The sequence below is a fragment of the Perca flavescens genome, chromosome 12 (genome assembly GCF_004354835.1).
Source record: "Perca flavescens isolate YP-PL-M2 chromosome 12, PFLA_1.0, whole genome shotgun sequence".
NCBI lineage: Eukaryota > Metazoa > Chordata > Actinopteri > Perciformes > Percidae > Perca > Perca flavescens.
Genome location: NC_041342.1, coordinates 9,667,043 through 9,890,468, shown reverse-complemented (window position 1 = coordinate 9,890,468; position 223,426 = coordinate 9,667,043). Strand labels below are relative to the sequence as shown.

The window sequence follows — 223,426 nt, the reverse complement described above, 5'->3', positions numbered from 1 at the left end:
CCTAAACGCATCCCAGCTCTGGGAAGTGCAGTCATTAATTATCTATCACACATTAATCAATGCAGTAAATCACGGAGTGTATATGATCAGTAGTAACTACACATAATTGTAATATCTAGCCATCTTCTTATCTGTAACCTTGTAAAAAATGCTCGCTGCAAATCCTGGAGTACTTGGAGGGTTGCCAGTCCTTTCGGCTGATAGCAGCAACTCATCGCGGCCTTCTCTCCCCATCAAACGGCATCCGATAAAAAGATATATTGGCTTTACCCTGTCTATTGGCACAGCCCACCGCACAACAAGAAATAACCACCCTCTCGTCTAAAAATCGTCACATCCGTTTTTAATGCAAACAAGATGGCAGCGCCCGTAACGGCAAACTTGATGACTCTGCACAAACCAGTGGGTGACGTCACACATGCTCTGTCCATTAATATTAATGCTGCGTTCCAGACACAATTTCAAGTCACAACTCATGACTTGGTAGCATTCCAGGCAAAGTCACGACAAACCCTTCTAGCTAGCGTTAGCTAGCGGCTACATAACGTTGAGGTTAGCTAGCGCTAGCTGATACTAGCAATTTCTAGTTGGCAACCTATTTTAGGCTTCATTTAATAAACATAACCTGTAGTAGTACACAATCATATGTCTATTGTTTTGGTTACAATCTGCGCAATTACTTTACGTTCCCTATTTATGTGTATTTATTTCTATTTGTCACCGTTAATCACCGCCCTCTGTACAGCATCAACAGGGGTCGCCATTGTTGTTTATGTGTGTGTGACGTCAAAAACTTTAACTCGGGGTACAACGATCTGGTACGAGTTCACGGGTAGTAAGTTACAGGTTTGACCTGTCTGTCATTCTCGTCGCAAGATAACATTATGGATATTAAATGTACGTTATGTGATAATGTGGAGAAATCGTGGGTATTTTGACCTGAACTGCTGAAGTAGCTGAAAATATTCCAAATATAGCCAGGTAAATTGATTATTTTGTGGGGGGTTCTTTTAGCTGGCTTAAATACAGTATGTTTTTTGTTGCCGTGTTGTGGTTTCTGTCCATAGCAGTGTTCTGCTCTGTTTCTGTTCCTGCACTATGCTCTGCATCTACAAACTGTGAGAGTGCTGAGCACTGTCTACTGCAGGTAAACACTGACTAGAGATAAATACTTCATATAATCCCACCTCAAAATCAGATGAAATAAAATGCCCCACATTAAAGGCTCACAGAACTACAGAGCTAAAATAACAACACCATCCAGTCCAGCAAGGAGCTGTCACATCCTTTGTGTTATTGTTTGTATTATTACCTACACCACATCCATTACCCACATTAAGCTTGTGAGTATATTAGTAATTCACCCGATGTACCTTTTCAGATACTGTGAAACTGTTGATTGGGATGTCCTCTGGAAAGCTTAGAAGCTGCTTCACTGTTTTTGCAGTTGTTGTTTTTTTTGTGCAATGTAATGATACAGACCCTCTTGTGGCAGTAAACTAGCTATAGAGCCCACAACAGGACGCCAACACTTAATAGCATACATTGGGGCCTGGATGATTACTTTGTGTCCTATCTGTGCTAAAACAGGGAGCAGTGTGTCCTTGTTAGGGACTTACTTGCATTCATATGCATTGAGTACATCGAGAAGTTTATCTGTGTCCAATGAATGAAAGTCCTCCAAAGCCTTCAACAGGACAGCTCTTTCCTCTTATGATACATACAGCAAAAGGAAATCCTTTAAAACTACTGGTTGTTGAGCTACAATACCTCTTCCAGAAATGGTACTGCATACACTGGGAAGTAACCAGCTTGTTTCCACCCTAGTACAAACACTCTAGTTACAGCCTGCCATTATTCACACTGAAAGTCATGTCTGATGAAGGGGACTTTAACCTCAACCCCCAGTGTGCAGCTGTCATAGAAATCCATCCAAAATTCTGTCAGGCAGTCTTGCAAAATACCAATTCCTTCACACTGTTCAAGCTCTCCATTTGGTAAATGCATTTTGATGTTGACCTCAGTTGTAAGAATGTTTGGGTCCTTGAAGGCACTGATCACGTCACTGAGACAGTGACCTCTTCTTACAATCAGCGTTACAGGAGAAGGTTCAGGAAGTGCTTGGGCTGGAACATCGGCCTCCCCTGCAAGCACCGGATCAGACAGTAACTCATCCACTGTTTGATAAGGTACATCATCCTCTTTGTCTGGTGTTTCAAGGTTTGGTTCATCCACAGTTACATCCAACCTGTCATCCCCACTTATGATAATAACTGCCTCAGAACCCAGAGTTAGCAGACCATCCCACGGTAATGTGTCATTCAGTTCCAAGTCTTCACTTGAGGAAGCTCCATAATTAGTTTCATCCACTAACAGATCCTCAACAGCCTGTTTCTGTTCATGTTCAGGGAGATCTATCACTGGGGGCTGGGTTATTGTGAGATCATCCTCCTCTCCTACTGCTGTCCTGTTTTCTTTTTGATGCACAAATAAAGAATTTTGAACTTGTTTTGGTTATACAACTCTTCTACTCTATTGGATATATTAACATGTATCTTGGAGCTCTCAATATGAGTTGAATAGTGGGAAAGAGTTTTTTTGGAAAGGCCATGGAGGAATATTTTCAGCCATAACTTTGATATCTGCCACTTTTTTATCTTTGTCAACAGAGAGATGCCTGGTTCCTCCACCCCTTACAGACTTCACCTGTTTGTACCTTTGCTCTTTCACATCAAAATCCATCCAGCCAACCTCAACCCGCCTCACTTTACATTTGGAATTTGTATTTCCTGCCCACTTAGATTATCTCTTTTGTGGAGCTCTAGGTGTCCCCTCAGTTCCAGAGAGTCTTTGACGTAGCCTTGAAAGGATGGTTTCTTTCCTGGATGGTCCTTGTTGTGTTAGTGCTGCTTGTATGCAAAGGGCCACAGTGGAGACTCTATCCCCAGCTGTAGGGATGTACTTGGCCAGGTCACTGTCTGTCATTAGTGGAATGACAGTTTCATCAATCTGAAAAAATATAAGATACTCTAAATCAATAAAGGAATGAATGCCATACAAATTAGAATATAATGCCAATGTATATTTAAGGAATTTAGGATATAGCTTCAGTAAAGGGTGTGGTTATTAATATGTTTTTTCTTGTATAATGTAATTTTGCTAGATATTTTTTGCAATTTGAGATTACAGATCATTGTTTTAAATTATTGCGTAAACACACTTGCTTTTATAACACGTGCATTTGATTTCATTAAATACTAAAACATTTCTAAGAGTGTGCACACTTTTACTGCCAAATGAATGTTTTAAAAAACTGAATGTGGGCCCAATTTGCATTGCACATTCAGTGTGTGTTCTAGTGTGACCATGTTCTTAACATACATACTTGACAAAAGCATACACAGCAAATGCAGTGGCTTAAATTTTCATCTTCAAGTTTCTGGATCACATCCTCTTCAATTTGGCGCTCCTTCAAACATTCTCGCAGCCGAGCATCCATGCATTCTCCTGTAAACCACAGGAAATCAAAAATAATAATACCATATACTGTACTTATTAGAGTAAATTGGACTCCAGCTGAAGTTTATTTAATTTATACATCCTTGACATATGTATGTACACGCCGACTTAATGGGACTTTAGCTTATTCACCGTAACCCCCAGAGTTAGACAAGTCCATACATACCCTTCTCATCTCTGTGCGTGCTGTAACTCTGTCTGACGGATCCACTGGTTGCTTAGCCTAGCGCAGAACATGCAGGTGAATGGTTCCAGTAATCCTACTGACACAGCCATCTTCTAACCCTAAACAAACCGGGAACTATACTCTCAGACAGGCTTGCTGCAAAGCAAATCATTCCGCCCAAGTACTATATTCTTCCGCCTGAAAATATAGTTCCCGGTTTGTTTACGGTTAGAAGATGGCTGTGTCTCATGTTACGTTGTTTTTTGTATATGCTGTGACTCTACAAATCAGAAATTGTAAATAGGAACATGTTGGCGTTATTTTGTCCCTTATTCGGAGCAGTAGGATTACTGGAACCAGTCACCTGCATGTTCTGTGCTGGCCTGATGCCGCTGCAGCCGTCAGACAGCGCTACAACACGCACTGAGATGAGAAGGGTATGTATGGACTTGTCTAACTCTGGGGGTTACGGTGAATAAGCTAAATTCCCAATAAGTCGGTATGTTCCTTTAAATAAACACACAGTAGCGGAGTTCATGCAGTGTCTTTTATTTTACTCGTGTTTTTTTCATGAGTACCGAGCCAGGCAACCGTGAGCTGTGAGGGAGAGCGCGAGTCCTCCGCCCCCCGTGCTGCCCACCACCCCGACTCTGTCTCCTGACAGCAGAGGGGCTGGAAAAACAAGCCGAAATAGGTTGGTCAATGGCAGAAATAAATCGTGGCCCTTGCACTTTAAAAGAGAAATGAAAACCTGAAGAATAAATAAAAATGTTGTGCATCATCATGTTTCCTGTATTGAGGATCATTGCCAAATATAACACTATACCTTTTAAAAGCGAGGAATACTATCCTGTCTCCTTCCCATATCCCCCAGTTGGGGCTGTGCTGGACACTGTTCTCTGGGCATCGGGTCATCTGGCTCGATTACTACATTTATGGCACCTTGTTCTCCTGTGCGATGTTGTGTAGAACCCCATAGGCTAAAACAATTTTGCAGACTTTTTCTGCCGTGTATAGTATTGCCGTTTTAGTTGACCCATATGTAAATCTCTCTATCTACATCTACTCTATATTGACGTGTGAGAAGTGATGCCAGCCTCCCTAGTCACTTTGGTACTTTTGGTATGTGCTGCACAGCTCATAATAAAGTTTCTGCCCATAGATGGCAATTGTAAAGTACCCAGGTAAGATGGCGGACAGTTATGCCATTAGTTATGACGTCATGTCATATCTATTGTTCTATATCTATGGTGGAAAGCAACTGCGGCCGCCGTGAGGTTATCGTTGCCCACGTTTGCATGATGTCAGAGCAAGTCGAGAACAAGTTGAGAACGTCACACACAAATGTAACCCGGCATGCATTGGACGGCGATCGCCGGTGATCGATTCTGCGCAAACCTGGCTCATCTCCAACAAGCCCACTGGCATACCATGACCCCCACAGCCAATCACTCAGGTGCTGCAGCTGAGCAGTTCAATGGTCATCAGTTAAATACTGTAGTTGTACAGCGATTGTAACTGTCTGAATATGAAGCAGTGCATTTCTGAAAAGGTTATGTATGCTCACTGAACCCAGTCTGCCTTTTAAGACAGAAAAAATTAAGGCTTTCTGAAAATTACACCTCGTTTTGTCACCCTGTAAAATGTGAAAAGGTTATTATGGTCACTGAGTATTTATTTTCAGTTAATCATCATTATTTGTTGGTAGTTGGGTAACAAAGGGCATGGCAAGGACACAATTTTACTCACCAGCTGCCATTAAGCAAATGTTTTAAAGTTTACTTCTAAAATGGTGGTCATTGTTTAGCTTTCAAAACCTCAAGAATAGCTCCTCTATAATGATTTTTATTGTGTATGCAAATGGATTTAGATAGCCAATAGTGCTTTTCCATAATTAGTTTCACTTTAATGCCAGCCATCAGAGTATTCAAATATTTCAAATAGTGGAGATCTTATTTTGGGAGGACATTCTTTTTTTCATGAAATTATGACTTGGCAGAGACATTCATGAGAGATTTACACAATGTGACTTGGAAATAAAAGAAAGAAGACTGTAGACATTTTTCAGCTGGGTTTACTTTGTCTTCTGTTGACAGCAGCCGCGCTTGGGGCTTTAATTTTTATTTACGTACTCTTTACAACATATTATACAGAGTCATCAAAAGTTGTTAGTGCTCTGGAATTATCACAAGCATTAAAATAAATGTAAAAAAAAAATGTAAGAAGCTCCAGTCATTTCCAATAAAGGAATGTTATTGTGCAACTATGACTAATACAGTTCATAATACATATAAAACATTTTTAAAAGGCAATTTTAATGCTGTTTGTCTTATGTCAGGTGTCTGTGTGGCTTTGCTGAAAAAGAAGAAAACATTCTAACTAATCCATGTGACTGGACAGTTAAACAGCGACGAGTGAAATAGATCTCCAGTTATAAATAAGTGGATTTTAGCACCTCCATTGCCATTATGAATTTTAAAGGAACATTCAAGTCTACACTATCCACCCTGCATGTCAAGCACACAGATCGCAATCCATCTTTGGCACAGGGTTGGGGAAGAAGCACCTTTAAAAGAAGGCTCTGGGGGAAGAGCAGACCATCTGTGGTTATACATATGGATTTTTGGCAGATAAGTCTCTTCCTCCGAAGCTTTCTTCCACAGCAAGCACCTTCCTCTCTTTTTTTTTCTCCCCAGCCACAGCTCACTGAATCTAAGGATAACTGAACCCTTATCCACCCCTAATATTCTCTCTGACGCCGCACGAAAACCTCGATTTATCCTACGTCTCGGAATAAAACGTACACTAGAGACAGCCACACAGTACCTTCCATAACACACAAGGTCAGAAATATAATGACATATTCCATCAGATAGAATTACATTTCTTCCCTGCCTCGATAAACGTGTTCTCCATATGTTTCTTTGTACACATGTAAAAAATTTCTTATTTTCTTTACTTAGGGTGACATGCTGTTGTTTTTTTGTTGCTTTAGAGCAAATCTCATTTTTTAACTAGACACACATTTACATAAAACACACGTCGTATTTGCGACCAGAATAGAGCTAGCTAGATTATAAGTTTCTGTTTGGCGTCTTCAGTGAGAACCAAAGGGCGGATTTCTGCCCATGTGTTTCCGCTCTTTGCCATTAAGGGGCAGAGGAGAGCATTTTTAGCATCGGAACCGGCAGAAACACAGTAAAGGGTCGGAAGAGGAAGAGAGGGAAGGCGGGCTGGCGGGGGACATGCCTATGGGGGGAGGTGGCATTTTGAAGGGCAAGCGAGAGGGCGTTCGTTGATCATTGGGCAAGCCAGAGGGAGGGGAGACAGAGATGTCCGTCATCAAATTTGAAAAGGAGAAGAAGAAGGACGAGGAGGAGGAGGAGGAGGAAGGAAGGAAGGACAGAAGAGAGAGGAGCAGAGCATTGAGCAGTGGGCCTGGCAGTCAGATAAGGAGAGGCTTAAAGAGTGGAGTGGATTGTGTATAGGCCTTTTCTGTGGGGGAATAATGCAGCGCAGAGTCGCAAGACGACAGGAAGAGGAAGAGATAAAGGAAGCCAAAGACACAAGGACAGAGAGAATCAAACAGGGGTTTGGGAGGAAAGGAGGTGAATCCCAAGATGCGAGCAGAGATGACTAACAAAGCAGTGAAGACAGCACAGGAGGCGAGGAGGGAGATGAAGATGGAGAGAGAGATCTCGTTACCAGTACACGCTAAAATAATTAGCCCTGGGTTGGCGAGGGGAAAAAAACGTGCGAGAGGATTAACTGGACCTAAAATAACTCGGAGAGCACAGAAGTTGCACCTCTTCCTGTAAAGCCCTTTTGCCAGACTCCTGAGAGCGCCCGCTAGCCCTACGCGCCGTGACGTCATTCCAGGTTGTCAGTCACCGGCCGTCGGGTCAACAGCGGACAGCCTCATGCACTCAGGCACAAAAAGCACAGCAGCCCCCCCCCCCTCCCACCACCTACCCAGCCTGCTCACCTCTTTCTTTTTCTCACACCACCCCCACCCCCACCCCCACCCCCCGTTAGCTAAAAAATGTGCAGCTGTTACAGTAAGCCCGCACGATCTTATAGGGCCAGAAATAGCCCCCTTTAGCCAGGGCAGGGACACGGCGACAACCTCCATTAGCTCAAATGTTGAAAGGATTGAATCACCCCGAGCTCGAGGGCTTGAACCTCTATCTACGCTCGGCTGAGAGCAGGAATCATATTTCTCTCCCACTATCACTCTCCTCTCAGTCTCTCTTTTTCTCTATCTGAAGTCCAGAGTGCACTCGCAGCTCCGCTCAGTGTGTGTGTGTGTGTGTGTGTGTGTGTGTGTGTGTGTGTGTGTGTGTGTGTGTGTGTGTGTGTGTGTGTGTGTGTGTGTGTGTGTGTGTGTGTGTGTGTGTGTGTGATTGAGTCGTAAACATTAAGGGGGAAGATTCATGAGACTCTAAACACAGAGGGATGTCTTTTCGGGTTTCTCCTAAGAAAGTTATGTGGGTTGTTAGGCCTTAAACTGTTTTACAGTTTGCCCAATGAGTGCATACAGGTTCTCCAATCAGCCATTGTAAAAAAATATTTGACACAGTTGCCACTGATATAGTAGGACTATTCTTACAGCCAGTGCTGTCTTGAAAGAGTAGAGATAATGGGAAATAATGGGGGTTGCATCAGGCTGGGCAGAAAAGGAGGGAGCAGACTAGAGGAGTGGAGGCAGTCATGGAGAAGTCAGACCTTTATCTACAGGAGAAAGAAAAGGAGGAAAAGAGGGAAGGGAAGTGAGAGAGAGGAAGAGAAACACGATAGAGCAGTTAGCATATAAATCACTTTGTAATTTGAATTAACACGAAAAGTCAGAAAATTCACAGTAAAAGAGGAAGAAATGGGATTGGAGATGAAAAAAGAATGAAGATCAGAGTGAGGGGAGGAAGTTGGAGTTTGACATGTCGCCTCCGGGGGGGAAAAAAAGCAAATTGGCTTGTCCCTGCAGCTTGGGATTCGTGATGCGTATCCGACGCACTTGGAGGAAGCTTTTTTCGGTGGATAGGATCACAATGGAAGAAACCAGAAAAAAAAAAAAAAAAAACGGGGAGCAGCTTTTTAGATTTTGTTATCAAACCCAGCCGTCTTAGGGTCTCGCTTCAAATGGCATATCTTATGACCTGACAAAAAGTACTCGGGGTGCCGGCTGCTGTATTATCATGACATCTTAAGATCTGGGCCCCGTATAGCTGTGTCTACAGTCATCAGCCTGTGACTAGAGCAGATATGATTTGACTCATTTATTCAGGGACTCAGGTTGGCGTTGTGGTGGGTGTGAAGCAGGTTTGTGGTTGAGCTCTCCTGCTGTCTCCTCAGTAGACTGCCCACTCTCTTATCCCCCCCCCCCGGCCTCCCCCGCCTCCCTATCGGTTTATTTTGTGAAGGTGAGCTGGTCGGCGATTTGGGAGAGGAAGCCAAGCGCTTTGGAGCTCCCCATCCCTCCCTCGCCGCCAGGCCTCTCCTCCCCGTTTTTGCGGGTCAGCTCCAGATCGATGGTCATCAGCACCCGGCCCGGGCCCTCCTCCCCTCCTCCCACCACCACCCTCTCCGTCTTTCTGGCTACGGTTCGCTGCTGATGCTTGGGCTGGGCCTTGGCCACCGCCAGGCGTACGGGCTGGAGCAGCCGGCTGGCGAGCCCGCCCCAGCCCATCCCCGTATCCTATTTCTTATCCTTGCGTGACTCCTGCTTCTTCTTTTCGGAGGCGGCCGCCTTCACCTTCGAGGGGTCGGCGGCAGGCACGGGGCCCTGTGGGGGAGGAGGGAGAGGGGGTCGGGGGGAGAACAGGGGAGGAGAGTCACTTCAGGAGGAAAGGAGTGTGAGGGAAATAGAGGGGTGAGATTGGTGCGTTAGAGATGAGAGGATGAGAGATGGAGTTAGCAGGACAGGTGGAGCTGTGTGAAGAGGACAGAAGAACACATTTAGGAGGAGGAGAGTCAGACATACAGAGAGAGAGGGGTGAGGAGGTAGAGAGACAGTCCTTTTAGGGGAGGGGGTAGCAAGTGAGGGGGGTGGTGTCCAGAGCTGTAAGGGGGTGACAAAACAGGTAACCATGCGTTAGGATGGGACACAGTGGCAGGCAGGCTCCATACACCTGTGACAACTGAGTGACAAGTGATCAATAACACACACACACACACACACACACACACACGCACACGCAGACAGACCCACGCACGCACGCACGCACATACGCACGCACGCACGCACGCACACAGTATACCAGATTTGGTTCTTATTGGGATATGACTGTTTTAAATACTTTGTTCCGATATATAACATCTTTCAATTTGGCTGTTTTTGTAGACAAAATAGCTCTTGTTTTTCCTCAGCGTTTCCATGAGTCAATCACAGTGGAAAAGTCCCCAGTAAGTAAGTTATTAATTAATTTAGCTATTTGTACACAAAAAAACGGTAATAAATTTGGCTAAAAAGTGAGTTTTTAAACTGTTGTTTGAACATCATGTGTAGTTAGGGTATGCAACACAATGAATTAGTCATTCAAAGGCTGTTCACCAATTTAACACTATACATATAATTATTCAAATCTAGCCTTTTCCATGTTCAAAGAAAGTTGCTATGGTTTTTAAGTTTATTATCTAACCATCAGATTTAGTGATAAACTAATGATTATGTTAGTTATTCAAATTCTGGTTTGATTTTCGCGGTTTCTTTCCTTCTTGATGTTTTGTGCATAAGTTGTCTAAATGCATACATTGTGAAGTTGCAATGTCTCGTCAGAACTCTCTTGAAAAAAGGATGCTGCATCTCTAGAGGCATATTCTGTTGACAATAAAATGTGTTCAAAACTTTCACATTATTTCAACCTAGACACCTATTGTCCTGCAAAATCAATACACCCATGCATACTGGGTCTCTGAAACATTTAGACTTTTAGACACCAAAAACTAAACGAAAAAGAGAACAATCTAATTGTTTGAGGGCTAGCTGCACATCGAGGCATGATGCTCACAATTAGAAAGTAGGCTAAACTTGGAAATGAAATATTTGTTTACAAGTCATACAATTGGGCTATTAAATGAATAATTAAAGTTTACAGTGGAACAAATAATTGCCTATAGACAACTTTGCTGAAGCCATGGTGACTTTACTGGCTATGTGATATTCTTTTTAAAGTTATACATCCATCCTCCATTCATCTTGTACTTATATAATTCATCCATCCACTCCCACTCATTCTGTATGTTGTCTGTGCAATGTCTAAAACCATCTCTAAGAAGAAATCTATAAAAGGAGGAGGAGGAAGGAAGGAAAGTGAGGCTTCATTTAAGCACAACAAATCCATCAGGAGGAACTGTACAGAGTGGAGATGGGGTCAAGGTAACACTTCACTTTACAATAGCTGTATTCCAGTGCATTAACCTGTGAGTTAACCTATTGAAAAGTATCACAAGTGCACGATAATGCTCTGATGGAGCCTAATAAAACTTCACTCACGTGTAATGGTTTGCACAACACTGTGTATTTTTAATAATCTGCCACAGGACACTGGTGTAAAGTGTTGCAAACAGAGGACAGTCAGAGTGAATAGTAAGCATGCTGGAACTGACGTTTGGAGACTAAAATATATCCTTTAATACATCAGGTTAGTCAACGGTGGAAAGCACACTAGAGGCTGCTTCTAGCCACTGACGTTTCGGCTAATAATACCCCACTGATTGCATTAGAAAAGGTATCATCTTTAATTAGAGCACTGTGCAAAAGCAGCATGCATTCTGATAAGACAGCAATGGAGGCGTACGCTGTAGCTAACATCCGGCTCGGTGGGGCAGCTGCACAGCCCAGCCGGTGTCATTACCTTCAATAAAACCTAGATTCTCTCGTACATCATTGTATTGTTTACCGTTATGCATCCCACGATAGGCTCAGTTTTTTTTGTATTGCAGAGCTCCCACGCTAATGACGGGGCTGCCTCCTCAACACAGTCGAGCCTGCTACGGCAGAATGCAGAGCCACCCTTGTTACAGGGGCTGCACACACTTCAAAGGAAATGTGGGTACAGTGGCAAAAACAGGAGGGACCGGTGGGGGAGGTAGATAGGAACGAAAGTGGCTGCGTCCCCTGCTGCATGCTAAAGAGAGACAGAGACAGGCGAGGAGGGAGATTGAGAGGTAGATGGAGAGTGAGAGGTAGCGATTTTCTGTCCAGAACCTGAAGCTGATCAGAACTCAGAACACCTGAGGAGGGAGAGGAGAGAAACTGGAAAGGGAGTTTTGTGGTGGTGGTGGTGGGAAGAAGTGTGATGGAGGATCGATAGACCGAGAGAGGAAGTACAAAGGGAAGAGGAGAGGGGGAATTACAGACAGATAGATGCTTCTAATGGTCAGCAAGGAAGTCAAAGGCAGGGAGGAGAGGTGGGAGGTGGGGAAGGAGAGGAGAGGAGGATGGGACTGAAGAGAGAGAGAGAGAGAGAGAGAGAGAGAGAGAGAGAGAGAGAGAGAGAGAGAGAGAGAGAGAGAGAGAAGGAGACTGGGGACCGGAATGTGAATGAGAGAGCAAGGGAGGGAGTGAAGTAAAGTGAGGAGGTGAGGCAATTCGGGGATGAAAAGAAGAACGGGTGGGATGTGTGTATATGTGTGTGTGTGTGTGTGTGTGTGTGTGTGCGTGTGCGTGCGTGTGTGTGTGTGTGTGTGTGTGCTCAGATCGATACAGAGTGTACTCAATTATCATTCCAGTACAGAGTGTGTGTGTGTGTGTGTGTATGTGTGCGTTCATTCCTGTGAGCTTTGGTGCGTGTGTGGCTGCGGGGTAAACTCCTCTCCCACAACTCCAACTAATGGGGAGCAGCACACACCACAGGGTTCCTTTGTCTCTCTGTCTCTCTGTCTCACTCACTCGCTCCCTCCTTCACTCCCTCACCCACACAGCCTTTTGGAGATTTGTAGTGCAAGCCCAGCAAGCAGAAAGTAACGAAGATGGTGGAGGCTGATACAAAATTGTGTTGTGTCAGCGGAGCCTCCTAATAAGGGCTATTTCATCAAACAACCACTTATGAGCACACTATAAAATCCCACGAGCCCTCTGTGTGCGGCGAAGCTACAAGAGAGGCAAAAGCTCTGAGGGGGAGAAAAAAAAATTAAATAAAAAAAAAAAGGGAGTGTGAGCTCAGATGGAAAATTTTTCTTCCAAGCCAAGACTTGCAGGAGAAGTAACTGTAAACGACAACATTGTCAAATATTCCGGTGTCCTCTTGGCGGCGAGTTATTTATTCATATATGCACTGTCACCCACCGCAGGCGCTTGAGAGCAACTGACTGCAGCTCAAGAGTAACCTGACAATCACACGACAGTAAAAAGGAAAGAAGAAGACAGAGGGAGGAAGAGGGGCTCCGGGGAGATGAGGATGAGCGCACTTGTTTGAGGTAGGAGGAAGGGTTGGTCCTCGCTGGTGTCGCCCCCTAGGTTTGAGCCACGGGGGGCAAGATGGCGCACTCCTAACCGCCTGCGGAAGCCCACCGCCGCCACCACTTTACATTAGCTTATACCTGCGGCTAATTGGCTTGCTGTCACAATAACACCTCTGATCTTCCGCCTCGGATATCTTTGCACATCTCTCATTTCAAAGCTGATTTTTGATTAAGGAAAACGCCTTGAACCCAAATCCCTTGACTTCCCCTTTTTCATTATCAGCAGGCAGGGCGTGCAGTCGATTAGAATACACCCCCGCAACCAACCAGCCGCCACATCACCACAGAGTAATCAAACAGAATTTGCCCGGGTGCCTTGTATTTACAAAAGAATACAAGACACCAAAATGTCTGATTAATCCGCCACTTGAGGCTATCACACTCCCATGAGGAATAGAGGGAGAAAAAAATTCCCCAAATCCTTGGCGTGCAGAAGCACAAAGCCACTGATAACAGCCCAGACCATAATAGGCCCAGTGATTTTCATTTGACTCCCAGTGAGCCAAATCAACAGCTCCCGTCCCTTTCCCCACTGTGAGCAAATCACAGTCCCATTCAATGCAGCAAAAGCATTGCTCGGCCATTTCACAGTAGCTGGTTTGATTTCTGCCCCATGGCTGTTTACTTGCAGTGCGCTGTTTGGCCCCCCTGAGGGAGCTTAAGGAGGGGTGAGGGCCACGAGAGAGAGAGAGAGAGAAAGAGAGAGAGAGAGAGGAGGGACAGTACAGGCTTTAAAGCCCCTTCAACGCACAAGACGGCACTAGAATTTTAACAGCTTGAATACTGTTATTACTGTTTGCCAGGCAGAGTTTGAATGACATGTTATTTTGTTGTGGATATGTTGCTTTGAGGAGGAGTCGGCTAAGTGTGCGGACATATCCGAGCTGCTTGCACTGGCATTGGGGGAATGCGATTATGAAACTGTGCCGTTATGCGCTGTCATGTTGGATGTGTGCTATTGTGTGGCTGTGCCCCATCAGAATAGATAAATATTCCTTCTGACAACACGTTTCCTCAGCCTTTATTGTAATCTCTAAAAGGATGTGATTTCACTATTTAGCGCCTGAACATGACAGCAAACCAAGCTGTTGCATTTGGTGTTGTCGACTGGATGTGTACATGTGTCGGAGCGTGTGAGGAAAGGAGACAGAGGAGGAAGAGGAGGAGGAGAAAAAAGAGGGAATGGTTCATGGAGGGAAGGAGAAAACTTGCCTGTCTCTGCTGTGATCCCTCTTTCTTTTTCTTGCCATGTTTGCTGGAGGGGACAAAAGAAAGACAATGTCAGGATGTCGAATCTATCTCTCCCTCCAGTGGTCACAGGGAAGCATTGCCTGGCAGCCCATCATAAAGAGAACATCAACTTAATCTACTGGACCTGTCTCAAACACAGCCCCCAGGTGCTAGATGTGTTAGGATCTCATAAGATTGGAAAGGTATAAACAAGATGATGGATCCATCATCTTCATGATCTAGTGGATTATCCACTCGGAAATCTCTCGCTTCACCACTTTTAATCATCTTTGCTTCGGACCTATGCAGTGCTGTTTATAGATTTAATCTAAATGAGACATCATTATCTCTCGCTTTCAAGCTGACTAGCTCCAAAATCACAACCCTGCACGCCTAACCAAATCAAATCGTGGCACGGCAGCTACGCCAGCTTGGCCACGCAGGTGTCGGTGCCAGGGATGGGCTCGGGCCTCAGCTCCAGTCCCTGGCACAGACCCGCCTGGCAGAGCGCCGCTAGCCACGGGCTGGGCACTGACCTGACACTGAGGCTGAAGACGCGGCGCGCCACCAGGAACCTCATTAGGTAGTAGATGACCACGATGAGCACCAGCAGGCCCAGCACCACCCCGATGATGGCGCCTGTGATCACACCAGCCTGGATCGGCACTGTAGGGGGCGGAGGAGAGGAAAAGGAAGTGTTGGAAGGTGCGGGAGAGAGAATTTGAGAGTGGAAAGTGACAGAGAGAGGTTGGTGAGTGCGATGTGAAGAAAGAGAAACCGTTAATGAGAGCGTGAGAAGAAAAGATGTCACGGGAAGGGAGGAATTGACGGGAGAGGAAGACGAGGAACAAAGCCAGACGGAAAAGGGAATAAGAGATGAAAGACGAATAGACAAGGAAAAATAAAGGTTGAATGAAAGATGAAGAAAACAAGAGCAGTAGAGGCAGAGGAGATGAAGAGTAGGAGAGATACGTAGTATGAAGGTGAGAGCAGGGAAAGGGACCAGACAGTTGAAGTCGATGGTAAAAGGGGAAAGAAGAGAGAGATGGGAGGAGAAGGCGAGAAAAGAAGTGAAAGGGAGGCAGCGATGGCAATCTCAAATAGAGAAAGAGATAAAATTGTAATTGATTTCATTTAGCGGGAAGTGCAAGGAATTCTAAGCAAGGCTGCGCAGCGACCGGTCTGAACGCAGCACTCACTTTAGTCCGATGCACAGCGCAAATTGAGATTAATTTCAGTCTTTGGAATGATTTGAAACAACAATTGAGAACAGTTGGCTTCTGACGAAGAAAATTCCCCCAAAATGTGCCATATGTGCTCAGTGGAAAGCTAATGAGCAGACACAGATGTAAGACAACACAGGCATTAGACTTTACATGCTGGGGGAATTTGATTTAGCTGAGGAACCCCCCACTGGACCCTGTCCTCCCCTCCCGTCTCACCCTTCTCAAAGACCAGCAGGCGCACGCTGGAGGGCCGGCCCACAATGTCAGGGGGGTTCTTGGCGTCGCAGGTGAAGGTGCCATTGTCGTTGTAGTCCAGGTTCTTGATCAGGATGGAGCCGTCGCGGCGGCCCGGGTTCCCCACAAACTCCAACCGGTCCCTGAACGGGCCCTTGTTGTCCACATAGGCCTCACCACCGGTGTAGTGGAAGATCTGGAACGGACAAAGAGGACATGGGACTGTTTATGCACGTGGTGTCACCATAATGACACGCAGTTAATCTCAAGAGCAACTGCATCTGACAGTTTTTGTGGTTGTCATCAGCGGTGGAGGAAGTATTCAGATCCTTTATTTAGAGTGACTCTGTAACTTTTTAATGTTTCTGAAGCTCTGTCATTTTTCATACAATGGTCTTAAATGACCTGTAACAGCAAAGGAGACTAATAGTGAAAAGAACGCTAGTTTTACATAGTTTTTAGTAAAGCATCTGCCCAGGTCCGATTTTTCCCACGCAGTCACAGAATGATTTGCGGCAGGTAGACGGCGCTACGGTCACATATTTTGATGGGTCACAGATTGCTTTGGTCGGGCTATCAACAGATGGAGACAATTACAGGACTGTAAATGGTTCGAAACCCACCCCGAATTGGCCCTCATGTATGCAATATGTCTATTTAATTCATAAAATAACTTTAGATTGCGCAATGTGGTTGTACGTCGGTAGCAGACATTACATTATGTCCCCTTTCCATTTAGTGCGGCCGTTTTGTTCCTTTTACTACTATTTTCTTTTCCCTTATCCAACCTGTATTTGTGTAAAGCGTCCACGGGTTTCATGAAATGCGTTATTATTACGTTGGTTGCTACAACAAACTCTTAATGCTTTGGCTCGTAACACAGTGAAAGTGATACCCGGTTTAGCTCACAAGACATCCAATGTAGGCTAAGTTATGCATGTATAACTTATTCTTTTATTGTAAATGAATAATTTTCTGAAACACTATATGACCTCCCGGTAACGCTAACTAATATACAGTGGGCAATACAGCACCGTAAAGAAAAGACCTTTAGGACAGGAGGTGTGGTAAAAATCACTGCCGCTTTTGTCCAAAGGGGCCGCTGGAATTAACACAAACTGCAAGTTACAAATTAGCCTGGCTCCGCCCTCCGACGTACTTCCACTCAATTTTCATTTTCCTTCAGTACATCGTCTGGGTTTCAGATGTATATTCTTGGGTTTTCTCTGGTGGTTGAGAACAATGGGCCTCATTCACCAACCGTTTTTACGAAGAAATGTGTTCTTAAACCCTTTTTACGCACTTTTTTACGAAGATTCTGGCATTCACTAATGTTTTCTTAACTTGGATTTGTTCTTTTTTTTTACTTTTTTGTTTCCTTTTATAAAGTGCAGTCATACAGTATGTCACAAAAAACCTTTTCAATATACAGTAAGGTGCCACGGGTAAGTATACAGAAAGGATAACAGTCCATAGATATCTTTCATCCTAACCATAATACATGTGAGGTAAGATCTTTATCTCAGCAATATTACCTATAAACCTACTACATTTGGTAAATAATATATAATAAATAAATAAAATAAAATAATAATAGTAGAAAGAATATATAATATTAAGAAATTAAAACACACACAACATAAAAGTGTGCACAAATCGATAGTAGGAAAAAATAAATAAATAAGATAAGAATAAAGAATACATTCGGAATATCATTCATATCAGATGAAAATGTAAAGCAATGGATGACCATTTATTTAGGAATACATCTGCTTTCAGTTGTAATAATGCTGTTGTATGCCCCACGTTGTAAACGTCTTGGATTCTTTCCCTCCATTGTGTAACTGTTGGAGGGCGTGGCTTCAGCCAGGAGGCTGTGATTACCTTATACGCTATTAAAAGAAGGACTCTCAGCAAATATGTTTGGCTGTTCTCTTCAAGATCAGCTGGCAGTACCCCTAGCACAAAGTGTGATGGTTTAAGAGGTAGATCTATACAGAGACATTATTTCTCTGTACATTTTGCCAGTATTCTGATACCTTTGGGCAGTCCAAAAATATAGGCGTGTGGTCTCCCACCAAGCCACAACCCCCTCTAGCAATAATCTGGGGTGTTGCTCCATTTTGATGTTATAAATGGAGTTCTAAAGTATCTCATTCTAATTTTCCATCCAAATTCCTTCCAGTTTGGACTACTGGTTGCCCTATGTCTTTGACTGCATGCAATCTCCCACTGCACATCTGGGATTATTGTGTTCATTTTTAGTTCCCATTTTTCTTTAATATCAAAGTTATTTTCTTTAAACTCTTTCTGCAATATCTTGTAAATATGTGATATTAACTTTGTCTTCACTATTCCTTCAGTTATTGAGATAAAGAAGTGCTCTATTTTTGTTGGTAAGGAACAGAGCTTTTCCCATTCTTGATGGTTTTGTCTAATTTGTAAGTACTTAAAGAAGTCTTGGTTTGGTAAATCATATTTCTCTTTGAGCTGTTCAAATGATTTGGTCCAAAATTACTAACCCCATTTCCTTCCATTTCAGAAATCCATTGTCCAGCCTAGCTGGGGAGAACTCACAGTTGTTTGCTATCATTATAGCTCTGGAAATGACATGGGGATCCAATAGTTTTAAACTTCAACAGAGTACCCGCCTTCAAGGAAGTTAACACTTGTCAATGGAGAGGGGCCAGACTCTCTGTTTAAATGAAATGTACGAGAGTCTGGTAGGACCAGGCTAGTTACAAATAGCCACACAGTAAAAGTACTAGTACCACACTGTAAAAAACACTCTGTTACAAGTAAAAGTCCTGCATTGAAAATGTTGCTTAAGTAAAAGTATGTAAGTATCATCAGGAAAATGTACTTAAAGTATTCAAAGTAAAAATCCTCACATTTTAGAAACTGGAAACGATCCAAACAGTTGTGCGTTTAATAGTCTAATCACTGGACTTGTAGGCCATTCTATTGTTGGGTAGTTTTATTTATAATAAAACATCAGATTTTATAAACTACTTGTGTTTTGTCTGTAAAGATCTTAATTTGTAAAGTAACTAGTAACTAAAGCTGTCACATGAATGTAGCGGAGTAGAAGTAGGAAGTGGCATGAAAAGAAAAGACTTGAGTAAATTACAAATTTGTACTTAAGTACAGTATTTGAGTAAATGCACTTGGTTACATTCCACCACTGGTTGTTATCCAGAAGTAGTTTCCCTTTATATTTAAGTCCGATTTAGCTTTTTCTGTGGAGTCTCATAGGTTGCTGCAGCCTGTAGTGGTTGGAGTTACGCTCAATGTTTTAGTCATGTACAGCATCAGGACAAAAATGTAAGAGTCTAGTCTGCATCAAGAAGTAGGGCTGGGTATCAAACCATAATACCTTTTTGGCACCAAATGAAATGTGTCTGAAGCACTGAGTATTGAAACCTGTCAAATGCTGAAATCATATTCGTGACAGTTGCTGATTTAGACAAAGATGAGGAGCAACATTGGCATTCATTTAGAGTCGTGTTTGAGGGGTACAACTGGGGTGAGCAGGGCTAAGAGCCGATGCCCCAGACTTTACACTGTAAGAAAAAAAATCCGTAAAAAAATGTCCTGGCAGAAAATTACCAGTACCTTTTCCGTTAAGTTTACGGACATTCCTGTTGATCGAAAAACGGACAATTCTGTAAATGTATGGTGTATCCTCTGTACGTTTAACAGACATTTCTGTTAATATATATATTGACAAAAGAATACGGAAAAACACCTGTGAAAGATCATTACAGAAAACATGTACGAGGTCAAGGTGAAATGTGGTTGACATTTTGGTAAACGATTAATTAAACTGTTCAGCACAGTTCCGATTGAAGGTTTGAGGCCTGTGAAAGCCTTGCATGAATTACACCTTTTACATGATATGAACATGTCAGAAATCAAAAACGTCATTTTAAAAAAGGACAAATGCACCATGAAAACAGATAGACATATGAAACTGTAAATGTGTCCCGGCAGGTGAAGAAATGAGCGACAGAAGATAAGTGGGGGAAAAAAGAAAAAGGAGAAGATAAATCTAGTTTCAAAGTGAGGACACTGCGGGAGACGGATGAAAGTGAAGGAGGTGAAGGGAGGAGATAATGAGAGAGGAGGGGAGGGACAAAGAAGGCAGGGCGAGGGGGGAGGAGATTAAGGGAGGTGGACAGAGGGAGGCGCAGTCAGGACGGGGAGATAGAGAGATTAGAGAGATGGCAGGACGATAAGGGCAGGCTGAGTGAAATTAAAGAGCAGGAGGACTGGGAGGATTAGGAGTTTCTGTGTGCTTGTTGTTTCCTTCTTCCTGTTAATACTAGGACTTCACCATATGAGGAAAATATGCGATAACGTTGAATATCAGGATAATGATATTTTTTGCGATAAACAATGTACTCTGTTCTGCCTTTCTGCTGCTTTTAGAAATCTGATAAAATACAGCACATTGCTTGTTTAATTAAAAAAAAAATTAAATTTTATTTTAATGTACAAATTGAACATTGAATTGAACATAAAAAGCACCACTGAAAAATGACATTTACATTTTAAAGTGCAGTTTTTTACTGATACTCCATTTTAACAAAAACAAGAAACTTGGCTATAAGATTCCGTTCTCATGCACTGTGTTGTACTCGGGTCATATTTCACTTCTAACATTGAAAAGGGACCCATACCTGGTAAAGGAAAGCCATAACCAGAAGCTGGTATAAGCCTAGTCTATATCCAGGACGTTCCACTTCCAGGATTGCTTCTCATTCTGCCTGAAATTTCACCGGATGTCACTCTTTTCGGATGTCCGTTTTCGGACATACATTCCTCTTTCTTTGTGTTGGCATTCTAAACTCCGGTGGATTTATGAGAACTATGGTTAACTGCTCCTCAGATCTCTGCAGGGTAAATCCAGACAGCTAGCTAGACTATCTGTCCAATCAGAGTTTTCTGTTGCATGACTAAAACAACTTTTGAACGTACACGTTCCACCAAAACAAGTTCCTTCCCGAGGCTATTTAGCGCCTAGCTCCGCCCAAGATGATTGTGATTGGTTTAAAGAAATGCCAATAAACCAGAGCATGTTTTTCTCCCAGAATGCTGTGTGGACTAGCCAGACCTTCCTCCACAGTGCTGTGGAGGAAGGTCTAGCAATGCGAGACTAGTATACAAGAAATAAGGACAATGGAAAGGTTGACTTCTGTGCTAGGTTTAAGGGAAGATATGTGTGCCAAAAGATGGCAGAAGTGTACATTGTAATTAAACAAAACATAAGGAAACTGTCTCACAGCTTGGGCTCATTAGTGGATAAAGCATCTACTTGAAATGTACACATTTTAATTTGTACTTTTGAGGCTATCATCACCTTTCCTCACAGGCCCCGTTTCCTTTTTGGTTTACATTTTTTTCTACTTATTATTCACAAATTAATGTGACTGTGCACAGTTGTAATGTACTTTAAATAAAAAAAAAGGAGTAAAAAGTGTCTTACGCAATGTGTTTATTGTGGCAGTTAAACTATATTATACACTCACCTAAATGATTACTAGGAACAGCTGTTAAATTTCACGTTAATGAAATTATCTAATCAACCATGGCAGCTGCTTCAATGCATTTAAGGGTGTCTTCCAGGTCTAGACAATCTCCTGAACTCCAAACTGAATGTCAGAATGGGAAAGAAAGGTGATCTAAGCAAATTTGAGCGTGGCATGGTTGTTGGTGCCAGACGGCCTGGTCTGAGTATTTCACAATCTGCTCAGTTACTGGGATTTTCACGCACAACCATTTCTAGTGTTCACAAAGAATGGTTGGAAAAAGGAAAAACATCCAGGATGCTGCAGTCCTGGGGGGTGAAAATGCCTTGTTGATGCTAGAGATCAGAGGAGAATGGGCTGACTGATTCAAGCTGATAGAAGATCAACTTTGACTCAAATAACCACTGGTTACAACCAAGGTATGCAGCAAAGCATTTGTGAAGCCACAACATCCACAACCTTGAGGCAGATGGGCTACTCCAGCACAAGACCCCACCGGGTACCACTCATCTCTAGGGTTGGGCATCGTTTGGATTTTAACGATTCTGATTCCAATTCCGATTCTTCCTTTCGATTCCGGTTCTTATCGATTATCGATTCCGATGGAGTTGGGTCACATGCTTATTTCACAAATAAGAGGAAAGTTTTATTTCAATTCAAAGGTGGTTTGCAGTTATACAGGGCTTTTTCAATGTAAAATAAAACCACGCTAGAGCGCTGCTTACTGTGCTCCATGGCTGCAACACCATAAGTGCCTGGTCGCTACGGAAACCAAAACTTGTGCATGTTAAATTTGGAACCCATGATCAGATTTGAAACCAAATCCTCCAAACGATTCCAATAAAGAAACGATTCCGATGGAATCGTAATTTTTGAAACGATTCCGATTAGGAATCGGTTCTCGATGCCCAACCCTACTCATCTCCACTAAAAATAGGAAAATGAGGGTACAATTTGCACGAGCGCACCAAAATTAGATAGTTGAAGACTGGAAAAATGTTGCCTGGTCTGATGAGTCTCGATTTCAGTTGAGACATTCAGATGGTAGAGTCAGAATTTGGTGTAAACGGAATGAGAACATGGATCCATCGTGCTTTGTTACCACTGTGCAGGCTGTTGGTGGGGATGGTGGTGTAATGGTGTGGGGGATCCCTTTCACCTTCAGAACTGCCTTAATTCTTTGTGTCATTGATTCAACAAGGTGCTGGATTCATTCTTTAGAAATGTTGGCCCATATTGATAAGATAGGGTCAAACATGGTATTTATCCTTTAGGGGAGTGTATATAAAAACAATATATTGTACAGCCCTAGTTAATACACAAATCCTGCACTTGTGTGTCAGGATGAATTGAGTATTGCTTGAGTGTGATGACACTTTTAGATGTTCACACAGTCCTATATTTGTCAGATTAAACCAAGATTCCTTTTTTTTATGATTTGCAAGTATCCTGTTCTGGGAGGGTGCTCTGAAAATGACTCAAAATGACTGAATCCCGTAGCGAAAAAATGACCAGCAATGTTGAAATCCCAGAGATCCTGTGAGATAACTTTTTTATAGTTTCAAGAACTTCTCCAGCCAGAAATCATGTGATTAGTACACCACCAACACCCCCTCTCTGACTACATTTCTGTTCCACTTGGTGCCTGGTAGGGGAGGAGACGGTGAAAACAAAAAAGTCTTTTTGGCAGAAGACAGCCATTGTTGGCAAGCCAACAGCAAACAATGTTTTTGTATTTCCTTCTTGAATATTTATGTGTAGCTTGATGTTAAAAAAGTTTAACATCAAGAGGGAGTACATAACATGAGAATTTCATTAAGAAAGATATGGAGAAAACTCCTACTCCCTCTGGAGTACCTCCCCTTACTGATTACTGCTAAATATCTGGCTCTTTAGCTGCTAAATGCTCCACAATGCTTACCAATAGTGGCTGTCTTTGTTGCCGTTTGGTGCTGAGCAGGTAGTATACTGTGGCTTTATCACAGCTTTTTTATAGCTTTTTTTTATAACCACTCATACACATACAAGTCCACACATCCCTATTATATCTATATTCTTTCAATTTATTTTATGCCTTTGTTGTTTCATGTAGCCAACCACATGCTTGTTTTTTTGAATTCCATGCTTACTTGTGTTTAATTTGTAGATTTCAGGACTTTTGTTATTTCTTTAGGTGAGATTCCTTCTATAAGCCCCTAGGGGCTTTCCTAATCACACCTGCACAATTTTTCCTTTTTTTTTTACCTATTGTGTTCCTGTTGCCTTGGTTTTATTGTGCAAAATAAATACTACAACAAGGGCGTAGGTTTTGTTTCAACATTGAAACAAAAAATTGGACACTAATAACCGAAGGGTTTGGGGGAAATGTTTTGAGCGTCAAACACCTATTTTCCTGCATTCTGGAGAATTTTTTTTGAGATAATTTATAGTCTTTATTTATGTAAAAGAAATTATTATTCTGCTGTATTGGTCAAAAAAATACTTTCTAAGGAATCATGTACTGTGCATTTCAACAGTCTGCAACAAATCTATTAGAGAATGAGACCTTGTTAAAGCCATGAGCTCCCAAGTTTAAATCTACATAAAAGACATTTAAAATCACAAGATATCACATCTTTATTTTTCACGCTCTTGATGTGTTCTTTAATCCCCTAAGGTAGCGCACACACATACACACAAACACACACAATTCTTGTTTTCCGTGCATGTTCTGAGTCCCCTGATTGATTATTTTTTACCTCTTTTGGTGAGTGGGTTGTCTTTCATATTTTTCAGGGGGACAAATCTTCCTCTTCTAAATATTGGGGGCATATCCCCTGCATCCCCCCGACATCTACGCCTATGCTAAAAATACTACTTTACTGACAACAGCTGCCTGCTGCGGCTGATAGCAGCACAGATGAGGGCATGAGAGTGGATCAAAAGAGCAAAGCTGCGGGCTGTAAAACCAAAACTAAGCGCTTCAAGATGAAAGTAACATGAAGGAACTTTTTGTAGAGCAATGATTTACATTATGCCTGTTCCGTGACAATGTCACCAAGTTCAGCTTTAATGTGGATGTGACTAATTCGGTAGAGATTTACCAATTGCTTTACAGGTTGCTTGAATGTGACAGAAAACTGTTTGGTAATTTGACACAACAGCATATTTTCTTTACAGGATGATGCCATGATCATGCACGCCTGTTAAGTGCCACACTTATCAATAAGTAGATGTATAAAAAAAAGAAGTCTGGAGTGCTGGGAAGTTCAAATAAATCATGAAGGTGCTCTTTGGAAGGGAAGCACAAAAGAGAAAAAAGGTCTAAGGCACTCTTCTTGCAATTCTTTTTATTTATTTTTGCAAAGAGTGCCTTGGTACTTTCTTCTAGGTAGACTAGAGTTTGTGTGTGTGTGTGTGTGTGTGTGTGTGTGTGTGTGTGTGTGTGTGTGTGTGTGTGTGTGTATTTGTGTCTTACAGAGATGCTGTCCCGGGCGCCATCAGGCCTGTATGTCCAGGAGAAGGTGACTTCCTCCGAGGTCCAGCGCCAAGAGAAGAAGGAGCAGGACAGACGGATGTCGCCACCCACCAGGGCGTGGCGCTCCCAGCCGGTGTAAATCATAATGGCCTGGGACTGCTCAGGCACTGGGAGACACAAAGCACGGACATTACTTCACAAATAAACACATCACCACAAGATTAAAATGTCCAGTGAGTTCAACATGTTTTTGGTTTAATATTACCTTAAATATTGCCTATACTACATTGTCTGACTACCATTTGCAGCAGAAAGTGATCATAATTGCAACCTGCAAAAGCTTTTTGTTAGAAGAAAGCAAGGTAATAAACAAAATCACGATGCACAGTTGTCTACATGAGTGACATAGAAACACACTTTGTTTTTGAAATTCTGATCGACATATCTTTATGCTCTTATAGTTTTGATCAAAATACAGTGTATTGACTGGCATTCTTTCTTAAGTCACTACGTTCCTGAACATTGTTCAACCCCTACTGTAATCTTGAGACATATAAAGCATGATTCACATTACAATGTATTACTTTTCTCCCTGAAATCTATCAAATAAAACCCAAAGAGTTAGATATGCAGCCAAACACACACAAATGCACGCACGCACACACAGTTAAACTGCACATTTAGTGGTGTCAGATCCACCATTGATTCAGACACGCACTCAGTAAATATTTGGATTATTACTGGAATAGTGGTGCTAGTCTCTCAAAGTCAAAGGGGAACATCATTTTCTCCATTAATATAGATTATGTTGGCTTAATCATTTGCACTGTTTATGCTTGAGTAATATCTAATGATCGATGTTAATTTTGTTTTGGCTGCAAAATCAATATTTTACTTCCCTGGAAAATGCACTCAGCATCTCAAACAACCACCAAAGCCCCTGGGAGCTGCACACCCCTGCTACTCTGACATTAGCCGGAACAACATAATTTTTCTATTGTTCAGTTTCACTTAAAATGTGTGAATGGGCCATGCGTCACAGTCGTGGAGCTTTATTTTAAGCCTGGAGAGTAAAGTTCATGGCTTTTACTGTGACAAGTGTCCTTGAGCGAACGCCGTTAGTGCACACAGCCCTCGCAAAACTTGTCAATAAAATCACGTTGGACATTTTTTATTAAAATTCTGACAAAAACTGCAAACATCTGACAGGAGGGGAGCACAGAAAGCAGTCTACTTGAGAGCAAAAAACTCTGCTAACCCTCGCTTCTAAAGTGATAATATTACTCTGTACTTTGCTTGCTTAGAAACACCTGCTTTATAAGAGGAGTACACTGCTGGGTCATTTACATAATGCACCTGAGAATCAACAGTGTCCTCTACAGGTGGCTATTTTTTTAATTAAATCAATAAGTAAATGTTAAGACATGAATTGAAATTCTTTAATTTAATATTAGGGCAGCGTAGAGGGAGATATTACATTTTAGTTTAAGATCAATTAATTCCCTACTAAGCCTATTGACCCTTTTGATTCTCATTAAGTCCTTCAGTTCTCAGGTAAGCATTTAGGAAGAAAACCCAGAAAAAGGCCCTCTTCATCATATCCTCATTTAACCTTTAACCCCACATCAGTGGAAAGATAATTTCTACATCTTCACTTTCAATAGATGAAATTCACTGTGGGTGTCGTTGAGACCTCTTCAGAATAAAAATAAATTAAAAAAAGTTCAAAGAATATTAGTTATTTCTTTTTACCTATTCCCAGGAGGACAACCGACGCCAGCGCCAAAAACGTCAGCATGGTTTCTGGCTTCTAGGGAGCTCCCAAAAGACGGATGCTGCAGACCTGACAGGAGTCTGTCGAGGAAGAGTCCCACTCTGGAGGGAGAGTGAGTGAGTGGAAGGAGGAGAAAGAAAGAAAGTGTGAGTGGAGGGGTTGCAGGCCGCCAGGACAGAGGGCTTCACAACAACAGAAAACCCACTGTCCCCTGGTTTATACCCAACCCCACCCCTCTCACAGGCCCGGTCCGGCCCATTCCTCCTCTCCCCCCCTCCACCCACCCATCCTGCCATTTCTCTCCTTTTCGTCCCTCACTGAAACAAATGACACAAATTAATTTTTGAAATGAAAGAAAAACGCAGGCGAGAGGCACCTGCGCCGTACAGTAGCTGGTGGGTAAACAATTAAATAGCCTGTGCTTGTCAACTCTAGATGTCGCTCCTTTTAAAAAACAAATCTATTAGTAATGTTAACTCATCCCCTTGGGTGAATGATGGCATACATTGTCTTAAAAGAGTTCAAAAAGGTTGAGCTTTGGTTAAAAAAATAAATAAAAATAAATTGGAGGTATATTTTATTCTCATATTGCATATTTTTCCAATATGATTGATTGCAATAAGAAGAATCCCAGAGCATTTCTAGATTGGTGAACCCTGCCCCTCCCCTGTACTGGTCTTTTTAAATGATAAAAAACATTTCACAGTTCTGTGAAATGTTTTTATCATTCTTTGTGAATAAGGTCACTGACATAAGGTCTAAAATATGACCTTCCTGTACCCCTGGGGCTGACTGTCTGGATCATGGGTAGATCTCACATACACTGTCTCCCAAATGTGCACCCCTTGACACTTGACATTGTTCCAACCTCTCTTTATAAATATGTTTTTAGTTCCTTAGAACCATTCTTACTCCCCATTGTAAAAAGCTCTTAGCATTGGCCTTGTGCCTGATTATTCAGCCAAGCCTGGACACATTGCTTCCCAGTAGGTATAGATTCATATCCAAACTCCCTTTTATTCCCAAGGTCTTGGAATAAGCAATGACATCTTTATTAAATTCTAGTCTGGTTTTCGTTCAAGACACAGTACTGAAACTACTCTGCTTAGGGTTTAAAATATTTTAATGTGTGCCGACGCTGGGGAATGTTCAGTTCTGTTGCTGCTTGACATGAGTGCAGCTTTCGACACTGTTGACCACTCCATTCTTATTAGTAGGCTTCAGCAATGGGCGAGTTTAACAAGGACTGCACTCAAATGATTTGCCTCCTATTTGTCACAGGAGTTTTTCTCTGACCATCGTCTCCTCTTCTGTTCAACTGATGTGTGGTGTACCCCAGGGTTCAATCCTTGGTCCTATTCTTTTCTCCCTGTATATGTTCCCCCTTGGTTTCTTAATTAGCCAATTTAGGAGTATTTCTTAACACTGTTTTAAGGACGATAGGAAGTTATACCTTTCTTTCAAATGGAATTACCTCAGTAAGTTATCCACAATGCAAGCCTATCAAACAGCTATTAAGGACAGTATGTCAGATTACTTCTTCCAACTTAACACCCGACAAAACAGCTGTGTGAGCATTTTCGATAAAATAAAGCAACATATTGGTCCCTTAGCGGCAAATGTTAAGCGAGCCTAATGGCACCTTTGAATGGTCCAATCTGGTTTCTTCCAAATAAAAAACATTACAAAAATAAAAGCTCTATTATCTTTTCAAGATCTGGAAAAAATCATTCATGTCTTAGTTTTGTCCTGTCTTGATTATTGTAATTCACTGTTCACCACTCTTTTTTATCTTGGCTTTAGTTGGTCCAAAACGGCTGCTAGACTTAACTAATACTCGACGTAGGGCACACATTAGGAAATCATGACCATCTGCAGTTGCTCTGTATGTGATCACTGCTCATATGTTGATATTACATGGGGAGTGGTGGGAGGCTGTCTCGGCCCATTTACAGTGAAGAAGGAGGGGATGATGGGGGGGGGGGAATCCTGCAGCGAGGTCAGTCCAGTGCCCTCTCCTCTGTCCCCATTCATAACCCCTCTTTCTCCTCTCCCTGCACTTTCACCGGCTCTGAGGCCAGCGGCCCAAACAATGCCCCGAGTCTTTGCTCTCTGTCCTCCTTCTCTTCAGATTCCTGTCGTTTGCTGACGTCTAGCACTTGGAGACAATAGAGAGAGAGAGGGGGACAGGGGCTGACTCGTGTTTGCCTGTCTGTCAATGCCGCTTTCTTCATCTCTCTTTCTTTCTCCCTGCCTCATTTTCTCCTCCTGCCCAGACAAAGCTGCGTATTCAAAATGCAGCACCCACTCCTCCCTTTTCCAGTAACACAGACGACGAGAGAGCGGGGGGAGACCTGCTATATATAGATGGGTTGATATGAGGACAGGACAAGATGCACCAACTTGAGACCAAGACGGTGGCAGATACAGAGGCAGGAGATGGAGAGAAAAAAAGCAGACACAGAGTGGAATTTCTGCAAAAGCCTAATTTCTAAAAGGCCTCATTCCATCATTTTGTCACATGTCATAAATATGCATTAATTTAGCCACTGGCATCGTAATCGTGAATACATGCACAAATGAATGGTCTGCAGTTCTCCTCCAGTTTCAGCAAACACACAAGCTGGATGAACACTTCTTCTCAACATTAAATGTAAACCACATCAGTCATGATTCAACACCTCCTACCCCCCTTGGGAATGCATATCTGTTGAGTGTAAGATGAGGAGGCACTTGACAAGGATGTCCACTTCACTTTGTCATTTTATTGAGCCTACTTATCCAGGTTTCATCTGCTGGATCTCGTTTGCAAGAGGACTCTTGGCTGAGACGGCAGCAAAGCATTTAGCAACAGATCGACTTTTGCTTACATTTTAAAGACCACTGCGTAAATTCTTCCCACTTGTGAAAAATCGCAACCACTCCTTCATCTTAACACCTCAAATACCTCTGCTGACGGATCAGCTGAACAAAATGGACCATCTGCCAACTTGTTAGCGCCATCAACTGTCTAAGCTTTGGCTTGAACGTCTAAATCGCGACATCTTTAACAATTATGGCAGATCCAGCCTTCGGGCTCCAGAGAAACAGGGGGATTCTTTATGAGCCTGGCAGGTGCAAAATGTGGCAGGCACCCAAACTCGTCAGCACAGAGTGACGGTGGCAGTGGCTCAGCTTGGCAGGCAGAAACTGTATCACATATAGAGTGAAGGCCCCCATTCCTTCAGCTGGCAGTGGTATAGCACACTAATGTAGGAGAGGGAGAGCTTATCTGCAGCTCAATTGTACAGAGAGGAGAGGTAGAAGATAGGGGAGAAAGGTACCAGTGAGAAACAGACCGAAACAACTCGATCTGTAGAGCCATTTAGAGATTTTGTCTAAATTATACATGACTCCTCAGCTGCACTTTAGGGATATTGAGGTGGACAAGGCTTTATATCAATTGGTGTTATTAGTGGTGAATGAATACGCAAAGTACCTGTGGCTTCAGCCATTGTGTGAATAAAACCATCTCAACCGTCTGCCTGTGTAACTCATCAAGCTTGTTTTCACAGATTGAGACAGTGGCCTCAGTTTCATTTGGTGAGGGCATGTCATTAGACACCCGTAGAAATTTACAGAGCATATCTTCTTGTAATATTGTAATTTTCTTTGACGTAGAATTATTTCCAATGGCAGGATGAGAACATACCAAGCGCACATTCAAAAGACTGGGATAATCACAGTCTGGGAAAGCATCCCGAGCTGTAGATGTTAGGGGCTCTTGTCAACACTATCCATGTCTAATTTTTCTGCAATGTTGAGTATGTTTGTCACAGCTCTGAGTGCAGCCCTGATCACAAGGCAGGCTGGCAGATGCCAGATGAAGGGGAATGTCTTTCTTCCAAATGTGGAGGGGCCTCTGTGAATGGAGAGGGTCTTTGAGGGTTTCTTGCCAGTTAAGACGGGGGAAAAGACGAAGAGAGACAGAAGAGATACACACAGGCTGGTTCATGCGAAGGTCATAAGACTAATGGCCGTCAACAATGATCCAATGGAGTGCACTGCAGTCTTACCCCCTTAAGCACAAGGCTCTCAGTGTGAGCCAAAGTGAAGCAATGACAAGTGGGGAACAACAACAACCGCCACCATCATAAAACAATCATAAAGTAAAGTCTCGTAAACGACTAGATGGGCTCACAGTTTTTGCTGCAGGGGTTGGATAATCAAGCGAAACATTTCCATAACCAAATAAGGCAAATGAGCCATGGCGAGCAATTGGCCAGAAAACTGTCAAAAGTTAAGGCTAGAAGGCAGGATTAAATATAAATACAGCAGTGTTATGCCATCAAGGTTTTCTAATAGGACACAGGTTCAAAGCCTGCTTTAAAAAGATTTAGAATAGAAAACTGAGGCAAAAATATAACTAGAAAGTGTCTGTAAACATTTTTAACCTATAAGCTTTCTTTTCTGTTCCACATGTGCACAGTCGAGACCTGGTAAGACTTCCGACAGAATCAGTTGTTTCAGGAAATGCACAGTTTTAGGTTCAAGTGACAAAGACCTCTAGCAGGCAAAGGAATGCAGGTCTGTTGCTCGCTCCATCACTTTGGTCCAGACTGAAATATCTCAACAGCAACTGGATAGATTGGCACGATATTTGGTACATTCATGGTCCCAAAGGGTTGAATCCTACGACTTCAGACTTTTCATCTTGGGCCACCAGTAGGTCAAAATGTCAACATGTCTTACTTGTGTAATACGTGTGAAACTTTGGTTTGTGACAAAATATATAATATATAATACCGGCAAAACAAATGACATTCCCATCAGCTGCACTTTGTGTTTTGTTAGCAAATGTTAGCATGTTAACACACAAAACTAAGATCTTGAACATGGTATTATACCTGTCATATTTGCTGAAACTGACCCTTATGTTCCAGTAGAACTACATAAAGCAGGTAATTTAAAAAAAATCCGGCTCCTCTGGCACCACCTACAGCCTGTACTGCGATTTGCAAAAATCCCCCGCTCCCTGTTCAGATGCACCTAATCAGGGCCGCGGGGGGGGGTGTCTAACTGCGTGTCAATCACTGCTCATGCACACGCCTTAAGAGACCGTTTTGGGCTTTAGCGGAAAGGGACTGAGAAGTTATTGATGTTAAAATGTTTTGGCTAAGTCCTGGATCTTCACAATCCTACCTACGGCACCTTTAACAAAAACAAAAGTTGGAGAATACACTTCTAGAGACAATATATGATAAGACATTTCTAAAAATTGTTTTCTAAGAAGACTACACATCACATGTCAGTCAGTCAGTCTGACATTTATTTCATTTGTAAAGACATAACATGGATTTTCTGCAATTTCTGCTTTCACTCTGTTTTGCTGGCAGATATGATGTGGTCGGAGGTAAGGTATAAACAGAAAACATTTAGGTGAATCTTTGGTAAACATAAATAATACAAAATATTGAGTCTAGGGAAAAGAATCGATTTTAAAAATCATCACAAAAAAAAAATCACGATACATACTGTAGGTGAATCGATTTTCAATTTACCTCAAAGCATCGCTGTGCCTAAATTCAGATTGATTCAGCGACAAAACAGTTTTTTTTGTTTTGTTTTTTTACAATGGTGAGTTGTAACAGCTTTTGAAGGCACTGACAAGTGATGTCCTCCTGATAGAAGGGCGCTCTGGGGGCCATTTGCTTTACAAACAATGTATTCCGTTTAACCTGCAGGACTTATCGGCACACACAACTGGTTCTAGTTGAACTGAGCTGATGAAGTGCCCCGATGAGTCACACAGTGCATACAATTCTGCACTGTCTCTTATGTGGAGGACCTAATACCCGGTTAGAGCGGAGACTGGAGGACGTGGAAAATCATATAAAGGGCCCAAAAAAGAGGGGGCCTGACATCATCAAATCCGAAAGGTTACTGGCCAACGCTCGGCCCTCCTGCTCAAGAAAAACACTATTGATATTCTGTGGGTTCGGCTGGGGACAATGGGCGCGTCTGTCCCTCCCTCCCTCTCTCCCTCATAGCCTGGCATGGCCGAGATGTCGCAGAGAGCACCAAACAAATGGATGGAGGGATAGAAAGAGATGGAGGGATGGGGAGGAGGAGAACAAACACATTGTTCTCGGGGTGGAGAAAAGGGGTATTGTGAATAAGACAGATAGCTTATGTGGGAGAACAGGGCGGGGGAGGAGAGGTGGACACAAAAGGACAGAGAAAGGTGAAACCTGTTTTTTTTTTTTTTAATAGATGCCCCATTTATTTATTTTCTTTGCAGTTGGAGGTAATCCATAAGGCTGCTCTAGGGGACACTTCCTAAAACTTTAAAGAGAAACACAGTAGGGACAGTTTCAACACTGACGAGCCATCTTCAGCTTGTTTTTAATCTGTCACAATATCTGTCGGTTATGGAAACAATCATAATCTGGATTATTTTGGTCAATATTGAAATCACAACTGTTATTATTGAAGTTGACAAACAGTTAAACAAATCAACAGTGAAAACAGTGATGTGCAAAAAAAAAAGCTTAAATCGTATTCAGGATTTCAATTTCAAGGAATTCAGATTAATTGCACAGCCTTATGTCAGAATACCAGAAATTTTTAGGGCTGGGCGATATGGAGAAAATCAAATATCAGGATATTCTTGACCAAATACATCTATATCAATTTATCGACGATATTGTAGGGCTGACCATTGTTGCTTTCACAAAATATTTTTTACAGTGACATTTAAGATAAATAATCATCAATAATGTGGTAAACAGTTTCTACTTTGAAGAATCTAAAATATAAGACATGTTTTCAGTTATTTCATACTTTTTTGTTAAGTACATAATTCCATATGTGTTCATTTATAGTGTTGATGCCTTCAGTGAGAATCTACAATGTAAATAGTTCTGAAAATAAAAAGGAAACGCATTGAATGAGAAAGTGTGTCCAAACTTTTGGCCTGTACTGTATATCACGATATCTCAATGCATGATTTCATCACAATATGATTCCATTGAAAGACGATAAATCATCATATTTAATTATTGCCCAGCCCTAGGCATTTGTTTTTAATTATAAACCATGCTCCACACCCCAAAGCTCCTAACATGCCAAACATAGCTCAAGCAGGTAGGGGTGGGAATCACTAAAGGCGTTACGATACAATATCATCACAATACAATATCATCCCGATACGATATTATCGCGATACAATATCACAATACAATATCATCGCAATACGATATCATCATCACGATATTATCACTATACAGTATCATCATGATACGATATAATCATGATACAATATCGTCATGATACAATATCATCACAATATGATATTGACACGATACGTATGTCACAATACAATATTGCGATTTTAAACAATTGCAATATTCTGCGATATATTGCAATTTATTACCTTTTTTCCAACTTCTAATTTTGCCCAATTTCAAATGATGTCCCCAAAAGGAAACTTTGTCAACATCTGTTTTATCTAAAAAGATACATTTCTCTGTTCCTCTCACTTCAATTTTATTGTTGCAAAATGGGACTGTCAAGCAGACAAACTGACCAAACATATATAAAAATACTTCGATACTTGGTGTCTGTGTATCGATATAGTATTGCCATGGAAAAATAATACTATAGGCAGCTCAAGGCAGGTAGGTTTGCAAATGCAATGTCCCCTGCGGGACCAGGTCTGAATGGGTGACTTGATGTGAACTAACACCACAGCTGTTGTAACACGGGCTAGGACCTTGGTGGAGATGGAGACCGCTGTGCTGCAATGCCCCGCAGGCGTGTGATGTGTGCCAGCTGCCCCCCTCGGAAAACATCACTGACACATATAAACACACAGCCACAAACACGGGCAGTTAACCAGGCACTCACACTTTCACAGAGATGATAAAAACAAACCCATTCACACATGCACAAAAGAGGAAATGGATAGAGTGACGTCTCAGCGTGCAGGCACTTACTTTCAACAAAGAGGTACACAAAGACTCGCAGAGACGTCCTATCCACTTACACAATCTCACGTATACAATAAGTAGACAACTCGGCGCAGTCAACCTTCAGAGTAATTCACAACAAAAGGCCGGGATCATACAGCACACACAATATGGAATTGAATTACATATTTGCATTTTCAATATTTCATGCTCTGTTGCCTGTTTGATTTCCATTAGGGTCTTTTTTTCATCCCTCACACTTTGCAGTTTGCCTGCTGTAGCCAGCTTCTAAAAGCAACAGTACAGATGACGAGAGCTATTTGAAATTCTGATTTTAGAAACACCAAGCAGGACCCTTGTTTCTATTCAAAAAGAAATATACGAGATGTGATGATGAGTGTCAGATGTAGCCAAAGTAGTACACAGGGGAAAAGACATATTTCAAGAGCAAACATCACAAGGGGTAGTGAATGAAAAAATTGATGAAAAATTAAGAGTACAGTACAGATAAACAACAGCGGCAGACAGAAAGGGCAGGCAAATCCGGATTCAGAATTTCCATGATTATTCTACCACAATGGTGTCCTTCTCAACCTCCCCTTCAGCAGACACAAGACAGCCCACACACACAAATAATAGGCAAACCCCCCACCATGCAGTGTGCATACTTGCATACCGAGATGCTGTAGCATAACAAATAGCGACCTCACAAGAACTCCAGCATAGGAAATACAAACTACTATGCACATGTGAAAACAGTGACATGCCACAGAAGCAGAACTATTTAACATGCACATTATCGCGTAGACACCCCGCTGCTGGGAAATTGCAGAGTTGAGACACTTGCATTTGGGCATTGTGCAATACATACGTTATTGTTCACAGCATCATTTTAATGTGAAATCTGAGTAGAATTAAGTGTGAGTGTGAGGTTTTAAGAATGTTTATTGAACCCATTGGATGAGATAATGTATGCTTTTGTTTTATGCATGTTTATTGTGTTTATGTGCGATGCGTTGCCATTTTTGTTCTCTCGACTGCCCAGGATGAATTCCTCCTATAGGAGACAATAAAGGCTCATTTTATCTCTTGATGTACTGTATGCCTCCTTGCAGCCACAAGAATGTCAGCCTACCAACGCTTGTAATTTATTTCCTGCATCTCATTGTGTTGAGCACAACGGCCTGCGGCTGAACTGGAGCAATGCATTACTGATCACCTAGTAGCTGTCCATCCCACACAGACTAACTGAAGAGTCTACAGCCAAGCTAGTGGCTCCTCCAGGCTGTACTCCAGCACAATGGGGATTTGCGCTGAAAGTTAGATGCATGTATGCTGACATGCGTACAGGTTTTACAGATGTGTTCATCATCTTAGTTGAGCATGTGTCTCCAAGAGGCTCCGACAGCTTCGGTGTCGCACAGACTGCTATAGGAAATCATTCCTACCACAGGCAGTAAAACTTGTATTAGTATTAGATAAGATTCATATACATCACAATACTGCACCATAGTGCAACTTGCACAAACGTTGGTTTTACTTACGTCTTTATAAATACTATTTAAGTAGGTTGTACACTTTTATTCACCACCTTGGATATACGCATTTTGTGTCTTTATTTTTAAATAGTTGTTCTTGTATTCTATCCTATTCATTATTTCTTGTATATTCTGCATGTGTGCTGTGTCTGATATTTTGCTGCTGTAGCACTGAAATGTCCCAATTTGGGATCATTAAAGTCAATCTAATCTAATCTGTTAAAAAAGCCTGTGGAATTAATCTGATTTTGATCTCAATTTCAGCTCCAAACGATCACAAAAATAATGTAATCCATAAGGATTATTTTGCACATAACATTGCAAGTAAACTCTTATTTTGTGTTGATCATTTAATACTATTGAAACATTTGAACACATCTTTTGTATTATTTATTTTAAGGGAGTTCAACGGGAAAAGTATGAAGGGAAATTTCACAGTTCAAGGTGTTTTCACTGTAGATTTGTTTTCTTTCGGAGTTATCTTGTTAAATAATCGCGATTTCAATATTGACCAAAATAATTGTGATTTTTTTCCCCCCACAATCTAGCATGCTAACATTTTCTAATAAGCACTAAAGTGCAGCTGAGGCTGTTGGGAATGTCATTAGTTTTGCAAGCATTTGGTTGTAAACATACAGAGCCCCTAAAGGGACATGGGAATTTTTTTTCTTCTGGTGCACATGAGAAACTAATCTGAGTAGCAATCAGAATGGCTGCTGAGCAGGGGTGCAAATCTTCACTGGTCTCACGATTCGATTTTTGATTATCCTGTCAACGATTCAATATCACGATGCGTCACCTCCAGTGGCGCAAAAAGTGGGTATGCGCTATATGCGGGGCATACGGGCTTAGAATATGCAAACCCGGGGTTGCTGAGCTAAAACTGGTAAATATAAGGTAGCATATTCAATAAATGACAATAATCTGGAAAACATAACTAATGCAATAACTCATGCATAGATTTGCTACCAAACTTGGAGGCTTGCAAATATTCATGTTAACAGACTGGCAAGTGTTCGCTAACTTAATGCAAACCAATGTTGCTGATAGCTACATTGATTTTGGTTAAACCCTATGGTACCAATCCCATGCATGACATATCTCAATTTTATTAAGGTAAAATAACAACTGGTAAATATAAGGTAGCATGCACAATAAATGAATTATATATATATACACACACAAAATGTGAATGTAATTTCAACAGTAGCACAACCTTACTGCATAATAGTAGTCTTATCTGATGCCATCACTAGGCTGATTTAAGAATTGAATTTAGGCTGCTATATTTAACAGTGAGTTAATTTCCTTCAGGTGTGAGGATGGTGGATCAGGAAAGACAGGGGAAGGCAACCGGTAGGTCTAACATTAGGTGGAAGTGTAGGGGGAGCCACTTGATACCAACAGATTCATTTCTTAATATTATTAATATAGAAAAACTAATGAAAAAATCTATTACATAATGTTTGTTTGACAATATGTCTCAGTGGAGAAGAACACAGGCAAGGAGTGAATGAGACAGACATGAGGTCGGCGATGGCATCACGTAGAGATGAGACCAGTGATGACATCAGGTAGGAGTTCTATTAGTTAGACCACACAAAACTAAATGTCCAGTATGGTTTGAAGTTCTGTTGACCAACGTATTCACGGTGTCCTTTTTGGGGAAAAAATAGTGCAGACAGAGATGGAAAGCCACACACCACTCAAATCACATCAACCAGGGGTGATGATTAGGTTGCCAATTGTCACAATTTGGTTGCCAAGGGCAACCAGGCAACCGTTAATGTTGCTGATATACTTGAAAATAAACCTTTATTATTTAAAGGCATTACATGATGATGTCCGGTGTTGGAGGAAAGTTCTACTCCGTAAACGTAATACAACTTATTTTCTGCCACATGGCATCGTTTTGTCTTTGTCATTGCCACTTTGCAACACAGTAATACAACAGAGACCTTATTTATTGATTGATTTCAATATCAATCAATCCAACACCAAAGATTCTTTTGTACCTTAAAATAATGTTTCCAAAATCGTTTCAGTGGTTCATCAACTCGTAACAGGGTTAACGCCACTTCTGCATTTGCTTTGCGGCCCTCTATCGGCTATAACCGCACTATGCAAGTTTGCCAGATCGGGTAGCGGACATGTAGTTCGAATGAGACATAAGAATAATAGTAATGGTAACTGTAATTGACAATTCCGCTTCCAACCTGTAGGGGGACCGAAGCGGAAAAGTGCTTTAAGATTAGCCTACTATAAAAGGTGCTGGTTGACAAGTAGCTAATGCTAATGCTCGGTCTATAACATTACCCAATTCTTGGTGGGTAACATAAGATTACGACATCGTTCAACATGCTCAGTTATTTTTCGTATAATTGTTTTGACCATGGTTAACAACTCTGGGCTAACCCATGAATTAATCAGTAACGTTAACTGTATAGATAGACGACTAATCTAATGGTAATTTAGCCAGCTAGCACACCCCTGTCTGTCTGCCTCACTCTCCCGGCGCTGCAAGGCTTCAGATGAACCGTCGGGAAACAGACCCAGGCACCAGAGTCAGAACAGCGGCCATTCGTATCGTTACAACTCCGTTAGCGTTACCGGTGTTCGTGCCGAAAATCTCCTTCCCTGGCGAATGACCACCACCCTTCCCCCCCTCCGATGTTACATTGTGCATGCATTGTTTTAGTCCGGTGCAACACCAGCAGCGCCGCCGCTAGTTAGCTTAGCATAGTGAATGGAATCCTATGTTGCCGGTTAGCATGTTGTGAGTAAAAGTGAGTCAACAAAAGACAAAGAAACAAACCAATTACTTGCACTGAGACAAAAAATGCATTGGCCCACCCATCTACAGCCAGGGTAGACCGTGATAAGCCATATTTCAACAAACGGTGGCGTATTCCTTTAACTTTAGTCCCATAACCTTAGCAGTACTTTGTAAATATAATTTTGCTAGCCTTAGATTGGTTTCTTTTGAGCATGAGATTTTCTGCGTGCGCACCATAAAGTTTCTCATGTGACCAGAAAAAGTCACGTCCCCTTAGGGGCTCCGTATAAACCAAAGTATTGGAGTGAAATAGTGACCTGATGATAGTGCTAGAAGAAAAAAAGGATCAGAAAAACTGATTACAATTAAGTCTAATAAAAGGACATCAACGTGTGCTCCAAATTTCAAAATAATCATATAGTTGTTGAGAGATTTCACTCAAAACCATAAATGTCAACCTCATGGTGGAGACCATGAATGTCTGTAAACAATTAAGTAGATGTTCAGATTTCAGCCTAAACCAAAATGGTGAATGACAGACTGATTAAAACCATCCCTACAGCAGATACTAAGATGCTCAGTTATAGGAGTTTGTTAGCAGCAATATGAGCAGTTGGCAGTCCAATACTTCCTTGTGTTTTTAATGCAGCTCGGTTGTTCTTGTATCTGTTCCAATAAGCAAAGCAAAATTCTCAAGCAGTCCCCACTTCTGCATTTTAGGCCTTTATTTGTATAGGACAGCTGAAGACATGAAGGGGGAGAGAGAAAGGGATTGACATGCAGCAAAGGGCCGCAGGGCAGAGTCGAACCTGCGCGGCCACTGCGCAGAAGAGCAAACCTCTACACATGGGCACCTGCTCTACCAGGTGAGCTACCCAGGCGCCGTGTCCTATTTTCAACAAAATATTTTCTGCACTTTCCTTGGCATTAAATGCAATACATTGCTTACGGCTCACACAGACAAAAGCACAAGGAAACGCAAACATTAAGTGGTTTAGCCTCCTTTTCTATTGCATTTCTGTATTTATTGTTTATTTCTTATGAATGTTAAAAGTTTGTGTATGATGCACCATTCACCAACGCAAATTCCACCCAGGTGTAACTTGCTGTGGCAATAAACCCTTTTCTGGTTCCGATTTCAGTCACAAGCACCCTCATGTCCTCTCACATGGCATCACTATGCCAAAACTCTTACAATCCTCTCTGCTTCTCACTGTGAATACACCGCAAAATACACACACCCATCAGTCTCTGATTGATTCAGGCTGGACAGTTAGTGGATTTCCATCATCTAATGCAAGCTGGGAGTGCCTTTTGTCCTGCTGTTTGAGCAACTGTCAGCTGCCGGCTCTTTTTCTACTTCTAACAACGTTTCAGGCAGCCGGCAATCTCCTTGGCTTGTTCTTTTATTACAGCGCACGCTGAACGCACTTTGCGGCCGCTTTTCCAGCAGAAATCAGGCCAGCATAAAGTATTGGTATGCCCACCACACATTTCATGTTGTGCTTAGCAGTTTTTGCGCAGTGAATTGTTGATAGGGATCTATTACCAGCAGGTATGCTGTAACTGCTGAATTGATTTGGGCTTGTTGGAATGTATGTGCGTGGTATGCAACGAGATGTTTTACGCAATTTTTGGCATCGGAAATGGAGCTGCTTCGATAAATCAATAACACAAATGACAGGATGCTTAAAACTGGCAAAGAGCCTTTATTTTCATTTGACATTACATAAAGAAAAGAAGCTATTTACAATTATTTTTGAAAATGCCATTATTTATTATTCTCTGCTGATGACTACAACTGATCAGTAGTAGTCCTCGGGGTCAGCTTTCTCACCCTGGTTCTGAATCTGCTGCTGCTTCTTGTACAAATCAGCAATCTGCAGAGAGATGGACAGAGATTGAGAGAGACAGAGAGAAGGAAAAGAGTTGGCATGAGAGAGCATGCATGAAAGAGAGATGGCAGGAGGGAGAGAGGGGGGGTGGGAGAGAAGATCATGAAGTCAGGTCAGTAACATGAAGAGGAAAAAGCTAAAAATAACAGTTTGATTATTCATATCACGGGGCTTTGAAGTCAGTGACTCCCAGCTGCCGACTGGGAGACGGAGGTAGTGTTCACTTGAGCTCCTCGGGGTTTGGGGGGCGGGAGGCGGGGGGGTGTGAGAGAATGAATAATGTGTGAACAGCAGGGCCCACCCAGAATCAGCAGTATCAGTTGCAGTGCAGCACGGTGGCCCAGTCAGGAGGAAAACTAGAAGACGGGACCAAGGTACAGCTTTCATTCTCAGTCTGAAACTGACTGGGTCCAACGTGTTCAGGCTGCATGTTTCCTTAAAGCCTCTGAACTTCCACACACAGGTGATTTCAGTTATTGTCGATGATTAGACCTCTGCTCAGGTTGAAGGTGAGCTGGAGCTTAGATGGGAATTTATTAGGTCACAAATCATTTCTATCAATCTGTCTTGCCCTAACAGGTGCAACAAAGCGAACAGGAGACTGCGGAAGATGTCAACCTATCAGTCTATACACACCAACACAGTCCTGGGACGAGGGCTAATCAGCCAGATCCACTGGAAACACCTGTGTGGGTGTTCAGGGCCTTAACTCCCTCTGGGGCTGCACGACATGACAAAATACGCGACAACGTAGAATAATGCGATAACAATATTACTTGCGATAAATATACAGATATTCAAGTGTGCTCAGTTCTGAATTTCTGCTGCTTTCAGTATTCTGCTAAAATACAACAAATTGCTTGTTGAATTTAAAACAAATGAAAGGAAATCATTTCCAACTTTCTTTTAGTGAACAAAACATAAAAGGCAGCACTAAAAAAAAAGAATGACACACAAAACAATGTTACATTTTAAAGTGAAGTTGTACTTATATTTTCTTTCAATTAACACAAAAATCTGAATGTTATTAGCGATATGTCGCAGCCTTTCGCGATGGGTTTATTGCAGCAGTTGATATTGCGATAGTCTACATCAACAACGTTTCATTTCCGGGATTTGTTAAGGTGTCCGCGGAAATTCCGCCCGATGTCCGTCACCTTCCTTTTCTTTGTGTTTGCATTCCAAACTCCAGAGGATTTACAGTATGAGGACTATGGTTAACTGCTCCTCAGATCTCTGCAGGGTATGTACATGTTCCACCAAAACAATTTCTATGCCAAGGCTTTTTTGCAGAAGCACCATCATTGGGTCAGGGGCTTAGCAGGGGTTTAAAGAAATGCCAATAAACCAGAGCATGTTTTTCTCCCATCCCAGAATGCTGTGTGGACTAGCCGGACCTTCCTCCGCAGTGCTGTGGTCTGGCAATGGGAGACTAATATCGCAATAATAAAAAAAAAAAATTAAAACAATTAAAAAAAACGATAGATTGTGCAGCCCTGACTCCTTTGGACTTGAATGGAGGTCAAGCTTCTTATAAATTGCCTGCTAAATCACAGAGTGAAACTAGGAGTGTGTGTTCATCCTCCCAGATAACCCATGGAAGATTCATTTAGATGCGGCCGATGTTCCAACCTGACTCCCAACAGTAATGAGCACAAACCTGTCTCCACAGTTAACAGATGGCTGTTAATTCCAGTCAGTAAAAGTTGTATAATATGATTCAGACCTTATGAAAGTTACACCTGTTTAGGCTCAGGTAAAAAAAAAAAAAAAAGAATCCAGCTGGCATGTTTGGGCCAAAACTCTAAATCTTTGTGAGAATGTCAGTGTGCTGTTACACACCGCTGTGCACAATGCTTGTGGGATAGCTGGGTTGGCTTTAAGAGGAAGCTGTTGGCTGTCAGTCAGAGTTTGGACATCCAGGGCAACGCTTGATGCTGGCGAGCGTGTCTTAAAACTTTTAGTAGTCTTAACTGGTGGACAAAGTGCTAGGAAGTGAACACGTCTACAAATCAAAGCTAAGCGTTACCGGCTTGTTGTCAGGCTGTTTTTTTAATTTGTTTATTCTGGGTCACAAAACGGACATAAAAGCATCCTCAGATATCGAGCCAGTCCAGATGTTAGCACAGGAGAGCATGATTCAGAACGGATTGCTAATGACTTTGGACAATGGCATAATTTATGGTACATACAGCAATTACTGTGTACCAACAGTAATCAGTGGTGGAATGTAACTAAGTACATTTACTCAAGTACTGTATTTAAGTACAAATGTTGAGGTACTTGTACTTTACCTTGAGTCTTTTCTTTTCATGCAACTTTCTACTTCTACTCCGCTACTTTTCAGAGAAAAATATTGTACTTTTTAGTCCACTACATTCATCTGACAGCTTTAGTTACTAGTTTCTTTTCAAGAAACACAAAACATGTAGTTTATAAAATACAATGTTTTATTATAAATGAAACTACCCAACAATATAACGGCCTACAAGTCCAGCTGAAATGATTAGACCATTAAACACACAACTGTTTGGATCATTTCCAGTTTCTAAAATGGGAAGATTTTTCCTGCATTGAGTACTTTTATTTATTAAAAATACATTTTCCGGATGGTACTTACCTATACATAAGTAACATCTTCAATGCAGGACTTTTACTTGTACAGTATGGTTTAGTAAGTAAAGGATATGAATACTTCACCACTGACAGTAATTACAGTCAACAGTCAAATGCCTATCAAAACAAGGTGATCTGCTTTTATGAAAAGATGAAATGGCAATTTTTTACTTAATCAATTAGTCAATGAGTCGATCAATAAAAATAGACTTAACTGTTATAATAAACTTTTAATACAAGTACTTCTTTAAGCAAAAAGGCCAAAGATTTGCTGGTTTTGGCTTCTCCAATGTGAGAACCCATTGCTCTTTCCTCTCTAACATGATACAAAGTTACATATCTGTGGCTTTTGGTCGAACGAAACAAACCTTTGAAAAGAGGTCACCCTGAGCTTCTTCTTCTTTTTTTTTTTTTTTTTTTAACCATTTATTGAGGTTTTATAGGCCCAACGAAATCGCGACTAATGGTGAAGACAACCAGCAGACTAATACTTAATGACAGTGTTTGTTGTAGACCGTTCTATTTGTTGTCGTTTCAGTATTTTTAGTTTGAGAAAACGTGAATCTCAACTGCGTCTCAAAAAAAAAAAAAAAAACAGTTAAAGAGTTACTTTGTATAAGATATTTCATATCAGATACACTAACATACTGTAGCAATGTGTGCATTGACTTGTAATGGAGGTCGGTTGGGTTGAATCATTCATAAATTATGTGCTGGTGGGTCAGCGGGAAGGTCGGGGAAATACAAACAAAAATAAAGAAAAACATCTTAAAATCATTGAAACTTAGTGTATTTATCTGGTAAAAACGCATCGTCGCTGTACCAGGTGTGGTATTTATTCCTTTGCTGAGCTAAAATAAGAGAAAGCCAGGAAAATGAGGGCTTCATGTTGAATATAATCACAGGTTGCCACGTTTGTTGTAGGATGCTTGAGTAGGTGCGTATGCAGGTGAAGGTACCAGGTGACCTGCACATCTCTACTGTAGAATATTATTCACTCACTTTTTGCTGCCGCACAATATATTAGCCAGACTCCAACACTCAACTTCAGAGGTGCTGCGTTACCTGGCGGTTATATACTGTAGCTTTGTTCTCCGTGCAGTGGGAGGCCACTACATGAATCAATGACAGTAGGGAAAAAAGGCTTGTCCTCGCAGTGCTATTCACCCTTAGAGATTACTTACAGGACAGCTCTTGTAAAGGCGGCCATGATATCGATACACTATCTCCACATGGCACTTCAAGTTACACGGCCGGGCAAACATATGGTTGAGTTTCTACAGGTTTACAGTCATTATTGTATTGCACAAGGCTGACCTGTTAGACCTTCTGGGCCTCCACAAACGCTCTGCAGATGGTATGTAATGCTTGAAATGTGTATCTGACATTATTCTATACTTAACTGCTGATTTCATATCCCTGTTTTTAATTTTATTTTTTTTTAGCCTTCAACAAGTTCCATGCCAGTGCGGGTGATCTGATGTACCTGAGCTCCGGTCGTGGCGTCCTCTGGCTTCTTGTCGTCTCTGATCCGAAGGAAGCGAGGGAACCTCAGGGAAATGCCCTTTTCTGGATCCACCTGAAGGCAGGCAGGCAAACAGGATCACAGTCAGTATACAGTACAGTAAGATCTATTTATTTGATTAGGACAATGCGCGTGTTACCCAGACGGCTAATTTAAAATGAAGTCCTAGTTACCTAGCATGCATGTCTTTATGTTGGGAGGAAACCGAACCCGGGGAGAACATGAAAACTCCACACAGAAAGGCCCTGCACAGACCGGGGATCAAACTCTGCAGTGCCACCTTGCTGTGAGGCAGAAGTGCTAACCACTGAGCCACCGTGCTGCCCACACAGTACTGGAATAAAAACGGTAACCCCTACGTGTGCTATGTGCTGAATAATTTTTTTTTTTTACAATCAGACTTAATAAATCCCCATTAGTTAACAGTAAGGGTTAGAAAGATTGGAAAAAAAATATTTTCAATTGAAGGATTTTGAAACCCTTTTTCAGTTCTAGGACAGAAACTCTTCTTTTGTCATACTTCCATTCATCTGCCTCTCAGTTTATCTTTTTACTCTTAAATATGGATGCCTTGCTAATTTTCTTTCCTCTTTAGAAGAAATAGGATTTCATTGCCACATTGTGATTGTGAATTTCTTTGGTATAGTTGTGGTGACACGGTGAAAATGGTTGAGATGACTGGTAGCTGATGTCTCACACGAGTGCTGCTGTTAGTGCTGTAATTTCCTATCAAACGTATGCCCTCTGAATTCATTCATTTTCTGGCCCTTCAACATTGTTGCCTACGACTGAAGGGAAAATAGACGTAGCTACATGATGTTTAAAGACACAAATTAATAACCTGGTGGTTGACAAAATGTAAAGCACAGATACTACTCTTAGCAATGGTCTTAGGAATTGTTTACAACAACTCATCCAGCTATCTCACATTCAAGTCCTTTAAAAAAAAAAGTAAGTTTAAGGCTTATTGACAATGAAAAGCAACACCTCGCACCTTTAAACTCTGATGTTTATTACTAAATACGGTTGAAAAAAAAAAAAATGTCTTCCTATAAATGTTTTCAGAGAGTTGAATAATGTTAATGTCATGGCAAACACTTTATGTGCACTTTGGGACTGGGAGTCCAGCGTGCAGTCAAAGTATCTGTTCCATTAAATCCAGCATCTTTTACAACGTTTTTTAATAACTCAATTACGAGGCACTAATTGTGACTTTTTATTGTAGGCAACAGAGCATAGCAGGCAGAATGTATCAGTGGAAACACATTGGGGGGGGGGGGGGGGGAAGGGGTTAACAGGCTGAACTTACCATTCCCATAGCGGCCTTGTAGACGGGCGACAGCGACAGGTCAGCGCACTTCACCTCCCAAACCTGCACGGCGTCCAGCCACACATCGGGCTCTGCTGATTGGTCGATGCGGTAGTAGGCACGGGGCTTGGGCAGAATGTGCTCCTACAGAACAGAGAATGACCATTTTCATTACAAACTAAGTTTAAAGGGGTGATAGAATGATTATATAGGGTATTTCACACTGTTCCTTAAGGTCTCTGAATAGGGTATGTAACATTGGTTGGGCTGAAAATGGACTGGGTGCTATGCGCCCTAATGCAACCCTGTAAAATAGCCCTAGAATGAAATGAAGTTTTCTCCATTTTATGGTATGCTCATGAATATTTAGATAAGCTGCGCGCTGATTGGTTGGTTTACAACGAGCGAAGCTGGAGACATTAGGTGTTGAACCGTTTATGTTTGAGCCTGAATCAGAGGAAGAATCTGATGTAGAGGAGCAACCAGTCACCCGTAGATTGGAAATGATTACTTCAGAGTGCTAAGTTTTGTCATTTAGCATTTACTTGCACCACAACCACGACTGGCAGCTCGTGGTGCTCTGTACCCAGCACACAGGCACCTTTTCTGGGGTAACTAGACCATCAACTACCACTGACCTAATGGAGCTCCACGACTGGCAGCTCGCGGTGCTCTGTACCCAGCGCATAGCCTGTAACTGAACCACCAACTACCGCTGACCTGACGGAGCTCCACGACCGGCAGCTCGTGGTGCTCTGTAACCAGCGCAGTCACCTATGCTGAGGTAACTGAACCACCAACTACCGCTTACGTGGAGCACCACGACCAGCAGCTTTCGATGAAATGTGAAAAGTGTTCCCTGCACAGCCTGGAACACTGCATTTACAACCACGGTTAATTTTCAATATCCAAACTTTCTTCTTTGTAATTCCCGTAAGTACACAGAGCAGCGCGCAGCTAAACTAGGGTCTGCGATCTACGCTGGTCTGTATGTAAATTTTGGGGCGTGACAAAAAGGTACAGCGCAGAGCCAATTAAGGTACAGCCACCAAGTTGACGTCAACTGTTAGCTTCGCTGGGATTCGCCCGTTTTCAGCGGCAGCTTCAAATTGTGAGAATTGCATAGGAAAGAGGTGTCAATGGGACTTTGAGGTTCTCTGTATGCCCATTTTACCCACCGAACTGTCGTCATTCAACTATGACAAGATAAACTCGGTTTTGCATTCTATCACCCCTTTAAGGTTTATTGTGCTTTAAAATAACGGCTCAAAAAAAGCGAGGCTCAGTTCCCAGAAGTGATGTCACAAAACTCAAGTGATGTTCTATATGTGTAAGTGTTGTCCAATTCTTTGTGTACTTTTCTTTTTTTGAGTAGAGCTGCTCGGAACGTAAAATTAATTTCAGTGTTAAAAATACAATACAATAAAGTTGCATCGCATCATATCGGACAGATATTCTCTTTATGATGACATGAAATAGAAAAGCAGTTAATCCTCACATTTTGAAAAAGTTAAATAAACATTGTATATACACTGTATATACAAACAGACTTTCATAATGTAGAACAAATAGGGCAATGTGTTCACAGAGAAGCGGATAAAGAGACCGTGACAGAAAGGCCTTGGTTGCTCTGCTGAACCTGCCGCTGCCTCCCAACCGCTTCCCGAGAGACGGCACCGAGTCTCACTCGTATTCACATCATACCTGCTTGCCTCAGGGCTAACACGAGAGGCTGCTTTTCAAACCACAGTATCATACGCCTACATGAAAGACTTCATTCAGAAACCCCTTTTGCTATTCACGTTTTTTGTTACCTGATATTCTCTAAACAAAATCATAAATAACCTTGCAGCTGAGCCCAGGCCTCCACACACCGTTCCTGTTCCGTTTGGAAAACAGTATTCTACAATTAAGTATTCTACAATACTTAATAGTGCCTTTTTTAACTCTGACACAAGCAATCATTCGCTCGATGGTGCTTTAAGCCCCCAACGTCTCCTTCCAGGCAGCGCTGCGACCGGTGACTTATATAAGCCCAACCTTAACCCTAAGCATTGCCTAACTGAGTTCAAGGCAGCGCTGCAACCATTGACTTCAAGGCAACTAACCATAACCTTAACCCTAACCAATGCCCAATCCTAGTGCGAGACGTTGGGGCTTAAAACACAGATAAACCAATCATTCTGTTAGTGCAGGTGTCACACTTCTTCAAAATGATACCCACCGTGTTTTGGCGTTAAACAACTGTTTCGGGGGAATGGGACTGTGGAACAGCGCTGTGTTAACTCAACTGCTGCAGTGTCCACAAAACTGGGTCACAGTTAAGTGATGCTGGGGAAAAAGAAGGCTCCAGCAGCACTGGGGCTGCTTTTCTCTCACACATTATTTATACTGTAGGCATTCAAGTGACTCTCTTATCCAAGTGAGCTGGTAGGCGTGCAGAGTCTAATAAAACACGGCTGAAGATCGACACCAGTTAGCCTAACGCTGATATGCTTTATCCGACAGGTCAGGCATCAGCTAGACTTGATCCACATTCAACCTAGGCTCTTGTCCTTATGGTTAGAAAATTAAAACGATGCAATTTTGCAAACCTTCTTCACTATAAAATGTGCAGAAGCCAGTTCACTTATATGCAAATATGTGTCATTTACACCTCCGAGCGCACGGCGAAGCAGCCTTCTCCGCATATGTAGAGAGACTTATTCAAGGAGGGCAATTATAATCAGGTACAGGTGTTGTTGCTGGGGGAAAGCACGGTTTTTACAGACTACGCAGCAATAACGGCAAGCTGAAAAAGAAAAGAAAAAGCTTGATTTCTTGTTTATTGGAAAAACAATATATCATGACATCATCAGATGTCAGAGTCCGGAAACATTGTCGGAAACAATTCCCCAATTTCCTCATTGGTATTATAGGACTGGTATCTAGATTGGCTGCAAAATAAGTTGCATGTTTTCATTTGTAGCCATAATACAGCAAATTATATTTGGACTAGCGACAGAAAGAACTACAACACCACAGAATAAAAAATTTAAAAAACATTCTAAAAAGGGCTGCGGGAACATTTCAATGAGCATTGGAGGTAGCGTTAAGTGGACGTAGAAATATTAAGACTTGTTGAAAAAATCTTAAGACCTAGAACACAATACTTTAGCAAATTTAAGACTTTTTAAGGCCTAAAATTTAGATTTTTAAATTTTAGACTTTAAGACCCCCACTGGAACCCTGAAAAACTAGAGATTTTACAACGTCCCTCAATAGCAGGCTCTCAGTGGCCACTTAAGTAGGTTTGGGCATCAAGAACCGATTCCTACTTGGAATTGTTTCAAAAGTTACGATTCCATCGGAATCGTTTCTTTATTGGAATCGTTTGGAGGATTTGGTTTCAAATCTGATCATGGGTTCCAAATTTAACATGCACAAGTTTTGGTTTCCGTAGCGGCCAGGCGCTTGTTTTTTGCAGCCATGGAGCACAGTAAGCGGTGCTCTAGTGTGGCTTTAGTTTACATTGAAAAAGCCCTGCTAAAAAAAACTTTCCTCTTAATTGTGAAATAAGCATGTGACCCGTTTCAACTCCACCACTCAAAGAATCGGAATCAAGAATCGATAAGAACCGGAATTGAAAGGAAGAATCGGAATTGGAATCAGAATCGTTAATATCCAAACGAACAAAAGGATCTCTTACAACATGGGTCATCATAACATATATTCTTACATAAAAGTCTGACGCCAAAAACTCAAAGGCTATATTCCCGTTTCTGGGAGACTTTCTATGTGAAACATTAGAGCAGGAAGCGCTGGGTTTCACCGACAGTAGCTTAACAGCACTCCGAAACATTAGCATTAGTCAACGAAAAGTATTTCTTAGGGAAGAAAAGCTGCAGCGGTGGCGAGTATGTCTGGGGATTTCTACCGAATGCAGAACATCTGCAGACATCTGCGTGTCTGCTCCGCGCTACGCCGTCCGTCAATACCCACCAGGTCCGGATTTGTTGCTTAATGGCTGACAGCTGAAGTCACAAGGACCCACGAGATCTCGCAAATTCAGGTAGAATATAACCATAAAACCAACAACAGTTTGATTCCACCCAGAGGAGTAGAAGGGAAACAACTCTGTGCTGTGTTTTCAAGATGTAGTGCAGGGAAATATGATCCGCCGTGAGCACGGTGTAGGTTTTATTTTGCTTCTGTGCTCGACTTCCTGTCCCGCACTATCTGCCCTGTGCTGAATTGCTGCAGAGCTCTCCGACAGAAATAGAAGCTCTGCGTATCTTCTCCGGAGGGCTACGGATCGACCAAGCTGGGATGGAGTCGGAACGCAGCCGTTGGAAATACACACATTGACTTTAATGGAAACCTAATAACTCCGCCGCCGTTCCAGAGCGAATCCGCAGACATTCCGCAACCGGTGGAAATTGGGGGTGACAAGCCTGTTGTACTGATGGAACTGGTGCTGCGCAATGTACATTATACTGAATTTATCAAGGCCACTATTTGAGCATTGACAGTATTAATCTAGCGATTATTTTTTCGATTAGTCGACTAACCTAACGATTAATTTTTCCATTAATCTAACGATTAATTTTTCCATTAATCTAACGATTAATTTTTCAATTAGCGATTATTTTCCCATTGCTTAATTGTTAACAATTTACACAAAACTAATTTAAATAAGGTTCAAATCTCTATTTATTAAAATTGTTTAACACTGCACTGTTCAAGTAAAACAAATTTGTAGTGCAACCTGAAGCCAGATGTAGGCTATCAATCCAACCACAAAATAAAGTCACTTTTAGGAGGAATACAAAAATTAAAACTTAAAGTAAACAGAGCAAGTGCAAAAAGAGTAGCCTGTATTTGCTTTAACAGTAGGTAAATAATGAATAATCTCTTGTTTAACATCCAAGCTCTTTTCCCTTTAATTTAACTTTAATTATTTGTATCTAAAGGCTGGTTAAGCACTGTAGGGAGAAGTTGGACAGTTTTTTTTTTTTTGTCTCGTTCCAGTGATTGGCACATCTGGGTGATGGCGTCGGATATGCGTTAGCATGTTAGAGGTATTTCCACTCACATACCCAACTGCTGAACAACGCCGACACACAGTCCTCGTCTTATCCACCACTCTCTCGCCTGTAGCCTACTACTGGAAATGACCTGAAGACCGAAGTTTTCGGCGCGGGGACGGCATGAGACGAGAGGACATGACACGGGAGGCTCCAGGCTCCATACTCGTCCTTTCGTGCTGCTGCTATCTCTGACTCACTCACTGGACCGTCGACCTGACAAAAAACTGCATGTAGGCGGAGGAGCTTGGCTAGCTTCAGAGCGGGGTTACAGATCAGGTGTCCCTAGAACCCACGTATCTAACAGTAGTTCCGCATTACAGTAGTTCCGCATTACGTTAATTAATTTGCACGCAAGTTTTATTTATTTATTTTATTTAGTGATGCGTCGACGCAAATTATTTTTGTTGACGCATTTACGTAATCAATGACGTCGACAAATCTTTCCAGCCCTACATTCCAGGTAGCATTACATGGACATAGGAAAATTAAGACCCGTTTAAAAATACTTAAAAGCTATAGTACGTAGTTTCTGTCTCCCCCATGAGGAATTCTAAGTGATGACAACAAAACTGTCTCGCACGCGCCCAGCCCCCCTCCTCCGCACATTTGGTAGTAGCAAAGGAAGACAAGGAGGATTAAAAAAAACATGATGGCCTCTTCAGAGGAGGTAATTATCTTCACTCAAGTTTCTGCGCGGGAAAGTCACCGGACGACACAATCTTCTGAACATAGTCATATTGAGAAATACAGAGAGTTGTGTGGAGCTGATAGCTTAATTAGCTTTGTAGCAACTCACTTGGTAATGGCTTAGATGTTCATTAATATCAAAAAGTTACGCACTAAAGCTTATATAAATATTTTTTTGGCTTTTTAAGGCCTAAAATTGTTTTGTTTTTTAATTTTAGACTTTTTAAAGACACTGCGGAAACCCTGGTAGGGTTCTTGCAGTGTGACTTTTGTTGTAGCAATGCTGCCATATTAACAGAGCCCAGCTATTTACTTGGTGAGAACAATGTTGTACATAATCAATAGAAATGGGGGCAAAATTAACACACTTCTAGTACGTTCTAATAAACTAGGAATCTGTCTTCAAGAAGTAGGTGTAGTTTAGGGCTGGAACTAACAATTATTGTCATTATGAATACATCTGCTGATTTTCTGGATTCATCGTTTAGCCCATAAAATTTCAGAAAATAGTGGAAAATGACACACAAGGTGATGTCTTAAGTTGCTTGTTTTGTCCCATCAACACTAAAAGGATATTCAGGCTTCTATCATAGACAAACACATCCGCACCAATCTGTCAATCATGTTCAAATCACAAGTCAAAATTCACCTTTTTAGAGCTGCTTTTAATGTTTGATTGTGTCTATGTGAATTTTTGTAGTATGTGTATTTCCTTTTAAAAAAAAATTCAGAGTGTGAGAATTTTTAGAAAAAAAGCAACACTACTGGTTTAAGACTTGAGCTAGCCAAGATCAACGAGTTAAAGTATCAAAATAAACAAAGGATGGAAAAGAAATTTAAAAAAAAGGATCAGTGCATCCGTGGACACAGCCCAGCGGCTGGCCACCCAGTGGAGAGTGAACAGAGCCAATCGTCTCCGTGTCTGGACTGCCAGCGGCCTGCAGCTCTGCAACCAAAGCAGCACGGCCACACCGGCAACTCGCATTAACTCACCATCCATCACTTTCAGATGGAGGGCCTCATTACAAAGCACTACAGTACAGACTGGATTGGTCTTGGGGGGGGGGGGGGTTTACACCACCTTCTCAATCACTGTTTCACTGGGATTCTGTACTGTGCAGCAGTTTGTACCACTGAGTCTAAAGCCGTAACCTTTCAAATATTACTTTAAGGTTATTTTACTCCATGGTGTGTAGCATGTTTGTACAGTGAAGGTTATCTCACAATCAGCCGCTCTCCTAAAACAAATGACTGCATTTTTAAAAGCCTCTCTGCTCTAAAAAAGCGGGTTCTAAATTTAGCTGATAAAGTCAACAGGAGTACTCAAACGAATTTCGACTCTCACAACAGTTATCGTTTTCAGAGAGCAGTTCAATATCTTCAAATGCTGCTGCTCTCCTGCTCTGGAACGAACCTCTTCAAATGTAAATTGAAAAAGCAATTGATTACCCAACCACAGAGCACTCCTGCACAGTTACTCCAAATGCAGACGTACTTGCAGACAGCCAATATTTTCCACACGCAAGCAAATGCATGTAATATAAAGCCAAATTATTTATAGTATATAGTATAGTAATTTCTTTTAGGCAATATGTCCAGAATAGTAGAGGTGTGTCCACAAAAGTGTCCATTTAAGTCTGGAAAATTGGAATGAATGAAGAATTTATTGAGGGAATGATTATTTGCAGAATGAAAAGGCCTCAGCCACACTCATTCGGGCTCTTTTAACCTTACAGTAATATTGACTCTGAATCTGTTAAAAGAAATTAAGCAAGTAAGTACCTGTGGCTGCAGAATGTTAAGAAACCCCAGTTATGAATTTAAAATATATAAAAACACCGACCAAGTTTGTGCCAGTCACGCTGTGCCACGTTACCTTTAAGAACTTGTAATGCTGCTCCAGATCTTCATCCTTGAAGCCTGTCCCGATCTGGAAGAAACGAGAGGAGATAAGAGAAACACACAGACATACAGAAACTTAGATATACACATACATATTCCCTTATGGTGAGACAGCAGACATTTGGCAGCGAGCAGCATAACACAGAACCGCGAGCACATCCCCCTACACAACCTCTCCGTGCTTTGCCTGAAGCGTTGTGTCACTTCTCAAAAGACCTGAACCCGCTGAGACACGAGAATTACCTAACAGGCAGACATGTGCTGAAAGGGAAAGAAAAAAAGAAAAAAAGCCTGGTATATCGTACACATATAGCATTTTCCAGTACACGTATTCTAAAGGCGTGTTCTGCAGGTGTCTACAGGAAGCTTTATGTTCCCAAGGCTGCAGTCACCACGAGAAGGTTTAGAGGGGTTTCATTCAACTGTGGCACCTTTAAGCCGTCTACACATGATAGGCGGCAAAACCGCTCTGCACTGGCCGTTCCATTGACTTCCTATGGGGAGAGCCGTGCCGCCCAACTAGGCGCTGCACTACCCTTAGTCGGATTTGTGCCGAGCGCTGCGCTCAAAGTTGCCGCTGACCCTTCAAGGCGCAACCACGGACGCAACCAATTGCATAATGCTGCGCTTTGCCTCTTTGCTCTGCGGCCTACATTCATTCATTATGCATTCAGTTTAATCTATCAGGCCAAGTCCTCTACCAAGCCAACTTGTGGGGCAATTCTACAAACACATTTTGGATGGTACGTAAAGTATTGAGAAACATTTCTACCGCTGTTTGCAATTTAAGGTCTTGTTTTTTCCGGGCTTATGCTGCGGTTGTATTTAAACTGATGCCATTACACGCTATGTGAACACTGACTCACAGAGATTTGCTTCTCGACTTTTCTTCTTTGAAACAAAACTAGCTTGCTAGTTGCTCAGAGTCACTTTTTCACACTTTCTGAGGGAAGCAAGAGGGTAAGGTCTGTTCTAAGGCATCATACTGGGCAAGACAAGTCATTTAACGAGACAATAGCCAATAGTAATGATGGGAAAAGGTAGCACATATACGACAAAGTGAAGCAGAAGTAGTCTGGAGTGATCTCTGTGAGATAACAACCAAATATCCAATCAATTTATGATTCCAATCAATTTATGATTCCAATCAATTCATGATTCAATGAGTATGTGATTTTTAGGACTCCTGGGAAACCCAAACACACTGATACAATAGGCACCTGTAAAGACTAAAGCAAAACGTTAAGAGTCCAAACAAACTGTTGCTTTGACTGTAACCTAATTATCTTTGTTTTATTAGTGTGCCCTTTGTTTTTCCCTGTGAGGACTGTCTATGTGAACTGTGATGGAAAGAAGCTCACAGCAGCCGCTCTGCAGCATCGCTGCTCCTGGATCTGCTAGGAGGACAAGGACATTTCAGCAGAACGTAAAGTTGATATTACATTTGGGAGTGTCAATGAAAAGGCCCATTTTTTTGACGTCCGGTTGTGTTCTTAAACCCCCCAACAAAGCACAAGTAGACTTTATATTTCACCATTACTGTTTTCCGTCAGATCGTTTATAGATTACGACGTTTCCGATTGCACTTGAAGGCGGCTTATTTTACAGGGATAGAGAGACAAAGAAAAGAGACGAGCGGGTGCTTTATTGTTGCAGGAAACATTCAGCTATTACACAAACTCCCGGGGCAGTTCCGTGCTGTGTCTTTTTTTACCCTCCATAGTGTTTTAAAACTTTCTTGTGGCAGCGATAGAGGCAGTGAGGTTTCCTGTTTACTGTACGAGACTCTCACACCGCCTGCCTCCAACCATAGCTCAAAAACAATGACAAGTCTGATCGAAGGCTATATGACTGGCCACCGCAGCGTGACGTTGGCTTGCGTTTCTCCAAAAGTTGAATCGGTCTCAACTTTTCGCCGCAGGCCCGCTGCATGTTTTTTCCGCCTAATCGCACCCCCCATTCAAAATGAATGGAAAGACCTGTGTTTCCCCCACACCGTTGATTTTTATTTATAAGTTACTGTCTCCAGACAAGTACAAATCAGAAAACAGAGTGACTGAAAGAGGATGGGATAATGGACAACAACTTAGAGTTTAAGGCAAGAGTGCAGAAAAAAAAAAAAAAAACTGGCCAAAAGGAAAAAAACATTTTGTATATACAGTACAGGCCAAAAGTTTGGACACACCTTCTCATTCAATGCGTTTCCTTTTATTTTCATGACTATTTACATTGTAGATTCTCACTGAAGTCATCAAAACTATGAATGAACACATATTGAATTATGTACTTAACAAAAAAGTGTGAAATAACTGATAACATGTCTTATATTTTAGATTCTTCAAAGTAGCCACCCTTTGCTTTTTATTAATAAGGGAAAGAAAATCCACTAATTAACCCTGACAAAAAAACATTCACCATGAAAACCATTTCAGGTGACTACCTCATGAAGCTGATTGAGATAACACCAAGGGTTTGCAGAGTTATCAAAAAAAGCAAAGGGTGGCTACTTTGAGGAATGTAAAATATAAGACATGTTTTCAGTTATTTCACACTTTTTTGTTAAGTACATAATTCCATATGTGTTCATTCATAGTTGTGATGCCTTCAGTGAGAATCTACAATGTAAATAGTCATGAAAAGAAAGAAACACATTGAATGAGAAGGTGTGTCCAAACTTTTGGCCTGTGCTGTATACACATGATCTAATAAGACATACATAAAATAATTTGGCAAAACACATATAGGCTGTTTATCTACTTTATCACATTACATCTGACCACCTCATGTTTCATGTTCTAAGAAGCCAATTATCCACCTTTAAACATGACGGAGCCTCTGACATGGAAGATTAGTGTGAGAGAAGGTGACTTTCAGAAGCATGTTTAAGGCTTAAGCATTAATGACTACAAAACAAAAACCTCAGTAGACAAAACATTTCATTAAAACTTGTGTGACAAATATATATCAAAATCTAAGCTTTGTCTAGCTGCTTTCTAGGAAGTGATTAGCAAACTCTGAGTAGCAAACTCAGATTTATATGTATATTTTTAAAAATCACGCATGGAAGTGTACATTAAAAAAATGTGTTGCATCGAGATGCATCGATAATCTGTTTAGAATCGCATCGTTGGCCTCGGAATCGAATCGTGAAGTGCCAAGAGATTCCCACCCCTATCATTTATACATGTTTATTTGGTTTATAGTTTGTCTATTATGGTATTATTTCGTTGAATTGTTTTGATTATTGTAAAAAAAAAATTGCTGTGCATGTGGGAGGTGATGCACCAACACAACTTTAAGAAAGCACAAGGTGTAACTGCCAATTTATCTAAACATGACTGAGATCAAATAGGAATGCCAGCCAGGACATCTCAGACAGGCAGTTTTGAGACTCCATCTTAATATGGCCAAGATCTGAGCTCAAAGTGTGAATACCCGAGTTAATAAAAGCTGCTGGGACTGGATGCACCAGGTGACAGTGACTGACACATGGGACAGAATCTTCCATTGTGCAGCTCAGTCAGCATTTGTTTAGAGCTGAAAGCTAAACAATTATGACAATGTAAAAAGAAAAAAAACTATTCTTACTTTAAAGAATATCGGAAAAGTGAATGTCTCTCAAACACTCGAGCTAGCAGCTATCCAAGCAAAGGAAGATTGATATGAAAATCAATAACAGACGACACAAGCTTTTCAGCTCACATTTTACAGGGAAAGTGGTGTCTTCTCTGGTGTACTTACAACGCAACATCCATCCTTGCCTCACTGACTAGGATAGTCATCTCAAGTGTGAAAACATTCTCCAGGGAGATTTTATTTACAGACAAAATAGTGTCAACAGAGAAAAACCACTAGCACTGCCTGAAAAGGTAACACGGTGATGGAATGGTTTTAACCGTCAGCTCCAGCATGCGCGCGCAGACGTACGTAAATGCACGCACACGCACACTATAAACTGACGTAAACAGAATACCCCCCTAATACAAATATCTTTAAAGCCTATTACAAAAAAGAGAACAACAAGTTGACAACGCGCTCGGGGTGTAACAATACATTAAATATGTTAACAATAGGCCATATGGAGCTGAAGATTGGGCACAGTATTAACACATTTTTATCAGTCTTGCTTCCCGAAGGTTAAATGTATAAATACATGAACTGCCAGAGGGCTATTTTAAATTACGTACATTAACACTTTTTAACTTCAGGATGGAAATGCCCAGGCCATCCATCCCATCCAACCATCCATCTTCGTCCGCTTATCCGGTATCGGGTCGCGGGGGGAGCAGCTCCAGCAGGAGAGAAATGCCCAGGCCAGAAATTTTAAATGAGTTTCCCAGGAGATGTTTATTTTGGGTCCTTTGAGCGGGACCAAAATGCATTTGGATGTTCACTATTCCACTAATAAAATAAAGTAAATAACAGCTGGCCGGCAAATGTGATCCTTGAAAATCTTTTTTTTGTTGACATGGTAAAATCTTTTGCAACTTTTACACTATATAAGCTTTTCATTCAAATGGAAAAAATGTGAGTCAGAGATGCAAACCGTGATTCCCCCGTATCGTATATCCCTGTGAGTGGGATGCATAGTTGCAGCTGTGTAAACATGCACTGGATAGACACACACCTTGCAGACTGACTGGAATTCCTCGTTGTCCTCGTCGTAGCAGGCCAGCAGGAAGCCCCCGTAGGTGCCCGTCCTCTTGCCTTTTCCCAGGTAGGCGCCGATCACACACAGGTCGACTGTGTCGCCCACCCCGTCCAGGTAGTCTTTCTTCAGCTGAAGGGAGAGGACAACAGCGCGTCAGACATGGGACTGATGAACATGATGAAGCACAAAAAAAACATTCATGGAGCTGAAAAATGCATCTCAATATTAACACAATTGGATCGGTTACAAAGTCTAAGAAAATAAAAAAAGTACAAAAAAATATGCTTATGATTTTTTGCACCAGAGAGCACAATTACATGTAATTTATTGTCAGGGGTCTAAACGGCTGCCTGAAAATGTTGACAAGCTAATGGTCTTAAAAATGTTCCTGTCCTCCAGAAATATGAAATCAGTTTGTGTTAAAACCAATGAAACTTGCTCTTTATCCTTCTCAAGAGTCAGGACTTTTTTCACTTTGGTTTAGATGAATGTAGCTCAAACTTCTCCACTCCTAACTCCTCCAGCTGCTTTATTTTTTCCTTTAAAAATATTCAATGATTTGCATTTTGCACCAAGTGACCAAGAATAGTGAAAGGGTAAACTATTATACCCACTAATGCTGGGACGATATGCTTTTGTCCCGATTTGATTTTTTTTTTAACGATACATGGGTGGTGATTTGATTTGTATTGCAATTTTCATTTATTCTAGAAGTATTGCGATTCAATAGTATTGAGATTTTCTTTTCCTTCTTTAACAAAAACTAAATTTGAATAATACACTTCTAGAGACAATATATCATTTCTAAAAATGTATTGTTTTCTAAGAAGAATGCACATCACTCTTATTTCATTTGTAAAGAAGAACATAGCATGGATTTTCTGCATTCGCTCGGTTTTGCTGGAAACAGATGATGGATTCGCCGTTGTCAGTACCGTATGAACAGAAAATAATCAGGTGAACAATTGGTAAAAAAAATAAAATATTGATTCTGGGAAATAGAAACCTTTTATAAATCGGCGCAAATAAAAAAAAAAAACGCTATATGCGTGAATCGATTTTTTCCTCCAACCCTAATAAAAAGTCAGAGATGCATAAATGTGTGATCACTTGTATGCGTGTGTCAAATAATGAAACAAATGCTCTTCAAGTCTGTAACACACGTGTTGGGGTCAGTGCATGCCCGTGTTTACAATCAGGGAGTGTATGCGAGTTACCATTGTGTCACACGCACCTTGAGCCAGTTGTGAGAGCGCTTGGCAATTTCATAGGTGGCATCCTTCTCCAGAGTTTTCACCATTAGACCCTCGCAGGAGTCTACACACACACACACACACACACACACACACACACACACACACACACACACACACACACACACACACACACACACACACACACACACACACACACACACACACACACACACACACACACACGATTCCCAGCGTGCAGAAAGGAAATGAACAGATTATCTTCTAGATACATAGAAGGTCTCTGTATCCTTCTAAGACGCACACACAAACACAAAAAGGTTCAGGACACAAAGAAAGTCAGTAGACAAAGTCACTGGAATAGAACTCGCATACACACAATACACATGGGGAAACGGTTTCTGTGTTCTTTCTCGTATACTGAGTCACACACACCCCACAAGAAAACCCAATTACACAACTCACAGGTTTGGTCTCTGTTGCGCACACACACACACACACACACACACACACACACACACACACACACACACACACACACACACACACACACACACACACACACACACACACACACACACACACACACACACACACACACACACACACACACACACACACACACACACACACAACAAAGAGACAGCAGGCAGGAAAACAAGCAGGCAACTACTACACACACAATTTACACATGAAGGCAGCAAGCATGGGCACTCCATACACCCACACACAAAAAGGTTCAAGGCGAACGGAGACAGCAGGAAGGAAAAGAAGTAAGAAAGCGTGTCTCCGTCTAACACATACACACACCTCGGACAGACTGCTCCAGGAACTCTGCGATGGTGTCTGTGTTGTCGGAGTCGATGGATCGGGCGAACACAAACTCTCCCTCCACCTCTGAGAAGCTTTCTTTCAGTAGAGCCCGACGCCGACTCAACGGCTGTCGCACTAGAGACTACACGCATGCACGCAGACACACACACACACACACACACACATTACAAATGTGCATCATTACAACAATTTCCTCTTTATAGCTTGGAGCCTTGCAATGACAAGGATGAAATGCCGTCTCAGCTAGCTACCCACACACATACAAACAGAGTATGCTCACAGATACACAGTCACGACAGCATTGGACACATACAAACACCCACACACAAGTACAGTCCCAAACCAGCAGAACACACACAGTTTTGCGCACAATCACTATTGTTTCCAACCACCACCTACGGTATGTTTGTGGGTATTTTGAATTTGTGCATTAAAGAAATGAATGAAATGGCCACAATAGTATCTAAATATCTAGAATAACAAAAAAAGGGAATAAGAAAAAAAAAAAAGTGTTGCACACTCGGGCTCCATATGCATATCTCTGAAGAGGTTTCGGACTCAGGCCTTCTTCAAATCAACAAGGTATGTTAACGAAACGTCATCAGAATAAAAAGAGCATATGCAAATGCATATGGAGCCAGAGTGTGCGACACGTTTTTTTCTAATTTTTAAGTCTACCTCCAGTGATCAGCACCTCACTACAACCCTTGCTTTACCCACACTACCACAAAACCCCTTTTATTTTCCTTTTATTTGTATTTTGCCTTAAAACTGTAAACCTTTAAGATATATATGTGGGTGGGGAAACAATCATAAAAAAAAATAGAGAAAGTATGTGCACACAGAGAGAAATTAATTCATAGATTTACATAAATGCCACATTAGGTTGGAAGCAGCAATGAAATAGCACAACTTAAGAGTCACTGGTGCTCTTTTCATTTTGTAGTTTTGTTTTCCGTCCACTTGGCAACATTCGCATAGCACTGGCTGATGGAAACCTTCGCCGATATGAATTTTCTTCAGCTGACTTTTAGGAAATTAGTGTATAAAATTGTGTATTATTTGGTTGGAATCGTACACACCCTCAATCTCACACCCATTCACAAATAACACCCACACAGAAAGGGCACAGACTCTTTCTCTCATACACACAAACAAACTCAGAGACAGTATCAGACAGACAGACAGACACACACTCGGCTGGAATTACAATGAGCGTTACAATCATTATCTAGTTACGGCCTCCAGTAGCACCATCATTGGCATTCAGGGACGCTGTCGGCATCTCGGCGGAGCGGCGTGAATGCAGGCACGCTCACAAACGATAAACACGCACACACTCAAGACACGCCAGTTCCAAATGACAACAGGAGCGTTGAGAGAGATCTCGGCGTAATATTTGCCTCATCAGCACCAGGTCTTACCTCGCCGTTGAGATAGAGCAGGTCAAAGGCGTACACGCACACCTGGACTTTGATCTCAGAAGCATCCACGTCCTGCAGGGACACACACACACACACACACACACACACACACACACACACACACACACACACACACACACACACACACACACACACACACACACACACACACACACACACACACACACACACACACACACACACACACACACACACACACACACACACACACATCCTTGATAAAAATATGCAAATAGAAGCATCTTATTCACAAATGGCTACATCCAACCTTGAGACTTGTTACAAAGAGCTCTTTGATTTCCCTCCTGTTCATGTTGAAAGTTAACCGCCGCGCCTATCCCTTCTACTTTTTAACAGCATCGCACCTCCTTGCTGTGTTCATCCTTCTCTTCTAGCATATAACTTCCTGCTCCTTGACTCCCTTCACTCACCTCTTCTGCTTCTCCATCTCCTACTTCTCCTGCACTTCATCCTGTTTATTCCAAACTTGTTTACTCCCTGTCAGTCTCTAGACTCTCCACACTGCCTTATTACAGCATTTCCCCTTCGGCCCCGGTGTACAATTCCATGACTTGTACATAACTACGCCGAAGCAATATTGAATTCCAAGATTGGGTTACACACCAGCTATTTGTACATCCATTACCATGTTCCTGCCTTCATGGCTACAGGATGGTTTCAAACTAGTGATTTACTGAATCAGGTTGTGCCAATAAAACGACAAAGGCCAGGAAGAAGTGTACTGCTAGCAAGTCAATATGGATGCAAACAATGCAGGTTTGAAAATAATCCTATTTTTGTTCATGTTTTATAAGAAAGGAAATGCACTCAACATGTTTCAAGGATACACAATGTGCTTGGAGTAACACTGAATGTTAAACTCCACAGGGCCTCTTAAAAATAAATGTCTGAACTGGTAAAAACTTTATATGTAAATCAGTTGCTAGGTAGTCTCGCTTTGCCAGACCTTCCTCCACAGCGCTGCGGAGGAGGGTGAGGCTAGTCCACACAGCATTCCGGGATGGGACAAAAACTTGCTCTGGTTTTTTTGGGGCATTTCTTTAAACCAATCACAATCGTCATGGGCGGCGCTAAGCCGTGAAAACCTAGGTGCCTCTGCAAAATAGCCTACGGACATCCGGCTGAAAAGAGTGAAATCAGGCGGAATTTCCAACGGCAACGGAGCCATCCCGGAAGTGGAACATCGTGGATATAGACTAGTTGCTAGGAAACAGGAGGTCGCTGTAGCATAACTAGTAATGTTGCTCAACAGATGTGCAATGCTGGGAAAAGCGTGCCCCAACCCTACTGCTATCTCCGCTATCGGTACCGCCCAGGGCGCAAAATTACGAAGCCCACTATGGCCACGCCAAGACCCGCTCTACGAAGCAGCTCGATTGGTTGGGGTTAGGCATTTGACCTTGAGTGGTTAAGGTTAGGGTTAGGGGATTGGTCAGGGGATAGGACCTGTACATCCAAAATGGAATCCAATTATCGAACCTGAATCCTGTCGAACCCAACAGTTAACCCTTTGAATTTGGGTCAAATTGACCAATTTTCAATTTTTGTTTTATATCAGAAAATATGGGACGTAGAAATAAGCGCTGAAAATGTGCAGAAGAAAAATGTAACAATTTAAAACGTTGGAAAAAGCAAAAACAAACGTTGAAAAATAAGTGTTTTTTTCCAAGGTTGATGGGAAGACAACATAAGGGTTAAGAAATAGTTTTTGTAGAGCAATATATTTAAACTTATGATGCCCATATCTCCACTTACTGTACAGTAGTTAACACTTCTCTTATAATTAGGCTCAACAACTGACTTTTAACGTTCTTTAAAAAAAATTTTGTTGATGTTGCGAAGCCTCTTTGACCAGTGATGAGTGGTAAAGGGCTGTGATTAGGAATACAAAATTAAATGCCAGTGTCAGTAAAACCTCCACAGTCTTCAAACCTGAAAGACTTCTCTCTTAATTTATCCCTCTTCTGCTTTTCCCCTCCTTCATTACTTTCCCCGCCTAATGAGGTTTAATTAATCCATATCGGGTTTCATCTCCTCATCTGAAATACTTCATTTCAGCAAGAACGCTCTAGGTCGTAAAAAACGCGGAGATGTTGTTACAAAATGCCAGAAGGGCAGTACAATCAGTTTGTGCATCAAACCGTCATCACAAATAATCAGGATTCTGTAGTGGCGGAAACAGCATCTAGCGGAAAAAATCATCAGGATAATCATTTTCATCATCATGTTCTCCATATTGGCACTTTACGTCTCCCCTTTCCTAATTTTCAAAGAGGTCATCACACAGGCAAAAAGACATGGCAAAAAAAGGAGCGCTTTCACTCTAATGTGATTGGTGTGGCAGGAAGGGGCCACTATTCTGATCTAAACTGAAGAAAAAAAGAAAAGAAAAAACGCCTCGCTAACATGTGCAATCTCACAGCCTCTCTCTCTCTCTCTCCTACTTATCAATCTCCCCCTCTTTCGGTCTGCTCCTTCCGTCCCTCTCCCTCCGTCTGCCGGATCATTTCACTCCATTATCTACCTCTCCCCCTACCTTCTGGCCTTTATCTCTGTCTCGTTTTCTCTCATCAACCTTTTCACTTGCCATTTTCTCCTCTCTTTTCTTCCCCCTATTTAAAACCACCCCGAGTATTTCCTTCATCCTCCTCCCGTCTTATTCTGCTCCTCTCCGTCCGTACCTTTCTCTTGCGGGTGGTGAGGACCTGGAAGGGCTGGATCTGTTTCTTCTCCCGATCCCAGGCCACCGCCTCCGAGTCCAGGACGCACGACACCACAGAGTCCTTCTTCACCTGTTGAAGAAAATCATGAAGATACAGCAAAAGGGAATTACAAATGAATAAAGAGACAAGGGAATATATTCAGTAGGGAGGTAGGGAGGGCTTTTCGGGATAAAAAAGAAAAGACCGATGACATTATTTGCCAATCTGCATATAAGCAACATCTGCTCCAGCAATCAGAGGAGTGTCAGGAAGTTGCATTGAAGTAAACACAACCAACTTGGAGATGTATATTCAGTACAAGTCCAAACTAAAAAAGGCATGCATACAAGCAATTCCATTTTAGGCATGTTGAGGCTGTTTCAGGACTGCCAGCTGCCCTCCCATTTGTTGCCAATTGCTTTGGAAGTCAACACATTCATCAGACAGAGAGTGCTAACCCAGTGATATCTGGGTTATTAAGAGGTAACAGGTTGTTTGGAAACAGTCAAATATATCAAACAGAACCAGTTATACTGGTATGGCCATTAGGTGAAGTAATACATTAATGTATGCATTTGTATTAATCTGGGTAATGAATTAATATTAATTCATAATTAGATGCATTAGGGCACTGTGGTATCTCCCTGGGAAAATTAGTTTCCCCTCATTAATATGCAAAATAATGCAGCAAGGTGTTATAAAATCTCATCAGAGCATCTCCTCTATGCAGGGAATGTGTGTTAGTGTCACTCAGGCATAGTTCATGTACTGTGTTTAAGGGAACGCATCGACGCACACAGACACACATAGACACAAAGACACACACAGATGCACCCATGACAACATAATGCCAGGACTGAGGATGCAAATTTTAAATTCAAGCTATTTCTTTAATCCATTGTCGGTCACGTTTATGATTAGCAATGGATTTCCTTGCTGAAAGCTTCATTTAAAAACAGACATGAGCTATTCCAAAATAAATGCCATAAGGCTCACACATTAAACAAACACAAGGAAAAAGTTTCAAGCACAGAATTAAAGAAATGATGCCATCACTTCAAAATGCTGTGTCGCTCTCATAGAACGCAAATGATGCACAAGCATCCAAACTTTTCACTCTGTTTAACGGTTGATTTTTTTCTTTTTTATCCAAAACCTCACAGTTAGGCAGAAGTTATGGTGAGAAAGACAGGTGAGAGACAGCAAATTACAAGAAATACAGATAAGGGAGTGTAGAGAGAATAAGGAGAACGGTGAGGAGCAGGAACAAATTGACAGCAAAAAAAAAAAAAAAAAAAAAAATCGTGAAAGAAAATGTTTTAAAAAGGGAGGTGAATGGGTTGAAAAAGAGTGTTAAAGAAAAAAGGTTTAAAAATTTGGAGATGGGGGGAAAATGAGGCAGTGAGAGCAAAAACAAAAAAGGTGAGAGAAGATGCGACTCAGAAGCTTCGACAGGTAGGTGAAAAAGAGCAAGAGCGGATATGTAAGGAGTGTGGAGGGAGAGAGAGGAGTGGTGAAAGGGTAAGGGTATAAGAGACGGACCAAGAAGGTAAAAAATTGCAGACAGGCTGTATCAAAGTGCCAAAAAAGGATGAGAGGAAGAGAGAGAGAGAGAGACACAAGGATGAATAAGACAAAAGTGAGAAGAGAGGTGAAAAGAGAGCAGCGAGTACTGTGAGAACAAACAGGTATCATCAAAAAGTAATGATGAAGAAAGGAGAGTGAGGTGATTAGACAGAGAGACAGGTAGACATTGAGAGCAATAAGGTGAGAGGGAGAGACAAAGAGCCGTGTAGCTTTTAAAGTTCTGAAAAGAAAGGAAGGAAAAAAAAAAAAGAGGAGGAATGAAAGTCAGTGTGAGAGAAACTTAAGAGGGCAGATGTTATGTGATATGATGAGAAACAGTGTGTAAGAGAGAAAGAACGATGGATAAAAATTAAAAGATGGGGCGGGTTAGCCTAGAAATCTAGACGCAGCCAGGGGGTCTAGCAGCTATTCGTTGGCTTGCGAGCTGGAAAAACCAAACTCTGGCCAGGCCAATCACATTGTGTATAGAGTCGGTGGGCGGGCTTATGGCTGCTGGGAACAGCGGTCTTTCGAATCGGCTTTGGCCACAACTCTGGAAGACTTGGAGTTAAGCTTTTCTTTGAGAAAAGAACAAAGAACGGCACTGAAGTCATTCTTACACAAGGAAGATGTGTTCGGAGTTTTGCCGACCGGATACGGCAAAAGTTTAATCTATCAACTAGCTCTGCTACCTTCTTCGTTGCTCTGCCTGGTTGTAGCACTATCCTATAGCGTGAAGTGAGAATTTGAAAGACAACCGTTTATCCCGCCCCTCGGATTGAGCCCGGTCAATGGTGAGTTCCCAGACCCAACACCTTGATGTGGGTCTGGCTTGTCAGGCTAGGGGAGGGTAGCACTGAAAAGTAAACTTTTAGTTTGTTGGCATGGCCTAATGCCATTTCTCGATAGTAGGGGGAGGTTGGGCACCGAGCTGAGCCATGAGCAACCACATGCCTTCCAGTCCTGCTGGCACAGAGCTATTGGTTTTCCTCAGGACAGCACGGCAAAGTACAAGAAAGTTTATTGAGACCGAGTCAAGACTTAACTTTACCTTAAAACAGCGTGTAGTTTCTTTTTAGCATTTCACATCACACGTTCAGTCACTATGACCACTCCTACGGTCAGAAACATTGTGCGGAAATATGAACAATGACGTCGCTGTCAACGGGCTTATCTGCTAATGTTAGCTACAGACCGTTACCCTGAAAATAGACGGTACCATAGGGTGCCGTTACGCTATTTTCCAATAAACTGTAGCTGGGGGGGAGGGGGAGGCATGGTCACGGGAGAGTCTGGTACAGCCTGACTCTGCAAGCGGAGATACCATTAGCGCTATACAGGAGCGTTCACATCCAGTCAAATCAGCGCCAGCCGCATGTGTACAGTATATACAGTAGTGGCTGTGGATAAGAGGGAGGCTGGCTGCTGAAAATCAGACGTTTTGGCGCTCGTGACATTTGTTATGACAGTTGCACGTCGGTTGCAGCCTCCCATCTTGCAACATTATGTTTCTTTTTCTCGTCTTAACCAGTTTTGAAAATGTGGAAATAAAGTCACCAGGCACCTCATTCCCACACTATTTTAAAGTCTCATCTGTGACAACTCATGTCAGCCTTGACACAAACAGTAACAGTGAATAAGATAGGAGAGAGCAGGCAGCCAAGGTAGTGAGCGCGCTCAAATAACTGCGGGCAAAATGCCACAGCTTCACGTGCCGGTGATCTCTTCCTCTCTCCCACGCACAAGCACGCTAATTTCGCAAGCCTACCCACAGCTGCAATTAAACGACAAGTGTTCCAGCCATCTACTACAGAGATGAAGTTTCCTGTCAAGCTGGTTTAAAATTTCCATCCAAAGTAGACACCTCTCTCCAAATTAAAAAAAAAAAGAAAAGAAAAAAGAAATGTAAGGGCCAGTAGCAGCTCTTCATGACTGAAAGGGGAGAGGACAGGAAGGCTGCATGATATTTTGTTTCATCGTCTACATCGTGATGTGCGCATGTGCAATAGTCAAATCGCAGGACGTGAACTTTTTTTTCTGCTTGATAGAAAATGTAACTTTCACCGTTCCCCTTTTACATGATTGTTACCGGCCGACCCTTCCCCTTTAAGACAGGCGGCCACGTGGGCAACGTGTGTATGTGACGTAACATTAGTCTGACGGTAGTCTATATCAATGATGTTCCACTTCCAGGATTGCTCCAGTGTCGCTGGAAATTCTGCCGGATGTCTCTCTTTTTGGCCGGATGTCCGTTACCTTCCTCTTTCTTTGTGTTGAAACTTTAAACTCCGGTGGATTTCTGAGGACTATGGTTAACTGCTCCTCAGATCTCTGCAGGGTAAATCCAGACAGCTAGCTAGACTATCTGTCTTCTGTTGCACGACTAAAAACAACCTTTGAACGTACACATGTTCCACCAAAACAAGTTCCTTCCCGAGGCTATTTTGCAGACACCTTTGATCAGTCCGGCGCTTAGCGCCGCCCAAGAAGATTGGGATTGGTTTAAAGAAATGCCAATAAACCAGAGCACGTTTTTCTCCCATCCCCGGAATGCAGTGTGGACTAACCAGACCTCCCTCCTCCGCAGCGCTGTGGAGGAAGGTCTGGCAATGCGAGACTAGTGCGACGGGGTTTTTTTATGGGAAGTGAGGCTCTCCTGTGTGTGTGTGTGTGTGTGTGTGTGTGTGGAAAGGTAACATTACCGTAAGCATTATTAATATCACTGACGTTAGCCTGGATTGATTGTATTATATGAATACAATGGTGTCATGTGAGTCAACCAGTGTATTTAACTACCTAATTTCCCTCTCCAAAATCACTTCAGAAGAGTAGTCACAGAGCTTACTTGCTTTGGTGTTTGTAAAGCATTACCGTTCAACAAAGAATGGTTCAAATAAGAAAAGTTATTTTTTCATTTTTATTTACTCCCCTGCCAAAACCATCCCAGTAGTCGAGAATGATTTATTATTTCCAAATAGAGCTATTTATGTAAACTTTTTTCACATCGCTATATATATATATATATATCTCGCAGGAAAAACTATTTCAGTCAGTTTTTCCCAATATCGTGCAGCCCTACTAGTAAGGGTAAGGACAAGCAAAGGAACAAATACAATTTGAGTGGTTTCAAACTGAGACAGAAAAGTGGGCACACAGAAACCAGACAGATGACAAGACAGGTTGAGAAAAATAGGCAAAATTAAGGACAAGAGTGAGAAAGGTAAATGTGTGCAGTTGTTAGCCTGCAGCGCTATAAAAGCCCTCATCTGACAATTAAAGCTCAGATCGAGTGTCCTCTCTCCTGCGGGGTTGAGCAGCAGCGCTCAGCGTGTTCAAAGGTTTTACCTTGGGAACGCGAGAGATGATATCGGGGTATTTGCTGGTGTTGTCTTCCTGGTTGCGGCTGAATACGCGAACCTCGCCACTCTCCAGAATGTGAATCTGTCGGGGGAGCACAATACAATAAATAAAATTAACATCTAATCCTAATATTGTGTTAATGCTCATATTTATTGTTTATTGTGTTCTGAATATGTGGACAAATTGTATTATGATGCTTTGGCAACATTGGCAAAATCTAAATGAAATTTAATTCACTACCAGTGCCCAACATGCCAAGACCAGACAACACGGTTTTGTCCTTTGAGAGGGTCACTGTGTCAGATTGGGTGATCACATGGTGATAAAGTTGTGGCAGACTACAAGTTGGAGCCGGGCCAATCAAAGCTTCTGTCACGACCTGTATCAGGTACATTGGTCCACTTCACTGCCCCAGGCGACAGCAACAACAAAGGTAGTTTCAGTATGTAAATAAGTGTTTTGCATAGTAGGGCTGCAACCAACAATACATCTGTTAACAAGCTTTGATATGAATCAATTCATTGTTTGATTAATAAAGTGTCAAAATAGTGAAATCACAAATCTTTCAAATCACAATTTTATCAATTCAATCAACACTTGAATATCGTGATATTTTATTTCGCAATACTGTATCGATTTTCAAAAAGGCAATAGATTTTTTTTTTTTTATTAAAAAAAAGAAAAGAAAAAAAGAAATTACCTATTTATTTTTTACATTAAAAAATATTCATGTAAGACAGTGGTTCACGTTTATGTTGCGTTTAACCCCCTACCGCTAGATGGCTATGCTGAGACGCACCACTAATGTCCTTGCCTAACAGTGCCTGACTTTTTGCTAGAAGCTAACAATGTAGCTATGGCTGAACTTTGACCTACTTTAGCATGTAAACATTAGCTCACTAAGAACCTGTGAACCACAATCCCAAACTGGCAGTTTGATTTTCTGTGTAATCAATTGTTTACCTAAAGTAAACTTCTTTGACATTTATGAAATTATACTTCCCAAGCTAATAATTACCAATTACAATCCCAATATATCGCCTTACGCAGAGTATCGAAATATATTGCAATATATTGAATTGTGACCCATGTACCGTGATACGTATCGTATCGCCAGATTCTTGCCAACACACAGCCCTACTAGTTGTGGCCATCTTGTGGTCAGTCTTGTCCCGTTGTCCTCTGCTATTCCTTTCCTAGCAGGTTATTTTCTTTCTTTAATCATTTGTCCTTTCTTAATGTAAACTGTAGCCAACTACCATGTGATTTACAGTGGTCTAATTGTACTGTACTGTCGTGTGCATGTTTGTTATCACATTCCTACTTAAGATACATTAACTTCACACAATACATTGTTTCATTCTATTTTAGTGTGCATTATTCAACACTTGGCCAGGCACAACAAATAACTTCTAATTTTTCCATTGCTCAATGAGCACTGTCAGTGATAAATAGAGTCATACAATAGAAAGAAATACACGCACAATCACTAACTTGACTCATTATCAGGGGCACATACTACCATGAATACATAGTTATTTTTGATTCATCAAATGCCACACACACACACACACACACACACACACACACACACACACACACACACACACACACACACACACACACACACACACACACACGTTCTCACACCCCCCCACACACGTTTAACTAAGTGGTGTATCAAGAGTCCCTCTGCTGGCTGTTTGAGGTAATGTTCACTGCAGTGAGACCAGAGAGAGAAAGAGAAAAAAAGAGAGAGACAGAGAGAGAGAGTTATATAGTGATCAGTACAGTATGGAATCTATATTTTACCTACTGTATGTATTTAATATGTGATATGTACTATATGTTAATTTTCTATAACCTGCTTTGGCAACATGTTTACTTTGTTCATGCCAATAAAGGAAATTGAATTGAGAGAGAGGGAGAGAGAAAAGAGGATGTCATCTGTTTTGCTCACTGTGTCCATCCTCTCTCCGTTTCTGTTTCTGCTCATTTCTCTTCTTCTCAATTCAACTCAGTTCAAAGGCACTTTATTGGCATGACTGTCCAAAATTAACAATACAGCTGAAGGGGTTTACATTACAATCTCTCCCTTGCTGTGTGTCTCTTTATGTCTCTCTCTCTCAAAATTTTCTGCTGTGAAACTGCTGTCTCCCGTTCTGTGTTCGTGTTCCTTTTTACATGTCTTGCCTTCACTGTCTCTAGCCTCTTTCCTCACCTCTCCCCATCTCCTACCCTCTCTATCGCTCTCTCCCTGGTCCACAATGGCAGAAGTAGCTTTCTCTGCCTACAGGCCCAGGGCAAAAGCAGCACTACTGTTTATCTTAAAAGACTAGGCACGCACGCACGCACACACACACACACACACACACACACACACACACACACACACACACACACACACACACACACACACACACACACACACACACACACACACACACACACACACACACACACACACACACACACACACACACACACACACACACACACACACACCAGCGTCACAGAACAGCAATACCTCATACTCAAAGAACACAGCCCAAAGGTTTATGCATGCAAAATTCAGCAGGCATATGTTCGGTGCCAAACGCAAAGAAAACAAACAGTTGCACTTTGTCACTTTGGCCACCGACGTGCGCACAAACCTGTGCTCGCTCTCCATCGTATTTGTATTCGCAGGTGAACGCCGCCTCATCAAACCTCTTCATCACCTCGCCGACACCCTTGGTGGGGTGAGCCAACATGGGTCTCAACGGCACACCTGGGAGAAGAAAGGTGGTGTGAGAATTCGAGAAAACAGAAAACAGCGGGATACAGAAGACAAAAATAGCGTCATGCATTTTTCATGAATTCTAAATAGTTGCGAAGCTCAAGTGCCCGGAAGAAGTTTTCTTCATTGGCCACTTTGTGAAAAGGGGGGGAGGCTCTCTCCAACAGGCCTCCAGGTTAGGAGAGCAAGGCAGATCTCGGATCCGTTTTTGCAAAAGAAAAAAAAAAAAAAAAAAACAGAAGCTTTGAAATGTGCGTCAATGACACATTCCCACATCAGCATCACACCCACAACTGTTTCTGTGACAAAACCACAGTTACAATTTGTTTGTTCTCATACTCATTTGGCCCTAATATGAAAGTTCTCTGACTCACATCCCCTTGGGCTACACAGCTAAATTAAGCTTCAAAAGCAGAAGAGGAGTGATATAATGAAATACACCAAACCAAATGTCTTTGATTGGAGCTTACAGCACCAGATATGACAGGACAGTTAACGTTTTGTTCAAACTGGCCGGTCCAAAAAATTCACCAGCTCCTTTAACAACCATCTCGCATTTTAGAACAGACCAGCCCTCTAAGTAACGATTATTTCTGTGCCAGAATAGCTGCTAGATGTGTCTCGCTGACCAACAACGGCCAATTTAGTTCCCCAATTTAGTGTTCAGATGGTGGTATTCATTTTCTACCTTGGTGCCAAGGCTCCTTATCACAAATTGCTTGACAACAGTGTAATTAGGAGCTAATCCTTAGTTTAGTGTTGTCTTTTATCGTTCCGTGATAAATGACTCAACTAAAATAACTCACTCAACTCCACTAAACGGATCAATAAAACACACACCAGTCACCGTTTTGGATCTCATAGCCTTTCTGCCTCCTGATTGGTTGCTTACCTGGAGTGAGCTTGCAGTGATTGGGTAGCTCGTCTATGCCTTCTTTTAGCAGAACAGGGATGATGACGTCGTAATTGGGCATCTCGCTGGACGGGAGAGCGCGGGGATTGAGTGGGAGATGAAGTGCAGCGTTTGGGAAGGAAAAAAAATTTAAAAAAATCAATATCATCCAAAATGGAAGTGAGGAGAATGAGTGAGGCAGAATGAGGGATGGGGCTTGAGGGGGATGAGGCATTGTAGTGGTGCAGAGGAAAGGAGATGGTTTTGTTTAGGCTTGGGTTACCAGTAAGTCTGTTTGAGAATGAGACTCTTCTCTTCGATCCAGGCCCGCCTGCTCTCAGTGCTCATACCCTTCCCTGCGTCGATCACAGCGGGAGGGAAACCTATAAAGGAGAAGAAGAAAAAAAAAAAAAAAAAAAAAAAAGCATTTCAAAGAGATATGTGTAAGTGCAAACATTTACTGGATGAAAGTTCAGAGGCCCTTTAAAGGCCCGGGAATACACAAGACTTACAGCCACGCAATTTCTTGTGTACAGCTGCGCGTCAGTGTTTCCTACAATACTGGGAGAACTCAACCTAAAGATGTAAACTACTCTAAACGGACAAACACTCAAAAGCTGAGTGTTTTCAAACCAGTGTGCAATATTCTTCAATTTAATTTTTAACTACTTAATTTATCTATTTATTTACTTATTCTCATCATGTGAAATGTATAGATGAAGGTGAGGAGAGAATGTGTTGCTTTCTTTGGTTTAACTAGTGGCACCTTACAGGCGTAGCACTCTGAATTTCATTGTACGTTTTTAATGATGCAATGACAATAAAGGCATTCTATTCTTTTTCTAATTGCAGTCCCACTGTGGTTAAAATGGTTGAGATAATATTGAAGAGTGAAGAAAATTAAACATTTTGTTTCCCAATTCAACATTAATATTTACGATAAATTGAAAATATGACTGAACACTAATTTATCTAAATTAATTATTCACTGTAAAGATCCACTTCAGCTCTACAAACTATTTGCTCTGAGTTGACCTGCGTGATTAAATAATGGTTGAATAAATTAAACACTAAATGTTAAGAAAAACATTTCCAGAGCAGACCACAGATCAATACAAAGCCTCTGGTCTAATTGACTTTTATTAAAGCATACCTCCAGTCACTGGAAAGCCGCAAACACTAATAAGTCAGGAATTAATTCATTGGTGAGAGCAGTTCGGATCAGTGCTGGTGGCAGGCGGTCAAAACCTCCTCCAGAAATCATAAAATCTGCATATTGGTGATGCGTCAATTTCGTACCTGATCACATACCTAAAGATTGCTGTTTTTGTTAAGGCGATCACGGATGGCTTGTATCATGTGGACGCGCCGACAGTTTTGTTGTCATTACTTAGAATTCCTCATGGGTGAGACAGAAACTACGCGCTATACTGTAGCTTTAACAAGTTGTCGAAATTAAAGTTATGGTTACTTGCTCTAAGGCCCCATGTGCCTCTCCTTTAGGCCGTTTACACACTGGATGCGTTGCACGAGCGTGTCAGCTGCGTGGCGTGTCCGTTTATATTTTGGCTCCCATGTTAACAGGTTAGAGCTTACACACTTACATCTAAGTGTGTAAGCTCTTGGCCACAGCTAAATTACATGTTGATGTTTGAAAGTCTCTAGGTTTTGATATAAATAGAGATATAAATGTAATAAAAAAATAAATAAATAAATAAATAAAAAAAAATCGATTTTCTAATATTGCACCTGTCAATACAGAACAAAATATTCTGTAGCCTATTTTGCCGTCAATACTGCCGACGTTGTCTTTGCTTTAATCAAATCAGTATATATTTATGTTTAACATTGTATTTCATTTTATCAATGGGAAACATACATGTGTCCAGACAAGGCTAGCAGCAGCGCGTCAGACACGTTTCTGGTGTGTAAAGACAGAAAAAATCCACACAGTGTGTAACCGGTTAAGTGGGACAACCAGAACTTCTATCAAGTAAACACCAGCTTCTCCAAAGATGGGGACAAAATCCACACTAATATGAGGTTTCAGCAGTCTGAGTTTCACAAATCAAGTTTGTTGTCTTTTTAGTACAAAGTTCCCTCTTTGTGTTTTTACTGCACAGGGTTTGTGGAACATGTGTACGTTCAAACGTTGTTTTAGTCATGCAACAGAAAACTCAGATTGGACGCAGAGTCTAGCTAGCTAGATCTGAGGAGCAGTTAACCATAGTCCTCAGAAATCCACCAGAGTTTAGAATGCCAACACAAAGAAAGAGAAAGGTAACGGATATCCGGCCGAAATGAGGGCGTAATTTCCGGCGGCACCTGAACAACCACAGAAATGTAATGTCGTCGATATAGACTACTTCTCCATAGGCAGTGTGGCGGTCTGCATGCCCCCAGTTTGGGGAAGCAGACAGGAGTACTGACACAGAAGCTAAGCAATGTCCTGCTGTGAAAGGGGGCAGCAGCTAAACACCTAGCCACCTAAAAGAAGGCCCACCTCAAGAAATCACTATCAGTTTAGGTCTACGCTATATTTATAATATTTTCACCACATTATCTTGTTGTCAGACAGCCCTTCCCAAAGGGGAACTGAAGCCGTTATATCATTCTACTCTCTCTTAAAAGCCACCAGACTCCTTTAACAAAAACAGTAATTCTACCTCACAGAACCCGAGTTGCACGAGTTGCCTTGATCCTTTAGTTTTTAATTGTGTGTCTCTGGTGAGTCCGAACTAACCCTTTAAGACGGACTTGTAAAAATTGTGAACCTATCCTTTAAAATTCAAGATTACCTTGTCCAGGGGGGGTCAGGCACACAGCCTGGCTCAGTGCAGATAGGACACTCTGCTCAGCCAGGCCTATCCTCAGCTTCCCAGCCAGGGACCTTTTGATCAAAACCACAAGACCAACAGCTGTCAGGGCTGACGCTCGTTTTCCTGCCGCCTACGACAAACGCTACATACTTCAACGTACATACACAGAGTTAAGAAGGCACTGTGATATCTTTGTGTATATATACATACAGGCGTGTGTGCGTGCCTGTGTTCACACACGCAGCCAAGCCTGTCTATGTATGTGTGTGAGAGTGTAATTTTACCTGACTATATAGCGGGCCTCGGAAAAGCGGCATGCCACAAAGAGGCCTTTGATGATGTCGATTTTCTTATTCATGGCCTGAGGCAGACGGGAGGAAATTGAGATTCACAGAGGAAGAGTGAGAAGAGACAGAATGCAAAAAGGCTGAGGTCACCAGTGAGTACAAACTCCATGTTCAATCCAGAGTGTAAAAATAAAGAGAAAAAGACCCAGCAGCTATGGGGATGAAAAAGGAACTAATTGCTTGGGAGATTCCAGCCAGGTGACGACTTATTCAAAGGCTCAACGATTACCCTCTTCCCTCTGAAGTAGACAAATGTACAAATAATTCCTAGTTCAATACACAATCACATTAACATTTCCTTTCTTTTCCCTCCCCCGACCACAATGCTGAGAGCCAAATAGAGTGAAAACAATATTTGCCCAGGACTGCTTTCCGCCTAATGAAAATGTTATTCCCTGGCTTACCGAGTTCCCACTCATGCTGGCAATTTCCTTCAATTTCCTGAACACGCCCCCTGCTGTCAAACTGGCCGGCTGAAACATCATGCGCTGGTTGCTACGGGAACTCTCGGCCACAAGGCCCAAATCACCTTTCTCCTGCGCCTCTGCCTTGATTTTGTCCAATTGTCGCCCTGGAAACAAGAGCGAGACGGTAAATAGCAGCAGCCTCTTTGGCTGATGAGCAGTTAGGCTGAGAATGCACAAGTAAGTGTTTGGTTGAACGAGTGTGTGTGTGTGTGTGTGTGTGTGTGTGTGTGTGTGTGTGTGTGTGTGTGTGTGTGTGTGTGTGTGTACCAGTTGCTTGAGCAACAGCTTTCATTAGCACCGTTTCTCCAACACCAAGCTCCATCCCCAGGTAGGCAGGACCGAGCTGGTTCAAACACAGGTACACACAGCACAACAGATCATCTGGAAAAACAACGCCCACACACATTATTACACAGAACACATAAGCATGCACAGATACAACACACAAACTAAAGTACAGGCCTACAAAGAGAAGCACAGATGCACAAGTAAAAGCAACAACGCTACACACACCAAACTGCTACACTAAACCAGGGACATATGGGGGGACGCAACCAAACACATACAAAGACACACTCGCACACAACACATGGACATAGAGACACATGAACTCTCTCTCAGGACACCACCAAACACACACTCAGAAAAATACATGGCGGGCTTCCGGTTTGGATCATGTAGTGACAAGACGTGCCAACGAGAAGCTCCTGATACTTTGGATTTAACTGCGATAAAAACTCTCTAATATACGTACTGGCGTGGAGTTAACAGTTTCAGTTGGTTTATTTTTTTTCTCATTTATTACCGAAATTGCACGTTCGGAACATGCCGAGCTCTCAAAAGACCAGAGGAGATACAGAGCCGAAGAAACCAACGCTGAGTAGCAAAGTGGCTAATATGGCGTCGGCTACAGCTAGTAGCGAACTTGCTGCGATGCTAACAGCATAAATGGAAAAACAACGCGAAAATCTCAAAGAAGACATGGCTACACTAAACTTCATTCAAGCATCTCTGGCACCTATCCAGTCATCTATAGCTAGCTTTCGGGAAATGGTGGATACCCTGGGACAAAGAGTTACATCTGTGGAGATCACTGCAGGCGAGAACTTTGAAGCCCTCTCTAAAGTGGAGAAAGCCGTCTCTGAACTACAGGTGGTGAATGCTACACTGGTAGACCGCATCGACGACTTGGAGAACCGTTCTCGGAGGGCAAACCTCCGTATAATAAATGTGCCAGAGGGCAGTGAACCCAACGGTGATATGGTAACTTTCGTCTCTACGCTGTTGAAGGACATGATGGGGAACCAGGTGTTTGCCACCTCGCCCGAACTGGACCGGGCGCACCGCGCTCTAATGCAGAAACCCAAAGATGGGCAGCCACCTCGAGCCATCATCGTTGCTTTTCATAAATATCAAGACCGGGAGAAGGCACTAAGCTGGGCTAGACAGAATGAGATGCAGTATAAGGGACATGCACTAAGACTATATCCTGACCTCAGTGCTAACCTCTCTAAGAAACGTGCAGCCTACAAGAATGTCAAATCAGCCCTGTATCAGAAGGGAATCCAATTCAGGCTTCTCTACCCAGCGCGCCTACAAGTGTCTTATGGAGGGGATACACTGATGTTTGAGACACCGTCGGAGGCTGAGGCGTTTTACACTCGTAGTATTGAGAGGAAGGCCGGCATCTCTGCTGGTCCTGAACATGAGGACTAACTGAACGCTGGCTATTCAATGACGCCGGGTAAAGTAACAGTCATAGCTAACGCAGTGTTGCCTACAGTAATTCTTGATTTGCTACGTTGTCATGTATGATTAACCCTGGGTGTTTTAAGACATTCAGATTTGTTATTCTATTAGGGCATGTTCACGTGTTATTACATAGGGCTGAATACTGGAGCTTGATTTATGTTCAGAGTTTGTTTATTCCATTTTAGTCAGGAGCTCTCAAAAGCAAAGTTTAGGAGATTAAGATGAATTGTTGGAAGTGTTCAGAAGGGGGACGAATCCTGCGTGCTGCTAGTTTGGCAGAGAAAGGGAATGTTTTGGGGATGTGGGTGCTAACGACTGGACCTTTTTTTCTTTTCTATATTTACTGTAAACTTTTTGGGTTTCATTATATGCTGTCTGTTGAGGGAGGTAGGCGTGACATGTGCATGGTTATGAACAAAACGAGTCATGCACACTGTATTCATAACTTTATTGTGTGGCTATGACTAACAATTTAAAGGGTGGGTGTGGGGGGTCAGCGATCAGGTTTGTATCATGGAACGTTAAAGGGCTCAACAGTCCAGTAAAGAGATCTAAAATATTTACCCACCTTAAGAATTTAAAAGCTGATATTATAGTCCTTCAGAAAACCCACCTACGTAAATCTGATCAACTACGTTTAAAAAGGCAGTGGGTGGGACAAATCTTTCACTCTAGCTTTAATTCTAAAGCAAGAGGGACAGCAATACTAATACACAAAAGAATTCAGTTTACCTCCTCTGGTGCTATATCTGATCCACAAGGCTCATCGACTAAAATCTAAATCGACATCACAACATATTTCTCAAATCGAAGATACGACAGGAAAACTGACTACAGATCCTCTCAAAATAAATGATATTTTTAAAGATTACTATTTTGATTTGTATAATTTAGAATCACTTAAAGACGTATCACTCTTTGGGAATTTTTTTGATAAAATACGAGTTCCTACTCTCTCTGATGGCCAAAAAGAGCAATTGGATCAACCGCTAAGCCTTGAAGAAGTTGCCTTTGCCATCTCTGCAATGCAAAATGGGCCCGATGGCTTCCCCATTGATTTTTATAAGACATTTTCTGGTCAACTAGCCCCCCTGTTATTAGATATGTTTAACCATTCCTTGTCCCAAGGTAAATTACCTGGATCCCTTACCGAAGCATCTATTACACTTTTGCTGAAACCGGGTAGGGACGCATTTAAATGTGGTTCATACCGACCTGTATCACTGTTAAATTCTGATGTTAAAATACTTTCGAAACGGTTAGCGATGCGATTGGAGGCACCCTTGTCATGCCTGATTTCAACCGACCAGACAGGTTTCATTAGAGAGCGTTAGTTATTTTCTAATGTGAGACGTCTTTTAAATGTACTTTACAGTCCTTCACCTAATGTCGTACCAGAAGTTGTGGTGTCGTTAGACGCGGAAAAAGCTTTTGACAGTGTAGAATGGGATTATCTTTTCTTTGCATTGAAACAATTTGGTTTTGGTAAAACATTTAGCCAGTGGATCCAACTTCTTTACTCCTTCCCACAAGCAACGGTGATCACGAACCAGCTCCGCTCACAAAATGTTCCCTTATCTAGAGGCACCAGACAAGGTTGCCCACTTAGTCCACTTTTATTTACATTAGCAATAGAACCATTGTCCCTCGCCCTAAACTCTACACCCTCCATACAGGGTATTCCAAGATGGGGAGTGGAAAATAAACTATCCCTTTATGCGGATGATATGTTGCTCTACATATCAGACCCACTGTTAGGTATCAATAAAATACTTACACTGCTGCACACTTTTGGACGGATCTCTGGCTACAAACTTAATTTATCAAAAAGCGAATGTTTGCCTGTAAATGAATCAGCGAGGAAGATCCCAGTTCATGCTCTACCATTTCATATATCAAGGTCAGGTTTCAAATATTTGGGCACTAATATAACTCCTGTCTTTGAAGATCTTTTCGATGGGAACTTTGCCCCACTCATTGCCAAACTTGAACTGTGTCAAAATGAATATATTACCAAGGTTTCTATTTTTGTTTCAATGTCTCCCTATTTTCTTATCAAAATCCTTTTTCCATCAGATAGACACGTTAATTTCAAGATTCATATGGAACGGTAAGATTCCTAGGATAGGTAAAGACCTACTCCAGCGACCAAGAGCAGTAGGTGGGTTGGCCCTGCCTAATTTTCGGAGCTATTACTGGGCATCTCCACTCTCAGAATATGGACTCAGTTTTTAGGGCATGCTAACACGAAGAGAACACTTTTGATTCAGAGCCCGCTGTGTAACAATCACACGTTTTTACCAGCCAAATTAGACCAGACCTTTGCAGGATGGCATAGGAAAGGGATCCACAGATTTGGGGATCTTTACAGGAATGGCATATTTTCTAGTTTTGATGACTTGAGTTCTAAATATGACCTTCAAAAAACTGACTTATTCAGTTACTTTCAAGCCCGCCAATTTGCTAAGAGCCATAGCTCACAATTTCCTGCTCTCCTGGAGAAATCCCTAGTGGACTCACTTATAGAAGTTCCTTCTGGGTTGAAAGGCTTCACAGCCCATTCATATTTGATGATTGTTACTTGATGATGTCAAGATAGACAAGATCAGAACTGCGTGGGAAGAGGAACTTGGAACTGGAATCTCAGAAGACGTTTGGACTAAAGCTCTGACCAGAGTGAACAGTAGCACTTCCTGTGCAAGACTGGGTCTAATTCAATTCAAAGTTCTTCACCGCCTACACTGGTGTAGAGCTAAGATATCCTCATTCTATCCTAATGTTGATAGCAAATGAGTAAGATATGTTAATGTAGCAGACTTGACACACTTGGTCATGCCATAAACTAGCACGATACTGGTCAACTATATTTGATGTACTGTCTGAAGTGCTTGGGACAGCTTTAGAACCACGCGCTACAATTGCCATATTTGGTGTACCAGATGAAGGCACAAACTTGACACAACATCAACTAATCATAACATTTGTCTCTTTACTGGCACGTAGACGTATTGTACTACTTTGGAAATCAAGCTCCCCGCCCACTGCAGCACAATGGCTTAAGGATGTAATGCTGTTTTTACATCTAGAGAAGATTAAATTTACAATAAGAGGCTCTAACAAATACCTCTCAGTGTGGGAATCTCTATTGTCGTACTTTAGCAACCTCCAGGCCCTACCGGTGTAGTGAGTGACCATCCTGGCTGACTCTGAAGGATTGACTGCCCCCCTCCATATTCAAGCTACACTATATATAGAAACCTGGCTATAGTATTCCCCTATGGTATGTCGTCACAGAGTTTTGAAGGCGTGCCTTCCTTTACGGTAATCATATTTGTTTATGTTTCAATTCTAAGTATGTATTTTCTTTATAATTGTCTGCATTGTTAATCATTTCTTATTTGGTCCAGTCAGGGTGGGATGGGGTGGGTTGAGAGGGGATTGTTATGTGCAAGAAAAAGGAAAAACTCATATCCGTAACGATGTGTCTGTTCATAATCTATATTTCTCAATAAAAAGAGGTTTAAAAAAAAAGAAAAAAACATGGCCACAAAACCAGAACACCCACCCATCCCCACACAGCGCCACACACCCACCCACCCCACACAGCTCCACACACCCACCCACCCCCACACAGCGCCCCACACAGCGCCCCACACACACACACACACACAATTCATCCTCCCACTATTATGTGCAACCTGGCTTCATCATCATCTCCTTGATAGAGTGGCTGGCAGCCAGATGCCTGTGTAGCTACATCAGCGTGCATTATGGGAGAGATAAAATACCATTTACCTGGAGAGAGCAGCAGCACAGAGCGAAGTAGGTTCGACAGCGTCTCGATGTTTCTCAGCCTGGGAAGTGACAACAGGATTGCTTTGAGACAAGGAAGACGAATTAAACAAATTTTAAAGCCATCCTGTAAATACTGGGAGGCGGGAAATTAGATTTGTTTGGAGGTTTTAATCGGAAATGGAAGCTGGAAAGGCAGATGAACAGTTTAATTTAATTTATGGAACACAATACATCAATTGGTGTGGGTGGGAAAATAGTCATCACCGGGACGTTTGCAATTCAATATCCTCATAAGGTAAAAAAGGAAGTCTGTAAAGGTGTTTTCAATTTGATGACAAGAGACTTAAGTTACAAATCACAATTATGATTGTGGTTGGTAAGGTCAAGAATCACATCGATTTCCTTCAACAAAGAACTGTATTTCTTCTCTGTGTCTAGTTTCTTGCTCAAGAGTTGTTATATAAATCATCAGCCAAGTTTCTGGAGAATAAAAGCTGAAAACCCAAATTAAATGAAACCCAAGTGTGAAACAAGTTGTTAAAATACATTCCTGAGCATTCCTAGAAAATGACCCAATTGTAAAAATGTCTTCATGTTCCCTGCCCTCCCCAGAAAATTTATGCAATTTCTTCACTTTTTCTGGCTGGAACATACTTGTCTAATTATATTGCAGAAATTCCCAGCAGGAAGCCTGAGTGGTAATTTTGTAAAAAAGAAAAAAATGCTTTGGTATATTCTATATCCTTTGAACATAGTAGGGATCATGTTCTCCCAAATGGTGTTTACCTCATTCAGTAAGAAAAAAAGCAACCTTTTCCTCCATATGGAGCTCTTACCTGCCAGAGTCCTCTTCAATCTTCTCAAAGGTGCGAGCCACCGCCAAGTACGGCACTCTGCAGAGTGATGAGCACATAGTTAGCAGGCAAAGCATTCACACCGACAGATTTTTAAATTCACAGCGTTTAACTGACTCAGCTGTTCAGAGCAGCTAGCAATTAGTGTAAGAGTAGAATGAGCTTTGATTGAGTGTCATCAGACCTCCATTAAAGCAACAGCAGGGAGGACACAGGTCAGAGCGGCCACGGCAGGAAAAGTGTGTCCTTACAATGACGTTTGATATGCAAAAAGAAATCTACAGGAGAAGAGTTTTTACAAAAAAGCCTCCAAAGGAGACCTTTTCTGTAGATCTTTGCTCATATAAATCATGAGATTTAAATGTGTTTTATACATTCTGAAGATGATGTTTTTTGTTGCAATATTAGAAAACGTTTATTCAATTACAGAAAAGCATTTATAAGTCAATTGAGTGACTTTCTGTGACTGACATAAAGCTTCAGTAAACTCACCAATCTGGTACTCTAAGCAGATTAAAACCCACACAGAACTAGGGCTGGGTACCGAACTCAATACTTTTTAGGCAACGACCGCATTGCCTCCGTAGTATCGAGTATCAAAAAGTGCCTCGTCATTCAATACCTAGTCTCGCTGTGCCAGACCCTCCTCCACAGCGCTGCGATTAAAATCATCTTGGGTGGCAGCAAGCGCCGGACGGAGCCATGGTGCCTCTGCAAAATAGCCTCAGGAAGAAACTTGTTTTGGTGGAAAATGTGTACATTCAAAAGTTGTTTCACAGCTGTAACACACCGGGTGCGTAAGTGCCTCGTAGCATAGATACGTGTCTGATTGTGTGTATCTCTTTCTCTCTCTCCCTCTGATAAGAGACAGGATGAGTTGGGAAAATTGTGGTAATTGTAGCCTATATGTGGCCGTGTGTGTGACTGAGTGTGTGTGTGTGTGTGTGTGTGTGTGTGTGTGTGTGTGTGTGTGTGTGTGTGTGTGTCACTCTCTCTGTCCGTCCGTACCACTCTGGTGTGCTCTGAGAAGACAATTAAGGAGGAGGACAATATTTACTTCAGGCAAAAACATTTCTTATTCAGTGTTTATTGCAGTGTTTCTGCTCTTAAGTCACTTTTCTTTTTTTTAAACAATTTTATCAGGATTTCTTTTTTAACAGAATGAGCTGCAAATATGACAGAATTTTCCCATTGTTTGCTATAAACTGTGCAAAACAACAGATGTGTACCCTTTTTCAAAAGTGCCACTGAAATATTAATTTATCTTAAATAACAATTAATTCAAAAATTCCAGATTAAGGAACGGCTTGATTATTTGCTATATGGTCAAATTTAAATTATTTAGAAACCCGGTAGTATTTTCGAATGACCGTGCTTCTCTAAAACCAGTTGATTACTGACATTAAGACAAATATATTTTGTTTAACAAGTTTTCTGAAATGATGTTTATATATGAAAATTATGCCTTATCTTGCTAAATATGTGCTAATTTGCATACATTTCCAGAAAAATAAAAATAAATAAATAAATAATCCAAAAAGAATTTTGGATTAAGCCAGATTCAAACTTGTTGAAGTCAAGAGTGGCCAGAGCTTTGTGAACCGTATTCAGGTGTTCCGATTTGACAAAGTGGGCAAGAAAGTTGGTGAAGACTTGCTGTTAATTGTCATACAGTTTATGGACGAGTGTATGGCTGCTCTGTGAAGAAAATAACATGAAGTTGGGGTTTAATTAACATGGCTTCATTAAATTTTCCGGAGCCAGCCATTAGAGGCTTTGTAACCATTTTTATCATTATAAGCAAATTCTCGTAATTTATAAAACGGATGTCAACATTGCACATAGTTCTGAGGCTTAACTCTGAGTATTAACCCAGCCACATTATTCTGAGTCTGAACTGTAATGTTACACAGGGTGCGATTTGTGAATGCACAACAAAACAAAACATGCAAGAATTAAATCCCTCTTTCAATACCATGGATATAGTGCCACTTGACCAGCCATGCCAAAACACTTATTTATGCACTCCAATTTTCAATGTAAAATAATCTCAAAATGAAATAGCACAGCATGGTGTCAACATAAAACACAGCGCTCTCAAACGAGAGAGCGGAGTTCACTTTGCAGCGAAAATACATTCACCCAGGAAACGCTTCTTCGTTCCTCAGGAGTGTTTGAATCCAAACCACGATCTTTTTTTCTAACCTTAATTAGTATCGCCTCACTTTTTCTGGCACAACTCAACTAATGTTACCATGGCCCCTGTAAGGACCGTAATCTGGCAGAGCCTATACATTACTCACAGTCACCTACTGATGGCTAACAACTGCCGCTGGTAACAGACGTCCCGGAGCTCAGTACCGGCGAAATACAACCAGCAACTGCCGCTCGGATTTTATCGTATTACGAGACAACTTTATTTGGAAGGTTACCGTTACTTTAGCGACTAGTTACCTAACGTTACGTTAGTTAAACAACATATTACACTGTAATGCCAGCAAACAAGACTGACCTCAAAAGTAGTGTTCATTGCCATAGTAGAAAATCGGTTCAAAGTTCAACTTGGAGTGAAAGGTTGAAAATTTGGAGGGAATGAGAAGACGATGGAAACGGCGTAGACATCCTGAAGCTGACTGGCTCATCAGGGTCAGAGAGCCAATAAGCACGCAGCATGCTTCTACCAAGATCTAATAATGATTGGGATTGGCTGTCTAACGGTACACGTCGTAGAGGCATGCAGGAAAAACTCTACGTTACACAGAGATGGGGCTCAAATATGTGTGTGTTGTTGCGTTTAGAGAGGCTTGACTACAGCGTAAGTCACATAGGTGTAAAGGAGCTGAAAAATGAAAAAAATAGTGATTTGTAATGTTGTATAATCTCTACCCAGATCTAATAATGATTCGGATTGGCTGTCTAACGGTACACGTCGTAGAGACATACAGGAAAAACTATCATTACAGAGAGACAGGGAAAAATAAATAAGAAGATTTGTGCCGTAATGTGTAATGTTGTTATTTCTTTTTTTTTTAATGGATATTCTAGAAATTGATATTGAAAAAAAGTACTGGTATCGAAGTCGCGGTATCAAAGATTTTTGAATGATACCCAGCCCTACACACAACACATCAGTGTTCACAGCGGCTGACCCGAGTTTAAGCAGCTTGACTTGCACCATTGATGCATAATTCCATGATTTTTCCATGACTTCCCATTACCAAGTCAGAGCACTTCCCTGGTCTGAAAATTGTATTTCTGATTATTATTATGAATTTAGCTTAAAATGTTTGACTCTGGAAGGCTGCACAGAGACAGGCAGGCTGGTTTCTACTACAGTTAGGTTTGAAGGTGAGAAACCAAACACCAAACAGGGCGTCCTCTAGGATTCTGTATTTATGTCAGGATTCTTCTCCACGATGAAAATGCAAATTCTTTCAAAACATTAAGTTAAAAACTTTATTATCCAATCAAAATACTTTTTTAATATCAGTTGATTGTTTTCGGTAAACAGCAGAAATATGCAAAATGTGTAGAAAATAAACAATTAGCCATTAGCCAACTTCTTCTTACTTGATGGTTTTATTTCTTAAGGTGCATAACGGTGACTAACGTTTCGATGTAGGTTACATCTTCATCGTTTGCCATATTATGTTAGTGGGTGTTAGTGGGTTTTTGTAGTCAGTGGGAAAGGGGCTAAAGAGTGGGCTGGACTTACTTTTGGCCCTGCTTCCAGCAGGCATGGTCCACAGGATGGTATTTGGGCCTGGATGGATCGTAGTCCGTTTGTCCGGAAGTCGACTCACTGAGGAAGAACAAAGCAAGAAACGGAGCTAATTAAGAGTCTGACTGAATGATGGAGAAAGCGGTTCTAGTCACTGAAAAAAACATCTCTGATCAGTTTGGAGACAGAAAGTCATGCACACTATTATTATCATAACAAGGAGATAGATACTTTGAAATGTAATGAGTGTTTTGGGAGAAAGCTTCACTAGTTATTTTACAACTACTACAGTAAAGAAGAAAAATACCAGTACCTATTAGGAATTATAGAAAAGCATTTACTACGCCAGCAATGTTATATAATTCTTTATTCTTGCGGGGAAAAAAAATTAGGATTGTCGAAAAAAGTTTTTAACTGCAGTACTTGCAAGATGTGTACAAGCGTTTCCTTTCCTCTCACAAGGTGCAAAACACTGGCGTCTGAATATAATTGCCTGAAATCATTAAGAGGAGAGGTACTCTTGCTGTGAACTTTGTATGGTATGCATTGCCTATCACTCCTAACATTGTCGCACACAAGGCAGTGATAAAAAAAATAAATAAATAGGAGGATGAAAAATGTATTTCCTCCCTTCTAGTTGTCTAGAGCTAAATATAGTTTGTAGCTGTTCTAGTTATCATGACCTCAAAGTGACAAAGCAGCAATACATTGCTTCTGCTGCTGGTTTATTTACATTTAGTAAGACTCAACTAAAAAGGTATGATAATAACAATAATAATCATTTTAATGAATACAGAAACGGATTAACTTAAAGCACTTAAGGGAGCATCCTTTAGGAGAGGCTAAAAAAAAAAGCTCTTTTTTATATAACTGCATCCAAATCCAAACAAAGATGGATAATCACTTGATATGGGCAGAACAGATTTTGATTTTTTTTTTTACGTTATTTTATTTCATGCTACGGATTTGTTTTTACAACATGCTATTGTGCCTTTTGTTTTGTAAAATCCAGGATGTTTTCATTGTTCTGATATAACAATGTGTATTTTTGCTTTATAATATTTGTTTATGTTTGTCTTGTGTTGGACCCAAGGAAGAATAGTCTTTACTACGGTGATGACTAATGGGGATCCTTAATAAACAATAAAAAGGCCTGACCACACAGTGTTTTTTCCATGGCCTCATTTATAAAAAAAAAAAAAACGGCTAACTGTCAATAACCAAGCTCATTCTGAACACTGTCCAGATTAAGAATGATTTGAAGATGATGGATTAGTGGTTTAAATATTTTAAAAAACAGGCAGAATTTCAGCTACACTGGCTGTGGATTAACTTTCAGCTTGAGACGGAGACACAGCGCCTTGTTAACTGGCTGACTGTTGGACAACTGAATGGATTAGGCGCTTCTTTTAATATTACTTGAGTATAATTTCACACGTTGTGGATAAAACTGCAGTCTTGACTGAGACTGTGCTGTAATTTAAATTAAACTATTGTTTGCACTTCACACAGCCACCTGAAACTCCAGTCTTTTTTCTTTTTCCTTTCTTCCTGCTTTCTTTACAAAGTAAAGTACAAAGTAATGCTGCTTTTCTCGCTTTGTCAACCTTGTTGTACATGGTCATCTTGCTTTAATTTCAACTAAACCGGAATTGTCAATGGACAAAATCGCTAAGGTGTTAACATTCAGTGTGAGCAGCCACAGTGTGAGCGGCCACAGCGCAGAAAGGCCAATTAAAAAGCCAAGTGTGAGCTAACACAATGTACAAGATTAATAAAAAAAAAAAAACTAAATTTATCAAAAACATAACCTAGTAATTACTAAAAAATAATCAAGTATAATAAGGTAATAAGTAGGGGTGTGAAAAAATAAAATAAATAAAAAAGATTCACGTATGTATTCACGTATGTGTTATATTTATATTTTATATATATATATATATATATATATATATATATATATATATATGTGTGTGTGTATTATATAAGACAATTTTCAAAACTGATTAATTTCCCTAGAATCAATATTTTTTATTTTACCAATGATTCACCAATGAGTCACATTCACATTCTTCTTAGAAAACATTTTTTAGCAACGTCTCATGATATTGTCTCTAGAAGTTTATTATTCAACTTTTGCTTTTGTTAAATAAGGAAAAGAAAATCCCAATACGTCTAGAATCACAATAAATGAAAATCGCAATGCAATCGGCACCCATGTATTGTGAAAGAATGGAATCGGTACAAAAGCATATGGTCCCAGCTCTAGTAATCAATAATGAAAACAACCGTCAATAGCACCTCCTCCCTCTGCCACAGGCATGTATGTGCTTTACCAAAGAGGTCAGAAGTCAGCGTCGGCTGAACAGTGCAACATGTGGGTGAGTTAAGAGTTCCGTTAAGACAGACGAGAATACAAACACGCAGCTAAGGCCATGGGCATAAATAAAAAAGAAAAAAACAACCTCAGATGGGGTAGGTCCTGACCCAGCCGGTCCTGAGCTGTCTGGAACTTCCTGTTGTGCTCGGACTTACCTTTTTGTGTCTTTACTGTCCTCTGCTGAGGGCTTCCTCTCTGCACTCGTCTTTTTCTCCCCTTCCCTCTCCTCTGCTTTCTCCGTCTTCACTACAGCTTTTCTTGGAGCTATTGAATTAAAGTAAAGATTTTTAATAAAAGAAGGTGAGGGTGGAGCAGGGGTTGGGGTAGAGAAATATTTTGCTTGTCTTTCCTAACTGATAAAAGCATAGAACATTTACGGACACTTTTCTTCTTCTTTTTTGTATGCAAGCACAGAGCTATGCAAATTCCTCCTCACCAAAGAAACTGCTGATGGGGGCTTTCTTGGGCGGCTCCTTATCTTTCTGCTCTTTTGCTTCTTTCTGCTTTCTCGCCGTTTGACTTTTTGGGCTCCCTTCTCGCTCTTGCGTGTCCTTTTCAACCGCCTCCTTCTTCTTGGCAGCGGCAGGCCTTTTCTCATCATCGGTCTTCTCCTTTGCTTCCTCTTCATTTTCCGCCCCCTCAGCTTTTTTTCCCTTCTCATCAGAGCTCGTTTGCTTCACCCGCTCCTCCTCCTTGGCCTTCTCTTCTTCCTCTCTCTTCTTCTTCTTCACCTCCTCCTCATCTGGGCTGTTAGCTACGGCCACTGCCTTTTCAACTCTCTCTTCCTTTGCATCCTCCTCCATGGGCTCATCTGTGTTCCCTGCACAGAGTGAGACAGAAAGGGAGTGGAGTCATTGAAGAGCTAAATGTCAGCAGGTTTACTGAGGGCGACCCAGCTTTTATTTCTTTCTTTTTTTGCAACCCCGTGTTTGAAGATGGTTTTTCAAAACAACAGCCTTCTTCAATAAAATGCTGCAGGTTTTATTTTTGAGGTTTCCTTTTCACCCGAGAGTCGGGGAAGGGAGAAATGACTATTGACAAAGCTGTATTGCCGAGTCTCAGCACACAGAGCTGGGGTCATGATATGGCTGGGCGAGGAGACAGACATCAAACTTTCATTTTCTCATCCGCAAGTTAAAATGACTGATGGACTCGACTGGCAAGTCCAACAGTCCTTTTTGGTACTTTACCGGCCAATTTATAAATAAAAAAAATAAAAAAAGAGAGGGGACATTTTGTCTGCTGTGCTACTGCAACTTCTGCTACTTGGGCAGAGTGATTAGCGCAACACATGAAAAGCACCGTTGTTACTCACTCAGGGTATATACAGAAATCCTGGAGATAAATTCAATACCTTTTAATACCATTTTTAATACCTTCTCAATATAAACCAACACGCCATTGAGTTGCAGGTTTATACGGCAACACGTTTTCTAACCATTAAACAGAGTTTGAGATTTATAAAACTACACCCTCTAGGCCAGGGGTGTCAAACTCATTTTCACTAAGGGCCACACTGGAAAAAGAGCATCACACCAAGGGCCAGACATGTATAGAGTTTATTGACGTGCTTTTGTTACTGCAGGTCCTTTTTTTTTTTTTTTTTTTACAGTTTGGTAGTTTTTTTTTCCTCATTTTTGATGTATTTGTTCAGACTTTTTTGTGGCTTTCTCAGACATTTGACACCTTTTTGTAAATTTGTTGCTTTTTCCGACATTTTTGTATGCTTTTTTTTTTTTTTTTTTTTTTTTCATGAAGTCCTACAAAAGTCAGCAAAAAGGTTCCTCAGCCATCATAGAATTTAGCAAATCAAGCAAAACAACCTGTTTCACAGCCTGAAAATGAAAACTCTCTGCCTCTGGGGGAATTTCTGATTCTCAGAGTTGCCAAATCTTAGCCATATTCTGCTTTGAATGACAGGTAATTGCAATTTTAAAAACACTTTCCTGTGTTTTTGGTTTGGCGCACAACTAGGCGGGCCAAAATCTATTGTGAACCAAAATTGATATACGGGCCGGATGTAAATCTGCAACGGGCCGGATTTGGCCCGCGGGCCTTGAGTTTGACACATGTGCTCTAGGCCAATAGAACAACGCAGATAGGGAAAGTCAACAGAATAGATTAGACTCACTGACTTTGGAAACATCTTGCAACCCTAACCAATCTTGCATTTATTCCACCTTTAAAATAAAATTAATAGATAAAATTATAAATTAAAGCAGTTCAAAGAAACAAGCATTCACTGATGCCCTTATAACCACTTAAAACTAAGTGAACCTTCTTCTGTATATACAGACACCCAAATGAGTACACGTAGAAATGAGGCAAGTGAAATACAAGAAAACAGACATACATACAGACAAGCATTCACCGTTTGAACTTGTGATGCCATTCTAACCACTTGAAACTAAGTGAACCTGTGATCTCATGGCAACTGCTTTTTCTTCCCCACTAGGGGTGCATACCGCTCAAAACTAACATGGAAAACGTAGCTAGTAATGTTCACTCAGCGTTTTGTTTTGTTGTTAAATTGGGTGTAAAATGAGCGGTGACGTTAATCACCGGTTTCAGGTAACGGCACCGTCTATTTGCTGGTTTTAAGCTAAAGGTCGGTAGCTAACATTAGCAGATAAGCCCGTTGACAGCGACGTTATTGTTCATATTTTGGCACAATCAATGTTTCTGACCGTAGTAGTAGTGGTCATTGTGACTGAAAGTGTGATGTGAGATGTTAAAAAGAATCTACACGCCGTTTTAAAGTAACGTTACTTTTTGAGGTTCAACACCCCCACTGCTGAAAACCATTCTAGAGGAAACACTGTCAACCATCACAGCCTCTACATCGAGAGCTAGGAGCACATAGTAGATTTTTTCAGAACTTGTTCAAATAAATTATTTACGTAAAAGCAATGACACTTCCACACTGTTAAGAGAATGCACAAAACCATTTCAGTGTCTACTGATGCCTATATCACGCACCAACTATGGCAGACAAGCAAAGTAGTCGTGGTACGGTAGCTGGGATGTGCCAATCTGGGGAGTGAATGTGATGAAATTGCTGAAAAGAGACTTATATTTTAAAGGGTATTTGCCTGTTGTATATCCAAATTCTTGTGTGCATCACTGGACTTTTTCCTGGGAAGGTAAAGAGAGCATTTATGCTAGAGAACCTCTGTGAATGCTTTGTTTAACTAAAACTGCAGGTAAGTTAAGCTGGTGCCTTGCAATACAGTGCTGACAGACACTGTGGCCACTTATCCACTATACAACACCATGCAGACTTACAACAACTCCCCCCTCCCCCCCAATGAAACAGAACTGACACTGTGCTGCAACAAGAGTTACTATATAGGCTAGGGGTGGGGGAAAAAAATCGATACAGCATAGTATCGCGATATTTTTCGTGGCAATACTGTATCGATACACAGACGCCAAGTATCGATCTTTTATGATATATGTGTTGGTCAGTTTGTCTGCTTGACAATCACATTTTGTGAGATGAACAAACAGAGAAATGTATCTTTTTAGATACAACAGATGTTGACAAAATTGTCCTTTCGGGACATCATTTGAAATTGGGGAAAAATCTGAAGTTGGAAAAAAGGTAATACATTGCAATATATCGCAGAATATTGCAATATGTTTAAAATCGCAATAATATCGTATCGTGACATAAGTATCGGGATGATATCGTATCATGAGGCCTCTGGTGATTCCCACAACTAATATAGGCCAACTTTGATCTTGACATATAGGCTAAGCATTCTGTAGCAAATAACAATAAACCCACTATCAATTACATTATCTTAATGCAGTGTAACTACTTCAGCATGTAAATAATGCACCTAAAATACAAACGTTCTCCGACATGCACTCTAACAATGCAGCCCTATTTCTGATACCGTGGGGGGCAGAAATGTTGCCGTGGGGGGCCGCCACGGTCAAATCGACAAAGAGGAAACACTGACATATGCTTTATACACACACAGCGTATTACCTTGATATGAATGGCTGGGGGAGAATGTCCGTGTTGCGGTGATGAAGAAACTATGTTGTTGCAACATTTATGCCAAAGCTAGTACTGGCAAGAATTGTATTTGATATTGTAAAACAAAATAATTTTTAATGGATTTTGTCACTTCTATAGTTTTTTTTCAATTTTGAAAATAAGATAAGAGCCATCATTTTTCATATATTAGACTGGGATGACTGTGGGAACAGTTACATTTCAATCAGATGTATTTGTCTACTTAATATATATCTCTATATGTATGTAAGTCTATCTATCTATCCATCTATCTATGTTAAAGTGTATGTTAGAGTATTTATTACACAGCAAATGTTGTACACAAGTTTGCGCAATGACATTAAATCTATCTATTCTAATACAAATGTGCAGTTCTTTATTTCCAAATAGTCTAATAATCATGTATTATTGATTGCATTTGTGCAACTTCACAACTTTGAAAAATGTTCCATTCTGACAAGACTTTTCAGACTCACAGCAAAAGTGAAGGCGTACCTGTGCCACTGGCGCTGTTCTCCACACGGGCGCGTTTGTTTTGCTGACCCTGCTCCTCCTTGGCCTCTGCTTCATCTTTCTGACTCTCACTGCCGCTCCTGCTCTCATCCAGCTTCCTCTTGGGGAACATCTTCCTCGCTGCACACGGGAGGACGGGCGTTCAATTAAAAAGGGAGGAGGAGGAAAAAAGAAAAACAGTGAGGGGCATCCCAACTGAAATTATGTCGTGATCAAACAGAAAGAGGATGTGGAGATGAAAACAGGACGTCTACTCTCGTACTGCGGATGTAGGGCCAAAAAAAAAAAAAAAAAAAAAGAATCACAGATAGGTACTTTCATAATGAAAACACTAATTCCATCCTGAAAGATATTATGCAGCACAGCAGCTTAGGGTTTCAGTGTAATTTCCCTCTCTAATTTTATGCAGCAGTGTTGCTTGAGGGTAATTTTAGTTTTGGTTCCGCATGCGCCTCTGTTTTGGTCCTTGGTAGGGTTCTAGGCACAGGTAGCACCGCTGATGGTTTTCTTCTAGATATATTATAATGAAAGCATTAACCCAGGACATTAAGAATGCAATTGCAGGTCAAATTAGCGTTATTTTAGTGATGTTTTTTCCTCCAGTGGTGATGGTGGCGGGGCTCTTACTGTGGCAATGCACCACGCAGTCATCAAACAGACACAAAGAGAATGGGAAGATGGCAAGATAATGAGCCGCTTCCCTGCTGCAAAAGTAGGATGAAGGAAACAAAGTGAGAGAGGAGGTGCTTCCCAAATGAAAACAAAGCTGCAATACTAGAAATCTGTATAGCTCCAAGTAGCTAAAATTCTCTATTCAGAATCCTACATTTGACATGAAAAAGTACAGAGAGTACAAAGCCCCACTTAAAAGCACTTGGCCGATCTATTTTACGTTCAATGAAGTCGGTTACGCATACATCTTATTTAAAATTCACCGATAATGAACATGTATGGCAGAGAAAAAACAGCAGCAACGTTCTTCTCATGCACATGTGAAATGTTGGAGCGATAATGCATCATAATCGCTATTTTTTTTTTTAAAGAAAGTCACCAAAAGCCTGCAACCCAGAAAGGAACCAAATAAAGATTGACTATCAGCTACAATAACAACAAGATATGCTCTGCTGGTTCCATTAAAGCCCAGTCAGCAGAAATGATACACCACAAGACAACGCAACGATAATAACATTATCACAATGCAAGCACACACGGAAAAATAATGATATTGGCCTGTAGATTGTGTACGCGTGGTTCAGCAGATGAGATAAATGAAAAATAATGCAACCCAATCTAGACTACTGGTTGTCAGTCTAAAGGGTTGAAGCCCTTCCAGAGAATCAAGAGATTAATGAAACAAGAGGGGGGAAAGTGCACTTAGCTGCTTTCTGGAGAACAAACCTCTCATGCATTCAGTTTGTGATGAATGTCTTGTTTTTCCTCATTGTGAAATAATGAGTATTTTGGAGCCATTAGACTCCTGCTAATAAGTAATCAAGTAAAACAGCTCGAGGCAGAAGAACTATCAATCCTCGGCTGGTGTCAAAGTTCGAAAAATGCTGCAATTTTGGAGACACCACACCACAGATTTAGAGTAAGCCTAGAATGGGGAAAAACTGAAAAAAAACAAGTAGCTCAAATGGGATCAGATACTGACCAGTCTTGCGTTTAACGATGCCAGAGGGGGAGATGGAGTTTGGGGTGCCGGGAGTCCCGGGTGAAGCCGAAGAAGCTGGGGTGGCTGGAGTAGTGGGAGTTACAGGGGCGGCCGGGGCAGGTGGAGGAGACAGGGGGGTGGGAACTGCCGTAAAGACAGCATCCTTCTGAAAAACACAAGCAGTGTTGGTAATGGTGTTAAGAATCACTGTAAAGAGAGGCAGCAGAAACAAAGGCTCAAATGGCTAGAATTACTGCATCCTTTTTTTAAATTACATTAACATCTTGACTATTTTCATCTTGAGCTGACATCAAAATCCCAGGAACCGACAATGACAGCTGTCCAAAACAAAATTGGCCTGGATCACTGTGGACGGTTTGTATCACCCACCCTCAGTGTGGCAAGAATATTCACTTTTTATAAAGGTCCAATATGTAATATTTTTACTGTAATAAATCCAAAAATGACCCCAAAGTGTCATCAGATATTAAGGAAACATGCTAAGTTGAAATACTATCTTTTCTGACAACAATGCTAATGCCAGTATTTTCTCCTTTTGAAATTTCCATTCCGTGACGGAATTTCTATTGGTGTTTTGGCCTGTGTGTTGGTATCAACTGCCCAGTTTGACAGCCAGGCCAGGTTGCCAGATATACCTGTAAAAACGTAAACCCAGCGCACTACACCTAAAGGTCGCATCCAATAAAGGTCTCCGGCCTTGTCCCTTACGCACAGAGATTTCTCCAGTTTCTCTGAATCTTTTGATGATGTTATGCACTGTAGATGATGAGATTTGCAAAGCCTTTGCAATTTGACGTTGAGGAACATTGTTTTTTAAAGTATTCCACAATCTTTTTACAAATTGGAGAGCCTCTGCCCATCTTTACTTCTGAGAGACTCTGCTTCTCTAAGACATACCTTTTATAGCTAATCATGTTACAGACCTGATATCAATTAACTTAATTAGTCACTAGATGTTCTCCCAGCTGAATCTTTTCAAAACTGCTTGCTTTTTTAGCCATTTGTTGCCCCCGTGCCAACTTTTTTGAGACCTGTAGCAGGCATTACATTTTAAATGAGCTAATTAAGTGGATAAAATTGTAACATTTCTCAGTTTAAACATTTGCTATGTTATCTAGGTTCTATTGTGAATAAAATATTGGCTCATGTGATTTGAAAGTCTTAGTTTTCATTTTATTAAAATTTAAAAAATGTCCCAACTTTTCTGGAATTCGGGTTGTAGATTGCGTATGTTTACACTTTGAATTTCGTCATGGCATTTATATAACACATACTCTATGCTCTTCCAAAGTTAGCGTTTTTGACCAATTTCAACTTAAACAATTTCTCTTCAGGGCAGCGGCATTTCGGTAAAACAGTAACCCAGAAAGGGTGACTTTGCGCTGGCCGCAGAGCCCCGCTGGCCTGCAATATCTCTGTACCCGAGTAGCAGTGCTTCGGTTGTAGCCTACTTCCACCCAATATAGTCCCAAGTCAGTATCTGCCTAGGAAATCATCTAGTCTTAATCTGCATTGCTATTTTTACTTGTGAATACGCAGGCCACAAGAAGTAATTAGGTTTTGTTTTTGTTGGGTCACTTTTACTCACGACATGCTAAACGGCAACAAAGGATTCCATTCATTACGCTAAGCTAAACTAAGCTAGCGGTGGCGGCGCCGGACTAAGACAATACATGCACTGATACAAAAATGCATTTGCCCACCTATATAAATATAGAGGAGACAGTGAATAACCCTTTTTCACCAAACGGTGGCGTATTCCTTTAAGAAAAGTCATACAATGGCCTGTCAACATTGAGGAGCTGAAAGCCAAACAGAAAATCTCAACAAAATCTATCAGTCAAAGTATCTTAGCAAGTGTTGCAAAACAATACTGCAAACCCTGAAGGACACACACCTCCATCACTGAGGAAACAAATCTGTTGTTCAGTGAAGCGCATCGCTGAGAGAGGGCTGCTAGAAGGAAAGAAAACCAGAGGAGGCAGGGAACACTATAGCAGGCATGCTGGCAACCACTGCTAAAAGTCAGTGTGAGGCCTGTACTGCACATCAAATGTCTCAATAGTTCCAAGTACTCATTGTTGTGGAGTTGTTCTTGCATAAACTAAAATCTCCACAATCCCTTATATAAGCCATTAACAACTATGCAAGACCACCTGAGCATCATGGCAAAAGGCTGGTAATGTACATGTAGCTGGTACTCTAAGGGATCATAATAGGGCTGCATGATATAAGGAAAATATGCGATATGTGATAACGTTGTTGAATATCACGATAATGATTATTACCTGCGATACATAGACAGATATAGTGTACTTGGTTCCACTGCTTTCAGTATCCTGCTAAAATACAACAAATTAATTGTTGAATTTAAAAAAAAATGAAATCATTTCAAACATTCTTCTATTGAACAAATTGAACTTTTTTTTTTTTTTTAATTAAAAATTGTTCTTTATACCAGGTATCCCAACCAGAGAAAGTGAAAATTTGAGACTGACTCAGCTTTTGGATAAACGGAACCAGCGTTACACTGTGGTGGCCAATCATGTAGCCGTAGATCAGACTTGTTGGTGTGTTTTGAGACAGCGTGAGAGTCCCGTACAGGAAACATCACTGCCTCTACCACTTCCACAAGAAATGCAAGCACTGAACTGTCCCCTCTGCCTCTTTTGTTTGTCTCTCAGTGAAATGAAGCTGCCTTCAAGTGCGGTCGGAAACTCGAGATCTATAAACGATCTGACAGAAAACAATATTTGTGAACTAGAAAATGCATTTCCTGCAGAAAATGAGTGGGAATGCTGAATAGCTGAATTGTTAAAGCTAAACTGGATAAATAGCTTAAAAAAAAGTTGAAGTGAGAATAGTTGAAAAAGTGGAAATCGTTTTAATAAGTATGGATTTTATTAAAAAGTTAAAAGCTGACGCTAATCTGAACCATTGGCTTTAAAAGTTGAATATGACTAAAGATGTAGAACATTGTGAGGTCCGAGTATATTTTCTAACTGACAATGACTCACATGCAGAAATATGAAACAAATTGTATGAAAAATCTTAAAGCTCAAATACATTGCACTGCTGAAACATCTGGAACATTTTCAGAGTTGGAAGCTAAACTGCATTACCTACATAAGTGAAGAGCTTGTTAGAAAAGCTGGAAGCTGAACTGTAATACTGTTAAAGAAGAAAATTGAAATAAATTGCCTGAAAAGGCTGAAAGAAGAAATACTTTGTATTATTATCAGACATATACACTGCATAGAACGAAAAAGCATCAATCTAGCTGAGATGAGATGTGAAATATATTAGGTGAAAAGAATGGGGCTGAACAAGAAGAAAGAGGAAAGAGAGAAGGAGAGAAATAGAGAAGAAATAAGAGCATGACAGAAGAGATGGGAGAAGAGAGAAAGAGAATAAAGAGGAGAAAGGAAAAAGAGGAGAGGAAAGAGTAAAGATAGAAACATTGAGAAAGAGAGCAACTTTGACTAAAAAGGCTGAAAGTTTGAATATTTTGTATTATTATCAGCCAGATCCATTGGGTAGAACAAACAAACATGACCCTAAAGAGCTGAGAGGTGGATATATTGCCTGAAAAGAAACAGGCTATATACATGGATGAAATCACAAATCACAAATTACCCTGGAGGGAGAGACAGAAGGAGGAAGGGAGAGAGGGAGTGAGAGAGAGGAAGCCAGGGAGAGAGAAGGAGTGATGGAAGGAGAGAGAGAGATTGAGAATGATGGAGGGAGGGAGGGAGAGACAGAGAAAGGTTGAGGGAGGGAGAGAAGGACAGAGGAAGACTGAAGGAAGGAAGGAGGGGAGCAGAGGAGGGAGGAAGACAGAGAAAAGAGAAAAGAGGGAGGGAGGCATAGAGAAAGAGAGGGAGACAAGAGGGAGGGATACAGACAGAGGGAGGGAGACACAGACAGATAAGGAGACAGACAGACAGACAGACAGAAGTGGAACGCAAATTACATAGACTGATGATCATAGTTAGTTGAATACTACAGTATTAAAGTGGACTGTGAAAGGATTGTCATGGCTACTAAGGGCCTGTGGCCATGTTTATAAACATCTCTTTCATCTGTTAATGATAGCACCTGGTCTTAATACGTCTCCTGTAGTACACCGCAGCAATTCAGACACTGAGAGCAAGCTCTCAAATAAAGGCTCAGAATGCAAACACGATAACTGCTATCAGTCAAATGACTTCATCCTGAGCACCACAAGGCCTTTGTGAACGTAGTGGTATAAAAACTATATGGATAAACGTAAAAATGTGGGCATATCAGCGATTTAAAAAAGTGGTTTGTTGTACTGTTCACTGGAAAATATGGAGGACTTTTATCATTGCAGCGGATGGAGGAAAATTTGTTACGCTCATCATTTGGAAGCTTGCTGAGCCCAAAGTATAAGACATATCGCTTAACTGAGCACATTGTCTGAAACTATACAAAAATACCTATATTTTGATGTATAAATTGTGTATGACAAGTAAAAATTGTGGGTGTACGAGCAATTTATAGAGAAGGGACAAAGAATTTTTCAAAGCTTCACCCTCTGAATCATGACATCACTCTAACCAGCTACATACACACTCACTATGAACACAAAAAAATCCTGAAAAGATCACTAAACTTAAACAGCTTTTTCACAAAAACTGTAAAAGATATCAAACTGAAAAGTAGACCCCGGATAGCTGAATATTTTGTGAACATTTTACATTTTTAAGTTACGCTGAGCCAAAAAATGTACGGAATAAAAAAAATGGCCGACACGAATAACAATAGTTGGAATGCTGTTGAACAGCATTCCCACTAATTACAGGGCTCCACACTAACTTTTTGCCTTGGTTGCACTGGTGCGCCTAACTTTTTTTATTTAGGTGCACCAGCACAAAATTTAGGTGCACCCAAATTTTTCCTCGCATCGCCGTAACGCTGAATGGCAATACACGATATATAGCTCTGTATTTTTTTTACAAAGTGGGCTAAATGTTCAGTTTTAAGTCAAAGCGACTTTTCACAAGCTCTTTTATTAAAACAGTTTGTGATTAAAATAAAATGCAAAGACAGGGTTTCCTTTACCAGTTTGAAAATATACAGCTGCAACTAGGGGTGTCCCCGACTAAGGATTTACACATTCAAATCAGAATTGTCGAATCTTTCTATAGTCGACTGATAGTCAAATCATCTATGTGTGTGTGTGTGTGAATGGGTTGGGAGGGGCACGACACTAGTCAGCAGGAGGGTAACATGTAAACCGCAGGCGCGTATGGACGCGTATTTTGCATCCGCCGCATGCATAACCGTCTCTCTTTTGGGAACTGTGTATCCTGGCTCAAGTGTGCACATTAATTCTTTAAAACCTTCACCGTCCACAACATTCACTGGCCTCATGTCGAGCGCAATAAACTCTGCAATTTTGTCCCCGATTTCTCTTTTCCTTTTCTCTGGCAATGGCGGTCTCAAATCTAGCTTTCTTTGAGTTAGTTTTGGCGCAGCTCCAGTACTACTACTACTAGATTAACTGCTTTTGTCAGTCACAAACTGTGGGTGGATCTAGAAAAAAGACTAACATATTTAAGTCCCAACATATGATATTGCTATTCGTAAATTATTATTATTATGATTATTGGTAATAAACTTACCCGTTTTAAGTGGAAAGCCATGTTTGTTGTTGACGAGTGGTAGGACATGAGCTGTTGGCACAACTTACATTTTACTTTTTTTGGATCATCTTTTACCATTTGAAAGTGCATCCACACTTTAGATTTTCTTTTTCCAGACATTAAGTAACGTTAATCCCTGCCGCCAAGATGCTCCTCGTCTGTCGCGGATCAGGGAAAGTGAAACTTAAATCTGTCACAGCGGTGGTTGGATTTACACACACACACGTAAAAAATATTTATTGAACGCTTCTTTCTTTCTTTCTTATTACGTTTTTTTTTTTTTTTTTTTTACAGCATCATAATTAAAGGCTGTATATAACTTAATATAACCGTACAAAACCAGTAGTTCTGTGTGAAATTAGACATTGAGCACCCCCATTTTGCCAAAATGGTATGATCCTCGTTTCATAATAACACCCGCGAAGATTCGACTGAGATTGGTGGTCGAATCAGGCTCCGCATATCGATGCATCGAATCTTCGACTATTCGGGGTCACCCCTAGCTGCAACACATGTACTGTAAATGAAAGTTATCTAAAATAAATAGCCTAGGAGAGAGATATAGATAGATAGATAGATAGATAGATAGATAGATAGATAGATAGATAGATAGATAGATAGATAGATAGTATAAGTTTTCAACAACAATAGACTGATTAAAAGAGAAAGAGGACGCCCGGATAGCTCAGTTGGTAAATATAGGTTTGACTCCGACCTGCGGCCCTTTCCTACATGTCATCCCCCCCTCTCTCTCCCCTTTCATGTCTTCAGCTTTCCTATCAAAATAAAGGCCAAAATCATTAGAAAAAAAAAAAAAAAAAGAACGACCGAAAGACAGAGGGAGTGTGATGGACTGAAGCATATGCTAGGCTACTCAGAGAGTGACGGCTGACTCATTAGCGGCGTTACACCCATCTTGTGTAGGCTATGAAATGTCTGTATCGTGAACTATGATCCAACTGAAGTTAGTTGCATTTAATAACTTCTAATGTGTTTTTCGCCGTGGCGGCCGCAGTAACACAGTTGCCAGCGGAAACACTGGTACCAATACAGGTTTCCCTCTCATACTTAACATTATACAGCTATGTTAATAACAATTAAAACTGAAGACAAATGTAAGGAGTTGGGACCGGCGGCCCTGTGTCTCTCCATGTTGCAGGTGAGCCGGCCGGTATGTGAGTGAATGGGAAAACCATGTGTAGAAATATAATATTGAAAAGGTGATGCATCGTTATATTGAATCAATTTAAATCGTTGACAGGATAATCGGAATCGAAGTGAATCATGAGACCAGTGAAGATTCACACCCCTAATGTGTACATTCAAAGTTTGTTTTAGTCGTGCAACAGAAAACTCAGATTGGACAGATGTCTGAATTTACCCTGCAGAGATCTGAGGAGCAGTTAACCATAGTCCTCAGAAATCCACTGGAGTTTAAAATGGCAACGCAAAGGACAACGGGGCTAAAAGGAGGGACATCTGGCGGAATTTCCGGCAGCACCAGAGCAATCCCGGAAGTGGTATGTCGTGGATACGACAGACAAAAAATAAAATTTTACAATAAAAGAATCTTTCTGCTTGGATCCGTAAAACTTGTGATTGGCCCTCCAAGTCTCCTTTATTCCTGATTATTGAAACCCAACCTCGGAAATGCTGTCTTCATGAAGTCCTCCATTTGTGATGGGCATTTTGAACATTTTCTTTGGCACGTTTTTACTGACCAACAATAAATCGCCAAAAAAAAAAAAAAAAAAAAAAAAATGAATCACCGATGATCACAGTTGCTACGCTACATTTATCGCTGTTGGAGGTGCTCCGTGTCCAATGGTACAAGAGTGCGTGTATTAGTACCTTGTCACAAAAAAGATATTCAATTACTGAAACCACGTATAAAGTGATGTGGGGTAGGTCGTGCTGACAAACACCATGTATCCATCATAATCTCTTTCCTCAAAACAGCAAATAATGAATAATTGCTGACATATTACGCACTAAATGAGCGGGCCGGTTAGGAGGTGTTGATCAAAACAACAGGTGGTGGAGAGCCAGCCAAAGCCCATAATCAGGTCTTTTTCATTATGTGGTTTATTGACAAATGTATTCAACATGGTGATTCACCGTACAATTACTGTGTCTTTGTGCGACAGTGTTTTTGCCACTAATGAATAAACAACAGGCCCTGATACGCCTACAGGAGCTCTAACAGTCCTATTAGATTCAGCTTGTGTGGGTACAATGAGGATTAAGAACATGTGATGGGTTACACACTGGCAGGTTTCCATTCATGTATTTACATGCGTATGCAGTAACATTTTAAAAAAAAGCTGGATGGAAATGTCAGAATTCGATAAAACTTTATATGCACACAAAAAAAAAAACCTTGCTTGAAGAAAAAAAAATGTTGTGATTACAGAGAAGTAACTCTAATGTCCAAAATTTAGGAAGTGTAAAGTGGCTTTTACCTTTTCTGTTTTACCAAGAGCTTCTTTGTCTCCGGGTCCCTTGGTGGCGACTTGCTCTTTAACGACCGGAGCGTCGTCATCGTCGCTGTCCAGGATCTGACGGCTGCGTTTGGCAACCTTCTTGGTGACGGTTGAATCAGCCTTCTGAACACCGTTCTGCACCTTGAGAGGGCTTTTCACAGGTCTGGAGATGAGCACACAAGAAATAAGTAAAGCCATAAGCTTCATTCATATGGTACCGTTTAGGGATAGACCAATTATCGGCCCTGGCCAATTATCGGGCCGTTTTTTGGCAGTTTGTAGATTATCTGCATCGCCGTTTTATTTGCCTGATAACCGATAAAGTTAATGAATTAAAAAGTGCACTACTTTGGCTCGGCTACAGCTCTGTGTCTGTCCCTCTGCTTCTTTTTCACTCACCACTGAGTCGGACTTAATGTCCCGCCCACAACACTATCTGACTATCATTTATTTAATAATTACTCAAAGCATTTAAACAAGGTTTTGTGTTGGAGTTTGTAACATTCCAAAATCTTAATTTAAAGAGGTTCATTTTCATTCACTGTAAATGCATATATGTTCCAAAAATCAGTTATCGGTTTCATTAACTACTAATAATCGGTGTTGGTTAGGGCTGGGCGATATGGACCAAAAGTCATATCCCGATATATTTTGGCTGAATATCGATATACGATATATATCCCGATATTTTTTTCCGCAAAGTGAGAGCAAATGTTCAGTCAAAGCCAAAATCAAATATGACATGTCACAAGTAGTTTCATAGAAACAGTTGCAAAATCAAATAAATAATAAACTGGTTTCTTCACCTGGTTCATGATTAAATGCTCAGCTGTTCAAATAATAAAATGTAAACCTAAATACTGTATAACAGGAGTACCTTTTTTTAAATCAAAGCTCCATATTTGTGATTCGTTCCAAAGGTCAATTAAGCTTTTGATATTAATATAATCTACTTTGTTCAAAATGTAATGCCTCATGCCTGTAAGCCTAGGTTTATAGTCCCATTCTTCCACTTGATACTGCTTCCACTTAAGTAAACTAAAAGATGAACTATCGACTACAAAACAAAGAAACTAATTAATGTGTTAATACAAAGAATATTTATTATGATTGGTTCACAGATCTGAGTCCAAACGGAAACTTCACCCTTCTGAACTAAGAGTTTCTGCTTCAAGGTGAAGTTTAAAACAGACTGAAATGTCCAGGCTCATTCCTCCACTATTTATTTCTGTATGTATTTATGCGTTACATGTAATTTTAACGGGCACTGAGCTCCAGATCCTGCAGCCGCAGACGGTCTCTGCTGCCCCGCTGTAGCTTCTCTCCGTCCGCCTGCCGCCGCAAACTTAGTGGAACTTTCCGCCCGATATCGACATACAGGTCGCCCTGGACTACGTGTAAGATCCTACCGATCACCAGTCTGTCTTTGGCTGGTCCGATTTGGATCAGCGGGGACCCGGCGCAGCAGCGAGGCAAAGCTGTGTTTTTCCCGGGGAAGAGACGCTGCGGCCGCCACGGAGCTCTCCGCCTCCCGCTGCCGCCGGAGCTCAGATTGCTGGTCAAGGCGGCATACATAATCATAAAACACATTGTCACCTGTTAAATGTTATTCATTGCTGTTTGTTCTTTTCATTTCCTCTATCGAACATAATTAAGCAGTACAAAAGTCCGGCATCTTTAGCGTTGATCTGAATGCTTCGGACCCCTGTTCCAAGATGGCGGCGGTTTTGACGTATGTTTAGAACCTCAAGGCGACATCTGTGTATATATCTATGGGAGCAAGGATCACATTTGAACTATATCGATATATGCGATATGGTCTAATTCCATATCTCATTTAAAAATATATCGATATATTTTTTATATCGATATATCGCCCAGCCCTAGTGTTGGTATCAGCTTTGAAAACCGAGTATCTAGTATAGTAGTAGAGTACCCTAGTAGCGTTCAAAAGCACAGCCACAACATTCTATAATATGTATTCTAGTAAGGATCAAGTCAATAGCAAGAGCAGTAGAATACAACAGAGTGTCAGACATATAAAATCACTGCTGAGTGAGTCATAAAAGAGAGGTCAAAGCAATGATGAAAAGACCATTACATAAACGCAAGAGTATTAAAGAGGGTTTAAAGACATGCATTAAAGATGATACAGTCTGCAGATAATGAACACTATCATCAAAGCAGCTATGAGATGCGAAACAGAAGTCTCTTTTGATTTTAACTACTACAAAAAGCTGTACTAAGCAACTAAGGTCTAGGATTCAGAGATAATTGCCCATATTCAAGCTGTCAGTTGAAGTTTCAACATAAAAGTATGTTTGAAATTAAAGGAGAATTCCGGCCAATTTTTACGTTAATCTTGATCGCTATAGCTACGCGAGTACTTTCGATAGAAAAAACCCCGACCCAAATCAGTGCAGGTAACACTGAAAAGCTGCAGCTACGTACTACAAGCGTCCCCTGAGCTAAAACGGCAGTGCTCGGGGCAAGTTTTAGAGTGCCTTTGTGCCTCTTAACAGACACAAAATGCAATTAATATGTCTGTGCCAGAAGAACAGGGCCCTTACGTGTCAACAAGATGCGTTTTCAACTCAGACATGGTTTAAATTCACCTACCCTGGTCCCTGTCTCGATCCTGCCAGTAGCTAGCTTGCCCTGCTAGCTGATAGCCGTTAGCTGCTAGCTGCCGTTTGGTGAGTGTATTCAGACAGGCTTCTGTGATAATCATCCCAAAAACAATCCACGGAGCGGTGGTGGTGTGGCTATATCCTCCAGAGGACAGGTCATGTCATGTCTTGAAGTGTATTCCCTAAAAAAAAAAAAAAACAATATTGCGGTAGTAGCTGTTAGCTGCTAGCAGCCCCTCGTGAGTGTGTGTACAGCCAGATAGCTGCTAGCCGTTAGCTGCTAGTTGCCGTCCGGAGAGTGTATTCAGCCAGGCATCTGTGCTAATCATCCCAATAAAAATCCACGGAGCGCCCGGTGGGTTGGTGGATATCCTGCATAGGACAGATCATGCCTTTGCAGCGAAAAGTTTAGATTATTTCCCCCTCAAAATAGGTAATTGAGCACTGTAGTGGTTATGACCATATCAGTGACTATGTAACTACATGGAAACGGGATAAACGATGTCTGTGGCTTGCACAGTAATAGCGTTACTGAAGCCTAGCTGTTGCATCGCGCGGTCTCCTGGGAATTCAGTTGTAGCAGAAAAAGGTAAACAGTCATTTGCAGATTGGAGCGTAGTGTGTGTGAAGAGTGAAAAGCGGAGTTGTTTATAACGGAAGAAGCTTGGAGTATGAAGAATATAGCAGATATGCAACACACGGAAGAGCCTTTTGCGTTTGATGGTCATCCTTATTTATTCGAACCAGAGTATACAGGCGAAGAACTAGCCTCAAGAGTTGGAAAGAACGAGACTGACAGAGGGGAAACAGGCAGATGAACTTGCTGCTCCAAGCACAAGCTAAAGGTAGCCTTCAGTAACTGGGGGACATAGCCACACCACCGGGCGCTCCGTGGATTTTTATTGGGATGATTATCACAGATGCCTGGCTGAATACACTCACCGGACGGCAGCTAGCAGCTAACGGCTAACAGCTATCTGGCTGTACACACTCACCGGAGGGCAGCTAGCAGCTAACAGCTACTACAGCACTATTGTTTTTTTTTAGGGGGGAATACACTTCAAGACGTGACATGACCTGTCCTCTGGAGGACATAGCCACACCACCACCGCTCCGTGGATTGTTATTGGGATGATTATCACAGAAGCCTGTCTGAATACACTCACCAAACGGCAGCTAACGGCTATCAGCTAGCAGGGCAAGCTAGCTACTGGCAGGATTGAGACAGGAACCAGGGTAGGTGAATTTAAACAATGTCTGAGTTGAAAACGCATCTTGTTGACACGTAAGGGCCCTGTTCTTGTGGCACAGACATATTAATTGCATATTGTGTCTGTTAAGAGGCACAAAGGCACTCTAAAACTTGCCCCGCGACCGCCGCTTTTAGCTCAGGGGACGCTTGTAGTACGTAGCTGCAGCTTCTCCGTGTTACCTGCACTGATCTGGGTCGGGGTTTTTTCTATCGAAAGTACTCGCGTAGCTATAGCGATCAAGATTAACGTAAACTTACGCCACTTATTTAACATCTACCCCAATGTCTTACAAAGCTAACGTTGTGTTCGTTTTCAATGTAAGGCATTTTTATGAACGTCACTTGTTTTGTTAGGAGGAGCAGCTAGCGAGCTATATGTCCCATTCAATAGAATGGGAAAAGATCGCTGCTAGCTAGCTACACTTTCGGCATAACTATAGTAGCTATATTTACAGTTTGAATTTCGTCACGGTACTTATATCACAGCTATCCCAAGGTCTTACAAAGCTAACAGGCCAGGCAGCGAGGCAGCTACACAGGCAGCACCGGCCACTGAACTCTGACACACAGTTGGAAAAAAATTGCAATTAGACATCAATTTTCGTAAAACGGCCCATATTTGACCTCTACATAGTTGATTTCTTGCATAAAAAAGTTTCAGATGTGAATTTTGTAATGGAATAGCAGAGATCTGCGCGACCTAGATTCAGTTGTGTAGCCTATGTAAATGTTGGGGTGTGACCGTTCTCTTAATACACCCATGGGCTTGACAAAGGTACAGGTCTTGGGATGCTTACGTAAACTTCCAGCCCGTTTTCAGCGGCAGTTTCAAAATATGAGATTTTCATAGTAAAGGGTTGTCAATGGGATTTTGAGCTTCTATGTATGTCCTATTTATCCACTGAACTGTCATTATTCAACTATGACAAGGTAAAATCGGTTTTGCATTCTATCACCCCTTTAACAATGTTAGGCTTTTACAAAATTATACTATAACTTTGGTTAGTGTTTAAGTGTTCAGAGCAGACTGTTGTCTCACCTTGTTATATTTTATTTACAGTTTGTCAAATGATATCAAAGACTCTACAACTAAAGATGGCACATTTCAAGCTGCGCCAATGGTATGAAATGGTATATACTACACTTCCTGTCTTATGTGTGGGCGTTGCATCGTTTGTAAGTGTAGTGAACGTTGTGCAGATAGATGAAAAGTTATATTTGCATCATTTAATCATATTTTCTTTAGCCAACATTAAATATTTACACATTTAAACTTGAAGCCATATCTAGCATGACAACCTTTTTTTTTTTTTTTTTTTTTTTATCTGTGGCGTTTGTGAACCTTAGTTGATGGTTGTTTAGCCTTGTGTCCAGATCTCACAAGAGTTTGTTGCAGAGACAGAAACAGGTCTGGAACAAAGTTCATATTCTCCTTATCTGTCCTTCTCAAAAAAAAAAAGTGTGTGTGAAAAAGTTCGGGAGATATGTTAAAAAAAAAAGGGTCCAATATTTACTTTTGTAACTATGGGGCGAAAGAATCGCTCATAATCTGTGTTCCCGTTCACTTCTTACACTCACCTGACACAGATACGGGAAACGACCAAGTTGGGGCACCTCAGTTATTAATAAACATCCATGGTTCTAAACCCTCTCTGATAATGTCAATCAGATTTTTTAGTCTATGCACATACAAGTGCACCTATGGCAACAGAGCCCCAATCCATATATAACAATTCCCAAATCCCAATTTAACCCTTTGTAACAACCTCCTATTCTGTGTGATTGAAAAAAAAAAAAAAGGTTTTACTTTTTCACTGGTCCATCTGTGGATTTCTTCTGCATATCCTTGTCTTTGCACTTGGGCTGAAAGAAGGATCTGATGGAGGAGGAAGAGAACAGTTAACGTTAATGGCCTAACGGGCGTTAGCATGCTTAACACCAGTGTATCATTAAAAAAAAAAGTAATACAGTCATTAAAACAGTATATTTTGCCGATGAAAGCTGATGTGTGTGTAACTTTAGGTTAGTGGGCTGGTAAGTTAGCTCAACGGTCAGAATTACGTTAACTTTAAGTGCGTAGCTGATGGTCATCTGCTAATTTAGCAGACAAAAGTTAAAGTTAGAGAGCCTTATTTAGCTAACGTTATGTAAGCTTAGTGTTACGGTATTTTTGTCTGGATCTGCTCAAACCTTTCCTTCCGTTGTGTCAAAACAAATAAGCTAGCTAACGGTTAAGGTTCAGTGTTAACGTTAAAGTTAGCACACACAGTAACGATACGTTATATGACAATAGTTGAGAGTATGGCGTTTCTGAATACCAAGTACGCAGATTGAGATATGTTTCCACTGTTAAAGCAAAGAGTGAATCCTTTACCCCATCAGACGTTGCAGACTAATGCATACTAATGCTAACTTAGTTAGCCCTAAAACACAGCTAATATTACATCCCTGTAGGCATTTTTAGAACCCTAAACACAACTCACAATACACTTAACTAACGTTAGCTGATGTTAGGTTTAGTTAGTTAACGTTAACTGCTAGCTAATAAAGATTCAAGCAGTCACCAAGCCAAAGATCCTTCTCTGACCAAGCTAACGCAACCACCAATAGCTGGCTAAATACAAACCATTCCTAGTTATCAACGTTGTACTTACGCGATGCTCCGCTGCATATTGTCTTCAAATTCGTCCTAAACCTGATAGATATTAGATTAAGACTAATGGTTAAATTACAGCACAGGATCCAACATCCACATACAAATACACCAACCAACTCCCGCGCTGCAGAATGACAAATATTCGGCGCCAAAGTGACATCCCAGCCAAAGATCGTCAAAAAGAAACGCGGAGTCACTCGTTAGCTAAGATCTGAGCCGTTTCCCGTTCTGCAAACTTGGTCATTTTGGATTTTGGTCTAGTCTTGCTAGACTTGGCACCGTGTAAAAAGGAAAAAGTAAACATGTAAGCCCTGACAAACAGTGAAACTGTGATACATACCATACCACCATTGTAATTCACTTATGTAAATGGTAAGGAAGTTCATTATGTTCAGGTGTCTTGATATTGTTAGCAATATTTAAAGATAACATATTGAATACAGAATGTGGTAAACAAAAAAACAGCATAATTTAGCCTATGCGTCTAATTACCGTAGATGCAATTTAATAATCACATACAATTTTCAAAAATCTAACCTGGTAAAACCTAAATTACAAAAACATATAATATTGTAATAACATCACAACGTTTATTTAAAATAAATACATAAACCAAGTTAACCCATATATTATAGTTTTACCAGTAAACTGATATGGAATTAGGGTGCCGTAACAGAGTGATACATCTGATTTTTTTAACACATCTCTGCTCTGACACTTTCCCGGGAAAAGCTGTGTTGTGAAAAGTTTGTGGGATGCCCAACATGCTACTGCCCCCTGCTGTGTCGGAGTGCAAACTGCAGACATCAGCGCCTGGTCCTGATGCTGCAAAGAAGACATGAAGGCTCCAGGTTTTCCCCCAGAAAAGTGGTTTTGCCCGGTTGCAGGTGTCTTTTTTTGACGAGGGCCCGGCTGGGGCCAGTCACAGATTGATGGCAGCATTAATGGAGAGCCCAATAGTTTCTGCGATAACAGAATCATGGATGGAATTGCGAAATTGAGAATTTAAAGGAACACGCCGACTTATTGGGACTTTAGTTTATTCACCGTATCCCCCAGAGTTAGATAAGTCCATACATACCCTACATACCGCCGTGCGTGTCGTAACTTTGTCTGACGCACCCACCGCCTTAGCACAGATCCTGGAGGTATTCTGCTCCATGTAGCCTACTGCTCCCAATAACCTGGTTACCTCGAGGATCTGTGCTAAGCTAGGCTAGGGTGGGTGCGTCAGACAGAGTTACGACACGCACGGAGATGAGAAGGGTATGTATATGGACTTATCTAACTCTGGGGGATAATAATAAGCTAAAGTCTCAATAAGTCGGCGTGTTCCTTTAAAAAAGCAAAACACAGATTCCATAGGGCCCTACATTAAGTCAGTGCTAAAAGCTAACTGGAGATTTTAAAATATGACCGTGTCAAAGTTTCTAACCGAGCCACCCCACTGTAACTAGTAGTTTAAAAGAACGTCTTAAAAATGCATTAAAAAAACTAAATCCCAGTGGCTTAGGCCTGGTGGGCCACCAGGCTCGAAAAAAACCCTGGGCTCCTTACATGAAAATTTCAGTGTCTGTTTATATGCATCATTTATGCAGCTCTGGTAATGAAGAAGGAGGGAGAATGCAAGACAAACAGCTGAATAATGTAAGTTGGGTGCAATGCTTTATTTACTCAAACGCAAGTACCATGTTGTTAATTGTTAACAAGTGCAATTCCCCTACTGTGCCAAGAAGTGCTGACAGAAGAAAAGTCGCTTCCTCAGTATTTCTATCAAACACACACACACACACACACACACACACACACACACACCATGGCCCAACTCAATAAATAAACTACTGTTCAATGACTTTAAAAAAGCAGTATTTGAGAGATTTGAGGAGGCAAAGCAGTCCATCTGTTGTACATTGTTCCTCTTCCTCACTCTCTCTCCCCCATCTGTGAATCATTCGCCGCTCTCCTCTCCTCTCCTTGAATTTCAGTATGCTTCACTCCACTAAACAGGCTTCGACTGATGTGGTCCAGATCCCACCCTGCAGGGCTTTGTTCGGCCAGCCGTTGGCGCTCACATGGAGGGCCAAGGGGAGTGGCGGGAGGCCTGCCTCCCTTATGTCGGCCCCCGGACATGCAGGGGCGGAGATGCAGGGAAAGTGGCCATGGAGAGCCCCCCTGGGGGTTGGGATGGACTTAGGGAGGCAGCACGGGAGCAGGAAGGGGTGAGGCACAGACTGGACTGCTGTCAGGGAACAGAAAGAGAGTCAAATTAATCGCAAAGTGCAAACAAAATTGTCTTCAAGAGTTTCATGTGTGGAAAAGACAACAGGAGCTCAGATACATATTCATTTGCTTAATATTCATACATATATAAACTCTTTTCCAGAAGGAACGTAAAGCATTGAATGGGCCATAAATCAAGTCATTCACAGCAAAAGGCATTTGTTCATTGTGAAGGCACTTGTGAGATCTGTTTCTCCAGGTAAAATATTTTCTGTATTGTGTGGTTGGGAACTGGTTGGCAGGCTTCTTCCAGTACCGCCACATAATTGGTAACAATGAAGGGACACGTCACACACATTATCTTTCAAATAAAGAGATTTAGTGTTGTGTCCTGTCTTTTAATGTCTGTTTTGCAAGTGTATTAATTGAGTATATTTTTGAATTGTGTATCTGGGATGGTATTTTATGTATTAGTCAAAACCATTCCTAGTCCTCTTCCATTATGTCTTTGACACAATGATTGCATTTCAGTGGTGGAATGTAACTAAGTACATTTAACCAAGTAGGCTACAGTACTTAAGTACAAATGTTGAGGTACTTGAGTCTTTTCTTTTCATGCCACGTTCTACTTCTACATTTCAGAGACAAATATTTTACTTTTTACTCCACTACATTCATCTGACATATTTAAGATTTTTGCACACAAAACACAAGTCCAGCTGAAATGATAGTTGATTGATAGAACTCTTGTGGACCATTTCCAATTTCCAAAATGTGAGGATATTTCTGTACATTTTCCTGATGATAGTTCCATACTTTGACTTAAGTACCATTTTCAAATACTTTTACTTGTAACAGAGTATTTTTACAGTGTGGTATTAGTACTTTTACTTAAGTAAAGGATCTGAATACTTCTTCCACCACTGCTGCATTTAAACCTTTGCTTGCTGAATGTTAGCCCGGATATGGCTGCAGTTGTGCAGGAGGTGTACTGGCTGGGGAAGAGGACGATGGTGATGAAGAAGGATGGGTAGATACCGCCACAGTTCCAACCAATAACCCAATAAATACTAAATAATTAACCTGCGGTATTACAATTTCCAAGGTACATAGTGGTAGAACATTTCTTTGGTGTTGACTCTAAAAAGATATCACAGAATTTATTCATTTTGAAAACCTCCAAAATGTGTCTTCAAGGTCAGGATTGAACTGCATCCTTGCATTATTTCCCACCACACACATCTCGTTTCCCGATGAAATAGAAAAAAGTGAAAAAAGGCAATTTCCTTGTGAAAGAAACTTCAGGACTTAAATCTGCAGCATGAGTATTTTAAGTATTAAATACTTAAATATTTAAGTTAGGAGTCAAGTGATGTAAGCTGAGTGAGTATTAGCAGAATGGAAAAGTGATATATTTTAAAGGCAAAAGTAGATGAAAAGCAATCTGACATCCAGCTCATACTGCAGTTACTTTACTGAATACAAAATCAAGGGGCCTAAAGGATCCAACGATGGATTGCTCCTAAAAAGTTTTGTTTGTGGATCTTCTTCCTCTGTGCCATGGAGCTCCACTGTTTTCCAAAAACTATTAAAAACACATCAATGAGCCACACATCCCTCCATGGGAGCCGTTTCAGAAAGCAGGTTTAGTAAAAACTCTGAGTTTGTTAAACCTCCTTCCTGAAACGATCCCTGAAGTAAATATATCCTCCTGATGTGATGAATACACAATGTGTATTATGTAACTAATACACAATGTATTCCTGTTTGAGTAGCCTTTACTAAAAAAACTACATTTTACAACGCCATTTAGAAAAATATTTGTTTGCATTAATGGGTGTTTGCAGGTTTCCTAGGTTGTATGTAGTAACATGTATGTTTGTATGGATAGATGAAAAAATTTATGGATATACTTTTCTCACAATGTGTCCCTTTGTATTTGTATTTGCATTTTATCTTTTCCTTTTCTTTATATAGCACTGTTGTTAGTAGTCGTATCAAATTCCATATTTATTTATCTTCCATGTAAATATAATGCAGTTTTCCTTTTTATCCCTTGCTTTAGTGCTAATATTGTTCTATTTTATTGTTTTATTCTATTCTAATTTACATATTTAATTATTTGTTCATACCTTTTCTTGTTGTGCAGCATCAAAGGGGCTACAACTCATTGTGCAATCCTGTATTGTATAAGGACTATAAAGCTGAACCATGAACCTTATGACCCAAGTTTATGTCTATGGTAGGAACCAATGGGCTCGGGGCTAGGAGCCACAGACAGGACCAACATATTGTTTGTTTTGGTATTTACATAGCATTTGTAGACTATAAGAAAAATATTTTGTCATTTCATTCTTATATCCAATTGGTTTTTCGGGCAAAAAAATCTCCCTTTGGTGTTTGCATTCACTCTCAGACTGCAGACAAAATCAACACATGGATAATAAAACAGAATAAATGCCTTTGCAAATCATAACAGGCTCACTGTGAGAGGCTGTGAGACATGCCTGAACCCTGCTGCTTTGCAGGGGAATCACTGCCGGGTGTGTTCTTACCTCTGTCCATCAGCGAGCCCACTCCTCCACACAGGGGCAGAGCGCTCTCGTTTGGGAAGAGAGGAAAGGGAAGAGGGCTGCTCGGCACCAGCTGGAGGATGGATGCATGGTGGATGAGATGGAAGGATGGTTGAAATGAGAACATGGATCTTTCAATACAATACAGTCTGACTGTTTGTTGTGTGCACAAAACATTAAGAACACACAGCAAAGCAGACAGTATCACTACATATCTAATGTTAAATTTAACATTTTTATTAGAATATACGTTTTGTTTCGTATTGCTTAATAACTTTTGTTTTTATATTTGCCATAAAAATACATTCATGAAATGATATAAACCCATCTTAATATTGTGTTAATGTACATATAACTGTTTATTGTGTTTTGTCTGATACTTTGGAAACATTGTTATTGAAACGTTCATGCCAATAAAGCCCCTTGAATTGAAAATTGAATTGGAAACAAGCGCTTCAGAGATGCTGCTGATATTTTGTACACTGGTGGCATCATTTAAAATTGAAATACAATAAAAAAGTTATTATAATACATGCTATAAAGAGTTTTATTCCAAACTGGGATTTCAATTTACAAAAACTAATGGTAGATTTTTAAATAGACTGCACTTATACAGCGCTTTTCTACTTTAATTGTGAATGATGGTGCTTTTTTTAAGGATAGAAGGGAACCTAAGCCCTTGGTTTGCCTGTGAACATATTACTTTAACACACTGACTCCCCTACATTGGAGGATCAGTCGCTCAATTTTATATTAAATGATAAAGTTTCAGTAATGATTTCTATTCAAGTCAGCCAGTTTTATATTAAATGATAAAGTTGAAATAATTGTTTCTATTAAAGTTGGCCCATTTTTATTGTATTTATAGTGTTTTGGAATAAAACTCTTCTAAAGGACTCAACCCATCTTTTGGGAAACTGATCAAATTGCAGTTTATGTGATGAGAAATAAAAATGACAGGTATCTCCTAAAGACAAACGAGTTGCTCTTTTAATCATTTGATATGCAACCTAATATCATTAGTTTCCAGTGAAGTCCTTTGTGATGTGAGATGTGTAGATGTGGTGATGACCTGATGGCTCGGAGGTGGTGGTGGTGGTGGTGGTGGAGGTGGTGGGTATCCTGGATAGTTGACCAGGATGAGTTTGCTGAAGTTGAACTTGTAGGTGAATCTTTTCCCTTTGGTCTTGTGCAGGATGCGTTTGTTGTAGTAGTATCTGGAAGTCAAATGTTTTCTGTGTCAGACTACACTCTGACTGGGTCTACTGGACTGGAAAGTATGTCTATGGGATGCCCAAATGGCAGAAGCTGCAGAGAGAGGGAGGATTCCACACATTTACAGTTAAAGAACTGTGTGTGTGCATGCATGTGCACGTGTGTGTGTGTGTGTGTGTGTGTGTGTGTGTGTGTGTGTGTGTGTGTGTGTGTGTGTGTGTGTGTGTGTGTGTTGGGTTATTCTGAGTCACTCACTAAACTGATCCGGGTTGTGAGTCACTTGAGTCAGTATTGCTAAATCGCCAAGGAAACTGAGTCCTAGCCCATTGTCTCTAATGGAAGTTCTGTAGTTCTATGGATTCTCTCGGTGCAGACTCACTATTTCAGATGTGATATATAGGCTTTCAATGTAGACATAGAAACAGGAACGGAGAAATGCCCGCAGTGAATAAATAAATAATGTTTTTTTTTTTTTAAATAGATCAACCTAATTTTGATATGCTACATCTATACACCAAACCTATAACCTATGTTGTGGATTTGCTTTTAACCCTGACTCGAGGAGAGACTACAAATCCACTCATGACAATGTAGCCGGCTGATTCTCACTACTGACTGACTGACTCAAGGACTCAAGAGCTTATTACTCATGAGTCCCATGGTCTACGAGCTTGCAATGTTTCCGGCTCTGCAGGAAATTCCTAATCTCGGACTGTCTCTGATCACCCAGTCGCTTGAGTAGACTTGTGGAGTTGTGGTTGCCTACGAAATTGTAAATTATAAAGCTTTTGGCAGCTAAGATGGCTAGGACTAGTAGTCGCTAATGTTGCAAGAGGTTTGTGTGTGGCGCTGTTATCATTTTAGATTGAAGTGTAGTAGGACTCAACTGATCTGAGTTAATGATACTAGAGACTCGAGACTCATGGGTTAATTTAAAGACACGGGTGGAAGATCTGAGAGAGTCACAACTCAAACAGGTTTAGTGCATGCATGTGTGAGCGAGTGTGCGTGTGTGAGCAAGTGCACATGTGGGCGTGTGTGTGTTTGTGTGTGTGTGTGTGTGTTGTATATGTGTCACTATGAATACGTCGACTGATGTCCATCACCTGAGCGCCCGGCTGAGCTTGTCGTAGTTCATGTGCGGTTTGCCCTTCCTCTCCCCCCACAGCCTGGCCAGCCTCTCGGGGTCCCGGATGACGAACTCGCCCCACTCCCCTCCCCAGCCAATGGCCCCGCCCTCGCCCCGCCCCAGCAGCTCCAACAGGAAGTGCCACAGCTGGACCTGCCTGGAGCCTGGTGACCAGGCTGGTTTGTAGGCCCAGTCAGGGAAGAGCATCGCTATAGAGACACCAGGAAGTCTTGTAAATGACGGGAAGCAGTGTTGTAATCAAAGTCATCTTTGCTCAAGTGCCAAGTAAGTCTCAAGTAATTTGGTCCAAGTCTAAAGCAAGTCTTGAGTTCTTTTTGGGGCAAGTCAAGTCAAGGCCCAGGTTATGTCAAGTCAAGTCTAGTCGAGTCCTTAGTTAAGGCAAGTCCCAAATCAAGTCACTTATTTTTACACCCAAGATAAAGCATCTCGCTTACCGATCAGAATGAGTTTACAAATGACGAACAAAGTTTGAGGTTGTAGTCTGGCTGAAATTCTTGATGAGCAGGTATTGCATTCAACAGTTCAGATCAGCTAACATTCAAACTTATGAATACACGCAAGTCATCTGAGTCATCATGCCTCAAGTCAAGTCTCGAGCCATTCATTTACAAGTCCGAGACGAGTCTCAAGTCATTTATTTTTTGTTATCAAAACGGTGAGTCGAGTAGATTCGAGTTCAAGACACCAAGTCTCAAATCCACATCTCTGCTGGGAAGTCACTGAAATGCTACTTATCGCTTCAAGTTTAAGCGCTGCTGTACTGATGAGTCCCTGCCAGTTCGCTTGCTTATTCATTTGTTTGTCAGTTGTGTAGTTTGTCTTGGAAAAACACATATCAGATTTGGATGAAGCTTGGGTAGGTTATGCATCACTGTTTTGTAGCATTTTGTTTTTTTAAAGGTTTAGTTCAACATTTTGGTAAATACGCTTATTCGTCTGATGAGAAGGTTGATACCACTCTAACGCGATACAAATTAATTAGTGAGCTTTAGAGGTGCTGCTAGGTAGATTTTGTTACATTTGGGCAGAGCCGTTTTCTCGTTTCCAGTCTTTATGCTAAGCTAAGCTAACCTGCTGCTGGCTGTAGACTTACACAGAAATGAGAGTGGTATCAATCCTCTAGTTTACTGTAGCTACTTGACTGCTCTACTTGATAACAAAGTGAAGAAGCATATTTCCCAAAATACTGAACCTTTCCGTTAGAGTACTTTGAGGTGTATGTTATGCCACTTAACAAAAGTCAGACTCAAACCGGGAACTTGGGAAACCTTGGAGCCCCTACGCCACCATGCATAGGCGTAATTTACAGGGGTGATGGGGGGGGTTAATACATGCAGACATGTCCCGCGTCCTCCCTAAATAGTTGGATATCTTTACCCCCCCCCCAATACTAAACTCAAAGTTAGGACCTTGCCATCATGGCACGTCAGTGTTATGGCATTTTCAAAATGACAATAGTTGAGTTAGTTAGTAGGTAAGTAAAAAGCTCTGGATATAACTATGTACTCCAGGTCTCATCAGATGCTAATGTGCAGAGATTCCTTCCTTCTTATTCCACATCAAGTCTTTGTTTGTCCTTTTTTTTATATTCAACAATGTGTCACAGATGGCATATTACTTGGATGTTGCTAAAACATGGGGAAAATAAACATTTTACCACTCAAGAATGAGTAATTATGCAAAACTTTATCTAGTACCAATGAGGACACAGAGAATGTGTAATTATTTCTTCCATTATCTTTTTGTTTGTGATCATGAAGCTTTTGTTTTCCTGTGAGCACAAACTAATCACTCCTTCATTACGAGAAAACAATTTCAAGCTCATTATGTTGAGTTCACAACGTGATTATTTGTTACAAAGGTCTAAGTTTCTGCAGCAAAACAGATATCTGTAAATTTTTCATTTAGACTTTTTTTTTTTTTACCTTTATGGAGTGTATGCACCTCACATCCTGTTTCTTCAAACAAACATAGAACTTATAATCTTATTTCCTGTCTTAAGTTAGTAACAAATATTTTTTGGAAATTCAGTGTGGGTCAAGATGATTTACAATAGTGATTAGCTCTGCGCTTAGCTAGCATCAGTGGTGGAATGTAACTAAGTACATTTACTCAAGTACAGTACCTAAACGGGCTGCACTTGACATTCAGCACAACAATATAGCAGTAAAGAAATATGTATGTAAATATTAGGGCTGTCAATCGATTAAAAAAAATTAACTAATTAATTGCACAATTTGCTGTAATTAATTGCGATTAATTGCTTTTTTAAATTGAGACTGAAGCTTATAATAATGGATATTTAAATGTTAAATCATTTAACTTTGCAAATATGAAGAAAAAAACAAACAAGGAAAGGTTCTGCTAAGTTCAGAATGTTTAATATCTTTCAGAACAACAGCAGCAACAATTTGGCTTATTTAGTCCTGCTGAAGGCTGCTGGAAACGGCTAGAAACTGTCTGACTTGAGAGCAGATTTTTGTCACCGTCCCCGGCTGCTGTCGCCTGCTCTTGTCTACTTTACAGGCGAGGCGCAGTTCATCTCCAACGAGCCTATGTTCAGTTGGCGGCAGGGCAGTTGGGACTCACCCGGAAATGGCGAGCGGAGTGAGGTGACGTGACTAGTCTCTCAAAATCTGACGAAAATCTTCTAAACTGACCTTTGTTGAGCTGAAATGAAGACAGATTCAGCAACTGCACGGCCTATTTCTTGCTTAAAATGTTTTCAGAAACATGTTTCAGTGAACTATCTTAGTACAATATGAGATCGTATTCTGAACAGCCGCCATGAGAGTCTGGCTCTCAATATCCGGAGAAAACAAACCCATGTGACGCGTTCGTCCAATCAGCTGCCGGTTTTCATTACTTGGGCAGCAATACAGAGTAGCCCCGCCTGGTGTTATGGAGACGTATTACGTTTCTCAGCCGCCACATGAAGTAAACAAACACAGCTGCGTTAATTTCGTAAATTTTTTTTAACGAGTTAAATATTAAAAAATTAACGCAAAAATTAACGCGTTAATTTTGACAGCCCTAGTAAATATATAGCATATAAGTCATTCATTGCTTCCCATTCATTTCTGTGGGAGCAGCCGTGCAATGCGTTCTTATCTGGTAGCGACTTTGGAGCAGCGGGGCGTTGAGTCACCCGCTCCTCATTTGCATAAAGTTGAATCCAGTCAACTTTATGCAAATGTGGCGTGCGGGCTTGGCCCGCCGCCTTTCAAAAGCTGATGAAAATCTTTTAAACTGACATCTATTGATCTGAAATGAAGACAGCATGGCCTATTTCCCACTTAAAATGTTTTCAGAAACAGGTTTCAGTGAACTATTTTTGGTAAATACGAGGTCGTATTCTGAACAAGCCGGGAGCAGCCATCGTGGTTGTAGGAGGGTGGAGACTGTCTTCTTTGCTTATCAGTGGTAATTGAAGAGAAACTGGTGGCAAGCCCACTAGCGTGCAATGCTGGGAATGGCTGGGAAGTGGGGCGATCCCACCCATGAAAACAACGCGTATATGGACACCATGACAGGCGACGCAACAAGCGGGCGCAATCCCATGAAACTGTGACGTCCCTGCATGGGGCTTCTGCTTGTCAGACCGCACAAGACTGGATTTATCTGGTAATATCACGTAGGACTATATTTTGAACTGAAATGAGGCTATAGAATTACAACAATGCTAATTTAGATAACTTCAGCTATCAACAAACAGCCTGTAGTTAGCAAAGACTAGGATTGCCAAAATTTGGTATAAATCGACCTGTGATTAGGGATATATAATAGGCTACCACTACAGCAGGGATACAGCAGTGCAGAGAATCTCCATGTTTACCACACTTTGATCGCCGGGCATTTCCTCGCGGCACATTGTCTGTCCGTCTGTTCACATGAGGAGCGCAGTGAGACCCCGCGGATCCAAGCGACTACGCAGGCGAAGTGTCACTCCGGGTGTGGAAAGACCTTCATTGCATGTGGCTCTAAAAGAACGTAGGTATTTCACGATTGGAAAACAGTCTGTGAGAGCCATGTGGAGGCCTGCTGTTTTTTTAGTATTTTGAGTACCGCCCCTTTAAGTACAAATGCAAGGTACTTGCACTGTACTTTACTTGAGTACCGGTATTTCCATTGTATGCACATTTACAAGCTACTTCTACTCCAGTGTGCTTATCCGACAGCTTTAGTTACTTTTCAGGTAGGAGGGTCTGGCCAGTGCACACAGCATTCCGGGATGGGAGAAAAACGTGCTCTGGTTTATTGGCATTTTTAAACTAATCACGATCGTCTTGGGCAGTGTTAAGCGCCGGACAGAGCCACGGTGCCTCTGCAAAATAGCCCCAGGAAGGAACTTGTTTTGGTGGAACGTGTGTATGTTCAAAAGTTGTTTTAGTCGTGCAATAGAAAACTCAGATTGGACAGATAGTCTAGCTAGCTGTCTGGATTTACCCTGCAGAGATCTGAGGAGCAGTTAACCATAATCCTCAGAAATCCACCGGAGTTTAGAACAACAACACAGAGAAAGAGGAAGGTAACGGACATCTGGCCGAAAAGAGGGACATCTGGCGGAATTTCCGGCGGCACTGGAGCAATCCCAGAAGTGGAACGTCATGGATATAGACTAACCCTAACTTAACTAAGGAACATTTCTTTCGGAAAAAAACGGAACGGAGAAATACTGATGTAGGATTAGTTAATACAGCCTACTTGCAGTCTACTGGTTCGGTTTTCTGTTATTGCTGCAAGTTGTAGTTGATTTAGAAAAATGGACATGTATCAGACATTCCAAGAGCTAGGCCTAAAAGACACATTTCCTAACGTGGATATTATAAAATAACAAAGTATCCATTTGGAGGGAGCCTGAAAAAATGTAGTATACCTAGTGTAATCTTTCCATTTAATCCGGCTCTGAATATGAGCACAACCTTAAACATGTACAGCAGTGAAATGCAACATACACATTAATGTAACAGTAATGTCCACTCTGGCCCTCCGTAGTGGACACCATACCTGCCATATAAACTTTTATGATAAATCAAAGTAGAGAAAAGTGGGGTGCTAAAACTGAAACAGGCCACCTTACAATATTGGTTGCTGATTGGTCAAGAGGGGAGGCGGCATCATTTGTCAGTGATGACATGATGACTGTTGCTTTGGTTCTTATGATTATATCTATTTTTATCATGCCCCTGTGCTACAGGCGAATACACACTGCACAGAATGAATATATAATAACTCTTACGTAAATATGAAAGATATCCCACACAAATGACATCCCACACAAACCCACACACATGTAAATAGCTGTGAATGAAGGTACATAAACACACACACACACACACACACACACACACACACACACACACACACACACACACACACACACACACACACACACATACACCCACCACCCACACAAAGACAAACACACACACACACACACACACACACACACACACTTACTTCTACTCCAGTAAGGCGAGGAAAGGTGTCCTGCTGAAGAGCTACAGCTGTACTGCATCTGAGAAAACAGCACACAATACAAACACAAAAACTCCATCAAAAAAGTCATCAGAGTGAAATGAGAGAGGCAAGAAAAGAAAAAAAAAAGACAACCACTTACAGTAAAAGAAATATTAATTAGCTGTCATGCAGTGTTACATTTGCCATCACAACAAGGCACAGATGTGACTGATTGCAGCAACTTCTGCACTTAATCACTTATAAAAAATGAAATCATCTTCACACACGTTTATTGTAATGACAGATCTAAGCCTAAAGAACAAAGTCTCCTGATCTCCAGACTGTACATTACATCGCTATCAACATCGTTGTGAATAGATATAAGGTTTATATATCTCGCCTCATAATGTTCTTGAAATCACATCTACTACTTTACTAATCAGACTCATTTGCAGTAACAGTAAATTTGTCAAAGCATTGCTTCCCTGCAGATACTGTTTAGTGTTTTCTATATTTTTTTTCCTACAATTTCATCCCATAAACACACACATGGTGCACCCGCAGACACAATGACCTTCCCTGGTGATTTGGAGCAGCCGAGGCAGCCACCATCTTCCCTGGAAGGCTGAAAACTAATCTCTCCGAGAAGTACTTCACATAACCCTTTTCCCCCACTGAATGATGTCTCCTCTCCTATACTATAAGTCCTCTTCCACCAGCTGTAATATTCTCTTATCTTGGAGCAACAACAAAAAACGATGTCTCCCCTTAGCGGTTATTTTATTTCCTTTTCCCATGCAGCAATCCACTCCCACATGATCATTGCAGGGTCACAGGGACATTATCAGCTGAGCCAAAGACATTCTACTTTTTTAGGGCGCCATTTAGACAAAATCTGATTCTGCTTTCAAAAGGCCTAAACGAAAAACTAATTAAAACATGACACAATAATAAAAATGCAATGACGCTGAAACAGGCTTGCAAACAAATGAGAGTTAAATTGAGTGTTTCTTTTTCTTTGTTTTGTTGGTTAACTACAAATTGAAGCTTGTTCTACTGGATACCAGTGCCAGCTAAATGCCTGAACAAGCAAAATCTAAATCCCCCCCATCAATCTAATGATAGCCAGAATTACTTTGAATGCTACAATTAAAAACAACGAGTAAGAATCAGCATGTCAGTCAAGCACAGAGAGGTCGACAGAGAGGGGATTCTTTTTTTTAAAGGACACAAATTCCAGATCTAATTCAAATAATCACTTACGAGAATTCTCCCTTACAATCCTCTCGTTTACAAAGAGCGAGCTAATTAAAGACTCCTGTATAAGTGTTATAGTTCAATTGGTCCTGTTACCTTGGTTTGGAGCAGGGGTTGGAAAAAGCTCCGTAAGATGAATAACAATGATCAGTGTGTCTGCCGGCCCTCTCCGAGTCTGGGAGGACTGAAGGATGGATGGATGGACGAATCTTAAACCCTGTATCCCAACCACATACACTCCCTCCCCCCCCCCCCCCCGCCTCCTACATCCCTCCCTTTCTCCCCAATATAACAAAATACAGTTCTTAAGCTGACTATTTGCGATGCCTTTTGAGAAAAATACTGCACACAAAAGAAAATCTCAACTCTTGAAAGAAAATCCTCCCAATAATTGTTTTCTTAAAAGTTGTGATGAATCAATTTCTTGGTCCAATCACTTAGCTGAGCAACAGAAATGTGACCAACAACCCTTTTCATCATCCATATATATATATATATATATATATATATATATATATATATATATATCTCTACGGCTGCAACTAATGATTTCTCCCATTATTGATGAGTTGATGTCTGTAAATAATGAAAAATCCCCATTTTAATCTCCCAGAGCAATACAAAACTATATTTTACAAATCGTCACTTTTGAGGCATTAATATCAGAAAATGTTTTGACATGTTTGCTTGAAAAATGCCCAATCATTAATTGATGATCAAAATAGTTTTCCTTCAATCAATGAATCCATGAAGGCACTAATTGTTTGAGTTGTATCTATCATTAAAGCCATTAATCAACATAGGAGAACTGTTTTAGACAAACACAACTGCTGATGTAGCATTGCTGTGTGTGTTATATCAATAAATATGGCATTACTATTTAGAGTATTGGCATAAGTGAATGTCATGAGGGCAAAAGTGTCTGGATTCTTTTTTTGAAGAAATGTAAATATTGTGTCCACTGTTTAAGTTATAATGTTTATTCGACGTGTTTATTTGACTCCCATGACATAGGATAACTCTTTTAGACAGCAGAAATGCTTGAGTTGCATTGCTTTATGTGTGATATCAATACATATCTGTGAGATTCAATTTCCGTTTTATTTATTTTTTAATTAATTTGTCTTTATGGTCCCATACATTTTTTTACATTCAAGTGATCACTGCAGCACAAATATTCTAATAGCCCAGTTTGTCCTGGTGTTTATAGATTGACTGTTTAGAGACGACTGCACAGAGCTAGACCGGCTGTTTCTTGATGCTAATGAGCAAATTATGCTAATATTAAACGTACATCTTACTCATCTAACTCTTGGCAAGACAGCAAATACCAGTATTTCCCAAAATGACAAACTATACCTTTAAGATTTGAGTACTTGTTTTGTTAAAGGATTTTGTAGAACAAATCATATCATATATATGGTTCACATAGGCTATCTTAGTTAAGTTTTGGTGCCAAATTATCCAAGATCCAAGCTAGTATCAGACATTTCAAATTAATAACCCAGCCCTAATTGGAAACAAACGGTGACAACAATTAATACATAAATGGAGTATGTTTTACAAAGTGATTTTAGTCAGAAGTAGGCTACAAGATCATTCTGGACGACTTAACCCCAACAAAGTCCCGCTGCTGTGTGTGTAGGTGGATTAGCTGTGATTTAGTTTTCACTGCAGCTGAGAAGGAGACAGACTGGGAAGCTCCCAGCAGCAATCCATTTAGGCTTATGATATAAATGTATCTCTATACATTCCTCCCCTAGAACATACACACACACACACACACACAAACACACACACACACACTTATCGCCCATCAGATGCGATAGCTGACACCGGAGGCTTTTAATTCCAGTGTAAATACAAATACTCTCCCAGACAGCTATCAATTATGCATGCCACTAATTGAGTTGAATGTTGTGCTTTTAGCAGCCAGGGGACCTTGGGTCACATGCAAAAAGCCTGAAACCAAACACACACACACACACACACACACACACAAAGATTTGGACATATTGTAAGGACCCTAATTTATATCATTTAATCTTAGTAGACTGTAGCATTCCTTTTGCATGTTTTAAGCCCATTTATAATGTATTAAGAGTACCATATATCACTGATGTTTATTATGCAAACCATGTTTCTTTTCTAACCCTAACCTGCTAGAGTTATGTAATCCATGCATGGTAACACTGGTATGGTCCTTTAACCATTACAACTACAACCCTTACCCTACCATAGGCCTAATTTTAACCGTAACCATAATAACAAGCATGGGCGATTTTAGACCCTTTTTAGCCCTAAAAAGAGTTTGCAAACTTGTCTGTTAATGACAGAGGACAAACAATTACAGGTTCAAAGGGCTTGAAACAGGTTTAATGTCCTGTGTCACTGTCACCAATGCTATGCACTTGTAACAGTCAACCAGTCAAGGAATGGGTCAACAGAAATGTAGTTTTGGCCAGTCAGAGGTGGTTGTGCCAGACTCCCGCCTTTGGCTGAGTCTCTATCTGATCTGTCTGAGGGAGAGCAGGAGTGTGGTTGTGAAGTTTAACGTTGGTAGTCCCTAGAGAAGAAGAAGTTGGTAATTTCATTGCGCAGATTAGAACCCAAATTGAAACGTAAGAAACTAAAATTGCTTAATGTTACAAAATTGTGTCAAATTTTGTCGTTATTACTGTGACTTATAGTGTCTGGTTTAGTTCCATCAATAGTGTTAATAGTGTCAAAAAAACGTTAGCTGACGTTGTTGTTCAGTAGCTAGCTCAGAGATTATAGGCTGATGAAATTACTGATTTAGCAGGGGGGTTTAACACTTTTGCAAGGCACTTTATCTGTGTCACATTCTCATTAGTGGCTGAGCCACCCTAAAGGTTTCATCCTAGAATCGCCCCTGATACCAAGACCTGAAAACCTATTTCTGTAAGAAATAGTTTCACATTTATTTCTTGGGGCATTTTTAGGCCTTTATTGACAGGACAGCTGAAGAAATGAAAGGAGTGAGAGAGAGAGGGAACGACATGCAGCAAAGGGCCGCAGGCCGGAGTCGAACTGGGCCCGTCGCGTTGAGGAGTAAACCTCTATATATGGGCACCCACTCTACCAACTGAGCTATCCAGGCGTCCAGTTTCACATTTTTGTCAAATTCATTTTTTCTTCGCTTTATCATTAGATGCTCAGTTTTCTCAGTTGTCCTCAGACAGCATGTACGAGAGAAATAAGAGGTTTGACAATCGGCACTTTAATGGCAACTGAGCAAAGCTTGCTAGTAAAGATGGTGTGATACTATTGAATGCTCCAGAATGTGGACCTTGTGTGGACATTGATATGTCTGCTTACACATGCTTCAACAAACAGCCATTTGAAGCTGTGAGCACCAGCAAAAATGTCCAAAACATTTTCCCAAACTCTACTAGCAAAACTCATATTAGTCCTCTCAGAGATAGAAGTGCAAGACGCCACACACACACACACACACACACAAAATTAAAAAAACACTGCTGCTGATCAGTTTACACAGACATATATCTTTGCACACATTCAACACACACACACACACACACACCACCCACCACCCACACAAAGACACACACACACACACACACACACACATATCGAGGCGAGCAGCGTTGTCAGGGGAATATTACTGTTAAAGATGTAATATAAACACAGAGTTGGAAGAAGAAAACCGTCTCTCTGCCTTATTGACTGTGTAGTGTTTCTGTGGCAGATATTAGCCCAGTCTATCAACCAACAGAAGCTTTGGATGTAAAAAAACAAAAACAAATATAATGAACGACTTCTGCCTGGGCATAATCAAACTTCACATTCCCTGAGGGGCAATTTAGGTAGACGGGAATTGGCTTTCCACCGAGATTGTCATCCTCTTTTTTTTTTTCTCTCTCCTTCAGAGAGCGGTATTATCTCCGCTGTGACAAACTCTGTGTGTGTGTGTGTGTGTGTGTGTGTGTGTGTGTTTACATGTGGATAGAGGATGAGGAGGAGGAGGGGGTGGGGGGTGGGGGTTTACGTCTGGATTTGATCCCCACTAAAAGGACTGTTTGTTTTACAGCTGACGACCCCGGAGTTTAATCTGGTGCTTAGCTGACTGCTCAATCTCTCGTCTCCTTCATCTCCCTGCATCCCCTCATCCTTCCTGCCTTTCTCTATTCCCTTCATCTCCATCTCTTTCTCACTCACTCAATCGTATCATCCTCTAGCAGCAACTTAACCCCCCCCCCCTCCTCCTCTCTTCATCCTTCATCCCTTGTCATCTCCTCATTCCTCTCCTCTTTCTTTGCGACGCCAGGAGCGGTTGTTTGCAATTTACATTTAACTGGATCCATCAGGTCGTGTGTTATGCGTAAAATTAAGCGGTGTTACATCATATTGTACAGTGAGTGCATGTGTAAATGTGTGTGTGTGTGTGTGTGTGTGTGTGTGTGTGTGTGTGTCAGTAGGACAATAGTGAGTGTATGTTTAACAGGATGATGGTGTTGCAGCAGATGAAGGTCATGCTCCGGGACTTAAGGGTCAAATCCTGTTAGAACTAAGAGGGATCAAGGCTTTAGCAAGGCGCTGTCTTTTTTTTTTTACTGCTGCAATATTCACTGACGCTGTGCAACAGGACCTCTGCGAGTGTGTGTAAGACATTCAGGGTGTGTGTGTGCGCGCGCGTGCCCGTGTGCATCAAACTGCTTCTCACCCTCAGTAAGAATATACAAAAATTCTTGTGTAAAACCATCAATGTTTCAGTGTTGCAATAGTAACTCTGATACCCACACATTCTAATACACTAGATCACAGTTGTTGTGATCAATGAGGAGTCCAGTGAGGTGTTCGTTTGGGAGGTTGCATGCTTTTTTGACCAAGGTCATAAATACCAACCACTCGTAAACAATAGGGCTGGGAATCACCAGAGGCCTCACGATACGATATCATCGTGATGCTTATGTCACGATACGAGATTATTGCAATTTTAAACATACAACTTATTACCTTTTCTCCAACTCCAATTTTTTGGCCAATTTCAAACAATGTCCCTAAAACAAAACTTCTGTTTTATCTAAAAAGATACATTTCTCTGTTTGTTCATCTCACTTCAATTGTATTGCTGCAAAATGGGATTGTCAAGCAGACAAACTGACCAACACATATATAATAAAAGATCGCTACTTGGCGTGTATCGATACAGTATTGTCGCGGAAAATATCGCGATACTATGCTGTATCGATTTTTTCCCCCACCCCTACTAAACACCATCTCAGAGCTAGGCTATAGGTGCCGACTATTTGTTTTCATATTTGGCAGCTTAGGAAACACACACACTGGCTGGTTGTAAAAGGGATAGGTCAGCTTGGGATGCCCCAAAAGAGGGCTAAACGTCTAGCGAAGTACTATGCTCTGTCTGCTATCATAGGCAGCCGCCTTATATGGCGAAGACGCGGTTTCTCATACCCATAAGATGAGAGGGATATGCTTAGATTTTTTTCGATTGCTTGAGCACTATACACAGTTACACACTGCTGTTGCTAACCTAAAACACTTTTAGAAATTCTACTTCTCAGTGATTAGAGTATTGTAAATGAAGTACACAGAGAAAATGCAAATATAAAATAAGTTCACCAAACACTACACAAGACCAATTTGTTTTATTATTTATTTATTTCTCTCCATGTACCCAAATCAGTCAACATGTCAACATGAAGAATCACAACAAAACAGTTTTCATACAGCTACTACTGTAGTGTGCATAACACTGTTAGCTCAGCAAACAACAGACACACATAAAATACTGTATCCAGTACAGGTTACAATTACAAAAACAACAAACTGAAACTAGAGTACAGAAAATACTAGACTTACTTGCTGCATTTTTATAGTGCTTAAACCTGATTGGTGTGTCTACAATTAAGCCATCATGTGTTTACGCACCTGATAGCTGTGTTTTACAGATTGGCTCATAGGTGTGGTAATTTGACAGTCAGCACTTTGGAATTGCAAGGAAGTGACATCATGATATACTTCTTTGTCTAATGTATGCAAGTGTGTTAAGTGTTTTGCAAATTACTGTGTGTATTGTTTTGCCAAATGTGTGAGGCTGACATTGTGCATACAGTGGTGCACATCTGGTCCAATGTTTTGTTCCCTGAGTGTAAGGTTTTGATAACTGTGTAATGCAATGACTTCAGTGTGTATGCAAATAGCAAAAACTGTAATATTAGGAAGACATGCTGCATCCCAATGCCCCATGATCTGCATCTATAATATTTATGTCCCTGTAAATTATTTCCTTCGAGTGGACTTATATAAATTGTTACAATGTGTCTGTGTAATAACTTAATACAGCTTTGATTTAAATCGAGCTCAGTTAAACTATGTAAGCAATAAAAAAGAGGCAGGCGATCATGTAGAAGTACTTCACTACTCGGATTGGTTGTACAGCAATGAAAGCAGTAATAACACAAGATCAAAAACACACACAAGGCAATTAAATACAACATAAAATAAATGAAGCATTTATTGTATCAGGATAAACCTCTTAAACAGGGGTGGAGAAGCATTCAGTTGTTTTACTTAAGTGACAGTAGGAATACCACAGTGTAGAAAACTACAAATATACATTAAGTCCTGCATACAAATTCTTACTTAAGTAAAAGTACAGTATTAACATCAGAATATACTCATGATGCAGGATGGAATATTATATTATTGGATTATAATTATTGATATTGCAGATGGTAAAGCTGGGGCTAATTAAAACTACTTCACATACATATATCTATTAAAATACATCATCATTTATTAGTTGTTTGTATATTTTTGCAACTATAGCGGTCAATTAAACAAAGGAGAGTAAAAGTACAATATTTGCCTCTGAAATGTAGTGGACATAAAAATGGAAACTTCTCAAGTAAAGTACAAGCACCTCAAAATGAAGTGTGATGTTTGGACAAATAGCATGACTTTGTATTGATGCATTGTGGCACATTACAGATTATTAGGCGATTACAAGCATATCAAATTAATACATTCATATGCTGTAATCATGTGACCAAACATTATCAAAGAAAGTTGGAAATCTGAGGACGATCCATTTTGAATCTTATAGGTGTTATTTGAGGACTAATAAAGATGTGAACAGAGATTTAGTGTGCAGGCTCAATTCAGCTGTTTGTGATGTGCAAAACGATTTTAGGTTTTGTACAAAAGAAATCTTAATCTCCAAAGTAACATAAACGTAACGCAAAGTAAGTAATTTAAAAAAAGCATTAAATGAAAATATTCAAGTAAAGTGCATATGCTTAAAATCTTTGAACACAGTACCTGAGTAAATGTTACATCACACTACTGGTCTCTCTCTCTCGCTCTCGCTCGCTCTCTCTCCCATTTACTTTGCAAATTAAATAAGAATGTGAGAAGTACAAGATGTGGCATAGAAGGAGCCAAAAACAACAAATTATGTTGGCACTTATATGATAAAGGAAGGAAGGGAGATTTTGAGGGGAATTGCTGTATATGTTAACACAAAGACCACATTTCTTTCTTTGTTTGTATGTAGGTTATGTGCATGTTGTATGAGAAAATTTGTGCATCGATGACAAAAGGAATAACAAAAAAAATAGCTAAGTAGGTAATAAATAAATTGAGGGTGAAGTAATAAAGAAAAAATATATTAAAAACATAATGTATGTAATTGTAGCATTTTTGCCCAGCTGTAATTTAACATAATATTTTGTCACATATTAGTTTAGGCTGTGATTTCTCTTAATACCATGTTCTCTCTGAATTATGGCATCAGAAACACATATAAAACAAAAAGAGCTTAGTCACATGTGGATGATGCAAAAGCCATTACCGTTCAAACACTGGATTTGTTGTATTGCTGCATTTTCAAAGGCCCGAGTCATGCTGTTGGAAGAATTATTCTCATAAAAAACAGGTTTTTTTCCTAATGATTGGGTTAGCCAAATAGCAATACAAAATGTTCCTCATTGGTGAAGTGATGTGCAAAAAGCATGGCGGTTTTATACTGCAGTACACACATACATTTGGTGGTGATATAATGTAAGACGGGCACAAATAAGAAGATTTACAGCAAATTCGATTTCCTTTCTCTTTCCCGCCTGACACTATCTTATGACTCCCACATCAGCTGAATTGTCACTAAAGTAACTCACCAGGGCAAACTATCAAGATGGAAGAGAGAACAAAAGTGGAGAGTGGAGACAGAAACATTCCCTGAAGAGGTAAAGCAGTATGATATCATGAATGAAAAATTAAGTCAATAAAATTGAATAAAAAGGACCTGAGGCACTTTGAGTAGCAATGTGTCCATGTGAGAGAGTGGCTGAGTGTGTGTTTGCTGTGTTACAGAATAAAAGAAAGCTAATGCCCGCTCACTTAAATCCAGAAGGTTATGGGACCAATTGTCTTCCTCACTTCCTAGGGCTTTTTTTGTTTTCCCCCTCCACTTTCTGGCCTATCAGCCTCCCTGGTTCGTGCTGCTCTCAGGGGAGCTGTGGTTTCTGAAAGGTTTCTCAATGTCCTTAATCCCTCCATCTCTTTGTGTCCAGGCAAAAAATATATCCGCATGAAACTCAAGAGGCCGACAGGGGCCAAGTTGTGTGAGAAAAAAGATGAGCTTTCTTTCCAACATTTTGTGGGAATAGGAGAAAAAAGAAGAAGCTCTTTTTTACTTTGTAATTAAAGCTAAACAAATTTGGCTTATTTTTTAAAGAACATCACAAAGCTTTACAGTTTTTTACAATTGCTTACACACTAAAATTAAACTTTCCCACAATTAGCAAAACCTTAGACTCAAGGAGCAAAACACTAGCCTAGATTTGCACAACTGTAAGCACATTGTCAGCTTCACAATTTTTGCACACAGTGATTGCAAAACACTAAACACACTTGTATGCATTTGACACAGACATTTATCATGATGTCATTTCCTTGCAATTTCAAAGCAAAGGCTTTCAAATGAACACACACATGAACCAATTGGTATGCAAACACATGATTGCTTAATTGTAGACACACCAATCAGGTTTAAGCACTATATAAAATGCAGCATGTAAGTTCACCTGCCTTCAACCAAAATGGAAGGAGTCAGAAGAAGAAGACTGAGAGTGAGAGGGGGAATCCACAGAGGAGGAAAAGGAGGTAGAGGAAGAGGCCCAGCCATAGGTAGAGGCTGAGGTGGAGGTAGAGGGTGAGGGAGAGGAAGACCTGAAGCTGGAGAATATTCTCAAAGAAGAAGAGGACCAAATTTATCCAATGAAAGTCGCGCAACACTAGTGGACCACGTTGTGAACCACGGATTGATGCTGAGGGAGGCTGGACTAAGAGTTCAGCCAAATCTTAGTAGATATACAGTGGCATCTGTCATAAGGACATTTCGACAAGGAAAGAGGTAAAAGAAAATCTGTCTACAGTTACAGTAATCAGCTGCTCATTATATGCACCATATCAGCACTTTTGATACCCCTCCCCAGTGGCGCAAAAAGTGGGTATGCGCTATATGCGGCGCATAGGGGTAAAATAAATAAATAAATAAAGTTACAAATATTTGTTTTGGTGTTTTCTATATGTAGCTGCTTTTGTGCGTTTCTAAATCATTTCTGCATTTCCTCAATGTTATTATATAACATTGTAGAGGACTAACAGGCTTGAGTAGGCGCCCTGTATCATAAGATTCCATCATAGATGAGAAGAGGGAGCGGGGGGCGCTCCCTACTATGGCCACACCAAGACCCGGGCTGTTGGGCGGGTCCGGTCTTGGTAGCATGTCAAGGGATGCAACTGCAGTTAAATACGTGGATGGTGAAAGTGTGACGTCTGTGCTTGGAGGCTTGCAAATACTCATGTTAACAGACTAGCTAGCGTTAGCTAACACTAGGAATGTAACAGCCAAATATTCATGTTAACAGACTAGCTAGCGTTAGCTAACACTGGGAATGTAGCAGCCAAATGGGGGTTTACAGCTAGCTTAGAATATGCAGAATTGAGGTTGCTGATCTGAAAACTGAAAAATATAAGGTAGCATGTACAATAAATGACAAGAATCTGGAAAACATAACTAATGCTATAACTCTGGTTTACCATGGAATCATTAATAGATTTTGTGTTACCATTAGCTGTCAGACAATACAGGCTAGGCCTATACATCTGTACATCTGTTGGGTGACATGGGAGCTGTAATTACAGGTTCATCTCTCTCTCTCTCTCTCTCTCTCAAGACATTCAAGACGGTTGTCTTGCCAATGAGGATATTGCCTGTGATGTTGATGAAATTCTCTGGCCAGATCCAGTTAGGCGAAGAAATAATGTCTAGTATTTTCTGTACTTTGTCAGATCATTTTTTTGTTTGTTATTGTTTTTTTGTGATTGTAACCTGTACTGGATACCGTATTTTATGTTTGTCTGTTGTTTACTGAGCTAACAGTGTTATGCACACTACTGTAGTAGCATGAAAACTTGTGATTCTCCATGTCGACATGTTGACTGATTTGGGTATGTGGAGAGAAATAAATTATATTTTTCTCAGTCTGCAGCATTGGTCTTGTGTAGTGTTTGGTGAACTTATTGTCAATTTCTCTGTGTAATTCATTTACAGTACTCTAATCACTGAGAAGTAGAATTGCTAAAAGTTTTTTAGGTTAGCAACAGCAGTGTGTATCTGGTTAAAACTTAATTAAGTCAAATGAAAAGTGTGTGTTTCATATGGTAACAAAATATGTTTTTTATAAATTAGTGTATAGTTTTTGCAAGAGTGTTTCATTTTGCAAAGGTGCAAAGGTGTTCTGCTAATTGTGTGTGTGGTTGTGCTAAATTGTGTGTAGTGTTTTGAAAAAGACTGTCCCTGTTTTCAAAATTAGTGGTTCTAAAACTGGAGTCCTTCAGGTTCAGCATAAAAGCGTAATGGTTTGATTTCACACATTTTAATAACTATGAATTATCCCAATTAAGAGGGCATGACACACTATCAGGAACCAACACTATCTCCACACCTATACTCTGTACGCAGATTTTTTTTTTTTTTTTTTTTTTTTATTATTGTGGGGCAGCTAAACTAATTGGAAGAATTAGAATTAGAAGAAGATTAAAAAATATATCCACAGATTTGTGTTCAGAATAAAATAAATGCACTAATAGGATTAAATTTGTGTATATGGATATTAAGCATATTTACAATAAGCTATAGCTACGATAGGCTGACTGCACAGTACACGCCACCAACTTCATAACTGCAGTTATATAACATTAAAACCCCTGCCTTTTTTCAATTGACTGCAAGGAAACTAGTTAATTAGCAAGCAGAGAAGTTGAAATAGTTAGTTAGCTAAAAGCAATGGTTAAATGGTTAAAACTGTTAGCTAAAAGTAACGTCCAAGCTGTTTAAACAGTTAGCTAAAAGTAACGGATAAACAGTAAACAATTAACTAAAAATAATGGATACATGGAAAATAGTTAGCTAAAAGTAATGGATTAACAGTTAGCTAAGAGTAACAGCTAAACAGCTAGCTAAAATCAACGTATATACTGTTTAAAGAGTTAACGAGAGCTAAAAGTAACGGATGAACTGTTAACAGTTAGCTAAAAGTAACGGTTAAATGGTCGAAACATCTTACAATCAATGGATAAACTCTTAAAACAGTTAGCTAAAAGTAATGGATAAACGATGAAACAGTTAAAGCAACAGATAAATGGCTGAAAGCCAAATCCAATAGCATTGCACAGGTGCAGGACAAAAGCAGAATACAAATAAAAAAAAGTGAATATTCAATACTGAATATTGCAAGCTCCCAAAATATGCAAGCTCCCAAAATATTTATGATGCAACAGTTTGACTTTCAAGACCTTCGGCAGGTAGGTTTAATTCAAAACACTGCATCATAAAAGTTACAGTTTTTAAACATTATTTGAGGTTACCCCTACTTTAAGCCTAAATTGGGTCAGCTTTTTTTCAAATAAATAAAATGGAACAAAGTCAAATAAACTGAGATTAGTGGCATTATCTTCAATAAAATATCAAATCAATTGTGTGGGTAAATAAAAATAAAAAACTCACTTTAGCCGTTTTGTACATTATGTCTTTATTTGTGTGTAAACAAACTCTGAAAAGAGCATCAGCCAGGTTCTTGATTATTGGCATTAACATGATTGATTTCTTTTGCAGTCATGGATAAGACATGATCACTCCACTGCTAAAAAGAAAAAGGTCTTCCTTAAACAAGTCATATTAATTCTGTCCTTCAACCTTATTTTTTTCCCCCATCACAGTCTTAAAAAGTAATGCTCTGACCATAACTTGAAACTGGCAGATCATTGTATTGATTTCAAAAAGGAAAAGACACGTCCTTGGTCCAGTCTTAAAAGAAAGTGAAATTATCTCACTCCATAACAGAATTTTCCACAATAAATATGATTTTAGGACTGGATAAATGACTTATTTGTGGCCTTTTTGCAGCGTGTAGAACGGTACATATGAACGGTTTGCAACCTCAGTCTACGTGGTAACTTCTTCTCATCTTACTTTGTGTATGCAGTTTTTCTTACTATTGTATAAGGTGCTGTGTGTGTGTGTGTGTGTGTGTGTGTGTGAAAGAGAGAGAGAGAGAGAGAGAGAAAGAGAGAGAGAGAAAGAGAGAGAGAGAGAGAGACAAATGTGACTGGGTCATGTTTTGTTGGTGCGAGTAGGTTGTGTTTGTGGTAAAAGATTTGGACTTTATATCCAGAGGCTTATTAGGTTAGTATTTCATCAAATCATTAAATATGTAACAGGTGAAGAGTTGCAAAAATAACCTTCTTAAAAACAACAAATAAAAACGTCCACAGCGATCACAGCATTTAGTGTTAAGCTCGGAGCAACGTAATTTGCTTAGTCACTTCCATTGTACATAAACAACATATATATTTACAATCCAAACAGAAAAAATACATAATTCATTAAAAGAAGAAATGTTACCACATTCAGAACCACAGACAGAGAAGTCATGATTAAACTGAGTGAGAATATAGTTTGTGTTTAGGTTACTGACCTATTCTGACTGACATTAGGCTTTGTGTGGTAGGTAGAGCTTTCCTCTTTTACAGATATTCCACTGGCCTTAAGGTGGATGTTCAATCTGGAACCGACCAAAAGGAAGCTCAGACACAGCCTCAATCTTCAATGACAAAAGCTGGACATATTTTCACCATGAAAAGGTCCCAATTGCAATACACTGACTGAGTTTAGCAACATGGTGCTTTCATACCGACTGCACTTTGTTATTTGAGCTCTGATGCATTTAGATATACATCCTAAAGTTGCTATCAGGAGCTCGCAAAGCCTGAAGTACTGTATTTTTAAGGGCTCAAAGTTTTGTTTTTGTTTTCACAGATTCAACTTGAGAGCAAAACATACAGAGAGGCCCTTAAAAGTCCTCTCCCAAGACAAATATGTAGTGTGGTTTGCAAGCATTAAAGCATACAACCAACAACTGAAAGCTATTCCAAAAAACATCTCATACTTTCAGGGTTTTGTGGGTAAAAGGAGGCAAATATTGACTTTGTAACAGCAAACAGCTCTTCATGTTTCATATTTTGGTGTGTTTTGGAAGGCCAAGCAGAACCGAGGTCATATAGATATGTTTAAAAAAGTAAACCTGTCTCTTGAAAAAGGGAGGGAGGATTATGCCACATTTGGCTTTTAATATGTCAATTGGAGATATGCGCTTGGCAGAAAGGAAAGCTGTAGATATATGTGTGGTTACACTCTTTAGACGACCAGAATGAGGACATTATGGAGAAAATCGGTTTTCTGGTCTGTCTTTGAAAAGAGAGGCTGGGGTGCCTTCGACAAACTGGTTTGTGAGCCGTTGCAACTCTAAAAGAGCACCCTCCTTTTGTTGTGAGCCGGTTTGCATTTATGTGGCTTGTGTGTGTGTGTGTGTGTGTGCGTGTGGCAGAGGAAACAAGGTGCATTGGGAGCAGCAGTCCCTCAATTAAGGCTGTGCTCCCAGCGCAGTTTACATGCCGAGCTCAGCGAGCCAGATGAGGAAATAACAGCCTCATTAGAACAGCCACGTGTGTGTGTGTGTGTGTGTGTGTGTGTGTGTGTGTGTGTGTGTGTGTGTGTGTGTGTGTGTGTGTGTGTGTGTGTGTGTGTGTGTGTGTGAGAGAAAGAGTTGAATCCTTCTACCACACAACCTTTTAAGGCTTTCAAGCTGCTTTGGATCAAAGTCAGTCCCAGGGGATAATTCAGCAGAAACACTGACGTACTGCTGAATTCAATTTTTCAGACACATTTCAACACCTACTTGATATTTTGCTTCACAAAAAGGGAACTGATGTCCCTCCAGCCACTAGTCTTCGACTGGCATTGATTTGTTAGCTTTCATCGGACTTCATCGGCGCTTTCGCAAAATCATTTGTTTTTAGCGATTTAAATTTTTTTTTTTAAATGTTCAAATAATACTAAACCTAACGTCAAATTAGGATTGAAGAGGGAGCGTCGCCCCCTGAACAAAAACAAGGGCAATATTCACATCTTAGACTTAGCTTTAAGCCCCCATCTTAGAAGTTGCGAGAGTGCAACCGATGTGCCACAGACTGAAGCCGAAATGTATAAACAGTGCAGGGGGGGAAAGAGAAGAAGAAAAAATTGTTAGAATTGTTACAGTGTTAAAACGAACCCCACCCCTGCCACGAGATTAGAACAGATAAACAGTACATTAGGCTATACGTATCATCATAGTTACCGTTAGATATATAGCAGTCGCAGCCACTGCCATCCAGTTTTAGAAACACATTTGACTAAAAGGGAGGGGACAGGAGGAGGAGAACTTTCTCTTTCTGGGGTTGGGTTTAAATAAATATTCTGTTTTATAGTGGGTGTGTTTTTCTTTAAAGCCATCTTCTCCTCCGGCCTGGCGGGTTGGGAAGAGGGAGCGGCAGGGTTGGAGGGGGCTCTATGTGAAGTTCTGGAGGGGCTGGCTGACCCTCATGCAGGCCCAGTAGAAGGCCCGGACCAAGGTGACAAGAACCAGGAGCAGCAGCGTGGCCCACGAGGCGTAGATCCCCTGGTAGGTCTGAGCCTTCGCCCACGTTCCAGCCTGAAGACGACAACACAACAGAGGAAGTGGTTGAAAATTCAGATGTTGCTCAATAAGCCTTTTGAAAAAAAGGGAATTATAAGCACATTCTGAGTATGGTGATTATAATGAGCCAGCTCCAGTCCAATCAGGCAACAAGCAACCATGCACCAGAGAGCTAACGCTACAAATACCCTTGAACATGTTCCAAGCGTTTATTATGTGACCCATTTATGTTGATCGCAAATTGTACAAAATTCCAGCCAAGTACCGAGTGATTTTTACAGTTCAAAGATGAAGCAGTGGTTCATTATGACAGCATTACAGTATTTATTTTTTTATTTTTTATCAGACACAAATTCACTTACTCTAACTACTAATTATGCATCCATAGTCTGTGATTAATCCACCTGCACCAGACTAATGCAGTGACACTGAATTGTAGGGTTTTAAATGCACACATCTTTCATGGAAGTATTTAATACTCCAGAGTGACTGAGGGGGTAAGAGAGAAAATAGCTTTCCCATCAAGTATTGAATGTGCAGCTGCTCAGAAGAAAACTATTTAATGAAGATGGTTAAAGTGACTTTGAGAGAACCCACAGGGAGTTTCTCAGAATATTGAAACATGAATTCCTGTTTCAAAGTCACAACACTAGAGCAAAGCTAATATGGGTAGAGAGAGTCAAAATAAAATGATGAAACTTGATTTAGGAGGCATTTTTTTTTTCATATATATTGCACTTCTCTCAGGAAGATAATTTAATTCCTGTAATAAATAATATTCTTTCCAGTTCTGACACCCAGAGATCGCCTGATACACAACCCTGGCTCAGATGATTACAGTTATCTAGAATAAACCACCGAGCATGTTTAAGTACAGGACTAGGAATCCAGCTAAGGTTTTGTGTATGTTATAGTAGGTAGGTGTCTGTGTGGTTGGCCACACTGTCAGGCAAATGCTCTTTATCATTATCTAAAGAGAGCGCGACTGGCAGTCCTATCTAACCATGAGGTCATCAAAACAGCTCATGCAGGCTAAAAAAAAAGATAAAAAACATCTGCAACCTGTGCAGACGGCGTCACAGCGCTAAATCCAACTTGTAATAAACCTGCCAACGTGATTATATATTGTATAAAAAAATATGTCTAACGTTTAAAAACGTACTACCTGACCCGCTAGTGGCTGACAGGAAATGCGTAATTTATTTAGTTGGGGTGGGAGGTGGAACGGCGCATGTTTGTTCAAGTTTATGCGTTTTATTGGGGTGATGAGATGAGACATGGCAGTTAGTCTCAAAGGAAAACTAAGGCTACATTTACATTGCTACGTTTTGGTTTAAAAACGAGTGTCTTTTGCTACGTTTACACCTCGCATTCACACTGCTTTGGTGTTTCAGAGCCTCTAAACCGGAGACATTTGCAAACGATTTTGGTTTGGAATCTGCAGTGTTGTGTTGCAGTCTCAACGGCCGCAAACGAAGACCTTTGGCAACACGGACGCCAACGTTTTGCCGCCTGATTGGCTCATGATGTCTCGGTCTCTTGAGTTTAAGCTACTAACATTACCAGGGCAACTAACAGCAACGGGCGGAATATACATGCTGCCTCCTGTTTACCCCGGCACGCACATGACCAGTATACGAGAATGTTGATGAGACAAGCGGTTTGGGTGGGTTAGTTTAAAACGGAGATTAGTTCTTCTACTGGAGCTAAAAACACTTGTGTGCACAGAGATCACTTTTGGCTCAAAACTCTGCTTAAAAACCAAAATGCAGCAATGTAAATGTAGCCTAAAACTGCGCCAATATGGCAACATTTTGGATCCAAAGCTGGCAAAAGAGGTGAGCTGAAAAACATAGACAAGGCGTGAACACATTAAAAAAGCGTGAACACATTACACCTGTCCCAGCCTCCTTGCACTGGCTTACAGTCCAGTCTAGGATACAATTTAAAATACTGTTGATGGTTTTTAAAAGCTCTACATGCCCTGGCCCCCAGCTACATAGCTGATATCATTCATCTTCACGTAGCTCCCAGGTCCCTCAGATCCTCCAGCCAAGGCCTTCTCCATGTCCCACGGTCCCGGCTTAAGCAAAAAGGTGACAGAGCCTTTTCTGTTGCTGGCCCTCAGCTGTGGAACCGACTGCCACCTGACATTAGAAATGCCCCTTCAATTGTGATATTCAAAGCCAGGCTCAAAACTCATCTTTTTACATTGGCCTTCCCGGCATTTTAATTGTCTTATCCTGCTATGTTAGTAATTAAGTGCTTGTCTTTCGATGTCCTTTTTAGCCTAAATCACGGATTTGTACGTGTGTTTTATTTTTATTTTATTACCCTGTGGCTAATGCGCTATGTACAGCACTTTGGTCAGCACGAGCTGTTTTTAAATGTGCTATAGAAATAAACTTTACTTACTTAATTACTAAGGTGTAGGGCTGCACAATATATATATTTTTTTGTTGTTGTTTTAATCGTTATCGCAATATTAACAGGCACATACAGTATACAAATCGTGAAAGGCTGCGAAATATCCTGATAGACACTCATAGGTTTTTTTGTGTTAGGCAGTAGGAAATATCACTTTAAAAGAAACTTTAGTGCTGCTTTATATTCAATTCAATGTTCAATAAAAGAATTTTGGAAATGATTTCCTTTCATTTATTTAAAATTCAACAAGCAATTTGTTGTATTTTAGCAGAATATTGAAAGCAGCAGAACTGAATACACTTTTATATTTCTATTTATCGCAAGTAATATGGTTATCGCTATACTCAAAGTTATTGCATATTTTCCTCATACCGTGTAGCCCTAGTTACGTGTTAACACTCTGCTACTTCTTCTTTAGTGTTTAATGGCGGTTGGCAAACCAGCATAGAAGTGCATTCATGGGGTCTCTCACTTTTCTTATTTGATATCTCCTTGCTCCTCGGTTGAACCGGAAGTTGTTCTAGCCCTCCTTCGTGAAGGCCGTGTCAAAGCTCTTATTATCTACAGTATATTATTCCTGCCCAAGGGAGCGAGCATGGAGGAGGGCTTTCTAAGGAGCTATGAGCGAGGATAGAGAGAGCAGCCTTCCTAGAAGCCGTGCAGCTGAAAGCCGTTGCTTACTCCCCCCATACAGCTGACGAATTCACGTGACGCTTCAGAGGAAAGGACGTCTCATCCCTCTAAAACACAGTTCTTCGTTTCCTGGCATCTCTGCCATGATTTCCTCTGTGGAACGGACTAAGATGTGAGGGAAGGGAAGCAAGTGGCGGAGCTGGGGATGCAGTTTAAGGGAAGTGAGATGCATCTTCAGTCTCAATCCACTCGGGATCGGCTGCTGAGTCAAGTGCAACACCTAGTGGTAAAATTTGGCATACCAGTCTGGTGTTTGGCTTAGTATTAAAACAGCTTGAAAATGTTTACACCGGCCCAACTCTTGGCTCATGTGGCTGACGCAGGGATGCACCAATGCTCCATTAAGTTACAGCTGTTATGGTGATGAATCTTCTTAACTACCCTCAATTCTTAACTACCTTAATGTACTGCAAAACCACTGTTTCCTTATTTCTATTTAAATGCAGTCTGGAAATAAAGTTTGATGGGTTTTGCCGATAAAGTTTATTGACGCGGCGTAGAAATGTAACTGTCAAAACCTGTGCTCTTGTGCCATTCTTTATTTAAACCGTAAACAACCTTTTTGATTAAACACAGCCTGGTCTCACGGTGCGGCATTTATTGCGACTACACCAGCATTATGCAATGTTGTCAATACAGCATATTTATTGTCTGCACATTACTAACTGCTCTCCATGCTGGCAGGCAAGTATGCATCCTGTGCTCAGTGGGTCTATACTGTGGGGCGCTGTTTCATTCTCATCTTGCACCCTCTACTGTTCATAAAGCACAATGTATCGACTATCTACTTCTCTCTATGGAGCCATGGCTTTTATTCTACTGATTGCCTAGAAGATTGTGATCTATAATTGGGAGATAATTCTACTGTTCTCTACCTCACTCTTATTTTAACCATTTAAAAAAAACAAAAACAAAAAACAGAAAAGACAAAGTGCATTGTGAGCCATGTATGGTTCTATGAATATAGACCTGAGAAATAAGAAAAGGGAACACAGAAAACTAGCCAGGAATAATAGAATCTGCTCTGCTATTCAGTGGGTGTTGCAACCTGAACACTGCTTACAGGGGGACTAGGTTTTGTTTGTTCTGGATCTCACTGACAAATAGAGGCCTGTCACATTGTGTCTGGAGAGCAGCTGCGATGTGCACCCACTCCATGTTAAACAAGCAATGACAAAAGGAGAGATTGTAATCGTACGGCTTCCTCCCGCTACCTTTGTTTTATCTGCAATTGTAACATTTTTACATTATAAAATAAAAAAAATAAAAAAAGAGTAGGGCTGGGTACATAATTCAATACTTTTTAGGCACCGACCAAATTGCCCCTGTAGTATTGAGTATCAGAAAAGGCCTCGTCATTCAATACCCAATTTCAATACCTAAGGAGCAAATCTAATCAACATCAGTGAGCCAATAAGCATGCAAGATGCTTCTACCAAGATCTAATAAAGCTTATGATTGGCAGTCTAACATTACACGATGTGGAGACACGTTACACAGAGAGATGGGGCTCACGTAGCAGGAGCTGAAAAACAAATAAAGGATTTTTGCTGTAATGTTAATATGTAATATTGTAATTTCTTTTTGTTAAAATGGATTTTATAAAATATGAATCGAAAAAAGTATCGTTCAGGAACTGGTATCGAAGTCCCAGTATTAGTACTGATATTGAAAATATTTGAACAATACCCAGCGATTAAAAACAAAAAAAAGAGGATAGATTTAGAAGATCTTTTTTTTCATTTCGAGCCTGCTAAAAAGGTTGACACCTACACGCCAGCTATTGATAATCTTTGATTAATTAGGAACAAGAGGTGCTGGCGTCCACTCACCATCAGCCCAGCAGTGGAGATGCTGAATAGCAAGCAGAGTAGAAAACACCACAAGCTCCGCCTCCGGGGATACCTCTGACCAATGGAGGAGCTGCAGGGCCAACAGAGGAGAGAAGGGTAAAAATAATTTGATCGGGATTTTAAATTAAATACAACACAATGATATAACCCTGTGTTTGAGTATAAACCTTGTTTTCACAGCGGGCATTTTGACTTGTCATAGTTGGAAATGCACTCTGTTCTGTTGTCTCTGTTCCTCTTTGATAAAGCTTATAGTTAGGGCTGGCCCAGGTTTGCCTTAATCCAACTCTTAGCAATGCTGCTATAGTTTGCATGACTCCCTATGACACACTGAGCTCCTCTCTCTTTCCATCTGTGTGCATTAATGTCTCTTTAATGCAAGTTAATAACTTAGTTCTGGGGAGCTTATTCCCCAGAGTCCTTATGTTTTCTCGCCTCACAGTTTTTCTTGGATTGTGGTGGCACCTGGATCCAGGTTGCAGATGCTGCTGTGGTCCTGCTTGACTCCCTGCTACGCCCTGCACTGCTACTACTATTAGTTCTAGTCATAATTCAATTATCTTTATTGTCACTTTAATTGCTACTCTTCATCATACCTACTGCAATAATTATTATGAATCATATTTCTGTATATCGGTGTGTCTCTCTCTCCCAACCGGCAGCAGCCAATGGCCTCCCACCAAGAGCCAGGTTCTGTCTGAGGTTTTCTGCCCGTTAAAAGGGACGTTTTTCCTCGCTGTCGTCTCACCAAATGCTTGCTCTTGTGGGGAATTTCTGGGTATCTGTAAATTATAGTGTGGTCTAGACCGACTCTATCAAAAAAAAAAAAAAAAAAGTGTCCTGAGATAATTAAGTTAATTAAATAAGTTATGATTTGACACTATAAATTAAAGTGAATTCTTTTCAAGTGTCCCAGTAAGATACAATGAGTCAGCACCAACACTACCAGGATGCTGAAACTGAAGCAGCTAGTCCTTTTTAATTAATAAGGATGGGGGTTAAAATTTCACATTGAATCACAAACACTACTCCAGGATCAATGGGAATGTAGAACCTTTTTATCACTGCTGCCAAAGCAGGTAAACTCTTTGCTGGAAGTACAGGGCTGAAATAACACATCAAGTATGATGATGGTGATACCTGTCCAGGTTCCAGGGCAAAACTTTGTGTGCCTGACAGATTCCAGAAACAAGTCTCTGTTCAAAACTCTGTTATGATTATTCGTAAATGTACAGCCAAAAATGTTAAACTTTCACCTTTTACATGGTTCTGTTCATAATTCTACGTGTAACCAAAAATTTAAAAAAAAACTGCAATAGTCAAATTGCAGATTTGCCATATTTGCAATACATTTTAGCATCTCAAGCATTGATAATACATCACATGCCTGCTAATTCCCATCCCCAAAGTCCAATGAACTTTGCTCACCATGTTAAGAAGCTTACTGTACGCAGATAGAGATATAGGAATGTGGTTTGTAGTAAGTTATAATGAAACTCATGAGGTACAAAAAACATAAATACAGCTAAATCCAACAGATCCCAAACCTCATGATGTCATGAGACACTCTGATGCCAGTGAGGAATATGCAGTGGTGGAATGTAACTAAGTACATTTACTCAAGTACTATACTTAAGTACACATTTGAGATACTTGTACTTTACTTGAGTCTTTTCTTTTCATGCCACTTTCTACTTCTACTCCGCTACATTTCAGAGAGAAATATTGTACTTTTTACTCCACTACATTCATCTCACAGCGTTAGTTACTAGTTACTATATATATTATAAAATCTGATGTTTTATTATAAATTAAACTACCCAACAATATACAGTACAGGCCTAAGTCCACCTGAAAGGATTAGACCGTTAAACACACAACTGTTTGGATCGTTTCCAGTTTCTAAAATGTGAGGATGTTTCTGTAGGAGTACAATTTACTTTTAATACTTTAAGTACATTTTCCTGATGATACTTACATACTTTTACTTAAGTAACATTTTCATTGCTGGACTTTTACTTGTAACAGAGTATTTTTACAGTGTGGTACTTTTACATAAGTAAAGGATCTGAATACTTATTCCACCACTGGGAAAATGTGTTGCAGACTCTGAAGCCACTACCTGCTCCCTCTTGAGTAGGTTTAACTTAGTAAAAAGCTTCTGCTAAATGCCAAAGAATGTAAATCTACAATGTAAAAGTACAGTGAGAAGGAAGGGACGTGATGGATGGATTGCTTACGGCTACTTACACTTTCCTGCAGTGTGGGCACCTGGCCAGCGTCCGGTCTGTGAACTCTGTCCACTGAAATCACAAAGAGAAAGACATGTCACCTTCAGCTTCAGCCAAAAATGAGACGAGGTGTTGAGATTGTAATATTTATGATTTATAACATGGGACGTTATGATGTTCCAGAACATTACAGAGATCTAACATGGATACTGCATTAAAAAAGGACAAATTAATTGTCTATGACGTTTGTCAAATGCCAGGAACAAGAAGAAATAATGTGATGTCATTTTTCCAAAAGACAAAGATTCAACTTGCAATGATAGAAAATGGAAAAAAGCAACAAACCTCACACACAAGCTGAAAACGGCATGTTTGGCATACCTGCTTGATAAATGACTTAAATGATCTACTGTTGATACATTTCTACCAATACTAATTGCAAATCAATACAAATGCACTGATGGGGCTAATACTTTGACTGCAAGTAAAGGAGGCAATGTAGAACTTAAGGATAACTTCCTTAGGATTACAGACGTCTTATTTTAATGTGCCTGCTGCTGTCTGGGTTGATGACGTACTTTAAGATATTTAACACAACAATCTCAGCTCTCGCCAACAGGTGCTATGCCAGCCAAAAAATGAGAAAGAAAAATAGTCTTATCTCAGGGCACAGACATTCACTCCCTCCCTAACGTTGGGGTGTGATACATTTATAAACCCTGCAGAGCAGAATACACTGTGCATTCGTCTTGTTCTGAAGAAGAAGAAAAAAAAAAACACTCTGTATTGGAAGCACAGAGAACATTATCACTAGATCTGCGACAGAAGGATCACTGCACCGCCACCCAGGGCAAAGATTTGTATTTTCATGTCTTTGAGCAGGTTGGAAAGATCCGACTGAATGCTAAACACCCTGAATCATCCATCTAACGTCTAACTCTTTTTCTTCTCTTTATCTGACTCGGCTGCCCTCCTCTCTTTCACCGTATATCCAAACCATCTTTACCTGTCCCATGCATTGTTAAAGACCAGTGAGTTCACATTCTACTTCCCCTTTTAGCACAAAATGGCTTGCATACATCAGCACAGACTTGATGGGGTTATTATCTACACCAATAACTTAACATTTACTTGGCCTGGTGCGAAGATGTTTTGGCTTCTTGATAATTAACTGCTCTGGCTATGCTACAGCACGTTTCAAAACAGAAACTTTGCAGGCCTACTGTAACTGTCAAGATACTTAAGCTACAAATGATAATGATGATGCTCCACACGAAAAGCCCAAAAAAGCAAATACAAAAGCAGTTTTTTTATTCAACTATTGTGCATAGTAATGCATCACCTCTTCATAAACACTTCTAGTGGATACTGGCTCCCTATAGAGAATGTGATTTTATCGGTTGTGTCTGTTTCAGATCAGAGATGGCCAAAGTACTCACTTCCCGTGCTCAAGTAGAAGTACATATATTTTTGTTAAAAAATACTCTGGTAAAAGTAGAAGTACTGATTTAACTTCTTTAGTCAAGTAAAAGTAACAAAGTACAGGCTTGGAAATTTACTTAAAGTATAAAAGTAAAAGTAGCCTTGCGAATGAATACAATTTTTCATGAAAAGCTGCCTGGACCACACAAATCTAACTAGAGTGGTAGCTGAGAAACTTCAGTGGACTCTTTTTATGCCATTGCCTACATTTTAAATGGATGTCTGCCAACAGGCCTAAAACATGACATATATGATTATTGTGGCAAGGGACTGCGACTCCAGGTTAATAAGATTCTGACTGAGTAGTAAGATAGAATTCACAGATCCAGTTTCTCTTTTTTAATCTTCCCCTTAACATTTAAAGGAATCTACATGTACGTGTGTGTGTGCTCAAATATGGCTTCTTCGTTGCATCAAGTGCAACGTACAGTATATTCCCATTCAATTAGATTGAATTTGGTATTGATGACACAAAAAATAACAGTAATTCCAGTGAAATTATTTGAAACTTGTTAGTTAGGACTAGATTAGGACTGCATTTAAAGCTGATTCTGGTTTCCAACTTTGTCCCAGGTGTGTCTGTTAAAACACGGACGGAGATAACTTCTCTCTTTTGATGCTTTAATAAGATCAAGCAACGTGCAACCTAGCTAACAGGTGAAGAACACAAACAACAAAATCACTAGCTAACTTACTTTAAGTTTGCAAGAAATATAGACCAATACAACAACAGGCTTAAATTAACTGACAACATAAGTTATACGATTTACAGTTCTCAAGGACGCACACACACGATCTCAACTGATTAATCCTCTTTTCTCTCACTTTTTTCTGTGTGGCGCGCGCGCGCCCGCTCGCAGTGTAAGGCGCGTGTCCACGCTATTTTCCGACATGCACTCACAATCACTCCTGATAGATGACCTTTTGTACAAAACTAAAGTAACGAGCCAATTTTCTAAAATGTAAGGAGTAGAAAGTACCGATATTCTTGTTAAAATAAGTAAGTAGTAAAAGTAAAAAGTCGCCACAAAAATAAGTAAAAATATCTGAAAAATCTACTTTACTACAGTAACGAAGTATTTGTACTTCGTTACTTCCCATCTCTGTTTCAGATACATGTTATTCAAAAGAGAGAAAAAGAGTTGGGGACCTGTGCCAGGGACTTAATAAACAGTGCTTGACAATTGTCATCGGGGCTGATAATAATAATCAATTGATGGCTTTTTAAATAAATCCTACGCTACAGATGCAATTGTTACTAACCTATGTTCAGAAAATGATAGTACTTAGCCGTTTTCAAGATGTACTGCTAAAATACAGAAAAGCAGAGACTTCAGGAAGCCACTGCCCCTGGCTATGAAATAGTCTGGAACAAAACCCTGTGTTGTTTTTACACTGCAGTTTTTGTATTAAACAAACAAGATATAATGTGTTAACTAGTGAGCTTTAAAGGTGCTAAGCTATGTTAAGCTAGCCAGCTGCAGACAGACGGGCATGTGAGCGGAATGAATCTTCTCTTCTAACTCTCAGCATGAAAGCAAATTTGTGTAAAAATTTAAAAAATAAAAACTCCTGTGGGTATTTCTTAAAAAACAAAATGGCATTTAAGTTTATGTTGTAGGTTTGTTTTTTTAAAACAGAGAGAGTGCATACCAGGAAAGTGTTGCTGCAGTGTCCACAGGAGACTCGGGCCCCAGATGGCTGGGGGTCAGGACTGGCCGGACCAGGATGAACTGGACCCAGATTAATTATCCTCTTACTGGAAAAGGGACAGAAACCCAAAGTCAACATTCACGCCACAAATTACTCAAGATATTGCAGATATTATAATCCCTGCCTGAGCAGGCATTTCACTGACGGTGAGGAAAAGGCTGGCAACAGTTTGATTTTTTTGGGATCCATCACCGGCAAATCCTCTCATTAGCACTAACACTGCTTTTCTACAACCAACCAACTTCCTCAGACAACTATAGTCACTCAGAATCACGGATCACACAGCAGCACAGAGACTTGTCTGCTTTAGTCAGCATAACTGGTTTAAATGCAAAACAGTAACCGTGGAGGTAAACTCTCCAGAGCAATTTAATGCAGGAAAAGTGGCCTCTTAGGAATATATACAACTTTTATGCATCACTTAAGCTAAAACTGGTTACTTCTGGTCAACTGTAATAAAACCAGCAATGTGAACAATTTCATCGTAAAACATTGAGAATCCCAAGTTAGTTTTTCTGAAAACAAATGTCATCATCTCTTCTAATTTTAACCATAACTGTGAAACAAAATTTCCAGTTCAAAGAAAGTTCAAACTGAGACTCGTTTCGGGAAATGGTTTTCTCCTTTGTAACTGAAGAGCAATAATGTGCAATAATGTCAAAGCAAAATACTGGTTAATAAGTCTCGAAAAGTCAATTTGGTTGGACATTTTGCCTTGTGCGTTCATGACAAAATATTTAAACCTGCACACTCTAATTAGCCTTCTGCCTTACTTTATGATCTGCACTAAGGCTGACAGATGGATTATGTGTTTCAGATCTTTATGACCACAGGTTTTGTGATGGACAGTTTAAAATTATACATATTTATATAGTAGCATGGCTAAAAATGTGGCTCTTGCACATTTTACGCCCCATGCATTAAAAAAAAGGCATCTTTTCTAACTGACCAATTACACTAAGCTGCAGCAGCACGGTGTTCAGAAGGGCTGCCAGAGCCGTTCATTTACAGAGACTGAAATCAGCCTTTTTTTTTTTTACAATAAAAATTCCAACACACTGGCATCTGTTTGACCTGTAGAAAATGTTTAACGGCTTTTTGTTCAGGTTATTCCCCCGACAGAAAGCAACTTTAACTTTTTCCTTCCTTAACTGTAATGGAACTTTCAGCAACCCAGTAATGTTTTCTTTATGCACTGAAAATAAAATAAAAAAGTGACATTAAAGGTCCCATGACATGGTGCTCTTTGGATGCTTTTATATAGGCCTTAGTGGTCTAATACTGTATCTGAGGTCTCTTTCCCTTAAATTCAGCCTTGGTGCAGAATTACAGCCACTAGAGCCAGTCCCACAATGATTTTCCTTAGTATGTGCCATTTCTGTGTCTGTAGCTACTGAGGAGGAGAGAGGGGGGGCAAGGTGGATGGTGGGGGTGTGGCCTTGACCATCTGCCACTTTGCTCGTTTGAAAGCCATGATGTCTCTCTTTCTTAAGGGCAGGCCAAATTCTTTGGGCGGGCAAAGCAGAGAAAGGGGAGGTAACCTTGCTCCTTATGACCTCATAAGGAGCAAGATTCCAGATCGGCCCATCTGAGCTTTCATTTCCTCAAAGGCAGAGCAGGATACCCAGGGCTCGGTTTACACCTATCACCATTTCTAGCCACTGGGGGACCATAGGCAGGCTGGGGGAACTCATATTAATGTTAAAAAAACCTCATAAAGTGAAATATTCATGCCATGAGACCTTTAACTATAACTCATGGAACTTTTCCAGTTTACTTTAAGTTGTTTTGGTGAGACATGTTGCTCCCTGATATTATAAAGTGAATGAATTCGCTTAGTGTGCATTTGGTTAGTACATAGAAATAAAGTGGATTTTGTTGAATTGAATCAATTTTATTTCTATGGGTTAGTAGCTACTCTGCAGGAATTTAGTGCATAATTGAAGCAGCTATGCTGAATGAATGTTTTTCAGCTGCAAGGTGCAGAATGAAAATTAAACCTCAACATAATCCCCATTCCTGAATGAAATTTGGCCCAATGTAACACACAATACATACTGTAAATTACCCATACGGAAGATATGCAGAAGTGAAACACATGATGAGGCTGTTCTAATGAGGCTGTTATTTCCTCATCCGGCTCGCTGAGCTTAGCTTGTAAACTGCGCTGGGAGCACAGCCTTAATTGAGGGACAGCTGCTCCCAATGCACCTTGTTTCCTCTGCTTCACCCCCCCCCCCCACCCACACACACACACACACACACACACACACACACACACCTCACCAATATGGCCGAGGACAGGCGATCCTCTGGGAAGTAACTTTGCAGATGAGCAGACAGTTGCAGGGGCAGCGGACGTACTTCTTCCCTGCTGGGGCATTCTTAATGGGCTGCAGAGGGAGGCAGAGACACACGGGGGGGGGGGGGGGGGGGGGAGAGGGGAAGGTAGAACAACGGATTACAATAGGAGTAGTAGTTTTGCTGTCAATACTGCCGACGTTGTCTTTGCTATAATCAGATCAGTATATATTTATGTTTAACATGAAGTATACTACTGCTTGAGTGCAGTAAATCAAAGGGAAACATACATGTGTACAAACAAGGCTAGCAGCAGCAGCGCCGCGTCAGACACGTTTCTGGTGTGCAAAGACAAAAAAATAAATATAGAAATATAGACAAAGGCTTCAAACATGTGACTTCCGTATGATAAGACTTGATCCCGTACAGCAGGCTCCTACAGTACATGAGATTTGTGTTGCTGTATGTAGACTCTACATTAGTTACATAATATCTCTAGAAGCCTGACTTGATTTGAGCCCAATCCTCCAATTTACTACTAAATGAGTGTATTCTTTTAACGACGATATGAGAATATGCAATAACGCTGAATATCGCGATAACGATATTACTTGCGATGAACAAACAGATATTAAAGTGTTCTCAGTTCTGCTGCTTTCAGTATTCTGCTATAATACAGCAAACTGCTGGTTGAATTAAAAACAACCTTTTATTGAACAAAGTGAACATTGAATTGAATTTAAAAGGCAACCCAAAAAAAAAAAAAAAAAAAGGACGGTTCCATTTTAAAGTGCAGTTTATTTTCTTTCAACTAACACAAAATATCTGAGTGTCTTTTGATATATTTTGCAGCCTAGTATGCAGCCTACTTTTGGCGTTTTTCCATTACATAGTACCTGCTCGACTCAACTTTTTTGGTTTTCCATTACGAAAAAAAGTCCCTGGTACCTGAAAACAGGTACTTTTTTTTTTATTATCACCTCCGTCGAGGTTCCAAGCGAGCCAAATATACCATAAGGTGATGTGAAAACCTGCAGACTACTGATTGGTCAGAAAGAATAGTCACTAATCATTGCGTCATCATTGCTAGCGACAGACAGGGGTGTCCTGAACAAACCCGCCATTTTTAAATAGTTTAGCCAGCGGTGTTTTTTTTTTTTTTGCTGCCTCCAGCTTCTTTTGAAACAAATGTTTTCTTGCAGAGAGTAAAAAACACACCTTCGACATTCTGTGTGTGCATCACGTTAGGTCACGGCAGGTTCCTGCGGCATCGCTATGACGACCAGCCACGCTCGCCTCAGGCATGAGGCAGTACTATATCTGCTAAATCCGTCTAGACGAGTAGAGTACAACTTGTACTAGTAGTGGGTAAGCGCCATTTGTATCATGTCACTAGGTCACATAATACCGCAGGCCAAATTCAGTTGTCAAGGACATAGTTTGAGCTCACGCAGAGAATTGAAACTTGAATCTGTACACCGGTAACACGCCTTCCTCTGGACCTAATGGAATACCCTGCTGTCTGTCCTGCTGATGGTTCTCTCCACTGAGTCATTAAACTCTGACTAACCAGATCAGAGTGTGTCCTGGGAGTTTCCTGCTCCATCATCAATTTCACTTACAACAGCTGCGTGAGTCAAGTATGTATCTGCACTGTAGAGAGGGAGGTAGTAATAGGGGGTAAAAACTGATATTACAAGTAATCATTACATAGTGGATTGTCAAATTTATTGTCAAAGTCGTTATTGAAATCCTACAGATATGAGTCAGTGTCAACACTTGTATTACTGTTATAATGCAGTCTAACACAACGGCCTACCTTCATGAAAATTATAATGTTGGTAATTTTGGAGGCTGCAGTTTGTGTTGCTGTTAAACTGTTTTGCATCATACTGACAGTCTATTAATCTATTATTTCAAACAAAGTAATGTGCAGTTGCAGGAAATTAATCTTTTCCACAGTATAAAGCTACGATGTTCTTGAACCTGACATCTCAATATATAGTCATTGCTTCTGCTGTCTAAGATTGTCCCATGTCGCTGCGACTGAGTGACTGAAGACAAAGGAGATGCTCCGCCTTATGATTAGAACCGTTAACTGCAACAAAGACGGTTCTGTGGCAGTGAAATAACTATATATATCGTTTATGTGCAACTACTTATATCGATTGTCATCTCACACTAACTGTCAAAGTAAAGCTGGCTTAGACCAAATGTCACAGTAGGTCTATAATTTATCAGGTTAATAATCAAGAGTGCCCCATTAACACTAATAAAAGACCCTGTAGATCACATGTGTCAAACTCAAGGCCCGAGGGCCAAACCGGCCCCTTGCAGATTATGATCCTGCCCGCATGTCAATACATTTTGGCCCACCTAGTTTTTGTCACTTTTTCTGACGTTGTTGTAATTTTTTTTTGGGATGATTTCTTACTTTTTCCGCCATTTTTGCTTTTTTTCTATGATGGCTGAGGAACTTTTTCCTGACTTATTTAACTTTATGTCAACCAAACTGTAAGTGAGAAGACTATATGACTATAAGACTATTTGATTAAATAAAAGCATATCAATAAACTAAACATGTCCGGCCCTTGATGCAATTCTTATTTTCTAGTGTGGCCCTTAGTGAAGTTGAGTTTGACACCCCTGCTGTAGATCAAACCTATGTTTTGACTCCTATCCACAGTCCTGTACAAATTTGGATTTGAGCCAATACTTGGGTCTTGACATATATATGTATGAAGCAAATTCTATCAGTAATGCTAAAGATGCATGTTCAACACCAATTTCAATCTCACTAAAGTCTCATCTGTATGTTTTATAAGGTTCTGTCCAACGATCTGTATTTGCACGCCCTGAGCTTATTTCTGTACATGTGCATATGTTCCCTTCATCTGTAAATTGTTTATATAGCTAGTTGGAACATTTCACATTTCAACTTCCATTTGTACTTTGATCTGCATAGTTAGTGATGCACAGTCATGGAGACCCCTCAACCTGTGAATATGACAGTGATGGCTGTTCTGCTGTACCTTCAGCACAACTCTCCAATTGTGACAATCATTTAGATTTTTTTCTCTGTGGGGTCCCTTTACTCTAGCCTGGTTAACACCAGACACTTCTCAGTTGTAACTGAGAGTGGGTCTGGGAAAGGTTCATTGACAGTTCATTTCCAAAGGGGCGTCACCAACGGACGCCGCTCAAATGCCTCTGGGCACATTGGATAGTCCAACCAATCAGACCAACGATCTGTGTGACGCAGCGATTCAGTAGCCGTCATGTTGAATGTAAACAAAAAGCTGCTCGCCGTCGCTGCGCTATTGCTGTCGCGTAAAGCTCGCCTCAACGGTTGTGATTGGTGTAAAGCAGTGGTTGTGACTGGTGCCTCAATTTTGGGGACAATGTAAATGGGTTTGAATGGGCTCTTCGCCAGACTGACTTGCAGAGCAAATCTCAAATTTGCCAGAAGTTTGTCAGGGTTTACCCAGGCTACGTTTACTCAAAAATATGTTACAAAAATGAAAGTGCGGCTGCGTGCATCTGGTTATTTGTTGTGCCTTGCCACACCTGACTAGTTACTGTATCACTGTCAAATCAATTGTGATACCCGTACCGGTGTAATTACAAAAACATAACGATGAGACCATTGTCAAGATGAAAGGTGCGCTCCATCTACTGCCTTTTGTGTTGCTGGTTATAATGCGGATCGAGCCGCATTTTTCTGTCCGAGCCCGGCCCGCGTCCGACAGAGCAGTAACCGAGCCTGGACCGAGCCCAATAGGCATTAAGATATTTATGTCCGAGCCCGACACAGTTAAAATCTTTTTTTTTCTCATACTAATGACACATACGTTTGTTTGTGTGGAAAGCCCGCTTTTATTAAGCAACTGTAGGAAGGCATTTGGAAATGTCAACAGATGAGCGCATCAGAGCACACGGGGCAACAAGAGCACGTTAAAGGTCCCATGACATGGTGCTCTTTGGATGCTTTTATATAGGCCTTAGTGGTCCCCTAATGCTGTATCTGAAGTCGCTTTCCTGAAATTCAGCCTTCGTGCAGAATTACAGCTACTAGAGCCAGTCCCACAATGAGCTTTCCTTAGGATGTGCCATTTCTGTGTCTGTAACTATTGAGGAGAGAGGGGGGGCAAGGTGGAGGGTGGGGGTGTGGCCTTGACCAACTGCCACTTTGCTCGTTTGAAAGCCATGATGTCTCTCTCTCTCATGGGTGGGCCAAATTCTCTGGCCGGGTAAAGCAGAGAAAGGGGAGGTAACCTTGCTATATTCCAGATTGGCCCATCTGAGCTTTCATTTGCTCAAAGGCAGAGCAGGATACCCAGGGCTCGGTTTACACCTGTCGCCATTTCTAGCCACTGGGGGAGCATAGGCAGCCTGGGGGAACGCATATTAATGTTAAAAAAACCTTATACAGTGAAATTTTCATGCCATGGGACCTTTAACACAGGCGCGCACCTACATAATAAACTTTTTTAAATTTAAAATGTTCAATGCCTTATCGCACTGATGTGACCGAGCCCGACCCGAACATAACTTCAAAATATCTGTCCGAACCCGGCCCGGTCTGTCGGGTACCGTCGGGCTCGGTTCGGGTATCCAACCTCTATTGCTGGTGGTCGAGATAATCAACATTTGGACCACTGCAGGACTCCCCCCAGTGTATTGCAAGCCTGGTGGTCCACCGGTCCGAAGTTGCCCCCGACCAGGCATAAAGTGTGATTTATGGTTCTGTGGAGGCTCCACGCAGAGTTTTTGCCGTAGCCTAGGTAAGTGGCCTGAAGTTTATACTTGTGTGTTGGTGTGTGTGTCAATTTTTTTAAGAGAATAGCAGGGCCGGCATGTGTGTGTTTGTGTGTGTGTGTGTGTGTGTGTGTGTGTGTGTGTGTGTGTGTGGTAGAGCGAGTGAGAGAGACAGTGATTAGCCTTGGAGCGAGTAGCAACTCTAGAGTTATAGTGGGAGAAACAAAGCGTCTCCCCTGTGATGTCGGACCACGGTGGGAAATCTGTAGCAGGAAAAGTTAACCCTCTCCTTGATTTCATGTCGTTTATGGAGAAGGCCAGCCAGGAAATGAGTAGCGGGAAATGCTACACTACCAGTTACTAGTACTAGTAACATTATTTGAGAGGTGCACGTCAGGATATGGCATAGGGTTCGGTGTGTCCGTATCTCCACGTAACAATGTACGTAGCCACGGGGTAGATTTAACGCAGAAGCATAAATTACACTTTAGCCAACGGGGATGATTTTTTTTTAAGTAGTTTTTTAAAATACAGTTACAGTGAGGCAGCTCGGTTGGAAACTTAGAGGTAGTCATATTTTCAAATCTCCAGTTAGCTTTTAGCACTGACTTAAAAGGGAAACTTCACCAATTAGCTTTAAGTTTTGTATCAGTAGAAACCTGGTAGTATTTTTGAATGGCCATGCTTCCCTCCCTCATGTCCCCCTAAGAGGGGAGATCTCTGTATTGTGGGTCTGGAAAAAAACCTCAGATGACGCAAAATGACGATTTTTGCGGCTTTTTTGCCCAGAGGCAAAAGACTACAGCCTGTATTAGGAGCCACTTCCGCATAGCCCAAAGGGGGTTGGACTGTCGGCTTTTTCCGGAGATTGCCGCGGAAAAAACGAGTGTCAGCCATCTTGAATCCTTGCTTAGCTTCTCAGCAGGAGCAGAAACTGTTCATCCTGACGGAAATTTTAGAACAACAATTATGTGCATTCAAACTACCACACACGTGTACCACCGGGATACATTGGAACACATCGGATAATATGCACAACACTTTATTACGGACGCAATACTCGACACACTACGTGAGCTTTGCCTGCACGGAGACCAGCGGTGGTGCTCTATTCCTCTGGCCGGTGAGGAGACCTCATCAGTGGGGAGCGTTTAACGAGTGTGCCGGTGGAAAGCTAACTCTAGCCGGCCACCTGTTCACCAATCCTGCTTGGAAGTGTCCGCTCATTAAACAAACTGGACTACATCCAACTTCAACGAAACTCCCAACGCGAGTTCAGAGACTGCTGTGCTGTGTTTTTGTTGTTGTGGAAATATTGCTGTGGACAATCCAGCCTGCTGTAAGACTACTAGTGGAGGTGGCCTGTGTTACCCCGGACTGCCCGTTGCAGAAATGGGGTGATTTGTATCCAACTAACTGCTAACTGCTGGTGGAGTCTGTGACTGTAAAATGCCGACAATTCTAGCTACATCCCACGCAAATATACGGCTGTGTTTATACTCGATGTTTATACCACAGCCCACCAAGAGCTAATGCTAGTAGCTATGTGTTAGCCTTCTATTATTACATGGCTTGGTTGAATTCTAATGTAGAATGCGGTCTGTTATTTCTTGATAACAGACCGCTGCTAAGGATAACACACCGTTGCCATGCATAGCAGAGCGTTGCCATGGACACAGTTCTGTTCACTCTGGAGCTATTGAGAATGAGGACATACGTCACGATTTGGAAGGTGTCTGAGCCCGTCCGCGATATTACGAATCCCACTATGGCCACGCCAAGACCCGCCCTTCAATAGCGTTCACACACTACTATTGGCCAGGCGTCCATGCTTACATGTACAGGTCCTATCCCCTGACCAATCCCCCAACCCTAACCTTAACCACTCGAGGTGAAATGCCTAACCCCAACCAACCGAGCTGCTTCGTAGGGCGGGTCTTGGCGTGGCCATAGTGGGATTCGTAATTTTACGAGCCCGTCCACCATTTTGGGATCCTACGCTTACGGTTGCCAGGGGCAACAGTGTCAGAGCGACACAGACATGGAGCTGGAAAAGACGGCTCAAGGAATTATCATTAAGGCATTTTGTTCTCTTAATACATCCATGGTTTAAACAGAGAAATTAAAAGTCGGTCTGGCTCAACTCAAGGTTAAACTCTTTGTAAAACATGAACAAACTCAAAAAAACAATGAATGCCACAGAACTTTCTTTTATTATCCAGTCAGTTATAATGGAAAAAGAACATAAATAAACTACTTTAACGTAGATTTTCTTTAGGGCTTTATTACGTGGTATCAGATCGGTGCATAAACTTCAGTACTTCCCGATACCGATACCAGCGTTTTAGGCAGTATCGGAGCAGATACCGATCGGTATCGGACCATCTCTACATGAAACAGCCCCGAAATCACCATCACCAAACTCCACCAGACTCCATGTAAATAATCAGTACTTTTATCATCGTAAAACACACTTCATTCAAAGTGGACAGAAACTAAATAAAAACTACCAAAAGCGGTCTTTGTTCATCTTTCCAATCACCACTCTGGTTTGGTTGAAATAAACCCTTAATTCACCCATTTACATGTGAAAATATGCTGGCACTCTAAAAGTCCTGATTATTTACATGGAGTCTGGTGGAGTTTGGTGATGGTGATTTCGGGGCTGTTTCATGTTAAACTAAAAGGATCTTACTCTTTAACTAAAAGGTCTCTCTCTGTAGGGATCCTTTCCAGTCAGTGTGGTGTCTCTGTGCTGGACCAGAAAAAGGTCCTTTCTTCTAATTGCAGCCACCCAAGAAATCCGACGTCTCCTTGTCAAATCGGAGACATGCTCTCCTTCGTGCTTTCTCCATGTAGGGAAACGAAAAAACTTTAACATATGGTTCCTATGGTTTCCACGACAATCGTGTGAGACACTGGAGCATTTTTTTTTACAAAGCAGTGTTTTCCAGGCATTTAAAAATAGTGAGGAATTGCAACAACCTCCTCTGCTACCAACACAAACAATGAACGGTTCTGGTGGGTATCCTCCCAAAATGGCGGAAGGGGGCGGGGCGCTGTGTAGTGACGTCATTTCCACATTCTCAATCAATCAATCCACTGAAAGAAGTCCGGATAATGTATCAGCTGTGGCAAAAAGTCCAGTCCAAGAATGAGAAACCTCACGAGCTGTTCTTGCAATGCAACCAGCACAGCCTTGTGGACCAGTCATGTTCCTGCACTGCCGGGTAAGTAGCCTACGTTTTAAATTTTAAATATTTTCCCAGCCAACATTCTCTGTCATGTGTCAGACCTAACAGTTTAGTTTACAAAGATTCAGTTTCTACCTGTTCTATCAGAGGTATGACAGGTTAGCTATGCTAGCTAAGCTAAGGATGACGACCAGCCTAAACAAGTAACGTTAGCCTACAGTTTCCCCACCTCTCAAGTTTAACCTTTCATCATCGCATATGTTCTACGTGTCTTTAAACATTTCATACTGCATGTCACAGCCCTTATCATCGAATTCATAGTTTACCCACCTCTTAACCCTTAATCAGTGTTAAAAAGGACAACGTTTAGGTTGTTTGGGGAATACGTTTGTACCCCAAACTTTTAAAGAGCGATTGCATAAGGAAATTACATTTTTTAAATGGAAAACTATATATCATTTTTTTTATTTACTTATCAACTATACATTTATGCTTTGTTTTTGTGGAAATTTGGAAGTGTTTTACTTCACAATTACTTAACTAGGCCATAAATTGGCTCATGAAAAATGATTTCTTTAAAGAAAAAACAAATCACCTACATGATGATCTTAATTAAATCTAAATAGTTTTTGGACATTGCTCTATGTGTTAGGGATAGAATACTGCCATCAGGAGGTTAGTGGAAAAACTTTATTTCTTGTAGTTAAAGAATTAAAGTGCAATGACCTACGATCTAATCCTAGCCTATGTAACAGGTGTAAAATAATTAAGTAGCCGATTACTAGAGAACTATTTCTCAGTGTAACTGTTTTTAGAAACAATGGTCCTAATGTAATGTTATGGCTTTTTACTAGGTCACCGGGTTACTGTTCACATGTTGTGGGCCTGATGTATACCTTGGACCTTGAGCGTGCAAGAAAAGATGGAGAATCTTCCACAAGCCAACCTCAACAGTGGCACAAAGCCAGAGGAAAAAAGATATCTGGGCAACCAGTGTTCAACCTGGTGGTCGCCAAGGCCAAAGTCAGCCGCAAGCGTAAGCCTATAGTGTCTAATTATACCCACAACAAGTAAGTTTTTACTCTCTGTGTACTCTACATTACCATCAATATTAAGAATGTATGTTCGTTTGCTGTGTAGCATAGACATTCCCAAGATCTTGAGGATGTTTTTCTATTATAGGAAAGTTCTAGGGACAGACATATATGATCTACTGAGGGAGATGACAGATGCACCCATAAGCTACCTTGTAGATAGAACCGCACCTATGGTAGAAGTTGGAGGCAAGAAGTATGCAATAGGTAGGGGTCTAAGCCACCAGGTGAGATGATTAATAGAATAACAAAACACAATATTCCCTGCACATGTTTTAGCGTTTATTGTGTCATAACGTACACACAGTACAATTTCATTTCAGTAAGATTTCATAAATGAACATACATATGGACATAATGTCCTGATCAGTGCGCTAATTTAAGAATGTGTGGCTGGAAGTTAGAAAGAATGCTAACCACATACCAGATCTGATTGATAACACCAAGCCTTGAATTAGGTATCCTGCCAGACACAATTTTAAACTTTTTTATTTTAGCGATGGACCTCTCAACATGCACCCTGTGCTTTGCAATGCGCTTTGTTGCCAGCACATCTCCAGCAGCCATTTGCCTATTAGACCTCTCAAAAGGTGGAAGATGTAACTGCAGTCCGATTGCTTTAATGTCTTCTTCGATCAAAAACCCTTTAATCGGCCATTAAGCCATCCCCTCTTTGTAAATAGCCATTCTCAATCATTTTCTGCAATAGTGAGATGATACTGCACTGTCTGACAATCTCCTTGTCTGACATGGAACCTGTAAAAAGTGCTGATGAGAAAATCACAGCGCCACGGGGGTCACATGCAACTAAAGCTTTGAAGGTATTGGTGCTTTTGTAGTTAGAAAAGCTCTGGCTTTGTAGAACAAGTGAGGTTAGCCTCTCAATTCTGAGCTCGTGCAGTCTAATATGGCGAATGTGGTTGGGTAGTCAATTTTGTAGGCAGCTGGCATGTTCTGGGTAATGATGTCCCTGTGTGGCCAAATTGGCAAGTCACCCAAAACATCAAACATATAGTCAATCCAGGCTTTGAAGACATTGCTTGCATTTTGTGAAGTTATGTTGAATCGAAATGCAAGACTTTTCAGATCTTCATTGTTCCGCAATTTCATCAAGACGAACAAGAGCTGGTTACGGAGGGGCATCTCATCAATTTCCCTATCAGTGCGTTTGTAGTTTAACGGGATAGTAATTGAAATGGTGTGTGGATTATTTGGAATTCCAAAAACGGTGCACAGTTGGTTGAATTGGTCATATATGAAGCCAGTACTGTAATTAAACATTTTGGAAATTTTGCTGCTTTGAATGAGCTCAGGTGTGAGAGTTTTCTTTCTAAGTGTGCTTATTTCTGCTTTCAGTCTGTCTATCTCAGCTTCTTTTACAAGCAATTTCAGTTTTAGGTTATTATTATCTTCTTCCAAGCTCTTCTGTTTTCCTGTGCCCTGCTCCTCCTCTGTTTCCTTTTCCAGCTGGAGTTCAGGAAGTAGGGGTTGCTCAAGATTATCTATAAAGAAAAAGTGTTTAGAATGTTAGATGTCAATGATTATAACTACCTTCTCTTTCTTTCCCCCTTTTTACAGCTGCCACTTTTTAGCAACATTGGCGCATCATTTGTTGCCCCTGGAGCACGTCCTGTCAGCCAATCGGATGACTTCCCCAACTTTCCTCTGCCACCCCAACCCACGAATGTCTGTACAGTTCTGGATGAACAGGCTACACGTCACTACACAGAACTTAGTATTACCATGCCTGATTCCATAGCACTAGAGTGTGAAAACAAGGGAACAAAACACAAACCAGCTGTGGTTCCATGCAAGGTCTGGCCGAATAACATCGACCTCTTTTAAAAGAATCTGCTCTAGGAGAGCAGATCAGGAAAGTCTCGCTGCAAACTTTACACAAAAGTGCAGACTAAGGCAATGAGAAGAGGTGTAGTACTAGAGCCCATAGCTGCAACACAGTACACAAAGCTTACAGGCAATGTAGTGTATCCATGTGGCTTTGTTGTGAACCCACATTCCTCACATCTTGGTACATCGCCTGATCGTAAGGTCATAGAAAGAAAAAGAGGTAAAAGCCCAAGCTATGGGCTTTTAGAAATCAAGTGCCCATCCAAGGAGAGCTTTGTACAGTTTCCCTACCTTTCCAAGCAGGCAGATGGCAGCTACAAATTAAAAGGGAGTCATGCTTATCATTACCAAATGATGGGGCAGCTTGGCCTCACAGGAATATCATGGTGTGACTTCTTTGTGAAATGTGAGGAAGACTACCACCTTGAGAGGATACACTTTGATGTAGCAAAATGGGAGCAGATGAAAAACAAGCTTGATGTTTTTTATTTTGATTACTACATTGCATCAACATAAAATCACTTACCACTGTCAACAACACACTCTTGAGTGTCTTCTTCCTCGATGGTGCTGGAAGTGGAGGCATCTTGCAAACTGAATCTGCAATCATTTAACTTTTTTTTGTTATTTATATGGATTGTGCTAAATAGTTTTGGACACGGTTACAAAAAAGAATAAAACATGTAACTTGCAATCAAACGGGCTATGTGTATGCACTTTTGAATGAAACAGGGTGTGGGGTGCACACAAAAATACACACAAATAACTACCATAATAATACCAATAACCTACAACCTACCGTTCTGTTGGTGGCTTTCGACAGCCTCCTAGATGTTCCCTTTTCGGGTTAGGCACTTGAACAGCCTGTACAGGGTTGGGATACTCAGGTGTAGGACTCCTGTTCATAAAATGCTATAAAGATTAAAATACAATAAGTTCATAATCGCCTATTGGGACCTTAATACACAGTATGCTAGATGGTACCACAACTGTTAAATTCAGTTTTACAGATTTTATAGCCTCCAGTGACCGTCAACCTCTTGCTAAATTATCTGTGTCGATGTGCTTGACAGGCTAACAGCTATCAGGCTTCCTGAATTTCCTACAGAATAATAAAGTATCTAATGTTCTAACTTTACTACTTTCGATAATAATGCTATATAGAACCACAACTGTTAACTTAAGTCCAGTTTTACAGATTGTAACTGTTATGTACTTAGCTACTTAAACTACTTATTGATAATTGATATAAGTTAGCTTGCTAGCTTTACTTACCTTAGAGCAGACATATGTATGCTTATTAATCTTCGAGGCATTTAGCTGTGAGTGAGGTCTCCCACACTGCTTTATCCATTGTCGGCATCTTTCTGCTTGTGTCTTGGGCTTTGGAAAGGCGAAAAAAACGACCCCTCCCTCTAAACGTTTGGGGTACCTGGTGTCAGACTTGCAGGTGCCATAGGCGCATCGTTTCACCATCTTGCTGAAATCGCAATGTTTGACGGAGGTCCTTCTCCTTAGTTACAGTTGCTGAGCTAGGATTGGACGAGGACCATTCGAGGGTGGCGTTTTGCGAACGGTCAATTCTGTCCATGATTCTGTTATCACAGAAACTATTGGACTCTCCATTAATGCTGCAATCAGTCTGTGTCTGGTCCGAACCGGGCCCTCGTCGCAAAAAGACACTTGCAACCGGGCCTAACAACTTTTCTAGGGGAAACCCTGTTTTGGATCAATATGTGTCCCCTTTCCATCAGCATTTCACTTGGTCTTGGTCAATAATTCTGGCACTGTTTATTCATTTTAGACTGACGACGTGATTGTTTGGTACACATACAAGTTCAAATAACATCGCCCTCACCTGACCAAACCAGGCAGATTACATACGTAAACGCTCCAGGTTTCTTATGAACCTAATTATACCAGTCTGGAGTGAACAAGTCCTTGGATCACCTAGAAAAACAACTTTCCGTTTCATGCCATGTTGTTGCTAATTTGGTGGTCATTATTGAATAGAAACGTATAAAGACTGCCCATCTCTATAATCTAATTTATAATTCATGATTAAAAAAAAAATTAAAAAGCTATACACATTTAAATGGTTGATTCACTACCAAAAAATGTTATAATAGGGAATATAGGGACTATTAGTGACCTCACTGTGAGCCCTGTGTATTATCCAGAGTAACGAGGATATTGATTCTGGAAACAGATTCATTTTCATTGATTTGAGCAACAAAAACAAAATGTCATTCTTCTCCACTGTACTGAGATAATGCAGATATCTTAGAGACACATATCTTAAAGGCTAGGTTAAATAACACCATAACTCCTGTGTGGGTAGACACCACCAGAGGTTTATGAGGGAAATATGTTTTTGTAATTTGTGTGAAACAACCCTTTAATAGAAGATACTGGTTAAAGTTAGTATATGTAACTTTTTAATGTTTCTAAAACTCTGTAATGTTCCATCTGATGGTCATAAATGACCTGTAACAGCAAACGAGATGAACAGTGAAAAGAACGCTATTTTTATATAGTTTTCATTAATGACTTTGGCCGGGTCCAATTTCACAAAATGATTTACGGAAGTCGGAGGGCGCTACAGAGCACACATTCTGATGGGTCACAGATTCCTTTGTAACACCGGAAAAGCCTATGTAGTCAGGTAAAAAGGTAGCAGGAGATAGGCCTTATTGTATTTTCATTTTATTTTAGAAGTTATCTGATGAAGTTATGGCTGACACGGGCCATTACAGAAAAGAAGGAAATTAAAAGAACAACAACAACTAAGCTAAAAGGGAACAGGAAAGACAAAGGGTGAAATTACGAGTCACACTCGGTTGGGCTTTCAACAGATGGGAGACAATTACGGGATTGTAAATTATTCAAAACCCACTCCGAATTGGCCTTCAGTTATTTAATAGGTTTATTTAATTCATAAAATAACTTTAGATTGCACAATGTGGTAAAGGTAAGGTAAAGGTATTATTCGTTTTACTCCGTGTTTGTGTTGGCCTACTATTTTCTTTTCCCTTGTCCCCCCGTACTTGTGTAATGCGTCCGTGGGTTTCAAGAAATGCGCTATATAAATCTAAGTTATTATTACGTTGGTTGCTTCAACAAACTCCTATTGCTTTGGCTCGTAACACAGTGACAGCGATACCTGGTTTAGCTCACGATACATACAGGCTATGTAACCGTATGCAACACTTGAAATGCAACGATGCATCTGTAGCGAATTCTCTTATTGCAAATTAATGATTTTCTGTCTGAGCTAAACATTCATCGCAACTATATGACCTCCCGGTAACACTAACTCAGTAATATACAGTGGGCAATACAGCACTGTAAAGAAAAGACCTTTAGGACAGCAGATGTGGTAAAAACACTGTCCAAAGGGGCCGCTGGAATCAACAAACTGAAAGTTACAAATAGCCCCTTTAAGTAGGCTATTTGTGCATGTGTGTGTTGGAACTGCATACAGTATAAAAACAGATTGTGTGCGACATATGGCTGTCCAGATACACTTCAAACCTACCGTAGCTTCATTGCAAACCCCACACTTCACCACATGCTGGTGGATCTTTCCCTCCACAGAGATCAGGCTCTGACACACCCTGCAGCTGATGACAGGTGCACTGCCACTCTCTGGGGACGTGAGAGGGGAGTAGGGCGGAGGGTCCTCCCCGAGGAGCACCGAGGGCTGAGTAGGGCTGGGGAACGGAGGGAAGCCTTAACAGGGAGGGTGACAAGGAAGGGGAAAGAATGGTGAATACAATGAGGGAGCACATTCACAAGATTTACGCAATGGACTGGAGGAAAAAAAAGCCTACATTCCCATGACAAGTAACCTCTTATGTTACGATTAACAAGATAATACGATTTGGTCTCGAGGTGAGCTGAAAGGAGCTTTAGAAGAAAAACACTCCTGGAATGCTGAGCAGGGTAAGTTTCAACAAATAAGCATCTAAGTATTAGCAAGGGACTGAGAGAAATCTTACACAGAATGAGTGAGTAACTGGGACAGTTTAATCATTAATAATCAGAAGCGACATACAGTACTAACTACCTGCTAAACCCACTCTACATTTCGAGCAAGCAGATTATACAGCAGTTTGTGGGAGCAAAACACAATTATGAGCCATATCTCGTGCCTTTTCCATTTATGTATTTACACACAGGCTCTCCCTATGTGAGCTGCCATTGGTCGCAGCTCTCTCTAGCAGCTTCCCTCGCCATCCTCCGTAATGGCCTTATCATATGTCAATCAAATCAGGTGTTTCTCAGATGTTAGCTAGCTAAGCGGTACCGTTATCTAGCCTGCGAGTACAGTGGGCATCATTCAGCAGTTGAAATACATGCAACAATTTGTGTTAGGAAACGTTAATAAAATAAATCTTAATGATACTATTTCTGAGCTGCAAACCTGAAGCTTTGCGCAAGGTTTGCCGGTGCTAAGTAAAGCTAGCTACCAAAGGTACTAAATAACGGTTGCTAGGTTAGCAAGTTAGATTCCCTTTCGTCTCTGCTTCACGTCCTGACTGCATTCACTACATTTCATCCCCCAGGAAATGAGAATAAATACATCCTCTGGAAGCTTACAGTATGCCCTTCACAAACACAGTCCCGACAGGATGGTTCACAGTTGAGCTAGAAGGCTAACCAGAATGCCCTGTCAGTGGAGGCTAATGTGAGCTAGGCTAATTGAGGCTGGAGGAGAGAGCACCATGGATACTCACTCTGTGGTTTGTTGGGCACACCGTAGGGCGCTGCGCCGGGAGACACCCCGCCGTTACCACTGCCAAGAGCACCATCTCCCAGATCTGATAGTAACGGGGACCTCTCGCCGTCCGCCATACCGAGAGCCAGGCGTGGGGGGGAGTGAATGCAGACCAATACGGTGTTGTATTGTTGTGTCGGAAATGCAGGCGTCACATGATCACACCACTGCTCCTGCTCCTGCTCCTGCTGCTGCTGCTGCTGCTGCGGTAACGGAGCTCGGAGGTGTGGCACTGCCCACCCAGGGATGCTTCAGTCCTTGTAGGTCTTAATGTAGGTACCTTTGAAATATGTTTTAATGTTTTTCCAACAACAATTGTTTGTGTGACTTTTTTTTTTTTTTTTTTTTTTTACATTTACTGTAATGTAGTGACAATATGCAACCTTTATTTCAACCCTTAAAATGTAACTTATTCTATGTATCCAGGGATTGTTTTGTGTGCAGGAATATCCTACTTCACAATTCAAATTAATTAACAGTGGTGGAAGAAGTGGCCTATTCAAATATTACTTCACCCTCAAAGTTTTCATTTGTATCAACTGTGTTACCTTGAATTCTTGAAGAAACATTTGTTTTTCTCGCATATGCCTCCATGGTAAACTCCAAGGTTTAAATAATGGTAATAGTAATCAAATTCAAAGTAACATGGGGTGTTACCATAGACAGTTAGCAATAGCAGCTATTGTATGCACCGTCAACGGTGTAAGTTTGGTTTGAGAAATGGGGGTCCTATGTTTTTCTATTTGAATCCCATTTCCTACATAAGTTTAGGGACTATGGTAATACAAAATCCAAAAAATAATTAAGTTGATCATCATTATAAATTCTTCCAGAAAGAATAATGCCAAACTATGTTTAAGAAAAAGATGTCTACTTTCTTTATTGTTTAAAATAAGGGCAGACAACAGAGACTTTTAAAGAAAATAATATCTAAAAATGTTTTTAAACAGGGGGTCGGGGGGGGCACAAACTGGATTTTGAACAGTGTGGGGGACATGTTCCAAGTGGAAATTACACCCTAGTGTACCATTCATAAAATATAAGCCTACAATTATGGGTAAAGCTTACCTGGGTTTGCCATCTACAACAATCTGTCACCCAACAATAAAGCATCACATAACAAGACACACTTATTAGAAAACCATATTTAATTCTCAATGGAATGATAACAACAGATGTTAAAACAGATGTGAACATGAATTACAGAAAACAAAGAGTTTATGCATATGCTGATCATTTCTCTAACCATCTCTTTCTTTGACCCATAATCAGCGTGCGTGTTATCTCCACTGTACACTGGTCTCAGATCTGCTCTATGTCTTTTGAATACTTGTTGGCTTTTGTCATGCTTTCTCATTGCATATTGATAACATCCATGGGGCGTTTCATTAGTAAAGTCACCTCCAGTTCCTCCCTCTCACTGAAGAACTGAGCCTTTCCCCTGTCGCTGTGGATTGGATGTGGGAGATGAAGACCCAGTTTACTGAAGAGAGGGGAGAAGACAGGTTAAAGAGTTGTGGAGAGCATGGGGGAGGGAGTGTGTATCTGAGAGAGGAGGATGTTAAGAGCAGTGTAAAACAGCAATCAAAGCTCAGATCATGATGTGAACGGCTGATTAAAAGGAAATGTCTGGAAATGGGAACTTTTGGTCTGAACTGCTGCTGCTCCGTCTTGAGGGGATTAAAAATGAAAGAGAACATTTTCAAAGCATCCCTTACTATTTTAACGTCCGTAGATCAAGGAACTTTTCCTTTACATCCAGGACCACATCTGTTGCTTTAGTGTCTGGTAGTTTGATTTTCACCTAGGAGTGGGAAATAGTCAGAATCTTTAATAGTGTACACTGTGCACAGTTTAATCTTGTACTTTTATTCAAAAAGGATACCAATTTTCAACTTGAGTTATGTTGTCCAAGTTATGTCATTTTCTGACTATTGTTAATTATTATTATTATTAATAATAAGTGTTACTGCTTTTTCACTTCTAATGCAGGATCTGAGAAACTAAGGCTGTAAAAGTACTATTGTTTATTTTATGGATTCTGTCTTTGTATAGTATTAAAAAGTAATATTCTTTATTTAACTCTGACCTGATTTTCAACCGTTACACTTACTCTGCCTTATCTTTGTTGCTTAACAGTTGGATTTTTAAAAATGTGTATACGGTCTATAAATTAATTCTCCAAACCATCCCACAATTGGCAGTGGGATAATGAGTTTATCTTGCTTCATTGTTTCTCTCTTGCTGTCCCTAAACACATCCTTGCACATTGTATTACATTGGGTGAATTAGAAATCCTGTGGCGGTCGATAAATTACCAGCAATGCTTCACAGCACATGGAGGATGGGTCCTTTCTGTTCAAGCCCAAGAACAGATCCTCAGTCCCCACACTCTGCTTCAGGATTATTTCATACCTGAACACAAAGGTTATACACACTTCATTTTTCATTTTAAAATCACATTAAACAGAATCAATAGGGAACAACAATCAACAGAAAGAAGCAGGCAGAAGTGAGTGTCAGCTGAGGTCGATGGAGTGGAAAATGTTATATGCAGGTAATTGTGATAAATACTTTTCTACAAGCGGTCTCACCCTCCCCTGTACTTCTATAATTAGTTCACAGCACAAAGGTAACCAAGGCAAGTATTAAGTAATAACTTAATAAAGTTTTATAATTAAAAAGTTGTGAGTTAAACCCTTACATGGGACAGTTTGGCTTTAAGGCTGAAAAAAATCCCTCAAGATAGGATGAGGAAAGATGCAATCTCAGTGAGGGAGTGTGTGGAACAAAAATACTAAGTAGGAGATGTCTGCTTTCAGTGAACCCTTTGATGCGTTTGGCCTTGTGGTCTTACTCAGGCTGTGGCCGCGGGTCAGCAAGATCATCATACTGGGAGCCCTCAGCCACCTCTTCCTCTCTCCAGATATCTTTGCTGTTTTTCTTAACATGGCCAGCTGACACTAAAGTAACAGCAAAAAACACATGTGCACATTGTGTTTTTACATTTCATCAAGCCGCCTGAGTTACTATAAAGAGTGAGGAGTTATTTTTTTTTTAGGAGTTACCCTATGTGCAGAAACACATAGCATTACCTTCTTTATCTTTTTTGGGTGGGGGGCCAATGTGTCCAGGGCCCATCTGTGCACAAGCTGTCACATTCTGGTAAGATGAACTGATGTTATTGTAAGCCAACAGAAAGTTTAAGCTGTAGTTCAAATAAAACCTAGCTAATGGCAAACATCTATTCGGCTAGCTAGTTACAAGACAACAACAAAGACAAAAAAACTATAAACTAGATATATTTTCAGAAAGCATTACTTTTGGCATCTTCCTTTAAAGAGTCTTATTTATTTGAGACGTGTAGCGTTAACATTTACATTGCATTGAGGCCAAGAGGAATTAAATTAATAATCACAGTAAATTAATTAAGAGTCTACAATATCTTACTTTACAGTCTTCATCATCGTCATCATCCTGCTGAGTCGCTAACAAGGCAGACAGATCATTCAGGTTCTGAACGGACGACACTCCAAGACACTCCATTCAGAATAGCAGAAATTTACTTTTACCTTTCTTAAAGCAGTACTACTCCCTCGCATCGACAACACTTAAAAATTGCAAAAACTATCCAATAAAAACTAGTGTTAGCCTGAATATGTAACGCTGGCTAACAGACAGTTTGGACTGTTGCTGTTGACACGTTCTGTTTCCATGGAGACGACCAGGCTTCCGGGCTGCCATGGGAACCAGGGACTAAAAAAAGTTAATAACAATACGACATAAATGAAACATATCCTAATACTAGCTTGCCATTGATATTTGTGCTTTAAAGCGTTTTAACAGCGTTTGTCATAAGTCAACTAAAGGCGGCGTGGTTATGGCTTTGAGTACTAGCTAATTAAGTCGTGTGTCCCTCCTCAGACACCGTAGCGAATGCATGGTCCTCAGGGATCATGTTGAAGGTGACAGGTAGCGCAATGCCGGGAGCTGCGAGTTTGTTGCCGATCACCGTATTTGCTGCTGCTGACGGGGAGACGGAGCGACCCGGCCCTTTACTCCGGGATGAGCTGTCTTTGTACACCGCTCCTTCGCAGAAGTCTCAGTATGTGGAGCCCGAAGCGGGTCAGCTAGAGCAGAGTGTCGCCACACTCAGGAAGTCAACAGAGCCATACACGGAGTGGTGTCAGGGCACCTATGACAAAATTAAACCCAGAGTTCAAAGTGTTGTCAAGTGTGGGCATGATACCTACGCCTACTTGAAGAACCCCCCGAAGGAATTCTATCCCCGGGCAGCAGTTATCGGCTTCACCGGTGTCCTGGGACTGTTTCTTGCCAGAGGCTCCCGGCTTAAAAAGCTCTTCTACCCGGTGGGCCTGATGACCGTGAGCGCCTCCCTCTACTACCCGGAACAGGCTGCGGCCATCGCAAAGTCGAGCGGAGACTCCGTGTACGAGCGCGCGGTGCAGAGCTACGCTGCCCTGGAGAAGATGGTGATGCATCAGAGCAAAGCTGAAAAAGGCAACGACTCGGAAACTAAACCCTGAGGATCCCAGTGTGACTCCGCAACTCAGCAATTCGAAATCAGCCTTTTCCTGATACTGTAGATTGACATGCGCTACCTAGACAGTACTAATCTGTGTGACTTTCTCATGCCCACTTTTTGCACTATGCTTCAAATGTAACTCAGGCCCGGGCATGGCCTGTCACAGGGAGTTTGCAAGTTGAATGATTAACCTCCGCTTCTGATTTGAATGTATATTTATATAGACAATTAAAAGTCAACTGTCTTCCGTTAAAGTCTTCAGACATTTGTTGGTTTTAGACTCATGCGTTACTACTTACAATTATTTCATTCTTTAATCAAAGTACAATAATCAACTATTTTCATAATCAGTTAATTATCAAATTTTCAAGCCAAAGTGACACAAGTTTGACTTCCTAGTCTTATTTCTTTGTACATTGAATATATTTGGGTTTTGGACTGTTGGTCAGACAACAATTTGATCACCTTGGGCTTTAGGAAGTGGTTATGTTTCTGTGAGCAAATGATTAACCTATTGAGAAAATAATTGACTAGTTAATCAATAATAAATACAAACAGTAGCAGGCAGCCCCAGAATGTCAAACATCAAAAAGGCTGCCCCGAAGGAGTTAACAGCTGTAAATGTGAGCCGTCTAATGTGTGTTGCGAACATTTATTCAAAAAAACAGATTATATTAGCAATATAACCCTTCATGTAATGTTCATAAGCCATTTGTCAGAAACTACATGGCATTATTTGTGATTACAATATTACCAAAAGACAATACATGGAACCCAATTGGTTAAAACTTTATGACTGTTTAACATCTTTATTCATCTCAGCCAAAAAAAAAAAAAAAAAAAAAAAAAGTGTACAAAATTAAATATGAATCACTTCAATGAAATCCCCTCAGAGCAGCACCAGCTTCTCATTTAGAGCAATCTGTGCTTGGGTGAGGTTAGACAGGTAGGTCACCATCAGCAGATCCTGCAGCAAACAAAACAAGAGCATTTACATTTTGTTATTACAATCATATTCATAGTGACATTAAATGGGTTCATCAGTAAAACATGCTCATGCTTCTTCTACGGCGTTACAAGCAAACAAAAGTCAAGGCCTACGAGGTCAGAAAGACAGAGCCCTGACTACAAATGTAACAACTACCCCTATGTTCCTAAAATGGCTGGACTGGTGCTAAGCAAAGACGTATGAGACAAGAGGAGCCAGGAGAGCACTAATAATAGGAAGCAAAGTCTGATTAAATGCTTCCTGTAATCAACGGGAGTGTGCGATGTGCCTGAGTGCAGGAAATAAATTAAGAATGGAAGGCCAAAGCAGAGGGATCCAATCAGGGAACAACTATCAGCAGCGATTAGAAAAATTGTTTATGTGAGAAAGAAATATGTAGGTTTGTAACACTCTTTTCCCTAGGTTTGTGGATGACTTACGTGTGCATATCATGCGGGGGTTTAAGGGTCTTTCCTCAAAAAATTTTATGTTTTTCAGTAACAAAAATATGCAATTTGACATCATTTTGGACCATTATTATCACCATATCTGTGTCTAAAACTTTTTTCACTGTTTTTAGCATTTTTTCCCCGCTGTTTTTGGGCGCTTTTTTGCCACATTTCACATTTATTCCGCTTAGGTGCTGCCAAAACCGGCTCGGGTGCTGCATCTAAGACAGATAAATGTGTGGGGAAAACCCTGCACTTACATTAATGTTGGAATTGAGCATGTTCTCAAAGTCCTCGGCTGAGATGGTGGGAACCTTGTTGACCAGGTCCATCAGGAAGCGACCCACGCTGTTATCTGCCGCCACTTTGCCAGACTGAGACAGACAGAACAGCATTAGCATTACAGCCACCGTAAACTTGATTACATGACAACTGATCTCTAGAGACACACAACGGATTGATACAAAGTAGAGTAGCTGGAATATGAGCAGGAAAACAAATGGCGGAAGGTATTGCTTAATCATTTCGTACGCACGAAAACAATCGACTAATCATGTCGGCTTAGGAGTCACACCAGCATTCCAATTGCTTCAATACTCACCAGCACATCATCGATGTATGCGAGCATGGTGGTAAGCATGTCCTGTACCCTGGCTGCAGAGCCAGCCACCTGGGACAGATCTGAGGTCAGCCCCTTGGTGCGACTCGGAAGTAAACGTGTCCTCTGCAGAAGGTCCACTGGAACAAACACATGGGATTGTTTGAGTACAGTACAACAATTAAGAGCCAAGTACTACTACTACTACTTCTTCTTATAAGAAAAATGATATTGGCCAGAAAAATCAATTAAACTGTGGAGCTACAACAATTTATAGATTAATCGATTATTCAGTCGACAGACAAATAATCGGCAACAAATTCGATGATCGATTAAAAGTTAAATAATTTTTCATGCAAAAAAATGCTGTTTTCAGCCTCTGAAATATGAAGACTTTCAGCTCTATATCATATTAAACTTATACTCGAGTTTTGAAATGACAAAACAAGGCATCACCTTGGACTTTGAGAAACTAGGACGGACATTTTTCACTTTTTGTGATTAATCGAGAAAATTGGCAGATTAATCGATAATGAAAACCATCGTTAGTTGCAGCCCTAATTGGCAGTATCTAAATTCTTTTAGACACTGCAATTAAAATATTTCTCACCCTTGACAAATTTCACAATCACAGACATTTAGGCAGGAAGCATTTGTTTCCATCATCTTAATTTATTGTTTGTATTCTTACCGCCTATCCTCTCTGTGTCAAAGTAGACATACTTGACAGTCAGTGGGGTGAACATCACACCGACAGTCTTTCCTGGCACACCCATCTGCGCACTGTGTAGGAGATAAACAAGAACATTAAAACACACTCAACTAAAAAATGTATATTACTCAATTGGAAGTCTCTGTCACTGTCTCCATGTTTCAGTAGGTGGCTCAATGAAATGTTTTCTATTGCTAAATGGAACAGATCCGTTTTAACAAAAGGAATTCACAAAAACACTTTTTGAAGTTGTGGAAACCATTTTTGATATTGATGACCTAAATATCTGATTTGTGTGTGTTGCTGCTATTCTACGCCGTTAATCTGAGCATGCTTTGATCTTGCACTGATACTCTAGGAGCCCTCCACCTATGTGTGTGTGTTTTTTTTTTGCTTTTTTTATTGCCGTCTTGTCTAGTTTACTGTGTGACTGTTATGAGAAAAATTAAAAAAAAAAATTAAAAAAATTAAAAAGTAACTCTCAATCAGTAGTTGACCACACAAAAAGAGAGTATCTATGACAGGAAGATCAGCCAACCTGACGTAGGCGCGGATGCTCATCTTGCCACTCTGCAGCGCGGTATCCATTGTCAGGTGAATGGGGTTGGTGGCCTCACGGCTGTAGTATTCGTGAATGAGCACAGAGTGTTCTGTGATGTCAAAGCCTGTGGCATACCTGTGAGAACAGATGTCACTGTGGTGAGAACAAGAGTTTTTTCCCCCCCTATTCTATATTCCAAATTGAATTAACTGACGCACCATCCGATGATGACCTCAGTGGGTGACACCCTCTTATGGAGCTCGTACATGTTCTTAGCGAACTCCATGTCCACAGCAACCTGTTGGCAAAGAAGATTTAATGTGACCCATGTCCTCTTCTCTACAAAACCTCTTCTCTCTTTAACAATGCAATATGGAGGCAACCATTTACGTCTGAAAATCTTTGTAACAAGTAGAGCTGAAACAATTCTAAATTTTACTGTACAATTAATTGTCTCAAAAATAATTGCAATTAACAATATAATTGTCTCTTTCAGCGAAATTACTCATCACGTTCATGTTTAGATCACCACTGTTATGTGACCCAGAAAATGTATCACAAATACACAGCCTCTACATTATCATATAACATAACATTGTATTTGTTTTCCTTAAATGAACCTAAAAATGACAATTACCATCAACAGTCATACCCTTTAGGACCTAAGCTGAAGTTAGCAATTAATTGCGGTTAAACAAAGAAACAGCGATTATATAAAATAATTGCAATTAGACAAATATGTAATAATTGTTACAGGCCTAGTAACAAGCTCAACAATGTTCAGTTCCTTCACTTCTTATATCCAATAGCTTCCACTGCCTTATGAACAAGTTCCACAAGAATATGATGAAGGAATCCTACGAGAATTCAAGTTTTGTGCAGGTGTTATAAAATGTCCTGCAGGACAATCTATGGTCTTCCATGACATTTTTAAAATGTCCAACAGTAAACTATCTTGCAGGACATATTTACCTTAGGACTTCATACAATTTCACAAACCCTGTGTGGATTACTACCAGGGACAATCATTATAAATAGTCAGAGTTAAGAGTGTGGTCCAGATTTCTGGTTTAGTATCTTTCTAATTTGTATTTCTGTTTATTTATCCATCTATTGTGTCCATATAACGTTAGTATTTGTGTTGTGTGTTTGTGATTGATGTATCTAGGCTTCTGTAGTAACGGTACTACAATTCTCCATTGTGATTGACAAAACATTCTGTCTGAAGATGTCCTAAAGCACAACCCAAAATACGTTTACCAACATACCTCATCTTCAGACTCATTATGGGGGACAGAGAAGCAGTTGGTCACTTCAATGGAGTGCTTGTCAACCGTACCTGAGAGGGATAAACGTTACAAATGAGGCATTATCTTTGCTAACGTTAGCCGCCTTCGCGTTTTTAGCTAGCAAACAAGAGGGTACGAGAAGAGGCTAAAACCATGACGAACCATCAGCAACGGCTAACGCAAATAACAACTTTCAATCCCGCTTGCTAGATGTCATATTAGTACAGACATTAATCAGAAAAGGTCAGATGACTTGGCAGACAGCAAAGGTTCCCATCTGCATGATCATTTGAGCCAGCTGTTACATAGGTGCTGCTAGTTAGCTGTTAACGCTAGCCAGATGTAGCTTGGTTAGCTAGCTACTACTGTACTGAACCAAGCCAACATGCGTTAGCAGGGAAGCTAACATGAATCCAGCTAGCCGTCACCTGTGTTATCAGAAAGGCTGTCCGCCCTACAAACATGTCAAGTTTCTGCTTACCCAACAGAGTCCCGATAACACGACTCGCGCCCTCATTTCTCCGCTCGTAAGAGTCGCAGATAGAAGCAAGAACGACGGGGTGAATTTTCACCACTGGCCCGTACACCGACATCTTGGAAAAGGAGGAGGACTGATGATAACACCGGCTTCAGTGAACACATATACCACCACCTAGTGGCCGGCGGCCGAACAGCGGTTATTATGAATATGATGCTAATTATAATCAAGTCATTGATACCATTGATGATACAATGTAGCGTGTGAGTGTATTACTGTAGCAAAAATGGTTTCATTAGTGAAAGGAGACTATATCGATTATTTCCATTGGTTTTTAAGGATCGTGGAATACTAATATATTTAAGAGAGCCAAATTAAAGCACAAATAGTAGGCCTGCAGGCATGGCCTATAGGCCTAATAGCCTATAGACCTTATCAATGTAGGCCTAATTCCATTGTTAGGCAACAGCCTGTAGGCTACCCTTGTTAACTTCCTGTCAGTTTATATAATTCGCATACACAGCAACCTGAAATCAACTTGGGGCCATTTAGAATGTTTACGTTTACAACTGTGAAATGCTAGTTGCATTAAAACCATATAACCCCTATAAAACATCTATATAATCTATAGGCCTACCATCAGTCATTTTGACCAAACATTAAATAGCCTACCAGATATGTGTAGGCTAATGACATAAAAAAGGCCTTTGCATTTCCTCATCACAGTCAGCGGAGGGAGGCAGATGAGAAACGTCTGAGGCAGGCAGGCGGCCAGGGTTGATAGGGGCTGGGCTGATGACAGCATCCTCCGCCGCACACCTGACTGACTCCATCAGATGCACAGATGATGATGATGATAGAGCTCTCTACGCTGCCGGGTTATTCTGCTGCCATTTCGCACGTCCACTGACACATGTTCTACAAATGACTTAATCATTTGTTTAAATTATTTTTGCCGGAGGTTTTCGTTTTTATGCGTGATCATTCAGTGGATGGTGTGTTCGCTTTTTTATTTACTGTGAATGCTGAGTGGTCGGCTCGAGGTGGTCTTTGTTTTCCTGGAGCAGCGAACAGGAGTGGACTGATGCTGCTGCGTTGCTGGTAGCCTGAACACCAGAAATGGGTGTCATCGACCCAAGGTTGCCAGTCGCGGTTCGTTCTTGGACCACATTTTTGTTTTTCTTATGATAAATCATCTGCCCAATCCAGGTTTTATACATCTAGCCTGCAAGTTGCTACACTGAGCAGGTAAGATTTGGTTCATTCTTATTATGTCTGTTATGAATCCGCAAGCTTATAGCCTTTTGGTTTCTGCAGCCTATTGGCTGGCTAACAGACTAATAGAGGCTATTTCTGATCCATCCATCATGCGTAGTGCGTCATCTTGATTGTCCGTTTCAGTTTCCTCTTACGTGGATCCCGCAATTGTCCGCACATCATGCAAGGCTAAAGAGTACTAGGAGTCCATTTTACTGTGCTAATATGTCAGAGACACCATGTCTCACTGTCCACAAAACATATTTCTGTGTATTAGATTTATATGGGACTTATGTAAGCAATCCTAGTAGGCCTGTAGCATAAACCAACCACATAACATAGCAGTAAGTACGCACGCACGCACGCACGCACGCACACACACACACACACACACACACACACACACACACACACACACACACACACACACACACACACACACACACACACACACACACACACACACACACCCCAAGGCTTATGAAACTGCTAAACAGTGAAAGTGGCTATATATACATGCCACACTCTGCTCTTTTTAGAGGAAGAGATTTATTCTCCCTTCACGTCTAATTCCAGACACTTAAAAAACTATGTAAGATCAACCTCAAACATTATGATTCATTATTTTTTTTGCTCAGTTTGCTTTTAAAAGGGGTGACATATTGAAAGAGGCAGTGACAGGAAGTCAGATCTGTATGGCAAGCAACACAGAAGCTATAGGCCTAGTTGTGAATGTAGAAAAGGCAAAAGTATCTTAAGAGAAATGAAATGGGAACTATGCCCATTTTTAACATTTCTACATGTTATGTTATGGTCTAAGACAGTCCAAAAACATTATCAAACATGAACAACTTTCTCCCATCATTTGGGTGTAAAAGAGAAAACAAAATCTCCATTCTCCCATTCATTGTCTAGGGAGCAGCTCCAGACTTTAGTCTTGCTTATCTATTCTGGGATAGGAAAAAAAATCCCTCTGGGTTGTTTGCGTTTCATTAAAGCAATCCCAACCGTCCAGGGTGGTGCTAAGCCCCAGATGCAGCAACGGTGCCCTTGGAAAATACATAGCGGAGATAGCGGAAGGGGAGGGATGCCGGATGTCAGGTTTAACCCAGCAAAGTACATCTGTTCAGCCAGACTACTACAGTTTGATACTTACATACTTCTCTGGTTTCTGGCTTTGAGAGAGAAAGTATCTCATTTTCCAAATACTAATTGAACTTTCCTAGGCCATGGAAATAACATATTGAATTCATAATGTAGGTGGTGTTTCCCTGATAGTAGGTCCTTTTCTTTCTTGATTTGTCAGTGAATTACTGCAAAACAGCTAATCAATTACAGGGTTTCATTTGATCATTGCTTTCTTCTCCTATGTTCCAGGCTTCAGTCAAGCAAACAAATGATCCAATCAATAGCCTCTGGACAGAGTCTGCCATAGGGAGGATATCAATAACACGCTAAAACACCTGACACACACACACACACACACACACACACACACACACACACACACACACACACACACACACACACACACACACACACACACACACACACAAGCCATGGCGCTGGAGAACTCGGTCTTCCCCTCGTGCCCGGACTCTCTCTCGCTCCCTGTGGAGGAGAAGGTGGAAGGGGAAGAAGTCGAGGTGGCCACCGAGGCCACCGCCTCCACCGGAGTCTTCAACCTATTGGGGGAGCTGGGCCACGTCGTCACCACGGAGACAGCACCGTCACCTCCACCCTTAGCCAAGGTGAACAGGTCCTTCCAGGCCAAGTTGGCTGAGCGGGAGGCCCAAGCCAATGAGCCCAGGAAGAAGACCCAGGGGACGGAGAAGGAGAGGGGACGATTCGGCTGGGGTGAGTCACTCTGCATGTAGTCTCTAATTGCCAGTCCTTCCTCCACAGCGCATCGTAGGAAGGTCTGGCTAGTCCACACAACATTCCGGGATGGGAGAAAAACGTGCTCTGGTTTATTCGGCATTTCTTTATCACAAACACACATCGTCTTGGGCGGTGCTAAGCGCTCTGCAAAATAGCCTCAGGAAGGAACTTGTTTTGGTGGAACATGTGTATGTTCAAAAGTTGTTTTAGTCGTGCAACAGAATACTCAGATTGGACAGATAGTCCAGCTAGTTGTCTGGATTTACCCTACAGAGATCTGAGGAGCAGTTAACCATAGTTCTCATAAATCCACCGGAGTTTAGAATGCCAACACAAAGAACAATCCCGGAAGTGGAACGTCGTGGATATAGACTACTCTGCATGTGACCTCCTGTCCTATTTAATGATTAAAAATTTTTTTCAAAAATGTTATGGCTGCTTTCTATTCACTTCATTCACTTCTGGAGAAAACTGAATGAAGGTTGCGATTACATCATTACTAGTCTTGCAATGCCAGACCTATCTCAACAGCGCTGTGGAGTAAGGTCTGGCAACATGAGCATACACTGCTGGATAGACAAAAAAATGGCCGGTGTTGTTTGTGTTTCTTTAAACCAATCACAATCATCTTGGGCGGTGCTAAGCGTTTCTTTTATTACTATTATTATTATAACTAATTCTATTCTATTTTTCCATATCCTATAGTTTATGTATTTTTTATGTTTAATTAATGTTTATTTGTGTTATTCTGATGTGTCTACATTTTTTCTTTTGAGCTGCTGTAGCACAGGAATTTCCCCAGTGTGGGATTAATAAAGTCTATTTTATTTTATTTTATCCAGACGCAGCAATGGTGGCTCTGCAAAATAGTCTTGGGAAGGAACTTGTTTTGGTGGAACATTTACACTCCGCTAAAGAAAACGCCACATATAATATTAAATTAAGTTAACTATAACAGTTAATACTGTAACGTGAGCTGTCTAAATTAGCTGGATACATGGTTAAACCTTATATGTTTTTACCAGTGTATCACCGTGTGTACTTCGTCCACAGCAATCCCACCAATCGGTCCCAAGACGTCACAGTTAGAGATAAACATTTTATTTTTTACTTTGTAAATCTTAACAATCATTCCCAAAAAGAATCAAGCAGATCTCCTTCTCCTCCACAACTGTTGCAATAGTTGTAAATCTCCTCTAATTTGGACCGTGCTGCAGTGGTTCATCCCTCAGTGATTTTGACAGTCTTGCACATCTTTTTTCATTAGGCTTCTCCAGCAGCACTGCTCTTTGTTCGCTCCAGGTTCTCTCCTCTTCTCTGTACATCTTTGAAAAAAAGGAAAAGAAAAAAAAACTAAAACACTGTTAATTAAAGAATTGGACATTCATTGTTTTTATGGCAATACCTTCCAGGAGCACAAAAATAGACAGTTAAGCTACAGACATTTATCATAGAAAAGGAAGAGACACTGACCTTTTGGGCTGAACTATTGCTCTAAACCTTAAGCAGCTTGGTCTCACAGAATTCCGTGAAAATAACAAACTGTTTACACCGCATTACGTGGTGGTGGCACGGAATGTGTGGAAATTCTGTGTGGCCACCATGGAAAACATGTAGCATTAGTAGCGAGTATTATGAAAGCCCGAAAATCCGCGTAGGGAGGTTGGTTGGGGTGGTGGATGGGTCAAACACAGGACTTTCACCCAAGAAACCAGGGATCGTGTCCCGCATTTTATGTTTCCTAAACCCAACCGTAACCGTCCTGTTCTTTTCCTAAACCCAACCATCCCGTTGTTGTCCCGCGTCCCGTTATTGTTTTCCTAAACCCAACCGTTTATTGTTTTCCTAAACCCAACTGTCCCGGTGTTGTCCTGCGTGTCATGGAAATGTAAGCCCACCCACGACGTTTTCCTTAACTTAAGGGGCCGTGTTCATTTTATGGAATTCTTCCATGGGCCCATCATGGAATTTTTTGCGATTCCGTGAAACTGCCACAGATTTTGAGTTAAGGGGTTGTGTTCATTTCACGAAATTCTGTGAGATCAGGTTGACCTTAAGATATGACTCTTTAGGTTGAGTAGGATGCATACTGATTAATATCCGTTGTTGTCGTCAGGGGTAAAAGAAGAAAAAAGAAAGAACAGAATAGTTTTGCAACCTGCATGTGTCATAATCTCAGTTGTGGCTGGGTACACCCACAGTAAAAAGGCTCTCTACGAAGAAACATCATCAGTTCCCTTTTGGGATGTACAGTAACTAAAGTCCAATGTAGCTTTTCTTCTCCAAGTGTTTGATGATGTTGTCCTGTCGTACTTCATGTCCTCTCTTTTCCTCACCTGTCTGTTTTCATTTCTGCTATCTATCCCTTATTTACAATGGCTGACTTTCCTCTGAGCCACACTGCATCTCTCTAACTGATTTTTTCCCCTGGTTCCTCGTCAAATCTCTCTATGTTCCTTAATTCAACCCGCATTCTCTGACTGCAGTCAGAGTTATATCTTTAAACAAAACCTTTCAGAAATGTAGAAAGGCAGCCTTGTATACATTTTTGAAGTATGCTAAAGGATTTTGAATGGGTTTCCTGGAACATAAGTTTATTAAACTAAGACTCCTGCGAAGACTCGTCTTTAACCTTGTTTAAAGCATAGAAAAGCACCAAAACTCATGTTGCACGTACATGCATATTTTAAACTCAAACGTCTGTAACCAAGTTGTATTGCTTCCCCTCTCTCCCCGTCTCTTCCCCAGTCCGGACTCGGCGTAAGAGACAGCGCTATGTGGAGAAGAACGGCCGCTGCAACGTGCAGCACGGTAACATGCGGGAGACTTATCGCTTCCTGACTGACATCTTCACCACGCTGGTGGACCTCAACTGGCGCTGCTCGCTCTTCGTCTTCGTCATGGCCTATGCCGGCACGTGGCTCTTCTTCGGGGCCATCTGGTACCTCATAGCATACTGTAGGTAAGATCGTTGAGCAAAAGGGGTGGAAGACGTTTATTTATTTAGATCTCTTTGCAGGGCCGTATTAATTTGAGGCCGGACTCGGACTCAAGATGTTTTTCTATTGTCTCTGATTTGTCTTGGACTCATTGGTATTTGGACTCTGACTTGTCTCAGACTCTGCCATTGGACTTGCCAGATATTGTAGTTGGTCTCGACCGAGTCCAGCACTATATACTTTTTTCTAAAGTAACTTCATCTTTCAAAACAAGTGATGAAGTGCACTTGTTAAAAAACAGGTATTGGTTTAATTCAAAATCCATCTATATGCCTGGCTGCATCATATACCTCAATCATCAGGCATCAATCTTTTTCATTTTGGCCACAGACACAATGTCAGCAAGCACTTTGTACTATGAATTCTTCAGGACAATAAGTTCAAGAATAAGTTCAAGAATGTGAACATGTCAGTTTTTTTAGTGACACCTGTGTTGCTTGTTATATGTTACATATTCCATCGGCAGTCCAGAATGTTCTTGTTACACATGAATAAAAAGACTCAACATGTAAAATGTGAAGTTTCACTTCAGCTTTATGTGACTTAAGTGAAATTATTATACTTAAAATTAATATGTGTCCTAATTTGATCCTTTCTTTCTCAGTCTTAACTGTCTCTCATTTGGACTCGGTCTTGACTTGGACTCAAACCTTTTTGGACTTGGTCTTGACTCGGTCTCAACTAGTCCTGGTCTTGGACTTGTCTTGGACTCGACAAAGGTGGACTTGACTCCAACCCTTCGTTCCTGAGCCATAGAGGAGTCTGTAGATTTGTATTCTGCTTGAACACTTACTGTTGCTAAATCCCAATGACAATGAGCAAGAAAAGCCCTATAGCTCAAAATGACTGTATTTATCATTTGAAGTACGTAAGTACCTTATCTCTAGGTTCAGTGCTCTGCCTTGCTACCTAAAAAAATAGTTCGACATTTTGGGTAATGTGCTTATTCACTTTCTTGGCAAGAGTTTGATGGTAAATAAATATGAAGCTACAGCCAGGTGATGGATAGCTTATCTTTTTATTTAGCCTATACAAAAACTATAGTGTAACATACAACATATAACGTGTTTGTGAGCTTCAAAAGGGCTGATAGGCAGATTTGTTTTTACCTTCGGACAGAGCCAGGCTGGCTGTTTACCCTATTTCCAGTCTTTGTGCTAAGCTAAGCTTACCTAATCTTACATGCCAGATGGTTTGTTTCACACAACCATCTGAGAAGTCATCATAGGAAACTATTTGTAAAAGGGCGTTCTCTTTCAAAAAAATACAGGTGGCAGGTGATTGGATGAACCATCTGTCTATCATGTCCACCATTGTTGTTTGTTTGTTTTGAATGAAGAGTGCGGCCGTCACACACACCTAAACCACGCCTGTAGCTGCTGATTAGTCAGATGCCGTCCGGACACACACATTACTTGAAGCTTGACAAGATGGATTTTCGTATGATATGTCATCCTGTGATTCTCATGTGATCTTGTGATATGACGAGAATGCAGCTGGCGTGCAAAGTAAAAGTCTTGCATTGCCAGACCTGTTTCCACAGCGCTGTGGAGTAAGGTCTGGCTACTACCACAGATGCATTCTGGGATATGAGAAAAACAATGCTCTGGGTTGTTTGCATTTCTTTAAACCAATCAAATCGTCTTGGGCGGTGCTAAGCTCCGGACGCATCAACAGTGGCTCTGCTAAATAGTCTCGGGAAGGAACTTGTTTTGTTGGAACATTTTTTATTTTATTTGTATTATTTATATTTGTATTATTTATTTTAATACTTTATTGAGACATTTTTTTCACTCCGTTTTTAGAACACACTACACACACAGGCCTGAAATACACACACATGCTCAGGTCCTATACATGCACAACTGGAGAGATGTCAAAGTGAGTGGGATGCGACTGCTGGACAGGCGCCCCGAGCAGTTGGGGGTTCGGTGCCTTGCTCAAGAGCACCTTGGCAGTGCCCAAGAGGTGAACTGGCATCTCTCCAGCTGCTAGTCCACACGTTGTAGTTTGGTCTGTAAGGGGACTTGAATTGGCAACCCTCCCGTTCCCAAACCAACTCCCCACGGACTGAGCAACTAGCCCACAAAAGAAAATGCCACGTACAATATTAAATTAACTGTTCACACAATACAATAACGTGAGCTATTTAAATTAGCTGGATACATGGTTAAACTTCATAGGTTAAAGCTAGGTAAAAGCTAACCGTCTCCCTGCACTAGCTTTATACAACAGACTGATATAAGAGTGGTGTCAATCTACTCATCCAACACTCGGCAAGAAAACAAATAATCATATTTCCCAAAATGTCCTGTAATGAAATCATCACAAGGCAGCACTACCTTTTTAATTGCTCGAAGATGGAGGATGATGCTGTGTGAGTGATCAACATTGCAAGACATTTCTGCAACGATGGCCAAAAAAAGGCCCATTTTTCATCCAAAACAGATGACTGAGCAGTATTAATATTACAGTGTATTTCATCATGATGTACCTCTTCACTTGATATGTCTGCTGGATCCCCGCTCTAATTAGCTAACGTTTTGGTCTCGTAAAACTGTGACCTCTTGATATCAATTACAGGCCACTTTAAGCTGTGCCAGAAAGCTGTCGGTGTTATTGCAATTCCTTGGTCACCAACACAGGTCAATAAAAAGTTATATAATCGTAAAAATGACTTAACACCACTTTCATCAATTAGCTCTCCCTCACTGGCTGGAGCTGTGTTAATCAGGGACATTAGCCTGTGTAGCGAATCATTTGAAAGAAAATCTGCAGACTCTGACTGTTAGTAAAGATGCTGTGTGTGATGATATATGATGGGAAAAGTCATTGTTTGCAGCATCGAGAAAAAGTGACAGTGTTAATGTCTGGTTAATCAATATGAGGGTTTACTTCTTATTCATTATAAGAAATAGCTGAAAGGGGATTGTAAATATAAAAGGGACAGACGAGTCATCATACATATATTTCTGCACCTCTGTTCTAAGAATATAACTCTTCTCACCCTCTGTCTATTTTTCCCTCTTGACACACACTTTGTCACCCTCCCCCTCTCCCTTTCTTACACTATTCTCCTCCTTTCTTTCCTCCCCCAAAGGGGGGATCTGGACCATCTGGAGGATGAGACGTGGACGCCGTGCGTCAACAATGTCAACGGCTTCATCTCGGCCTTCCTCTTCTCCATCGAGACGGAGACCACCATTGGCTACGGCCACCGCGTCATCACCGACCAGTGTCCAGTGGGCACCATGCTGCTGCTGCTGCAGGCCATCCTGGGCTCAATGGTCAACGCCTTCATGGTAAGCACCGGGGCCAGACATGGGATGATCATATTCAGAAATTGGTAGTCGGGCACCTGGTTAGCTCACCTGGTAGAGCGTGCACCCATATACAGAGGCTCAGTCCTGCATGTCATTCCCTCCCTCTCTCCCCTTTCATATCTCATGCTGTCCTGTCAAAGATAAAGGCCTAAAATGCCACCAAAAAAAAAAAAAGAAATTGGTAGTCAGCAGTAGCAAAAATGATCCGATTCAGATTATTTTGACGATAAGTATGTATGAACGATATGTATCGTGATTAATCCTCTGAGGTCTAAGGGCATTTTCACATATTGTAATAGGATTCAGAGAATTGGCGGACCCAAATGCAGAGACAGGAGGGCAGTGGTGAGCTTGATGATTTAATAAAACAAAAATCAATACAACAAAAGGAGTCCTGAAGACAGCAGGCAAAATAGTTTCAAAACATCAAGGAAGCCAAAAGACCAGGAATAACAAAAACAGGAACACAGAGACAAAGGGGTACAGCCCACACACTAACACAATACAATGCTCTGACAATAGACAAAGACAACACAGAGACTAAATACACAAGGTAACGAGGTGAAACAAGGGAGAGGTGATACAAGGGCTCAGAAACAGGTGAAACACATCAGGGGCCTGTTTCACAAAACCAAGATAAGGGATTAAGCCGGGATTTCCTGGTTATCCTGGATGAATTTAGCCTTGACTCGGTTTCACGAAAGCAGAGGCACATAAATCACCATGGAGATTTATTCTGTGCAGCTAGGCTGGTCCTGACCAGGCTAACAGCCAGGATTTATTTAATCCTGGAGCCTTTTCTGTTCACTCAGCAGTGATTTTACCCTTTTCTTATCAGCCTGGATTAAAATAAAACAGGTGCATATTGCTGTTCATTTAAGTACTGTTATTATTTAAAGTTGTGACCATTATTTTTTTATTTTTAAATTATAAATTTGTCATTGTTACTGTTATATTGCTGTATGAAGACGGCTGTTCATATTGTTGTAAGAAGTTTGATGAATATATTACGGCAGTTGTTGAGATAATTAGAAAAGGTTGATAAAATTTAAAATGAGTTTTAAATGAAGTCTGTTACTAAGGGCAATACATACAATGCTGTACATTTCTATAGTTCCCCAATGCACCTTAAATTATTTTAGTTTATAATTTCTTTATCAATAAGGATCATGTTTGTTCTGCTTCCATGTGCATTGTATTTGGCATTCTTAGCACACAATTTGTGTTGTCCAGTAAACTGGGACTATAATTTGGGAGGATTGTACAATTTTAAGAACATATCCTAACTGTACAATCCTCCCAAATTATAGACTTAGTTCACTGGACCAGTAACTATCTAGTGATGTAGACTACTGTACGTTCATGTAACAACAGGGAGAGGACACCTTAATGGTTTTTGACCTTATATTTTGCCTGGGGGGAAATAACTGATGAATATACTCTGTTCCATTCATGTTTATAGTGTGCATGGAATTTATCACTTTTTTATCTTTATAGTTTCTAGATTTTACAGTGCAATTTCTTCAGTGTTTTTATTTTCTATGTCCATATATACCAGGGAGCAAGGCATATAATATGTAGAGAAGGAAACTCGTCCTCTAGAAAAAATAAAAAAACGCGACAAAGCGTGACAGATAATAGCGGACAGACTAAATGATAGTCTAAAAATATACATTTATGAACTACTGCTCTTAAATGAAACCATTCAATGTGTCACTTGTCATTTGCAAAAACAAACACCTGTACACTTTGCATTAAAAGCGAGTAGTGGAAGTTAATATGACTTAGGAAATTAATATTTTAGCCAATGAGAGAGAGGGAGGAACAGAGTGAAAGAGATATTTACGCTTCATATTCTAGCGTTATAGAAAATGGATCTTCATGGTAAATTTCCTGAGATAACATTATCTTCTGCTTACTTTTAAGGCAAAGAGTACAATTGTTAATTTGTGCAAATGATTAGTAGCCTAATCATTGAATGGTAGGATTATGACGGTTTCCATTCAGAGCAGAGGTCAGTTAATGTATATATTTAGGCTACTTACACATTCAGTCGGTCCGTGATCGTCTGCTGCTTTCTCTCGCTGTTTCAGTACAGCGGCCGTGTTATTTTCTTTTTATTCAAATAATGTGTTTCACGTCATCATACTTCCACAAGAAGCTGCTGCTCACTCTGTATAAAGTAGCCTATCTACAATGCGTATTCTCCATTTTGGCATCAGTAAATCTGTGATCGACCTTGCGGTCTTTTGTGGAAATCCGTGGACGCACATCTATCTGAATTAGTTCAGCCTGGCTCGACCTAGTCGCTCCTCCTCAGCCTGGCTTGGCCTTCGTGAAACGCACCAAGCCAGGATGCACAGATTAGACTAGGTCAAGCCTGGCTTTATCAGTTATCCTGGATTTATATATTCTGCTTTTGTGAAACAGGCCCCAGGGTGGGGCAGACAATCACAAAGGTGGGAAAACACAAGGCAGGAAGTAAAACAAGACATGACAAGGGAGAAAAACAGACTACAAAATAAAACAGGAAACTGAAACATACACAGCCATGACACATAGCTTCAGAAGAAACTCAGCTTTCCATTATAGTGAGGGCAAAAACTTTTCTAGAGCAATGTGTAAAGAGATAATTTGGCACCAAAGCTGAAACGTTGATGTTGGCTTTTTGAAATTCCCTAAATCTCTTTTGAAAACAAACCTTAACTTATGATGTGTTGTACAAATTGTTTTGGTGCTTGAAATGCGCTTAACAAAGTCTTAGGTTATATTTTATTAAATAAGTAAATAAATGTTTGAAATAAAATTTTGTAATATCGCTTTTTGAGTAGGAATTTTGTCAAACATCGTTTGGACGCGCCGGAGCGAGACATGGGAAGATCATATTCAGATCTTTCGTCCTCAGAGGTATAAAGAGCCCCTATTATGCTTTTAGTGTGTTATATAGTTTGTTGGTGTATGTAATAGATGTATAAAGTACAAAAAAACATATTTCACTCCGAATGGAGCTTTCTCGCTCACATTCCTGTTTGAAATTCCTCAATTAGTGATGTCACTGATTGAGAAACCAGCCCAGATTTTCATACTACTAGTGCAGTGCCCGTTGAAAATGTGCCTGTTTGGAACGGGCGATTACTTGGCCTGTGGTACTGCTGCTTGTAGATCTCATCAAAACCAAATTGTACCCCAAAATGACTCACAGAAGGACCCAAACCACTTAATATGCAACCCCACTGTATTGTATTGTGTGTACTACTGTCTTACAGTGTAGGCTACTTCTACATCAGAGGAAGACATTGTACTACTGTATTTACCTGACAGAGAACGCTGCAGATTCAGAATGTAATCACAAAATATCACAATTAAATTGTGGAGTAATCAGACATTAGCGTCATGGACTCATGGCAGTGCGCTACCCACCCGGCCTGTTATGAGAGCTAATCAGCACATATCTGGGTTCATCAACCAGAACCGGACCGTGTGTGTGTGTGTGTGTGTGTGTGTGTGTGTGTGTGTGTGTGTGTGTGTGTGTGCGCGCGCAGAGAGAGAGAGAGAGAGAGAGAGAGAGAGAGAGAGAGAGAGAGAGTGTTATCTTGTGTCGGATCGTTAACGAATTTAACATTTCAGCAGAGGTGTTCATTTCCATACAGGTTTAGTGGCTTTTATTAGGCTACGTTATCTTCTGCCAGCTCACAGCAATTTAATACAATAGCAGGACAAGAATCCCCCCGCTGTTCTAAAGCGTTCTGCATGTGGCGTCTGCTGATGTGCAGGTTACCTTCCCCCCAAACACGGACACACATATAGAAACGTCTCGCTTTACAAGATAGATAGCCTGTGGCATCACGCTCTGTCTGCACTTGTTGTCTGGTTGTGCTTTGCATGTGTGGGATTCTGAAACGTCCTTAAATTCGGGAATTGTCGTTTGTTTATTCAAAGTCAAAGACAGTCCAAAGTAGTAGAGGAGCAGTGGCCAGCGGCTAGAGGGGCGGCTAGAGTGGCAAAAGCCAATGTGTGCTTCTTTTACCTATATATTTAACGATATATTTAACGATATCTTTTGCATTTCTAATCCAAACATCGTCAAACTTGGCACTGCCCTTAGCACGTGCCCGTAGCAAGACACCTGTCAAGATTGAAATCCATCGGACTAACGGTTCAAAAGATATTTGCATAACACCCACATAGACAGACAGAAAGCCATTCCTGCAATTTATAGATAGATGTGCTGTACAGCCTGCCGTGTGGCTTGTTTGAATTTGGTTGACCAATCAGAGCAGACTGGCCTTTTCGGACAGAGGAGCTGCAGCAATGGGCAGTATGAGTAAAATAATGTGTTTTTTGAACATCAAACCATGTAAACCTATTCTAGTAGACCCCAAGAGTACAAATATGACGCTGAAAAGGAGTATAATAGGGGCTCTTTAATATTATTATGAAAGAAGATTATTGTGTTTATTTGAGGAAAAAATAATGTTATTTCCCTTCCTGCATTGTACACAGTAATTTGATTTAGAGTTGGAGAATTTCACCTACAGAGTAACTTCTTAATCAAATATTTCCACATTTTGTTATGAAACCTAAAAATACAGGACATAATCATAGAAAAATATCCTTAACATACTGACACTGAATTATTGCTGACCTAGGTCAGGACTTCTAATACTTACTCTGTGTGCAGATCTTAGTCTAACACATAGTGACACATAAAAAGAAAAAGAAAAAAGAAAAGAAGAAAGCATATCAAACCGGCTTTCAGATACGTAGTCAAATGTTCAAATGATCTAATTCCATTTCTGAAAGGCATTTTAATAAGCTAAAGCAATTGTAAATACTGTTTGACCTCTGTCTGTTTGATTAGAAATATGCCTCCTGTTCAGCGGATTCAAATCAAAAACTGAATCACATAATTTTTTTTCTGGAGCCTAGAGAGAAGAGTGTATGCATCAATACTATGCAGACCAAATGAGACTAATTCAGTGCAGATGCTTTGCTTCCTGAAAAAAAATATTTACTTTGAAAGTGCTGATGGAGCTTGAATTTTCCGTCCAAGTAAGCACTCTTTTGATGAGGATGAATCCACACACAGACGTCTCAGCAGAGTCATGTTTATGCATGTTTGCGAGCTGGAAACATGCCATATTAGCAAGTGGGCTGGTTTACTATGCGTATAAAAACAATATTGAGTTTGAGGTTAACTCAAGTGTCAGTACTGTGTTTCAACATTGAAAACTGGAAATAGCCGGCTCTATTGAAAGAAAAGAAGAAGCTTTGTTTGAATTCATCACTCACAATGAATGTTTACAGTGTACATCAGTTTTAACTTAGAAAAACCAAAGATGTGATTCATTTTTCACGTCTCTTTTTTCAGGTATCTTCCCACAGGCCCTGAAAACTGCAGTCATCAAGCCGCTCTTAAAAGAGAACAATTTAGACACGTCACTAATGAGCAATTATAGACCGATATCAAACCATTTTGATATTGTCATTTTTAAGTAAAATCATTGACTTGGAACAAAGGAAAGAATCCCTCATTTACAGAAATTCTCTAAATAAACGGTAATGCCATAGCAAGAGCAGAGTGCATGATTCTTTCCTTTGTTCCAAGTTGATGATATTTTCCAATGCACCTGCACAGAATATTTGGATGTGCGAGTTGTTTCTTCAATAAAGAAAAATCATTGAAAAAGTTTTTTTTTTCACAACTAAACCTTTTCTTGTCACTAAACAACAGTTTTGATGCCTCCCAGTTAGGTTTTTGACCGCACCACAGCATTGAGACGGCTCTTGTTAATGTGTTTAATGACATCCACTTAAACGGTATTTAGTATTACTTGATCTTAGTGCTGCATTTGACACGGTAGATAGTAACATATTACTAATTCAATTTCAATTTTATTTAGAGTGTCAAATCACAACAAGAGTTATCTCAGGACACTTTACAGATAGAGTAGGTCTAGACCACACTATAATTTACAGAGACCCAACAAATTCACTAGACAGATTGGAAAGGGAATGAGTCCTTACCCCAAGTGAAGGAGTTCAAGTACCTTGGGGTTGTGTTCGCGAGTGAGGGGACAATGGAGCGGGAGATTGGTCGGAGAATCGGCGCAGCGGGTGCGGTATTGCATTCAATCTATCGCACCGTTGTGACGAAAAGAGAGCTGAGCCAGAAGGCAAAGCTCTCGATCTACCGGTCAGTTTTCGTTCCTACCCTCACCTATGGTCATGAAGGCTGGGTCATGACCGAAAGAACGAGATCCAGGGTACAAGCGGCCGAAATGGGTTTCCTCAGGAGGGTGGCTGGCGTCTCCCTTAGAGATAGGGTGAGAAGCTCAGTCATCCGTGAGGAGCTCGGAGTAGAGCCGCTGCTCCTTTGCGTCGAAAGGAGCCAGTTGAGGTGGTTCGGGCATCTGGTAAGGATGCCCCCTAGGCGCCTCCCTAGGGAGGTGTTCCAGGCACGTCCAGCTGGGAGGAGGCCTCGGGGAAGACCCAGGACTAGGTGGAGGGATTATATCTCCAACCTGGCCTGGGAATGCCTCGGGATCCCCCAGTCAGAGCTGGTTAATGTTGCTCGGGAAAGGGAAGTTTGGGGTCCCCTGCTGGAGCTGCTCCCCCCGCGACCCGACACCGGATAAGCGGACGAAGAAGATGGAGAGATGGAGATTGGAAAACTGGGTTGGATTCTCTGGCATAGTAATAGACTGGTTTGAATCCTACTTAAAGAATAGGGAACAAATGCTGCCTTGCCTTTTTAAAAAACCCTCTGCTTTCCCAGTTATTTGAAAATATTTGAGCCTTTGGCACCCATTCTGTCTGCAGAGTCTCACCTCTCGCTCCTCTCTGTCCAGGTCGGCTGTATGTTTGTGAAGATCTCGCAGCCCAACAAACGGGCCGAGACGCTGGTGTTCTCCAAACACGCTGTCATCTCTCTGAGAGACGACAAGCTGTGTCTGATGTTCAGGGTGGGCGACCTGCGGAGCTCCCACATCGTCGGGGCCAACATGAGGGCCAAGCTCATCAAGTCTAAACAGACCCAGGAGGGTGAGGCTACCACATAAGACATTAGTTAGATAGCATTGGTACATATTGTACTCCCTACCAAAACTGTACTACAGCATCCAGAGGTGGGACGCATCATAAAATTAATCATTATTCCCCTTTACTCTTTAGAAGATATTGGCATTTATAAAAACCATCATTAATAAATGGCAAATTGATAGTTAAACTTTAGTTAATTGTTATTTTCTGTTAACAGACAATGACATGAGGATTTTAAATGTTTACTAATTATTAGTATGGTAATAGTGTATGTTATTTTATCATTAGTTTGGTGTCATATCAAATTATTAGTTTAGAAATGATTAAATAATAAATATTTAATACTTTGTAAATGGTAATTTTTTGTAAACCATCTATAAACATTTGGATGGCAATCATAAAGTAGCAACTAATGCTTATAATAATCTGTCAAATGTGCAATAAAAAAATACTGACAGCTAATGTTTAAAATAGTTACTGCAGTACAAATTCAAAATACTGGAGAGAGTCGTCTCCTCCGCCCCCTCCTCCCCGGACTCGAAGTTCACGGATGTTGCCAGGCTGAGACTGCAGCATCTATAGTCTCGCTTTGCCAGACGCTCTTCCAAAGCATGCTGAAGGAGCTTCCACAACAATGTTGCTAGATGCATCTCACATAGCCAGACATTACTTCACAGCACAGCGGAGTAGCTAATGTTAGATGCTGGCTATGCTGACAGTCATAGAATCCTGTGCTCACGCGGAGCGCTAAAAATAACGATACCTTGCCGTCCTCTCCACCAGACTGAATGCACTTTATTGGCTTAAAATTACGGCAACAATTGCTTAACACACGGCAACTCACGGTCCTCTCTTTCCAATTTTCAGCCCCCCTCTAGGCTTAAAATAACTCACTGTTGTCGGCTACGGCCACTGAACAGGCTACACGTTGTAAACAGCCGTGGCCTGCTTGCCTGTTCCTCCTGTAACGTTAGCAGTTAGCAGGGTAAGCCAGGACCAGTCGGGATCACTTTAATTGTTTTTGCGACTAACCAACCGGGTACTCTAGCTATATAATTCAATGTGAGTACACGAATGTTGAAATGATGTAAAGAAGCAATAAAAAACTTAAAAAAGGACCAAAAAACTTTGGAAAAAGCCCTGTTGTGATTATTGTAAATTAATCTTGATTTAGTTATGAAGAACTTTTTCCTCACCTCCCATGTGATTGTCTCCTCTAGGTGAGTTCATCCCTCTGGATCAGACAGACATAAGCGTGGGCTTTGAGACGGGCGACGACCGTCTTTTCCTGGTCTCTCCGCTGGTCATCTCCCACGAGATCGACGTCCATTCTCCCTTCTGGGACATGTCGCAGGCCCAGCTGGAGAAAGAGGACTTTGAGATCGTGGTCATCCTGGAGGGAATGGTGGAGGCAACCGGTGAGGAGAATTGGTTAAACATTAGGAAGCAATGAGAACGCAAACATCATCCTCCAATCATCCATCTTTCCCTACTAAATCATTTTGTCTAATCTTCAAAGCTTTAGGGTGTAACTTTTTGATATTGATGAACGTCCATTACATTCAAGCCATTGCCAAATGAGTTGCTACAAAGCTAATTACGACTATCCGCTCCAAAAAACTCTCTGTAGTTCTCAATATGGCTATGTTCAGAAGATTGTGTCGTCCGGTGACTTTCACACAGGAAATCGAGTGAAGATAATTACCTCTTCTGAAGAGTCCATCATGTCCTCCATGTCCTTCTTGGCTACTAGCAACTGCATAGAGGAGGGGTGGAGGTGGTGCGCGGTCACAGGAGGCTTGTATCATGTGGACGCGCCGACAGTTTTGTTATCATTACTTAGAAATTAACTACGCACTATAGCTTTAAAGTAGAGCTGGCCGATATGGAAAAAATCTAATATCACAAAATTTTTTACCAAACACATCGATATTGATATTGCGGCAATATTGTAGGGTTGACTATTGGTGCTTTCACAAAATATTACACAATGAGGGTTTTGATAAATAATCATCAGTAATGTGAATTCAATGATTAATTGGGTAAAGGCAAATAACAGAACAGCTAGAGCAGTCTGTGAAGTTCAGAAAATGACATCACTTTACTCTAATACAACCTTTAAAACCAGGAAAAGACCACACTTGTGTCATATCACAATATTACCATATCCAAGATATAAGACAATATCTAACCTCATATACCGATATTGATATAATATTGATAATTGCCCAGTCCTACTTTAGAGGCAGTTAGGTCAATTTGCAGGCTATCTTCAAACTCTGTCAGTTGTGTGCACAAGACAGATAAAATAATCAACATAAAAACGACTGAGCAGGATAAGATTATATGTTCCTATGTTTGCACATAGTATGAAAATGTGCAATCACTGTGCAGTGAAGGAATACTGGAAATAGTGATAAATGTAGCCTATTGAGTTACAAACCATATCAATAATCTCAAATAAGAATAATTTATTACTAAGGGTTTTATATGATTTGTTGTAGATTTAAAATGTTAAAAATGTTATAAAATATAACAACTTAACAGCATTGTTTTGTATGGGAAATAATACCTTGCAATTTAATTTGACTGTAAAGTTCTAATGGCCTCTAAGTTGTTAATGCATGTTTGGCTGCAACAACAAGTATTGAGCATTAAGAAAATGAATATTGTAGATGCATAGAACTCTCTGGTATTACAGTAATGCCATCTCTGTTTTACAGAAAGCAAACCCTGTCCAAGGCTGTCCATTAGAAAATGAAATTCCCCTTCCAGGATGTCTGAGTTTAGATATGCAATTTATTGTTTTAGCTCTCCATCTCTACTCAGCCTTTCGGGAAGCTTTTAGAGCTTGCGATGTTGTGATTACAAAAGAAACATACATACAGTATATATATTTAGATATAAGTGAATGTGTTATATAACAGGGAACAAAACCGGAGAGTAAGTGATCTTCAGAGGGATGTTTTTGTATTTGTATACTGCATGTTCTCATCACTTAACTATGACACACTGACAGTTTATGGACTAACTCACTGTTAGTCACACTTTGCTCTGGACTCGCTTCTGAAGCTCAAAACACCCCCCAGCCTCAATAGCTCTTATTTAACCAAATTTATAAATAAAAAACTTTTATAGGTCTGGGTTCATGGTATATTGAGTTTGAAAATCAAACAGTCTGGCAGTAACAAATAGTAAGTTACCTTTATAGAGGAAGGATTGAAATGGGCCATTGTTTATCTCTTTTTCTTTATATTGTCTGCTGTTAGATTCATTCTAACAAGATAATACAGCATAGTCAACTGTTTCACACTGTTTGGCAGGAATTCATTGTATCAGAGCTATTCATGATGCTTCTTCCATGAGGTAAAGGTGGCCTCTCTGCCTACTCCAAATATTGATTCCCTTTGTCAGAGCGATGTGGAGAGTTACAAAGAAGTAGCTGAAAGTCTTAACTCGGCTGCAGAGAATATTCATATAAAGATAGTAATTTTCTCTGTGAGTTTTAGGTATGTTGCTTTAACTTTCTGCTTAGATGTTTGCCTAGTTATTTCCCTCTTATGTATCACCAATTATTGGGAGTGAATCTATGTACTTATCAGTGTGCTTGTGTTTGAGTGTGCAGGGATGACGTGCCAGGCGAGGAGCTCCTATCTAGCCGAGGAAGTGTTGTGGGGTCACAGGTTTAGTCCCATGATGTCGCTGGCGGAGGGCTTCTTTGACATTGACTACGGAGCTTTTCATCACACGTTTGAGGTAACGTCTATGGAAGACTAGTCTCACATTGCCAGAACTTCCTCCACCGCGCTGAGGAGGAGGGTCTGGCTAGTCCACACAGCATTCTGGGATGGGAGAAAAAAACATGCTCGGGTTTATTGCTATTTCTTTAAACCAATAACAATCGTCTTGGGCGGCACTAAGTGGAGCCCGAGTGCCTCTGCAAAATTGTCTCGGGAAGGAACTTGTTTTGGTGGAACATGTGTATGTTCAAAAGTTGTTTTAGTCGTGAAACAGAAAACTCAGATTGGACAGATAGTCTAGCTAGCTGTCTGGATTTACCCTGCAGAGATCTGAGGAGCAGTTAACCATAGTCCTCATGAATCAACCGGAGTTTAGAATGCCAACACAAAGAAAGCGTAAGGTTAACGGACATCCAGCCCGAAAATGAGAGACATCAGGCAGAATTTCCGGCGGCACCTTAACAATCCCGAAAATTAAACGTCGAAATAGACTAATGGAAGACAAACCACAGGCTAATACAGGAGTGTTGATCCCTATTTCATATGAGACAGCACACCCAGGTCGGGTGAGCTGTCTCATATGAAATATTTGGGCTTTTTCAATTCTTCCACCGACAACCAACTACAAGTGTTTGAGTAGGAAACCTGGAACAACTCATGCTGTTATCACTATTCCTGTCTCCACCTACATGTATAACCAACAGCTGAAATCTCATGCTTGTTCTCTTGGGGTTGTTGAAAGGCATGCTGGGAAATGCAGGAACTCTAACTGAAGTATTTATTTCATGTTTATTTTGGTTGGTGCAAGTACATATCATGGACCAAGGCCATACACTAAAGCCTGTCCCTAGAAGAGCTTTCATACTAATGCACACAGGAAAACACATACACAACAACGCAGAGCACCAACAGTAACACAATAACAACATGCTAAAAATAGAATAAAAAGCACCTGATCACGCAGGACTTTATGTTTGACCTCTCTTTAAAACCGCTTCTACCTGAGTTTTCACATATTGATCCCCAAAGTAGGTTTTATTCAGAGTTTTAGAAATAAATGAGGCAGGTGGAGGAGAAAAGAGAATACTTATAAAGTAAGTTACATTTAAATACATAGGTGTCATAGTTTTGCCATTTTGGGAAATACACTTTCACTGTCTACACTGTTTGCATTGCAACCTGTTGGTGATGACAAGACACCTTGACACACGATGAAATTATAAAACCACAAAGTGTCTTTTATTCTACACTGGTTTTTGTATGGTATAAACAAAACAGATACAATATGTTTTTTATTGAGATGTAATACACATTAACCGATAACAAGTGAGAATAACAGTGGATATAAGGATTTCAGCGTCACTTGTTTGAAATATAACACTTGTTTAGAAATATAACGCTGTGGCTTGTTCTTGCCATCTTGGTAATGATAATATCTTCATCAAGTGGGTGAACTGAGAGTATAGTGATTTGACCATAGATATAAAACAATCTATAAACAAACAAGTTGTACATACAGTATACATAGATATATTGTGTATATCTATGGATTTGACGAAGTCTCATGTTTCCCCTCCCCCCAAGGTGGTCTCGCCCTCCTGCTCAGCACGAGAGCTGTCATTGGCTGCGGCCAGACTCGACGCTCACCTCTATTGGTCCATCTCCAGCAGGCTGGACGAAGAGCCCACCCTGACCAACCAGGCGGCCAAGCAGCCGGACAGCGGCTCGGCCAACAGCAAAGGAGGGGAGCCCACCTTCATCGTGGGAGAGATGACGGACATCCAGGAGCAGACAGGAATGGGCGAGCTGAACGGCAGCATCGCCACCGACCAATCTGAATCAGAGGCCTAGAACACCGAATGTTCACAGAGACCTTCAGCATATCGCCCCCTCACCACAATAACTTTTCAAATCTTTTCTTTTTATGAGTAGTTTCATTAGGCCCATTTCTACAGCGTATGCCATATCTTATGTTACCATATGAGAGTTTATTTCTGGAGATTTTTCTGTCTTTTATCTCTATGTTGATCTTTGTTACACGTGTACTGTATGTGTGCTATCTTGTAGCATTGTCTCGTTAGCTCACCCTTGCCTATATCTACATTTAAATGACAACACAATGCTTCAGGTGGGGTCAACAATAATAAATTATAATATATATGTATATACATATACATATATATTCTGTGGACCAAAGCAGAATGTTGCAAAATGATGACAAGGTGGTTGTTTGTGCAGCATCACGTGTGTGAATTGTTCACATTTAAAATAGATACTGTGCATAGATGCTTTATTTTTACCTGCGCATGAATATCACTAGATGATATTGAAGTATAGACTGAAATTGTAGAAACCTCAAATTTATTTAGATGCAAAGATTGTTATGAGAGTTATTGAAAATCATGCAGGTGTTAACAGAGTGGGAAGGTAACACCCAGTATATTTATACTCTGCTAGAAACTTCATTTGGCTACAAACCATCATGCGGTGCTAGAAAAATGTCTGAAATATATATTTGGCTGACAAAAGATTATAAAAGTGGCCAGTGGACAACAAAGCCAACCCTCTCTCACTCCCAACTTGTCAAATACAGACGCAAAAATCACCCTTTAGCAACTGTATGAGACACACCGGGCAGATCAACAGCTCGACTGCAACTCGACCACAGCTCGACCGTGGCGCTGTAAGATTGCATAGTATGAAGAGTACAGGACTTTCACCAAAGAGACCGAGGTTCATGTCACATTCCTGTCCCGCTTAACACTGAAACGTACAATTTGTAACTCCACCCACGATCTTTCCATGAACCTAACTGTCCCATTCTTGTGCCACGTCAGTTAAATGTAAATTTTTTAAATGACGCCAAATTGGACCCGACCCAAAGCGTCAAAAAGTGACGGCAAGAGTCCAGATCAAGCGTTAATTAGTTGAAAGCCCCACTGTGTCTGACTGAGATGCTGAAGGAGACTTTTTGCGTCAGTAACAAATGCCAAAGGCACCTGACCAAGCGTCAATTTTTGTCGTGCTGGGAGTGAGAATGTGTTTCCTGGCCTGGGTGTAAAGGATTTCTTATTTTCTGATACATTGAACAGAGTATTATGTTTGTTTGTTTGTTAAAGAGTAAATTCACAGCTGGCTGAAAAGCAGTGTTTTGCTGCCCTCTCTGGTTAAAAGTTTCTAGCATGTTTAAACCCTCTGAACATACCCCCAACAGTGATGTCACTGGTTCTGTAAGTACACCTGTACATCAATGCAGCAAGGTGATCAGTAAAACGGCTGGAGGTCAGCAAGAATGAGATTTAAGTTACTCTTCAACACCGGTGTGAATTAGCTGACATTCCTAGCTGCACTCTCACATAATGGTGACTAGGGTATCTATCTAAAACCTTTAACATATAGACAGGTTAACACTCAAATGTGTCCGTGGCTTCGTTTCACATACCACGTGTGTAGCACAAGGATTATCTATGTTTCCTTCCCAGCCAAGTAGAAATGAAAAGCACAACAGTGTCCTGTTCAGCCCAGAGTCCTGCTTCTGCTGCTGTGTATACTGTATATGTGGCCATTTTTTTGGTTTTTACTATGTAATATAACACATCTATTAGAATTAATAAACAGAAGTATATTCCAGAACAACTGTCTCAGATTGTGTGATATTCTGTGGAGGGGCTACTTACTTAAAAAGCATGCTACATGTGCATACTGTGAATACTAAAGAGCTGAATGAGATGCATGTTTGATAAAGAAAACTTGTACAAATCAAACATGTGATCTGACAGACATTAATGTAGCCATAACAATAAAATAATATGATATATAATACAATCACAGGGGCCATTTTTCTAATGGTGATACAGTATTTTGACATTTGAGGTATTGCTATTTTTACTGAAGTAAAACACCAGAATACTTCTTACATCATTGTATAAAATACATAAAACATAAAACAAATAGGAACTTAGTTGTAGTTCTGTTTTTTTCTGGAGAATAGAGAGTATAATAATAAAAAATAAAAAATAAATAAAAAAAATAGCGAAGTACAAGTATAGAGTAGCATAACATGTAAAATAGTCGAGTAAAATAGAAGTACCTCAGAATTATACTTAAATACAGTAGCCTACTTAAGTGAATGTGTACTTAGTTACTTTCCACCACTGGTGTTAGCAACGTTTATGATTTATCTCTTGATGTATCAGTGTGATGAAAGTCTGACAATTTGCTCAGCCACAAGCTGAAGTTGGCTTAGTGTATTATTCAAACAACCCTTTTCTGTCCTCAAACAGTCACTGATTATTATCTAGGAGGTTACTATTTGGCTAAAGGCCCATATTGAACATACAGAAGCCCCGCAGTATGATGTGTCTCATTAGAAATTCCAGCAACAGGAGAAGTCAGCATATTGGGTTACTAGGCAGAATCGTGGCTTTAAAAAAAAAGAAAATGAAATGTCTTTCTCTGTCTTGGCTGCTAGATGGCGATAAAGAGCCCAAGCCTCTTCTTCAAGCCAGTCACACAGCCCTATTGGTGTGTAATGAGATGGGGTCCCCATCTCAGCAGTCTCTTAGGCAACCGGTTCTGGGGACAGGGAGAGGGCAGAGTATGCGTATGTTCATGTGAATGTGTGTGTGTTAATGTGTGTTTGAACTGGACCCTCACAACTGATAGGGGAGTTTATGAGGATTGTCAGAGATTTGATGTGACATTATAATTTGATATTTGTGTGAGAATGGATGATGATGATGATGATGATGATGATGATGATGATGATGATGATGATGATGATGATGACGATGATGATGCACAGCAGTGACTTCAGGTGGAAAAGAACGAATGCCCTTGACACTGAAAAGGATATTGACATGTTTTCATATTTTGTTTTTACCTTTCCCAATAAAACAAATATCACAAAGAAATAAATATGAAGTTTTAGTATCTAAATAACTCTTTTTGGGTCTTAAAATGATGAAAGAGGACAGGCTGAAGCATCGTGTTAGAGTCCAGAACAGTCAGACCTCAATATAATGCTGGAAATATCTTCAGCAGATATAACGTTGCTTTTAGCTTTCTCCTCACATTGTGTGACCGGAATCAGACATGTTTTGTTTGGGAGTGAAAGGCTAAGTACAAGTTTTAATAGTTTTCAGTGATTTTCACATCGCCCCACAGTTGAACCCCATGTGCCATTTCCAAGTTGTAATTATGATTTTAATGAGAGGCTGTTTTGCATGATTCCCGCTGAGCCGAAATCAATGTTTCTCTTCATGGAAGGAAGTCATGAATGTCTTGTTTCAGTCAAGGCAGATGGCGAAACAAGGAGAGGAAACATTTTTAAATAGAAGAAAAAAAATATCACCTACAACACTCTGACCACCAGTTACCCCAAGACAAATGGAAAACTTTACGCAAAATTAGGCTTTTAAAGTATTTTTTAGAGTGCACATTGTTGAAAACATTGTTGGTTAAAGCTGCTCTAATCCATATTTTTTGTATTAACTATGGATCAAATGACTACGTGTAATGCGAAAGCTATCACTCATACTGATGAACACAGAGAATTTTATGTATGTATGTAACTCCCTTCAGCTCTACGGAGCGTTTTAGCGTCATTTAGCTCATTGTTTTGGTTTTTGCTTCACTCTCATGGCTCTCATCAATGTCTTTTCCAGCAGCAGGCAGCTTAGATTAATCCACCTTAACTATCTGTCCATCACAAAACAGCTGACAAAGTTAGCGACCTACAGGTAAATATATGTAGAGGAGCATTTAGCAGCCAAAGAGCCTGATATATCCTTCAGGAGTTAGTGGAGACCAAAACAGAACTAAAAGAAGAAACCAGAAACCCAACTACAAATGAATTCTAACATCACTTTGTGTCTGCGGGATGTAGAGATAAGCGACTGCTTGCAAACACAACCACACAACAACAGCATTAGCAATGTTTTCCCTAGGTATGTGGAGGACAACATTTTATTTATGCTTCTGTGGAGGCTCCATACAGAGCTTTCGCCATAGCCTACGTAAGTGGCCTGAAGTTTATACTGTGTATGTATGTGTGTGTGTGTGTGTGTGTGCGTTGATATTTTTAAGAGAGTAGCGAGATATTTTCCTAGACAGGAAATCTGTAGCAGGAAAAGTTAACCCTCTCTTTGATTTCATGTTGTTTATGGAGAAGGAGAACCAGGAAATGAGTCGGGGGAAATGAAACGCTACCAAGCCATGGCCGAGCGACGTGCGTCAGCGCAACGTGTAGTTACATTTTTTGAGAGGTGCACGTCAGGCTACGGCGTAGGGTCTGTATCTCCACGTACCTACGTACGTAGCATAGATTTAACGCAGAAGCATAAATCACACTTTACTGTAGGTGCATGTATTTGGCGGGGGTCCTCCCTCAAGAAAATGTTATGTTTTTCAATAAAGAAATAAAAGAAAATGCAATTTCACATCATTTTGGAGCATTATTATAATCATATCTGTGTCTAAAACATTTGAAAAGCTAGAGCTCATAAAAAATAAATAACACTTAAAAAGCTTGCTGAAGAAGTCCACTGGGGACCAACTACAATCATTAGATCTGAAATAAGACATTTAGTTACATTCATTTGGCTTAGGTGGTGCCCAAAATGGCCTGTGTGCCTTAGCCTTATAATGGCAGGGAAACCCCTGATTAGAATCCTGTTAAGAATGTAAACAGCCCAATATATGGAAATACACAGCAGGTCACAGTACATGTCTGTGATTTATCCTGATGCAGTAAAACCCAACCCTACAACTGCCAGATCAAAAATAAATATTGAGAATTGAAATCATTCTAAGTTAACAGTACTGGACTGATTATTTTTCCTGCTGTTTCGAATTGTCCATATTCCTCCACTATAACTCTGTAACATGGCCACCGACCCTCATCAAGTCTCAAAAACCTAGACAGACTTTCTTTCCTTCTGTAGCACTGATGGGAAAAACATGCAGCAACACCTTCTGGATGTGCTATAAATATTCACCTCTGGGAAACAGATGTTCCCAAAATAGGCTCAATTAAAGCACAGCGTTCAATTAATGTATGGAATTGTTTAAAAAGTCCTCGGTTGACAAAATCTCAAACCATTCCCCCCCCTCTCCCCCAAGAGGTATAAACAGAAGTACAGTGGTGAAATGTAACTAAGTATATTTACTCCAGGACTGTACTTGTGTTAAGTACAAATGTTGAGGTACTTGTACTTTACTTGAGTCTTTTCTTTTCATGACACTTCTACGCTGCTACATTTCAGAGAAAAATATTGTACTTTTTACTCCACTACATTCATATGACAGCTTTACTAGATGCTGGCTTTATTGATTACTATTGAGTCATCAAAGCCTGTGCTCACGCGGAGCTCTGTACCCAACTGACGACACACATTTTTGGCTTACAATTACAGTAGGAACCGCTAAAAACCCCACAACCTCGCTATCTTCTCCACACGCCAGATAGACACACTTCCTCGGCTTAAAATTACGATTATCGACTGAAGTACGCACTTTATTGGCTTAGAATTTCCGGCAACAATCGCTAAACACACTGCAAACTCATGGTCCTCTCTTCCATATTTACAGTCCCCCTCTCATGGCTTCAAATAACTCACCATCATTTTCCTGATGATACTTACATACTTTTACTTTAGTAGCATTTTCAAATGCAGGACTTTTACTTGTAATAGAGTATTTTTACAGTGTGGTACTGTAGGATCTGAATACTTCGTCTTTAGTCAAAGTTTACCATTTGATTCTAGAAAAGGCCTCCTCACTTCCACAGATGTTGCTTTTTTCTTTCACACGTCTACGAGCCCTTTAGTCAAATACTTTTGAAGCAATAAATTAGACGCAAAGGCCTCCACTCAGTAAAAGTCAGCCTGCCATGTGAAGTAGAGCAGAGCTGATAAAGGTGTTAGACCACCCACTGTAGCATGCAGCAGGCTACACGACGGGCCATTGAAATGGCAAAGTAATCTTTCGCCTGCCAAATTACATGATTCTACGTCACACCGCCTCAGGAGGCAGATATAAACCACAGACTATTTCTAAGTACATTCTCAAGCCAGAATTCTGTTAAAGCAAAGCAAGTCTTATCTTACTCAAGATAAAGACCAAGGCACGCAAAAGACAACTGAGAGCTCATGATAAAACAATCACAGAGTCAAATTCAGCACGAGACCAAGACACATGGACTAAAAACATAATTTAAAGTGAACAACGTTAACACCGTATTTAACACCGTTTCAAGAAAGGAAAATTAGATAGGTGCTAAACTGCTGCAGCTGATTCAGAACACTGCTGCTCGAGTCCTCACTAGGGCCAGGAAATGGAGCCATCACACACCCTGCCCTCACCATTGTCAATAGTCTATATCCTTGATGTTCCACCGGTGCCGCAGGAAATTCACTTTCTGTTGGAATTTTAAACTCCGGTGGATTTATGAGGACTATGGTTGACTGCTCCTCAGATTGCTAGACTATCTGTCCAATATGAGTTTTCTCTTGCACGACTATTTTACAGCGGCTCCGTGCGGAGCTTAGCGTCGCCCATGACGACTGTGATTGGTTTAAAGAAATGCCAATAAACCAGAGCACGTTTTACTCCCCATACCCAAATGCCGTGTAGACTAGCCAGACCATCCCCCGCTCTGAAGCGTGTAGATAGTCTGGCAAAGCGAGACAAACTGTCAATGACACCAATAACCCTCTATATCCACACTTTACACTGCTGCCATCTGGCCGCAGATACAGGACTCTGAGGTCCTAGAAGGACTCGCTATGGCAGAAATTTGGTCGTTTCTGCCATATGCACTTTATGTTATGTACATCTCTTTATGTTATCTGTTGATGTATTTGTCCGTGTAAATTGCCATGTGCATGAAACAGACTGTGAATACAAATCTCCCTCATGGTATAATAAATATCTATCTGTCTCTCAAAGAATTGATTTTGAAATACTACTACTACTGTTGGTTTATAAAGCACTGAATGGTTTAGGTGCCAAAATAAAGTTCTGATCTGCTCCTACATTATGAACCACCCAGACCTGGCTGAAACATGGAGAAGCAGCGTTCAGTATTTATGCACCACATATCTGGAACAATCTCTGAGAAAACTGCGGGTAAAGACTTTTGTTTTTGATGCTGCCTTTTTTTTTGGAGTAATTGTTCATGTTTATTTCTTACACGGCACTGTGACTTTTATTCTTGTATTTCATATCTGTCTTATCCTATTTAGGCTGATTTTATATTTTTAATTGTTTTTAATTGCTCCCTTAATGTTTTATGTCAAGTACTTTGAATTGCCTTGTTGCTGAAATGTGCTATAGAAATAAAGCTGCCTTGCCTTGACCAAACAAGCTGCTAATTAATAATTCACTGTCTCTCAAGTAAAATATTCTACCAATATTGACCCTTCCTGTGCTCAGACCAGAGTCAGGCCTTCACTTCCCTTTAGGCATTTGTAATAAAAAGGAAGCACTTAAAGAGATACTTTGCTGATTTTAAACCAGCTATGTGTCATCTTTGTGTGGGCAGCGTGTACAGATGAATGGCTGCGGAGCAGCGGAGAAACGTTTCGCATCATCCGGCAGATCTCGGCCAGGCTTTTCTCATGTACCATTCGTACAGATCACAATGAAAAGTAAAGCAATGTAATTCTTATGTATTCCTCGTATTTATTGCTGTATGCAGCACATGGATTGCTGCTATATAACAGCGGGAAGTGCTGCGTAGGGATGTGGTCAGGGTGGATGGGCTTTCTGGGTGAAAAGACTTTCACCCAGAAAGTGTGTCTTTGTGTCCGGGGAGTACTACTAACCACGATCTTTTTTCTAATCTTAATTAGTGGTTTGGGTGCCTAAACTTGACTGTAGTTGCCGCATGACGATCACTTTTTGTCGGCTAAACTTAACTGCATCGGCCGCTAAAACCATGCGGTGAGTGACACCCGGCTCACAGTAACCTTTTCTCGGCTAAATGTATCTGTCACGTGACCGGTCGTCACATGACCAGCCGGCGGGCGTAATTTTGTAGGATATCATACGATTTATTGTGAATAACTTTTTGTATGATATCATACTAAACCGTTAATGAGAATGCGTCTCGGCAGACCTCTGCTGCTCTGTTTAGCACGGAGCTCTGAGCTCTCATTCGTCGCCACACACTGCCCACACTGCCGTCACACAGAGCTGGATATAAATCTAAATACATGAGCGTCCACCAAATATGTTATGTTGCCATAGAGATGGTTATTGCTGGCAGTTGCTTGACAGTGTCATATCAGGAAGCAGGAGAGGAGCTGATACAGTGGTCTGTGTTCAGCAGTTACTACTGGCTGGCAGTATTTAAAGTGACCAGACATCCAACACAAGGCCAGAGCATGGAGTGGTAGAAGTTAAGATTTTGTATCTTTTATATTTATATTAGAGCTGTCAAAACTAACATGTTAATAACGATTTAATGCAATTTCCTTTTAGTGCCTGTAGCGGCGACGAGACAGGGGAACAGGAAGGGTTCTTATAATATATCCATGAACGGGAGTGGATGGCTAACAGAAAACCAACCTCCTGGAGCAGAAATGGATAAAGAAATGGGTCTTTTGAATGGAAGGTTGAGTTTCAAAGCCCTTCCAGATGGTTCTCTTAATAAGACTAACGTTTTTTGCATGTGCTGTCGATTTGAATTGAGTTACCAACAGAGTAGTCAAGTCTCAAATACCACTTGAGCATTAAAAACATTAAAAAACAACATTTAGAAAGGATAAAAAAACGTATATATTATAATTCAATTAATTAAATTGTAATCAATTGACAGCCCTTATTTATATCTTATTAATGACATACAGTGTATTAAAGCATATATTATGGGATACAGCTGAACTGTGTAGGAATTAACTTTGTGTAGTTTGAGCTTGAATTTGAATAGAAATGTATTTATTGTTTATATTCATTGTTAAACAACTGTCAAAGAGTTCAAGATACAGAAATTTACAATAAAACACTTTCTACCACATTTGAACTACAGACTTTTATACAGAATGTGAACTTGCACAGTGTCAAATTAAAATGTAGTGGAAAAAAGACACTGGAAATCTAATGTAACAGGTTTAAGAAGTACTGACTGTAAAGATCCATTCTCAGCTCAGGAATGGCTTGGCTTTTGGCAGCTGTGAACCTGTAAACTTCCTCTTAACACTTTAAATGCCAATGTATTATTCTGGTTCAGGACGCCATCAGATGAAGCAGATAGATACATCTGCTGACACTGATTTGATTACACAAAATAAAGATCCATGAAGTCGTGGATGTCAGACTAAAAACCTCCCTGACTTATTTATGTACTTCACACCTGTGTTAAGTAAGTGCTGCAGACTGGGTAAAAGCTGTTCACATCAGCCTCTTTGTAGTAATTCTAAGCAGCGTGTGGGAATATGTTGTTGACTCTAAAAACTCTGCTTGATACAAACTGCAGAAAGTCTTGAACATGGAAGGTCAATCTCTGACCTCTGAATCAGTAAGTGTAAAAACACATCTGAATTTGCTAGCTTTTAAAGAGCTTTAATCTCACAGTTTTTATCAGCAAAATGTTGCTGAAAAGGTTTGAAAAAAAATGAGTGACTCAATTTAACGAACTAACCAATATCAACAGTAAAAGAAACGCCCTATCGCAATGTTAAATAAACTGAAAAATAATTTGTGTATCTGCCCCATGCTTTCAAAATGCAATGGGTTCTTCCTAGGCTCATGCTACACCCTTCCACCAAGTTTCAGGAAAATTGGGGCCGGTACTTTTCCCGAATCCTGCTGACAGACAAACAAACCAACAAACAAACAGACAAACTGAACCGAAAACATAACCTCCTTGACTGAGATGATTTGGATATAGGAAATCCAACAAGTTAAACGTGTGGATGTTTCCAAGTTTCTTGGGCAAGTAGTTTGGGCAGTATGCAGATAGACAATAGAAAAGTCATCAGTTGACTGGACCAGGTCGACAATCCGGACTGGAGATTGAATAAACAGTGTTTGATCTTTGAGCAGAGCTTTTAAAGCTAAAATTCAAGACTTTCTGCACATTGCCCACCTCTCGAGATGAGAGAAGTAACTGAAATCATGTTTGAACTACAAGAAAGATGGCGTAGTTGATTGATGAAGTATGTGGTTAACAGTGTTGGGAGTAACGGCGTTTAAGTATAACGGCGTTATTTTTTCAGTAACGGAGTAATCTAATTAATTACTTTTCCCATCGTTGCAACGCCGTTATCGTTACTGAGAATGTAAAGTGGTGCGTTACTACAATTTGGTTGAGTGCGAGGTGTCAGGCTTTGGCTACACATCAGCTGCCTGGAGAGAGCAGGGGGGGGGATGATGACACCGTTGCAAATGCGATGATGATTGGCTGGGTTGGCGGATGCCCTGCTCATGCTGTCTCACTGCACGCTCTGACTACCACTAAACACAAGACAGCGACAATGGCGACGAGCCAGCGTTCTCAAACTGGAAGTACCGGCACTACTTCTCACTCATTGAAATTAAAGGCAAGAATGTTTATGTAACATGCACGCTATGCCCAGGAAAAAAGACTTTTATTTATTTACTTTTTTTATATGTTTTTATTTCTATGCATATCATATGGCAGGCTGCAATCTATTAAATTCAAATAAATACCAAATGTTCTAAAATACTGTATATAGTGTTTTTATTCTTCAATGAGTTAATATACAGTCCTTCCAGAAAAATGCAGTTTTTTTGTGATTGTTGCGGGCAAAAATCCTTGATTATGCGGCATGTTTTCTTAAAAAATGCGATGGAATATGCGGGATATTTCATATATGCAATTTTATGCTATGAAATTGCGGGAACTTGCCAAAACTGCAGGAACTTGCAAAAATTGCGGGAACTTGCAAAAACTGCGGGAACTTGCAAAAACTGCGGAAACTTGCAAAAACTGCGGTTTGATGAAAAAGAGAAAAAAAAGTGATTCCCCCAACACCCTGCTTTTCGATGATGTTCACGTCGCATTATTACGTCACTTCATAACGTTTCCATGGCAACAGAGGAAAATGGCTGCTCTTGTGTGAAGTAAACGCAACATTTTTCAACTTTCTGCTAAGATATATGTGACTTTTTTGCAACGAAAATGCGGGGATTATATAATCATGCAAGCCCCGCATATTTTGTATGGAAATCGGCAATTGATGCGGCGAAAGTGCGGCGTATTTGAAAAAATGCAGCCCCCGCATAAATATGCGGACTTTGGCTGATTATGTATTGAATTATGCAATTGCATAATCGTGTTTTTCTGGAGGGACTGAATATAAACATCTTTGACGTTAAAGATGTTATAGAGCGTAATAGCGTTATAGAACATAAAAAATAACGTCAGTTACTTTGCTGAGTAACTAATTACTTTTACAATGTGGTAACTGAGTTACTAACTCAATTACTTTTTGGGAGAAGTCATTTGTAACTATAACTAATTACTTTTTTAAAGTAAGATGACCAACACTGGTGGTTAAGTTTGGTGTGTGATGGTAATGGTGTGAAAGGCCTTCCAAGTACGTCCAGCTTAGCCTGACAAGCCAGACCCACATCAAGATGTTGGGTCTGGGAACTCACCATTGGCAGAGCTCAATCCGAAGGGCGGGATAAACGGTTGTCTTTCAAATTCCCTCTGCACGCAATAGGATAGCGCTACAACCAACCAGAGCAACGCTAGTTGATAGATTAAACTTTTGCCGTATCCAGTCGGCAAAACTCCGAACACATCTTACTTTTTTAAGAATGACTTCAGTGCCGTTCATTGTTCTTTTCTCAAAGAAAAGCTTAAACTGTTCACCAGCAGCAGCTGCCAATGCCTTTGTTTTCAAGTAGCAAGGAATTCACGCGGAACCGTTACAACTCTGCCGTCATTATGTTAAGCCCGCCCACCGACTCTTTACACAAAGTGATTGGCCCGACTAGAGTTTGGTTTTTCCAGCTCGAAAGCCAACAGAGAGTTGCTAGACCCCCTGGCTGCAAATTACATTTTCTGCCGCCAGGGTGCGTCTAGATTTCTAGGCTACATCCAACTCAGTCATGCTGAATGTAGCTGAGTGAATGTAAGCCAGCCCTGGCCCACGTATTGTTTTGCACATTTAGCAGTGGGTTGACAATGTGGACTTGGACCAATCTGGAATGAAAATCAGCTGCAGTTTGCAGCACTCAGCTTAGCTTGAGCCAGTGTAAGTCAGGTGCGTCATTTCTTATCAGTCTGACAACGAGGTGTCCTACAATAAGGCCTGTTTTGGGTCAAGGCATATTGGCTACTTGGGAACACTCAAACTGCACACTCTCCGTTCTTAACAGATTTAATCTGCTTTTTCAACCAGTACAAAAGCAACCAAAAAGAGCCAATAACAGAGCATGAAAGTGTCCCCAGTCATCAGATGGATGAAATAAAAATAAACATTAATTAATCAATTATGGGGACTATCTTTAACTTGTTAATTGAACTGCTCAGTTGACATCCAGCTCTGGTTGCACTGGGCAACTCCCACATGTGGATGCATGTCAAATAAACCCCCTCCCTGTAGGTGAAAAAAGCAAAGGCTTACATGGTGTCTGCAGGGACCCCTGAGGTCAGGCTTTAGCACTTTGTCATCAGTGAGTGGCTCTCTGGGACGTGCGCGTTGCCCCGTCACTCCTCCAAACGAGGGATCCCTCAGAGTGCAGCATGTCACAGTTGGCACAGGAAGGCCTGAGCCCAGCACATTTAATTAGCCGAGCTTTCTTGGCATTGGGTGGGAGGGGGGACACACAGTGACGAGTCATTAACACCACCAAGGGCGCGGTGCTGCTGCACATCTAAAACTTAACAGGATAGGAAAGAAGTGCATGGGCGTTGATATGGGAATCTGTCACTGGGAGATGAAGTTTTATTTTTATTTTTTTTATTGGAAACAGCAGTTGGGTAATGCAGCAAACATGAGCACAAGCAGTGACTGACCTTTCTTGTAAAAACACATATGGTGTGATCCTCTCAGCTTTTAATGTACCGAACATGCGTGACAGAGATTAAGATACAGGGGAGAAACAAAGCCCTCACTGCTCCACATGTCGGTAGTTATCATTCAAGTCAATATGCCAGATTGAATGGAGAAAAAAAATGACTGTTGCTATGAAAAAAGAGCAAAGTTAGGAAAAACAGTTTGGGAGAAACCATTCTGACATCCCTCTCTGTATAGCTGCATGCATGTGAGGAGCCCACCCCACCTCAGCTGTAGTGAGGAGAGCCCATCCAGGCAGCCAGCAACCAGCGCGTCTCTGCCTACCAATAGGCATGCTCGGCTCAGGCTCTGTGCAGTGCTCAGTCTCAGCAGCTAAAGCTGGGCGCAGGGGAACTGCGACGGCCGCGCCAAGCATCTTCCCAGGTATGCGTCTCTCTGTCGCTATACGCCCTTATTCCTTTTTTGCACTGTTATGGTATCTTGCTGCATGCTGTTTCTCGCTCTCCCGACACTGGCTTATTTCTAGGGAGGGGTTGCTGTGTCTTATATTTTTTTTTCTTTTTTTTTTTTGGTTGCTCACGTAGCCTTCACTGTAGCGCAGGGCAGCGGGTCTTCTTGTTAAACACTCACAGTCAGCGAGGACGCATCTGCAAAAAAACCTCCTCGTTAACCGCGCGTCAACTTGCACACACCTCAAAATGTTCGCCCTTCGACAGATGAGCGCCGAGCAGCCTCCGCCGCTGCCGCTGCTGCTGCTGGCGAGGCGGGGATTTGCGCTCGCTGCTGCGCTGCGTGCATTTCTTGGGGAAACATTTGCAACGAGGTTATGATTTGGCTCAAGCGGCTTTCGTCAAAACATGACCGCTGACTATATTTTCCAACTTGCAGTGCGTGCAGGTAGAGGTTTTATTTTTTATTTTTATTTTTTCTAGTAGGCGCTGGACTTGCGGTATAGGCTACTGGGCGAAGCAGGTATTGGGAGCTGATTTGAAAAATCATTTCATAGCAGTCAATTTTGAAGTAGGCTGTGCCAAACAACGCTGCAGTATAGGCTATGGCTATAGTAGGTGATGCTGTAGGCTATATGCATGGACAGACATTTCTACAAGATTGATATATTATTGATAGCTATGTGTTATGATACAACGGGTCTATTTCAAATCATTATTCATTCGGTAAGTTACCATCCAGGGGAAATGATTATGAGGATGTTTTTTTTTCACAGAATCAGGTGGACTTAGTTTACTCAAAGTGCTGTTAATTATAAACGTGCTGAACCTGAGCTTTAAATGAGTTTGAGTAAGCCGTGTTTGAATGATGAGCCTGGTCTGTAGCGCCGTTATCCCTGTCACTAGGTAAGATGTAGGTGCACTCCCTTGGCAGTTAGGGTGGTGCTGCCTGCTAGTGCTGATGTGTTACAGTGGCCGCTACCTGTGCATGCAGTCTAATAGGCCTGGCTGTACATTTGCTCCGGGAGGGTGGATGGATGGATGGGTGGGTGGTGGTCAATAAAACAAAATCTCAAAAAATAAAGTTCAAAATAAATTTAGACTCAACCTCCAAGTTGAAGTTTTTTAGGGGAAGTGCAGGAAAAGTAGGCAACGCAAGCTCCTCACATAAAAATGGATCTATGTTTTCTGAAAGCAGAAAAAAAGGACTTAGCCTACTAGGAGTAAATGAATGGCCTCAACAGCAACTTTTACAACAGCTGACCTTATTGTTAGTTCTCCTCGCACACACAAAACTATCATATCCTTCAGCATATCATTAATGTGCATGTAAAAATCTGGTTGTGTTGTAATTGTGAATGGTACTTTTGTTGTTGCTATGCAAAAAAAAAAGGGCTCATGTGCTATATTTCCACTGCAATCATTTGAAGCTGTGACCTTGTCAAAAAGGGCCACTGTGTGTCTGCTTCTTTCCGGTTCTCTCTGATAAAAGTCTGCGTTAAAGGAAGCTACTTAGCTCCATACCAGTCCATCTTCACTCGTCATGATTGCTTTTGGATTTGAGATCATTCAAGAAGCCCTTGAGTTGATTTTTTGCTGCATTTACCACATTGCCTTCACTCCACCTGAAAAGCCAGGAATAGTTGCGGGTACATCAGAAGCCCTGATTTCAACATGCTGAGGTTTAATGGTATGTTATGGTCTGCTCTGCATGCCTAGTCAGTGAAATTACATTGAAGTTAATAAATGAGCTAATCCATTTCCACATGTGCTGTCCTTGTTCCTTGAAAACTTGCTTCCACAGAGGTCTTAGGGTGGAGATTTTCTGCTGAGCCATTTACATCAGGATAGTAGGGCTGGGACCACATGCTTTTGTCCCGATTCGATTCTTTCACAATACATTGGTGCCGATTACATTTGTATTGCAATTTTCATATACGATTCTAGAAGAATTGTGATTCGAGTATTTCCTTCTTTAACAAAAACAAAAGTTGAAAAATACACTTCTAGAGACAATATATCATGGGACATTTCTATAAATGAATTGTTTTCTAAAAAGAATGCACATCACATGTCAGTCATTCAGTCTGACATTAATTTCATTTGTAAAGAAGAATTCAATTCAATTTTATTTATAGTATCAAATCATAAGTGTTATCTCAGGACACTTTACAGATAGAGTAAGTCTAGACCACACTCTATAATTTACAAATACCCAACAATTTCCCAGGAGCAAACATTTGGTGAGACAGTGGCAAGGAAAAACTTCCTTTAAGGCAGAAACCTCTAGTGGTAAGGAAAACTTCCTTTAGGCAGAAACCTTGGACAGACCCAGGCTCCATGGCGTCATCTGTCACTGCCAGGTTTGGACACAGACACTGATACAGATATACAGATATAGAGAAATATGATTCTTAATAATTATAGCAGTTGAAATGATGAGCAGTGGCAGTTATAGTAACAATAAAGATAGTGGAACTATAACTAGAAATAATATACAGAGTTATAAGTTATAAGTACATAACATGGAATCTCTGCTTTCACTCTGTTTTGCTGGTAAAATATGTATATATATATATATATATATATTGATTTTGGGGAAAAGAATCCATTTTAAAAAAAGGAATCACGATACATACGTGAACCATTTTTTTTCCCCACCCCTACTGGATAGTATGAATGATCTCCAGGCTACATGTGAAGTGTTACAGTGAATCCTACAGTATGTTAGGAGCTCCCAGGCCAGGGGAGACTCCGTACTGCAGAGTGAATAAAGTTATGGAGGGAGAAAAGTTAAGGTCACCTTAAGGTCAAGCAAAGAAGAGGGAATCTTTCCAAATCATTTGAGCGAAATGGTCCTTTATATAATTAATATCTTGTATCATTGATGTAAATGGAGCAAAACAAAGAATTTACTGCAAGATTTCTTGATTTAGGTAAACTTTCTTTTGTTTTCTAGTGAGCTGCAACAATTAGACTATAAAAAGAAAATGAATCAGCAACTATTTTGATAATCGATTAGTGACTTTGATGAAATTTGAATGTACTTGTTGGTTCCAGCTTCTCATATAAGTTTTTTCTGCTTGGCTTTGTCATATGTGACAGTAAAGAAAATATGCTTTGGTTTTCGAATGAAGCAACAAAACAAGCAGTGTAAGGATATCACTTTGGACTCATTTCTGATACTAAATGGTGAATCATCATCAATGGTTCTATTAAGCTACAGTTACAGTGAAATGTTATCACATCAGCTCCTTAAACTTGGGCATGATTCATCAATAAGCAGAATGTGGTTGTCAAATTGCCACATAGAAAAAATTATTAATATAAATATTGTAACATCTATACATTATACATTATAATAAATCAATAATGGAATGAATCATTAGTTGCAGCCCTAGTCCAATTACTGCTATACTACTATTAGTATAAACAGAAGTTGTAAGTGTCATTAATTATCTTATGTTTTAAAGATTTTGTAGAATACAGTTATTTTGTATTATCACATCAGTATTCATTGATTGTAGCAAAAAACAACAGGGTTTTATTATATGTAAATGTTTTAAAAAGTGAATAGCATTTCAATACATTGTATTGTCCTAGCCTAATGTATCAATTATGAATTGCATAGAAAAGCAAATTCCTTTTGAATAGCTTTTGAGCTAAGCCAAAAACATGAAAAGGGACAGAAGCAAGTCTCATATGAGCTTATTTTAATTCATATGAAACAATATGAAACCAGTGCATTTTGTTCATACACAGAGGAAAATACAGTGTACTGCTATAACAGGTACTCTACCCAGGGAAACTTTCAGAAAAGTTTACTGTAGTACTATAAAAAAAAATCAGTCTGATATCTTAGGTGTTAGATATTAATTAGTTAATGACATCTTTTCCTGATTCATACTGCAACCTGTAATTGGAATATAACAGAGATGGAGTATTGTAGTTTCAAAACATAAATAAGTAAAGGTGTTTGCCATGAATAATTTTGGCAAGGCATCACCCTAACTTCGGTTTGTAAGTCTATTTTGATTCAACACTGTACTTGTCCTTTAAGTGACACCATCATAATGGAAAATGAACAGCTATTCAAGTACAAACATGATTAGCCAGAATGCTAATGTGTGCAAAGCCTTTGATCACTGTGTTACTGTTTTATAAGCCATCCACTGTCATATCCAGGCAGGACAGACTGTTATAACCACTAATTAATATATCAGACACACACACACACACACACACACACACACACACACACACACACACACACACACACACACACACACACACACACACAGCAGAAGAATTGAAGAGAATACACTTTTTACATAAAAACTTTAGTCTGTGTTCAAGGAAGTCATAAAACAACATTCTTCTTTTGGTTTACCTACTTTTTGCATTATATTTAAAGCTGAAATAATTATTCAATTATGCAAGTCAAGTCAAGTCATTTTATTTGTATAGCACATTGAAACGAACAACAGTTGACCCAAAGTGCTTTACAGGTAGAGCAGGGAAGGCAGGAACAGTATGCCTTGAAGATACATAATCAAGTGTGCAAGGTTCCATGAATATAGTTAGGCAAAGGTAAAGTCAAATAATGTAACATAGAATAAAACAACAATGGAACAAAATTTGCAAATACAAAAAGATAAGAAAAAATGTAGTTCAGTTCATAGCTCTGAATCCTTAAAAAAAAAAAAGGGAATCAAAGGGAGTTAAAAGCAACAGAGTAAAAATGCGTCTTCAGATTTGATTTAAAACTTGTATTATTGTATATATAAAAAATTGTATTACAGGATTTGATATGGGGTGGGAGGGAATTCCAGAGTTTGAGGGCTACTACAGAAAAGGCTCGGTCCCCTCTGGTTTTTAGGCGTGTCTGGGGGATGACAAAGAGTTGTTGGGTTGTGGCCCTGAGTGCCCTGGGTTGATAAAAAGAAAAATAATCAACTATTAGTAACAGTAAGTAGAGAGTTGCTTCTTTTCTGTGTCGTTTGTGATTATTAACTGAACATCTTTGGGTTTCGGAGTGTTGGTTGAACAAAAAAAAGCCTTCCCTTGGGCTTTTGTGAAATTGTGACGAGCATTTTTCACTATTCTCTGACACTTCACAGACCCAGCAGATTAATCATTACAGTAATATAAATAACTTTGTTACAGTGCTAATTATATATATTTTTTAATAAAACAGTATTGTCAGTACAGTCTGAAAGAAGTGCTGAAAACCTTAAAAAATAGACAGATTCAGTTACTGTATGTCTACGCCTGGTGGCCTGGAACATTTTGGTTTGGTTAGTTTTGCTTTATATAGATTAAATAAGGAAATAAATACAATATGACGCACACGTGAGAATGTACTTGTACAGAGATGTAACAATCTTTTTACACCTAAATATTGAGTCCATTTTAATTTTTTTTTTAACATTGCAAGATAGACTTCCACTTTGAACTGGAATTATGAATCAGAAGCTGAATCACTTTAATAACATGTAATAAATGTATCATATTTCTTCCTGATGCCATTACTACAGAAGAAATGGCAACTTAGGAACTTACACCACGGTGGCACATGGCACAGAGACAAATGGCAGTATACATTATCTACATTCTGCAGCTGTATTAAGTTATCAGGCAAACTATACTGTTGGATATCACCATAGTGTATCTGACACAGACTGTATCGTATGGAGAGGTATTTAATCTCTTCTCTTTACTTAATGTTGAAGAATTACTTCATAGCTTTTATTAACATGCACAGTTATGCTTGGCTATTGGAGAAAGTATATGAGAAATGTGAGGCTAGATTTGGGAGATAATTGTCCATGTTCAGGAAAATAAACCGGACTACACAGTAAAAAATAAAAAAAATTAAAATTCTGCAGTGTGCACCTTTAAAATTTTAGTTGTACATTCCATAGTTAAACTTGCAGACAGTGTCTACACAAAATACTTATGTTCATATTTGACTTATGACGACACTCACTGAGCTTTCAAAATATCACATGCTAAAAAAATACATTAACGTACTTGGAAAGGTAACATCAACAACAACATCTGTATTTTCTAACATCTGCTAGCATGTTGAAAATGACACATCCTCGATTTAGGTGCATGCAGAAATAATCTGTTCATGTTACCTCTTCCCTTCCTTTAGTGATGGCCTCTGCTGAGCAAACGTGCTCCAGCTTCTACCAGCAGCACTGCGCATAAGGAAACACACCCACCTTTGCCCTCCTGCCCAGAAGTGAGCGAGACACCACCATGTACAGTGTGGAAGACCTCCTCATTTCGCACGGATATAAATTGCCGAAGAGCGGCCCTCCATCTGCCACGCCTTTTGACAAACGCCCTGCTGATTACCAGCGTGAACTTGTGGACAACAGGGCTGGCCGGGGGACACTGAACGGGTATGAGGTGGGCCGGGGGGCATCTATCACAGGCATCTATGGCAGCAGGCAGGCACTGGTGAAGGGCTACACCGCCACTGACAACGAGAGCGGGGAAAGGATCCTAAGGAGAAAAGAAATCGGCATCGGTATCCTAGGTGACGCTCAGCCCTTGGGTGATTCTCTCGCCACAGATAGTGGGTGAGTGCATTTTTTTTCCCCTCGCTATTGCGATCCCCCACACCCTTTGCCTCCCCCCCCTTCTCATTGGGGCCCTTTGGTATTGCATGCAAAACTGAGTCTGCACTGCGCAGGGGATTTTTTTTCCTCCTCTTCCTTTTCCCCTCCTTCCAGAGCTGCAGAACACTGGCTGCAGCAGCACCACTGACATATGCTGGGATATGAAGAAATATGAAAGGTGCCTTTGCACTTGTTTGAGATGTGTACATGCCTTAACAGAGAGGTGGTATGCGTCTCTGTAGAGCCCACCCATGCACTGGTATCGTCTCTACAGCCTCAACCAGGCAGGCAGATGTAAACAGCAGCACTAGACAGTAAGCAAACTGAGGAGAACTGAACATGCCTCAAGACAGGCTCGTAATCACTCCACTGTAAACACTGGCACACTGAATCACACCCAGCACGTGCCCTGTGATGTAAGCATGTTGCTGGGCAAGTGTGCACAACGCAGCTCCCCTCAGCCATACAGTAGCATATGCTGCTGAGGCTGATCCATGGACTTTGCTGCTTAAATGAATGAGTACAATGACTAACCGTGATTTAGTGCAGTGCAGGTATGAGATGAAGCTCTTGAAAAGGACAATTGTTATTCATTTTGAGTTCTCTTTTATTATTTATTAGACTGGATATTTTACAAACTTTTATTGTAATATGTATTTATGGTATATTTTATAATTAGATTTTTTTTTAATTTGTTTTGTATGGAATTGCTAACTACAAATCATGGCATTATGTAGCTATATCATAAATATTAAGCAACTAGCCTGAGAAAATACAATAATTTATTTATTTAGGAAGGATTTCAAACCCTCACTCCCTCGTTCAATTAACTGCACCTACGGATGTTAATGGATATCACTGACTTTTCTCCTTCAGCAGTCCTATTCCACACCAAGACATTTACCACGACTGCTGGAGATTTCCAAAATTAAAATTACATTGTAATTTAACAAAATGACCCTCTTTGAACACAAATAAATGTAGCTCTGTTTTATTTAGACTCAATTTGTTATGATTATGCTATTTCTAAGATAATTGTTTTGGCAGTGCAACATGCATTGCAGCCATATCTTGCACCTAAGAGGTACATTTGGAACCATAACTAAAATTATCTCCAGGCGGCACTGCTTTATCACAGTGGTACCACTGTTGTGAACCTGCCAACAGTCACTCGTCACACACTTGCCATTTTATGTTAAATTCAGCAAGCATTTAAAAAATATATATTATGTATTTTCTAAAAGGGCACAGTTTGATCTTGCTAATTGAGTTATGTGATCAGTTAATCTGAGGTAAAGATGTACTTTTGCTATATATCGTGTCAGATAAGGTAATTGGATGTTTTTGCTCAGGCTTTCTTAAAGCCAAAGTCACTGTCCAGATGACAAGCTTCCAAGATAAGGTCAGCACAATTTAATATGCAGATCATTTTGCAGTAGCATCACAATTTCATGGTTTCTTCAAGGGACTTTGGAGCCGCTGACTCAAGCACTTCTGTCTCATATGTGCTGGCTCTCCTTGATTAAGTTGCGTTGGAAAGCCAATACTGCCAAAGCCAAAACACATGCTTGAGACTGGCATGGACACAATTATCAAATCTTAAAAGGTTGTTAATAGAGATAAAAGTAATTTTGTTTTGTGTTTGGAAAGCCTGTTCATTGCAGATAGTTTAAAGTATCAATAGTGCCTTGTTATTGTTTCTTTTAAACTTTGGAATACGAGCAAACTGTAAATCATAAAAAAATATTTGTGACTTTTAGACACTATGTCTGTCTAAACCTAATGACTGTGTGTCAGATGTCACTCATCTTGCAACAGAAAAATTATAACTGTTTACAAGTGTCCACCTCACTCTCATTCTGACATTTTTTGTCTTATTCACACTGAACTTGTCTGTCTCAATAGGTTCTACGATGTTCCCAGTTTGACTTATTCAGACCCGCTATGCCATGATGAGAGGGATGTCTCCTACTGGCGGAGGCGAGGCCAGGACTTCAGCATCCTCCTGGACTATGCTGATGGCAGGGAACTGAGGGCCTCTGCAGGCGCATGGAGGCCACAGGCCCTGATTGCAGCAGAGGAACACAGAGCAGAGAGGCAAGCGCAGCAGTTATGGGAGGACATTTCCTGGCTAAGGGACTTGGATGCAGCCCCTGGTCAGCTAAGGGTGACTGGGGAGAGGAAGTGCCAGAGCCTTGGTACAGAGGAGTGGAGGCCTGCTGTGGGCCTGGGAAGGCAGCTGTCGGATGGGGACGGGGACAGGTGGGCTCAGGACCAGTACCGCCTGAGGACACCTGAGGGTTTTTTTCACCCTAGAACTAAAGCAAAGTCTCAGTCTCTCCCCAGAGTTTTGTCACCTGATGAAATTGCCAGCAGAGAGTTCATTCCATCCAGGCCTAGCTTACCTGATAGACAACAGAGAATAAGCAGCACTGTCTTCTCTGGGCCCTATAGTAGGTATATCTATAGTGGTGCTGTTGTCAGGGACCGGTGGGGTAGGAATGCAGGGCCAAGCAGCCATGTTGCACTTTTACCAAAGCCCAGGTTCAGCAGGCCTTTAAAGCCTCCGTCATATGAGATTCACCAGCAGACTAGAGGTAGCGCAGAAATGCTTGCTATAGACCAGGGTGCCAAACAAAAAGAAAGGCCTATCTACTATCCAAGGGGTGGGGAGCTGAGACAAGACTATTTCGCACAACACTCTGCCATTTCTGGAATGGAGCCACCTGGCTACATCCCACCCCCATCTTATAGAAGAGGCCCACCTCCAAGATCAGTTTCAGTCAACCGCAATGAAATGGCAAACCTAAGATGGAGGGCTGAAGCTCTGCAGATGCCCAGCTCAGATCCTGGAAGGTGGTTTTACAGACAGGCAGGTTCATGGCTGGAACACTATGGAGATCGTGGTGCATCCTATCGAAAACAGGTACATTCTGGATATGAAGAACAACCAGGTCATGCCCGTCAATTACCCTCTGGACTTGAAGAACAACCCGGTCATGCTCGTCAATTACCAACTGAAGACCCAAGAGTGAAGCAAATCTCAGGAGGGCCCAGCGGAAATTCTCTCACTGACTCAGACAAGATCCGTAACATCAACAAAGAGATTCCGTCTGCTACGATTTTAGGACAATCTACACATGATAGTGCCTTTCCTCCTCAACAGGGGTCATCTCTCAATACTGACAGCCGCAAAACATCTCTCAATGACAACGACAGCAGCAATCGATGGTGCAACAGGGGATTAAACAAAAAAAGTGACAGTGTAGGTCCTGAACAAAACCGTAGTCAGTTTTTTCCTTCATCTATTCTGGGTAAACCACCACCTCCCCCATGCAAGTCGGCTGACCAGAGTGTCTCTGAAACTGTGACAGAAGTAAAAAAGGTGGAACAACCTGAACCACCAGAGAAAGACAAATCCAAGAATCTAAAAAAGAGACTCAGTGAGACAATTTTTTGTTTGGTGTCTGTACCTGTTACTCCACAGCTCAGCGGGACAATCCGTGATCAGAATAACAACAATGAGAAGTCACCAGACCCGGCGGACAGTCCAAGTGACAACAAAACTGGCCATTTAACAAACCAAAGTCTCCAAAGCACATCTTCAGCTGAAGCTGAGCTGCAAGCACTAACTGGTAGCATAGCGAGCAGCAAAACAAGCAGTAGAGCGAGCAGCAAAATGTTTAAAAGAGTACCCTGTAGACCACCTAAAATAAACCATTACAAGGAGATGAAACTGTCGGGATCCTGGCCTGCAAACCAGTATCGAGACCAGGAGACACAAACTAGCCCAGAGGCCCAAAAAC

General features: G+C 40.8%; 7 protein-coding genes across 9 annotated transcripts; 2 read left to right on the top strand and 5 right to left on the bottom strand.

The window, feature by feature from the left end:
- Positions 1 to 9,085: 9,085 nt before the first annotated feature.
- Positions 9,086 to 26,771, bottom strand: mpz (myelin protein zero). 2 transcript variants are annotated; one of them, XM_028593926.1, is made up of 6 exons: positions 26,575 to 26,771; positions 24,823 to 24,989; positions 15,817 to 16,030; positions 14,911 to 15,040; positions 14,357 to 14,399; positions 9,086 to 9,464 (listed from the first exon to the last, which is right to left on the bottom strand). In XM_028593926.1, the coding sequence occupies exons 1-6, from the start codon at positions 26,618 to 26,620 to the stop codon at positions 9,378 to 9,380; spliced, it is 687 nt and encodes a 228-aa protein (XP_028449727.1). In that variant the 5' UTR covers positions 26,621 to 26,771; the 3' UTR covers positions 9,086 to 9,377. The 2 variants fall into 2 exon arrangements, with proteins under 2 accessions (XP_028449727.1, XP_028449726.1); XM_028593925.1 differs by having other exon boundaries at positions 9,372 to 9,740.
- Positions 26,772 to 40,537: 13,766 nt separating this feature from the next.
- Positions 40,538 to 110,556, bottom strand: lig1 (ligase I, DNA, ATP-dependent). Its single transcript, XM_028593586.1, has 27 exons — positions 110,365 to 110,556; positions 109,518 to 109,586; positions 103,808 to 103,991; positions 95,656 to 95,821; positions 93,984 to 94,121; positions 89,898 to 90,281; positions 89,617 to 89,725; positions 87,076 to 87,162; positions 83,343 to 83,399; positions 82,507 to 82,565; positions 77,227 to 77,340; positions 76,897 to 77,063; positions 76,430 to 76,506; positions 76,125 to 76,216; positions 73,610 to 73,709; positions 73,327 to 73,412; positions 72,310 to 72,425; positions 69,641 to 69,736; positions 64,709 to 64,819; positions 61,986 to 62,057; positions 60,538 to 60,682; positions 59,748 to 59,830; positions 58,490 to 58,642; positions 53,837 to 53,890; positions 46,205 to 46,348; positions 44,857 to 44,949; positions 40,538 to 40,739 (listed from the first exon to the last, which is right to left on the bottom strand). The coding sequence occupies exons 1-27, from the start codon at positions 110,379 to 110,381 to the stop codon at positions 40,665 to 40,667; spliced, it is 3,048 nt and encodes a 1,015-aa protein (XP_028449387.1). The 5' UTR covers positions 110,382 to 110,556; the 3' UTR covers positions 40,538 to 40,664.
- A 25,772-nt stretch (positions 110,557 to 136,328) lies between these two features.
- pip4p1a (phosphatidylinositol-4,5-bisphosphate 4-phosphatase 1a) lies at positions 136,329 to 167,943 on the bottom strand. 2 transcript variants are annotated; one of them, XM_028593038.1, is made up of 8 exons: positions 167,661 to 167,943; positions 166,460 to 166,653; positions 152,013 to 152,119; positions 149,667 to 149,772; positions 146,551 to 146,603; positions 144,280 to 144,370; positions 143,924 to 143,972; positions 139,284 to 139,342 (listed from the first exon to the last, which is right to left on the bottom strand). In XM_028593038.1, the coding sequence occupies exons 1-7, from the start codon at positions 167,776 to 167,778 to the stop codon at positions 143,940 to 143,942; spliced, it is 702 nt and encodes a 233-aa protein (XP_028448839.1). In that variant the 5' UTR covers positions 167,779 to 167,943; the 3' UTR covers positions 139,284 to 139,342; positions 143,924 to 143,939. The 2 variants fall into 2 exon arrangements, with proteins under 2 accessions (XP_028448838.1, XP_028448839.1); XM_028593037.1 differs by lacking the exon at positions 143,924 to 143,972 and having other exon boundaries at positions 136,329 to 139,342; positions 167,661 to 167,942.
- A 769-nt stretch (positions 167,944 to 168,712) lies between these two features.
- On the bottom strand, positions 168,713 to 172,401 carry dnaaf6 (dynein axonemal assembly factor 6). The gene is made up of 6 exons (XM_028593823.1): positions 171,152 to 172,401; positions 170,797 to 170,863; positions 170,559 to 170,664; positions 170,020 to 170,116; positions 169,420 to 169,505; positions 168,713 to 169,184 (listed from the first exon to the last, which is right to left on the bottom strand). Exons 1-6 carry the CDS (start codon positions 171,245 to 171,247, stop codon positions 169,055 to 169,057), a joined length of 582 nt encoding a protein of 193 aa, XP_028449624.1. The 5' UTR covers positions 171,248 to 172,401; the 3' UTR covers positions 168,713 to 169,054.
- On the top strand, positions 171,442 to 172,501 carry LOC114565642 (MICOS complex subunit MIC26-like). The gene has a single exon (XM_028593821.1). The coding sequence runs from the start codon at positions 171,658 to 171,660 to the stop codon at positions 172,246 to 172,248; it is 591 nt and encodes a 196-aa protein (XP_028449622.1). The 5' UTR covers positions 171,442 to 171,657; the 3' UTR covers positions 172,249 to 172,501.
- A 528-nt stretch (positions 172,502 to 173,029) lies between these two features.
- Positions 173,030 to 177,449, bottom strand: eif3f (eukaryotic translation initiation factor 3, subunit F). Its single transcript, XM_028593820.1, has 8 exons — positions 177,306 to 177,449; positions 176,804 to 176,874; positions 175,754 to 175,833; positions 175,533 to 175,670; positions 174,974 to 175,065; positions 174,286 to 174,422; positions 173,945 to 174,058; positions 173,030 to 173,214 (listed from the first exon to the last, which is right to left on the bottom strand). Exons 1-8 carry the CDS (start codon positions 177,415 to 177,417, stop codon positions 173,137 to 173,139), a joined length of 822 nt encoding a protein of 273 aa, XP_028449621.1. The 5' UTR covers positions 177,418 to 177,449; the 3' UTR covers positions 173,030 to 173,136.
- Positions 177,450 to 180,118: 2,669 nt separating this feature from the next.
- kcnj9 (potassium inwardly rectifying channel subfamily J member 9) lies at positions 180,119 to 201,098 on the top strand. Its single transcript, XM_028593164.1, has 7 exons — positions 180,119 to 180,416; positions 183,189 to 183,402; positions 186,540 to 186,741; positions 193,614 to 193,806; positions 195,024 to 195,221; positions 197,429 to 197,559; positions 199,128 to 201,098. Exons 1-7 carry the CDS (start codon positions 180,119 to 180,121, stop codon positions 199,392 to 199,394), a joined length of 1,503 nt encoding a protein of 500 aa, XP_028448965.1. The 3' UTR covers positions 199,395 to 201,098.
- The last annotated feature ends 22,328 nt before the right edge of the window (positions 201,099 to 223,426 follow it).

What these genes read in the sequence shown, in the direction of transcription:
- lig1 (XM_028593586.1), bottom strand. An exon ending in CCCCATCAGCAGTTTCTTTG is followed by an intron (nt 89,726 to 89,897) that starts GTGAGGAGGAAT and finishes TTAATTCAATAG; the next exon opens with CTCCAAGAAAAGCTGTAGTG. An exon ending in GAGGCCCGCTATATAGTCAG is followed by an intron (nt 76,217 to 76,429) that starts GTAAAATTACAC and finishes TTTGATCAAAAG; the next exon opens with GTCCCTGGCTGGGAAGCTGA.
- dnaaf6 (XM_028593823.1), bottom strand. Translation starts at nt 171,247, where the DNA reads ATGGAGTGTCTTGGAGTGTCGTCCGTTCAGAACCTGAATGATCTGTCT. An exon ending in ACGATGATGAAGACTGTAAA is followed by an intron (nt 170,864 to 171,151) that starts GTAAGATATTGT and finishes TCATCTTACCAG; the next exon opens with AATGTGACAGCTTGTGCACA. An exon ending in GACCCGCGGCCACAGCCTGA is followed by an intron (nt 170,117 to 170,558) that starts GTAAGACCACAA and finishes CTTTGTGTTCAG; the next exon opens with GTATGAAATAATCCTGAAGC.
- eif3f (XM_028593820.1), bottom strand. Translation starts at nt 177,417, where the DNA reads ATGTCGGTGTACGGGCCAGTGGTGAAAATTCACCCCGTCGTTCTTGCT. An exon ending in TGTTATCGGGACTCTGTTGG is followed by an intron (nt 176,875 to 177,305) that starts GTAAGCAGAAAC and finishes TATCCCTCTCAG; the next exon opens with GTACGGTTGACAAGCACTCC. An exon ending in ACTGAGGTCATCATCGGATG is followed by an intron (nt 175,671 to 175,753) that starts GTGCGTCAGTTA and finishes CTGTTCTCACAG; the next exon opens with GTATGCCACAGGCTTTGACA.
- LOC114565642 (XM_028593821.1), top strand. Translation starts at nt 171,658, where the DNA reads ATGTTGAAGGTGACAGGTAGCGCAATGCCGGGAGCTGCGAGTTTGTTG.
- kcnj9 (XM_028593164.1), top strand. Translation starts at nt 180,119, where the DNA reads ATGGCGCTGGAGAACTCGGTCTTCCCCTCGTGCCCGGACTCTCTCTCG. An exon ending in GTCTAAACAGACCCAGGAGG is followed by an intron (nt 193,807 to 195,023) that starts GTGAGGCTACCA and finishes TGTCTCCTCTAG; the next exon opens with GTGAGTTCATCCCTCTGGAT. An exon ending in GGGAATGGTGGAGGCAACCG is followed by an intron (nt 195,222 to 197,428) that starts GTGAGGAGAATT and finishes TTGAGTGTGCAG; the next exon opens with GGATGACGTGCCAGGCGAGG.
- pip4p1a (XM_028593037.1), bottom strand. Translation starts at nt 167,778, where the DNA reads ATGGCGGACGGCGAGAGGTCCCCGTTACTATCAGATCTGGGAGATGGT. An exon ending in ACTGCAGCAACACTTTCCTG is followed by an intron (nt 146,604 to 149,666) that starts GTATGCACTCTC and finishes TTGTGATTTCAG; the next exon opens with TGGACAGAGTTCACAGACCG. An exon ending in TGCCCACACTGCAGGAAAGT is followed by an intron (nt 144,371 to 146,550) that starts GTAAGTAGCCGT and finishes TTGGCCCTGCAG; the next exon opens with CTCCTCCATTGGTCAGAGGT.
- mpz (XM_028593925.1), bottom strand. Translation starts at nt 26,620, where the DNA reads ATGCTGACGTTTTTGGCGCTGGCGTCGGTTGTCCTCCTGGGAATAG. An exon ending in GCGCCCGGGACAGCATCTCT is followed by an intron (nt 16,031 to 24,822) that starts GTAAGACACAAA and finishes TGTCCGTTCCAG; the next exon opens with ATCTTCCACTACACCGGTGG. An exon ending in GTCTTCAGCCTCAGTGTCAG is followed by an intron (nt 14,400 to 14,910) that starts GTCAGTGCCCAG and finishes TGTCCCCTCCAG; the next exon opens with CAAACATGGCAAGAAAAAGA.